The sequence below is a fragment of the Cuculus canorus genome, chromosome 10 (genome assembly GCF_017976375.1).
Source record: "Cuculus canorus isolate bCucCan1 chromosome 10, bCucCan1.pri, whole genome shotgun sequence".
In the NCBI taxonomy this organism is placed as follows: Eukaryota; Metazoa; Chordata; class Aves; order Cuculiformes; family Cuculidae; genus Cuculus; species Cuculus canorus.
In genome coordinates this window covers 203,827-460,136 of record NC_071410.1, presented here as the reverse complement: position 1 = coordinate 460,136, position 256,310 = coordinate 203,827, and the positions used below count along the sequence as shown (strand labels likewise).

General features: G+C 48.0%; 6 protein-coding genes across 24 annotated transcripts; 3 read left to right on the top strand and 3 right to left on the bottom strand.

Moving 5' to 3' along the window:
- The first annotated feature begins 68,354 nt into the window (after window positions 1–68,354).
- Window positions 68,355–85,650, top strand: EDA2R (ectodysplasin A2 receptor). 3 transcript variants are annotated; one of them, XM_054075276.1, is made up of 9 exons: window positions 68,355–68,557; window positions 73,617–73,726; window positions 74,098–74,276; window positions 74,998–75,087; window positions 75,369–75,533; window positions 76,036–76,182; window positions 76,573–77,060; window positions 77,639–77,687; window positions 78,113–85,650. In XM_054075276.1, exons 1-9 carry the CDS (start codon window positions 68,387–68,389, stop codon window positions 78,406–78,408), a joined length of 1,695 nt encoding a protein of 564 aa, XP_053931251.1. In that variant the 5' UTR covers window positions 68,355–68,386; the 3' UTR covers window positions 78,409–85,650. The 3 variants fall into 3 exon arrangements, with proteins under 3 accessions (XP_053931251.1, XP_053931253.1, XP_053931254.1); XM_054075279.1 differs by having other exon boundaries at window positions 68,466–68,557; window positions 74,998–75,083; XM_054075278.1 differs by lacking the exon at window positions 74,998–75,087.
- Window positions 85,651–93,168: 7,518 nt separating this feature from the next.
- Window positions 93,169–127,090, bottom strand: LOC104054339 (G-protein coupled receptor 83). 5 transcript variants are annotated; one of them, XM_054075274.1, is made up of 7 exons: window positions 124,691–127,090; window positions 101,917–101,997; window positions 101,130–101,812; window positions 100,225–100,350; window positions 98,860–99,026; window positions 94,761–95,369; window positions 93,169–93,305 (listed from the first exon to the last, which is right to left on the bottom strand). In XM_054075274.1, exons 3-6 carry the CDS (start codon window positions 101,511–101,513, stop codon window positions 94,775–94,777), a joined length of 1,272 nt encoding a protein of 423 aa, XP_053931249.1. In that variant the 5' UTR covers window positions 101,514–101,812; window positions 101,917–101,997; window positions 124,691–127,090; the 3' UTR covers window positions 93,169–93,305; window positions 94,761–94,774. The 5 variants fall into 5 exon arrangements, with proteins under 5 accessions (XP_053931249.1, XP_053931247.1, XP_053931248.1 ...); XM_054075272.1 differs by lacking the exon at window positions 124,691–127,090 and adding an exon at window positions 104,717–104,890; XM_054075273.1 differs by having other exon boundaries at window positions 101,130–101,997.
- Window positions 127,091–127,528: 438 nt separating this feature from the next.
- On the bottom strand, window positions 127,529–153,063 carry LOC104054302 (G-protein coupled receptor 83). 4 transcript variants are annotated; one of them, XM_054075252.1, is made up of 5 exons: window positions 151,785–153,030; window positions 135,225–135,477; window positions 133,518–133,643; window positions 132,379–132,512; window positions 127,529–131,848 (listed from the first exon to the last, which is right to left on the bottom strand). In XM_054075252.1, exons 1-5 carry the CDS (start codon window positions 151,868–151,870, stop codon window positions 131,224–131,226), a joined length of 1,224 nt encoding a protein of 407 aa, XP_053931227.1. In that variant the 5' UTR covers window positions 151,871–153,030; the 3' UTR covers window positions 127,529–131,223. The 4 variants fall into 4 exon arrangements, with proteins under 4 accessions (XP_053931227.1, XP_053931229.1, XP_053931230.1 ...); XM_054075254.1 differs by lacking the exon at window positions 151,785–153,030 and adding an exon at window positions 139,600–139,812; XM_054075255.1 differs by lacking the exon at window positions 151,785–153,030 and adding an exon at window positions 153,038–153,063 and having other exon boundaries at window positions 127,530–131,848.
- Window positions 153,064–153,335: 272 nt separating this feature from the next.
- HEPH (hephaestin) lies at window positions 153,336–177,969 on the bottom strand. Of its 6 annotated transcripts, none has more exons than XM_054075248.1 (21): window positions 177,834–177,963; window positions 175,174–175,370; window positions 172,757–173,001; window positions 171,857–172,069; window positions 171,122–171,301; window positions 170,454–170,708; window positions 169,749–169,917; window positions 168,436–168,575; window positions 166,829–166,960; window positions 166,020–166,231; window positions 164,559–164,709; window positions 164,061–164,273; window positions 163,044–163,254; window positions 162,650–162,789; window positions 161,617–161,748; window positions 160,551–160,657; window positions 159,578–159,803; window positions 158,067–158,206; window positions 157,528–157,690; window positions 156,366–156,398; window positions 153,336–154,836 (listed from the first exon to the last, which is right to left on the bottom strand). In XM_054075248.1, exons 2-21 carry the CDS (start codon window positions 175,332–175,334, stop codon window positions 154,592–154,594), a joined length of 3,468 nt encoding a protein of 1,155 aa, XP_053931223.1. In that variant the 5' UTR covers window positions 175,335–175,370; window positions 177,834–177,963; the 3' UTR covers window positions 153,336–154,591. The 6 variants fall into 6 exon arrangements, with proteins under 6 accessions (XP_053931223.1, XP_053931221.1, XP_053931224.1 ...); XM_054075246.1 differs by lacking the exon at window positions 177,834–177,963 and adding an exon at window positions 176,701–176,851 and having other exon boundaries at window positions 175,174–175,373; XM_054075249.1 differs by lacking the exon at window positions 177,834–177,963 and adding an exon at window positions 176,701–176,850.
- Window positions 177,970–178,321: 352 nt separating this feature from the next.
- LOC104054304 (heat shock factor protein 3-like) lies at window positions 178,322–192,830 on the top strand. Of its 3 annotated transcripts, XM_054075807.1 has the most exons (13): window positions 178,322–178,468; window positions 179,064–179,172; window positions 180,802–180,929; window positions 183,571–183,695; window positions 184,516–184,591; window positions 185,297–185,358; window positions 185,821–185,902; window positions 186,170–186,303; window positions 187,155–187,400; window positions 188,047–188,152; window positions 188,701–188,766; window positions 189,752–189,818; window positions 190,390–192,830. In XM_054075807.1, the coding sequence occupies exons 1-13, from the start codon at window positions 178,322–178,324 to the stop codon at window positions 190,719–190,721; spliced, it is 1,680 nt and encodes a 559-aa protein (XP_053931782.1). In that variant the 3' UTR covers window positions 190,722–192,830. The 3 variants fall into 3 exon arrangements, with proteins under 3 accessions (XP_053931782.1, XP_053931784.1, XP_053931785.1); XM_054075809.1 differs by lacking the exon at window positions 188,701–188,766; XM_054075810.1 differs by lacking the exon at window positions 180,802–180,929 and having other exon boundaries at window positions 178,368–178,468.
- A 2,089-nt stretch (window positions 192,831–194,919) lies between these two features.
- VSIG4 (V-set and immunoglobulin domain containing 4) lies at window positions 194,920–216,804 on the top strand. Of its 3 annotated transcripts, none has more exons than XM_054075904.1 (9): window positions 194,920–195,735; window positions 196,683–197,039; window positions 197,538–197,813; window positions 198,748–198,816; window positions 199,337–199,405; window positions 199,629–199,742; window positions 200,979–201,000; window positions 201,464–201,829; window positions 201,949–202,072. In XM_054075904.1, the coding sequence occupies exons 1-8, from the start codon at window positions 195,681–195,683 to the stop codon at window positions 201,465–201,467; spliced, it is 966 nt and encodes a 321-aa protein (XP_053931879.1). In that variant the 5' UTR covers window positions 194,920–195,680; the 3' UTR covers window positions 201,468–201,829; window positions 201,949–202,072. The 3 variants fall into 3 exon arrangements, with proteins under 3 accessions (XP_053931879.1, XP_053931876.1, XP_053931877.1); XM_054075901.1 differs by lacking the exon at window positions 201,464–201,829 and adding an exon at window positions 211,190–211,326 and having other exon boundaries at window positions 195,415–195,735; window positions 201,949–208,603; XM_054075902.1 differs by lacking the exons at window positions 194,920–195,735; window positions 196,683–197,039; window positions 197,538–197,813; ... (4 more) ...; window positions 201,464–201,829; window positions 201,949–202,072 and adding exons at window positions 202,145–208,603; window positions 211,190–211,546; window positions 212,137–212,412; ... (1 more) ...; window positions 213,218–213,239; window positions 214,058–216,804.
- The last annotated feature ends 39,506 nt before the right edge of the window (window positions 216,805–256,310 follow it).

Sequence of the window (256,310 nt, the reverse complement as noted above, 5' to 3'; positions counted from 1 at the left end):
CCTCTTAAAAGCATTTTTACAAGCCATAGAAGATAAACAAAAAGCCTGTCACAGGCTAGCAAACTTTGGCAGTGTCCTCCTCGGTGTCCAGCTAGCCCTGCCTCCCCTCGGCAAAGCAGCTGGAGAGGATGAGGAGAGGACGCGTTGCTGCCCGCTCGTGGCCCTCGCTGCCAGCCGGTACCGTCGGGGTGGGCAGGCGGGCCAAGACAGTGCCGGGCTTTTCCCAGACCTTGGCAAGGAAGAGCATTCGTGGGGAAACATTGTAGGCTTTCAGAATGGATGAAACGCTAAGGTGGTTTTTAACAACGTGTAATGTAGCCCCTAAAATAATAAAGAAGCACAACTAAAGCCTGAGGTAAAAGTAGAGAGAGAGACTGTAAAATATGTACAAAGTGCCTATTTAAATGCCCGTAGGTCTCAGCGATCCCACCTGCAGCACTGGAGACAGGCCCAGCTGAGGGTCTAGGACAACTCTACACGGCTGGCTCTCCACAGGGACAACTCTACAGGGGAGCCCCAAGCCCTCACCCTCCCTGGTAGGGTTGTCCCCACAGAGAGCTGGCTTTGTGGAGTTGTCCTGTGGAGATTTGTCTTGTGGAGAGCTGGTGTGGAGAGTTGCCCCTTTCTGCTGGTTGATACTCTCTGCGGGCTCCCTCACTGCGTTTGGTCAGAAGCCCCAGTCCGGGGGCTTGGGCGCAGCCCAGCCCTGTGGCAGCAAAGAATTGCAGCTCCAGGTATGAGGAAAGGGAGAAGGAGGCTCAGAGAGGTGTTTCAGAGAGATGCAAAGGAGGATGCAAAGAGGATGTTTCTGTGGCTGAGTGTTAACCACATTACAAGCTGTTCTTTATGAATCCACGTGGACTCTGGAAAGCATCAAGGGGAGGGTCCTCATTATTAGCGGCAAGAAATGCATTGCTGGAGATTGGAGTTGTAGCACAACTTTGCTCTGAAACAGATGGGATTGTGGTTTAGGCAAAACATGGAGTATTGGCACATGCGATTCTGACAGGCCATTTTCCTTTCCCTTCCTTTCCTTTCCTTTCCTTTCCTTTCCTTTCCTTTCCTTTCCTTTCCTTTCCTTTCCTTTCCTTTCCTTTCCTTTCCTTTCCTTTCCTTTCCTTTCCTTTCCTTTCCTTTCCTTTCCTTTCCTTTCCTTTCCTTTCCTGTCCTGTCCTGTCCTGTCCTGTCCTGTCCTGAAAAGGCATCTTGTAAGCATTTCATTTTGCTGGCAATTGCATGTTTCTTTTTAAAGTTATTAAACATTAATGGCTTTTCTGGGAGCACATCTGTATGTCTGTTTTTTAAACGCTCCACAGATTTTAGTCTTTATATTTGGATGATGAATAAAAACCTGTTCTGCTAATGAACAAAGTATTTTACTTACAGCTACTCTCTTACAAATATTAAACTGTAGTTTTCCTTAGTGTTTTGAAGTTCTTTTGCTAGTTTAATTAAAGCCGAGTTAAATCCTTGCCATAAAATCACTTTCTACAGTTTAGAAGTCAACCTCGATCTCAGTTTACATTTTGAATTCTGAGCACTGTGTTTTAACACAATAAAAGAGGCACTGTTTATGGAAAGACTTGGCAAAACCTCTGCAAACGCAAGTTAAGCTATAGTTTTAATTATCAAATTAGTGAAAACTGAGCAGCTGTATGAGCCTGCATGGGTTTCGGACAGTGCCTGTCTCGTCAGTGGGCTGCAGCTGCTGAAATTGGGAAGGAGACAGGGACCCTGTGCAGCCGATGCAATGCGTCACATGTGGATAGGGCTGTATTTATCTAATAAAATAATATTAATATTTAAATAGTAAAGTTCTTACACACTCAGAATTCAATAGCTTTTTTTTAACTGAAAAAAATGATCTGAAAATTCTGCCTGTATGTTTTGACAGGTTTTATATGTAGCACACAAAAATAATCACTATATTTAAGACAGAGTTCGCTTGCTATTTTTTGATGTAGTAAATGCCAAGAAAAATCTGAAAAAAATAACCCTGAAGAAGGTAGAGCTGAAGGGTTTCGGTTTGTTTCTCCTCTCTAAATAGAGACATCAACACCGGGCATTCATTAACTCTCTACCATCCCAGCCTGCCAGGCGGAGCGCGAGCAGTTCAACTCGTGGATGCAGGACAGGAAACTGAGCCCAAGGCTGGGGTCACGGCAGGCTCAGCTGCAAAGGGGTGAAGGTTCGCCCGTTCGGATGTCTGGGATGGGGAGCGTTAGCGCAGCGCACTGTGTACACTTGCACAAATTGAACACGTTACAGACAGCTACTAAAGGAACCCATTTATAAAAGCTTACAGGTATTTTTCTGTGTTATTTAATTTAAATAATTGGATTGCGTGTATTTATTACTCCAGCTACAACGATCTTAGGAGCAGCTTCTCTGTTAAAAATATTGAAAGGGAACACGTTCTGCTTGCCCTCAAGCCAGGCGCATTGGAAAGACAGCCAAGGAAATGGAAGCACACAGTTACTTGATTTACTTAACGGTAAAGCTGTTTATGGTTATCCTGCAGCTGGTCTGTCAAACTTGCCCCAGAGACAGCCTTGGGATCTCCGTGGCTGCGAGGAGTATACCCCGCACAGCGCTGAAATGGAACAGGATTTCACATCACCCATTTCTTATCACTGATGTCCAAGTCACAGCAAGTTTGCCTAAAGAGAATGCATGGAAATTTGACATAAAAACCACCGGGACTCTGAACCCAGCTCTATGTTTGATATAGATACAGATACACTGTTCCGAAAGCTCCCTCTTTGGTACTTACACAAGCTTGATTATCAATAAATCTGTCTACTGTTTTCTTCTAATGACCCTCACACAACACCTAATTATTTGTGGTTTAGTTTGTGACACAGACTGTTAAAATAGGTATTTATCCCTCAGATATGGCAAACAGCCACCTGAGGAATTTTAATTAATATTGGACCTAATCAGCTCCTGTCCTTCTTGCCTCAGCCCCTGTAGCTTCTCAGCCATTTTTGCCACTTGTCCCTTTGTTTCCCGAGGACGCTGCTCCCCTTGCCAGCCACGGCTCTCTGTCCTGGTGCCTCCTGGATTTCCAGCAGCAGGTGGCTCTTGTTCAGAACCAGTTGGTGAAAGGAATGGTAGCAGATCCTGCAGGAATAAAGTGTAGATCTAGAAAATGTAATTTTTTATGTGTAGCATCGGTTCCCAATGGGTCCTTCCCAGCCAAAGGGAGGAGGCACCGTGGGGATGGGGTGGCTGCCAGCCACGTCATCCCTTCGCTTCACTGAGCCAGGGCAGAATTTGCCTCTGGCACCTTGGTGAGAACCCCACCTGCAGCTTCCTTCTCTGCTGGCGCATCAAGGCACAGAGGGAAGGGATTAAATCCGTATTGAATTCCTCGTTTTAGGCATGCTTTCTCCAAATGCCCCATGCACTTCCGAGTGTCCCAGCTGTTCCCTGTGCTGTGCGTGGTCAGCCTTGGGCACTATGGAGCCCCTGGGTGGAGTCAGGGGAGCAGCTGGAACGTTCTGAAACTCAGATTTGCCATTTTCTCCCCTCCTGCTGAAACTCCTGAGCGCTCCCCATTTCTTCCACCTCCTCTTCATGGAAGGGCCTCCTTCCCTCCTCCTCCTCCCAGAAAAAGAACTTAGCAAACAACTTCTCTCTTTCCATTTCCATGGTTCCGCTCCATGCTGCAGACCTTGAGAGGACCATTGAAATTCACAAAAACCTGATTGTTCTAAAACCAGAAACAGAGTATTTCTTTTAACACCGCATCCCCATCCTTCAGAACCTCAGCCGTATCCACAGCATAGTGACTGACTTCACTAGCCCGTGAAAGGTGCCTTAAGAAGAAGATGCAGGTTGTTAGCCAGAAAAATTTGTTTGTGACCATGAGACCATTTCCCTCTCTGTGCTGGTAACACCGCTGTGGCTGTTACACAAACATTTCCTGCATCCCTCTGTAGCTGTTTCTGTAGTACTGATACCAGGCGGGGCTTTGGACATTGTTTCAATAATAGCTACCGGCTCACAAAGTAAAAGCTTGACTCTTTCAGCCCTTATTAGTATTTGCCACTTTGAATCCTTAAAAAAAAATCAGTTCCTGAAGTCCTGCTTTGTGTTCCAGTGCCTGCAGCGACGGGGCTGGGCTCTAGCCGCAGCGCGCCTCGGCCACACCGCGCGGTCGCTCTTGAGGAGTGGACAGGAGGGAGGTGGGGGGATTGGTGGGGGCAGGCAGGCAGATTCTTGCCCCCAGGAGACAAAACCCCATCAGACCCAATTACATGCTACGCCTGTGCGGTGTGCCCGTGAAAACGTCTCCACAGAGACTTCACTATTTATCTGGAACGCGCACCTTCTCTTGAAAGTCCAAGGAGGAAATTCTTCCAGGATGCTTTCCCTGGCAAGCGGCAGAATTATGTTAGGAGTTTTATAATGGATGGAACTGCTCTCTGGAGACATTATAGACATTATCTGTCAAAAGATCAAAGAGGTATCGCCTTGTCAGAACGGGAGAAAGAGAGGAGCATCAGATTTCTTGCAGGAGCCTGGTTCCTGCTTGCTGGCTGCAACAGCGGCAATAGATCACCAGGAGATAATAGAGACCTGGTGAGGTGCAGTTTGCAACTGAGATACAAGCTTTGTGGGTTTCAAATAGATCCTCCTTCCAAGCTGCTTTAGCTGGCTGAGCAAATTGCCTTAAAGGTGGAATTAAATACTGATGAAGAGCTGCCAGAAACACCAGCCTGGGAACGACAGTGTGTGCCAAGAGAAGGGACTGGCTGCCACTGTCCAAAGGGGCATCCCAGTGCACACCCATGTCATCATATCCATCCACCCTCCAGTTGCTTCAGTGATAAAATCCTTTGTCGTGCCTTTCTAAAGACATTAACCAAGAATATTTATCTTCTTAGTCTTTCCCTGTTTTATGACATCCACCCTTTAGAGTACAGTTGGCAGCAGAGTCTCAGTACCCAGGTGGGTGAGGGTTGTAGTCTGAGCATCCTACACTGAGGATTTCTCTCCCAGGAGCCGACTGCAGGGCCATTCAGCGTGACCCCATGTGATAGACCCTGGCTCAAATTGTTCCATGCTCCGCTGACACAATAGGGCTGCAGCTATAAATACTCCTCAGGCTGTGCTAAGGGACAACAAACAGTAAATCCAGGATGGTTTGTTAGTCTTGCACGCAGCTGGCATGGGAAATCAGAGAGTTTCTTCTGCCACTCTGACCACATACAGAAGATTTTATTGCATGCAATTTTCAGTTTCTTTCTAGTCTGAAGTCACACTTCTCAGTGAGCTGATCGTGCCTGTCCACAGAGCACAGAAATGCTTTCAGAACTTCTGCTTTTAAACTAACTGCCAGAAATTTGTTCAGCCCTCCTCTGTAACATTTCCATTTCAGCCTCAGCAAGGAAAGCATCAGTCTTTTTGAATACCCTAGATTTTATCATGGAGATTTAAGGAACTGAAAATTGCACTGGTCACCTCATTCCAAACCACTTAATCTCTGGTATGGCAAATAGTACTCGTGCTGTTAACTTAGGCAAAAGAATCTTCATGTTCAAGTCTGTGAGGCCTCTGTGCTTAAAACAGCAAGTGTGCTCCATGGTCTGTGGGTTTAGGGCCTTGCAGAGTGAGGGGATACTTCTTACCTTCTCTGAGAGGATTTTTCTGTAGTTTGGTGATTTGCCATAGCAGAAAACAATGCAGAAAAGGTGAGATAGGCATTCGCTGTGCATCCTTCTGTATGGAAGCTCTGTCCTGCTGTTCCTTGTTATTCACTTGCTCTGCTCAGGATTCATCCCCCAAACCAACACGTTCCCACTGGAGCCGATGGTGCTGTTAGAATGTGGAGAGCCCTTTGGCTGAGGAGAATTATTGTACACTGGTTCAGGACTGCAACTGTTTTAAAACATGATTCTGTAGTTCTGCAGGGGAAACCTGGTTTGGGGTGGGGCTGAAGAACTAATCCATACCCATTCCTCCCTGCCCCTATCCTAGCAGTTCAACCCTCTTCAGCCTCTGCTCTGTGTGATTGGCAGCAACTAAGCACAGGCAGTGAGCTGGGTGCCGGTTTGAAGGGAGGGCAGGGGGTTCAGCTGAAGGCAATGGAGAAATTAGAAACAGAGGCATCACAGCCTGGTGCCAGCTCCCCCTGCACCCACCCACGGGCACTCGAGGGCTGAGCAGGTGGCCTTGTTCCCCTGGCCATGGGCAGTGCTTTGCTCTTTCATTAGAGAAGCTAAAACTGCTGGAAAAGTATTATTTTAAAAAGGGGGAAAGGAGCAATTCTAATGAACATGGTCATTTCATTAACATTTACAGCTTATTAATATTCTGAACCACTGAGCTGCCAGGAGGAATTTCAAATAGGCATCAGCCGTCAGTGCTGAACTCTCAGCCCCAGGAGGAACGGGATGGGGATTCCCACATTCTTTCGCAGAACCACCTTTGCTGTCCCCTCCATGCCCCCCAGATGTGCTGGATGTCCCCCTTCTTCTCCCGGGGGGCAGGTGGGGAACTGGGTTGGCTCTGCTGTGGAAGCAGCTTCCTGGGGCAGCCAGTGGGGCTGGAACATGCATTCTGCAACTGGCCCAGCGCAGGGGCCCTGAAGGCAGGAGGGGAGTGGGGAGATCACATTCTGTGTTATTGGTCAGGCACTTTGCCTGCCTTCATCCCCAGCAGAAGGAGAGGGCGGGGGGAGATGCTGGAGAGCCCTGATCCAGCAAAACACTGCAATATCTTCCAGCATGTAAACAGTCCCACTGACATCTAGGAAATACTCATGTACTTAATGTTAAGCATGGACCAAAGTGCTTTGCTGGATCAGTACCAAGACGATTATTTACAAGCTCCTGTGAAGTACATCAGACGTCAAAAAAACACCTTTCCTGATAAAATCAGAATACGGCACGTGAGGGCTCAGAACTGCAGCAAATCACACATTTCAGATAGATGGGGGACATGCATTAAAAACTTTCTCACTAGACACAAAATTAGCAGCTGTTCCTTTGTTTTGATTCCCTGAAAAAAATACAACTCCAGCTGATCTTTAAGAGCACCAACCCACAGCCATTGAGAGCTCAAATGTTATCGCACTCCTGTGGAGCTTGCCAGGAGCAGAATTAATCATTTTTGCCATTAATCTCCAGTACAACAAGGCTGATAGCACACAGTTCAACAGGTTTGCTTCCACTCATTTGAGGCAAGCTGCAAACGTAATCCATTAGCCGTCTGCGTACCATATTATCTTGATTGCACTCCTTCTGTGTGATCCCAGTTATAAGGCTGCTAATTTACCTGTGACAAAGCTGCAGAAGACCTGTCCTATAAAAGTTGAAATAATGAAGTCCTTTCCAACCCCATCAGCCTGCATGGGAAAAATAAGAATTGTTCTTATGATGCATTTAAAATAATGGCCAATATTGAAAAAGAATCTGGAGCACAAGCGGCGTCCCATGCCCTGCCTGCGGCAGAGGCAGCCTCATTGCCTGATGGCACTTCCCACCTTGGAATCATAGAATCATTAAGGTTGGAAAAGCCCTCTAAGCTCATCCAGTCCAACCACCAACCCAGTCCCACCGTGCCTGCTAAACTATGTTCCCAAGTGCCACGGCCACACAGTGTTAGAATCCCTCTAGGGTTGAGGACTCCACCACTGCCCTGGGCAGTCTCTGCCAGGGCTTCACCACTCTGTCAGTGGAGAAATTTTTCCTAATATCCAATCTAAAACTTCCCTGGTGCAATTTGAGGCCATTTCCCCTCATCCTATCACTTATTACCTGGGAGAAGAGACCAGGACCCAAATCACCACAATCTCCTTTCAGAGCAATGAGGTATCCCCTTAGCCTTCTCCTCAGTGGCAATGAAGGTGGTGTAATTTGAGGGAAAGAAACACAAGTGGATGAGAGAGGTCTTCTTTGTCCCTCTTCTGTGTGCTGTCGCTGAGGGAACCGCGGTGAGGGCTGATAGGTGCTCAGAGAGCTGGTAGAGCAGACAGCCCCAGGGACCTCCCACCCATCGGCACCTACAGATGGGAGCGAGGCAGCAGTCTGGAGCAAACCAGGTTTCCTTACTTCTACCGCCCACAGCTTTCCATAAGTATTTGATTGACTCTGTTATTCTTAGACTGCTTGGTGCTACACAGAAGTAGAATATTTTGCCCATTTGTGTCAATCTTGGGCTGCTAAACAAGCCTGGTCTTGTCAGACAGGAGTGTGAGTTCCCATGGAAGGGCTAAGAGGCTTTAAAATTTGTCTTTGGAGATGGGTGCAGAACATGTTTTCACGTTCATGTATTTTCGCTCTGAAAGGTAAGAACACCTTGCATCTCTCATTGCTCAATGTGTTGCATCCTTCTGATTTGGGACCACAGGCTGCTTAGCGCTCCTCTGTAGCTCTCCTTGATGTCCAGCACTCCCGCTTCTTTTACCCAAGAAAGCCCAGACCTCATGTGCTTGCCAGGAGAGGGATTGCCTGGCTCCTTGCCACTGCCTTCAGTGGATTTTGATCAGGCTGATGGCATGGATTAATGAGAGGATCCTGCTCTGGCCATCAGTCACCCTACACACCTTGTCCCAGTGACAGGGGAAATTGATTGAGCATCATTATCTCTCAGAAAGAAAGCACTGAGAAGAAGACAGGTTTGATCAATTCCAGGCATGTGGCAGAATCATCTGGCCGATCCCTGCCCAGGAGCGGCATCAGGCCAGCACCAGGTTGCTCAGCAACCGGCAGCATCCTTGCACAGAAAGCAGCAGGCCTGCACTGTGGCTTTCAAATGCCTTTGTACACGTTTTGAAACAAATCTTGCTTTAAATACAGGTCTAAGCTGGTGTCTTAGGTAATTTTTCTGGAATGGTTGTGATCACCTGAAATGTTATTCTTCTCTTTGCCCACATTCATCCTTGTCACCTCTGAAGAATCACTCACATCTTCTCCTTCTCTTACAAATTAGAGCCAGATTTTCAGAGTGGCCTTATCATGCACCTCAACAAAATGACTGAAGCGCTTGGTCCATTTAATCAACAGCAACCACTGCAGCACTGGGAGCTTTAGGAAGACTCCTTCCTAATCAGACACACATTTGGACCATTCATTATGTCCTACACAACTGCATTTTAGGCAGAGTTTGAAGTTCCTCAGGAGAAGGGGAGGCAACACATGGGGCTGTGACTTCTAAGTTCCTACATAGAATCTGATCCAAGGTGGCAATGCTGACAGATCCATTTTCCCAGTGTACAGCTGGGAGAAGCCTGGGATAAGGCCACTTCCATTGCCGGACAGGGATGACCATCTAAGGGGGGATATCAGAGGCTGATGGAGATTCATTGGCTTCGCTGAAGTCTGTGGAGGCTTTGCTGCTGCCTTCAGCAGGCCAGTGTTTCATCCTGGCTTAAATATGTTGTTGTTGTGGGGTTGTTGCTGCTTGTCTGAACTCTCTGAGAATCTCAAGGAAACACCAGAATGTTTTCCTTTATCTGAAGTTTCTAACGTTCTGGTCTTTGTCTCATCTTAGTAGGCACAGCTCTTCCTCAGCATATCTTGAAGGTCATTTTAAGTTCTTGTTTCCAACACTGCTGTTCAAAGATTCTGTAACAGAGCTAAAGAATATCACAGAGGAAAGATGTGTCATGCATGGCTCAGCTGAGAGTGTGACTGAGGAGATTTGGTTGTGCTGATCATAGTATGACCTGCTGCAGGAAGGAAATTGCCCACTGGAAATCAATAAAACGGCACACCTCTATCACATTTTTCCTGCACGAGGCACTAAAACTGATGCCGTGTCCTAGAGGTGTAAGACTTTGCACAATTTACTGTGTAAGGACATTTTCATCATTGACTGCACACTGAGGAGTCCGTTCTGCCATGAAGTGAATACATTGTGTGACTGAAGAAGTAGTTTATCATGCCCTAGGCTGTGCGGCACACTTACCTTGGCACTTTGCCTTTCCTGAAACTCTGAGTAGCAGCACACACAGACTGGAGCACTGGAAGCAAAAGCCCACTGAGGACCGAGCTGGTCATTGCTCCCAGCCCTGGGCTGTTTCTAAGGAGGTGCGGCGACTGTGGTCTCCGTCACAGAGCTCACTGACAGCATGGCTGGCAGCCAGCAAGGGACTGCGAAACTCCTGAACACTATGATGATGGATTCAAGCTGCATGTGAGGAGAACTGATTTTTCTGCCTTTTTCCCCTCTAGGCCATTTATGCATTCTTCTTTTTGAAAAATCTTTGCCCAGGCAATTTGTGATCCAACCATCAGAAAGCCAGCAACCAAGTGTGCAAATGCAAACCACCCAGCTGTTTAATCTGTGTGTGCACACAGCACGGGGATAACCGGCACTGCTTCCGGTGACTTTTAGCCATTCTTTTTGAATCTTGACTCCCTTCTGTTGTCTCCACTGCTACTGCCTTTTCCGAGCTCCTTGCCTCCCTCAACCTAACACAGAGCTCTTCCTGCAGTGTTGCATGGGCCGGTATGGAAAGTGCCCTTTGGCCCTTACAGAGCAAGGCAAGGCCGAAGCAGACAGTTTCTGTCTCTTGCATTCTTCTCTGTACGTGGCTCCTCTGGTGCCCAACGCACACGCTGCGGCGCGGCTCTGCAGGCAGCTGCAAGGGGGCCGGAGCAGCCAAGCTGCTGCAGCTGTGTTTCACGCTGCAGCCCATGAAAATCCTGGAATAAGAGCCAAGGTGGATCAGATGTGTGCTTGGCCTTGCCCCAGCCAGGTAAATGCAGGTCGGGCTGGTGTGTCCGGCTTGTGTGTGCTTTCCAAGGCACAGCCCTGGCCCTCTGGAATAGGGAGGAACCATGCTTGTGTAATAAATTAAAAAGAAAACCAGAATAGCACATTCCCAGGGGAGAGAGTAGAGGTGGAAAGCATTTGGCAAGGGAAACATCACTTATAAGACCTGGAAAAGAAACCCATAATAGTAAAATGGCTGTAACACACAGGTGTGGAGGGTTTTCTCCCTCCCCCACTTTTGTTTTTTTTGGTGGCTATGGAGCACAATGATGGGAAAACCACCAGCGAGTCTGCCAGGGAGCCATTTACATGCAGGACAGGCGTGCCTGGGCAGCAGCTGTGTCACTGTTTCTCATTCCACCCAATCTGAGGGGACACCCCACTAAGGGTGACATGAGAGCATGCTGCCCCACAGCTGGTCCAGCCCCAGCATCTTTGTGAGGAATGTTACAACAATGGTGGCTGTTGACGGGACAGAGAGTGTTAGGAATGGTTGGACTCGATGATCCAGTGGGTCCTTTCCAACCTGGTGATTCTGTGATTCTGTGATTCTGTGAATATGTGTTTGGGGAGGGGTATCTGTTCGCCAGGAACAGGACAGTCCTCTGTCTCCAGTGGGCAGGACCAGGCCAGCATCCCAGTGGGCACCACAGGTTCTGCCTGCAGACTTGATGTTGAAAAGGGCATTTTTTGCTGATACACAAAAGGGACCTGATGCCAGGCTTCAGCAGTCAAAAGCAAACCTCTCAAATTGAAGGCTCCAGGGTGAGGTTTGCATCTAAGCGGCAGCAGTCTTGTCCTGTGCTGGGAGTGGAGATAGGGAAAGCTGTTCGTGGTTACAGCCCTTCTCCTATCCTTCGGAGGACTGAACAGGGAACAGAAATGCTACAAAGATGAGTTTTGACCTGCACCTTGCTCAACCAAAAACTGACATTTATTGACTTCAGAATTTTACATAATTGTAACTGGAACCATATTGTCCAAAGTCTTAGAGCTGGTTATTTTTCAACAAGTGATGTTCTGAGTGCTTTCCTGATGTGTTGTTGCAAGTTTGTTTGTGGAGTCATTATGTGCTTGTAAACTATTGGCAGATGTCTCATTTTTCTGAAACATTAAGAAACTGCAGCTTTGCTAATATAGAAAAAAAGACAGACCATTGCTGTTACTGTAGCTCCCTATTAAACAAGAAAATCCTCTTGTACTTGCGTATATTTGTATGTTGCTGTTCTTCAGTTTTGCTCCTGAGGAATCCACCCTTTTGGTATGAAGCCCAATTTTGAAAGCATTGACTAGAAATTCCATTTCTGTCCACTCAGGTTTTGAAATCCTGACCTATGCTCACCACAGACCTCACCAGCTGTGTCCACCACCCCCCAGAAAGTGCCATTCACTGTCAGATCCATTCTGTAATTGCCACTCTTGCAACCTGCCAGCTGCTGGTTTGCAGTCCCTCTCCCTGCAAAGACACCGAGCTGCTGCCTTTCCACGGGCCAAAGGGAGGCCTAATTGTTTCTTGTTCCTTTGCATCCAGCAGCCAAGCAGCACCAGATCGCTTTCCCAGTGTCAGGTTTCCTCTCCTTCCCCTGGACCTGGGGGTGTTTGGGTCATACCTGGCTGGAAGAGGGGTGGATAAGCCATGCTTTGGAGCTCTGTGAGCTTCTGCGGAGCCACGCTTCTCTTGTTTTGATGGATTTTGTTCCATGCTTTTTATTCCATCTAGATGCAGTTGTAACCCTTCAAAAATAATGTGTTGCAGTGTTGTGTCCTAACCTGCATAGACACAGCCTGAAATAGGAACTTTCTGCTCCTGTTTGTACCAAAGAGGTGACCATCGCTGAGCCGCAGGGAACACAACACTGTTGTTACACATTTTCCCTGCAGCCTCTCAGCCTTGGCGTACAACAAAGCTGGCCCAGCACATCAACACACACTCGACATTTGTTTCAGACTGGCACCTCTGAGATCCCTTAAGCGCACGCTCCACAATGCCCATCAGTTTTGCTGAAAGTGGAGTCTTTGGGGTGTGTTACAAATGCGAATCCAGCTCTGTGGTTCAGCAGAGCTGTCTTGCTGGAGGCTGAATGGTGTGTTCATAAAACCGCAGCAGCGAGATAGGAAAAGCAGCTATGTTACAAAAAACACAGCTTAAAAGGAACATGGAAATCCCTTGCGTTGGGATCTCTGTTGTTTGTCTGACAACCTTGTTTACACCATTTTCTGGGAAGCCAAGAGTTTCAACCCATTATTTAGTGCTTCCTTCCTCTGTGCTGGGGCCATGCACACCAGCTCCTCAAGGTACCTGCTTTGCCGCTCCCTCAAACAAAATCCTCTTTGGTGTTAACGAAGCAAGGTAGGGAGAAGCACACAGAATGAGCAGCCTGTTTCAAATCAACCACCATTCTTCAGGTCCTGCCTCACAATTGCTCTTCTACCACCTTAAATCCATGCCTTCTGCTGAATGTGACCCGAAATGAGCTGGTCTTCACGTGGTAGGAAAAAAAAACCAAAAACCAAGCCTATCAATCCAGAATGTTTTCAGCCGCAGAGAAAGAAGTTTAGAAGGAATGCAAACAGCGAGCGTCCCAAAGACCCCAGTAAAGCCAAGCAGGTGGTTTCCCCATTTGGTGTCTACAACTTTACTGCTGGAAAAGGGAAAGGCAAACAGATGCATGATTTTTGGCATCTGAGGAACGGAGAGATAAACAAGCAGGCTGCCCTCCCTCTTTTTCTTTTAGAGGGGGTTAGTCCTCCACTTCCCTTTTTTGGTGTTCTTACAGCACTGCAAGGGGGCTGTGATCCCGCAATGGCCTCAATGCCTTTGAGGCATTGCGCTTTTTATAAGACAAGACAGATCTCCGTAGTTCTTGCGGTGCAAGCAGCCGAGCTGTGGTCCTTATACTCTGCCTGTGCTCATGTCTGTTAGACCCTTTCGTCTCACAGGAGCAGATGTGCAATTATCCTGCTGTGTATTCAATGGAGCTCGTAAGATTCTCTAGCCCTAAAACTTAGTTGACATAAAACTGGACTCAAATATAATGAGAAATTTTTTCTGAAAAAAGAAACAATAAGGCTGGTTTATGTACAAATAATCCTGTCAGACCTGGAGACACAGGCACTTCAAGCATGAGATCAATGACCCACACAACAAACAGCAGAGAAACATCAGCTGACTTGTTTTACTCTCCAGTGGGACTGGTGCAGACAGAGTGTACCCTTGGCACATTTGGTGATGACACAAACTGGGAGGAGTGGCAGATCCACCAGAGGCCGTGCTGCCATTTGGCAAGACCTGGGCAGGCTGGAGAGCTTGGCAGAGAGAAACCTCATGGAGTTCAACAAGGGTGAGTGCAGAGCCCTGCACCTTGGGAGGAACACTCCCACACACCAGGACGGGCTAGGGGCTGACTGGCTGGAAAGCTGCTCTGTGGAGAAGGACTTGGGATCCTAGTGGACACTGAGCTGACCATGAGCCAGCACTGGGCCCTCTTGGCCAGCAAGGCTGATGCTGTGCATGGGGTGCACTGGGAGCTGCTGAAGGGGGTTCTCCTCTCCCTCTGCTCTGCCCCCGTGAGGCTCTATCTGGAGTCCTGTGTCCAGCTCTGGGTTTCCCGGCTCCGGAAAGACAAGGGACAACTGGAAAGAGTCCAGTGGAGGGCACAGGGATGAGGAGGTGGCTGGAGCACCCTCTTAGGAGGAGAGGCTGAGTGAGATTGGTCTGTCCAGCCTGGAGAAGAATAGGCTGAGAAGGGATCCCATCAATGCTGCCCCATATCCAAAGGGCAGGGGCGGGGGGGAGGGGGCAGACTCTGCTCGGTGGTGCCCAGCAACAGGACATGGACACAGGACACAAACTGAAGCATGGGAAATTCCACCTGGACATAAAGAAAAACTCTTTCCTGTGTGAGTGACAGAGCCCTGAAACCGGCTGCCAGGGAAGGGTGGAGTGTCCTTCTCTGGAGAATACACCAAGGGAAAACAAAGCCCAGGAAAGAAGTGTGAGAATGAGATTTCTGCCTGTCTTTGAGCCTCCACAATATTTTGGACTCCGAGCTTTGTCTCAAGTCCAAACCACCTGTACATTTTCGTAGAACTGAGTCAGGCCTGAAGAATCAGAGACTGGGTTCAAAGAAGGAGGAATCAGTGAGCAATAGTGCTGCAGATCAGACTGGAGTCTTATCCATGATCTTCTTGGGAAAAAGATTTAAGAGCTCAGGAAAACAAAGGTTTGAAAGGAATCAATTGTATTCCCCAGTGCCAGAGCAAATACTTCAAGTCCCTTTAGAAAATCCCTATGTGTCTCAAAGGTATTGAGGGGGCCAGCGTGGTATTTCCTATCCATCTCTTTCTCTGCAGTCTCTTTTTGTCTGCTGTTGTTCCAGACCTCAGGAATGATATTGCAAATCTACTGGGTAACGTGGGACTCTTTGCCTTCATCCTGCCTAATCCATCTGTCTGTCTGCCTCATGTTTGCTGACTGATTGCTGGCCTTGTTGCGTTGACTAATTTGGCAAAGTGGAATACACCTGTTTATCTGATTTTATCTTCTCAGCCATGCAGCAACCTTTTGGATGCAATCAGTTTCAGGGAATGCTTCCAGGCATTCTTAAGGTTGGAACTTCACAGATTTTGGATGAAATTGTAAATTCTTGAGAGAAAAATAGGGGACCAGCAGCTGCAGAGACTACAATATAATAGTAAATAAACCAAAAAATCATCGGTGAAAGAACCATAAACACCTAACAGAGACCTTCCATGTCAGCTCCGCCCTTCCTTTGAATAGTCAGGGTGTAGCTATCTTGAAAAGATATCTTTTCGTGTAGAAATTTCCTTTTCCTCTGTGTAAGGCTGCTGGCGTAAGAGAAAATTCCCTTTCTAAGTTCCCCAGTCCCTCGAGTGGTCCAGCCCCTCTGACGCTGTCAACAGCTCTTCCTCTAAACACGGCTCTGGCAACAATCAAGCTGGAAGACATGAATGGTTTCTACACAAAACACCATGTCCTGGCCAGCTTCCACTTGTTCTGTAAAACACATGGGTGCAAGGATGTCCATGAATTTTACCTCAAACCTGAGTCACTCTTGCATTTATGCCCATGGTCTCGGGAGTCTAATTGAAGAGCTTTCTGGCGTGAACTCAGGTACTTTGCATGCTGCAGTGACCTACTGACCAGACAACCATTGCCGTGCTGCCATGCTCAGTATTGAGCTCCCTGAACTCCTTCTCCCTTGGCAAAACCAGCTCTTCTACTTTATTTACAGTTGCAAAAGGTCCGGATAATGCCAGGGTAGGTGGAAAAGGATCTTGTAGGTGTAGACAGGTAAACAGATAAACAGACAGACAGATAAACAGACAGATAGATAGACAGAAAGACCAGGGTTTAGCACCTAGGGTCTTCTCACCCTTTTCTGTGAAGCACTCCAGGACATGGATGGAAAGATCCTGGCGTGAAGATGACTTCTCTTTCAGGGGATGGAGCCTGTGGCTGTGGCAGAGGTGTTGCCGTTCGGCCAGACTTCAGGTCAATGAGCTAGTGTAACACATATTTAGGCATCTGACTCCAGGCACTTGAGGTATTGTCTCTCCCTTGTGATTTTCAGAACGCTGTTCTCAAGATGTAGTTTCTCGTGAAACAAGCAAGAGTTCTTTAACTTTTGCAGAATTTAAATGAAATCTATCCTGAAAGTACCAGTTTGCTTTCTGCCTGGTGAAGTTATTGGGGTATAGCCGATGGAAGAATTCGTTGTACTCTGATTTTTGTACTGTTTAGAAGAAATAAAGGCACATTAGAAACAGCCTGTGTAAGGCTGGTGACAACGGGGAATGAGCAGGCAACACAGAGCTGTGATCACATTGGCTTCTGCAAGTTTACCCCAGAACCTGCTCACGTCTCCTTTGCAGCTGGTCATACCCAGCTCTGACTGTGCGACAGAGCTGACCGTGCCCGACGCAGGACCCCATCCTGCCATCTCAGAGCCCTTCATTGGGAAAATGGCACATTAACACCAAACTCGTTATGCCTTAATCTTCAGTTTCATTTAGCCTTATGCCCAGAATTTGCCTCTGTTTAAAGTCTGTTTCATTCACTCCCACTTTATTTACACTGTGTTTACAGATCCAATCACTTTTGCTTCTGCTGCTGCTGTGGCTGTAGAAGGTCAGAGGGCCCTTTGTTCAGTCCATCTCGTGGTCACAACTGTGGGAGCAGTTCAGCAGCCAGTCTACAGCCACGGTGGAGAAATAAGAAGGGAACTTATTTTTGCAGGTTGTGCTTGTTAAAAACTCCTCCCAAACCTGTCCCTTCAGATTCATTGAAGAAACCTCATAAAGCCTTCAGGAGGAAAGCTCTGCTGTTGCCACAGCCCTGTGGGAAAGGCAAAGGTGCTCATTAACTATAATTATGATTAAGGAGCTGAGTGTAAAGCAAAATTGCATCTTATGGTGTGCACATCAGAGAGGACTTCCAAAGGAAACCAAAATGGCCTCTGGCGCTCCATAATGTTTGACATAATGACAATCGGAGAGGTTTGGAGCCTGGTGGGCTCTCCTCTGCCTGATTTCACAATGGGCTTTGGCAGAAAGATGCTTTGGCACCCATGCAGTGTGTCTGCCAGCAAGGGTGCTTGGGCTGGTGCTCTGTGAGCCACTACAATCAGCTTGCACTGCTGGAGAAAAGGGACTTGAGTGCAATGTAGGTGGAGAAGGGAAAAGAAAAGGATTTTTCTACTTCCTTTGCACTCTGATCTCAGTCAGGGATCGAGTCTATGGCTGAGGCTAAACAGGATCCAAGCAACTTCTGGTTCCAGAAACAGTCCAGGAAGGGTTTTCATAAACCAGCTGAGTTCCTTACTCTGCAGAGTGGAACATTTCTGCGCTGAGGACCACTAGATTGACATCAGTCTTATTCTCATCTTTAATTCTTCCCCAAGGCATAATTAAGTTAATTTGTGACTGTTCGGTTCAGTGTCCTTGGGAATCCATTTGGTAATTACCCATCAACCTTAAGAATTATTGCTGTTGGTGGTAGGAGTGAATACTCTAACACCGTTGCTCTTTGGCAGCCTTATGACCTATAGAGGGATGGTATTTATAAACTGGAAATTGAGTCGGTTTGCCACGCTATTCCTATTGCTTTCTTGTATCTGAGCCATTTCTGTGGCTTCCTCTGAATTTGTTGCAAATATTTTCTAGCTTTCTCGGCTGTGGTTTCATCTGCAAATTCTCCTGTCAGGTGTAGGTGTCTCTTAGAACCTTTCACATGCAGAGCACTATGAAAATAAACCCTAGTGAACCTGCAAACTTCCCATGGGGTCAGTAAGCTCTCTGATCCTTCACCTGTCCATGGTGGAGTTCTCCGTTTTCCTCAAGCTCACAAAAAGTCAATGTCAGAATCAAGGTTAGAACTCCTAAATCCTCAGCTGCTGTGCCTGGGATCTCACCTCGCTCTTCTGGCAGAAACTCTCCCCAGGCAGTTTAGAGCTGGTGCTCAGCATGGCCCCTTCCAGCCCACACCAACAGCCACCAGGGAACCTTAACCCCTTCCTGCTCCCATTGTATAGCGGAAGCGGCTGCAGGGACGCAGCAATGCTCGGTACAGACTATTCCTGCCCGATAAGATGGGAGCTTTTCCCATATGTCATAGGGGGGTTTCCGGCTGAGTAAGAAGTGTGCTTGTTTAATTTTTAATGCTCTGGAGTGGGCATCTCTTATTTGCACAAAGAGTCCATTTATTTACCATCCCTGTAAGACAAAGAGTTCACTACTACACTGAGGAGAATTAACTTGGGCCATGGCAGATTTATAGTTTTTAAATGGAATGCTGGAGGTTTCTTGGCACTTGGGGAATCCTGGTTTGTTGTTTCAGAATCACATATTGATAGTTCCCACAGCATATTGTTTTCTACTTACCGTTCATTTATTGCAGGTCTATTAAGCTATTAAGCTGTCATTGCTTAGTTTCGAGGCACTGAGCTATAATTCTGTCCATCGCTGTGATTGTCCTTTCATTCTTCTGGGAACATTTCGGTGGAGATCAATATCAGCACCACAGAGAATATGCAGGGAGCACATTCTACCCTACGAAGCAGGCATAGAAAAAGCAAAGACTGTGAATGAGCTATTGTCTGAGGAACACATTCCTTAAGAGTAGGATTAATTATCCGCAAGCCCAGGTGTTGGCCCTTGAGTGCACTTGCTGATGACCAGGATCCCATGCACCAGGGCCCTCCTGCATAGTTACTGATCCTGTTGGCAGTGTAAGCAGAGAAACCACGGTTAAAGTAGGTCGTTGATATTTTGCTCCTCTAGAAAAATAAATAATATTTGGAAACCCATGTGTATTTCTTGCCTAGGACAGGATTTTGCAGCTTGTTCTAGTCTTTGGATTTTGCTCCTCCTAATGGGTGTTCCTGTTCTCCACTCTGTTTCAGGAAAGCAGCTACCTGGCTGTGCCTGCGAAGGTAAAGGCTGACCTGAGCCCCACGCTGGCTGCTTGCCGCACACACAAATGCCTTCTTGAGAGTGGAGGGAAACGCTAACTAAGGGCATTCTGGAACAACCGAGAGTGCGTTCTGGAAGACTAGGTACCGAGTTTGGCCCTAACAGAGTGGGGGGGTCTCTGGAGGAGGTTAGGAGACACAGCTCATTTTCAGGGGGCTGGATCTCACAAAGCCTTTCTGTAAATGACCCTGTCTGAGCCATTATCTCACATCGCTGCAGAAGCACAGGAAATTCAAGGCAGCCTGAGTGAGTACGAGGATGTTTGAGCACCTATCGTAGCAGAGCTTTAAGTAGAGAGGTATGTTCAGCCACAGCTGCAACAGACCTTCACTCTGCTCTACTCAATCTCTTTGCTGCAGAGGAGCGCCATGTCCTGCAGAACCATGCTGGCTCCTGCCCACGTCTGTGCTTGCAGCCAGTGTAAACCAGGGATCAGCGAACTCTCGGCTGGTCACTGCTGCCAAAGGTGAAGGGGGCTTCTTTGGGCTAAACTGGATACCGTACCTTTTTGAAGAAGGAATAGAGCCCTACCCTGCCACCTAAAACACAGGCAATTAGGTGAAATGAGGTGACCTTGTAAAAAGCTGGTACACGAAGGGGGCTTTAAAGAGGAGGGCATGTCTAAAAGGCAGTTCTGGTTCAGGAAATGTTTGGATTCAGGCTTCTGATGTGCAACTGCTGCTCAATGAGGACAGTGTTCCGGAAGACCTCAGGACCAGCTGCCCTACCTGCAGATGTCCCCATACGAGATCCCTGCACTGTGCTGCTCCTGGGGACAAACAGGGGCTGCGACTGTTTGGGATTGATACTCCAGCACATTTTATCAGCCTTAAATTAATTAAACATACAAACAAAGAATTCATCATTCCAGCAGAGTAGTTTTCTTTACTTCATTTTTCTTTAGTAAGAGATCCGTCTGAGGCACTGAAGAGCCTTGTCTGAATTTCTAATGACTTCAGAAAACTTGTTAGAGTCAAGATCCAGTGCTATGTAAGTGTTGAACTTTTGCAGATGACTCATTCTCACTCAGGGAATAACCTGGAGAGTGCTCCTTTGTTTTTCTCTTTAATACCTCTGTCTGTTCTTTACAAAAAACAGTTTTGAAGTTAATGGATAATCTAGAACTCCACAGATCTTCAGTCAAGTTTAAAAAGCAAACATACCAAAAAACCACCAAAATTTCCACTTTTGGTTTATGCCCAAGATACAAAACAAAAGCAAAGCCCTTCATTGCAGTTTGTACACAGCAGCCAGCTCACGAACACGCACGTTCCCAAGGGCAAACGGACACTTTGCAGAGCCAGTTTGTGATCTGATGTGAGCAACTCAGAGCCCCAGTGCTTAGGGGATCTATGGCAATAACGAGGTCATAACTGTTACGAAGTGAAATAACCAAAGGCATATAATGAAACTTAGCAAGGTGTTTGGACCATTTGAAAATGGAGAGTGGACCAAAACAGCAGAAAATGGAGCAGGAGAAGTCTGGGCTTTGTTCAAGTGTTGCTTAAGAGAATTCCTGAACAGTGATGGAACTGGGGCTGGCACTCAGGGCCTCACATATTCAGCAATGTTCTGGTCCTTGAGGTGAACAACACATTTTGTTTTCTCTGCAAACCTTGCATTCGTTTCTAGGAAAAGAAGAAGAATCAACAGGAATGGTAGAAGCCATTCCTTTCCACACGTAACCATCAAAGTTAGTCGATAAGCACTGGGGATGTGGTCCTCTCTTACAGGATTGGATGCTCTCAGGCCAGGAAATAATTACAAGTGTAATAATAATAATAATAATAAAGTTAACAGTAGAGGAATAAAGTAAGTGTAACAGCTGGTCTGCCTGGAACACCTATTTTCATTAGATGACATGTTGGGTGGCCGGGCCAGCACTGCTAGCGCTTCAAAAATCAACACAGACTCTGTGATTCAGTGCCAGGCTTCTTGGGCTGGGCCAGTTTGTCTTGCCCAGAAACAGGCTTACACATGCCCAAAAGGAACCTTCAGGTCAAGTGAAGCGTTTTCCCAGTTAGAGGGGTGCTGAGGGAGGTGGAACTTCCCTTCCCCTAGACTGCAGTGTCTGCATCAAACACCTAATCCCTGCCCGTATTTTGTCTGGGGCTGAAGCAGGTGACCCGGGTCCACGGTTGGAGACAGAGCTAGGAGAGACCTCATGCGTGCTCAGCCTCCCAAATGCTGCCGCATAACGTACATTTCATAACTGGCTATATGAGGCAAGCTGCTTTGGGTTTTTTAGTTGTCATCCAGCAGACAGCATGAAGATTACATCTTATTATTCCAGCTCCTTTCTGCCTGGCTTTTAGTTTCTTTCTGGTGTGAGTACAGGAACTGCTCTGTGTGTATGTGCATTAAAGATAACGACTCATTCAGGTACTTACAAAAGGTTTAAAACTATTTCTTTGTGCTTAAAAAATTAATAGATGCAATTGAAATTCTGCTCAAGAATCCAACTAAACAGGGAAAAGTGAATATTGTATTTGTATGAAGGGAGTGTAATGAATAACTGAGAGTGTTTAGCCATTACTAATTTGAATTTTCAACACTTTGAGGTTTTATCTGCTCTGGAAATTTCTTTGCAAGACGTGGACTTTCTAGAGACACTTTTCTGTGCCAGGAAATCATCATTACTGGTGCTGCACACTGGCCTTGGCCCTTACCCTACCGAGACCAGGATCTTCTCTGTCTGTCATTGGTGGGTGGGAAGTTTCCCCAGGTATTTCTAGCATCAAGGCAAAGCATTTAGTAAGATATGCTTAAAAAGAAATTTCTTACTAAAGCTTGGGTGTCAGGAAATGTGTGCCTTGTCGATGAAAGTTCTGTTGAGGAGAGCAAACAGAAAATCTCTGAAGAGGGAGATAGCCATGATGTGTGCTTCATATTTAGAGTTTGAGATATTTATCAGCTGCATCTCATTAGCTTCCCCCTTGCCGCCCCCTTGCTGCCCAGCTTCTTGCCTGTTTGCTGTTTAGAGCATTCATTCTGTCAACAGAGAACCGAGGCAAGCAGCCTGTGAACACACAAGGAGAAGGGGCAGACCTTAAGGCTGGCAGTTTGGAAACCTCCACATTTATGCAAGCCTTCTCATCTGAGCTTGGACACAGCTCAGAGCAAGCTGGGTGGGGAACCTGCTCCTCTGGAGAATATTGCTAATCAAACAAGGTTCCGTTTTTTGCCTTTCACTTTTCAGGCTTTTTATTTTAAGTCTATTTGTGTTTCAATCTAAACTCCCATACAGATGTCATTCTGTTTTCATGTTGGACTACAAAACAAATTAATTCCATGTTTGTTTATTTCATAAACTACAGACTCAGGAAGATCAGATGATGTTTCCTCTTTTCAGGCTGTTTTCCTATGGAAACGGAGTCAACACTGTCATGCAGGCTGTGTGTATCCACACACCTGTAGGTGTGGGGATCTTTACCCTGCCTCCTGTTTTTGTGATAGAAAAGGACTTTGGGACGCGTGAAGTTAAAAACCTAACAGTGTTGTGAAAAAAAAGTGTATTTGCAGTGGTAGGAGAACCTAATAATGACCAGTGTGACCTCAGTCCCTTGCAGCAGCTGAAGAAGTCACGTAAGGGCAAGGTGTTACACAGTCCCTACACATGGGAAAGACAAGTTTCAGTGAGAGTTCCCACTTCTGAGAATAGTTTGTTCACTGACAACTGGTAAGGTGCAGATCATATCATTGCCTTGATATGCTTCACTTAAGAGAGGACCAGCTCCTTCAAACTCATCTGGAGTATCAACCACATCCATGCACCAAGAGGAGACCGGACACCAACACTACTGACCCTGGGGGAATCGCTCTGCTGATTTTAGTGGATGATTCCTCAGGGTTATACGAGTCAGGGTACCAAACACAAACTTTATCCTTTCAACAGGTGTTCCAGCAGAGTCTGGATTACAGAATTTTAATCTTAGAGTGTATTAATTGTTTATAAACGCAAATATTTCAGATTTTCAAACAAGTCTACAGGCAGTCACGCTGAGTGGGACTGGTTCTAGAACAGAAGAAGAGTTAGAGTCCCAGCTTTTTGATTTATTGTGACCGCATGACCGTACTATTGTCACTCTGTGATGCCTGCACACTAATGTTTATGGATCGACTGCTATGGATCTGTCTCACTTAAGACACGTGAGCACAGTGGGAAGACGTTTCTGCAAGGGGCAGCTACCAGTTCCACCAACAGGCAAGGTGTGATGCACACCGACAGATTTCTCCAAGGCAGCTGAAGCTGGTAACACAGCATCTGTCCTAGCATCCAAAGTCTGTTGCAGAGCTATGAATTACTTACCTACCACAAAATATCTCTCTGCAGCACATAAAGTTCTTAAAAAGGCAACATTATCAGCAACATGGGCTGGCCACTTTAAATCTTTATCTGACCAGACATCATCTGTTTTGTCTGAGGCCTCCATTTCCCACCTCTGTGAAAGAAAAAGCCCAAGTGAGTAGCAGAGGATGGCTTCACAGCAGAGAAATGAGGAAAGATGCCTAGAGTTACCTAGCTGGAAGCCTAATGAAATCTGCTCTATTCTAAATAGATGCTGACCCCTTTCAAACCAACTGGTACTTTAATTTCAAGACCTTTCTGAACTGATGAAATATTCATCCCAAATCCTCTGCAAGGGGATGTGAATCCAGTACCTGTGCTTTGGTTTCAGCTTAATACCTAAAACAAAAAAATCTCACTAACACATGTGGAATTTCATTGTACAAACCCAGATCAATCTATTATGCACATTCCATATAAATTTAGGAAAGGTTGTTAGTTTAACGGGACCTGAAACTCCATTCCTGTCTTTGCCACTGGCCTGGGAAAATCTGTTTTCTGTTGCTCTCTTCATCTCCAGCTTGTAACCTTTCTTGTCTCTGAATGCAAACACTTCACCATGAACACTGCACACAGGTGCAGCACCTCGAAGAGGCCAGTCTGTGTTAGACTCCAGACTCTCCCGGGACACCAGCATTTACAATGTGTGCTCAACACATACACTGTTTGGATCTCACTCTGCCATGTTCTGGCATAGAGGAAGGGGAGGAAAAATCAAGCCACAGTTCATTTGCCCCTGCATTAAAAAGGAACATCTGGGGGGGTCTGAGCTACAGCCCTCCTTATCTGTCTTGGAAGAAAGGAGGATTGTCCACAACCCAGGCTTATATTCAGAGAAAAATATCCTTATTGTCTGTTACACTGCACAATTATTCAGCAGCTCCTTTTTTTCCATGAAAAAAACTGCGAGGAGAAACTAAACAAGGTAGGAAAGTCAAAGGCCCTTTCTCCTGAGCACCCCATGCAGGTGCCACAGGTACTTCATGATCCCTGTATTCCTGCAAGAGAAGTCAGAAAGCAGAAACCTTGTCTAAATAAAGACAACCTTGGCAAAGCACATCGTTCCAGCCAGCGATTTCTGTCAAGGCAGCCTGCGGTCACAGCAAGGCCATCAGCGGCAACGGGGAGCAAAGAAGCAAGAAAGACACTTTGGTTGAAATAAACAAGGGATAAACTGCACCCAGTGGGGGCAACTGTGCAACTGCCGGGGGATGCCTCGTGACTGGGCTGAAGGAAATGCTCCAAGAATGTTTATGTCTAGACAGGCTCCTCTCCAGAGCAGGGGGTTCAAACCAGTGGCCTTCACACCCTCCAAAACCCCTGGTCTAATTCTAAACAGCTGATACAAACAGAAGGAAAGCAGCACAAGTGCAGAAGCGTAGCAGCAGGTCGAGGGAAGAGATTCTGCCCCTCTATTTCTCTCTTGTGAGACCTCATCTGGAGCACTGTGTCCAGTTCTGGAATCCTCAATGTAAGAAGGATATGGAGCTGTTGGAACGGGTCCAGAGGAGGCTACAAAGATGATCAGAGGGCTGGAGCACCTTCCATATGAGGACAGGCTGAGAGAGTTTGGCTTGTTCAGCCTGGAGAAGAGAAGGCTCAGAGAAGATCTTAAAGCGACCTTCCAGTACCCAAAGGGGCTATTCATAAAGGCTTGCGGGGATAGGACAAGGGGGAACAGGTACAAACTGGAGAGGGGCAGATTTAGACTAGATATTAGGAAGAATTTCTATCACCATAAGAGTGACACTGGAACAGGTTGCCAAGAGAAGTTGTGGCTGCCTCATCCCTGGAGGTGTTCGAGGCCAGGTTGGATGGGGCCTTGGGCAGCCTGCTTTAGTGGGATGTCCCTGCCCATGGCAGGGGGGTTGGAACTAGATGATCTTTAAGGTCCCTTCCAACCCTAACAATTCTACGATTCTACGATTCTATGATTCTATGATTCTATGATACATTACAGAATTATCTTGCTTTTGCACATTTTTAGAACTATCTGCTGCACAACAGTTGTGTTAACCCTGAAGCTGGTGACACACGACTTCTTATAGAGGCCACGCGGCAAACTGACGGTAGGAATAACACATTCAACAATACAGTGTGTCTCGAACAGCCTTTCTTCTCCAGCAGTGCATCGTCAGCTTTTTGTACCACAGAGACTCTCTGAAGATGGAACCCTCAAGGGTTTTTGATCCTTACATGCCTGACCCAACACTGGTATTAAAATACTGACCAAAACCCAAGGTAGCAAGGTCATACAACCCATGCTGTCCTATCAGGGTTGAGAACTCAGGCACCCTGAGGTATACACAATTACAGAGGAAAACAGAAGCATTTTTTTCCTTTGGTCAGAGGGACTATGTGGCTGTTGATCTTACATAGAAATACTGCTGTGGTCAGGGAAATTATGTCAATGGAATCCAGTTTCTAATTTTGTACTGGATTCCCACTTGAACTTCTGAAAGGAGCAGCCTGAGCTCAGGGACGAATACAAATAAATCAAGAGCAAACATTGTGATTTCTCCAAGTTGTAGTCACTGCAAAACAGCTATTAAGTTCAACAGGACAAGTAAAGCTGTCCAGTTTGATAGGTATTTTGGAGCACTGGCAAGAGATATCAGCCTGCAAAGATGAGTGATCCATCTGAGCCCTTAGAGGACAGGAGCCATGTGTAGGCTCTCAGACTGTAGGTTTATTATGGAAGAGTCCAAGTCAGAAAAAAACAGAGGGAAAAAAGAAAATATGTGGTCTAAAAAGTGGATGAAAGTTTGAACTGGGAAAACAAATCCAGTAATTACAGCAGGGTAATACTTGCTTCTGCTTCAGCATGTGCAATAAATTATGCTGAGACAATCACATGTGACATTATTTGCAGATGAACAGTTTGAGAGAGACTCAGGTGGAAAACTTAGTTCTGGATACCTCTGGACATAACAGGATTTGCAAATCTGCATCCACATGAAGCTTTGCTGGACTTGAAGTCTGACAGAGTTTACTTGCAAATTTTGCCACTCTGACACTAATAAAACACAGTCACTGGGCTGCTCTGAAGCTGGCTCCATTGTCTGAGAAAAGCTGGCACAACTCAGTAATCAGACACAGATTTTAAAATGCTGTGAAATTAAGCTTTCTGTTCAAGAGCTTAACTACTGCTGCTGGGTAAAGGAAGTTGTGAAGCTCTGTAATGACACAGGTGATGCTCCTCTGGAGCCATAAGCAAGCGGCATCATGTTAAAAACTTCTGTCCGGTAGGCAGCTGGTTACAGAGACCTTTTTATTTTTTGCATATTACCTGTTGAGCTGTGATTTCTCTGGAGGGGAGTTTGCACCTCAGTGTCACCTATTTTTGGTCTTTGTGACTGCTGACTTCTGTGGTGAATGAGAGTGTTTGTTCAAGTGTAACCGGACATGAGTAGCTCTGCAAGCCCCTGAGCAAGAGATCACTCCAAGTGGCAGAACATACCCAGCACTGACAATTAAGCTTAGGTATCTTTGAGGTCTCATGGCAAAAATATTTCCCCGGGAGCTTGCACAATGGCCACAGACGATGATAGCACAGGGCAAGATGTACACAGTGCCACAATTTTCCCCGAGTACAATGCTGCAGTCATACGAAGATACTCCCCTTGGTGAACACAGTTAGTGGGAAATTAAAGCTGTTAAGGTTGTGGAGTGCTGACAAACACTTGTACTACGCATAGCAAGGACATATCTTGAGCATCATCACACTTCTCATTTGTGTCCCCTGACCTTTCAGGAGAGCAGTGTCTGAGACTCCCTCCACACTGTTCCCCAACCAGGGCAGGCCCCACTCTGAACGCTCATTGCAAGTGGCGCTGCACGGCAGCTACCTGGGCCACTGGAAGCATGGAATGGGCTGTGTTCCTTCAAGAGCTGACCCAGCAGCACTGTGTTCCTCCAGCAGCACAATGAAAACAATGCTGAACAGAAGGAACTGGGCTGGATCTGCTGAGCCCAGACTGGGCTTGTGGCCTGCAAGGAAAATAAGGGTTAAACACATAGCAGGGATTTACAAACTGCACTGAATTTCCAGGCAGGCAGAAGGGGCAGTTGAGGTCATCATTTGGGAGAGCTGATGCTGGCAGAGGATAAGAAGATGTCAGAGCAATTCTCCTGGAGTAAGCTTTGGAGTAAGCTTTTCTTGGGAAGAACTATCAGTGTTTGCAAGCAGCGTGCACATGATTGACTGCAGCTGTGGACAATGGCTCAAGGATCTCAGCCTCCTGCCTTAGCAGCTCAGAGACCTGGCAAGTACTTGTGTCAGCAAGCAAGTGCAGAAAGCTTTCATGGGTGTAGCTGGGTGGCACCATCACAACTAGAAACCAGAACTCATAGCTAATTGTTAGTGTAGCTTTACCCTTTGTCCTTATTAGTTTGCCTTTAAACAGATGTAATGCTGTTCATGACACAGATTTATTCTGAAGGACTCTGCGCTTCCCCAGCTCACTCTTTAATCATCCTCTGGCTTATGTTCTTGTTGTTCCATCCAAAAAGCTGGTAATAAAGCGAACTGTTGAAACAGTCACAGCACTGTGGCCACTCTGCCGACCCAAAGGTCATTTTGGGTTTATTTCAGTTGTTTATTGTTTTCTTAACCATCTGATGTATCTCCCCCGTACTTTGACTTCAGAGACTTGAAAACTACTGTACTTCTCCATTCATGTGTGCCTAGATCTGATGTTGATTTGGGGCACAAACTAAAATACATTTAAACCTAGAGTAAAAACTTTTTACTGTAAGGAAGATCAAGCACTAGAACAAGTTACCCTGTGAGGCTGGGGAGTCTCCATCCTTGGAGATATTCAAAATGCACATGGGCATGGTCCTATGCAATGTGTTCCAGCTGATCCTGCCTTCGGCCAGCAGCGCTGGACTGGATAATCTCTTAGGGTTCACTTCTGATTTCAACTAGTCCATGATTCTTTGATATGTCTTGACTTGTGAAACATCAAAACATAGTGCATGCTGTTGCTTTGTTAGATTATTTCCTAATCTGCAAAATAGCCATTAATTATCCCTTTGCTCTCATAGTGACTGGGAGTCTTTGCTCACAAGGTGTTTTTTGAAATATGTTGTGGGGTTCGGGTGGAAATTAGTAGGAAAACTCAAATGATTGGTGTCTGTCTGTCTGAATCATCAATGAATTTGTCCCTCAGATGATGCCATCTGCACTTACCCAGGCACGTGCAAAACCCACTCAAGACTTTCCATGTCAGTGAAGGTAAGTAAGGGACTGTCAGAAGTCAGAACAATTTTAGGGACACGGGTCCATTAGATGCTGAACACAAAGAGAAGGGACTTGTCTTCACCACTTTGTATATCCAGCTGCTTGGTATTGGCCCCGCAAGCTGGTACTATTGGAGGCATTTTGGAGGATGGCAGCTCAAAGATGCTTCAGGTGAAAAGGCAGTATTTCTAGAAATCTGTGGTTGGGTTCAGAGGGGAGAAACTTATAAAGACAGGTGTTCACTGGCAAAGCTATAGTGAAATGTCACCTGCCTCATTCCTGGACCAGCCTGGTCTGGTCAGCACCCCATGCATGCGCTACAAGAATGCATTCCAAATAAAAAAAATCAAGTAATTGCTTCCTTTTCCTATGACTCTGTGTGCAGATTTTTTATTTGGTTTTGAAGCTGTTTTGATAACTGTGACTTTTTAGAAGTCAGGCATCTCAAAAAGTCAAATGACTGTTTTTAAAAGTCAGGTGAGCGGCACATTGGCCACCCCAGCCTCAAGGGTTTTGTTACGGTGGTCAGAAACCAGACTGAAGGAGAAACAAAACATTTTTTTTCATAAATCTGAAGAAGCCCAACAAGTCTCGCTCTGAGCAAATGTCTCAAAAGATAATGAAAATTAGCTCCACTGAGAACTCTGACTCCTGTTTAGGGAGTTTTACTGGTAAATAATGAACACTCGAACTTTCTTCCAACTTGCAATTTTGTCCTCTGCATTTGCACTGACAACACCCACAAGGCTCATGTAACCAGAGGAATCTGCTCTTGAGTGAGACGCAAGCGTGATGTCACACAGCTTCCATCACCAGACACTTGTGAGTGATTCATGCTGTTAACAGATATTCACTCGTGGACCCAAATGCATGATTTTGAAACAGAGCATCATGACTTTTAAGTAGGTATTGGATGTCCCTGTGTATGCTTGCAAACACGTTACTGCCCCAGCAGTTCTCAGACCTCAGCTGGACATGTCATGATGTTGTCTGCTCACTTCTTCAAGAAAATTTGTTATATTTTTATGCCAGAGCATGCAAAGCAAAGGGGATTGTACAGAATTCCAAAATAGCAACTGAGACATCTCCACCCAAGAAACCATGATCATATTAGACAGCAGCTAGGATGCAAATGAAAGATGGAAAAGGCTGTAACACAAAAAGGAATCATCACTATTGTGAATTCTCTCTGCAAGCAAGAAAACAATGCTGGTATCAAAAAATATCTGAATGTCTGAATGAAAGAGGAGCTAGTGCCTTAGTAGCAACAAGGGATAACAGCACCCATCCATCAACCTGACTCCAAGATTTTTGTCGACTGGAAAGTCTGCCAAAATCACCTGAGATTATTTCAGGCAAAGCAGAGAACAAAGAGACTTAATGAGTAACCTCCCCCTTGAATATCTGGAATGACAGATCCATGAGTAATTCATTGCTGTGGCATGTTCCCCTGGCATGGCTGTGTCAGATGTACTGCTCTCCACAGATGGAGTTCAATCATAGCCATGAGAAAATGCTGGTAGAGAAATTCTATGTTGAAAGCAAATTTGAGCTTTTAAGTTATTTAGATGGTTGGGAAAGAGTTACTCCGTATACCATTGCTTCATCCAGCTTTCGCTTTTAAGTTAATGAACTGTTATGCAATCGTCACCTCCGCGTTTTCTGGTCTGTAAGCATTAATCAATCAAAAAATAACACTGATCTGACTGGAGAAGTACTGATGGCAAACGGCACCCTTGGAGAGGACCTAGACTTTCACTGAAGCCTGCAGAGAACTCCAGCTGCCTAAAGGTACTTCAGACCTTTTGCACTACCAGATCCTCAGATTGAGACTCTTCTAGGATGTCGGTGAAGAATGGGAAGAACAGGATCTGTTTGGCAGCCAGCTGTCAAGCACTGACAAGCAGAGAAATCCTTTGTTTGGATTTTTCTGGCAAAGATCCTTGAGACCACGGAGTGACTTCTTTTGATGCTGCTCACCAAGTATTGAGCAAGTTTCCACATGGACTGCAAACTAAAATGCCAATGAACCGCTGTGCCCCCTCATTACAGAATCACAGAATCACGAGGTTGGAAAAGACCCATTGGATCATCGAGTCCAACCATTCCTAACACTCCCTAAACCATGTCCCTCATTGCGTTCCAAGTGCTCACCATAGTTAGAGCTTTCAATCTGTTCCTCTCCAGCCTGTCTCATTCATGTTGCTTGGTCTGACTGTAAGCTGGATTTACTCAGTGACTCTTAAACACATGGAAAAAAGCATTTTAGTTATTCTAAAGGACTGCAGGTTGTAACTGTAGGTTATCCCACCAGTACTGGCCTTTGAGCTGATTTCCAGTGGTTGATTCCTACCAGAGAGAATTTTTTCATAAGCACTCAAGGCTGCACTCAAAAAATCCTTTCTACACTCCAGCCAGAAAAGATCTCGATCTTTGAAAGAAAGCAACCACCACCAGCACCACCTCAAGGCGCTGCCGAGAGCTCACTGCAGTTCCCTAGAGGGCATAAAGCAGGCCAGACAGCTAATGCCTGCTGATTTCTTCTCAAGACTTGGAAAAGATAACATTAAAAGGAAGAGAATGTTAGTTTGACTGAAAACAAAAGCAAAACTCATTCTACAGCCAGAACTCAGCTGGCTTTTCTTTCCAGGATATGCAAAGTATAACAAAACAAAACACTAGGAAAGTAACACGTCTCACAGTCGTGGTTGTAATTACATCCAACTTTCTAAAGGAAGCTTAATGAATTTGTTCAATAAATACAGAAATTAACACGGGGGGGGGTGGGGGGGGGTGGGGGGGGGGGGAAGCCCGAAGAAGTGAGTTTAGGTAGCACAAGACTGAAAGCAATCAGGGATGGCATCAGCACTTACACAGAGGCTTCCCAACAAGAATAACAAAGTACTTCACAAGCTGGAATGAGCTAAACATCCTCTGAATGGTTTGAGGAAACACATCCCTTTGAATGGGATGTGAATGAGACATGGAAAGCCTAGTGAACTGTCAGCAGAGGTGAAAGAGCGGTTCAGTGGCAGAGGTAGGAAAAGCGTCCCTTCTTCCCCACTGCTGATAAAGTTATGTTGACATAAAACTGAAGCACAGCAGCTGTGGTCATATCCTGAAGTGCTGCAGGCACTCGCAAACACTGACTGTGCTGATAAACCATCTCTATTTTTCCCCTTAGGGAAATGCCTTCTTCAGGACAGCACCACTATTTAGGAAAGGCAGGGAATCACCAATGTGTGAGCCGATATGGAGTGTCAGATGGGTCACTGACATATTTTGGAATGCAGTGAACCCAGAATATTTTTTTTTAAAAACAATGCTGCATTAATGCTGTGTTTGGGGTGTGAATGAATTGTGGGAACTGAGGCAAGAAGGAGGAATGTTTGCTTATTCTGTGGTCAGTGAAGGCCTCCAGGAATTGCCTTCTCTGTCCTAACAATGGAGACTGCAAATATTCATTTGTTCTGAATCAAGGTAAAAAACAGTGCAAAAGAGGCAATCTGAGCAGAGAGTACAGGTGCGTCTGTGGTGGGCAGGAGGAGCAAGACAGGGAAACCCAAAATCTCCGTGTGCGCTCAGGAAATGCTCCAAGAATGACAGGTGGTGACTGGATTCTTGGCAGTGTTATGATGCTTTTTTCCAAGTTATAATGCAATCCATAAATAACTATCACCAGTCTTGTGAAAGGTAACACTTCCTGTTTGATTCAGTCTTTGTCCCTGATCAGTAGAAGGTCAAGGTACTGCCCTGACTTCAGACATTCTAAAACGGTCACAGGCTTGGTGGAAGGGAAGGCAGGACTGTGCCTTCAGTGAGAGTGATTCTGGGTCTTGCCCTGGAAAGAGTGAAGGCTGCAAGCTGAAGTTCCAAAAGGGATGCCCAGGAGCAGTCCCAGTTCAGTGCACTGGACTTCTGCAAAAGAGAACATTTCTCAGTCTCAGGACAAGCCATGGAAATTACATATGTATTTAGAGCTCATATCCAGTTCACTCTGTCTTAACCTGTGTCATGGTCAGGGAAGTGTTTTCTAACCTGTCTGCAAGAACCCTATGTTGTTATCTACTATAGGGCATTGTTTAATTCAGTTTTACTGTGGTAATGACACAAAACAATGACAGAAAGCCTATGACACTCCTCCAGGATTAATTTCTTTCTGTATGATCTGCAGCTCTCCACCTACATCAGTTAAAAATAGCAGAGTGTTGACATGGCCCATTGCTCTTGCCTTTAGGACCGACCCCAGGCTACTCAGCTTCTATTGCTTTTGGCTCTGGCTTCACCACCACGGTGTTCCTTGCAGCTACTATGGGGCATTTTTATTTGCTATGGGATGGTGCAAGTTCCAAGATCAAAAAGCAAATAAACTATTAAAGATGCCTGTATCAAATTTAAATCTCTCTAATCTTTCTACTTGTATCTTTCTTTAATCTCCTTATTTCGTGGTTGGAACAAGTGTAGATATAAACAAAGCTGCCTCCGCTGCCCATCCGTGCAGACTCGACACATGGCTTCAGGGAGATGTGCTGTAGTTGTTAAACTACAGCATGAAAACCCAGCAGTTTTCAACCTTTCCTAAACTAGCACTCATACTGTCAACTGGGATGAAATCAGGAACCTTTAAGCCACTAAACAACGTAGAAAATGGAACACATTGTCACAGCATCGCAATGCTTCTGAGGGCTCCGAGAGGGCTTCTTCCGGGTGCTCTTGGGCTAAGAATGCTGGCAGCTCAGGCTTCTTTTTCTAGCCATTCTCCAGAGAACTTGCACAAATGGGTAGAAGATGCTTTTCTTTTCTTCTAGAGAAGACTACTCAAGCCTGAATATCTGGAAACTCTCCATAGCAATGTGTTTTTAAGACAGTGGAATTAGTTCTTACTGAAAGTGGTTTCAGAAGACAGTGGTTCAGCAGGCTTTCAGAAGTGAACATCATAATGTTACTGGTGAAGAGACAGATGGATGAGTGGATGATTTTGTGGGTTCTTTGTATTTCCAAGTGCTGTAATTTTGCTTCCTCTGCTACCTAGGTGCTACATTAGCCAGCCCACCCTCCAAACATGACAACGTAAGAAATGCATTAAGGCAGGAGTTCTTAGAAGTCACTGAAAGAAGGATTCTCAAAATGGATAAACATGATTGCAGTGATACAGACAGTGAATTACTGGGAAAGACTTTTGGTCTACTTGCATCAAATAGTTTTGAGAATAACTAATAACCTATTATTATAACCACTGGCTCCAAAATATGCAGGTACAAATTAATGCACAAGACAAGGGGAACTTCTGTTCTTCTCAGACTGCAAGATTTGTAATCCCCAATTTTTATCTATGAATTAATGACCTGTGTACATGGTCAACCAGCTATGCCCGGCCACAGAAAGGAGAGTTTTTGTTGTGCAGTTTATTTATTTCTAACACAGCAAGAGAGAAATTTGAGTCACCTGGGTCATTGTGGTCCTCTGAGGCTCCTCAGAGTCACCATAGTCAACCTCCTTCATAGAGTGTAAAACACATGGTAAATCTCATCAAACTGATGGAGCTTTTACAAAAAACGCTGTGGGAAGGAACATTTCAATATGTTCCCATTATAATATTCTATGTATGTGTCACTGTAAGCTGCTTCTATGCTACATAATTAACACAGTCATTAATGCTTTTTTACAGAAACCTAAATCTATTGTGACTGTTTCCTGGGCAAATGCTAGCTGGCTTTGTTTAGCCGCACAGCTATACTGGCTACAGCAAGTTCATTATCATATTCCCTATTAATGTCCTATCGTGGTGGTGAAAATTTGCCTGCTGTAAGAGAATGGTTGTTGCACAGAAAAGCAAACCTCTGCATTCTGCCTCTCCCCTATCCCTCCTGTATTCTTCAAGGCTAGAGAATGCCACTGTGAGAACCTGACTTGATCTCTGAGACACAAGCTGTAGTGGTTTTTAACACCTACAATGAAGGATATTAGGCTATATATGAAGGATATTAGTCTGCCTTGCTGTGCAAATAAACTCTCATCAGGCTCAATAGCTGCTCAGGTAACTAGACAACATCTTTTATAAAAGCTTCCAGTCCTGATTTACTTATCTGAAGTGCTAAAAAATGAACAACTTCTCTCTTAATAGACTGTTCCAAGGCTGTCCACCCCACTATTAAAAATCCATGTAATGTTCCTGAATTGCATTTCCTAACTGGAGTTTTCAGCTCTTGCATTTTGTTGTGCTCTGCTAGGCGTAATTAATGGTACAGGCTGTTCTTTCTAGGATTGTCTCTAGCAATATATCTCTGTGATATCAGTTTTATTTGCTTCAGGCAAAAGCTACGGTGAGAGCTCATTCTTTTCCAGCTCGGATTACTGTCCACTGCACTGCACTCCGTACGAAGATGTGAGCTGCAAATTAGTTCATGAACGCTCACCTGCTGTGGACAGACACAGTGATTACCACAGGTCCAGTGCTGTCGTACCCAAGTGTCCCACTCCTGGCACTGTCACACTCAGAAAGTTTCCTCTAACAGATGTCCTTGTGTCCCAGGGCCATTCCTCTGAACTCCATACTCTTCCGGTTTTGGCTGCCCAGAAACACCAGCATCATCATTGTTCTGTGGAACCGGTAAGGCTCAATTATTTTATGCCTTTTAAAAGTGGACTGGAAGGCCTTCCAGTCTAGAATAAAAGCACAGACCAGTAGAACAAATTCCCAGGAAGAGAGGACACAAGAGATATCACACAACTCATGAGGTATAGTTCTTCATATTTTTCATAACCCCATTCAGAAATTCATCATACACCACCGTAAAGAGTAATTGGGTTGTTTTTCCTCTTCCTTTCTATTCCTAACGGAAGAGGAACAGGCTACATTAATTCACAAGGAGTTTTCTTCTTTCAGGCCAAGAGACACTGAGTTTAAAGATACCTTGAATACCTCTAGCCCATGTGGCTGCCTTCATTTGAGTATAACACCAGTGTCTGTTTCCCATCCTCACATTCTTCTTCCATACCTGCTGCAGTTTGGATTTTAGTTACCAAACCAACTTCTAAGATAAATACACCAGAACAACAGCACTAGACAGAGTTGTGACGCCATTTAATTCTGTTTCTATTCTGGCTTCTAAAGCAGCTATTTATTACTAATACTGACTGAGAAGCTCTCATGAGGGACATACAAAAGTCAAACCTCAGAAAAATAACAAAGAACCCCTGGGGAGGAAAAATGCCCCAAAGCAAAAATCTGATATCCATCTACTTCTTCCTCCACAGCTCTTTGGGCTGCAGAATTATCAGTTCACATCAGACCTCACACAAGCAAATCTCTCTGGTCTGTAGGTCGTAACACTGCTTTCTGCTGAGGACAGGGTGACAAACAATAGCTTTGATCAACTAACCACTGCAAACTGTTATTTATTTATTTATTAGCTTTTCCCATAGCCGGCATGGTTTGGCAACCAAAGGTCATTCAAATAAGGTAATTTGGCCAGTGCCCAATCCAGCAATTGCTACCACAGTACACTCTGTTCAACTATGCTGGTGCTGGAAGGGTCTGTCCTAAGTCTATCAGGGGTTTATATCATTATCTTTTAGGTTTTTGACAGTATTGTTTTTTATTTCAGCCTTTGGAATGGGATGGCATGGCATGAGACAGAATAAATGTCTGCCTGGGAAGTTTGGCAGATGCCTTTTAAATGCTTACTGTCTTGGTGCCCGTTTCACTCACTACACAACTTCAGTGCCAGTTCTGCTGATTTTATTTTTAACTGATAATTTTTTTAATTTCAAATCCATGAGAGAACAAGTGATGTGACAACTGGGGGCACTGGAAGGCAACCAAACAGAGCAGCGTGGCTGTGTGTGGGGACAGGTGTGCCACAAGTGTCCACACAAGGAGTGCAATAGCACCAGAGTTCTTTCTGTAATGTGGGGAGATTTATTTCCTCTTTGCAGTCTCTTTAGTTCTCCTTCCACCTTTAAAGCAGTACTCTGTTACTTATGTCCATTCTGACACTACAGATCTGCTCCTGGTGTGGGCTCAGAGTCCCACTTGCTTCCTTGAAGGGAAATGTAATGTCACTACCTTCTGTCCTGGTCAGCTTCGTGGGCAGCTCGGGTGGAGCCTGTTCCTGCAGGCACATCCTCCCTGGAGCTGTTAGCTCCATGTCAGCAAGGTGTGTATGTGCAAATCCAAGGGGATCAGAGAGTGAGCTGAAGTGTTCACAAGTTTGGAAATCGCTCCATGTTGTAACCAGGTGACAAGGTTGCCACCCCCGCCCTCCCAGACACAGATCCCATCACTGACGGAAAAAATGACATGATTTAGAGTCTAGAAAAAGATGTCACAGGCAGAGAAAAGAAAAAATTTAGATCGCTTGTCTCTCATGACCTGAGTTCCACACTGACCACTGATATGCATTCATCTCAACTGAATCTTCTCCTCCCTCTTGTACAGCTCTTACAGCATTGATATCTGAGCACCAAGCAAATCCTAAAGCGTTAGTCCACAGACCATCCCTAAGGGAATTTGCTGAGTAATTCCTGAATTATTCTTCTTTTGGTTAATTAGTAATTCCTTTTATGTGGAAAAGTGCTCTGCTATGACAAAAGTTATCAGGTTGTTACCTGCCATGAAATTACCACACCGGAACCCAGCTTTTCTTTTGCATAGATATCTTTATCATTCAGGGGAGAGAAACAGGAAATACAGCAAAATGTGGGGGAAAAAAGCCAACCTAGTTGCATGGTGAATGCTTCCTAAAGCTTGCCAAGAAATCAAGAGATGTTCAGGAACTTTCTTAATTTAATACATATAATTTAAAGTGGAAAAAGTTCCATTCTTAATGTTACAAAACAGGGGAGATGCTTTTTCCTGGCTAAACCCAGTAAGACATGCAGAGTTTAAAACAGAGGTGGATTTAGTCCCTTGTCTTTTGCTTAAACCAGCAGCCGCAACTCAGTCATTACTAAAGATTGGTGTATAAGAAGTAAATGACTGTGTCAGTGCTCAGTTAGCTCTATGAGAATGAGAATAAGTTTCATGGAGATATGAAATGATAACCAGCTTCTCTTTAGAGAGCGGATTTCTTTACTGCATAACACCCGCTGCTGGAGAGCAGGGTGGCTGAATTGCCAAGCAGAATATCTGCTAGAAGTTACCCAGCTGGAATCCAGAGCTGAACACAAAACTCTTGGTCTTCAGATTCTCTTGGCTCTGGCAAGTCCTGGGCTGCCTTGTACTTCATCTAATTTTGCACAATTGTTTTCTCCTGGTTACTCAAGAGTCCATGAGCTTTTAAAACAGAGAGCTAAACAGTGTTTGAGGTCATTCCCAAATCGATTCATTAAAGGAAAAATCATCTCATTTCTACTGTAGCAGTTTGACTGCTCCCTTATCAATACGTTTGACATCTTCCTTAACAACTTTATAAATGGGTTACTGAGAGAAGTGCAGGCTGCACAGAGAGAGTGAAGACTCGAGACAGCTAGTTTGTTTTTTTGCAAGGGTTATGAGTCCAGCATTTCAAGACCTGCTGCTACTCATAGAGAAGAAAATTTTGGTTTATCACTAAGCAGTGGAAACATTAACATTCTGCAGAAGAATTCCTAAAGCTAAAGAGAATTTTGTTATCTCATAGTGAAAAAAATTAAACTCACAAAGCGGAGACTTAGAGGTGCTTCTGAAAACTGTGCGTTCTGAGTGCTTCTAAGATTATGATCTTTTGAGCAGAAGTAAAATGTCAAATATAGAAACTTTGAGCCAGAAAGTCCTGTATTTCTCTTAGCAGAAAGAAGTCTCTTGATTTCGTAACTTCAAATTATAGAGGCTGATAAAGTAAACAGGGGCAGAAGATGCAATGATGATTTTGACTTACAACTGTATTTGCAGGACTTAACTGTAGGTTGGGAAAACGGAATAGTAACAGTATCAATGAAATGAAACAATGGGGGAAATTAAGCAGCAGGGAAACCGACATCACTAAAAAAAACTATTTTGCAAGAAGGAAACCAATAAATCTTAGCATTGCCAGAAAATATAAAATGCTAAACCAAAATAAATAATTCAGACAGGACAGGAAGGAGAAGCGGCTCAGCAACTTCCAGTTGAAATGGAATTCAGGAAACAGCAGTTTCCCCAGCACTGCATACTGGGATGGACAGAGGCACTGGTGGAGATAATGGCAGAACTGCCACCAGGAAAATCAGAGCCAATGATGTGATCACTGTAACAGTAGCAGCAGCAACCACAAATTAGCATGTGAATAGGGTTGGGCAGGTGCAAAAGGACACATGAACTTGAAACAAAGCTGTCGTTTGTTTTTTTTTATTCCTAAGGGCATGCAAGCAAGAATCGTCGAGGTACTCATGACATCTTTGGAAATGCACTTCCCAAAGCACTGTCAAATGTAGCACTGGGGATCTGACCTATGTGAGCTAACCTAACATCACCTTTAGTTTCATTGCTGCAAGACAGGGAGAAAATCCAAGCAGTGACTTGGTGGAGGGGAGACCACTTAAAGCAGCACTCTTTTACCGACAGGAACAGTAGTGTGCTGGAACAAGAGAACTAGAAGTGCAAGGATCATCTCTCAGTGCTGGGTGGAAGTCCCAGGGAAGAACTGTTAAACACTGAACAAACACCTGACAGTAAAGCTGTGAACATCCCTCAGGTTCTTCACAGTGCCTGGCCCAAAGCAGAATTACATCTGTTGTCACCACAGGAGTTTGAAAGGAGTCTGACTTTCTGACTGCTTATATTTGGTTCATATGAAATCGATCTCCCTGCCTAGGGGCTTTCTTTCAGTTGACTGTGTGTTCCTTGAAAGACCCCATGGGCCATCGTTCCCCTTCCACATGACTGAGCTTGCAAGTGTTTCCTTCTTTCCTCTGAAACTGATACTTGAACTTCGCTGAAGCCAAGATGTAGGAAATGTGCACTTGCATTTCAAATGGAATTGCAGGTGACTGGGTGATATCTTGTTCACACACTCATGGCAAGACAAATTGCGGGATCATGGCCTATGACTTACTGCTCTGACAGGGATCACAACAAGCTGTTTCGTCCTCATCTGCAGCATGGTTGGTGTTTCAGAATGCTCACAATTTTATTCAACAAATTCACTGCTGTTCAGCTCCTAGATCTTACTGCAGAGACTATTTAGGATGACTTGTCCCCCAAAAAGTGATGTCCCTTTCTCTAAGTCTGCAAAAAACTCCACAACATCAAATAAGAGAAGCTAAATGAACAAACAAAAATCAGTAAACTAAATGAGAAGCGAGCAGAAGATATTTCCACAGCCAAGGAAGATAACATGGAAGTCTTTATTCTGAAAGTTTCCTGACTTGACGATGTGGTTTGTAGCACTTCTGTCTGATTACATGTAATGATAAATCATAGCACTGCTCATACCAGATGAAGCCCTGGATATTTCCAACCATCTAATTAATTTCCCAGAATAAACCCTCATCTGTTGAGAGTGAAAGTTACATCATCATAAAGAAGACTTCTGTAGACAAGAGAGTCCACATAGTCTTTACTGGTCATATCACACTAACACAGAATGGTGTGGGTTCGAAGGGCCCTGTACAGGTCATCCAGACCACCCCTCCTGCAGGAGCAGGGACGTCTTTAACCAGATCAGGTTGCTTAGAGCCCCATCCAACCTAGACTTTAATGTTTCCAAGTATGGGTCCTCCACTACCTCCCTGGACAAGCTGTTCCAGTGTTTCACTGCCCTCACCGTAAAAAAATTTCCCTCAGTTTAAAACCATTACTCCTTGCCCTGTCACAACAGGCCCTGCTGAAAAGTATGTCCCCATCTTTCCTGTAGGCCCCCTTTCCTGTGTCTTTCCTGCAATAAAATTTGACAAAATTAATTAGGACTCCCTTAAGAAGAAATGCATAATAAACATCCCAGACTTTTATGGTCAGCCATAAAGCCATCCCATAAATACCCAGTGAAACACTGGCTCTTCTGTCGATTTGCAATATTTCAGCAAGGCAGAACACAGAGCTTACAGGAAATGCTGTGCCAACACTGCTGCAAGGGGGGGTCAGGTTTAGGATGTAACAGGATTTCAAAGGAGACAAACAATCTGACAAGACCCTAATCTAGAAAATGAATAATGACACAGATCAGCAATTGTGGAGAAAGGAAAAATATACATCAGTTTGAGGTTTCGTAAAAACACCTATGCTATCCTGTTTCCGTTGTGTCTGGAACAGCCTATGCATAAACTCAAGAGATCCTTGATACCCGAGTTGGAAACTCCTTCATCTCTATTCTAGACCACAAAGATTGTAAACAATGGCAACACATACCTGGCATCATTCGCCACACAACGATGGTGAGAAGAATGAGTTCATACTCCTTACTAAGCCTCTTACAGCACAGCAAGACCACAAGAAAGAGTATTCCAACTATATAAGATAAACAATAGCATCACAGAAAATCAAGCGGGGCCTCAGAGACCAGACAATCCATCTTTTTACCACAAGCTGAGTTTAATCAAAGCCAACCACTCTTGATACTGCATGTCCAACCAGTTCTTAAAAACGTCCAGTAACGGAGACTTCACCACCTCCCCAGGCAATCTATTGTAGTGATTTAATTGTCCCTTGTCAATGCTTTTTTTACTTTATGTCTTACTTTAATTACTGCTGCTGCAGTTTAAGCACGTTATTTCTTGTCTTACGCAGCACGAGCCCAAAGAACAGATTATTCCCTTCTGTGCAACAGCATTTTACATATTTGCAGACAGTTATCTGCATTTGTAGGTAATAAACACAGATTAAAGGATCTCGGGTGATTGTTGTTCTTCTGTCTGCAGGCTCTCCAGCCAGTTCCTGTTTTCTTTGGAGAGCAGCCCCAACTAAGTGCTTTACTTGAGAATCTACCAAAATGAAGTTAAGCCACAAGATTACTTCACCTGTTTTGCTGGCTGCATTTCTAATTAAATATCACATTATCAGTCTTTTTTAAAACAGTAAGAATATTTTTGCATTCAGTTTGTGATCCTCTGTAACTTTACATTCTTCTCTGGACAGCCATTCACTCCCCATCTTGGGTCCTCACACCTGGTCACTCCTCCCCACCTGCATTGATCTCTACTTGTCCTCTCAGTCTGCATCCCATCCATTCTTCCTATTTGCCAAGAGAATTAAGAACTCTGATACTGTCTTTTAACATCTGCTGTGTTATCCAGTTTCTGCAATCGCCATTTTAGTAAGTATACTTCTCATTTCTTCATTAAAGGAAATATTAATGGGCCTTCAATTCCCATCTGAAATGTTCTGTTAATAATTGCTGATAAAGCCTTCGTGTGTGTTAGCTCCAAACACTTTTGTGCACAGTAAGTTTCCTAGGGATGATGTTTCCCTAGCTTGCTTATGATAACAACACATAATAAATGCCAACCTCAAATCACCTTTAGTCATCCTCCCTCCCCACAGCATCTGTTTAGCATGTCATGATAGGAAGTCTAACAAGTTTGACATGATTTATTTTTATCACCTTTACATTGGTAGCTATTCCCTTTGGTTATCTTCCAACACTTCCCACTCTTCTGGTATGTAGATATAGCAAAGACTTAAGAAAATCATGTGGGTAATAGGTGGAAATTCTCAAAAGTCAGGGAAAAAAATGAGAATCAAATGGCCAAGAAGGAAAGAGGATGGAAAGACTTTTTTTTTTTTTCATCATTGTTGTTGCTGCACTTGTTTTAAAGAAGAGAAAGAGCAGTTTTTAGGAAGAATGGTGTCAGCTGAGGAGTCAGAACAAACACATGTCCAACAAAACAGCATTGTAGCTGGAACAGCAGAGGTTGCAGAAGGGCTGGTGTATGCTCTGTGTAGTCAGTGCATACACAATGTTTAGAAAACATACTTCGTAAATTGACGCCTCGAGCAAGTCTTGTACCAATGTCAAGAGATTACTCTGAGTGACTGATGATGAATCCCAAAAGCCACAATGTGCAAAGGCACGCTACAAGGCAAATGTTTTAGTCACAGTTACACTTTGGAGTTCTCAGATTATTGCTCTGCAAGCAGTGAAAACAGAGAACCGTTGACTGTCCATGGACTGTGTTCACTTAAACAAAGAAACGCAGGCAACAGAGCCTCCAAAAGCGTTTCAGTTTTTATCCAGATCATATACATGCAGGGTTGTTGTAGTTTGAGGTAAATTAGGTCAGTTTTGTGGCTAACTCACTTGCTGTAAGTAACTTCATTCTCTGAAAACTAACTGCATGTTTTTGAGACAGTGCTTTTCTCTAAAGTGATAACACATGGCACTGTTATGCAAAAAGGCCAATACCTATACTTAACCAAGGCCATCCTCAAGCTGGCGGAAAAGGGGCCACACCTACAAGGAGGGGTGAATAGGGCAGGTGACCCTAAATTGACCAAGAGAAGATTCTATCCCATATATGTCACACTTGGTATAAAATAGAGAAATCACAAGGGTCTCACTGTCTTCTGTGATGGCTGATATCCAGTGAGGGCTTCAGCTCTCTGGTTGCTCCTGATCCCAGATCTGTGTGTTCCTGAATCCAGTCTCCAAGTCCAGCTACCTCCTAGCTGTGGGCTCATTCCATTGTGTCTGCTCTGCAGCATTTATGGTAATGTAGATTTATCAAGAGGTGGGCTGGAGGCAGAATCTCATATATTTGTATATATTTAATTACCTTCTAATAATTTTCATTATCATATCATTAAAGCTGTTGTCGTAGTTTCCAACCCATAAGTCTTTTTCCTCTCATTTCCCCCTCTCTTTTCCCTGGGGACTGCCGAGCCAGGTGACACAGGTCATTGGTGACAGCTGGGATGCCACGCCTGGACTGCTGCTGGCACCCGAGTACTGCTAGGTCAGAGGTCTCTGTGTGACACTGTTGTCACTTCTGAAGCAGCTGGCTGGGCATCACCAAAATGTCCATCAAACACATGATTTTGACTGGGCGACAATTTCCATGTTGTTCGGTCTTATTTTTGCTCAGGGGATGACTCAAGATATATGTAACAAAAAAAGTTATGTTCCTTCATTTGGAATTAAATTCAAAGATGGAATAAACCTGCATCAAAAGTGGCCAGGGAGTATCAGTATCAACAAATCTAATGCTGCTTTGACTGAGTTTTAATTGTGCTTCTCACTGAGGTACACTGACAGGTCACAAGTCCTGTATGTGAGTGGTTGTTCCTAAACAATGTTATTCTTTCTTTAGTCCAATACTACGTATAAAGATAAATCACATTTTGTGCTAGGAATGAGTTTATGGGTATCATGCTGAAGAGATATGAAGCTCATACATTGAGAGAACAGCTCAGATTTGGGAGTGTATTTTAGGATTCAGGATGTTTCTGCTAGATAATCCTGTACATTTCTGGATTACAATGGAATTCAGGTTGCCCAGCATATAAGATGCAGAGACAAACATCTTGCTTTTTAAATTTGCAGATATGGCACAGACCTCTTTAATGGCTGAATATTAATGCTGCATTTTGCGTAGTGTTGCATTTTTCATGTGCCAATAATATCTGTACAGTAAAACACATCAAAATGGCCGTTACTACAGGCAGTTCTGCTGTACCTGCCAGAAATAAACAGCACCAATAAGAACAGCCTGCATCGTCTCCCACATGACAAGCCTATTGGGGGACCTTCTAGACCAACAGCCCTAACCTGACATGGTCTGTGTCACCAAGCACTCTTAACTCTGCTTGAAAGGCTGATTTGTTTCTGCAGTATTTGTGCATGGCTTAGGAATGACCAAAATATTTATTTGTAAGTTAGGACAACAATGATTTACAGCTGCGTTAGCTGAGGCTGCTTCATCACCACCCACGTGAAGGTCTCTGCCTGCCCAACTTCCCCACTGGAGCACCACACCAACCTAACGTGTTGTGACTAGAGAGAGAAACACATGATCCCATCTGCAGAGCTGGTGGGTGGAAACATCCAGCATGTGAGAGGGCTGAACAGCTGGGACGGTGCTGCCCACAGGCACACAGATGTTTCACAAACGCGTGGCTGTCCTGCTGGGACAGGTCACAGGAGAACAGTTATTAAACTAAAATAGCAGAAGAGGCTGGGAGCAGGCATCATTTCAACTTGTTGCTCCCATGAAATATCTACAGAGAGGAGGGATTGCAAAAGCCAATTTCACCGCTGCCAGCTGCACTGACAAATCTGTCACCAACATGAGAAATGAAGCAGACTGGAACGAAGTGCAGGTGCACACACAGCTTGAGGACCATTGCTCAACTAGAGAGGCTAGATCTCACTGCAGCGAGCCCTGCAACTCCTCTGACCAAGGACTGTGTCACTGGGATTTTGCTGGCCCATCAGCAAACCAGAGTGTGGAAGAAAGAAGCTTACTGCCTTCAAGCAATCCCTGAGGCAGTTCTAAGTGCCCCTTCATTTTACGCAAATACTAAAATAAGCAAAGTTCTCCCTCCATCAACAGGTAACTTTGTTTTTGACACGTTAAATAATGAAAGCGTCAGCATCAGAAAACTACTGGTGAACACAGACGTAACAAGAGAGGAAAACTAATTCAGAAAAAAACAATGCCTAAATGAATGCCAGACCTTTCAGAAACCTTAGACTGATTATGCTGTGATAGGACCCTGGTTTTACAGTATTGTGCTTTCATGGAACTCATGTATGAAGTAGTCCAATACAAAGGCAAAGCAATTTGGATCCCTCTTACCTGCATCTGTTGTGTTTACTCCAGTTTGGAGAGCAGACAGACAAAGAGACTGGCATCAGTAGCTCAAAGGTGGTGGTCAGAAAGCAAGATGTAAAAGTCGCTCTCTGAACTGTCCTGAATCAGCAGAAGGCAGCCAACATCCCTGTTAGAGCAGATCAGAGCAGAACCTAGAGACCAGCCCGTGCACGGCAAGGTTGTACTCTGAACTGCGAAGCTGCCTGTGCTTCTGACCTGCAGACACCTCTGGTTAGAAAGAATACCTCTGGGAATGATATAAATGCAGTTGATCCTGCCTGGGGGATGGGGATGTAGAATGTGCTCCTCCTAGCCTCACAGGCCAGTGAGTTTTCTTTCAGCAAAGGTTAAAAGCCAAATAATGGAACGGGAAAAAAAATAGAAGTCACAGAATAAAGCTAGTTCTCCAGTTCCCACTGCAGATCCCTTCTCTTTTACCTGTTAGACTGCAGCAGACACCTTTAAGCATCTTCAGGAGAGGTGAAAGAGATGGTAGCAGCCAGGGAAAACATCTGAAAAAAATCCCAACATTTTCCACAGTTAGGAACACTTCTAGAAATCCTTCAGCAATTCTAATTTTAGACCATTTTTCTATTAAGCTTTGCAAATACTACAGTTTAATGGTAAATTTATTTCACTCAGCTTGACAGTGATTTATTTCTTTGCCACTCCATCCCTCTGAGCGTACGTTAAAGGATCTTTCCGGAAATGCTGTGCTTAGTTTGGCTGTCTGACCGAGGGTGATAAGCACAAACAGTTGCAATCAGAAGAAAATCCAAATACAGGAGAACATCACAAGCAGCGTCTGTGCTCCTAATCGTTAAGACTAAAACTAAGATGGACATTATGGCTACACACTGTCTCATTTTTTTTCCTTTTGGGAACAATGAGGAAAGCATTTAGCTAAAGCAGGTGCATAGGTAATGTTGCCTTCTTACTTTTGTTCTGAATTGATAACAGAATGCATTTTGTGCATAAAATATGGAGCAGAAATACTGCTCCATCGGGGGAAAACATAGTGCTATAGTGGAAAGTTCAAAAAAAAAGAAGTGAGGATTAGAGGGCCATTAAGTCTCTTGCGCTGGTTTTAATAGCACTAACTCACAAATATTGTTGCATGTTGATGAACTGTCTTTCACCACAAATTCTACGTGCTGACTCTAGGACTGCCGAAGAGGAACAGAGCAGTATGCCAATATTTGGAATAACTACAGAAAATGATACAGAAAACAAAAATAAAAGTAATATTTTAGAACTATTTGTTCCACTGTCAGCAAATTGAGAAGCCTCAGAGGAGGACACAGGCATAATTTTGAACCATCATGGTAGATCTGAGAACTAGTGGACATTGGGCATGTGAGAAGTTTAAGGTCACTGTTGTTTGCTGGTTCATCTTACAGGACACTGATCATTTCATCTATGGACATTCCATGCAGATTACACAGGATTAGTAGAAAGATCATCTTAGCTCCATTCAGCTTCAATCCATGTTGCATACCCAGGTCTCTCACATTTAACTCAGCTCTTCATGCCCCTACGCTTGCTTTGCACAGCATGGTAAGTCTTATCTGATTTTCAAAGGAGCAAAAAGACACCTGAATCTTCAGGCTCCTGCTGCTGCCACCCAGAACACAGCAAAGAGGAACACCCTATCGCAAGGACATGGAGAATGGTGTAAACTTCTGGTGTAGGGGACAGTTCAGCAGCAGGGAAGCTGTCTTGGCTGCTCCAGGAGAGCCCCCAAAAGAACTGATATGAGCTAGGTCAGCCACAGTTATGAAGGAAAACACCTGGAATGCATTTTGAAGGACAGCCACAGCTTCCAGACGTGGCAAATACAAACAAACAAAACCAGTTCCTTTACTTCCTACAGAGAAGTCCACTTCTGTTAGCCAGTGGTGCAAATGTGCTTTATTCAATATCAGACGTCAGTTTCAATTGTTTGAACAGAACTGCACTCTGCTGCAAGTGCAAAACAACTCAGCCCTAATGTGAGCGGCTACAAAATTGGTGCTGTAATTGTTCAGGGCCATTACATCCACCCAGAGTCTTCCTGGTGGTCCCTTCTTTCTGCATCCCCTACGCACAGATGCTACCACGGCAAAGCCACCTGTACTTGAGAGCCTTGGCCAGAAGAGTAACACTGCTCTGTGTGCTTTAGACTCGACTCATTTCCCTTGGGCAAGGAGCTCCTGAAGAGCCACTGGGAATGCTTTTCTCACACCTCAAAATCTGCCGGGGGTTTTGTCGCTGTGGTTATAGATGATGAGAGAGCATGAAAGGTAAAGCAACACAGCAATGACACTGCATATTTATGTAAGGATTTGGAACCCATTCCACAAGCAAAGGGCAGGCCAGGGAGTTACACAAAGCAATGGTACCATTTAAGACAGTTAAGATGAGGGCTTTTTTCTAGGAGCTGTCTACTGCTCACCCTATGAACTGCAAGCTTCATCTAGGTCTGGTATAGATAGCTCAGAACACAGCAGCAAGCGCCCACCTGAGGAAAACTGTCTAACAGCGGCATTTCACAGCCAGTTTAACCAAAACACCGATTTTCTTCAGCTCAGCCAGGAAACACAACAATCAGTGTGCTGTTAAATACCAGTGGAGGTGTCCATAGTCTTCGCTGAGTTCGAGCAGCACTGAGCTGTAGATTCAATATGATTTGACCTTCATGAAGGAAAAAAAACACAGAAAGCACTGTTGACTACCATCTCCTACCGAACGTAGCTGAAGAAAATGGGTGTGTGATAACTTACTGAATGAGTCCTGTTTGATTTAAAGCAGCACTGTGTAGTCAAAAAGGAAATATTTGCCTGTGGAACTCGCTTCCAACTTAAAATTAGGCCCTGAAATCCATATATAAGCAGTATCAGTGCCATTTTTTTCTTTCGATCCCACTGCTGCTGCTACATTCCCTGGAACAACAGCAAGGTGGGAGAGCTGCTGAGCAAGTGCATGGCCTGTGCTACCCACAATCACAGATGTGTCAGATCTTTTCTGCCAGCATTTTCATTCCTTCATCACCATCCTCCCCTCTGCCCTGGCTGCTGCCTTACGGCAGGACAGCAGAGGTGCTTGAGCGACAGCCGCTCCAGGGCACGGTGCAGAGGTCTGAGGGTCCGTCCTGCAGCCTTGCTCCTGGCGCTCGCCTCACACCGTGCTGCTGGGTGTGTGGCAGGCGCGGGTCCCAGCTCAGGCTCTGCTTACCCATGCCATGGCCGTGCTGAGGTCTCCTTGCTCTCAGGCTGCTGCGGAAAGCTGGGGAGCGCTGTTGGAGCATCCTGCACCCCTAGACATATCAGTCCTTCAGTTTGAGTCCAGAGTGCAGTATTTGCTATTTAAAGGCCCTCAGGCTGGGCAAATACTGGAGGGAAGGCACATAAAACACATCTTCTGAGAGCACTTGCAAGGCACCAGACCAGTTATTGCAAGAAGCCCTAAAACACATAATTTAACTTCATTCCTTTGAAGTCAATGAGATTTATGTGCAGTAGCTTGCCTGCAGAGTGACTGCGAGCCGACATAGGAGGGGTCTGCAGCGCCGAGGAAGCACAGCAGCCCCTGGCACCTCACAGGCAGCCACGGCAAGGTCTCAGCCCCATCTCTGTCCCAAGGCGGAAGCGAGAGGGCACGGCTGCACGCACAAGGCCCTGGGGGAGCAGGAAGGCGTGCAGTGCCATATTCTGCCACCCTGATCACTCTGAAACATTCCCTCAGACAGGACTGGGTTGTTCCACGGCCACCTGAAACCCCGTTGCAATCAGTGCAACAGCATTGCAGCAACAGTGTCAACGGCTGTCACCGCTGTTGCTGTCGGAAGAAGCTAAAAGAGCAAGACCTGCCATGGGTGTGTGGTGCTCTGATATGCAATAATCCAGAGCAGCTGGTGTGAGATGTGTGGTAGAGCAGGATGCCCATTTTCAGATAAGACGTGCTCCCCTCCTCATCGCTTGGGGCTGGCTTGACCTGCAGTGCTGGGCAGACAGCCCGTAAGGGCACGCAGTGCCCTGGCTCTCGCTTCCCTCTCCCTGAGGTGCCCATTTTGTCTCCCTGTCCTCTTAGCTGTCAGGGAAGGCAAACAGTGCCTCACTGCTCTGGGCGCGCTCACCCACAGGTCAGCCTTTGGGAGCGAGAGCCAGCAGCTGAACGGCAGTGGGTCAGCGTCCCAGGCCGTGAGCAGAGCAACACAGGAGGGAAGCACAGAGTTCCCTCTCATTTCTCCCAGGCTGTGCAGACTCTGGGTTTGCTCTGTGGGGCATCTCTGTGTCATTCCTCCACGCAGCAGCACACAGGGCACCTTCATGCACACTTTGGTGAGGGTAGTGGGCCTGGGGTCCCCTGCCTCGTGATGCGGAACCAACTCACTGCCTGATGAGGATTTGAGAGACTGGAAACCAGGTCCCAAACCCCTCTGACAGTGTTTACATTATCATCCAAAGAGCTAGACCTGCAGACTGCCATTAACAATGCCCATCTGCTGCCCAGAGCAGCAGTGCCAGCATTGTCTGTGCTGGAGTTAAGGCTTCATTACAGACAGAATTTTCACTCTGCAGTGTTAGTTCCTTCACCAACACCATCCATCGTGGAATAGAAAACGTCCTTTGCACTTTCCTTGCGTTTGATCTCAATATACTTGCAAAGGTGCTTAAAACTTCTTCAATTCTCCTCAATTTCAATCTTTGTCTTTTGTTGTTGTTTTCTATCTTTGCCATTTCTGCAGCAAAGTGAGGAGAAGCAGAATCCCTCATATTTCTTTTTCTTCTATTATATTCTTTTAAAACCTTCTCATAAAGCCACATCACTAATCCTATTTCTTGCAATTCCCTCCCCAGCAGAAGTGCTGTGCTTTCATCATCATGACTTTTTATTTGCTTCATTTAAAACCTTTTTAACTCTGAAAGTTTAGGTAACAAAGATAGATGCTACTTGATGAAATTATGGCATTTTTTTCTCCCCGCTTTGGCTAGGTGATATCAGAAAGTACCAGAGACTGTGGCTGCCGTAGGACATCCTTTATCTCCCCATAGCTCCTTTGTCATAGATTTCTTCCTGCCCATTCTGCTGCTGTGCTGGAATAATTCCTTACTCTCTGTTCAATTAGCACACCCTCATCCTGCCAAGCTACTCAGGCAGTCTCACATTCTCGCATCGGCTCCTCCCTGCACAGATGTCTTTCCTCATCCTAGAACAAAAAGTTGCCGTCCAAAGAGGCTAAGATGCCTTCTTCATGATGCAGGCTTCTGGCTGTTGTTCACATACAGTTCCCTGGCTCTGCTGTGCTTCTGAACTTCCCCTCAGCAGGGGGAAGAATTCACACTATCTTCTAGTTTTGCTTTAATCTACTTTCCTTGGTTCTCTTCCCAAAGGTTTAGGATCCCTGCTCAAGCCATAAATCTGTCACATTTACTGGTCAGATAGTAATGCCTTAGCATGGTAAATGTTACAGACACAGCACTCTCTCCCTGGCAAGTCTTATGTCTCCGTCTCCTTCGCCTGGTGTGCCTGCGTGTGCCTTGCACACCTCTGGAGACAGCTCTGGGTTTCAGTTTGACACAGCTAAGCACACCCCTGGTGAGGCTCAGCAGCAACCTTCCAGTTCTCCAAAGCCTCCTCTCTTACTTTCAGCAGGATTTCACCAAAGACTTGTAGAGCTCAGCACAGAATGCATGAATTAAGGAGAAGTAACATCAGGTATCTCATCTTTTCCCTTTCTGAGCTTTCTCTGCCTCCAGCAGACCTGAACCACTTCCAGATGAGTCAGAGGGGTCACTGCAGAACAGCAGGCAGGAATCATCCCCTCTCCACCCAGGCCTGGCAAAGTTCTATGCTTTTCCCAACCCAGCTGCTAGTTCTGAAGGGAAGCAGGCAAGCCCTAGGCACAAATCCGTAGTGTGTTTACATGCAGCAGTGCTGCTGGAAGGCAATGCTGGTTTGGCAGCAAAGGTTATTTGTTTCATCTTTAGAGATTCTGCTATACGACATCAATACAAAGGCTTCAGCTGTAAAAAAAGAAAAGCAATTTTACATTCCATCTCCTTGATTGCCTCATCACCTGTTGGGGTTTGCTTAGAAACTTGAGAAGCACATCAGTCAGCAAGACCCTTTGCTTTCAGCACTTCAGACCTGAAGATCCTCTGTAACTGTAACACAACCTTCTGTTACCTTCTTCTGCTCTGCCACCACTACCATGTGCTTGTACCCTTCTGGTTTAATCTTTACTGGTTTTACATTTCAGCTTCATTTTGTTGTAAACTATGGTCCAAAGTCAGGATATCTGTTATCTATGACTTGTTTGCATACACTTCGGCTGCAGAACATGATGAGGACCTTTTTTTTTTGAAAATAAGTCATTATTTAACTTTACTGTTTCTGCAGTCATATAATGGTGTGGTATTTTCCACTGAACAATAAATCTTCCTTCACACACCTCCTTAAGGGTGGAGATCACAATTGAAGTCTGCTTCCATATGGAAACAGAGCTGTTATATCAAAAGATACTAATAACGGTTAACAAACATGCCTGGGATGTTGGGAACCAAAATTCTTCGCAAAGCTAACGGCAGATGTGGCTACTTCTCGTCCTGATAAATGGAAAACACCACTATGCACTTTTCTGCAACAACATTTTGAACAACAGAAAGCACTGCCCAAGAAGAAATGCTGATTTCCAAGTCCTAAACAAGAAATCATTGTGGTGAAACAAGGTAATAGCCTAGAAAACTGGTTATTAGTGCTTGTGAGGCATTGCAGCTTGCTCTGGCTTCTTTTGTCTGAGGCAAAAGGCAGCTGGAAAGCCTGAGAATTCATTGGAAGTCTGGTGCAGGGAGAGAATTACTTCAGGGCACAGAACTGGCTAAAAAGTGTGCTTGGAAACTGTTAGTATGGAAGCTTCCAGCTCTGTCTGACTTTTGCTGTGTTTACAGAAAAGAACTTTCAACACCTGTAAATAGGAAGGAATGAACTGAAAAAAAGATCTGACTCACATCGTCATTTTCACTTCTTAAGAAAAACAATCCCGTAAGCTTTCAGGTACTGCCATGAGGACCAAAAGGAAACATCCCTTGGAAACAAGTTGTCTTTTGAGCACTGCCACATGATTGTGCATTCCACATCCCTTCTGATCTCTCCTAACAGCATCCTGACATGTTGTGTTGCACAGTCCTCCCACAGTATCTAATCTCTTTCTGCTACTCCATCCCCTTGACTCCCTCCCATTCTCATAACTGCCATGCCTGAGCTCACACTGCACCTTTCCTTTTCATAAGAACATTATTTGGGATCTCTCTCATCTGTCACTGACACCACAGATTGCGCAAAACTTAGAATTGTTTAGGTTGGAAAACACCTTTAAGATCAAGTTCAACCATAAGCCTCACATTGACAGCTCTACCAATAAATTACGTCCCTCGGAACTACATCCACACAGCCTTTAAACACCCCCAGAGACAGTGATTGTATCACTGCCCTGGGCATCCTGTTCCAGTGTTTGACAGCCCTTTTGGTGAAGGAATTTTTCCCAATATCCAATCTAAGCCTCCTCTGACAAAACTGGAGACTATTTCCTCTCATCCTACCACTTGTTACTGAAGAGAACAGATCAGCACTCACCTCGCTAGAACCTCCTCTTGGGTTGCTGTAGGGAGCAATGAGGTCTCCCCTCAGCCTCCTCCAGCCTGAACAGCCCCGAGTCCCTCAGCCATACCCAGAACCCCTGGGCTCCAGCTCCCTCCTCAGCTCCCTTGCCCTGACTTGTGACAGCTGGGTTTCTGTAAGAGTTTTGTTGTGCAGCCACACCTGAGTGAAGCTGGCCATGTTTTCAAAAGGTAACAAGGAGCCTAAACGCAAATAGCTGTGAGGACAGGAAGGCAATATAACCAGATAAGCCTCAGTCCTACAGGAAATCAGGTTGAAAAGCAGCGTTGGTGAGAGCCAGTTGCCTTCAGGGAAAGTAATGCTGTTGTCCAGTCTATTGGAATCACAGGTGAGACTCTAAACTGCCATGAGTCAGAGCTTCAGAATCGTTCATTGTTCATGTTTCTGAAGAGAACACTGTGAAGGAAAAAAAAAAAGCATTATTTTTTAGCTTTTTGATCATTTTCTTGTTATCCTGGGCAACTGGGATGTCTTTGCCTCCAAGTTTGGCTTTCAAAACAATGAGACTGATATTTGACTGTAGTCATCTTGTACCAGGAGCTGAAGCTGGAAAACCTGAACATTGCATAACTAATGATGAAATTCTGGGTGCTGGCAGCATGGGGTGGGTGACAATCTAGTTATAGCCCCTGTTTCACACAGGTATCCCTATGTGCTTCCTCTCTTTCTTGAATAACCTTAGTATCTCCTCTTCCAGCAAAACATTTACCTGACTCTTTCTCTGTACAAGATAACTTATGATACAGAGTGAGAAAAAACATCACTGAAAATAATGTTTTGGGATTTTTATTAACATCTTGTATGGGTTTGGGGTTTTCTCCTCCTCTTTAAAGTTTATTTTATACAGAGCTTATATCTATAAACCCGCAGGGTTTTTTTGTACCTATATTATATCAAGAAAATGGAACTAAAATCTGTGGAATGGTGATAAAGATCTTCTTTTTCCTTAATTAGATTTAGGGCTGTTTACCTACAAGACAGGGATGTGTTAGACATTAATGGCTGCACCAGTGTTAATCCATGCATAACAGGGAAAATATGGGTACAATATTTTTCTTTTCTGTTGTTTTAATGAGCAAGTGGAAATGAGCCCATTATTTTTATTCTCTATACCTGCAAGAGCATTTCCATGATTATTGATTATTACTGGAAATAACCGTTAAATATTGAAATAACTGTTTGAAGTACAGAATGCGCCATTCTCATATCACGAGAACCTTTCATTTCAACGTGTTATTTGTCACGCATAAGTCATAGTTAACCCATTGCCCTTGATAGAATGAGATTTAGTTAAGAGCCTCAGTTATTTCTGTGTTCAAGACCAACTGATTTCTGGAGAAAAAAAGTGATAGAGAGGAGTGACACAGAAGATTGATGCAGAACTAATCTCTGCTATATACACATCCCCGGGTCAAGAAGCCAAGACTTCCCTGTTTATCATTCGAATCAAAGATTAATCTCAACAAACTTAAAGTTTCTTATTTGTTCCCTGGGTATTTAAAAGATATAAACAAACTTCAGTTCATCATCCAGTTCTTCACTGTCCTCACGTAGGGCTTAAAATTTGATCTAATTCAGGTGTCCAGGCTAGGTTCCCAGTTCTCCGAAGTGCCCCAAACAGCCAGTGCAAAGGGGAAGAGGGAGACCTGAGAGTTGTGAGGTGTCAGATACAGAAGAGGAATCTCTCTCAGCTTTACAGTGTGCCTAGACAAGCTCCCTCAACTTAGATGCACACAGGTAGGTGTGTGAAATCTACACACTCACACACGCACTTCTAATGTTTTTTTTTCTTCATTACATGATACTCACATTAACCCTTAAGGCATGTAGCAAATGTCCTTAAGAAAAAGTTTTCTCAACAAGACTTTCTAGACCAGAGGCCTTGTCTAGCTCAGAGGTGTTCTGTGAAACAAGACTGACAGGGTCGTGCTGAAGGTGGAGGAGAGGGCAGCGAGTCTTGCAGAAGTGCTACTGCTGTACACAATGCTGGTTTCCCTTTCTCTGGAGTGTGACCTCTCTTGCTCCAAGTCTGCTCAGCACTGACTTTGAGACCAAGTTGTTTTCTTTCTTTATGACTGCTGGAAGCTTTGAGTACTCTGTGCCTCAGAAAGTAGAGGGCTGAAACCTTCACTCCGCAGGAACCACTGGGTCAGACAACTCCAGCCTTTTTGATCAGTGAAACAGTCTGGCTGGCGCACGCCCTGGCACAGAGTATGAAACAGCATGCAGTGTTCAGGCTATTGTTAGCTTTGAATGCAACATTCCCTGAACATCTAGGAGTTACCCTTTGATCATCTCTGTTGATTGAAAAGCATGATTATCTGGTATGGCTCTGCTCAACTGCTTGGAACCACTAATATCTAGCCCTTCAGTGAAGGATCAGCAATGGTAATGGGTAATGTTCAGCTAACAGAAAGTATCATCTGTAGGCTCATCTCCCAACAGTCTTAATTCAGTGCGCATTTGGAAAAGTACCAGGAGCACCTTCTCTCATACCACTCCTTGGACCTCTTCTGGTCCAGACTATATTCACCACTGCATGCCACAGAAAGCGGCAAAGCTGACCTGCGATACCACCTTCCAAGGACATTCTACAAGGACAGCCACGAATGCTGAAAAATACAGCAATGATTTTGTAACAGAGACCTAATCCACTGCATGTGTATATGACTGGGTCAGCTGCCAGGATGCATGTCTAATGCAATGGACTGTGACAGCACTTGATTATGAGTAATGGTAGTCACATGCCCAGCCGCATCCAGAAATGCCCCCCCAGTGATTTTGGAAGGATGCTCGCGATAATTAACTGGTGCTATCTGCAAAGGTCTTCATGCTGTGTGGAGCTTTTGTTCACAGCAGACAGCTCTGTCGCGGTCCCAGCCTCTTCAATGAATCATTCCTTTGCTGAGACAGTTATTGGGGTGTTATCTAACCCTTTGCACAGGAAGAAAAGTGAAGTCTTCTTGCTGCACTGTACAGCACTGTCCTAAATATTTTTCCTGTCCCCCTTGCAGCAATATCGTATGCAGCAATAGCATATGCATCACAGCATGTTGCCTAGGACATCTGTGTGATCTGTCCTGTGCATGTGCAGGAACGAATGGTTTGAGAGAGTCAGTTCTGGGTTAATGGCAGCAAATATCTACCCTTGTTACAGTTTTTGATTTGCAGTTTTGTACTGTCACCCTGTTAATGCCTTTATCAATGACTGCCATAAGAACAATTAGCGTACGTGTTGATTTATCCTACGATGGGATGAGTGAAAACCTCTGCTTCTTGTACCTTTGTTGGGGATTATTCATTCCATGCAGTTCTGCTAGGATGATTATCATGTATGTCCCTCTGATAAGGGGATTCCAGGAATCCCTTTTATCAGAGGAGGTGAGGAGGCCACTCGCTGCCGGTAGCTCAGCATCGCCTTGGTTTCAGTTGCACAGCTGGCTGGCTGACTGCCAGATGTTTCTCTGGTTCAGAGGGAAACGCATCTCTAGATGCCTCTTCTTTGGCTTGCCCAGCTCATGACCACTTGGAGAGACACGATTTGTTATCTTCCAGAGTGTGGAGGGCCATATCCAGACTTCTCTTTCATCAGAGAATTCGCAAGACCTTTCTGCCACTACCATACTGGTCTCAATCACCTGCACCTGTCTGCTTCCTGCGCTCTTAGGGGATGTCACATAATGTTCAGCTGAAATAGTAGAACAGGTCCTTAATGCCAAACATGGCACGAGGTCCCAGATTGGGGTGTGGAAAATCAGGCAGACGTCAAGGGTGAAGTCAAGCCTGAGATCAGGATGAGGCAGTGTCAGAAACTGGGGAAATCCATGGATGCACCTGGCCAGCAGGCAAGGCACGGCCAGCGACCAAGAGAGCAGGGCTACAGCAGGAACTGGTGCTTGGAGCGCTAATAAAATTAAGAGAGGCACAGCAGACAAAGAGCTGCTCAGGACGTTTTCCTGTGCGACAGATGGGTGGGGAGACTCATCAATGTGAATCAGAACCTCTTTTCAGTCAGTCAGCCTTCCCAGTCTCTGTGTGGTTGTGGAGCCTGAGTGGAAGCAACAGAAGGTCAGTAATTGTCAGCTCCAGAGCAGGTGAGGACATGGCTCTTAAACATGTTCACTGCTCTCCTGGAATGGATGGAATATATTCCATTAGCTCCTACGCACCGCACAGTGGTCCTTGCTTGCTGACTGTGCTGAAACGAGGTGGTCCCAACACTTTTTCTCTTCAGAAAGAGCAAAATTGCAAAGGCTGCGTTCTTGAGTTGGCTGTAAGCTCAAGTTTCTATGTATATGTGCAAAATCATTAATTCACTGGGGACAAAAGGGTGTGATGAAAGCTATTGATGGGTAACCTTCCCTAAGGTTGTTTTTTTAAGACGGTCATAGGCATCCCCAGGTACTTCTGGTGTCACACAATGTATGTGGGAAGTTGTGTGAAAATAATTTCTTGCTGTGTTTTAGCACTTCGTGCTTCCAGCTGGGTCACAGATACATGGAGACAGGATTCCTTGCAATGTTTTGGCACTTGTATTTCTCCTTTGGGCCAGACATGCTGGGGAAAAACAGCATTTAACTGTTATGATTTGGCCAGTCTCCAGTTCAGCTTGACTTGAGGTGAAAAGTAAAAGAGAAAGCGAGGGAATACATTTTTTTTTTTCTTGGTGACTCAAGTTAAAAGATTCAGCAAGTGGCACCATCTGAAGTGCCAAACTGATGGTGCTTCTGCGAATACGTGCCTCTGTTCTTAGAAGATCTAATATCACAGGAAACATAGTTTATGAGAAGCAGTTCTTCAAATATTAATTTTTCAAAGAAGAGATTATTTGATGTATGCAAAATGTAAAACAATATTAACCCCCACTGAAAGCAGCTGAACATATTGTGCGTTACTTGGCAGACATTAGAGATGTCTTTTCAAGTGTCATAATTTTCTTCTGCCTCTTCTTAATTTTTTATTATTAAGAGGGAAAGGTGTGCAATATCCCATCAGTCTTTCGTCTGTGCGAGGCTGCAACTTGCACATTCCTCAGCATGTTACCAATGCACACATCTCCCATGATTTGGCAGGAATATGCACGGTTCTTGAACTTCAGGACACATCAGAATTCTGCTGCTCTCATCATCCACTCCACACCTGAATTAATGTGGACATCAGTTTTCTGTGCATAGGTCACCGGAGCCTGAACAGTGGATTCACACTGGTGGCCCCCTGAGCGGCAAGTGAACAGCTATTTCATTTCACACTACAGCATTCTTCTACACCTATGTGCCTCCCAAGTCTGTCAGCTTCCTCTCAGGCTAGGCTGGCATCTGCACTGGGAGGAACGGTAGCTGGCAAATGAGTGTTGCTGTGAAGAAGCTGATGGTATTTTCTGGAAGGTTTAGGGCTGCTCTATGCAGAGACAGGTCTACACAGGAACAGCTCCAACCCTAACCTTATCCCTATCTCTGACTCTATGCCTCTTCCTATCCCTAACCTTAAGCCTAACCATAACTCTGATGGCTCCCCATGGGCAGTTGTCCCTGCAGAGAGCTGCCCCCATGGAAAGCTGTCCCACAGAGTTGACTGCAGATATTTGTCCCTTCCTGTTTCCTGGAAGCTAAATGATCTATCCGTTGCTTCAGTTACCAAGTAAGATACATGTTAACCCAGCCTAGTTAGAATTCAAGTTCCACCTGGTTTCTTAATGGCTTTTCAACAGAAGTGCAGAAGCATGCTTCAGTGCCTTGGCCAAGAGGCTTTACCCTGGGTAACAAGCACCTTTGTTGTACGTGGAGATGGCACATGGCTGAAACATGTGACATTCATCAAATTAGGAGACTTGCAGAGGTTAAAACTCAAAGTTTGTGATGCTGTGTCTGTGCCTGTGAAGTGATTGTGCACTCCTGGGATACACTGTTACACTTGATTGGGCTGCTTTCTAGTTTTGTTGTCTTAAAGTTACCTCTGGTGTTATCAGACCGTCTTCATGCTTTGCCACTTTCCCTTTGTTGTCATCCAGGCTGTATGCTGATCCTTCAGCCACGGTCTCTGCAGACGAGCTCCCCTGAAGCCCGTATTTGTTTGCTTCCCTGAGATTTTGCAGGCGCAGCCAAGTCATGGCATTCAGCACGGTTTCCTCCCCTGAACTGATAAAAGGAATATTTCTGATTAACTTAGGGAGCTGTTGCCTTGAAATGTTTTTGATTTTGAAGAACTAAGAACCAAAATCAGCCACCTCAAACTGCAGCACCGCTGATTGTCCATGAAATGCAAAAAGAAGAAACCCAGTAATTTTCATGATAACTCATTTTTGCAGCCACTTTCTCTTGTTTCATGATCTTGTCCTGCAGTGACATCGGACTGATATTTGGATCTTCAGCAGCTCCATGAAGTGTGTGTCCTCTATACTGTTGTGCAACACGGCCATTCATGCCTCTGTTGACTCTTTGGGCTTGCAATAAGAAAATGCGGTCATCACGAACCACATGCATATTTGCTGCACCAGGTAGGTAGCAGCTGATATGCTACCAAATGTGGTTTTGTGGCTTCCAGATGTCGCTTTGGTGGCTGTTCTGGAAGAGTTACGTGGAAAGTTTAGCACATTAAAATATACAGTAGACCATGCACAGACCATGTGTTGCCGTTTACCAGATCAGTGGAAGGACTGGGATCCCATACCAAATGCAGAGGAAGAGAAAGGGAAAGGAAGGTTGGAGATGGAGGCAGTGGTGATGTGAGGCGCAGAGCAGCAGGACCCCGTCACCCCTCAGCTGACACAGAACCTGCCCTGGGAGGACAGGGACAGCCCTACCTCATCCAGCTGCTGATTCTGCTGGATGCTTTAACTACCCTTACCACACCCATGATTATATTGGCACGGCAGGATACAACCATGAGAGAGGCTGCATGGGAAGCAGGTGTGAAATATTCCAGTAATACATTGAAAATAAGTTTAAAAACTTGAACTCTTTTTTATGGTGTCTGATGCTGTAGACAACAACAGTGTCTGCTGTTCTTTGTCTTTGAACTCAGTTTTGTATTTGACTGGTTCATCCTTCAGTGAATCCTCCCTTTGCTTCTGTGTGACTGGGATTGAAGCACAGAACAGAAGCGAAGGAGAGCTGCTCCCACTTGAAGTTTGTCTGAATGCTGTGTGCTGGCTTGGCTTATTTGAGATTTTGGTCTGTGATCATCCAGACTGTGGTGCCAAAACTGATGTGATTTTAGAGGCTTAGGTGATGAAGTTGTAGAAATGTGGTATTTTGAGTAATATGGATCCGATTAAGCACTAACTCTGTTAGAGATTAGTTCCTACTTGTGCACATGCAGTGGCTTGTTTCCTTTTCCCCCCTCCATAGAACACACTTTCCTCTCCACACATACTCCATGGTAAGACAGACAGAACAGAGTGAAAAGAATGAAGGACACAGGTGCTTAAGGGCTTCTAGGAAACAATTCTTTTGTTGGTTTTCCTAATCTGCAGAAGAATCTTCTGTTTTAATCCAGCCTTCATTGCTGTAAACAGAAGCCAGCTGAAATGGTAAATGAACTACCAGATATCCTAGGATAAGGTCCTGTGCATGATGGAAACCCTGGCTGGCCAGGAGAATAACTGGGACAGATCTGGAAGGACCCTCTGCTACTCTCTGCTCTCAGCTGCTCTGTGTTGCCATTAATAAGCCTGCAGCCATCAGCCTGATCTCGCACATCAGCACAATGGCTTTATGCTGAGCAGTCTGCTCGTGTTTTGGTGGTGTTGTCTGCTCTGCTTTCCCTGGGCAACACAAATTCAACGTAGTCAGTGTTTAATGCATGATGTACGTGGTGCCCTTGCAGAGAGCAGAACGGTCGAGGCCTTGGAGACAGCATAGCATGCCCCACTCTGGTCCCTGTGCTGCATGGAGCTCCAGGACCAGGATAACGCAATGGCACTGCTGGAGCCTGGCATGCGGGCAGAAGCATTTCTGTTGTGCGGCAGGGGTGACGGTGCTGTGAAGAAACGCGGGCCTGAGCCAGGAGTGTAAGCAGATACTGGAGTGACAATGGTGGAAAATCTTCACCAGTTGAAATGAGTCTCAGATGTATCCTTGCAGCAGGGAGAGAGGATGGCTGCGAGAAATGCCACCCACTTCTGCTCTCCCTGCAGGTTTTCAGCTGTTGCTTCCTGACACAAAGAGCCAGCGGCACCTTGGGGAGGGAACAGTTGCTGCTTTTCCACACTTTTTTTCAGTGAAAAATCTTATTTTAAATACAAATGGATTTTATAGTGTTTAACTTAGAACAGTCTGCAGTGTTATGCTGGAATAGTTTTGCAGTATATTTTGCCAAATTTTCGTTGAAAATATTTCCTTTTTGGGATTCATATTTGCATTTATTATTCTACTAATTTTCAATGAGAAAATGTATTACTTTCAACACGGGATTCATTATTTGGGGCTTATAAAACCAAAATACTTCATTAAAACTTGTGTTCAAGAACATTTCTGGAAAAAATGGGTAATCAGTTTTGTGAATGGTCAGTTTGTGGTGACAGGGTATGCTTAGAAGTGAAATGAACTCCAGCACACATTATCCTCCAAAAATAATTGCCTTATTTCTCATCTGGCCAGCCAGCTCCTCCAGGGCTGTTTTCTTGCATAGAAAATAGCTGCAGCTCCCAGGAATGCTGACAGGGTCCCACTGGGAGGGGAACTGTGCCCAGAATCACAAAATGGAGGAGATATGTCCACAAAAACATCCGTGCCATAAATCCCACTCCAAGGCACAATTAAATTGGAGGTCCCCTGCACAAATATACCTCATAAAATCATTTCCTTGCAATCCCTCACTTTCTTATCCACTCCTTAGGGGCATTTATTCTGAGCCTGCTTTAGATATTGTTCAATAATTGGCAAGAAGGTGCTCGTGCTTCTGCCTTTCCCCGCTGCATGCGCTGCTGTCGGCCGCTCCCTGGAAGCAGCCTGGCCCTGGGCTTCCTCTGTTTTCCTGCTTGGAATGCACGTAGAAAATGTGCAAAGCTGAAGCCAGGAATTAATGCAGTGTAATAGCTGCTCTACACGTGCCCTCAAAGCTACCTCATAATTGTGCTTTGCCTTGAGTTGGAAGGCAGACTGTTGAGACCCAGCAGTGCTTCTCGTTAGACAAGGATGCCAACCAACGCTGTCTTTTCTGGCCAGGGATTTGTACGTGGAGGGCAGCTGCTGGGCAGAGAGGTACAGCCATCGCCTGAGCAGGTGTCACAGAGCGACTCCCTGCTGTGAGTCACTTCTTGCCAAAGGTTGAACCAGGCTGGAAAACCTTGCGCTGGAGCTGAGTCAGAACCGAAGGATGGTCACCAGCTGCCTGAGATGAGAGACCCTGCGGCTTTTTGCTGGGGGTGTGGGTGGCCCAGCCTCCTTCCTCTGCCTGCTTCCAGCAGTGAAACAGTGAGTGATGTCTCCTCAGGCCAGAAGGAAGGGTTACCCATGAGGAGAACAAAGCTCTGTTTATTGCCTTCTTCTAGGCTCACCGTGGAGCCAGGAGTGCCACATGTGAGCAAGCAGCTACAAAAGGCAAATTTAATTAAGTACTGAAGTAATAAATATCCGGCAGTTTGTTTTCACCATGGCTTTATTTGATACTTGCTTCAAAAAGATCAACAGAGTCAAGGGCAAAGCCAACTGTAATGAGCAAAGTGATAGATTCATCTCATTTCCTCTGTGTCAGCAGGGCCCCAGGTTGCACAAGCAGCTCTGACAGGATGTCCCCCTCCCCACTGCCAGATACAAGATGGGCACAAGGGTCTCTGGTCTCCCCTGTGCACCTAACAGGAACTGCCTAACACCTCATGCTGCCTGCTAGGCTCTGCTGGGCTGGGTTTGAGCAAGTCCTCCTGCTTTGGGGAGTCTTTGAGGTTGCACTTGTCCGTGGACAAGTTTTGTCCTCTAAAGAAAATGAATTTGGAAAAGCTGAATCTGCAGTTAGGTGGGCAAAACAAGAGCTGTGTCAGAAGTGCTCAAACTGAAGTGAGACAAAGAAGAGGCTGGAGGCAGGAGGAAAAGAAAACCATCTCCTTTGCTTCTATCTTCCAAAAGAAAATAAGCCTAGGAAGAAACAAAGTAAAGAGTGGTGTTTCCCGGATTCCTAAGCAACTTCCCTTAGAGCTCCAACAGCCTGGGCCAAGAAATAGTTGAAGCTCTGTGTGGTCTATCTCCTGGTGCAAATGCCTCTACCCAGCCTGCAGAGAAGATCCACACTCCTGAAGTATGTAGAGAGAAATTATGGCCCCGGCTCATCTTTAAGCAGCTTTCTGTTTTTCCAGCCCCACACACCAACTGGAGCTGCCTGCCCCACAGCAGGCCAACAGAGATGTCCTGGCAGGCGGCCTGACCAGTGTTTCTGACCACTGTACTGTGAAAATGACCTGGAATACGCTCACAGACACGTCTTCTCATTCATATTACAGCAGAAAAGTCACTGTCACTGCCAAAAAAGGACAAAAGGCCACCAAACAATAACACAGCCATAAATGAAGGCTATAAATATGGAGATGATAGTAGATAACTACAGGCTTTCTCTCTCACACATGGCATCCAGCATAGAAAGTGCCCAGCAGGTCAAGCTGTTGCTTGTTCTTTGGGATGTAGGAGTTTGGCCCAGCAGACAAGAGGCAGTCCTTGCTCACAGCCCTCGGGTGACTGCAGGTGCTTTTAAGTTCTTTGTCTCTTTTCTGTAAACCTTGCTCGGGTCCTGCTCAAAGTCCTGTGAGCTAAGTCTATTGCTGCTGTCCAGCAGGAGCAGATTGGACCTATCAGAGGGCATTACAGGACCCTGCAATATGTGTGGGTTACAATCAGAGACCCTTCCCTAAGCAACCAAGGCTGCCAACCTCCTTAGGTGGCTGTTGTCTTCAGAGCCTTCACACTTTACGTGCATTCTCCCTTTCTTTGGGAAATGTGGGCTTTTTTTTTCTTTTTCCCCTAGTAAAGAGTATCCTGGTGATGCCCACCCGACACGCTCAGGAGACACAGCAGCAGATGTGGTTCCTCTGCATAATTTCTTTGCAGTGAGAGCTGGAATCAGCCCTTATCTGGCATGGTCCCAAAGTAAATGTCAGCTTCTAATAGGGGACGCAGAGCTCTTCATCCTCCCACTTGGGAACGTGAAAAAGCTAAAATCATTCCTTGTCCTTTTACTCTCAGTTTAGTTTCTTTTTGTTCTCTTCCCTGCTGCCAAAGCCCTCCAGGTCCCTCTGCAGCTCTGCCAGGGGTCTGCAGAACAGCGTTGCCACAGACGAAGGCTGGGGAAGCCTGCGAGGAGCTCTTCAGCAGCAGAAGACAAGAAACCTGGTGGACGAGTGCCTCCTTGCTTTTGCAGCTCGGCTACTGCAGGGGAGCAGAGAGCAGGAATGCAGCTGGCTGCCGCCGGGAGATGAGAGCTCTGAGACTCTGAGTTGCTCCAGTAACTCCAACAAAACCAGCTCTGTGTTACTGCCCAGATATGTGTGATTGCTTCCCTTACAGAAATACAGTTTTACTAATGGTTTTAGTTGTGTGAAACAAAGTGGAATACCTCTCTGGAGAGGCCTATCCTCTTTCCTTTAAGGAAGACCACTTGAAGAGAACTGGAAAGAACAAAAAACAAGTACACTAAGTCCAGTGGGACTTAGTAGGCAAAAGAGTTGGGGACACCACTCTTAGGCAAGCAGTGGGCTCCCTACACATTGCTCTGGGGCAAGTATACTCTGTCCACTACGGCAATCTAGTCTCTCCCATCATTCCTGAGAGGTTTGACCCTGCCTTCCCTGATGTGGCAAGGAATGGGGCCAGTTTGGGGCATTTGCCCTAGCTAAGAGACAGAAAGGTTTGGGGCTTTGAGCCACCTGATCCAGTGGGAGGTGTCCCTGCCCATGGCAGGGGTGTTGGACCTGCATGGGATTTGAGTTCTCTTCCAGCCCCAACCATTCCACGATTCTGTGACTCTACGAGTCCCCCTTCTTGGCTCATCTGCTGATTTTAAGTAAGGATATTTAGGCTGGCTTTAGCTATGCGAAGGGTGCAAGTCCTGGTGGGACAAAAGGGGGCTCTTAGCAGTGGTATGGAGAGGGGTAAACAATGGAGTGAGGCAAAGCACAACTCATCTGGCCACTTGGTGGTGAGAAGAACAGCATGAGCAAGGACCATGTATCCGTGCAATGCTGGGTTTAAACACCACTGTGTGGAGCAGAGAGGTCCAGAGGGTCCTGCTGGGCACAAGCAAGCTGTGCAGGCTGGTAGGGGTGAAGAGCGTGGTCACGAGATGGTGAGGAAGAGGCTTTGGTTGCTCAGAGACTTTTGTCCAGGAAGGAAAAGAGCAGAGGAGCAGAGAGGAGAACGGGAGAAAAAGAGTGCAGCTGAGGTGGAGCAGGAGGAAAGAGAAGGAAAATGTAAGGCATAGGAAAATGCAATCCATGCTGGCGGTGGCATGTGCCCCATAAACCAGGCCAGTTGCAGCGCAAGGCGGTGTAAGATGGTGTAAAACAGTGTAAGGCAGTGCAACACGGTGTAAGGCGATGTAAGGTGGTGTAACGTGGTATAAGGCAGTGTGAGGCAGTGGAATGCAATGAGGTGATGTGAGCTGGGGTAAGGTGGTGTAACATGGTGTAAGGCACTGTAATGTGGTGTAACACAGACTGAGGCTCTTATCCCACTGACGTTTATAAACCCCTGCCTGGTTAAGGCACAGCTTTGTGAAGCCTTAGGCTGGGATGGGCAGAGCTCTGGTCTGAACCGAAGGGGCAGGCAGAGGGGGTCCTGGTGACAGTAGGAGTGTGACAGCTTCGTGTGGAGCAGGTGATCCCCAGTATCAGTGGAGGGAGTGTGTGCCTGTGAGTCTGTCTGCCTGCGTGTCTGTGTGCAGGCGCGGGCATTACAGCCTGCCTGTCCCCCACCGTAGATTCCTGCCTGGACTTGGTGCCCTCTGGTGTTGTGAATACTCCAGTACATCAGAAAAAAAATGTACTACAGGTTTCCTAATCAGATATCATTTTGCTAGCTCATAACACAGTAATTCTGTTAATTATGCCATGTAGTTACAACTTAATGGAGATCAAGTGATCCCAAGCATATTGGGTAATTACAGTCACAACACCAAACACTTCAGGACAAGTTTCTGTAGGCTGAATCAAACAGCTCAAAGGCCGCAGCCTGCAAAACACACCCAAATCTGTTGGGTGTACTGTGCTGTACCTGACCCAACGATCCCTGCACCTGGAATATCAGACACCTGGCAAACACCACACAATGAGTTGCTACTCAGTGAGTTGGGCAAGGTGCTAACGCCAGTCCAAGCCTGTGCTGCTACAGGAAGGGCAGACTTGCCTCCTCCTAAGTCACTGTCAGCTTTCCTGGACAACCCCAGGACAGCGCGGTGCTCACATGCGAGGTGCTGGTCTGACTGGGAAAAAGTCCCACCACAAAAACAGCATTTCCAACTCTGCTGGCACTTTCCTGTGGCTCCCAAAGGCCACAGAGGGAGGGGAGCAGACCCCCACAGCAAGGAACTGGGGCAAGAGGGGGATTGCCCTCTCCAGCCATCACCACACTGCTGCTAGCGCCGCAGCAGCCACCAGTCCAGGCTCTGGGCAGCTCTGCAAACAACCACTGGTGTGCTGTGACAGATGCTCTGCTGCAAATCCTTCACCTTGATTCAGTCAGGGGTTTAGCAGAAAATAACCCTGCAGGTGGCCTCCGCTGACACTGTTTCACTGAGCTGAAGCACTATTGTCTCAGCCTTCTGCAGCACAGGAGGTGGTGGTCCTGTCCTTGGCCGCCCTGACGCCAGGCACTGCCTGCTCACACACTGCCGTCATCATGGTGCTGAGGGGCAGCGGCGCTGCAGCACAGGCCGGTTGCATCAGAGACGACCCCGCGCGAGGCAAACCGCACCATGTGAAAGATGAAGTCATCCTTATCCCCCCACAGAGCTTTTTTTCCTGTGGAGATTGCATCACTAACCTGGCTGAAGCACCGAGCTAAGAAAAAAACAGTATTAGTGAGAAAACAGTGAGAAAGGTGACTGCTTAATGCAATTTCCTCTAAAGCCCTTCAGTTACTGCAGGATGACGGTCTCCAGAGCAGTTACACAGTGACAGAGGGGAACTTCTGGGACTTCTCAAAGGCACTTGCTGGAGAGAGATCGCTTGAATTTTGAAAAAAAAAAAGAGAAATGAGAGTGATGTCCCAAAATAACAGGTTTTAAAGCAAACATAGTTTCAGGATACATCCTTGTGTGATAGCTGTTGGTGAGAGCTCCTGCCCAAGCTGCTGATATTAAGCAGCACTCACTCCGCCCGCCATCCATCGCCCAAAGCCTGGGAAGACAGGAGGGCTCTGCCACGGGCCTGGCAGGTCAGCACTGCAGAGCAGGCTGGTTGGGGGCACAACAGGCTGAGCAGAGAGTGCCAGGATTAGCACTATGGGGCAAAGAAACTCCCTCCTGCACGAGGCAGATGGGTTCCACACAGCGATTTGGTAAACATCGCCATGGAGTCAGGCTTTAGCACAATGACCCAGGAACACTTCCAGGATAACAGACCTGAACGACCCCAAAGACTGGGGCGAGGAGTCACGACAAATGGGCTGCTGGGCGTTCAGTTCCGATATGGAGAGGATCCCGGCCACGGGGAGCCTGTGCTGCCTGCGTTCCCTGCCCACAAATACCATCCGTGTGCCACGGAGCCAAGGGGTAAATGGGAAATGCACCCATTTACCACACGTATTCGCTCCCGCTGGTGGAGGGATGGCAGGGGAGCAGCACTTATCATAGAATCACTCGGCTGGAGAAGATCTTTGAGATCGAGTCCAACCACCCCTGCCCAGTACTAAACCAGATCCCTGAGCACCTCATCTGCCCGGCTTCTAAGCCCCTGCAGGGACAGGGACTGCACCGCCTGCCTGGGCAGCCTCCGCCAGGGCTGAGAACACTTTCGGTGAAGAACTTTCTCCTGATGTCCAGTCCGAGCCCGCCCTGGCTCTCCCAGAGTCCCCGGGTCTATAGAACAGACGCCAGAGCCGTCCGGCTCTCCGGGAAACGCAGGGCTCCCACTCCGCTGGACGCACACGGCGGGCCGGGAGCCACTGACCCCGCTCCGGTGCCGGTGCAGCCCCCGCCCATCCCGCGCGCGCGCCCCGCCCTGGCGGCGGCGGCCAATGGGGGCGGGGGGCGGGGCGGGCGCTGCCGGGGCGCGCGGATCGCGCTGCATGCGGGGTCCGCACTCGGCCGGTCCCGCCGCTCCGCACCGACAGCTCCGCTCCGCGCCGGCAGCACCGCACCGCACCGCCTCGCCTCGCCTCGCCTCGCCTCGCCTGCTCGCGGCTCCTGCCCGTGCTGCACCGCCAGCACCGCACCGCCCTGCCAGCACCGGGACAGCGGTGAGCAGCGGGGTCCGCGCCCGTCCGCAGTGCCGGTGCCGGTGTCACCGCCGGGCGGGGGCTGTGTCGAGGGCCCGGCGGGTCCCGCACCGGGAGGGCAACGGCAGCGATGCACGTGGACGGCAGCCGGGGGTGCGGGGCGGAGGATGCGGGGTGCGGGTTAGGGGATGCGGGTCCCGGGCGTGCGGGGACCGGGAGTGCTGGGTGCGGAGCAGCGGTGTGGGTGCGCGTCCCGGGGTGCCGGGCTGGGTGCGGGCGGCCGCGCGGCGGAGCGGGAGCCCCTGGCCGGGGCGTGCCCGGGCACATCCCGGAGCTGCCCTCCCGCGGGCGGGCGGCGGGGGGCGCCGGTGGGGCCGGGCCGGGCCGGGGGCGGCGGGCGAGACGGGGCTTGCCGGGCGGCGGGGACCCCGCACCGCACCCGCGAGCGGCCGTCAGCCCCCGAGGGGCTTGCCCTGCGGAGCCCTAGTGCGGGGTTTGCGGGACCCGGGATGGGCTCTGCGGGACCCCAGTGCGGGTTTGCGGGCGTCGGGCGCCGTGGCAGTGGCGCCGCTGGGCGCGCCGCGCTCTCGCCTCTCGGGAGGTGTCACGCACTTGTAAGAACAGGTTTTAAGTGGTTCAGGATAAACACTCATTGCAAATCCTTTCATTAATAACAGTCATTATTCAAATTGTGCTATGGTTTTCTCTTCTCAGCATGATCTGTGTGACTTTATTTATGATGGTGTTGGGAACCAAGGGAGAAGCTAGGCATGGAAAGAGAATGAATTACTGCTGCAAGCGAGACAGTGACAGTTACCTAGAAGCGGGTGTGGGGCAAAATCCAGATAGAAATCTGAGCGTTTATGAAAGTTGATAGGAGTTTTGGAAGTTTGGCTTGAGATACCTAATAGGGCAGTGTGGATGCCCGAGACAGACAGGCAGAACCTGACAAAAACCAGTGGTTAATATCACAATCTATAGTTACTTCTCAAACCTCTATAGTGGACGTAGCACCGGGGCCCTAGGGCTGGAGTCACCCACGTACCAGAGGGATGTCACTGTCCTGCAGGACCCTGGGTCCTCCTTCCTTCAGCCTTGGTTGTCCACCAGCAGTTGTAGCCTGGCTCCTGCACCCTGGGGGGAGCGATGTTCTCCGCAGGGCCCGGGGGCAGCCGTTTGGTCAGGTATAAACCTGGGGCTGCGTAGGTGACTTGTAGGTGTCTGCAAAGCTGAATGGGAACAGTAACAGTGGAGCGATGCGCTCTATGCCCTTCTGGGGGTTTGGTCATGCTTCAGGGACTCCCTCCACAGCGGGAGCGGGCGGGTGACCAGGGCTATCGCAGTAAGGGGACACGAGGTCAGCCCAGAGAGCTTCCCGACGGAGCCTGGGGTGCTCTCACCTACAGCAAACGTAGGTTCCCATCCACTCCAAATTAAACAATTGGAGGACAATCTTGTGAGTAGAATTTCCAAATTTACTGGAAAACCTGCTGATTTCCAGGCCCCGTGGAAAGACTCAGGTTCAGCCTTTTTTTTCCCATTTTCACTTGTCGGAGCAGTCCTTCATCTACAGGGTGTCCTGCAGGCGTGGCAGAGCCGCTCCCCGCTGGTCTGTCCCGCAGGGAGGTGCGGGGATGCTCTCCAGACAGAATGAGAGCAGCCTGGTAGGCAGGAGCCGAGGCAAGGCTGAGCGAGAGACTGGGAATGGACCCTGCCAGACGCGAGGCATGCAGTCATACTTTCCAGATAACATTTCTTTTTTTCCCCCCTCCTTTTCGCCGCAGTTCTTATTTGGGATTTCGCCTCTGTAGTTTTATGTTCCAATATATACAAGTATCTCGTCTGAGATGTAGTTCCTGCCTGGCTGGGCTGCTCTGCCCAACAGTGGAACGGAAGCCTCCTGGGTCCCGCTGGCGTGGGGCTGTGGGAGAGCTGCTGCTGCTGTCACAGCCCCTGAAGGTGGGTCCCAGACACCCGTTCTGGGTGGCTGGAGGGGCTGGGGTTGGCACCTGGGGCAGGGACCAGCCCTGCTCCCACCCTGCCCTGCCTGGGTGGAGACAGGGAGAGCCAGCAGCACTCACGCTTCCACTGCTGGTTGTTTTGAACCCTTTTGCTTATTGATTTCCTCACTTCTTTTCCCTACCGGAATCCATTAGCTGGACACAAAATAAATAGTTTAGGTTCCCACGTAGCTGAATCTCTTTTAAAATTACATTTTCACAGCAATGAAAATGCAGAGCTTTGGGACTGTCTCGCAGGTGAAGGAACTGCAGCTCGCCCTGGGGCTTTGCTGATGCACTTTTGTCTCGTGCAGTGAAACTCATTCATCAGCTCATGGTTCTGCTGTTCTGAGCAGCAGCGCAGGGAGTGCCATCCCCTGCCTTGTGCAGACCAGTCATCCCATTCAGGAAATAAAAGCCCATTAACAAATGATGATGTTTTCAGGTTAGGAGATTTCATGCATCTCGAGAAAGGCTGGCAGTGTATCTCGCTCCCCTCCGATTCACAAGTGCGTTGCTCTTCTGTCTTGTGGATGATCCTCTTTGGCAAATGCAGCTTGTCACTGTGTCAGCCACTTGAGATCCAGTGGGGCTTCCACAAGGATGGGAGCAGTTGTTGTTTGGTTTTATTTGTTATTTTGGGATAATTAGGACCAGTTGTTTTAGCAGCTTACAAGGCTGTCAGAAATCGCTGCTTTACCAGGGCAGCGCTTCACTTGCAGGTTAAACATCTTGTTTCTGGTATTGTTAACATAAGAAGCACTACAACCCTGCAACTTTTAATTTCATGCCAGATATTCAACAAAGCGTTTATTCCATTTATCGTTATATTGTGGCTTGAGAAACAACAGGCTCACTCTGCACTTCAGAGTTTGCTGGCGTGCTTGTGGTGCTGCTTCCTCCCATCCCGCAGTGATACCATCTCACAGGCAGGGCTCCTCGCTGTGGGCTCGTGCTGGCACGGGGCTCCTTTTGCCTGTGTAATTTCATGTTTGGGAAAGTGGTGTGAGCCATGCCTTGTCTGGGGCGATGGGCTGTGAGGGATGCAGAGCCTGCTGAGCAAAGGGGAGTCCACAGACAGCTGGGAGAAAGAGGTCGTGTTATGTCTGTGGCGCGGTTTCACCAAACAGACTGTGGGGCTGGGGCCTTTTTTGTTTTTATTTTCACTAGTACTTGTTTCTTGTGTTACAGCGACACTTTGGAGAGCAGTTGCAAATTGGTCCCCTTGTTTTCCAAACAAGGTGTCCAGGCTTGTTTTCCAGTGGTGTCCTGGCTCCAAGGTGTCCAGGCTTGTTTTCCAGTGGTGTCCTGGCTCCTTTTCTGCTGCCTGCATCTCTCTTTCATATGTCTCATGCTCTTGTGTTGAGTGAAAGCCTAAATGAAGCTCCAGACCAGAGCATTGGCAGCACTGACCCCACTGTGCTGGGCAGAGGTGCCGCTGGCGGGGCTGAGGGGCTGTGGGCTCGGAGCTCGCCAGGAGCTAGATGCGGGCTCTCGGTGTGCCAGCCTTCCAGAGCATCGGTGTCACCTGCTTCCCCTGTTTGGTTTTCTTACTGCATTCAGCCTGTAGCTGGACCCTGTGCTTTTTACAGGACACTGGCACTGGGGTCCCTCTTTGCCACCTTCTGAGATGGTGACAAATCTCCTTTACTTATTCAATAGTGTTGGTAACTTTTACACTATTTATAGGCTGTGACCATGCCCCTCCCGAGATGCTTGCAAGATAAATTTAGCCCCCTTAGCTCCTCATTGCCAGTCCTCACTGGCTTGCGCTGCCTTTCCTTGTAACAGCTAAAGGGAGCTGCGCGAGGGGTGACTCACGTTCTATGCTCGTCCGGGGCAGACTTCATCTCCAATGAATCTCGGCTGTTCAGAGCCTGGGGAGCCATCCAAGTGTCTGCTTCCAAAAGGCAGCCAGCAAGGGAGTTGTGGGGGATTAGGCAGAGGAGCGCAGAAAGTGCCTGTGGAGGAATGCTGCCATGGGACACAGTGTGCAGTGTCCGGGAATGGGGAAGGGGCTCCTGCACTCCATTCCCCCTCTGCTGCCAGAGCCTTGCAGGGGTGAGCATCCCACCAAGCCCTTCCTCCTCCTGAGGCTGTGGAGCAGGACGGCTCTGGTTGAGATGTCAGGTTTTCCCAGGTGGTTCAGGCTGTTCCATGTGGTGGTTTTCAAAAGAGCATTTTCAGGTGTTCCCTAGAGTGTGAGTGTGAGCTGTGCTCCCAAGGCTGGCTGAATGCTGCTGCTCTCCTGGTGTGCTGCACAAGGTTATGGGGAAAGCAAGGTGAAGATTGGAATCATGGGAGTGGGTTTTATTCAGTCGTGATTGCTTGTTCTTGGTGACACTGGGGTCCCCTGTTCCCCTGTGAGCTGCCCTCACCAAAGGTGCAAACTGTGGCTCCGCAGAAGCCAAATGGTTCTGCTGTTAATTCACCTCCGCCATTAATTCACTCAAGGAAAGCTCAAATTCTGGTGTTTTCTGGGGAGATGGGGGCTTGTGCTGCCGCTTCTCTGAGGCGACTGTGGGTGAGCCTACACTGAGTTGGAACGTGTGCAGAGCGAGAGCCTGGACAGCCTGTGCGTCTCTAAGCCGCTGCAGTGGGGCTGCTGGTGCATGTCCTGTTCTGCCGGGTACACAATGGCCACAGACGTTGGTCGTGTCAGACCAACATAGCCACACTGGCTGGAGCTGGGCTGCCGGATCCCAGAGCTGGGACTTTGCTGGGACCGAGTTCTCCACTGATAGGCTGGGGTACCCAGGCGTACAGCCAGGGTGGCTCTGACCTTCCATGAATCTGTAACCTGAGCAACTGGGGGGTCTCAGTAACGCTGGAAATGAAATTTCCATTGCTCCATTGTGAAGATTGTGTTGTGGCAGCAAACCCAGGCCTTTTGTCCCCAGCCTGGCTCAGAAACCCTTCCTGAGCTGGGAGCTGGCAGCCTCCTCCTGCCTCAGGGGCAGTCCTGATGCAGACTCCGTCCTGTCCAAAGCAGAAACTTCTGCCCCAGAAAGGACGCGCCGCTTATCTTAAAAGTGTCGGGGCTGGCTGTGACCTCTGCTTTTTCTTCCTCTCCTTCTCAGGCTCCCGGCCCTTCTTGGCCCCAATGGTCTGCCAAGAGAGCGAGTACCTGGATGAGCGTGGGAAATGCACCCCCTGCAGAAAGTGCTTGCCTGGGCAAGAGCTTTCCAAGGTAAATGGGCTGCTCTAGAACAGCCAGGAATCATCTGGCGCTGAGTGCTAGGTGAATCCTCTGCCAGCCTTTCTTCAGAAGGATAATCTTAGCTCCTGGCGTGCTGGTAAGGGGCAGTGAACAGTTTCACTCACCCTGGATAGGCGGGCCAGATGATGGAAGTAGGAGGTGGGAAGGGATTTCAGGTTGCTGCTCAAGGTGCACTGTTTTGGTTTTCCTGATGGAAATCTAAATTTCCTCCCAGTCTGTAGCCCTGGGTTGGGTTCTGAGGACTTCACATGAGCGGTGGCTCCACCGTGCTTTACTCCAAAGAAGGGGTGTGATTCCCCTTGGTACTACTGCAGCCGTGCACCCAACCTCGTGTCTTGCAGGACTGCGGTGATGGCAATGGAGGGGATGCGCAGTGTGTCCCCTGCCCTCCCAGGAAGTTCAAGGACAGCTTGGGACATCATGGCTGCAAGCCCTGCCTTTCCTGCACCCTCATCAACCGCATTCAGAAGTCCAACTGCACAGCGACAAACAATGCAGTCTGTGGAGAGTGCCTGCCAGGGTGAGTGGGGCCGGATCCTGGCTCAAGCAGAGCTGCTGTGGTCGCACCTGGTGACTCAGGGCTGCCTCTTTGAGGACACTTGTGACATGGAAATCAGACCCATTTGATGGCCCGTTGTAGCTCCAAAGAAGGATCCTGAAGGCTCCCGTGAATGAGCAGTGGAAGAAAACTTTCCAGACCTGAGTTGTTCCTCTGGTCACCAGGGTGGCCAAGCACTGTTAGATGATTGGCCATAGACCACTCCATCTGGTCATCCCGAAAGAGGAGAGACTGTGCCTTGGGCTATGGTTTAAATAGTGGCTGAATGATGCTGCATGCAGCCAGCCTGGGAGATGCCCACGGGCTGGTGAGCAGCGTGGCTCACGAGAGAGGAACGAATCTGGGCTTTGGTTTATGGGCCTCTTCCCAGCCACAGTTGCCAGATGGGGTGTTTCTGTGTCCTCATGGAGCTACCAGTTGCTATCTCCCACTTGAGGGGATATGGTTTGAGTGAGGCTGTTGGAATGATGTCACTCCTTGGCCAAAGTGGTGACAGACGGGACAGTTATCTGCGAGTACAGCTTCAGCCAGCAAGGGAGAGGCCAGCTGCCTTGAGGTGTCCCTCTGCATGAGGGGGCAGCTCTCCCTGCTCTGCCATGGGGCAGACAAAGTGTGTGTCTCTCCAGAGCTGGCTGGAGGCTTGCTGTGCAGCATGCACTGCTGAGACCCTCTCTGTTGGCAGGTTCTACCGCAAGGCACGGATCAGCGGCCAGCTGGACTGGGAGTGCATCCCCTGCACCAAGCAGACACCCTCCTCCGAGCCTCAGTGTAGGTTCTGTCCCTCGCCAGCTCTGGGGTGGAGGGGTGGTGAGGGCATGGCAGGGTAGGTTCCTGGTGCGTGCCAAGTCATCGTGTCTGTGTGGAAGGCACCCTCTCTCGTGTGTGCCGTCCTTTCACCCATCCTGCTCCACTAGCCATCCTGCACCACTCGCTACGGCACAAGCTGCTGTCCCACAGACACTGGAGGAGACACGGTCACTACACACAAAGGTGATGGGCAGAGAAGGCCTGTACCAGACCTCAGGGCTACGCTCCAACATCTTCTATTCACAGGTCGGTCCAGAATAAACCTGGTGAAGGTGGCTGTCCCCACTGTGCCACCACAGGACACAGCCCTACTTGCGCTCACCAGCAGTGCCCTGGTCATCATTGTACTGGTGCTCCTGGCACTCTCCATCATCTACTGCAAGAGGTTTTGGAAGAGCCAGTGCCAACGAGGTGAGTCAATGCCTGCAGGGCTTCCCTTCCTTTCCTCTTTCTCTTCACACATGCACGTGGCCCCCTCCTCACTGGGTATTGCCTTGCCCAGAGCTTTGCTATCCTTGCAGCATGCAGTGACACAAGTGTTCCTCTGCTCGTTACATCTGCAGGACCTGTCTTCTTGTGCTTTGCCTGATCAGAGACATGAGGAGCCTCCCTCCTCCTTAGGGCTGTAGTTGGCCAGGAGGAGAATGACATTTCACAGTCGGAACTGGCAATCCTCTCTTCCTGGGGTTTCCTGGGGGCAGGCTGAAGCCAAGGGGCCCATTCCAGGGCAGAACCATAGGGCTAGTGAGGGCAGAGGGTAGTGGGTTTGGTGGCTAGGGTGGGGTCACACTGGCATCCAGCAGCCTGCCAGGGAGCTGCTGGCTCCTGGCCGGCAGACATACCGCACAGCTGAGGACATGCTGGGGAAGCAAGCCAAGCCTCTGCTCAGACCGGTTCTCCTCTATCCTCCAAGTCTTCCTGAGGACTCAGAACTTCTCGGGCCAGCGAGCAATGTTCCCGACCACAGCGGCACCCAGCAGGTTCCTGTGTGAGGAGCAGATGTCTGGTCCCTGCTGCCTGGGTGTGAAGAACCTGAGCCCCTGCTACAGGCAGGCAGAAGGTACCTGCTGCCACCACCTTCCTTCCTCTCAGGGCAGGGGGGTGGTGCTGGGCTCCAGCTTGCACGGTCCTAGGGCCTGCTGAGATGTCCTTGGGCAGGAAGGACAGAGATGGAAAGTGGCTTCTGTGAGAAGATGCCAGAAGCTTCAACTGCGACAGGATCCCCAGCCCCACAGCCTGCTCCTGCTCTCCCTGTGATTGGAGCAGGTATCAGCCCATCTCAGAACTTGGTGGAAAAGCAGGAGAGCGGCTTTGCTCAGCCGTGGGACAGGGACAGGGGTCTGGCCTCTGGTGGGGTGCTCTCAGCTCTGCCCCTGGGCTGGTGGCTTCAAGGGCAGGGCTGGCAGACCTGGGAAGGGCTTCACTGACCTGTGCTGGTTTCTGGTTCCAGGCCCCGTGGAAGTGGTGCAGTTCATCTCGGATGGAGAAGCCGTGGGGCTGCAGCTCCCCTCTCTCCAGCTGGAGCCAGACTTGCCGCCGGCTGTCGCGGCCAGTGCTGCATCCAAAGCCCAGCTGAGCAGGAGCCTCCTGGAAAGCCAGCCCCTCATCCGGGCTTCAGGGCGCGACTGCCTGGCCGGGGTCCTGCCGCCTGCTGACCCCAGGCAGGGCCAGCCGAGTACAGCAGATGCCCTGGTCCCCCTCTCCTCCTGCGCCTCCGAGATGCAGCACAAGTGGCCACACGCTCCAGTCGAGTGCACTGAGCTGGACCTTCAGAAGTTCTCTACCCAGACAGAGTTCGTGGGCAGCGAGCGGCCAGAGGAGGCGGCAAGCCGTGTGGCACAGAGGATCCCAGCAGAGAGTGGTGACGTTGGATGGGAGGGGGCCCGACACCCACCTTCCACCTTCCCGAATCCCACTGCTGAAAGCGGGGAGCAGCCAGTAAGTTCCTCTGGCCTCATTGCTCCTCTGAACTGTTGCCAGACGCCTGAGGCTCAGACATAGGGCGCTGGGCTCACCGGTGGGTCAGGGATATAGAATAAGGTCTGTTAATATCTGGGACGAACTGGTGCTTACAGAAACCAGTCTGCCGTGTTTAGTGATGCATCTCCCAACAGCCATGGCAGAGTGACTTGCTGGGAACAGCTGAAAGACTGGAATCAGTTTATTGTATGAATGAACATACCTGTAACAGCTGTGCTTGTGAGCAGTTCTCCTGTCACTCTCCAGAAGCAGACCTGGTGGCAGGGGACTGGTTGCCTGTCCCTCTCTACCGTGCTCATAATGAACGTGGTGACTGACACCACTGGGGCTCTGAAAATCCCTTTAATAGCCCAGCTCCAGGTGACATTTATGGAAGATGGGAGGCCCTGGAGCATCCCAAAGAGGTCATTGGCTCCATGGGATGATAGAGCTGGGAGGAAAAACATGGTTCCTTTGAGCCTCTGATGGCCTTGGAGCAGTGGCAGGTGGCAATGTTCCCGTCACACCGCTGCTAACCTTGGAACCTGTCTTGACAGGTGGATGATGCCCAGAGCTTCGTGACTCAGATCAGCAGCATGGCAAAGGGTAAGTGTCTTTCCAGCTTTGTCTTTGTTCCCTAAGTATTGGGGTAGCAGAGAGAGGCAGATCCTTGGAAGGGAGCTCCTCTAGAAGCCCACTATGGCTGCGTGAGGTGCGGGTTCTCACAGGGATTTACATGACTTCTGTGGCCTTTGGTGCGAGTTCACAAGGCAGGTTTTCTGCAATGCTGCCCTTGAGTGGTCTGCAGTGGGAGGTGGGTAGATGTCCAGTTGTCACCAGTTACCAGCCTTCCCAGGACTGAGCCAGCTCCATGTTGCTGAGCTCTGAAAGCAATGTTGGAGGAGATAGCTGCAGTGGTGACATTTCACCTGCTCGGCGGGGGACGGGACTGGAGTTCAGCTGCTCTGGTTATCTTTATCCCAGCTGGATGGGTTGGGTTCTAACCCCGCTTTGTTGTGTTGCTGCATCAGGTCTGCCGATAGCAGAGCTGCCCCATTCCTTGGTGCAGTCACTCGCCTTCTTGTTGGACCCTTCCTTGAATGGAGTGAAGAACTTCAGCCATTTGGGGCTGGAGCTGGGGGTCGCCCCTCAGTTGCTGGGACGGATTTCTGGATTTGAGCAGCTCGTGGCTCACTTCACCTACTCGGGAGATGTGGTCACTGTCCCATTGCTGGCCCAAGCTCTGCAGCAGCTCCAGCGGTTCGATGCCCTGCTCCTGCTTTGCGACCACTTCACGCTCAGCCCGGCTCAGGGCCGCCAGTGCTAAGAGAGGACAGGGAAGGGACAGAGGAAGCTCCAAGCACTGTGTGCTGGTATGGGAGAGGATTCAGCAGCCCTGCCGTCACATAATCTCTCTGCTGTGCACATGGGGAGTATGTGGAGATGTTTTTTGCATCGTGGGATCGAAGGACATGAGGGGCAGCATCCCTTCTCAGGGAATGCCAGAGGCTATAGCTGAGCCTTCTCGCAGCTTCCATATGGGAGGGTTTCCTCGGGCCCCGCTGGAGGCTGTTTTTCTCTGGCTGTGTTGACGCCCTTGTCTGGCAGCAGGATGCTGTCAGTTGCTGTGCTGCCTGTGCCACGATGCTCTGGGGTGCAGTGAGCCCCATGCTGTTGGTGTGGGGTCCGTTGGCCACAGGGGTCGGTCTCCTCAGGCAGCTGCCCTCCTACCCTGTGGGTCCAGCCATCGCCTCCCTCCCATTCCAGCTTTCCCGTCCTTTATCTGGCCTGTGCTCCGCTTTCCCAGGTGCCAGTTGCCACTTCCCAGTTTACTTCTTCCTTGCTCCTTTCTCTCTGTGCCAGAGCTGGTCCTTGGCGGAGGATTTGGGTATGGCTGCTGCCCCAGTCTCTGCCCTGCCAACTCCCTGTGCCACCCCAGTGCCTGGCACCTTCCCCGTCATCTCCTCTGTGTGAAGCAGTGCAGTTTTCCTGCAGGAATCTTGGACTGGTCCAGACTGGGATGGGTTGATGTCTGTCCTTGTTACGGCACTGTGGCTGCCAGCCCAGGGTTGGTGCTGGCTCACACCCCAGGCTCTGGCCCTGCTGCCCCGTGAGCATCCACTGCCCGCCGGCTGCCTCCAAGCACCCAGGCTTTGCCAATGCCCCGCGGTGCCATGGGGCGGCAGTGGCAGGGCTGCTTCACCACCGTACCCTGGGGAGCAGCCGGAGGCTGGAGCTGGTGACCGTGGCTGCGCAGCGGTTCCGTCCCTGTGCCGGTCACAGCAGAACAGGCTTGTTTTAAAATTATCTTTTTCTTTTTTTCTGCCTAAGAATGGTTTGGTTTTTTCATTTCTGAGAGCAGCTGCAGGGGAGTGGGGCTCCCTTCTGCTTTGATTTCTTCCGGGAGGATTAGTCAGAGCTTGCAAGCATCCCTGTGTGAGTCCCCTTGATTAGCGTGTCGTGACTGGGGCTGGCGGCTGCCAGTGTCTGGGCTGCCCCTCGGAATCTCACAGGGTTTGCTTGGCAGCCCGACAGACAGGGCTGGGGGATGCAGTGGGATCTGCAGCCCAGCGTGGGTGTGGGGGCGAGTGCCTGCACACAGGGCGAGGCGCGCGGGGGCTGCCAGGCATGCGGGAACTGCAGGGCGCCCGGCCGTGAATGCCATTCCTGCTGAGGTCATGGGCAGAGCAGACAGCAGTGGGGCTGCACTAGTTTCCCGCTGCTCCAGCGCCAGGCGCCCTTGGGGGCCAACCAGCGTCACCCCAGCTTGTCCCAGGATCCCAGGCAGTAGCGTCAGGGCTGAGCCAGCGACACTTGCTCTGACACTTTGTTCCTTTGATCCCAATGTCACAGCTGGGTCCAGTGCGCACTTTCTGCTCTGTCCCCCATGCCGGGGTCCCCAGACATGCTGGCCGCCAGCAAGCGGCACTGTTACCCTGCCTCCCACCCTGGCACCCCACATGCACTCATTCTGCCTTTTATCTGACCACAGTGCTGGGAACAGCGGGCGCCCTTCTGGGAAGGCAGCCCTTTGCTCAGATCTGCCGAACACGGGTATTAATAGCTGCTGTTCTTTTTCCCTTTCCCCATTAAACGCTGTTAAGACTTGACCGCACTCAGGATGTGGTGAGATAAGGGAGGCACGGGCAGTTTCAGCTGGATGTGACACTTTCTCTCCCCTGCTGTTTGTTTCTTCTGAAGTCAAGGTCGTTCTATTGCTCTTTGCTCTGCAGGGACCGGCGCTATTGGACCATGTGCCCGTTTTTAGGCTCTTAGTCAGGCTCTCGTTGCATGCTTGGGCTGTTACGGAGCAGGCAAGGAAAGCATTGCTAAAGCAAACGCAGCGTGGGGCCGGGGTTCTTCATTTGAGGTTTGTCTGTGGGAGGGAGGGAGCGTTTGAATTAATCGCCTAACAAAATTGAATAAATATTTAATCTCTCCGTGGACACACTTAGTCACTTCCAGCAGAAATTGAGATAAATTCACCTGCAGCTGAGTAAGAAGACTCGTGCGGCTCAGCTCACGGCTCCGGCTTTGGACTGGAACTGGTCTGGGTGGCTGATCTTGCGTGTCCCTGTGGGATGCCAGTGTCCCAGTGAGTGGTCCCTCAGCATATTTAGAGCTGTGGCCACCAGGCAGGATGTCAGAGCTGGCCGCCTCCTGTCCCACCACAGCATCAGCAGCAGGGAAGAGGCGGGAACAGCTGCAAAGACAAGACCAGTGAATATGACATTGTCACCCATGGGTGGGCTCCACACCCTCTGCCTGGGGTACATTTTAATGTTTTTCTTTCTCCCTTTAAAGAAATCAACCCCATTCTCTTCCTAGTTTTTAAGGTAAACTCTTCTTTTTGAGCTTTTTGAGCAATATTATTCACAGCCCAACCTTAACCTCTGCCCCACGGCTGAGGGAGAGGCACATAGGGTGGGATTGTGCAGTACCATGCCCGATGTGTGGGATGGGTTTGTGCAGCTCCTCCATCCAGGTGCTGTCCCTCACCCAGCGGCACGGCAGGGGCTTGTGCTCTGAGGAGTTGGGCTGGCAGGAGCGAGTAGCACCATGCAGGCAGGGGTGAGTTCAGCCATATTTTAGGTGTTCTAACTGTCGTGGGCGACGTGTCTGCGTGGGCGCAGAGCCTCTCAGACTCTCTGTGTGAGTCACAGTGGTTGGGGCTCCAGGGAGGCTTGGCTCCACACAAGAGCGTTGCAGGACAGGGCTTTTCGGCAGTGGAGCCCCCCAGCTCCCACCTGAGGGCTGCTCCTCACCCTTGTGGGTGCCGCACCAGGCAGCTTCCTTCCAGCTTTGATGACAAAGTCAGGTGTGTTTACATGGGCCAGAATTTTTGCAAATGGCCTTTAATCCCTCCCTGGGATCCCTTTGGCCGGGTTTCCATGAGCCCAGCTGAAGCCCTCAGGAGTCAGGGAACCACAAGAGCCTGAAAAATGGGACACAACGCTGCAGTTTGGACAACGGTAGCGGTCTCTGCGTGGGGAATTTCTTTAGCTGGGAACCAATGGATTTGATACTTGACTTTTGCTTTTTCATAGTATTTTCAGCACTCTACATGGAATGTAAGGGAAGGGAGTTCCCACAGCTCTGGATCTCTTGTTGCAGCATCAGTAAGTTCATGCCAAGCTGGCACAGCTCAGAAAGAGTAGAAAGAAATCAAATAATTCAACATCTGTGCAAACTTTAGCTGGGGCTGAACAATAGGAATAGTCTAATGCAGCGGAGTTTTTGTTTTACAAGCAGTTGTTTCTGACACCACTATTGTCTGCAAGTCTGATTTGCAGAGGAATTTATACAATAAGTTTAAGTTCAGCCCTGTTCTGGAAAGCTCTTAAGCATAGGCTTAAAAATAGGCACGCACTTGGATCCTGTTGGAGTGTTCATTCATTAAAATCAACAATTAAGATATCTTGGGTGCTTTTCTTGAACAAGGTGCTTATGCAAATTGTGCCTTCGCTGTGCTCTTATGGGCAGAACTGAAGGGAACTTGGTTTAAATGATCTGGGCGCACTTCTCAGAACGTCTGCAAGCGTTTGAGAGAAAAGCCCCTGCATCTGGGGTTACTAAACAGTGAAGACTGGTGCTTTTTTAAAAAACATAAGAAATGCATTTCTGTAGCTGTGGTTTCCCTGGGGGAGTACATGGTATTTTTTATGATGGATGTTATTTTTCTCTAAGGTTACGAATAGGTTATTTATATTTTTGTAAATTCTGTGTCCTTGCCGTTGTAGCTCTGAATTAGAGTTCTGTTGTTTTCTGGGTGACGTCTGTGTTGAACCCAAGCAGCAGCAGAAGCTCCTGCCTTCTTTGTTAACCAAGGGGAGTGTGAGTGTCCCACATTCCTCCAGACCTGGTGCTCCCGAATGCTGTGTATTTGTAGATAAATAAATTTTGGAGCTGGAGGTGTTGAGGCTTGGTGTGTTTTGATTCCTCTCCCCTCCTGCCTGCAGGTCTGCCTTGGGAGAAGAGCCCACTGGGGCGCACGATCCCCACCTGCCCGCTGTGCGGACCCCGGGCTGTGGGCTCCAGAGGAGGGAGGGTGCGCCTGGCAGGGGCACAGCGCTTCTTGGAGAGAGATGCTGTTGCAGCTGAGTCTTGACAGCCTCATGATGCTGGTGTGGGAAGGCGGCAGGAGTGGCTCACAACAGGCGCTGCTGGAGAGGAGCGGCCCCGTTCCCCAGCAGCATCGGCTTCTGTGTGTTGCGTGTGTTTAATCTTCCTCAGAAGGGTCACAGCTCAGGCGGGGCTCATCGCGTGGTCTGGGGATAGGGAAGAGGCAGAGACCCTGTAAACGATGCCCAAGCAGCTCCCGTTCCTGAAGCTTCGATGAGAAACAGTTGTTCTTTAAGCTTGGTAATTATAGCACTCGTTAAGTCTGTTCATGCCCTTACACTTGGTCTGTTCTTCAACAGCTATCAGAATGAAGGATGTGATGATTTTCTTTTCCAATTAAAGCTATTATACTTGTCCAAACCCTGGCGGTCTTTACAGGCGCTGGTGCTGTCATGGCTCATTCCCAGTGACGAACACTGACATGTGACGCTGTTGCATGCAGTCCCTCATCACTGGCTGTGCCTCTGCTGTTAACACAGTAGGTATGGATAGAGGAGCCTCTGCCTTCAGAGCCCAGAAGAATCAGTCACTTGTTGCTGGGCGCAAAACACTGGCAAAGGTAGTCAGCATGTGTGGTTTCCAAAGCAGCCTTTTCTGTGCAACTCCTTGGGTGCCTGGAGCCTGTATTTTCACAGCTACTTGAAATAATACACCCCAAGTTAACAGTGCAAGGAAATTGCTGCTGTACTGTGTGGAACCGGCCTTACAGAGGGTTCACAATGGGTAAGTGATCCCAATGTTTCTGCCTGCACTGAGCCCTATGTAAAGCTGGATGTGAAGGGCACCTGCAGGCTCGGAAGGAGCCCAGCCCTCGCACAGGTGAGACGGTAAGGCCCAGCCTGTGCCAAGCAGCTTGCCTGAGGCCACCAGCGTACTCCAGGAAGGCTGTGTTTGGAGGAGAGCACTAGGGGTGTATTTATTGGGAGAACAACCTCTTGCATGCTCTTGGGATGGGAATTCAAAGGATGCCCTGCCCTACCTTCCAGTGACTGCTGTTTGTGGGGCTGTAACCACCCAGGACTTGGTATCCTCAGGGATCTGAGGACCGGGCACGCTGCAGTCACTATGGTGTGGGTGGGTTTGGCCCTACCTCAAGGGCCTGCTCTTCTGGAGAAGTCCTTGGGGTGGCCACTCCCATGCAAAGCAGATACTCACACCAAACCAGGAACTCTCAGTGAAGAAGAGGTTTACAGCCTGCTCTACCTCTTGCCTCAGAGCACTTGTGTTGTCTGGTCTCGTCCCAGTTTTTGGCTGATGCACAAGGAGCGACGATAAGCCACGTTCCCCTCCGAGTACCTGGGTTTCTTGTTCTTAGTACTGTGATCAGAGGTAGGCATTCGTGGACCAGAGCTGGCAGGAGGAACACACGTACTCCATGCAAGTGGAGAAGTGTGGTTTGAAAGCCAGCTCCCAGGTGGTCAGAACAAGGTTGAAGCCGACCTCTCTGGTTCCCAGTGCCTCATCGGCCTCATCACAGAAAGGCTGGCAGTAGATCAAGATGCTGGGGTACAGACGGTCTTCACCTCAACTTCCCCTGGGAGGAACATCTCCAGCTGGGATGCAAAGCTGTGACAAAGGCATTCAAAGCACACGGGCTGACTGCTTGACAAGCCTCCAGTTCCAGGGGAGGATGCCAGTGAATGCCACGAGACATGTGCAGTGGGTGTTCTCCTGAGCTGGTCTCTGGAGCAGGAATGCAGGCTTGTGTCCTGCCTTTCAAAGCAACCACAGCTCATAGTCAGTGAGCTGCCAAGCCAAATATTCCTGACCAATGGGTCTTTCCTTTAAAGAACTTGGCAGAAACATGTGGGGTGTTGAGATCCCTCACTTGCATCCACTGATGAAGTAACAACAGAGGAAGAGACCATGATTCTGCATCCTTGTGCAGATCCATGGACCCTGAGCAGGCTTTGTCTGAGACCTGAGGTGCTGGTGCAAATCAGGTGTGGTGTCTTTGCATCCTTCTAGCAGGGCACTCCCATCCTTCTGCCCAGGAAGCATCGAGTTGACAAGGGGAGCTGGGGGGGAGATCCGGCCAGGCTGATGGAGAAGTTCCCACTAATGAAATGCTCCAGAGACAGGCTAATTAATGAGCCCTGTGTTAACAGTGACTGCGTGATCAGTGACCAGTGAAGTTAGATGAGCTTTCCAGGGTTTTCCTTCTGTGCGGATGCGAGAGGCACAGAGCAAGCGCTTTTACAGCAAGACTGCAAGGCCTTTCCTGAAATCCTGTGCTTGTCCATCTTTGGTCTGAGGTGATATGGATTTAAAACATGGAGCTGTGAAATGACAGCCCAAAAAGCTGTACTTGAGTGAGGAGTGGGTGGGAAAAGGGACTGCATGACTGGAGAAAGGCTACTCGTTTCTGTAGGAAAGGGTCTGGGGAAAGAAGCGCCTGCTTCTACAGGGAGCTGGGCTGAGCCACAGCATTGGGGTGGAGCGACCAAAGGGCAGAAATGATGGGGAGTCTCAACAGCAACTTGGCAAATGCAGTTTTCCTGCTTTTCCACTTCATTTTCTCACATACACCATAGGAAGCTATTGGTATTTAAACATAGAGCAACAGGGGCTGAAGTGAAGCGGCCACCAAAAATGAGAAGCAGAAGATCCACCATCAGTGAGTGGAGGCAAGCCCTGGGCAGCTCGAGTCAGGGAGTTCAGCCTGGCAGGGCCGCTTTGTTGGCACACACTGATGCCTGGTTGCATCCAGTTCAGTGAAGAATCTGTCACAAATGCTCAGAGCACATTTCAGGTGGGTTGAACACCATCACATTTTTGTGTCAGCAGATGGTACCTTAAGCCAAGTCATTAACATCCACTTACACGGCATGAATACTTTGACAGGATCTAGACAGGCAGCTGGGCACCAAACTTTAAGACTCCCAGTAAGGAAACTGCCTTCCTCCAAGGTTTTCCTACAGTAAAACAGGCTGTCCTGGGGCCAAGGATGGGACAGCAGTGGAGAAGAGGAGGGAGGGGAGGACTGTGCTGCTGGCTCTCCCCATGCTGGTGCTCTGCTGGTCCCTGCCTTCAGCCCCTGCCCCAGCCTGCAAGGTTGTCTCTGGCCACACCGAGCCCTGGGCGGGGGAAGCAGAGCCAGGGCTGTGCTCTGAGCATCCCCATCCCCACACCCAGGAGTGGTGGCAAATGGCTGTGATGGCTTTGAGGAGAGGGGTGGAAGTGGCAATGCAGCAACTGCCCACAATGGATGGTCCAGCCCTGCTCTCCAGCCTCCCTGCACATGTCCATAACGAGGAGGAAAGGGCAGAAACCCCAGGGGAGAGATGGCAGGGAGAGAAGGGGATTCACAGGGGTCAACTCAAGGAGAGGGCTGGTAATTAAGTTTCAGCTCGTTTTCATGTCAGGAGGGACAGGCCCGGGTGATGCTCAGCTCCCTTGCGCTCTGGTGCTGCTCCTCGCCTGGAATTAGTCATCCTGTAGGCATCGGTTGCACTTAGCACCGTAATAAATCACTTCTCCTGCTGGGCTCGTCTTGCTCAGCCTGACACCTCCATGCTCTCCTTGACAGAGTAATTGTGGCACTGAACCTTTTCAACCCACTCTGCGGCATTCTCCGCCTGCTCCCATCCTCTCTGCACAGGGCTAGTGGACAGGGAGTTGGGAGTTCAGCTGCTGACAACGAAGACTTAAAGTCCTTATCGAAAACTGCTTTTCCAGCCCTGATTTCTTTCCTTCTCCACTTCCCTCTCCTTCTACACATGCAATTTTTTATTGTTTGTTCTCTGATTTTCCTACTTCTTAAGGTCCATGAGTTCTCCCCTGTGTGCACAGCTTTTGCATTTCAGCTTCTCTGCAGGGCAGGGGGGCGATTACAGGTGAATGAAAACACACATTTTACAGCGCGGGATTGAATTATGGAACATGGTCTGCCAGGAGACCTGCAGAGAGACCTCTTCTACCTTCCAGCCTCCCCTCCCAGATCTGAGGCTTGTGCAGGGGCGCTCCAGCTGCAGGTAAACTTGTCGGTCCGTGTGTTTGGGGTGCCGGCGTCACCCACGTGGTGGGGGCAGATTCAGATCCACACCCAGGCCCGGGAATCTCTGCCATGAGGTTCCCCTCACACCTGGCAGTCCTCCTCGGACCACTGCCCCGGGCTGGGGCACCAGACACAGTTTGAGGAATAAGGGGGTGTTGAGGAAAGCAAAGCTTTTTGACTGGAACCAAAGTGGGAACAACAGCAATTACCACGAAAAAAAATTTATAAGGGGAGCCTGATTCCTTTTGTTGGCAGAAGTTCATTCTTAAGGAAAAACATTGCAGCTCCAGTCATAAAGCCTTGCTGAGGAAAAACAAACACGCTTTGTCTTCAGGGGCAGCCTGATGCCAGTAATTATTGCTATCCATCAAAAATATGTTATTATCCCAGTGAAATCCATGTGTTCCTCCTTCAGTCCTGGTGGTAAATGAGGCTTTTTTGAGACTGTCCAGCCTATTTCTGTGTGGCAATTGTTGTGTTAACGGGAGCCAACAGACTGGACAATGGGCTGATTTTGGATTCCCATGCAGCTGCTTTGGGGAATAGAGTTCTAGCAAAGGAATGATGCGTGTTTGCAACCCTTTCAATACCTTTTCAACCTCCCCCTCACATCCTCCGCTGAGGTGGTTTTAACAAATTATTGGATTACAAAGAAATACTCCAATGGAATACAATAATAATTGGGCCAAATTTCTTTCTAACTTCTTACCTCCCACAGTCAATTTAAAGCAGATAGGAGCAATGAGCACACAATGCCTCTGGAGGGGCGAGGACAACTCTACACAGGGACAACACTATGTGGGACAGCTCTAGCCTTAACCCTAACTCTAATGGCTGCTGCAGAGCCATCTCCGCAGAGAGTTGTCCCCAGGGAGAGTTGTCCTGCAGGGAGGTGGCTGCAGAGTTGTCCCTTCCCATGCCTCGGAGTGTTCACCCCAGCCACCTCCAAAAGCCAGATCAGTCAGACACAACCGCAAGCTGAGGGCTCTGTCCTGCACCAGCCCCGCTGCCACGTGGTGGGTGCCACAGGACCCAGGGCACACAGCAAGGACTGCTCTGTCAGCAGAGCTCTGCTGGGATCAGGGCAGGCTGTGAGCTGCTCTCATGTCCTTGCTGAGGTTTCCCCCAGTCGTGTCCAAGAGGATCAAACAAGCTTAAGGTTCACTTTCAACTCATTCTGATTTAAAACCAAGATGTGTGAGTATATTGCTAAATATTTACAGTCTTTATTATCTTTGTTAACCATTTCAGCTCACCTGGAGGATGAATGTACGCATTATGCCCTGCAAATTGTGAAGGACAACTGAATATATTTATTCCACTAAATGGAAGGCAAGGTAATGCTGTTTAATACAATTCTTTTAAATACAACACAAGGCAATGCTATGTTCAAGTCAGCTTTAGCTTCAGGTTTCTTAAAATTAGCCTTCACATTGAATAAAGAGAAAGAAGTCTGCAATAGAGATGTGAATATAAAGGGCAATACTGCGTTTTACAGGTATTTCTTTGGAGCCGTCACTATCGCCATCTCCAAGCAAGGAGCTATCGGCATCATTCAGTGTTTGTGAGCAAGAGCCACAGGTGCATTTAATTCAATCATCTGTTAAATAACGAACCTGTAAAGAGTGATTCAGGAAAGACAATGTACTATGAAGGATGTTCTAGGAATACCACAATGGTGAAAACTCACACTTGATTCCTTTCCAGGCTTTAGGAGGGACTTGGTTTATTAACCCCCATGTGAAAAGTATGAGCAATGCATCACTTTCAGAAGGAAACTGAACCTTCCAAACCAACCCAAATCATCCAGTCCATCACAGCTCCTCAGCAACTGGAGTTTGTTGGAGAATCCAACATGGAAGTTTTGAGTGATCCAGGACTCCTTACAATTCTGAATCCTGCCTTCTTTGACATGTGACACTGGCAAAAGATGAGAATGAGACGTGAAATGAGAAAGAAACTGCAAAACGTTTTGGCCATTGATTAATTAAGCTCTTAATTCCTGTTGGAAATCACCTGACATGAGATGCGCCAGCAGGCAAACATCATCTCCACCTCAAAACCAGGAACAAGGTCAGTTCCTCCACGGCTTGCCTGCCACTATTTTTGTTTCATATCGTAAACTATCTCCTAACAACACTCAAAGTCTGGGCACCTCGGAATCACACTGAATACAGTGCTCAGTGTGGTTGCAATTGTGGACTGGAAATAGCAATGACTCTGCACGTCTGGCTGAGGAACGTGCCGCAGAATGGCATGGAATGGTCAAAACAGATATGTTGAAAATGACTGTGCCTGCTTTCAGGTACAAACACAGACTGAGGATCCTTGCAGAGGGGAACTCCTTGGGGCAAGAAACCAGTGGGGTTCACCACCTTCCAGGACACCGTGTAGAACAGAGCCTCCATATACAATGGAAGCACATGGGTGTGATAGGCAGAGGTGGCACTTGAGGAGAGTATAAACCTCTATGCTCTGAAGCAGCGTTCATCACAAGCAATAAGCAGAAATTCCATTAACAGGAACACTCTCTCCAATTGTTCTCCAATCGTCCCTTACGGTGCCCCATAAAGCTATTGGGTTTGTCTGCAGCAGACAGGTTAGATGGTCCATCAGTCTGATAATATAAAGCGATTCGGCTGTTCCTGTCTGCCAAGGGGATTTTTATGAGGCCTGTCATGGAAAGTCTCTTCCAGTGACAGACTGTTGTGCTCTGACATCAGGCACAAGGCTTCAGCAGGACTCAGATGGTTGATTTTGGGGGGTTTTATAACTGTTCTTTTCATCTAAATTCTGGTGACAGCAGCTCCTCACTGGCAGCTCCTTACAAAGAGCAGCATTGTCACACAATTTAGTGTTGCTGAACAAGGCAGTATCAGACAGTGTCATCTCATGGGAGATAAAACTTCTTCACAAGGGCCAAATGCATTAATTTAACCCTTATTTCTGGAGCAAAGGAAAACGTACTGGGGAGTGGGTGGGGTTGGGAGAGGTGTCAGGACAAGAAATGCTTTTGCTGTGATATCTGTGGAGGCTTCCAGTAACATCTTAGGGAAGGGTTTGCTTCCATACAGCGCACCAGCTACAGATGCTAGGAGATCTCCCTCCTCCAGCCGTGTCAGCTCACTCCCCTCCTCACCGCTGTTACCAGCTCTCTCAGGCCCGACTCAGAGCATCCCTCAGCACTCACCTGAGCTGCCGCGGCACTTGGTAACCTGTTCCTGAGACCCCAAATCACTTCAGTCCAACACGGGCACCAGAATGTGGCATTGCCATCGTGTCTCGGCATGCGATTGCCCCTGCCTTACCCACTCAGCACAGAGAGCTTGTCGAGATGAGCTGGGTGGTGTGGTCACCATTGGAAATGTGTGTGCACTGGGAGTGCTTGGACATCAAGCTCAGGGAGCAGTTTCAGAATAAATGCTGGAATTTGGGTAGGGAATACTGGTGGGACAGGGCAGCTTTGTGAAAGCCTTGGGCCTTCAGATGGAGAGCTGACTGCAGCACTGGGCTTGGCCTGATAAACCTGCTCTTACCCTGATGGTATTCCTGCTTGGGCTGCATCCAAAGTCTGTGGAGATCAGAAGCATTTTTCTCCCTACCGCAGTGCAGGAGGCGATGGCTTGAGGGAAGCAGGCGCGTTCGCTCCTCAGTCGGTGAGAGGGTAGAGCCATCTGCCCTGACTTGAGGACTCTCCTTTGCTGCCTATGGCAGAGGGTGTCTCCTCATCATCTCCCAAGTCTTAATTCTGGGTGTGCCCCTCACATCCAAGCCTCCTGGGCAAGGTTTGGGCTCTTTCCACTCTCTTCCCCCATTCTGGGAATGACCCAGTCTGCTGAGTTACATCTCAGTGCAGGAGGACGGTCTCTGACACCGGCCCAGCTGCTTCCTCGCTGCCCGGGGATTGATCTGGACTTTTCTAAGGAAAGTTCTGTGTATCCCCTCAGCATGCTGTGGACAGCACCTCAGTGCTCTTTTCCACTCGAAGAGCTAACTGATGATAATTGTGTTCTGTTTCTCCTTCCTGAGCTCATTTTCTGACTCATTGAGGGTTTTTTTTTCTGCTTGCTTTTTGCTAATCTAGTTGGCATTTTGTGGTTTCTTTGTTCATTATGTGATGGAACTATATAAGGGGATTTGTCTCTGGAATTCAGGTATCCCATGTGCTGTGTTGTCGGTTATCATCTCCATCAGTAACTATGCTGAAGGCAGTCAGATGCATTTGGCATGAGCTCACGTTAATAAATGTGGGTTGTTAATCACTCAGACATGTCTCTGTTGGATCCTTGCATACTGATTTGTGTGTCTGCAAATAGTTTCTCTGCAGTAGACTTCTGGTGACTTGGAGTTTTAATGATCCGTCCTCCAAATTCACCCTCGGGTCCTGCCTCCTGGGGCTTTGCCTGCCCGGCACAGACTCCAGTCACCTGCCTGCCGAGGAGAGCAGTGCCGCAGCCACCACAGGCCCAGGCTCAGTCCACGGCGTGTCAGCAGCACCAGGGCTGTCTGGCGGCACACGCTTCCTAAGGACTCTTCTCCCACCCCATGCTCCCGTCCAGCCCCACGGCCTCAGAGCTGCCAGGAGCCAGCTGTGCCATGTGTGCTGCCCACACCTCACCGCAGGCCCTGCACGGGGAGCTCTCTGTTCTCGGAGCCCATGGCAGCCCGCCAGGGAGCAGGGAGAACACCCAGCAGGAAGTAGTGCTCCCATTGCTGGAAGCTCTCCCCTGGTGCTCTTGATCTCAGACACCAGGCTGCCTCCAGTGCCACACAGAAAGCCACTCCCAGAGGTAAGCAGGGTGTCTGAAGACAAATTAATGAGTCTTCAAGCATCTATTTACCTGCAGAGTTGGCTCAGATATGACCCCTCTCAGCACATCAGTTTCTTTGACCCTCTTTCCCAGACCCTGGCTAGGAAGCCCCCCAGCTGCTGTAGCAAGGTCGGCAGGGATGCAGTCTCTTGCCCCTCAGTCATTGTGTCCTGCCCAAATCAAAAAACACAACCCAGTTTATCTTGGTTTTTTATGTTGGGCATCCTATTGCTTGCCTGAATGTTGCTGGGAGAGCGCTGTGTTAGCTGGGGCATCCTTAAGTGGCATGAGAGCCTCGAAGCACTGGGCAAAGCGTGCGAGTCTTTGAATCTCATTCAGGCATTGATAATTAGCAGTCTAGATAGCTCAGCCATTACAAAGTTGCAATACAGTCAGCCCTTTCATCATGCCCATTTAGGGGAGAAAAACTCAGCAATCAAGAGATGCTACAATTGACAGATCCAAGGAAAACCAGCTAGGTTCTTTTTCCCAGCAAGAGATAACTTACTACATGGATTAGCAGATCAAGGGAGTATGGAGGGAGGCGCATCTCTTTGGAAAGAGGTCTTTGATTCCTCCAGAAAAAGATGATGCAGCCACTTAAAGAAAGAAAGGAAGCGAGGGAGGCATGAGGGGGGTGAACAGCACCTAAGAAATACTAAAGATGGACTCTAAACAAAGTTAAGAGACTTCTGCTCCACCCATAGCCACCAGATGTGACAGGGGCTCCTGGAACAGCTCTCTTAGAGAAGGGGTGATGGACAGGTATAGCTCCAGAATTTGCTTGCTTCCCAGAAATCTGTCTGCTTCTGCAGAGACCAGTGGCTGGTCTGTACCAGCATTCTTGGGCAAACAGCTCAAGAAACTGAAAATTTCTTTTTATTAATCTTGTACCAAAAAACAGCTCTGGGAGTGGGATTTAATCCCCAACTTGGCTCATACCCCAGAATTTGCCAACAGAGCAGGAACTTTCATTTCAGAACCACAGTGAGAGCCGTAGGTTAGTATTTCTCATGGAAGATATCAGTATTAGTGGTGTTGCTATGGTTATTTCATAGAATCCCAAGATATAATACATACATTGAAAGGAAACATAGAAGTCTCACGGGCCATCTCCCAGGTTGCCCTGAGGCTGCTATCACTCATGTTTCCACACCCAAAGGAAACTTCCCTGTCTCTGGGAGAAGCCCGCCCACTGTACCTTACAATGGTGTTGCATTTAGACCCTCAGCTCACACTAAAAATTTGTGCTATGGCAATCAAAGGACGGAGGATGCTGGGTTTGCAATCTTTGGGAAAAAGCCTCTCAAACTTCTAGAGGTATCTGAGTGAAAACGGGCTGCTACATTTCTGTAGAGGAAATTGAAAATGCCATGCTGACATCTGCCCTTTCTGCAGGGAAGAAATAATACTTTAACGAAGTGGAATACATGGTAGTTTGAGGACTATTCACTGAAAGCTGATGAGGAGTGAGGAACGCTAAAAAGGCAAATGACAGCTTCTCTTAGCAATTAAATGAGGTGATGCTCATTACTTAGAGATGCTTTTAACATTTTTAAAAACTCGCAATGACTCTCTCAACTCAAACAGCCTCTCCACAGAGGGAGGGCAGTGCTGGCACCCAGCAGCAGGCCACCCTCAGTTCCCAAACCCAAACAACTGTTAGTTCCAAGAGAAGTGCCTTAGGAATCGTGCATTCATTCATTTCTGCTGTCACTCATGATGCTTCTCCTCGTGCAGATGTTGCAACGTTCATCTGAGGTGCAGGGACACGGCCGAATGGGGTCAGGTGGCCTGGAATCATAGAATCGTAGAATCACTAGATTGGAAGGGACCCACTGGGTCATCGAGTCCAACCATTCCTAACACTCCCTGAACCATGCCCCTCAGCAACTCATCCACCCGTCCCTTAAACATCTCCAGGGCAGGTGACTCAATCACCTCCCTGGGCAGCCTGTTCCAGTTTGAAGCAGGATGGAGAAAGGGACATCACTGGCCAGGGGAGTTCTAGCTCCTGCTCCCCAGTGCCAGCCACTGCTCCACACTGCCTGCAAAATGACCCAGCAACTCTGCTTTCTTTCTGCTTTTGATGTCTCTTGACCCTGCCTTTTGCTTTTTCCTCTCTTCCCTGTACTAACACCTCTTTTTGTCCCGTATCCTTTTCTTCACCTGCCTCCTGAGCAGAGCTAAATTAAACTGCATTTTTTTTTCCCAGGACTGCAAACAAAAACCTTCCCTCTTAGTCTGAGTCGATTCCATTGTTTAAATGAAACTCTTTTACAGCAATTAGCAGTTACAGAGAAAGGTTTAATTCCTCACTTGGTGAATGGTGCAGCCCTGATGAAATATTTTGTGACCTCCTGTTTCATGCCAGTGTAGATTTATTTCCTGAATCAATATATTCATAATAAAAGCACAGACAAATTCTCAATGGACTAAACTGGTTCACCTAAGCACTATCAGAGGCCGTGGCCACTGATGCTGGGCATGCATTCCTGCCTGCTCTGCTGGGGCTGCTTTTCAGCTGCTGGACCTGGGAGAGGAGGGACAGGGCTGGGTCAGAGGGAGCCAGGGGAGGAGGAGCAGCACCATCAAAAGTGGAGATTGTTATAGACTGACCCTTATCTCTGCTGAGAGGCTTTGGAATAAATTATCTGATGAAACTCCACATGGATGGAGTCAACCTGGGTGATCAGGTCCTTCCTCCAAACACATCAGAACGGGTCATCATCATCATCATAGAATGGTTTGGAGTGGAAGGGACCTTAAAGCCCATCCAGTTTCACCCCCCGCCACGGACAGAGACACCTCCCACTAGATCAGGGTGCTCAAAGCCCCATCTAACCCGGCCTTGAACACCTCCAGGGACAGTCCGTCTCTGTTGTTCTGCAAAGCCCTCGAGTGTGGCACACATGATGAGCACTGAGACAGACCAGTGACTCAGGACACCATGCACAGTGATGGAAACAGGTCCCACTCCCTCCTCCATTCAGATGGGAAACCCCAAAAGCAAATCTCCCTGTCCGTGGACTCCATGTCTGCAGGACATATACCTGTTCCTTGGACCAGCTGCAGCTGTGGGCTCATAGGGAGGGTGCTGGAGAGGCTCTGCTCCCACTGCACTGAGTAAAGAGGCTCCTACTGTCATAGGAGTCAAAAGTCAGTACTGAAATAGCAGAGCAGCAATGTAGATTCCTGAGGAGGAATGGGGAGATGCCATTTGATGCCCACTAAGTCCAGGTAACTCACCTCAGCCCGTCGGTTCACAGGTCTGCGTTGGCTGTCTGGACATTTACAGTGGAGTAAATGGTCTGTGAGGCAGGTCCCTTCCTGCACCTGGCCCGCTCCATCCACGCCTCACGGCAGGACATGACCACAGGTGGTTGCGCGTTGTCCTGAACCTGAGGCACCTTCTGGCACATGCAGAGCAGGGACTTGAGCTCCGAGCGGAAGCTCTCGTTCAGCCAACAGTAGATGAAAGGGTTGTAGCAGGTGCTGCTCATGGCGAACCAGTGCAGAGCGAAATAGAGGGAGTTCTTTGTCTTGATACCCAGACTGGAGATGAGCACCACGTAGCAGTTGAGAGGGAACCAGCAGACAGCAAAGACCACCACCACAAGCATCAGCATCTTGATGCTCTTCTTCTTGTTCTTGTGGTGGGTGATGTACTGCTGTGTGGTGATGTCCCCAATGGCATTGCGGAGCCACAGCTTCTTAGCCAAGCGTGTGTAGGTGATGGTGATGATTAGCAGAGGTAGGAGGTAAAGAAGGAGGAAGGTAGACAGGTCCAGATATTTCCAGACCAGTTCTGCAGGCTCAGGAAAATCAGGGATACACAAACTCCGGACAGTGGCTTCCCTTGAAAAGAAAGAAACACAAATAGCATCTGGCCATCACTGTGCTAACAGATGCTGCTGATTCAGCAGCCACCGTGGGGCTTCCACACCACTCACAGCTTCCTCCTCAGATTTGTAGTATGGACACAGAGGGCCAGATATTGCTCAGCTCAACAAAACGCAGCTCAGTCAAACCTCTGCCTCCCAGAAAGTGCTGTCATGATGTTCTCTGTCTATCTCACTAAGGATAAGATAGGCCACTGTGTATTGTTCTCTCCCTTCCCCTCAAACAGTTGAGTTGTCCAATAAAGGTAATTCTTAGAAAGACCAGCTGGAGTTCCCTCTTAGAAGCTGCAGTTGATTTTAATTGAATGAGTCCCCCGTGCCCACTTAGCATGGCACAACTCACCCCTGGTGGCCCGTTCTTACGGAAGGGGCTACTCTGAAAGAAGCAGTGGCCCAGCTACACCTGCCTCTTCCCTGTATGCACGGGCACAGGGACCCGGCCATGCCCACCTCCTCTTCCCCAGAAACCCAGTGCAGGAGGAAACAGGGCAGGGGCTGAGACCCACCTCACTCTTGCCTTTCTCTGATCCTATAGGCGATTCCTACACATCTGGAAAAAGGATGCCAGGTTTCCCTGAATGTGCCCACTCAGAAATACAGCCTGGGATGTGCTCCTCCCCCCAACACGGGCTGCACGCAGTCATCTGGCCATGCACAACAGACCTGGTCCTCCTGGGACATGGCGGAGTCACTGCACATGCTCAGATCCTGGCTGTGGCATGATTGTGAGACTTCTGGCTTGTCCCAGACGCATCAGCTCTGCAGTTCATGCCCTCCATATCCCACAGCAGATGACTGGAAGCGATGAAACATTAGGAGAAAAGAGCACTCACATGTTTATTTCCAGTGGATGTTTTCTCCTTTTCTTTCCTTTTCCCCCCTCTTTCCTTCTTTCTTTCTTTTATTCCATTTTGCTCTTCTCTCTTCAGTCCGGGTCCTCAGCTCGCTTGTATCCAGCACAGCCTTTAGCTCCCATCAAGCTGCACTGTTTGTCGCAGTACTGATTGAGATCTTTAATATCCTGTTTCTCACCTCTGGAGCTGGCTGTGGTGCCACAAAAGAAGACTGCTCAAATGCGGAGCGCTGAGTGCAGGACCCAGGGTGCTGGAGGGGTGACAAATGGTGCGGGAGCAGAGCTCCACTGAGCGCAGCTGTGGGAGACCCTGGAGACACTGGTTGAGAGGGTAACCGATGTAGAGGGGAACAGTGTCCTTTCTAAACCATGCTCCTGACATTTTTCTCTCTGGGATCCTGGTGAGGGTGATGCTTCAGTGCCGGGGGGAGCCTAAAAACACCTTTGTATGGTGCAGGGAGCAGAGTGAGAACACAGGTAATCAAAAGCCTGCTGCTGCCCTCACTGCCCCTTCCCTCTGCCCCCAAAGGAGGAGTGCAGAGCTCTACAAGAGGCTAGCAATTAGCTCAGGGAAGAGGCTGTTCAAGAGCAAAACCCATCAGGACACTGCATTTTGGTAAATTCAGGAATGACCGTGGATGAGGCCACATGCTGGGAGCCCACGTCCTTCTGTCCCCAGAGCTCCAGTAGCTCCTGATGGGACTCCTCAGGAGCCCAGCCTGGGCAGGAGCTATTACAAGCAAGATTACAACTGCGCTTTTTAATCAATGGAAAGTAGGGACGAGAATAGCACGTCCTGGAAGTCCTTATAGCCCTGAGCTGCCTCATACCATTGCTAGGCTCGGTTTCCTCCAGTCGTGCCAAGGGATGGGGGGAGACAGGTGCTATGAAACAGATATAGCGTTCGTTCATTCATAAGCAATTTGTTCAGCAATGACTCGCACACAGCTGTGAAGCAATGAGAGCACAGGAGAAACCTAGCACTCTGTTTACATCAGAGCAGCCGAGGATCTCATGTCCCCCAGGGAGGTCTCTCTCCGTCACATCCACCACAAGCACAAGCCGGGAGAGCCATGGAGCCCTGGATTACACTCCTCCTTTGTGTGATCTCTCGTGTACAAACAGCAATAAAAGGCCTGTGCAGGCAGTCCAGCTCTCTCCCTGCCACAATGACCGGAGGGAAGCGGTTGTACTGTGGGAAGATACTTGTCCTTTATACAGGGGGTCAGTGTGAATCCTTCTCCTGCTGCCACCTCCTTACCCCTTCTCCCTGGGACGCTGCTCTCAGGTTGAAAATGCTGCTTGCTGTAAGATCATCTCCTTGGCCCCGAGTCCATCATTCCTGGGGTGCAGGCACCGGCACTGAGACACACCCCACAGCACACACCAGTTTGAGCAACACCATGGAATCCAGGCCAGGAGGAGCTGCTGAGAGCATCATGGCAGATGGGGCAGCATGGAGGAACAGAAGACTGCAAGGGCAAAACAACCCAAAACTTCATTATTTCTACCTGGTAGAGAGGCAACTTCCCAGCAATGAAAGCCATCACCAGACCAGCTGGAAGGGGGACAAGATAAGATTTTTATTTATTTATCCATTTCCTTCCTTTTTCCCCTCCTCTAGATCAGAAACTTCACTTTCTTCTAATGCTTCAGAAGTCCTCATATGAACGTGAACTTCCACTTCATCTCCTTTTAATAGCTTCCATTCCGTTCACCCAAGTAAAGAGCTCCCCTCCCTGCTGGGCACGGCAGAGCAGCTCACAGAGAAGAGCTGGTGTCCCTGTCAAAGCACTGTATCTCTCTCCAGCCATTCACTGCAGAGGAAGGGGGGACTTCTCTTTTTCTCTTCTTGTTTATATAATGTCGGTTAGAGGAGTCTCAAGCTTTAAGGAAGGACAGTGCTGTTTCATAAATCCAGATGGATGAAATGCAAGGAAGTCAAAATGTGTGAACCAGCACAAGAGGTATTGGAGACCTGGGGATCACAGCCCTGGTGACTCACAAAAGCGGTCCTCTCCCCCCTGTTCTCTCTGTCCAGTCTTGCTAATCTCAGCACCAGATGTTTACACCATGGGTTCTGTTTTCTTTCTGTTTCAGACTGCAGCTTTGTCTACCTCCTTCCTCCTTCCCTAAGCAAGCGGCCAGACGCAGTCTTCTTAGGTCTGAGGAGCTGAGCAACCACGAGGAGGGAAGAGGAAAGGCCCTCAGGAGAAAATTTCCTCCTGGGGCCAAAGCCCCTCCTGACATCATGACACCAGAGCAGGTTTGGCTCATTGACCTGCCATTCCCTGGCTATGCCCAGAGTTGCCACCAGGATCAGGCAGGGCGATTGGACTCAACCCCTTGCCCAGGCATCTGGGAGACTGTGAAAGTAAACCCAGGTCCTGAGGATGTGCATGTCCACAGTGAGCCAGGCAAGTGCAGACAATGCCATGGAAGTGAGGTTTCATCCACACACAAAAGAAAACCCACCGATTCCACTGTGTCCTTCCCCAAGCCTGGGAGCCCCCAGCAGCTCTCACCACTGACAGGCACTGCCACAGGGGCTACTGGACCTCTCCCCGCTCACTTGGAAGGGGAAATAACTCACCTGTAGTTGTACTGGAAAAGCTTTTGATAGATGGCATGGGGCAGGGAGAAGCAGGTTGCCATCAGCCAGATAAGAGAGATGCTGAGTGCTCCCTTGGTTAGTGACATCCTCTGCTTCAGTGGGTGCAGGATGACCTGCAACACAGACTGCACCGTGACTTTCAGCTCCTGGGAAAGGAAAGTTCCTTCACCAGTGCACAGAGCAAAGGCATTTCTGACATGATCCAATGCTGTTAAGAAAATGTCAGCCATGATTAGGAAAATGTCCTGCTTATTAAAGTGACCTGGAAAATGGGAAACATTGAACTTTTCAGTCTGCCCAGAAGTGCTTTCAATTAAAAGTTTTCCTCTATTTTGTTCTGTGAAGACCATTTTTCTTACATTATGGATTACATTAGGTAGGAAACAAAAGATATCTACCCAAGTCTGTTCACTTGTGGGTATGTTTGTTTATTCTATGTAAACTGCATAAAGAACGGTCTCCTGTTCCAGCTGAATCCATGCAGCTGAGCCCTCCTCCCCTCTTCAGAGGCATTAATTCACCTTTTATGAGATTTTCTTTGTTAGATGAAAAGGTGAAGAGCTTATAAAATCTGGGAGTCTGGAAGATACTATGTGGCTGACAGGAAAGGAGAATGATCTCTAGAGATAAGCATGTGGGCTGCCCTCTCTCTCCCGCCCTGGTGACGCAGCCAGCACCTGGCACAGCCCAGCTGCAGGCAGAGTGGACACAGCCTTCTCACAGCTCCAAAGGGTCCTCCTAGTATTTCCAGCAGAGATTCCTCCTCTTTATACCAGTCCAGTATCAGTCCTACAGTTATAACACGGAACTACAGTCTCAGAATGCCTCTTTACTCCCCAAGCCAGTAAGCTGAGAGCTGCTGCCAGCTCCAGCCGCCCTGCAGGGTGACCATGGAGCAAATGCCTCTGTTTTGGGGGGGTTTTGGAAACTCAAAACGCTTGGGAAGATTCCCTGTACAGCTCAAGGAACACTCCGCACTCTCTGTAAAACACAGCTTCTTGAATCCACTGTACTCGCCCTGCTGTACCTGGGGGCTGGGTTAGATCTGGCTTTTTCAAATTACCTGAAAAATGTGTTCTCACCCTTTTCTACTGAAAGCCTGGAAGTGTTCTTTAAACCTCTGATTTGTTGTTTCTCCCCTCTCTGGTACCTGGGACCCCACAGAAGACCATCAAGCCTTCCTACTCCAGTACAAACGGGTCATCTTTGAATTTAGCTCTAGACCCCCTCACTGGATATGGGCTCAGTCCCCAGGATTCATCCACCTTGATCCCATGGCTCAATCGAGACTGACAGGGGTTTGGGAAGAGCCCTGCAAGGAAGCGTGGAGAAGTGGTGTTTTACCTGGTGCCTGTCCAGGGCGATGGCCGTCAGGGTCAGCGTGGAGACATGGAGGGAGCAGTACTGGACGAAGCGGCTGATGTGGCACATGGCCTTCCCAAAGATCCACGTGCTGTTCACGAAGCGAACCTGAGGGTACAACAATGGGCTGTCAGCCAGCAAATGTACTTGGGAGAAATCCACAGGGAAGCCCTTTGGGGTGCACCTGAGCTAGCACACGTTTTGGCTGCCTGGCTGGGCAACTCCGTCTGAAACCCGAAGAAAGTTCAGTGGAGTTTGCAACACCTTTACGTAAGACTTTATAATGTCAAACCAACTCAGATTAAATGAGTGGTGCTATTGCACCCCTCCTGGCCTGTTCGCATAAACACCATTCGTGAACTGCATTAATAACTTTCTGATTACCCTAACAACTGTATTTGGGAACAGTGGACCATACTTTGGTCACACAAACCCCTCCTCAGTTCTGGAGAGTTTTCAGTGAAGACTTTACTCAACTGGCACATCTGAAAAGCTTGACTACTTTCTTCCAGTCACATGAGCATGACTGGCATTGGAGCTGTTCTAATCCACTAAGTTCTACATTTGAGTCTCTAGTGTGATCCTGCCTGTACATTAAAAGGGCAAGTTCATCCAGGCACTTATTCTGCATGCCCCAAGATGCTCTTGCTGTGGTTTGGTGGCATACTTGGAGAGACCTTTAGGAGACACAGAGTCTAATGGAGCAAAGGGAGCCCACATGTTGCTCAACAGTACTTTATTTGCCTGGCAGAGCTGTCTATTATACTTGTGTTGGGTTCACACCTCAGTCTTAGAAGAGCATGCATAGAGAGGGTGCAACCACCAGGCAGAGTGTTCTTGTGAGAGACTCCCCTCCTGGTGAAGGAACAGCACAGCAGGCCACTTACCAGGGTAAAAGGTGTGTTGAGCAGCGTGATCATAATGTCAGACACTGCCAGGTTGACGATGAAAAGACTGGTGGCTGAGTGCATCCTCTTGTTCTTCAGCACCACGTGGCACACCAGCATGTTCCCAAAGAGGGACATGATGATAATCACCGAGTACGCCACGATTAGGAGAGCTTTCACTGTTGGTTTCTGGGATTCTGGCTCATATTTAGCCAGCTCAGCAAATTTCTCCCACTCGACAATGCGGCTGTCTGTCCAGTTGAAGGTGGTCCTGTTGGTTACTTGGTAGATTGACATGAGTTTGGCCAAGGAAGAGTAATGGTCAAACTCCTCAAGAAACCCCACCATTGGTGACCTATATGACTGAAGCAGCATCCCGGGCATGGTGGCTTAACTTGAGCCTTCACTCAGCTCGAGGCTACTGGGATCACAGCTCCAGCTGGCACAGCAAATGATCCATCAGCTTCAGCTGCCTGGCACTATGAAGCTGATGAAGACACAGTTGCCATTACAAACAACTTAAAATGCAAAGCTGGAGGGAGCCTCTAAGGTGCAACGGGTTCTCCAGCAGCAGAGGTGGCACTGGGGAGCAGTTCCAGCTGGCAAGTTGGAAAGGAGCTGGTTTGGGAGCACATGCTCTCAACCCCTCATACATCAAGAACAGCAACAGCTCTGCAGGCAGGCTGGAAAAAAGAGGTAGTTATTACATGTAACAAAAGCAGAAAACCCTCAGGTGGAGTTTGAAGTTGGTTTACTCCCACATCAGCTTTTTCTTCTTTGTTCTCACCTGAGCCCATTTTTCCTCCAAGTTTCAGAAGGCCACACTGCCGGTGCTTTCATCCTCCACTTCAAAATGCCCAGTTCTTTTCTGTTGAAATAGAAAAGCAGAGCCATTTAGGGGATCAATTTTAAGAGCGCAGGTAGCTTTTGTCTGCATAGAACCCTGGCAATTATCCTAAAATGATTCAGAACCCAGAAATGACATCAGAAGCTGACTTTGGTCTATCACATATTTTCTCCTCCAAACAACAACCAAAGTCTTGCTTCCAGTGTCTCAGTGTCAGCAAGACAAAGGTCTTTCCTGCAAAAAGTGAGACTTGGCAGTAGCGGCACACAACTTGCAGAGGAGCCACTCACACCGTATGAAAACAAATGGACACACAGCACTAGACACACAAGAACCGTTCCCTGGGGATAAAAGCTCTGCTTCCTCACTTTTACCGATCCCTATTTTCAGACATTTCTAAGTAGGTTTTTTAAATTGCATTGATCTATTGATGTCAGGCAGAACCTGTTAACCAAGGACTCTAGTATTTACAGATATACTATGTGCAGGAGGAGAAAGTTGTTTAGAAGCTCTGCTGGGTCGGCGGCTGTTTCGGTTGGTACATGCCATTCCCATCAAGCCCCACGGCTGTGCACACAAATCAATGGATCTCACACGGTGCAAGGGATTAACAAGCAGAGCTTTCAGAGCACTAAAAGGCTCCACAACACCACCCTGCACAGCAGAGCGCAGGCTACCCAGGGCAAACAGCCTGTGGCAGGGCAGACATCCCGCAGACTCCAGACCAACAGTGACGGCCCAGAGGCAGACACCAGGCAGGAGGCAGAGACAGGCTGTTTTATGACAGAATTAAGGTGCAGGGAGCTGAGGGTGTTTGCATCCATGCATTCCTTAATACAATCCACCTTGGCTTGTCTGCTTACTTTGGGGAGCATTAGGAGTTCTGCAGGACCTATGAGAGGATACAGTCATTAAAGCAGCTTGGAGGGATGGAAGGAGAAAGGAATCATTCAGGAGACTGAAAAGAGGCTACAGCTCTTTCTCAGTCAGATTTCTGAGTGAGAGAAGCCTGGGTAGGACAGGGAGTGTGACAAACGGCCATGGATTCTGCTGGAACAAAGCGGCTATAACACAGAGGGCAGTTCAGCTCCTTGTTGTACTGATGGTACTGGGAGCATCAGGACTAGCCCTGGTCCAGGTCTCACCAGACAAGCCTGGGGAGCTGCCATGAAACCAGCAGCAAAGCAGAAATCAGCTAAATGGATCGTTCGACTCATTTGAAAGAGATGATTGGCACACAGGAACATCCCTGAGACCAGGAGCTTGGCACGAGTCAGAAAGGACTTAATACTCACACAGGTACAAAATAATCCAGAACTGCATCCCTCTGGGCTTCTGGGGCAGGAAAGCAGACAGACACTGAGGGCCTGAAGAGCCCTGCGAGACTTATCCCAACCTGGGCAGAGCCCACAGGACTCCACACCTCTTTGCTGCCCGCTGTGGTACACACCGAGGGTACCATCACCACAGTGCAGGGCAGTGCTCAGTGGGCAGTGCGAGGGAGCTGCTCAGAGCTGTGAGGGTAAAGCAGCACCTGCCTAACCAAGAAATGTGATTTTAATCAGCTCCAGCTGGGCCACTTTAATCTTTGAATGAGCACAGCTGGGATATTCATGCTACACTGAAATGCCATCACTGAGCTGTGATATAACAGACGAAACCACCTACTGCCTCCCCTGCATCAACTCACACCGGGCTCTCACGTGGAAACTTGTCTTTGCTGCCATGAGACAAGGCCAAGTTTCAAGAAACTGCTGCAATGCATAGGCCACATCAGAATTGCAGTCTGTGTGCTTCAGACTGGTGGAACCCAAGAGGAAACCTTGGTCAGATTATTGCATTTAAAAAAGCCAAACAGGTGTTCTCAAGTACCCACGTGTTTGAGAGCCCACTCCTTGAGGACTGCCTGTAGGACACATGCTCTCAAGTACTCACAGTGGTTGGCAAACCATGGCCTTAAAGGTGGATGGTGCACAGGGATGCCTCTCCTTCCTTATTACATACAGGCTTTTCCCTTGTGTCTCCGTCCAGGCCCTCGGACAGTCTAGTTAAAAAGCTGGTCCATGTGAAAAGTAAATAAAACAGTGTTTGCAGCTGGATCGGTTTCCTGACCCGACCCACAGCGTGACTGAACCTCACCCCTTTCAGGGGAGGCTCTAGGAACGAATCATTGAATATCCCAAGTTGGAAGGTGGCCGTAAGAACATCGAGTCCAGCTCCCTGCTCCTCGCAGCACCACCCAACGCTAGGACTAAGAGCATCGTCGAGGCGCTCCTTGAACTTGACAGGCTTGGAGCCACGACCACCTCACTGGGGAGCCCGAGAAGAACGGAAGAGCTCAAGGGGATGGAGCTGTAACCTGATCTCCTAACAGAGAACGTCTCCTCAGTTCTTCCCATATCCAGTAAAACACACTTTTCTGCAGCCGCTGAAGCGCTCGGCGCCGGCTGCAGAGAGAACCTTCCTGCTTCCCCGAGGAAGGGGGTGTTTAGAACCAGGTTCCCCGGGGCAGCGGCGGCACCGCGGTCCCTCGCGGCCGGCCGGTTCGGCTCTCGGATTTACAGACCCGCTCCGCAGCGCGGGGGAGGCTGCGCCGCCCCGGGGCAACTTCTGCGAGCTGAGCGCCCCGAGCTGCTTCGGCACCGAACCCGCCGCGCAGCAACCGAAGGCAGCGCAGCCCATCCCCGCACGGGACAGCCCGCCCCGCCCCAGCAGCCGTCCGAACGCGTCCCGCACTCACCGAGCCGCGCACTCGCCGCGCCCCGCGCCGCCCCCCGCACGTGCAGCGCGGACGCGGCCAATCCGCGCTGGCGGGGGCGCCGCTCCGTTCATAAACGCGGCTCGTGGAGCTGCCCCCGGGCCGCGCAGCCGCTCGGCTCCTGGCAGCCCCGGTGGCGAGCGCGGTTCTGCCCGAGCGCGGTTCTGCCCGAGCACGAAGCCCGCCCGCTGGGAGGCGCCGCCGCCAGCGCTCCGCTCCGCTCCGGTCCGCTCCGCTCAGCTCCGGTCCGGGGGACCCGTCACTGGCTCGATGGAGAGATCCGGGCAGACAGAGGTTTCCAGGCTAGAGAGCTCTGTAGGAAATGCTTGTTCTTCTACAGCATTTCAGCAGAATATAGACCTTCGAGTTCCATGTCATTCTTTCGTTCTAAAAGTATAAGAAAGAGCAGATAGGATGCTTGATATGTGCAGTGGAAATTGTTACTGTTTCTTTGGAAGATGAGCTCTTATGAAAAAGGAACAGGCTCTTTTCTTCTGAGAGATTTTCTTGGTCTCCAAAGTCATTAACAGGAGCTAGAATAATACCTCATTTTCTTCCGCATGGGCTGCCAGAATAGGCCTGCTGATGCCTAGGGTGAAAGTCTGATCTCCCCACACGAATTCCCAGAGCAGTCAGCGCCTGTGCCACCATCCTGGAAGGGCATCATTGAAAAGCCTGATCTGGAGCCCAGAAGGCGCAATGGAGATCTTTGTGTTGGCTTCGCTGGGCTCTGGATCGAGGCCTTGGACAGGGACGGGCAGAGCTGTGGTGCCGGCAGCTGCTGTGCTGCAGCACGAGTCTGGGCTGGGAACACGACTCCACCACCGCCTTCTCCAGTGTGGAGCACCTGTGTGTGCAGAGACACTGGCACGGGGATTAATGGACAAAGGGAAAAACACTTGCAAAACTCCCCGAGCCTGAATTGCTGAAATGAGGATCCAAGCAACAGCACTGACAGACTGTTCTTAGATAAGTGTTTTTTCCCCACATCTGAATTCCTCTTGACAGATGCTGAGAGAAACGTGAAAAGAAAAGACAGTTTAGGTTTCAGACAAAGATTGTAAAAGACATATTTTTAAACCGGAGATTACCATCTTTCCCATTTTGTATGCAGTGTGTACCACTCACACCTTGTTGAAAAGAGATAGTAAGTTTTGCTTTCTGCCCGTTTCCTCGGTAATCCCCTGGTCCTGCCCGTGGCTCTGTTCCTTGCCTGGCCATGCCATGGCCATGCTGTGAAGGAGAAAGCTGGCTGTGGGCCGTGTGCCATTGGCAGGGGACCAGCTGCGGGATGGGAGCACACAGAGGGACGTGGGACACAGGGACCGTGCCTCCTGCTAGAGTGAGAGTTTTGTGAATGTGTAAAAAGGTCACATGCTGATGTGTGGAGCCAATAATTCAATTTCATTGTAAGTCTAAGACTGTAACAATCCAGCCCAATTCAGCAAGGAGCTGTTGGTATCCTGTTTGTTACAATGACAACAAGATTTGTATTTCCCAAATGAGATAATTATTGCCAATTCCAATTAATAATGCATTTAAAATGGCTATACAACATCTTCCTAACATCCATCCTGTTCTCTGTCGCTATGTTCACCCTTTCTGTGTGCCATTAGAGCGAGTGGTTTATGTCTCTAGTTATTCTCTGGGGAGATGGACCAGTGTCCAGTAGCTGCTGCTACCAAGAATTAATTAAAAAGCAATAACCGAGAGGGACCCTCGGGCTCAGTTTCCCAATCCTGAGGTGCTGAGGTGGTGCTGGGAAGAGGTGACTCAGTGTGTGCCCTCTCTCCTGTGGTGCCCACAGCTGGAGTTGCTGGAGCCACATGCAGGGCTGGAGAGGGATCCTGGCAAGACTCAGGAACTGGTTGGGAGCACAAGGATCCCTTGTCCCAGTTCTAGCATGCACCCTGCTCTCCAGCCACATTTGTGGCCTCTGTCAAGGCAAATAAGCAGTGATGGGAATGTAAATGTTTCTTTCTTTCCAGTTGGGGTGTCTGTTTGCCATGAAGCCAACTGGGCATCCCAGCTTGCACCGCATCCACCAGAGGCTTTCTGAGAATCTGGTAAAATCTTCCTAGTAAACAGGAGGAAAAGAGAGCCACAGCAGAGACAGGGATTCCTTCTGGGGGCAGAGATATGTACCTTTGATGCATGTGTTGCCAGAGAACCAGTTCTTCGCTCAAAATTTCGCATTTGTTTCTCCCTAGGGTCTCAAAGCTGCTCCAGTTCAAGGCTGTGGTGCAACTCCAGTTGCTTTCAACGGAAGCAGAATGAAGTCTTGCATTTACCATATGATATTCTTGCCTGAGGGCTGTAGAAAGGACATGCTGTGCATTTGTTACAATTACAACAAGATGCCTCTGCTTTTTTTTCCCCCATACGTCGTTCTCATCATGACTGTGAGACTCCTATGCATCTCAAGAGCCGTTTCATTATCCTCTCCTATTTTCTTGCCTGGCACATATTATCACCAGCTTTATAACTGGAAGTGTTTGAAGGGGAAAAGGTATGACTTTAGTCTAATCTAATTTCCAGCAAAATCCATGGGATGTTATTTTTCTCCAGATGCAAATTATTTAATTACAGGTATGAGCTAGAACTTCTTGAAACACTCTGGTGCTCAGGTGCTGAAGAGTTAAAACTTGATACATTACGGTTACTGTATGTAGCCTGTCTTGTTGCAGCAATGATCCTTACCGACCCTCCAGACCAGGAACAGAGACTCTTCACTAGACTGTTCACTTTGCAGATGGCCCCATAGCTGCCCCTTCACACCTTACCACTTGCTTACTTTTCAAATTAAGGATGCCTGCTTTTCTTCCCAGCTCTTCCTCTTGCCCCTCTGCTCAGTGAAAGGGGAGTAGGAAGGGATTGACCAGGAGCCGCTCACCTTCCGCACCCCACTCTCTATGCTTCGTCAGGGCTAGCGCTGACCACCCATGTTCTGCTGGCCGGCGCCGGCTGGTCCTGCTGGCGGTCACTAGTTGAGGTGGTTCAGCAGAGCCTCATCCTCGGGGCCCAGTGCTGTGGTGGGTCTGATGTTCTGCTGCAGTCAATGTTCACGTGCCTGCCCCAACGTCTTGGTGAACACCTCAGTTTGCAAGAAATGCAAGCAGAGGCCAAATTCATTGTCAGCCATGTTCCCAGCATCACAGTTCAAAGCATGGGATTGAAATCAAGCTGTTAAACAGAATTCAGAGCCATGACACAGACATTCCTTTGCTTTGAGGTTCCCATAGCGTTAATGCTCCAGCGTTGACACTGTGCACTCTTGCCTTTGCTCCACATCAGCCACCTCCTGTCCTACATATGCTCAGTGGGCCTGCCAGTCCTTTGTTTTCTATGTCATTAGACAAGTGTCTAATTGATGCTTTTCTGCTTTTTTACCTGTCAGAAAACATTTTAGGAGCAGAAATGGCTGTGGTGTAGAATAAGATGGCCTAGAGCTTTCTGCCTATTTTTCTCAAGTGAAATTCAAGCTACCTGCTGGTCTCTGCAGAGGCTTTGCAGGCTGGAGATATTAAAGACGTTCAGCATCTTTTCTTTTTGTGCCTCTTTTTAAATGTCAGAAGGCCTTTTTGTTTCCTGGAGGGCTGGATGCCCTCTAGACAGATGAATTAATAATACCACAGATACAGAGGTGCCAAAGGCATCTTGATGTATGAGCTGCAAGGACTCCTCCATTTGCTCTCAGATATCAGTGCTTGCTCTGTTGTCATCATGAGATTTTAAGGCACAAAATGTCAAGACCCTGAAATACTCATTACCAAACCTTATACCTGCATGCGCTCTTCAATGTGCACAGAAGGGCCCTTGTAAGTTACTCACCCTTCTCACAGAGACACATGTTTAAAAACCCAGCTCGGGTTTTCTTCCTGTGGCAGCGGCATAGCTGGGGTTGGATTGATGACTCAGGTGCTGCAGGGCAGGATCTCTGCACCAGGCCACTTCCCATCCTACTTCTGTTCCACCTGATCTTGGCTCAGCCAGTCCGGACCACGAGCCTCTCTCCCCATAGCGTCACTCTGCAGCTGCTGCGTGGAGGCTATCCTGCTCTGGGATAAAACAGGCCAGAGTTCTGAACAACTGATGTTTCACGTTTATAACAGAAACTACAGCCATATTCTAAATGCATTTGTTGTCTAAAGCCAAATTAAAATTCAGGTGGCAGGAACTGGGGAGTGCAAACTTCTCTCCCAGTGATATTCAGGGACAATCTCCCCAGGTCAGAGTATGATCTAGCATCAGAAATGGGAACACAGCTTTCAAATGCATTATTTCACATTAAAGTCTACCATTAGCATATATTTTAAATAGCACTTACATTCATCAGAAGCGAGTGGATGGAGGAGTAAGTTTTACAAAATGGGCTTCAATAACAGAAATAAGAGAAGAGCAACAATGCAATAGCAATTGCATCCAATTTTCTGTGGACAGTTACAATTTAGACTTTATTATTCAAAATACAAATGGCAAGTATGTAATAGCTACTAATAATGGAATTTCAGAGGAGTTTTAAAAGAAAAGCTTGAAAATGTGTTTGATAGTCCTTGAATTTTCAGCTGAAAGGCTTGGGTGACAGAACAAAGAAAACCAATATGACACTGTTAATCTGCCCTCTCCTTGCACTGATGGGAATGGTCTGCCTTTCCTCACTGATCTAGGTCTTCAGCCTTGATTTTCAATTTTCTTTTCTTTTTTCCTTTCTTTCTCCTTGAAATGATGCGGAGTGCCACTGCTAGCATGCTCAGCTCCTGCCTGGCAGCTGGTCACATGGTTGCCATTGTGGTATAAAACCCAGCAGATAAAACTGGCAGAGAGCTGGTTCCTACCTGTGTCTCCGAGTGCTCCAGCCCAGCTCATGGCACCGGTTGGAATCTTCAGTCCTTCAGATCAGAACAGCCCATACGTGTGGGAAGAGCAGCCCTTCCAGTGTTCTTTGCTGTGGCAGACTTGGCTCCAGAAGCCTTTAACAAGCCTTCGTACAGGTTTTCTTCTTAGGAGCTGCTGTTCTTTTTCACCCTCTGTACAGGAGTACAGGACAGCAAAACCAGCCAACAACGAGTGGTAGCAGGCGCAAAAACAATCAGGAAAGGGTTGACAGTCACTACTTCTGAATATTTCATATTTAGTTTCCAGCTAATTCAGTCAAGAGAGGTTATGAAATTATAATAATGGAATTGGAAGCACATACTTTAAGTGGCACTTCCCCAGGAGGTTTGAAGAGCTCAAATACAAAATTACCGATTATCATCCTTTTCAATTTCTGAGTGAAACCTGGCATTGCACCGAGGGAATGGAAAATGGCAGTGTGGCATCTCTTCTAAAATGGGCTCCAGGGGCAATCCTGGTTATTGTACATCCAACTTCCCTTCCAAGCAGCCTGAAAAACAGGCTCAGGGCACTCGCGAAGAAATGTCATTGACTGGGGGAACTTAATTTTAGAGAAAAGATCTCCTTGCTTGGAGGAGGCAGTGCGGGTGAGGACGACCCCTCCGTACAGCTAGCCTGGGGCCCAAGGAAGATTTCAGCCGGGTTTCTCCTCAAAGGCTTTTGAAGGTACAGAGCTGCTGTGGGACCACGGGCATGGACAAAAAGGGCAGAGACGGACTGGCCACCTGCTTTCCCATCCCAGGACAGGGTCCATCTGCTGCACAGGACACATGGACACCACCCCGTGGGCTCAGAGAAACACTTCAGGGGAAATGCTGCAGCAAGACGGGGATGACTTCACTGATATGAAATCACTAGAGATTGATTTCAGGTGTGGTGAGCAGGCTTGGGTTTGCTGAGCAGGGCTGGGACTTTCCTGAAGGGCTGCTCTTCCTGGGCTGGAAAAGTACCACAGCTCCAGGCAAATGGTTTTGCAAGCAACACCTTCACACCTCAAGGCCTTTAAGCAAACAAACAGTTCAGGGGCTACAAAGTCTTATCAAAATGCAGTGCTTGAGAAAATCAGAGCCACAAAACCTCAGCTCTAAGGAACTAAAGGAGAGCAGTGGGGAGTGACCTCCAGTCCAAACCTGGCACCAAAAAATACAGAAAGATTTCCAGACCTGCTCGGAGACCTAGATTTCTGTAGCAGTTGTAAACAACGTAGTAATTTTCCATTTCTTTCCTTACTGGTACAGAATCCTAAGCAATCCAGGCAGGAAATAAACACACAAACCACCCAGCTTAGCCTACGGCTGTAGAACACAGCCAGCCAGCATCCTCTGGGCAGGCTGCCCCATCATCAATTATTGGGCAAAACACATTATATGTGCAAGCCTTGGCTCTTTTACCTGCATTGTTTTGTACAGCTCAAACAGAAATAGTCACCCAGGGCAAAGTTAAGACCCATCAATACCCATTTCATTGCAGGGCCAAGTTGGGGACTCTTGTTGTTCTTCACTAAGATATTGGCATGCTGTTTCCTATTAAAAAAAAAAAAAAGCATAAAACCAAATTTCAAAAAGGCAGTTTTTCCTGTTGTAAGTTGTTTCTTAAAAGATCAGGTATCCAAAAGAAACCAGAGACCTTATACTTGACATTAAGTCAGACGCTGGCCAGTCTCTTCCTCTTCTCCTCCACAAGAAGCAGCCAGAGCTGCTCGGATCAGGGCAGACAAAAGGCCAGCAGCAGCCATTGGCAGATTTTGCACCCATGCTGCTCTGGATTTTGAACAAATTTCCTGGGACTGGGAAACAAGTGCAAGCAAAAGCAGAGAGGAAGTACAAGAAGGTGGCCCACCTCTTGCCGAGTCATGCCTCTCTGGTCTCCAACCACCAGCCTCACCCTCCCAGAGCCACTGGAGCCTCCTCCTTCTGCAGGGAGCTCTGGACATGCTGTGATGGGTGCACATCCACAGGAAGCAAAGCCACCTCTGTGTGCTGCCGCCCACCTGGAGACCCTGGACATCTACCCATATACACTCTCTCTGCATTTGTTGCCTCCAGGGAAACAGCAAGTATTTGCCAGCTTCTCCTAAATCCCTGCCAAATCCCTGCTTAAACCCACTTAAGGGAAAACCACACAACTTTATTACACTCGGTGATTAGGTTCTCACAAAAGTGAGACAAAATACCTGTTATTATCAAGGACAGTGGGTAATGCTCCCCAGGCTGTACCCTTGGCAGTGGGGTCACCTTGCAGCCAGTGCGGCTGCTTGTGGCCAGAGCAGTACGCTGCCTCTATTATCCTTCCAGTGTGAGATTTCTGCAGGTGCTGGGCCCCATTCCCGGCCAAGGTGGAGAAAGTTCTTCTGGCCTGAAGCTTCAAAATATTTGTGAACCTCCCTGGTCCACTTACGATTTAGGGGCACTCTGCTCAGCGGTTCTGAACGTGTCGGGATGAATGTGAGGCAGTTTGCCCTGTCTGAAGCAGAGGTACCTTTGGTACATGGAGAGGTTTCAGGAATGTTGATTTCCTGCTTCTGTTCAACTTTCTTGCTCAAGGGACTGATCTGAATCACGGTCCTGTGGGGTTCCTCCCTTTCCAGATGCAAGAGTAAAAAATTATGTAACCCCGTCTTGTTTTTGTAACGTTTTGCTAAGGAGAGGCAACACCAACCTCCAACACTTCTCCTGCTGCCTACAGCATGGTTTCTTCAAGGGACAGAGGCAGAGTTTGGGGAGAGGAGGCTGCAGGGACTCCTTGCCTGCAGTCCCATATGCACCCTGCGCTGCACATTCCTGCACCCCTGACAAGCAACAGGAGGCTGCAAAGCCTCCAACACCAGGTCAGAGGAGACCTGCACACTGCCAGAGTCTACTCGGTGGGTAAAGATAGAGACACAGAGCCAAGCACCACTGCTGGGGACTTTTCCCAGGTGGAAATGCTGAGCAAGGATTCCAAAACCTTTGGTTGACTTGACGCCATCCTCCTCGGCGCCGAGGCCTGTGGCAGCACCTCTGGAAAGCCTGCCTGAATTGTTTGTTCATCAGCTACCCTAGCAACCCACTGCTCATGTCAGTGATGCTTAATTACACAGGGTGATGGATTAATTTGTGCATTTGGGGCTTATCCAAGCTGGAACTCAGGTCCTACCCATTTTTCTTCCAGTTTTTTCTTGTCCTAGCTGGTGTAATCCCTCAGTCAGGAAATTTCCATCTGAGACAGTCCCACTATTCTCCATCCCTAGACCAAGGCACTCACACTCAAGTGGCCCTGGGGATCAGGTGGACGTATTTTTCAAACATGGTTTCTTTTCTCTGTGCCTCTACAGCATCTGGGATTTAAATGTACATTAACGTTCTGCATTTTCTGTTCCACTGATGAGCTTGGCAAGCACAGAAGCCAGGCCTTTCCCAGAGGCAAATGAGTGGCTGCAGAGGAGGAATACCGGGAACCACTTTGTTAGCTTAAGAACGTGAACACTTAAAACTGAAGAGACAGGCATTTCCTTTTCATATAGAAAAATTATTGCCAAGTGCTGAGCCTGGGGAGCAATTTTCCTCTTTCTATTCAGTTTATCTGTGCAAATGACCAGGGTATAATCTAAGCGAAAAGAGAGCGTACAGGTCACTGACACCGGTCACAGCTGTGCCTTTCTGAGGTGGAGGGAGAGCTGGCACAGACCAGCCTAACTTGACATGGGGACCTGAACTCCAAAACCCTTCTGTGGTGAAAACAGTCATCTGTGGTCAGCTGGGAATGCCTGCAGACAGCCTGAGGACTTGTTTTGTTTAGATGCCATAGATCCACCACCCTTATGGTGATTTCTCTTCTGCCTCAAGCTCAGAGAAGTGGGCTTGTGCCTCACCAACAATGGAGGAGGGGTGTCATGGAAATATTCACAGGGTGAGAAACTACTTCATGACTATGGAAAGCAGACAAGAACAGACAATTACACTTCTCTGGGTAGCAAATAAGGTTTTTGACTGCAAAGTGAAGTCTAAACTCCTACTGAAATTTTTCAGTGCTTCAAGATGCAAGAGATGAAAATCTGGCTGCACCTCTGTGAAGACCAGAGCCACTCACAAGGTGCGGATGCTGAACCAGAGGGACCCAGAAACACAAGTCCAGCCGTCACTCTTCCTCCCGCAGCCCCAGCTCCCTGCAGCCAAGAGGGCTTCCTCCACAGAGCCCGGACACAGCCCTGGCCCTTTCTCACCTCCAGGGCTCAAGTGCCAGAACAGCTGCTCAGCAGTGCGATGCCCTGGGAAAGCTGCCCCATTTGCCCACAGCCATCGGAGTCAGTGGCAGGAATCCTGCCTGCAGGGAAGGTTTATTAAATACCTATCAGCTCCTGCACAAATTGCAGCATAGCTGACGGTGCAGGGAGCGACACAGGGATTTGCTTCTCTGCAGGTACCATTTTCCAGTAATGTAAATTAGACTCTGCTGAGCTCCATGCTGGTTTATTTAAGCTCTTCCTGGTACTGAAGCTTACTAAAGACAAGGATGAAGCGCCTTATTCCACACCATATTTTGTAGCATAAACCTACTCATGTTTTAAGGCTGTGAAGGAATAATCAGGAAATGCTGCATAATCTGCACCGATTCTCATTTTCTGTGCCCCTCTGGCAAGTCACCCTGCAGCCTTCTGCTGGTCTGATGTTAAAATAGAAGGGAAATTGCTTCCTTATGAATCAGCACAACCAATATCTTGTGCTTGTTTTGTCTGGCTGAGTAATTTGTTCTTGGTAGGGAGAAAGTTTTGCCCATGGTCATCCATGGTCAAACACCCCCAAAGCCAAGGGAAGGTGAACGACTCGGGACTTGCGAGCCAGATACTGAGGCAAATTCCTAATCATTCTTTCCATCTAGCAGTTTTTAATTAGAGCCCACAGGCTCTGCTGAGGTGCACACGCAACATCTCAGGGGGAGCAGAGCACGAAGGATCGCCCAGATACCACCATGTCCTTTTGTTACACACTGCCGCTCTGCACGTACGGTCCCTGGCTGGGAGCCTGCTGGGGGCTGCCCTTGCAAAGCTGGGATGGAAAGCAGAGTTAATTTATTTCAGAGTTCATTGCTGCTCTGCTCTGTATATTTGGAGCTAGGAGCTGCTGTGGAGGCACAGAGAGCAGGATGTGACATGACAGCTTCTCTGCCCAGGACCTTAAAAAAGACATTTTCATTAACAGAAAACGAACACAGACAAGTGTTTCTTTCCTGCTGGCAGCCGTCCGCATGGCTGTGCTGGCATGGGGTGCACAGCCCAGCAAGATCTCTTCCAGCTCCCTGGGAAGCAGGAAGGCAAGGTGACGGACAGACAAGTTCTGCAGGGTTCCCAGCTCCAGGCCCTCGGTGCAAGACGCAACAGCTTTCACTGCTTCGTGAGCCAGGGCTGCCCAGAGGCCAGCAGAGCCTCCATGGGGCTGGGAGCCCTGAGGGATACGTCTCCTCCATGGGGCCCGGGTGCCCTCCTGGGTGCCGGAGCTTCGTGCTGTCCCGTGTTCCTCAGAGAGTTCACAGCAGCAGCTGGGTTTAAGGCATGGCAAAGCATCCCTGAAAGAGGCCTTGGGAGAGTGCACGGATCTCTGCTCAGGGCATAGGGGGGCTGTTCTTCTGCCTGTACAGGACCTCACAGGGACCAGATGAGGGACACTGTGTATATTATATTTATGTTGGAGGGAAAATAAGAGTTTCTCTGTAGCAGAAGAGATAAAGTCAGCAGCTCAGGTGATTAACAAGCCTGGGATCTCATTCACAGACCCAGGACAAGATCTCACCACATCACTCCAAGCTGCAGGACCTGCTTCCACATGGTGCTGGCAGGGAAGGTACAGCACAGCCCCACATACATGCCATCCTGTCCCCTGCAGTGCACTTGGGTAGCGATACAGGCACATATCATTTCACAAAGAATAGTGTGTGTCATAAGAAACGAGCTTATAATAGTCCTCTGTCCTGAGAGAATGTGACCTGACATAAGCTTAAAGGGCCTTTAAAACGCTAACCAAGAGGAAGTTACAGTTTACAACCATCTTAAGGAGGGGATGGACATTCTTTACAGGAAAACTGTGAAGCTCAACAACGTGAGGCAATCCTTTCCCTTGGGAAGATCGCAGGAGACATTGGTCTGAAGGGCAGCACTACTGTCCCCAGCTCCTCATGCCCTTAAGATGCCCCTTCGGGACATTCTCAGTTCCCCCCCCATCTATTAAAAAGCCAGCCTCGATGAGCTGTCCTGTTAACTCTCACCTGGATCACTGGGATCTGATCCACATAAGCTCAGGCCCCATGGTGCTTATTTGAAAGGTCAGGATCTGACTCACGACTGTAGTATGATGATATTTTCGGCTCTGTTTTAATCATTTTCTCCTCCATGTCTCATGTACTGCCTGCCAGAACTTCTCGTCCTCCCAATTATGGTGAAAACAGATTAGTAACAGGCTAATTCAGGAACTACCTTGGCATTATTGACCAACACAGAATCTAGTCCAAAAATATTAATTCCTCATTTATCTTCCTCACCACAGGTCTAGCACAGGGAAAAATGTTGGACTAGAGCACAAAGTGAGGGAGATCGCTTTCATCTGCTGCTATGAATGTTTATCTCAAAATCCTGATGTTTAATGTTAACTCACCAATGCAAAAAGGAATACAAAAATCCCATCAGTAGGCTCCTTGCTGCTACCTTGGGGTCTCTTTTCCATTTCAAGAGACAGGATTAGCACTTTCCTGCACTATGCAGAAAACCAGTGCCCTGTTCCTTAAACCTTCCAGGCTGTGTCAGCCATAGGCATTCCAGTTCAGATCGCATGAACTCTCAAACCTTTTGGTTAGGTCATATTCCTCACTCTAGATCCATCATGCCTAGCTGTTTCACTCCCGGGACACCAACAGTTTTAAAACTGCATGTCCCCTGCAGCAATTTTATTCCACATTTAATATGATGTCTTTTACGTCTCATATTATTTGGCAAATGTTAATTCATAGCCAGCCCTCCTGTAAGCAGAGAAATTGCTATCATTAACCTCATTTTATGGAAAGGAGAGAGCAGAGAAATTAAGTTATTCGCTGAGGGCAAAGTGGCAGAACCAGTATTAATACATGAGTAAGAGCTCACTGATCTTGTCTCCCAACTGTCCCTCTCCTCAGCATCCTTGCAGTGCCAGGCATCCCTTTTTGGGAAGCCAGAGCCCTACATCGCACTTTGTGACATCTTCTCTTCTGATTTATTCCACACCACCTTTTTAATAAACACCACAGTTGCTCAGCCATTAGAACAATAAGGGAAGTCTGCCTTCCCTTCCTCTTCTCTCTAGCAGACTGGCAGCAACTCGTCTTCAAAGTTTCTACAGCCAGTGTTCCTTTCCTTCATGGTCCTTTGCGGTGAGCGCATGCTCTGTCTGTTGCCCAGCCGCTGGTGTACGTGGTGGGACCGGCTGGTGCTGCGATAGCATCACTCCCTGTCACATCAGGGCTCTGACACACACAGACACTATCTTCGCTTTCCCAGAAGGCAACACTTTGTCAGCTGCCTGTGTGTTTGTCGAGTGGCCCATCTGACACTTGGCACCGTGAGCTGGTTCCCAGCTATTACAGGGCCGTGCCACAGCCAGTACTGGACACTGGAACAAGACCAGTGCTCTGCTCTCCTCAGCAGTCACTGGGCATTCTTTTTTAAACTACATGTACTGGAAACTCTTATCTTGGCTGGCAGAGCCTGGACTCCCACAACCTGCATCACAGCTTGAGCGGGTGTCAGGGAAGATATTTTTGAAGTGCTGGACAAGCTCAGTCGGTGAATTGCAATTACTATGAAAACCACTTTGTGCAGAAGATGGATTTTGTTGCACACCCAGAGGGTGCTGCACTCCTCAGATATAGGCAAAACACATAGCAGAGCATGCACGGCATTTTAGGGGACGCTTTCCCATTCCTGATGCCTCAGGTATTTGTGCAGACTTGAGAGAGAGGGAAATTACCTCCCTGTACAATCAAGATACAAATTTCCTATTCACTTCTACATCTTGGAAGGGATTTTATATCTTTACTTCATTCACCGTGATCTTTTGGGCATGTCTTTAGCTTTCCAAGAAATGCATCCACTAAAAGAGTTCTCTTGAAGTCCAGGATGTGACTTTACAACCAAAAGAATCCTCTACCATAAAAATCATGTTTGTTAATTGATTGGTGGTGGCCAAGCACAATTAATGAGACTTCTCCCCTGCACAGGACTTCTGCATGTCTAGGGCCACAACCAGGGCAAGGGGAAGTACTTCAGACATGAAATGCTTTTTCCACATGAAAAGGTGAAATTTAAGACAGCATTAATAACAGTAGAACTAGGTTGCAGCAGGCTTCCAATCCCAGGCTATCAAGAAACCCAAACACATAATTCATAGTAGATTGGAAGTCATTTTCAAGTGCTTTAAATTTTTGTTGAACAATTTGCAGAAAACTGAGTAAGATTTGAAGAAAAAAGGCTTTTCTGGTCATTCTTCTGGTGTTGTAAGGAATAACTGGAGAGGCACCCTCGCTGGCTAGAGCGTTTGGAGACTGTTCCAGCTGCTGCAGTATTCCCTCAAGACAGATGGGTACACATGCATGAGGGCATCAGCCAGTTACGCTCCTGCCCCTTTAAGCCTTGATCCGAAATGTAATACTTCAGGAATATGATGGTTTAAACAATTTTAGTCAGTGAGTCAGTTCCAGATTATCAGCCCACAGCGGGAGGGTGGTGACTCTCCCTCATAAATTAGCAACGAACAAGCTCTTGCCTTTGATGAATGTTATTTTAAAGACTCATCTCATTTATGAGCTCCAAGTATGCTGCCCATTAATCACTGCAAAGGAACACTGTACTCTCCTCCCCCGACAGTTTTATTCCTGGGATAACTCTTTCAGCATCAAAAGAAGAGAGAAGAAGAAAGAGGGAGAAGGAAACAGAAAAGATGTTGGGCCACCAGACCTATGGGGAAGTTGGTGCCATTACAGGAAAGTCACCTCAGGTGTTAGGAAGGACAGGAAGTTGCTTGCAAGGCTTCTAGACCTAAATATTAGAAAATAATTAAACCTATGCCTGTTTTGAAAGAGGAAAAAGGTATGGGAAAGATCCTGCACCAAAGCACGAGCCATTCAGAGCCTGGGTAGTGTGGGCTCTGGTTGCCTCATTGACAGCACTTTACCAGTTGCCACACAATCTCTATGTCAGATAAGCCATGCTTATTCCACTGCCTGTGCCTGTCTGAACCTCTTGTTCTCCTCAAGCAGCAATTCAATGAGGAGGAATATCAGTTCGACAGATCATGGCAGGAGATGAAGCTGCTGAGAAACAAGTTCCTTGCATGTGTCTTGGGCTTCATAAGAAACTGAGAGAATCTGTGATTATCCCTAAAGTAAACTTAGGGATACCAGTGAGGAGCCTATTGGGTAAGACTGAGCGGAGAAAAAGTCTCAGAAGTATCAGTTCACTGAATATTTATGCTAACTCGCAAGGCATCATGGAAGGGTGGTGACTGCAACCACTGCCAAGAGGTGATCCAATCTCCTAGGATCTCAGGCCAAATTCATTTGCAGTCCAATCCCTATAGTTTCTGTGAAGATAGAAGAGTTCTGCCCTTCACAGTCAGTATCTGTGAAGAGGATTGCACTTTGAGTGAGGTTTGTATATTTATGTACACATACCTGCACATTTTCAAGAGGGGTAACCATACTCTGACACCATGGAACTAGATAATGATGTTGCTTCATATTTGATTCTGAGTACAGGGGGGGATTCGACTCAGGTTTAAAAGGTCTCATGAAGCAATGGGATTTGGGTTTTGTCTGGTCTCTCAGATGCTGGGCCCTTTCAAGAGCAACTCTACCCAGATGGTCTGCTCCCATTATGATGCAGTAGCAGAGGAATGCCGATGGGTTGTAGCTGATTGCATCCTCACAGCATCATTTCTATTTATTCCTTGCAGGCTTCATGCCACCCTAGTGTTGGCTCAGCTCAGACAAGCTAAAACATATGCTTATTTGGAGCAGTATTTTAAACTTTTAAGTCTCCCAAGTGAAATCTGTCCTTCCAGAATCCCTTTTTTCTGCCTTCCTGGAAGTCTCACCAAACTTCTTGAACCCATTCTCCTCCAAGACCCTTGTTTGCAGATTGGTCGTTTGAGGAGCTAGGCAATAATGAAGAGTCACAGTCAGGGCTGATCCTGTAGACTTTCCCATTTGCTCAGAAGTTTGAGGACTCCAAGGACAACACTGCTCCCAGCATGGCTTATTGCAGCCTGAAACTACTAACTTCATACTAGAGTTTAATGACTGGCAAATCAATAAAATACATTGACAAGAGACAGTAAATCTTCGCTTGGCTTATGTTCCACCCCTGAGAAAGGATTCTGGCTATAAACCTTTTGTGATGGTGAGACACTGCTGCAGCACCTCTCCCGAAAAGGGCCCAAAGCATCCTAACCAAGGGAATCGCTCCAGCATGCCTTGGTCAAAAGGAACCCTCTGATGCCTGATGACACGGGGGAAGATGAATCCTCTTCCCTGATCCTATAGCCCCAGGAAAAGTTTTGTAAGGATTTTTAAGGCCCTGAACAGACCTCATTGAAATTTGTTTCCATATGCTTTGAAATCAAGTAATAAAAGGCCACGGGAATTCTCCCATCAGCTTCACCGGGCCTAGAAAAACACCAGCACCACTCCTATAATTCTTCCTTCCCATTGCTTCTACATTTCAACTTCCAGATATTTCTTTTTTTGCGGCCTCCATTCTATTACCAAATGCTCCCTGAAAAACAAAAGCAGATCACACTGCTCTTAGGCTGGCCTGATCATTAGCAAAGGCATCAAAATGAAGTTTGAATGCTTTAATATTAATGAAGTCAAATTGTAGTGTGTCCAACACCTTTAAAATTGTATGGGCTACAGAGGAAGATTGGGCAAGCGCCTGCCTGACTGCAGAGGTGTCCCTGGAGGAAGTGCTTTTCCAGGGAAAGAACTGCTGAGCAGGAATAAAGCCCATCTGAAGTGGAGGGAAGAGTTTCTTTCATCATGGACTTGCTAAATTAATGAGGAAACCTTTCACCTATGATTGATGGGGCCAGCAACGTGAGCCTACAGGTGGATCGAAGCCACAGAGAGCTGGAAGGCAGCCTGTGCACGGGCAGTTGGAGCAAGGGCAGGAAGGAAAACAATGGCTTGGGTTCATTCACCTGCTTTGATGTCTGTGTCTCAGGGAAAGAAATGCACAATAAGCTCTTTGTCAAGAACAGCAGAAGGTCCCTATAAAAAAAAAATTCAAGCAGACAGCAAGTTGTCTGCAACAGCAAAATATTGTAAAATCAGAATCTCTCTTCAAAGTTGCTGCTGGAAAATATTTTTCACCCAAGAATTTTTTTACTTTAAGATTGATAGCCATAATTCGTATTTTAACCTAAGAAAAAAGGGTTTTCTATGGCAATTAGCAGCTCCTTTTGCCAGCTATGTCTCCTGGGAAACCAATCTTTTTTGTAGAACACTCTGAAAGCTTAGTGTGACTGACGGCTGTCATGCTTGCCTCACATACTCGGTTTTTATTCCTTTCATCTCCTTTCTTAACTTACTGCATCTCTGAATTATCCCAGGGATTTGGGGGAACTGGCAAAAAGCCTCCAGCAGAAGCCCCATGCAGTGGTTAGGGATCGTGATCTGCACCTCTAATGAATGATGGTGGTATCCCCAGGTCCACAGGCAGCAAGGATGCATCCTGCATCACTGTGCGGAGGCATTTGCAGAGGCACCGGCTAGCGGCAGGGTGCAGTGCCACATCCAGCACGTCAGTGAGGCCAGTTCCATACCAAGCACCCAAGGTCTGCACTGCATGGAAAGCGCTGGTGGAGCTTTGCAAGCCCAGCAGGACACGGCCAAGGATCCCCAAGTGCCCCTTACATTGACAGCTCTCTGCCATCCCTTCCCACTTGAGCCCTGGGAAGTTCTTACACTCCACTGACAGAGTCCACCAACAGGGACACAAGTGTCTCCCTTCAAAAACAGCACCTTTGCAAGCTTGTTTCTGTTGTTGTTGTTGTAGGTTTGGCAGGTAAATAATTCACAAAAAATGCTACAGTTAGAATTTTTCTTTACCCAGAGGCAGAAGGTTACATTTCTCACTCAATATTTGTAGAAACAGCAGAAGCCGCTGCTTGAGGAAACCATGCATGTCTTCAGAAGAAAAGACAAAAGCTTTCCTGGATGGGATTTGAAGCGATTTCTGCTTTCTCTAAACACACATGCCGAAGTTTTAAATTAAAAAAAAAAAAAAAAAAAAAAAAGTTGAAAAGAAAAGTTAAACTTTTCATATAGGGAACAAAAATAGAGCTTTTTGCATCTTAAATGCCAGATTTTAAAGCATCCAGCATTGGCGGGTAAGCTGTGCCAGAACCTTAGAGGAGAGGCCAAAGGGACACCAGAGGCATTTGTCTTCAGGCAGACACAAAGATACCATGGCAATGAGGACAAAAATTGTTTTAATAGACAGAGATTTGTTATCATAGGGAAGAGCAAGATGATTTAGCTAATTTAAGAATCTTGGATCACAAAGCAAACTGGATTGACATTTATGCACACACGCACCAACTACCAGGGATAACAGCACATCGCAGGGGTTCCCTAGGCTGAAGATGCCACAGAGCCCACATTGCTAGGTACCTTGCCTCAGGAGTGGTGCCACAAAGCCCAGCCAGCTCCAGCAACATACAGAAAGGCAAAACCACATTTAACCATAAAGGTGACAGAGTTCACAGTAAGGATCCAAAACAGCAAAGGCTATGATAGAGACTGAAAAAAGTCTTACAGGAGAACACAGATATTCTGGGGCAAGACTGAAGTGCCCCAGAGGAACAATTGAAGCAAAATCATCACCACAGCTTTCAGAACCAGCATTTGGCCCCAGGGAGGAAGCGAGCTCTTCTCAGCAGAGACGGCAAGAAGCCAAAGGCCCCCCCTCAACACCAAGAAGAGGTCCGCAGAACACATCTGAAATCTGTTCGCTGAGACACGGGGGAAAGCAAACAGCCCTTGACTTTCTGTTACCCAGTTGTGTCTGGACTTATACATCAAAGTGCCTGGCTATCTCTGTATTAGGGATGCTTCCCCAAAACACCCTTTGATAAACATCATGACAACTAGGGACAAAGGAATATGGATTAATCTAAGTTTTCCAATTACCTGTCCTCTTGCAGGGCAGGAGACCAGCTCAGGAAATTGGGAAAGAGATACAAAGAAAACCAAACTAAGCCTCTTGGTCTCAATGAGCTCACCTTTCTCCAGGTGCTGGCTGCGATGGATCCAAACATCTGCTGGGATGCTGAGGAGCTGGAGCCAGAGGAGCTGCAGGCAGTGGGCTCTTAGAACTGAGCCCTGGGTGATGAGGTGATGAGCTGCAGCTTACTTGAGGACACACAGAGCCAACACCTGGAGGGATGGCCCACCAGCACACTAACACACAAGCACACATGGCAGCATCCTGGTCTTGAATGACTCCCAATTCCTTTTATCATGTTATTCAACAGCATCTCAAATCTCCTGTGGCAGCTCCCTCATCTAGCAGCATTTTGTAACCTAAACACACGTATATACTTTAAAAACAGTCCTGATTCTTTAAAGTGGTGAGCCCTAATTTGCCATCTGAACCCTTGTCCCTCACCTTGACAGTAAGGATGCTGTGTGTTACCCAGCTGTGTGCACAGCTCAGCCTGCTGAGCCCCAGGAAGGGTTTTTGTGTGTTTAGGGAACATACAGGTGGCTCTCAGCAGCTTTATCTCAGACAGCATGAAAACCTCTGGGGTTGCTCCCTCACCAGAAGCCCATTTTAGCTCCAGGGTGGGTTGAAGAGAGGAGGAGAGGAACAATTCTGGGATTTGGACAAAGTTGTTCCTTCCTGCAAAGTGCTGGCATTAGCTTCGGAGCCCCAAAGCATCTCTCCAAACACAAGAACAGCATGGGTAAGTGGCTGCAAGCAAGCTTGTTTGGCTGATATTTGTCTGAATTTATCAACTTTTAACTTTGCGATGACCTTCCTGAGTAAGTACAAACATTGTAAATCACACAACTCTGGAAAGTAGGAGCTGGAGATGGGAGATAAAGCAACCATCAGGAGTGCCATTCTAACTCGGGATGAGGGCAGGATCTAAGTGTTTTTAATGATGCTTCTGGTTGTTATTTCTATTTAAGAGAAAAAAAGGAGAATAAAAGAAGAAATGCATAAGGAGAATTGTGGTGTTTGCCTTTACAACACCATTTAATTGAAAGCATTGTAGCTTTTCATACAAAGTTAAATGGATGATAAAGCTTTTTCCTACTTGTGTTCATGCAGTGAGAAGGACACACTCTCACAAAAGATTAACAGGAGACCTGATCCCACATGTGGAAACTCAAAACTAGTCTGGAGGCATACAAACCAGGGTAATGTGCTGGTATCAGCACACCCAGGACCACTGGTATTCAGTGCATGACGTTCTGTGCGACTGGGCTGAAAGATCCTGCTCTGCAGTTCTCTCCTCCTCCATATCTCAGCATCATTCACTCACTCACTCCTGTGACAGAATGACATTATTCTACTTCTGTATTCCTCCACAGGTTTTTAAAATTGGCACTTGTTAAGTTGTGATGTAACGTAGAGGACTGGGGAGAAGAGCGGACGAAAGACAGGACGCCCAGTCATGAGAACACATGATCCAGTGAGAGGTGTCCCTGCCCTTCACAAGGGAGTTGGAACTACATGATCTTTAAGGTCCATTCCAACCCAAACCATTCTATGATTCTAATAAGAAAAAAAGATGGCCCTTTGTTCCAAAGAGCCTTCAGAAGGTGATCAGGCTCTGAAAGAGATGTTAATGACAGAGAAAAGTATCTGTGGGATTCATCTCTTTGTTTTAACCTCCCCAGGGTGAGTGTTTTCTAGCCCCTGGCTTTTGTGTTTGTTTAGGTGCAATATTATTACTGACAAATCACAGGCTGGAAAGGAGAGACATTATGTCAGAGGATGAAAACCGATGCTGTCAACATTTGGTTCAACTTCACTGCAAACTTCTCACCTACCTTGTCCTTTCGGAACAGTCCAAAGCTTCATGACCAGTGTACCGCTGGTACATGGCTACTCTGTGCTTTGGCTGGCCATTGCAATTCAGCCGTCAAGACCTATTTTTAGTCATATGAATAACGAAGAACTTTTGGAGCGGATCCTGAAACGTCCTGAGACTCAACAGGAATGTGACAGTGGCGCTCAGCGGAGCTCACTAGCAAGTGCTTTGTTTGTTCGATTGCACAGTGCCTTTTTATCCCGTGTTTGCAGTGAGTCACATTTCCTCTGCCCACAGCTTCCTTGTAAAAAGTAGAATAATAATGAGGTACTCTTGTACTAACTTGGTATTCAGCACAGGTCCAGGAAGTTAAGCTTTCCATTGATTGTTTGCTATGGTTGTGAGCACAAAACGCGCTGCCAGACCCCTCTGCCAGGCTGGCTGGTGAAGATCTGTCAGTGAAGTGTTTTGAACAGAATTGCTCCACTTCCTTTGCCGATCTGTGCTATCACTTCTGGGAACTCGGGACTCGCTGTAGTTATCCAGCTGGGCTGCATTAGGAACTCGAGGTCAGGCTACCTTATCTTATTTATTTTAATGTGTTCTTTTAACTGAGATACTGAACTTCTCAGATGCTATTGTCTGAGGCCCTGGCCAAGGCAGCCAGCAAAGCTTCAGAATTAGAGCCCTGGCATCAGTAACAAGTGATTTCAGCTGAGGCTGAATCCTGGAAAAGCTGGAAAAGAGTGGTTGTCTGGTTTGTTGGGACCTTGGGCTCCTTGAATTGCAGATGAACTTCCAGGGACAGGCACGCACTCGCACAAATCATCTCTTTAAAGACTTCTTTTCCATTGTTCATATCGTAGATGACTAAAATGCTCCAAGTAGGTTCCAAGTTCATTTCTCAAGCCTTGAATCGTATTTTGATATGATTTTTGAAGTTCTCTGAGAAATCCCTCTTCACTCACACGCTATTGAAACCCAGCAGGATAAGACAACTGTATGGCAGCCTTCATTATATTTTGCGTTCCCAAAGCAGCCTAAAAATTAAGTAAGTTGTCCATTTCGGGTCACAATTTGGAGGACAGGCTTGTTTCCAGGGTATGGTCTCCCTTGCTGGCTATTCCTGCTCTCGTAGCAGACACCTTGGAGGATGGCAGCAAGGGGACCATATCTTCTAGTCGTGGTAGCACCGGGTCAACTACTTGAATATCTTGTAACAAAGCCCTACAGTCCACTGCCAGGTGGAAGATGTAATGCTTAATATTTACTTCGACTTCTTCTGATTGCATAGCATCGCTTCATTCCTACCCTTGTCTAACCCCAGCAAGCAATGCCTCATCATTTGGTGTCTGGAAAACCAGTCTATGGGGAGCGGCTGAGGGACTGCTCAGTGCAGAGAAGAGGAGGCTGAGGGAAGACCTCATTGCTCTCTGCAACTGCCTGAAAGGACGTAGGAGCGAGGTAGGTGCCAGTCTCTTCTCCCAGGAAAAAAGTAGTAGGATATGAGAAGCTCGACATGAGCCAGCAATGTGATCTCACAGCCCAGAAGGCCAACCATATCCTGGGCTGCATCCAAAGAAGCGTGGCCAGCAGGGCGAGGAAGGGGATTCTGCCCCTCTGTTCCTCTCTTGTGAGACCTCATCTGGAGTACTGCGCCCAGTTCTGGAATCCGCAACATAAGAAGGAGATGGAGCTGTTGGAATGGGTCCAGAGGAGGCTACAAAGATGATCCGAGGGCTGGAGCACCTTCCCTACAAGGACAGGCTGAGAGTTTGGGTTGTTCAGCCTGGAGAAGAGAAGGCTCCAAGGAGACCTTATAGCGACCTTCCAGTACCTGAAGGGGCTACAAGAAAGCTGGGGAGGGACTGTTCACAAAGGCCTGTGGGGACAGGACAAGGGGGAATGGGTATAAACTGTAGAAGGGCAGATTTAGACTAGACATAGGGAAGAATTTCTTCACAATGAGGGTGGTGAGGCGCTGGCCCATGTTGCCCAGAGAAGTTGCAGCTGCCCCATCCCTAGAAGTGTTCAAGGCCACCACACTGGATGGGGTTTGAGCCCTCTGATCCAGTGGGATGTCCCTGCCCATGGCAGAAGGGGTGGAACAAGACAATCTCTAAGGTCCCTTCCAACCTAATGATTCCATGATAAAAGGAAATGGCCTCAAGTAGTGCCAGGGGAGGTTTAGATGGGATATTAGGAAATACTCCTTCACGGAAAAGGCACATGGAAAGACAAAGGCCTGGCAGAGGCTGCCCAGCAAAGCGGCGGCGCCTCCATCCCTGGAGGGAATTAAGAATGTGGATGTGGCAATGAGGAACGCCGTGGAGCTAGCGGGTCTGCGTTGAGGGCTGGACTCGATGGTCTTGAAGGTCTTTCCCAGCACAGAGGATTGCGTGACCTCATGATTCTACCCAGTGCCACGTCAGGCAGCGTCATGGGATGGAGGAACCCGGTCCCCGCCCCCCTTTCCCGCCCCCCCGGTCCCGCAGAGGCGGGCAGGCGCCCCCCAGCGGGCCCGCAGCGCCCCCTGGCGACCGCGCGGGGCACCGCGGCCGAGGATTTTCCACTCGGTAGAGCCGAGAATTTGGGGGAAAGAGAATGAATTCTCGTTCTGTCATGTAAAATATCAGACCCGCTCTTCCCTCCTCGCCCGATCTCTGCGCAAATCCCGGCACCGTGAGAGTTAACGCCTGTCTTGTACGGAAAAAAAACCAGCGAGGAGCAATTCCCGGCTGAGTCGGTGACCAAAACCCCAGAAAACGGGTAAAAGTCAGCAGGAAAGCTGCTATTAGTTTTACCAGCTTTATAATTACATTATTACTAATAATTAGCTAATAATTACTCCGCTGGCAAGCTTCTCTCCCTCACAGCAAGTACCAGATTATTTAACAATAGCAATAATCCCAAAATGAGCCTAACTGCGTTCCCCGGCTGGCGTGCCTGCGGACACCTGCTTGGGAGGCAGAGCGCCTCACAGGTGAACTTCACGTTCCTTCTCAGCTCAGGTAAAGCCCCATGAGGATCCTCTCTGTGGGGGGAAGGATCGCCCCGTTTCTCTCTCGCTACGTGACCCAAGTTTTCTAAATAAAGGCATTTGGTCTGGGTGAGGTCGGAGCCAGGATGCTTTGCCCTACCGTGTGCCAAGGAGTGAACCGCTGGGGTAGTGCAGTCCCCATAGCTTAGGACGCAACCAATTCCCCCCCAGCCTGTGGCACCGCATCCTGCGCCAGGACGAGGACACCTGCCTTTCTCCTGATGCTGCCTGAAGCCACGCAGCCAGCGCTGCCTTCCATGCCAGCTGCTTCAGGCAGACCTGCCTGACACCAGCAAGGGCTTTCCCACTGGATTGAAGGACCTTTGAGTCAGGTTATGGAGGAAGGAAAAGAAACAGCTTTTTTTGCTTTTAGCTTTGGGGGAGGAGGAAAAAACATCCCTGTGAAGCACTGTCAGTTTAAATCCCTGATTTTTTTTTTTCCAAGTATTATATAGCAAAGAAATAGGTTGTTTCTGCAGCATCATGTGGTACGGCACAGACTATTTGCAGCTAAAGAAGATAGTGCCATACTAAAAGAATTTGTTTAGTACCAAACCTGCTTCACCTGTCTTACTCTGAACAACGGGTGTTTCTGCTGTGCAGCATGAGACTGCCATTCTTCACTGAGCGTTCCTACGAGCGTCTATTCCCAAGTGAGAGAAAAAAACAAACCATTTTCATGGAACCTCTTTTACAGAGGCCCTGCTCTGGTTTCACAGCACTTTTCACACCATCCTGTGCTATTAAACCTCCACAGAATCATCAAAACCCCATAGGACAGAGAAGATCCTAAACCAGATATTTTATTTGTCTGCTATCAGCCACCCAAAAATGTTGGTGAATCAAACCTTGTTCTGCCACAGCCATAGGGAAGTTTAACGGAGCTCATGGTAAAGCAGGAGCATCTAGCAGGATGTTGCAAAGTTTGCCAGATTTATACAAAAACATCAGCTTTTCACAGTCACCTCAAGAAAATCATTTTTTGGAGGCAGCTCGACAGTCCCAGACTTCAGAGTCTTACCAAGGACAGCACTGCTTGAGTAAGGATGAGCATAGGATGTGCAGTTGGGAAACCAACGTCAGTGTCCAACTGGGAGCAAACTGTCGCCTGTGGGACCTTACCAGGGATGGGTCCCTCTGCCCATGAATGCTGGACCTCACACAGCTGACAATATGCCCTTATTGTACACCCACCTTGCAATGGCTGAAGGAGCCCGATGCAGCTTGCTGTCCTGCTGAAAGGATGAATAGCAAGGACAGACTCTGTTCTGTTTCATCCACAGTAATGAGTTCTGGCAGTTCTCTGGGAGTGCATCAAGACAGACCTGCACACTGCATTACTCAATTACATTGACTTTGTCCAATGTAAAAAGAACATTTGAATGAGAGGATGTTTCGTTAAGTTTCTCACCTTAATGTTGTATTTGGTTTAGTGGTTTGTTTCTTTTCTTAACAAGAGCTGTTTTGTTTATACAAACCCTCTCGACAGCTACATTATGGAAATGCCATTTGCAGTGGTACCAATTCCAAGTTTTCCAGACAGTAAAAACCCAACCTAGTAGTAACACCAGGTTTATACTATAATTTACTTGTAAGATAAAATGAGAGATTTGGATGTCTGCCTCCGCTGCACCAGCTCTGGTCAGAGCTGTGCTTACACTGCTTTATGAGAGCAAACAAAACAGAGGCTCACAGAGTAAAGCCCACAGGACAAAGGCTGCTAAACCTATTTCTTGCAGGGGAATCAGAGAAGACATCTGAGACTTGGCTGCTTGTTCTCTGAAAAGATTTTTCTAACTTGGTTTCTTCCCCCTACGTGCATCCTTCTGCAGGGCAACCCCTGCAGGCACACAATAGGGATGAGCAACCACCATTGCCAGGAGGGGAGCCTTCACTTGAAGTGCTGGCACTGGGAATGCCGGGGTGGTTTACAGTATTCCAAGCCATGAAGGTCTGTTTCTTGTCTGGTGTGTTTATGTCCTCTCCCCTTCCCACAGTTACCTAAGGAAGAAGCAAGGTTGTGTTCTGCTTACTCTTTCCTCAGCTTCATAGTTTCTTATTTAGATGCAAATGCACACTCAGGTCAGATGATAACATTTTTGTACCTATCAAAGCATTCTGATTTCCAATTTAAATAGTCTTCTACTCAGATTTGCAGCTGTAGCGAACTGCCAGTCTTCAGTGGCCAGATGGTAAAGGGGTAATTAGTATTATTCTGCACAGGAAGGATGAAACTCATTTTCCTTTCACTGTATTTTGAGGCCAAATCCTTCACAATCATGAAGGCCAAGCCATCTCTGAATGGACACAAATGAGTAAACCAGTTATTCTTTCCAAGGAAGAGAAAAACACATGCTTTGTGAGTTTTAACAGCTGTTAGTTTGAAGCTGGCCGTGGGCCCTCACTTGCTGTTCCTCACTGCTGATCCAAATCTAGCTCTGAAACGTCAGGACTGGCTGCCACAGTGACCCATCAGGCCAGCAGCTGCCAACACCGCCTACCCACGTGCCGAAGAATCTGAGCTATTCCCTCACATCTGGGAGCCATGGTTCCAAGCAGGGTAAAAGGTTGCTGAGAGCACTCCATCCCCTTTGAGAGCAGTGAGAGTACTGGTATTGGAGACAATTGCTGTGGCACTACCGGATGCTCCATTTCATTCAACAGGGAATGCATGGAGGTTTACAAATGAACTCTTTTCACCTACTGCCACCATTACCTGGGGCCTGCTTTTCATTTTAAAAAGTGCAGAGCTGTTCCCAGCACTTTAAGTTCCAAAGCAAGGTGCCCTCTTCAGCAGCAGCCAAGCAGTTATTGCTGCTGCCTGGCAAGGTAACTCCGAGACGGACACAGGCTGACTCCAGGGAAGGGCTGCCAGTCCAACAACGAAGCCACAAAGCACACGAGTTTTGCTCACATTGTGATTTTTGAGACATTTTCCCCTTGACCGGCAGGCACAGCCATCTGCTGTGCTGCAAAGAACATGTCTGGGTATCAGCAAGGTGGACAGGCAGAGCTGCGGTGCCTCTAGAGCACCAGAATAAGCAGCTGAGATGTGCTGGGTCTGAGAATGGCTGTAAACATGATTCATCCTGAACAGATCACAAGTAAATAAAAAGAAGGACTTGGTACAGAGTTTCTATATGTATAAACAGCCTTCTACTTTGAAACATTGTGCATCAGCTGACCTGGGTATGATCAGTGTATGTTCCCTTATTTGCTCAGGCTATGAAATTTTCCTGTGCTTAAAGAATTCTTTTAATTTTTGTTGATTGTTTTAAAAAAAAAATCACTCAATATCCCTTGTTGTGGAACCAACATGTGGGCAGTCCATATCCCAGGAGGCTTTTGAACAGCTGACAGGACAAGGTCCTGAACAACCCAATCACAGGCTGAACCCAGCTTGCTCTGGGCAGAAGGCTGGCCTAGATGTTCTCCAGCAGTCCTGTCCAACTCAGAGTTTCCCATGGTTATGCAGTTACAACACAATGCTTCCTTGCCACCAGATAAAGGGTTCAGCTTTCTGCCACAATAGGCTGAACGCTGGATATGTCTGTCTTTGCAGAGTTCCTCTGGGAAGATGCCCTTGTCTTCTGGCAGGTGCTGCCTCTTTTATAGTGGCAGTTCTCAACCCAGGCATGCCTGAAAGGAAGTGAGATGGACTGCAGGGCATGACTCTGGGCTGCACTTCTTCGCCGGCACACATACAGCAAGGATTTCAACTCGGATCTGAAGTTCTCATTCAGCCAACAGTAAATGAAGGGGTTGTAGCAAGTGCTGCTCATGGCAAACCAGTGAAAAGCGAAGTACAGAGCATTGCTGCTGTGGATGGCCCTGCAGGAGATCAACACCACGTAGCAGTTCAGGGGGAACCAACATACTGCAAATACTAACACCACCACCATCAGCATCTTCAATGTCATCTTCTTTTTCCGTTGATGGGCATAGTATTGCTCCATGGTGAGGTCCCCGATGGCATTCCTCAGCCAGAGCTTCTTGGCCACTATGGTGTATGTGATGGAGATCACAAGCAAGGGCAAGACATACAACAGAACAAAAGTAGTCAAGTCCAAATACTTCCAGAATAGGTCAGCAGGAGGAGGGAAGCTGGGGAGGCAGACCATTCGTATTGTTCTGTTCCTGAACATGAAAGAGAAAGAGAACTGTCAATTCCACCACCAGATGTATGCAGCGTCTGGAGGACACACATCTCAGACGTTCTTAGAAGTTTCAGTGAAGGTTCAGACAGCAGAACTCATTCTGCAACTTGGACAAGGGCCACTTTCAATGGAAAATTTTGCTCTAAGTTTGACCTTCAGCTTCAATGGAGATACTTTAAACACATCCCCAGGACAAGAAAAGAAATAATGCATATTGACATCTGTGCCCTTTAATGATGAAGATCCCCTCTCTTCCGTGCCCAGCTCTAATTACAGGGCTGGATCTATGAGCCAAAATCAACTAACAAACCAGCCCAAAAGCAATTCCAGCGATTTTTGTTGTCCTTTCATGAAAAACACAGTGCCCAGTCAAAGAGAAGGAAGACTTCTCTGTTTCACTGTACTTTCTTTTTTAATAACACGGATGGAGAGATGTGTGCTTTGGAATCTGGGGGATTTTGATTAAGCTGCATGTGGCATATAAAAAAAAGCACAGTGTAAATGTCTTACCCAATATAAAATCTCGTCAAAGTCTGGTAGATGGCATGAGGCAGTGAGAAGCAGCTGGCCATCACCCAGATGATAATGATGCAGATCCCTCCTTTCACCATGGACATGCGTGGCTTGAGGGGGTGCATGATAACCTGTAGAGAACAACCTACCCTGAGGATTAAAATGAATCATCAAGATGCTTTGCTTTCAGGAGCTGCAATGTCGCACACAGAATGGACAGACTACGAAACACTTAGTGGTAAAAAAGGCAGAAACAGATGATCTGTACTCTGGCAGTCATTGTGATTTTCTGACACCAGATGGAGCACATCCCAGATGACTGGAGTGGAATTTGCTGGTTTGAACTTCATCGAGCCACATCATTTATCATTTGAAATTGCTCTGCAGTAACAACCACTCCTGCACCGCAATAAAAATACACAGTCTGCCTGAGAACACACCTTGCATTGTCTGCTCTCCCACCGCACTGCGCTTATCACCTCAGCAAAAATTACCAGCTGTGTCATAGTTCAAGGAAACCCTTTGCTTTACACTCATTGCTTGACCTGTGAGGTTTTCTTGGTTGGTTCACGCCAAAAGGTATCAGGGTCAGGGTAAGGAGAGGAGAATTTCTCACCTTGAACTGAACAGGCTAATGTTGTTCCCACTGCTTCCAGTCTCAGGCGTCCCTAAACAATGCGGAAAGCCTAAAATCTGTGAGGCTCTTCATAAATACCTGCTGAGATAAGGCACTGCCTTGCTGGCATTCAAACTTGAGAACATATTCCCACCATGCCCGCAGAGCTGCACGTCACAGCATGGCTGAGGAGGCAGGGACCCTGGAGGTCCAGCTCCCTGTGCAAAGTGGGGTTGGCTGGAGTAGGCTGCCCAGGACTACTTCCAGCTGGGCTCTGAGTATCTCCAAGGACAGAGACCCTATAGCCCCTTGGGGCAGCCTGTTCTGGTGTGTAATCACCCTTCACTGGAAAAAAGCACCGGGTTCTTGTCCACTGCCGTGAAAGCTAACCTTCTTCCCTCCTTTCCTTGATTGCCGAGACAATGCAGGTTTCCAGGTACAGGGATTTGAGGGCAGGGGGAAGCCTATGTATCTAGCACCTTATTCTCTAGCAAGCATAGGGGTGATGTGTGTCACAGACCTGATGCCGATCCAGAGCGATGGCAGCAAGGGTCAGCACGGAGACGTGGACAGAACAGTACTGCACAAACCGGCTTATGTGGCACATCAGCTTCCCAAAAACCCACGTACTGCTTACAAATCGCACCTGCAGAACAGACAAAACTGAATTAAAGCAGCATGCATCACCTGAAGGGGAGCAAACAGAGCATGCTAAGGAAGAAATGCTGAAATGTAGTTTCCTATATTCTTTGCATTGTAGTTGCATTATACCCATTTTTTTTCTGGGAAAACACTGACTATGCAAGAGGTTTGAAAGAGAGGCGAGATTTATTATAATGCACAAACAAATCCACTGAAGTACTGCTCTGTGTGTGTGTGTGTGTGTGTTTGCACATCCATGCGTACACAGAACATGGCCCTTCTGGAAAACAGGAAGAGATGTTAGCTCAGCTCCTTAATGAGGCCCTGCAGGGGAAGCAGCAGCTTGCCTCCTTAAAACACTTGCACCTGTGAATTTGTTGAAGCTGAAAGTTGCATGGATCCAAACTTCAGAGAGGTAAATACATGGGAGAAAAAAATACTGAGTGCATTGGAGTAGGGAAGTGACGCCTCAGAGCCAGGGACTGCCTGGTACGGAGCATCACTGCCCCCTGCCCCGAGTCCGTGCTCTTCCTGGGGTCTGCAGCTCCCAGCCATGCTCAGACACAGGACATGGAGTGAGACGGCAGGGTCTTGCTCCCAAGCTGATCTCCAAGCCTGACTCTCCTCTCACTGCGCTGTGTGAGGTGCAGCAACAGCAGTTTCCAAGATGCCAATTAAGTTACAGAGAGGAAAATGTTACCCTCCTAGATGAAAAAGCAACTCGCACTTCACAAGCTGGGTTGCCTCCCTCATCGATCTGACCTCTGCTGGTACAGGAGCCATCTTGCCAGGGCATGAAACCAGCTGCTGCTGGGAGGGGAGTGAGACCGGGGGAGTTCAGAGCCTCCCTGAGACTGCAGGACAGAGGCATGGCATTCCTTATCAGCTCCCAGAGAGGGTGCCTGTGGCGCTTTTCTGCAGAGGAGATCGTTCCAAATAACAGCTGTCCTCTCACTCTCCCGCTGTTCCTGACTGTCCAATATTAATTTCAAATTAATGTAACTCATTCAGGAAGCAGATTAAGCTAATATGAAATAAAACACATTTCCTACAAAACATCTGCCCACACAGAGAATCAGTCAAGCCTAGCTAATCTGTTTTCAATTCATCTAATTAATTTCCCCATCGAGACAACTCCAGTAGTAATGACTGACAAGTTACCTGTAGCAATGTGCTGCTTCTTTCAAGTGGATGTAAAGCTCTTTGCTAAGAGGGATTACAGTTATTTAAGTACACATGCCTAAAGGATGACAGTTGTGCAGACACACAAGGGCACTATCCTTTCCCTGGACAGATTAAGGGCTGCAAATCCCGTCAGAGCAAGGCAGAGAAATCCCACCAAAGAAACAGGATCAATTTAAGAAAATGTGAATTCAAACTGATAATTTAAGAACTGCTTTTGAAAGGCTGAAGAATGCTACAAACAGTGCACGGCTGCAGCTGGTCCAAGAGGCAAAAGGAGACAGGGGAAGAGCCAAAAAGTAAGGCTACATGTAAGCCTGTTCCTGGCCCATTCGACACACGTGCACAAAGCTCTGACAGACACACACAGGCACCAGCAAATGCAGCTACAGCGGTTGCTCACCAGCGTGAAGGGGGTGTTCAGAACGGTGATCATCACGTCAGCAATGGCCAGGTTGACGATGAAGAGGCTGGTGGCTGAGTGCATCCTTTTGTTCTTGATCACCACATGGCACACCAGGATGTTGCCGAATAGTGAGATGCAGATGATCACAGAGTAGGCTACAATCAGCAGCGCCTTCACCGTCTGGCTCTGGGACTCGCCCTCATATTTGGTCCCACTGCCGAAGTCCCCCAGGTCCTCCAGGTCCAAATCACTGTGGAAGAAGGACTGGTTAGGGAAGCCATACAGTGCAGAGAAGAAGTTGGTCGTGCTGTGATTCTCTGCTCTCCAGAAGGGCTTAGAGATGTACTGCAAAGGGAACCACACGTGCCTCCTCATGGCTCAGAGAGCAAAGCTCCAGCACTGCCCGTGTCTCCAGGCAGGCTGCTCATCCCTCTCTGCCCCCCTTGCCAACAGCTCAGGTGCTGCAGGAGGGAACACACATGCTTGCGTTTTAAAAATCTGCCATGTGGTTGCAGACTACATGAAAGAGTTGATAAATGTGTCCTTCCAGTGCCGATTCCCCTCTCCAGCTGCAGTTCTGTTTCAGTCCCGTGAGTCCTATCCGCAGTAGCTCATCCAGATACTGGAATATCAGAAATCTCCAAACACTTTCCCTCTGCACTTGGGAAGAAATCCTAATGAATATTTCCTTTTGGGCACTGCTCTGCTTTTCTCCCACAACTTCTTCTTAGGAATCTGCTTTACTTGCTTTCCACACAGTCCATCCTGCTGGTCTCCCTTTCCTCAGAATTTTCAGAGCTTGGCAGAATCAAAAAAAAAACAAAGGCAGCCTTTCAATTTTCTTTCCACCTTCAAAGTGCTACTGAGCTGCACTGAAGCAGCTCTGCTCAGAGGCTGAGTGGTCTCTGCTTTCTCTGCGATATATAGAGCCTGCTGGATGACATACTGCATAGGAAATAGCCAATAGTGTATCTCTGCTGAGTTTATCCCGAGGCGAGGTGTGTTGCAACCCCACTTGTAGAAAGTGGGAGAGCCTGACATGTGCAGATCTGGCAGAGCAGCAAATTGCCAAGAGTGGCTGTGACCTGATCTTCCCCATCTCCTCCCTCCTACTCCTCCTTTTTGGGTACCCAGCACAACAGCTGCATGAGGGAAAGCATCTTTTCTAATCTGTAGCATGTTTCCCTTCCAGAGTTTGTGCAGACAGAGAACACCTGAGGATCTCTCTCTCTGGTCCCAGCTTTGTGTCAGGTACTGTTCCCTTCTCACACTCCTGAGGCACAGAGAACACTGTAAAAAGTGAAATGCGACCAGAAAACGGGAGCAGAAGTTTCAGGGTGCTGCTGGTTGTCCAGGGAGGTTCCTGCCACATCTCATCCCTCTGAGCCAGCAGGTGGAGGAGAGTGGGAGCAAACAGCAGACATGGGTGGAAATCCATTCTCTTCTCCTTCCCAAACAGGCATTTGTAAAGCAGCCACTGGCTCCAAGCCCAGAACCAAGATGCACAGAGCCTTTCTGTGCCACCTAGTTGCAGTGAGCCCCTGCATTGGGACACCAGGCTGGGGGGTGGGGGCCGAGCAGAGAGCAGGTCAGGGCTCTCAGATGGGACTGGGGACAAAACCCAACAGCTTCTCATTTGTGACAGACTCTGCATCCCAGCATTCATCTGGTGGCACAGAATATCTTTTGCTGCAAGTGGTCTTCTCAGACGTCTCTTCAGATACGCCACCAGGCCTCTGCTCCCTTCTCAGCATCCCCAGATTCCGTGTTTCTGCTGGCCCACAGCCACCCATTCCTACACCCTGCCTGGGGCTGAGCCAGGCATGCAGCTGGGCCAAGGCACCAGCCAACAACTGGGCAGCTCCACCTTTTTCTTTCACAGTTTCCATAGCATAAGGATACCGATTAACTCAGTCAGGACTTTATTTGGAGGATGGTGTATCACAAATGCATCACATACAGCCATAAAGGCAGAGGGCTGTGGAATTAGAAGCAGGGCTCTTGCTGCCAAAGGAGAAATGGCAGCTACCTCCCTGCGCACATCTTCTGGGGTTGTGGGGTGTTAGATATTGCTGCTGATGGCTTGATGGCGAATGTCAGTGGGGGTACAGCTCTGCATTACATACACACAGCAGGCATGTGCCTGTGCTGACCACTCTCGCTGCTGCCCTAGCATGGCTGGCAGCCCATGCTGACTAGCTCCAGGTGGGCCAGCACCCACCAGCATCCCCACAGCACAGAGGCTGCAGAAGCATGCAAGGCTTCATCCTGGCATTTCTCACTGTGCGGTTACCTCCTCATTTGCCAGTACTCCCTTTCATTCCTTCGTCCTGCATCAGGAGGACCTGACAGACGGGCGTTCAGATGCACATGCACAAACCTGCTCACTGTGAAATGCCCGTGTGCCAGAGGCGTGCTGTTCGCATCCTACTGTATTCTTTGCAGAGTTGATTTATTTTGTTAAAGATTCAAACACTTAAGCAATCACATACCCTTTTCCTGCAGTTGTTATCCACTTAGAAACATTCTGAGCTGCTTCAGTGGACTTTAGTGTCCACAGTGCATGACAACTTAGTGTTTGTGCTGGATCTTCTCAATCAGACAAAGCAAACGAGAAATATCCTTCATCAAACACCTCCATTTGAATTGCACAGAGTCATCCTTTGTTCCTATAGAAGACATTTGACTTTCTCACTTTGACGCTGCTTGAGTCAAAAAAAGCTTGGGAACTTTTCATTTTCATGAGATTGATCATTTTCATTTTTGGTTCTTTTTTGTGTCAAAAAATGTCAAATCACTGAAATTTCAATTGCAGTGAAGATGCATTTTATGGATAGGTCTAACATAGATTAAGTGTTTATGAGGGCCAAATAAATCAGGGCTGTATTATAAAAACTCGCATCCTTCTTTGGTCAGTCCTCTAGCAAATCTAAATACCAAAGAATCAAAGTGTACAAGGTCAAGGCTATTCACTTTTGTACATTAATTTAAGCTAATTTTAAAGAAATGTCTTCTAAAGATGCGATTCATCTTCATTGCTGGACAATACTTAACAGTGAGCCACTGAGGGAATGGAGCCTTCTTCCCTAGGCTGTGCTGCCACGTTCCCAGTATACCAATATGTGTAGTTACTAAAACACTGGTCCTTGTCTGCTCCCACGAAGTTGTACAGAAAAAGCTTTCTAATTATCCTATAAATAGGCTGAAATAAAAGGCTACAGTGTTGTCCTCCCAAGTATCTTTTCATGCTGGTACATTCAGGGTCACTCTGCTACCTTCAGCAGGACCCAGGCATGACACTGTTTGTGTGCAGGGACCATCCTTCAGTATTGGCCCGCAACTCAAAGTTTGGAAGTCTGTGAAATAGAGAAAAATATTTAAGACAGTTGAGCCAATCAGTCCTCCACATCAAAGGGTTCTTGTAGAAGGTAAAGCCCTGCATCTCTCCCAGTAACCTACTCTTCCTACATGTATTCTTGAACAGGAGAAGCCAAATCCTAGCTCAGCTTGTGAAGACAAAAACTCCTTTCCTAAAACCCTTACACCCATTCACTTCCTTCAGGAGACCCAGCAGACCTCTCAGGGAAAAAGAGCCTCCAAGGTGGATTTACTGCAGAACACCCTTATCCAGCAGCTTGTGCGGATCTGCTGCAAAACTTTCTTCCCAGCTAATAGGGCTGACAGGGAGACAGACTAGTTTCTTAGCATTACCTTTAAATGGAAATCATTCCCTCCTTCTATTGGTCTTAGATGGGAAAGAATCCATTATTAAGAGAACACATTATACGGAATAAGCTCTGAAGGAAATGCAAACCCTATTCCAGCCAATTATCTTAAATCAAAATGGGATTCTGCTTCTGAGAACAACGAGGCGAGTGGAGCAGGTGTTACATCCTCACTCGCACCCGACTGAACATGCTCAAGCTGAGCTCCCAGACACAATGAGGTGCCCTTTCTGTATTCCTTTGCATCTGCTCTCACCAGGTTTTGCCTCCATGTTTCCAAAAATTATGATGTGCAATGCTCCAAATGCTCGTAATTGTGCCTCAAGGCCAATTTCAGCCTACAAATCCTGCATGTCACTTGCAGACAAGGTTTTCTCCTTGGTCCCAACTGCAGATGTGATGCAGGCTGCCAGGTGCCCTCAGTCCGGGCAGTTTCCTCGGCCGCTGGGGTGGGCTGAGGGCAGGAGAGCAATCCACACAGCCCCTCTGCCAGCACAGAGCTGGAGGAACATCAGCTTCCTTCTGGGTAGAAGCAGCATCAGTGAACAAAGGGACAAATAAATCGTGTAATGAGATGATGCTCAGTCAAAAAGGGAGTGGGTGGAGCACAGCATATTTAGTCATTCAAAGTAAACCTCACTAATTACTTTTGATCCTCCTTGGAGTGCTTTGGTTCCTTTTCAGTCAGATGCATAGCCCTGAGGCAGAGATATTTTACAGCTTCGGTGCCATCCTCTTCATCGAGAAAATAATTCTTCTTTGTGCAGAAAAATGCGAAAGAAAGGTGCTGGGCACAGTCTATCTGCCAAGGTACTTAATTAAGTCTCCCTGAAATAGTACTTCAGCTTTTATTCTCAATGCTTTCTGGGAGACAGTTAAATATAATTCCTATTTTGCAGATGTTGGAAAGGGACTGATGATCACACAACCTGTATGGGACTGCCAAGGACACTGGTGCTTGAGTCAGGGGCTGAAAATGACTTCTTCAGATACACTGGACCAGCCTTCCCGTAGTGAGGACTGACACATAAGCTTCCTGTAAAAATAACCGTAGTGAGTGGTGAGGAACTACAGCACCTCAGGATCCCAATGCTGTATTATCCTGGACCTGATTTTTCAAACAAAACCAAGAGGAACTACGCACAGCACCTCAAATATATCCTGAAACACTGAAAACTCCCAGTTACGCAGCCTGGAACCAGTGCAAAGCTTTCCAATGTTTTGTGCCAAGAGATATTTAAATGTGTTTACTACTTTCTTTTTGGAACAGTGATTTAATTCAGCACAGTTCTCTGCCATTTTAGAGGAGCATGATGTTTTGCCACCCTGGGATCAGATTCCCTGTGGGCTGCTGTCTAAGCTGGACCATGGCTGCTCTCCATCCTCAGAGTGACTGGCAGAGGCCAAATCTATCTGTCACCGGTCAGCTCAGTCACTGGCAGCCTTCCTCATCTCCACAGGAGTAGATGTGAAAGCAAAAGTGTCTCCACTGAATTTCTCTTCAGAGTTTACATTTGTTCACGCCAGCTTGCTTATTCCAGGGTCTTTGGAGAAGGGGATATGCATAAGTAATCACATTTCATTGCCAAATAAGCCCTTCTGCGCTAGATATGTGGCGTTATCTCCAAGAGGGAGCTCAGCTGCCAGAAACCCCCTTTGCTCCTTTCGTAGGGAGCAGTCTTGCTTCAATGTGTGCCCCTTTGGGAGAACTTCCCAAATCAAGACTGGGAGTCAGCCCTGGCCAATTGCCTTCCTGAACCCTGGTACAAATGTACCTGGCAGGTCTTCCATGACTTCTCTAATGTACCTGCAATTATTTCTAATTCAGTGTGCTGGACATGCAGCAGCAATCAGCTGTGGCACAGAGGTCATCTGCAGCAAAGCAGTTGAGTTGATTATAGGCACATCATGATAAGCAGTGAGAGAGTACTAAATTATATTCCAAAATTTCATGTTATTTCCTATTTCCTGTCACTACCTAATGGCTGTGAAGTCAAAACAAGGCAAAGTAATGAATGGAGACATCATCAATTCAGGATATGGAATCTGACCTAAGCCGACCCTGAAGATCTGCTCTTGGCAAGGATGGTGATTGACACAGTGGTGACAAGACAGGCAGCAGTGGTCAGCAATGCAGCCACTGCTGGCCACGACCCATCTGGAGGTGGAAACAAGCACTTTCAGGTTGTGCTATGTTTTTTCTCCCCTTCGCAGAGGATTCAATACTGGGAGAAGGAGCCAGACAGGAGCCAAGTCCTGTTGGCAAAGGTAGAGGAGTTGCTGTGACAGATTCAGCTGTCCCTTTTTTCTCTTTTGTTTGAGAAAAACTCCTCTGGAGGAAGGGAAGATGCTCTGAGGTTTCTGAGAAACAACCAGAAAAAAAGCCTGGCCCAATTTTACTATCAGCTACAGATGTCCCAAAAGAAACAGAGCCCTTCTCCTTTAATAAGTGGTGCAGATCTATTGTCTGAAAGGAAAAGAAGCCTGGAAAGAGCTTCCTGGAATCTGAGCCTTGAAACACACCATTGCAAAACCCATCCCTGAAAAACAGCTTGCTTTTCAGACAGTGACCAGAGCACAGGCTGTGTTCTGCTGGCTATATTACTGTTCTGAAAATGCCAGCTTTTCACTGAAAATCAGAACAAAAGCCAGGATATAAATGCAATCGACGCCAATCTGAAACTTTAGCTGTGGGCAATTATTTTCACAAAATCACTAGGTTAGAAAAGACTTCTTGGATCATCGAGTCCAACCATTCCTATCAACCACTAAACCATGTTCCTGAACACCTCATCTACCTGTCTTTTAAATCCCTCCAGGGGTCATGACATGCTTACCTCCCTGGGCAGCCTCTGCCAGGGCCCAATGACTCTTTCTGTGAAAAATTTTTTTCCTGATGTCCAACTCGACCCTCCCCTGGCACAGCTTGAGGCCATTCCCCCTTGTCCTGTCCCTTGTCACTTGGGAGAAGAGGCCAGCTCCCTCCTTTCTACAACCTCCTTTCAGGTAGTCGTAGAGAGCTATAAGGTGTTCCCTCAGCCTCCTCTTCTCTAGGCTAAAAAACCTGTTCCCTCAAGCCACTCCTCATAAGACTTGTTCTCCAGCCCCTTCCCCAGCTTCATTGCTCTTCTCTGGACACACTCCAGAGCCTTAAAATCCTTCTTATAGCAAGGGGCCAGAACTGAATACAGGATTCAAGGCGCGGTCTCACCAGTGCTGAGTACAGGGGCAGAATAACCTCCCTGGACTTGCTGACCACGTTGTTTCCGATACTAGCCAAGATGCCATTGGCCTTCTTGGCCACCTGGGCACACTGCTGGCTCTTGTTCAGATGGCTGTCAATCAACATCCCCAGGTCCTTCTCTAGGCAGCTTTCTGGCCACTCTTCCCCTAGGCTGCAGCTGCACAGGGTTGTTGTGCTCCAAGTGCAGGACCCGGCAATTTGGCCTTGTTAAACTTCATGCAAATTGGTCTCAGTCCAGTGGTCCAGCCTGTTCGGATCCCCTTGAAGGGCCTCCCTACCCTCCACCAGATCAACACTTCCAGCCAGCTTAGTGTCATCCACAAACTTACTTATGGTGCATCCGATCCCCTCATCCAGGTCACTGATAAAGACATTGAACAGGACAGGACCCAGCACTGAGCCCTGGGGGACACCACTTGTGACCGGCCTCCAGCTGGAGTTAACTCCATTTACCACCACTCTTTGGGCCCAGTCATCCAACCAGTTTTCCACTCAGGAGAGTGGTTTAATCCATTCTGCTAAAACCAGATTTTTTTAAAAAAGACCTTTTTCTTTAGCAAGCTGATATCACTGTACAAAAACAACATTTTCAGCTTCAGTCTCCCAGACAAGACTGCAGTGGCAGGGTTTGGCTGCTACCAGCTCACGAGGGATCTTGCTATGGAGCTGGATGAGACAAATGACTTGGGAGGACACAGTGCTGTGTAGGGAGCACTTCTCTCTGGGAGGAAAAATCACAGTAGAATAACAGCAAGAAGTGGAAAGCAGCCTCATCTCTGGTCTGCAGAAGCTGGCTCTGTGAAAAGCTGACCCAGAGACAGCATTCCCCGCCTTCACCTGGCCAGTGCTCCTCTACTCTGCTGTGACCTCTCACGTATCTCCAAGACCGGGGTCTCCCACTGGATCCTTTGTCCTTATAACAGTCAGACTCTTTCAATGGCTCTTACTCATTTCTTGCTTTCAATCCCTTCTCCCTTTTCAACCACACTCCATCCAGCTATGCTCCAAGGAAAGCAGAATGAGCCAATGTTTCATTTTCTCTCCTTAACATTATTGCCACATCCCCAGCTGCACTCACTACAACTTCTGGCTTTCAAAAAAGAAATAATCTCCATCTACTCTTTCCTTTAAAGACCAGATGTTGCGTTTACATTCCTGATCTATGAACCCTACATCTCTTTTCAACATCCACAAATCCAGGGACAGAGACGCCCCATGCTCCAGAAGCAAATTTCACTCTTCTGCAATGGGCACAGAGAGGTGAGGGAAGGGTTCTCCCTTCCCATCTTCAACTTTTCAGTGCCATCTTCAACTTTTCACGCTCCAACAGCTCACTGGGAAGCTGTGAGATTTACGTCAGCGGCTTCTACTTTGATGCTCAAAAACTGAGCACCAAAAAAAAAGGCCTGTTAGCTGGAGAAACACCAGGCAGAACATTTCGAGGCCTCGTGCCTACTCTGCGCAGGAAGCTGGCATCGACCACCACCCAGTAAAATTCCTGCCACCTTGTGACCTTTACATCTCTTTACAGAGATGTAAACCAATTGCAAGAATCAAACCAAAACCCATGGCTTCACTTCTGCACCTGAGCAAAGTTTTATGGATTTAACAGTCCACTTCTCAGGCCGACCCATTCCAAAGCACAACCCAACTGCAGCTGCAGCAGCCACACAAAGAAGATGTTACTGTGATACAAGAATGAGATGAAACCTCCCAAAACTGCTCCATTATGAAAAGTGACACAGCCACTACCAGCTCTCTACAGCAGTCTAGCTTTGCTCAGTTTTGCCTCCAGGAGCCTGCCGACTCTGTTTCCTCATTAGGGGGAAGCCAGGCAGATGCCATCAGCAGTTAGCCCAGAGAGAGATTGGAAAAGCTAAAATGCAGAGCTTAAAAAACATTCACTTGGTCTGAGCTTTTGATAGTACAGCAGGACAGGTTTTTGAAGCAGTTCTCCCTTGTAAGAGAGCTCATCATCATAACTATTTTCCTACAGAGACTACAGTTGTGTCTAGGAGGTTAGGAGGTTCTGAGCTTGGAAGGAAAGCCTGGCAAGAGCGAACTGCCCAAGAGAAAGAAACATAGTTTGAGATTGTATCAGGTCTTTCCCAACAGTCAGAATTTGAGAAGAAATACAAGAATCTGTAGTAGAGTTCCTGTGTGGGACGTTCCCACCACAGACTACAACCACCTACATGGTTTCTTTCCTGCTGCTGGTTGCTTAACTTGAGGAACTTCTCAGGTGGAGCAGGCTCAGGCATTAACCAAAAGCAGCCAGTTTCTTGGACTCTTTCCAGTTCCTTTGCTCATCACTAGATTTGACAGCAATTGCAGCTGCCCCATAATCAGCAAACGTGGAGGATTTACAGAAGTCAAATAACTAACGCTGGAGATGTTTCTCTTCATTCACTTGGGGGTTATTTGGTTTGACTCATTACAACTCTACAGATTTGGCATGACTCTAGAGTCAGCACTCAAGGGAGGAACAAGAGCAGAGCTGGCCAAAGTCATGGGCTACTCACCTTCCAGAGAAACTCCCATGCTCCAAATCTGTCCAAGACGACAGAAAAGAGAAGGACTTGCTTCCAAACAAACAGGAACCACGTGATGTGTTTGCCCTGAAAAAGCTCTCCTGCAGCTGGAGCACTTGAGGAACTGCCTGCCCTAGAGCAAGACTTCCTTTATAAAATTGCCAGCTAATTATTCATTCAACTGAGCACCTGGTACCTTCTTTAAAGTCTTAGACGAAGAGCAGCTGTGGCTGCTTTAAGGGCTGCACATGTGGCAGTCTTGATAACAAAAGGTGGGGTTTGAAAAGCCCAGTGCTCTGTTCTCAGCCTTTGAGCTGCTCAGCTTCGTCTTTGGGCATGGTCGGGATGCTACAACAGCACAGGGCATCGTGGTGTTGGGGTGTGCTGCTTGAGTGCTCCACCATGCTGGCCCCGGGAAGATGGTGAATAGGGGAGGAGGGTCATCTGGAGAAAGGTTGTTTATGTACTTGCCATCCTTTTTTGCTGTCCTTATCTCCACTGAGCTGAGAGCTGTTTGGAAGCATGGGTCTACTTGGGTCTGCTTTACATGGTGTGCCAGCAGATCCACAGGTGCTGCTCAGACTGAGCCAAAACACAGAGAAGAACCTGATTTCACAGAAGTAGCTTAGAGGTGAAAGCTGTTCTTCTTGTCTTTAGCTCTAATCCTAATTCCTTCAAAAGGAATGGTGTACTTATCGTATGTGTTTTCCTAATATTTCCCAGCATTTAGGCCCATGAAATATCAAAAAAAATAAACTGTTTGGGAACAGGATGTCTTGTTTCATGCACTCAAAATGACAACACCTCTAACGCTGGCCAAAAACCTTTTATGTGCCTGGCCACAGGGCTGTCTCTGATCTGCACAGAAACCTTGCCTCCAGAAGGAATTATTAATTTTTAATTACAACCTGAAGCAAAGCAGCCCTGGGTTACATCCAGAATTCTTCAAGCTGAACAGAGGTTTCTGAGCCTGGCAGATTCTTAACCCCTTTCAGCCAACTTAACAGGATAACGCTCCAACAACCTTGGGAGCCTTGAATGGAAGTGACTGTGGTGCAAAGTTATTATTATCAGCAACAGCATCTTAAGCTGCTGAAGCTCAGATGCTAGAACAGAATGTCTCCTTAATTAAACATCAGCTCTTTCTGAGTCATATTGGAACATTTGCTGTGAGTCAACCTGAAGCAGAACAACAAGCCCTGCAAACAACAGCAGCCTTTTTATCTCATGATCCATGGCTGTGCCTTGACATGTGTTGGGCAGTTTGCTTCTGGAGCAGCCGCTGAGCGGCTATGACTGCTGGGAGGTGAAGCAGTGACGATCAGCAGCTGCTGGTGAGAACATTGAACAAACCACTGTGTGTGTGGAAAAAAACCCAAATAAAGTACTTGTGTGTAAACATTCGGTTTAGGATTGTTATTTGGTTTAGTGTCCTTTTGCTGTAGAAAAAACAGCCCAAGTGAAGACAAAGCCAGCCCTGAATTTCACTCTCCATTTTGGTCTGTTACTAATCAGCATCTCAGACAGTAATGATTTTCTGTCTCTGTTTTCTAAGCAGCCAGCTCCTCAGAGTTGAAATACAGGACCCAGTTTGCCACAGACAGCTGACCATTGCTGTCATCCAGAACCAGGGAACGTCAGGGAGGAGCTTACTCAGCAGTTACAAAACAAATTATTAGTGTTTTGGCACCAAAATGTCAAATGCAACAAGAAGATGACCTACTGAAAAGATTAATTTTTATCACATACAGCAAACAAGAACAAACAGCTGGGCTCACAGAAGCCCAGCCAAGCAGGATCATGCCCTCCAGTTGGTCGGAAGCACCCACATGTGCTGGGCAGCCCGATGCAATGCACCCCGTTAACGTTTGCTGCCTCTCCATTCCACAGAATAAAATTTACTTTACATTCCCTTAAGACAAAGCACATGGGAACCTGTGACTCCCTTCCATTCAGTGTAGTGATTTATGTACCTTCAGCCTACGGAAAGCTGGGTGATCACCTTCACCTTGCAGTCAGAAGCTCAACCTGAAAAAGGTGTGGGTGAACGCAAGTAAACTCCCATGTGGGATTCACCAGGATTTAAAAATGCTAGATTTCAACCTCTCCTGAACTGTCCACCCAGCCATATCTTAGTGCCTAACACCCCCACCCCACAGGAGGTGAGCTTTCCGCTGTCATTTCAGGTAGAGCGCTCAGGCCCAGAGTTGTTTTCCAGGCTGGTTTGTGAGATGCGTCCAGGTAGGTTTAAGCATCAGGATCGTTTTTCATGTAATGGAATGGAAAATTCAACTCCATGGTTACCTTTTTGGTAATAATTATTTTGTACACTTACAGCCTTACTGTCATGCAGCATGAAACTTCCACCACTGCCTGGCACTGGAAGCCAGAGCAGCGCCTATTAGGAGATGCTTTGCCATCACAGCCCAATTACACAGCAACATCGCAGCAGTGCTAGGCAATGGCAGGGGCTGAGCAGGCAGGAGAGAGACTCAGAAGCTGTTGCTTCTTGAACTTTTAAAAGGCTTCTTAATAGCCAAGAAAGCTTGTGGCATAGCTCTTAGCAAAAGGATCTGTTTGTGATGTGCTTGTTTGCAGAGGTATTCATGGGCTGAAACAGCTAAGAACAAACTGCAGGCTCCCAGGCTCCTCTGAATGCAGATAAATGACACTGGTTCCTGCATGAAGGGGAAGTAATCTAAAAGAAAAGCCAGAATAAATATGCATGGCTTACAGGTGAGCTGAGGAACTCTCACTGTGTTTGTAAAGCAGTGAGGAACACATGAGAAAAATGCCTTATTATCCACACTGCAGAGATAACAAATGGGTGAGTGAATAAACTAGGGCTTCATCAGCCCAATCTAGGCACAAAACTTTCAGTTTAAATGACAAGAACTGGTTCAACCCTAGCATGTGGAGCATCAGGAGAGCCTATCAATAAGACAGATCCTGGTGGGGACCCAGGGATGGACCCCACAGAGCAGTTGTTGTCACAAGGCAGTGCTGGGGCAATAATGTTATAGAGAGACAGCTAAACAAAGCCAGAGGAAGCAGCCTTGCTTGCATAACTGAAGAGCTGACAGACCACACCTGGCTGTAGTGCATGCACAGCTCAGGATGTGGGTACTTGATGATTAATGAATTATTGTCTGCAAGACTGAATCTAGGAAAAATCTGAGAAGGTGTTTGGTTTGACAAGGTTTTATTTAGGCAAAACAGAATGAAAGGAGCTTTAAATCTTGGTTCCCTTCCACCTGACTATTCAAAATCCACCCAGCTATGGTATAGGTTTTGTATCAGAAAGGTGTTCCCCTGGTAAGAATTAAATTTCCATCTGCAATACAGCATGAAATCATCACCTATTTCTATTTAAACTCTTAGAAAATAAAGAAGCCAGTAGCAATTTATTCCTGAAACCTTGTGTAAGCTCTCAATATACCAGCTGCTCCCTTACAGTCCCTTAAGCTACAATACGTAGGCATGAGCCATTATTTTAACTAAACCGCTGCCCCTGGGCATTTCCAGCCATTGTGTTACCATGGCTGAGCTGAATCATTCAAGTCTCCTTTCCCCACATCCCCTCCACTCCTGTTGTGAGCTTTGTGACCAGTCTTCAGGCTTCTAACATGACTGAACGCAATGACTTGCCTTGATGGTGATTTATCTGAGTTTCTAAAAGACGTAAAAGGCGTGGCCTTGTCTCCATCGCGAATGGCTGCTGACAGTGATTGGATGCTGTGATGGATGATCAGCCTCTCAGGAGTTTGCTGGCTAATTCAACACCGCAATCAGTTTTATCAAACCACTGGACAGCTTCACCCAAGGGAAATCACATAACTCAGCCCTGACACCAGCAGCAGATTTCCCAGAAGATTCCTTATAAAGCAACAGTAAAAACCAGTACTTATGACATCCACAGGTTGCAGTTTCCTAGTGCACCCTCCAGCCTGCGGGTCCCATTTGTTCCAGAAAGAGAACAGGGCCCACGGTTAAGCCATTTCCCATCTCCACAACCAGGACATTAAGAAAGACACAGGAGTCATGACTGCAATACCCAGAGCTGGCTTGTCACACTGCGGGCTGCTCAGGCTGGCAATTAGCAACACCAAGGGATCCTGGTTGCTTCTTCCAGCCTAATTCATAAAAAAACCCCAAGCTGAGCCTCTCAAAACACTGCAGAGAGCAAACCAGGAGCTACCCAGACACCAGCCCTGCAGCCAAGCTTTCAGACAGTGCAGAGGGGCAGGGAGGCGGTGGCAGGAGCGGGTGCTGAGGAGGATGGGAGCCACGGTGCTCAGGTGAGGACTTTACTTCAGGATCTCTTCCCACAGGGTGCCCTGAGTTTGCACCAATGGCTGGAAAAGGTATAAACTCTGAATCAAGTCGCTGTAGGCTCTAGTCTCAGCCCAACCAGTTACAGCCTTGAGCAGTCGGGGACTTGTTCCTTAAGAAATTTTCACTAACGGAAACAGACAACTGCATTTCTCCTGCCTTACATCTCACTGAGATGGCCAGCATTTCTAATAAAAGATATGCTACTCCCTATAACAGATGACAGGAGGAATTGGGCAAATGTCCTGCAATGCTAAAAGGTAAGAGTCAGTGGGGAGAATTGTGTCAAGCCTTTATTGATATCTACTGTTCTGAATAGTTTAAGTTTCAGTCATACCTTGTTAAAATCAAATGAAACATCCAAGTCGCATCAAAACATCTTTATAAACTGAAGGGATAATTTCCATTTTCCATGTGAACACCTTTTGAAAGGCAGTTCATAGTTTTGACATAAATCTCCCACGGGTTTTAGAAATCAGCGGTGGAGTGCTTGCTTCAGTTTTATTGAAACAAAACCTTTCAGTCAGGAAATGTGTGTTGGCTTTTTTTATGAAAACAAGAAGAGATCACAACTGAGAAGCATGAGATGCCATGAGAAATAGAAAGTGGTCACACCTGCTCAGGTCTATTTGGAACGACATGCGTAAGAGTGTGGCAAGACCTCCACGCAGGACAGGAGTTTCCCAGCCACCCAGGGGCTGCCAAAGGACAATGCAGACCTTCCTGTGTGGCTACACAATCCTTCCAATAACAGGTCATGCATCCTTCCTGACACACAGTAACTGCCTTTCAGGGCACGGTTGAATGGATCCAACAGCAGGCAGGGACGCACCATGCGCTCTCGACATCCTGAGCTTTGTTCCCTTGTTGCTTCTTCCTCCCAGCGCAGGTCAGCTTGACTAACAGCAGACAGCTGCTCGCCTCTGCAGTGAAAGCCTTCAGTTGAAGAAAATAACCCCTAGCTATGAAAAACAAGGATCCAATAGGAAAGCCCTACAGGCAGGGATTTCTGTAAGCTTCGCACAGCGACAAACTCCAAAACTTCCCACTGTATCAACATCCTTATCTACACGAAGAGAAAGCATAATTTCTTTGTTATCCTTGATGATACTGAAGAACAGAGAGAACTTTCAACCTTGCACCCATCAGACACGCTGCCAGCAGCATTGCCACTATTTAAATGTCCCTTTGCAGCAGGATTTTTGCCCACACCATCTCCCAACAGACTGAATTCCTCCCTTACTCCTCCTCTAAGACTCATTGGGCATAGGCAACTATTTCATCTCTCCCGCCCTTCCCATGGTTTAAGAACGCAGAATAGAACCTGTCTCTCAAGAACACCAAAGGATACAAGGTTCATAACACCCACTGAGTAATAGATTTACTGTCCCCAAAATAGGAGCAAATTAACAAACAAATCGATTTCCAAGATGGCTGCCTTTGAATTTTAACACCATAAATGCTAATTTCCAGTAATAGCCATTTCATCAATCACATGCCCGGTCCTGCTGTTCCCACATTGCTGGAACAGTCTGTGATTGAATTCATCAGTTGTTTCTGAGGCTGATGCCTTGGCAAGTTCAGTACCTGGTGTAAGCTTACTGCCTTGCTCCTATGTTCCCTACAGGAATAAGCTGGAGGCCAGCTTTTACTTCTGCTTGGATCCATCCTCTGACTGCAACCTTGCACCTCACCTTGTTTTGGCAGTGGTTGCGCTTGGATTCCTTTCCCCAGGCACATATATGCACATAGCTCCAGACTTAGGATCACTCCTATCACTTGCTGTGCCAACTAAATTATAACCACTGTAAATCATCCACGGGGTGATTGCAGAGTACAAAGTGAGCTGCCTGTTAAGCCATGCATTTAAAACAGAACCAAAGTCTGCATTACACCTGAAAGGCATCCAAATCGTTTCCCTGACAGTCACCAGTGTCAGGCTTTTTACAGCGTGCTTGAGGTTAATTCAACATCAACTTCTGCCTTTTGAGAACAAAGCAAGACAGCATTTTCTACTTCACATGTGCATCCGAAGGCAGCTGCTTTTGCTTCCTCCATAGCAGAAGTGGGTGTATAAAGAATGCCAGCTGAACACTCACAGAGTAAGGACACAGCTCTCTGCATGCTACAGAAGCAGAGGTGACTGTGCCCATTGCTGAGCAGGATGACTGCACTAACAAAGGGATTTTCATCCCAGACCCGCTGCAAACAGCCAGCTGCTGCCCCATAAATGGGAAACCCAGCTCCGCAGGCGCCTCCAGCAGCCCGGAAGAGCATGGGGAACGATAATCTGTGAGTGATCACCCAGGTGAACTGCTGAAACATATATCACATCTCATGGTGGCCCAGGAAGGGCAATATGAGAACTGCAGACAACAAAAACTACCTAAAGTGAATACAGTATGAAATATTAGCTGCTGCTTATGTTTATCCCATATAAAGCCTGAGAGACCAGTTCTTCCATGAAGAAACTTTTTGTGGACTCCACTGACAGCAGGGATTAAAGCGAGGTTGGGTTTCTTGGTGGGTTTTTTGTTTGTTTGTTTGTTTGTTTGAAAGTTTCCTACAGCATTTAGTGCTCTAAAAGCACATATACACGTATTTCTACCCTTCTGTGCTTATGAGTTGAGCAACGCTAACAGATCACGCAAACACTTCTAACCCTTTGCAGAGCGTATTCTTGCAACCCGATTTATCTTGAACACAAATACATAAGAGTTAGTACCTTAGTGCATCTGTTATTTCTGCACCAGCAAAAGACACGGGAGCACTTGCATGATCTACTGCCTCTCTGCACAGGAACCATTCCATCCCAGTGCCTCCTTGTGGAGCTGCACCGCCGCCATCTGGAGAACAGGGCTCCCTGGTAGCCACATGTGCATCAGGGATAAGCACAAACAAGGCACTGGGGGATTTCCAGACAGAAGGCTTGCTCCAAAGCAAACTTGTTCACAGGCTCCAGCTCAGCCACCAGCACCATGAACATCTCTCCTCTGCAAACGCCTGCGTCTGGGAGTCAGCCTCCAATCAGAGGCAGCTGCAAAGTTGCTGATAAGCTGTCCTCCATCTGTTTGTTGCAACAGAAAGTCTTAGCAAAATCATCTGGTTTGTCCAAAGCTTTGCCTTGAGTTTTCCCGCTCTGGGGTGGAATTGCTCATCAGAGGACAGAGTCCTCTCCCAAACCGCCACTCAGCCGAGGCCAGGCCTCAAGTGTCCTCCCTAACAATGCTGGAGAAGAGGCCTCCACCAAGGATGCTTCACCTGACCTGAAAAGTATCACACTGGAGCAAGTTGGTTGGCCTGCCATTGAAAGAATCCGTGTAAACCTAGAGACCTCGCTCCAGACCCTGCGCTGCCCTGCTGCTCTGCCAGCCACGAAGCCCAGGTCTGGCTGAAAAACTGAAGACAGGGTGACTTCCCTCTTCCTGCTTCCTTGAAGAAAATACTTCTACAATACTCCCTTAGCTCAGTATGGGCTGAGAACGTTTTTGATCTATTTTTTGACAAGCCAAGGGAAAAAAAAATAAAAGATTTCCTGGCCAGTTCTCAGCTCTGATGACACAACCTCTAAAATTCATACAGGACCAGGGGCTTCTAAACCTCTGGTTTGCAACAGCAGCTGAACCAGGATTGACAATGAGCAAAGAACCCATGTTCAGAGCATTCAACAGTGCTCCAGCTCCTCATCAGGCTTAATGAAGTGCAACGAAAGGAAATTAATGAGCTTTGTCCCCATTGCCAAAGGAAAGGGCAGCTGGAAATATGCAGAGACCCAATATGAATTGAGCATGAATAAGTATGTTATAACTGCTGTTCTGAATAAAATGGTGCTGTTATACCCAAATAGCCTACAGCAGCCCCTTGCCACTACAGCCATTTAGCTGGCTCAGCTTTAATTGCCTCTGAAAGCCACCCAGAAAGGATTTGTTTTACACCCATTCCAATATAAAACCAGCAACAGAAATATCTAAGTCCTACCCTGCTTCCATTTAGATAATGGGGATCCGGTGGGTGAGCCAGAAGGGTATTTCATAGGGAACTGCCTGATACTTGACATGCAGGGCAATGCGATTGTGATGCGTGTGGGCATGGCTGCTGCTGGATGAGGGCTGCCACAGCCGGTGAGGTGGGCTGCACAGCTCCGGGATTAGCCTCCAGCCACACCCCCACCCCAGTCTGGCTCCTGGCTGGCATCAGGAGCTGCCAGACCCCAGCCCAAAGGCACCCCTGGAACTAAAGGGGAGGCACCATATCCCCTCCCCTCATGTCTCCAAGTAGGCTCTCTGGCACCCAGCTCCTCTCCTCACAGGGACTATGACTGGCAGCAGAGGGTTCAACAGACAGCAACACGCCATAAACATTTATTTATCAGGATAGGCCTCTCCAACGCCTGCTACTCTGTGCTGTCAGAAGCACCACCCCTTGTTCTGGCACGCAGTTCCTTATCTCGGGCTGCACGACCTCCCACTCCACAGACAGAGGCTGATTTGCTTCACGCTGCTCAGCTCCACTGGCACCTCCTCAGCTTTCTCCTCCTTCACTGTTGCCACATTTGTGTGGCCAAAACCACCACTGTGCTATGACACGGGAGGCACTCCCCGAGTTATCCTGCCCCAGCCATGAACTCCAGCTCACACAGGAGCGATCCTTTGGCACGGCTCAGTAGCAGCGTGGCAACAGCTCAACTCTGGAGACAACATCAAGGAAATGTATTTGCGAGAAAGAGCAAACCACATCAGAGAATGTCACAGTGTCCCTGGCCCTGATGCTGCACAGGCACAGAGCAACAGGGCTACGATGCAAGGAGGTCACCAGGATGCTATGCAGTGCTTGGAAAAGCTGCTTCTCGTCCCAGCACAAGACACAGGATGCTCCGTATCAGAGCACACAACACAGGGTGCCAAGAGTAGAATGTGTCATAGCAAGGCACAGCGGTGGTCATGGTCCTTGGTGGAGCTTGGGACACTGCGAAATGTGCTGCCTTGTATTTGCATCTGTCCCGCTACTCATCAAGAAACAGCAATCCAAATCTAAATTAACATCTTCTCTTATGTATTATTAATTGATTCACAAAAATGAAAATATTATCTTCCTCCTTCAGATTAATTACTTTAAAGGCTCACAGTTTCTTGGGAGACAATTCCCAACGCAGTTCTGGCAGCGGCGCAAGATAGGAATCTGGCCTGAGCTCATCTGCTGAGACAGACCAAGAGGAGCTGTTCTGAAGGGGAAAAAAACAGGGAAAAGGTCTCTCTTTCTTGGGGAAGAGGAGTGTTTTAGAAGAACCTTTTTACTCTTGTTACTCGTCTTCAGCCAGTCAGTTAAAAGGGCCCTCAGATCTCTCCCGGATGGACGTTTTCTTTACAGAGTGCTGAGGAGGATACATGAGGAGGTCATGGCTCCAGTTTTGCCTCCTTGGCTTCTCGATATCTAGTGTACGATTGAAATGATATCCCAAAATCTTTGCTGTGGACAACGATCCAGCATCTGCTCCAATCACACAGCCAGAAGTTCCTACTTATTTTATAGCTTTTATAGTCCCGAATTCTTTTTAGACATGAGTTTGAATCCATCATCCAGGATGGACCTCCGATTGCGTCTTAACCTCTTTTGTCTCTCAAGATAGATGACCATTCCCAAGAGGAAGCAGGCGACCAGGAAGAGCACTATTCCTACAACAGATAGAGCGATGACTGTGGCCTCTATCTGCCCTTGCGGCAACTTAGCTCCAAAAAGCATGATCTTTTCCGACTCATCATTATCCTCAGATGGCAACTCTGAGAAACAAACAAAAAGACAGTTCGAGTGAGAGCCAGAAATGCCACAACTGAACTGAAAGGTTCTGAGAAATATAGAAAAGGAGGAAAAGACAGACCCAACACAATCAAAGCAAGTCAAAGGAGACCCAGTTACCATCCATCCAACAGTCCCTCATCCCTGAGGTCACACACAAATTTAAGAATGAACAGTTCTTTCCTCAACCCGCTCCACCCCAGGACCTCACAGTGCCTCACAGCTATTCAGCCCCATCAGCTAATCAGTGCTGTCCCCACTCATGAGGGAGGTGATCCGAGGCTCGTGGGGAGCCAGTGGCTAGGCTAGGAACAGAAGAATGGAGATGAGAACAGACTGGGGCTGTTGTGAGTTCTCCAACCTGCTCCCAGCTCTGCCTGCCCATGGCTGCTGTCCTGAGCACCACTTCTCAGAGCGCACTGGCTCAGTCATGCCCATGGTGAGTCACTTCAGGTCCAGAGCTCCCTTATGCTTCCATGCCAAGGTATCAGAAGCCTCTTAAGCAGAGCGGCTGTTCACACAGGTAACAACCATCAATGGAGGTTTCTGCCTAGTAAGCCCACACAGGCTGAGGCCTGAGTATGGTACAAAACTGAATGATTTCATGCTGTCACTACTGCTCTGATGCATTTCCTGCTCCTCTTTACACCCATCCTGAGTGAGGATCACAGTGTCAGTAAGGCAATGATTTTAAGTTTGGTAGAGAAAGACTGAAGAGCTGCAGGTAGATGGGTGTATTTTCACCCATCTGAGTTTACTCATAACAGCTGAAAAATGGAGTTGGGGAGAAAAATGAAGAATCAGAGGAAGAAGTTACCACCACAAACTATTCAGACTTCTACCCCAGAAAATTTTAAAGGAAACTTATCTCCTTCCCTTCTCCCTGGTGCTGCTCAACCAAATGTCTTCTCATATCTGTTCTTTAAAATACCCAGGAGACCCAGGGCAGCACTCAGGGCTCTGTTCTCGGGCAAAGAGCAGACCAGGAAGCAGATGTGCTTGTTGGCATCTTGACTCAGTCCCTTCAGCTGGGAATGGTGAATGTGAAAAGTCCACAGTCACTGACAGTCCAGGAAGGGAAGACAACTCACCTTAGGGGCCTCTTGGTCTTTCATTGACAGGGATAAGGAAAATCACCTCCTTTGCAACACTAGCCTTGAAAACCCTTTGAATCTCTGCCAGTTCCTAAGCTTGCCCTCTCCTCTGAAGGTCAATCCATACATAGCAAGTGCAGGAGGATGTGAGGCCATGGAATTTTTTTGACCTAGCATGATCAAAACAAGCCTAACAAGCCCAACTGCCCTACTTTTATCACCAGAGCACAGACATTTGAAGGACAGATAAACAGACTACCCATCAGCAGCCAGGCCTCAGCCTGACAGAGGTGAGGCTGTCAGGGGTGTTTGTGCTCCTCCCTTCCCTTCCACAGATCTACCTCTCCCCGCAGCACAGAGACCTCACTCATCTGACTCCCCCACACAGTCAGTACTCAGCAGCGTGACACACACTGTACCTGCACTGTAGTTTACGACTTCAAGCACTGGCTCTGAAAGGAAACAAAGAGAAGGTGAGAGAGTGCTGGGTTGAATAAGCAGAGAGCCCAGAGTACAGCATGTTTGGGAAGGATCGTATTCAGAGGCAGCATGGTTTTCAACAGCTTGCAGAATTTCTTTTCTCCCCTCAATGTTTCCTCTGTCACACTAACAGCTTTTTGCGTTACCTGCTGGAGAGAAGACCCACCCCTGCCATACAACCTGCTTCGGCCTTTGGGAGAAAAGCACAGTCACGGTCTCTGAGCACATGGCAAGCAGGGCCACTCACTCACCCCTAAGCAGGATAGGGGAGGGAATCGGAAGGGTGAAAGCAGGGAAATAACAACTGTGGCTCAAGATAAAGACAATTGCATAAGTGAAGTGGGGGGAAACCACCAAAAACAAGTGATGCAAAAGCAATTACTTGCCATCAGAAGCTGGAGGCACAGCCAGGCCCTGAACAACAGATATTTTGGAAACACTTCCCTCATTTTTTTCGCTGAGCATGATGTTATATAGCATGGAACACCTCTTGGGCAAGCCGGGTCAGCTGTCCATGCTTAATCTCTCCGTGCTCCTAGCGTGCCCCAGCCCACTGAGTGAGAAACAGAGGAGACCTTGATGCTGTGCTCAGCAATAGCTCCAGCATTGGTGTTACCAACTCTGTGCAGCTAACACATCTAAAACATGGCACCGTATGGGCTGCTGCAAAGAAAATTAATTCCGTGGCAGCCAGGCCCAGCAGAGAGTGTCTCTCGCCTTTGAGAACCTTCCAGGGTTTCCTGGTGAAATGAGAAGCCTTAGGGAGTACATTTGGATTAGAGGTGATATTCTCAGGAAGAACAATTACTCACTCACGGCTGGGTACGGCTGCTCAGACACAAGCTAAAATAAAACTTATAATAATAACACAGGCAATGTAAACCCCAGAAATCAATGTGTTATTAATTCCAGCTGCAAGTATTACCATATTCAAAGGGAACATTTTAAATGCATATTACTTAAGTAATTTTCTTCCCAATTAACTGGCTGTTTATGGTACATAAAAGAGTTGCAAGTGTAATGCAAACACTCAGAATTCAGCAGCGATTGTAGAAAGTGCTGTCAGATGTTTTGTGGTACCAGTCAATGATAACTGCCTACCTGGTCTGGGCAAGACTGTGAAGACTATCTCCATGCCAGCATGGATATGATCAGACACGTGGCAGTGAAGCAGCCATGTCCCAGGGTTTCCAACCAACATCTCTACCGTTTCAAAGGTCCCAGGGAACAGATCCACAACATCTGCTCTGTAGCTTTTGCCATTCTGTCAAAGGAAAGGGAGGCTGTCAGCATGTAGTGCTCTGCATGTCTTTTCAGAAAGAAAAACCCACTGGTGTCACTGGAGAACACTTCAGTGCTACCACAGCTTTTAGAAGCTCAAAAAACGATTTCTAAGAGCAGCTCCAGGGCTGCAGCTGGGAAAGTAAAAACCATCTGGCAATGCCCCATCCTAAGAAGGGTTAGCTAGACCCACTAGCACAACACAGAGGATCAGTGAGTCAGATTGAGACATGGAAAATGACGTCCCCTTCCTAGCTGGGTGAAGTCACTGTGGAGTCATTGTGGAGTTCAACTCCAGAGCCAAGCAAAAGTGATGTTGGTGGTCAGTGGCTGCTTTACCAGCAGCAGGATGTTCTTACCCTGTATATGAAGGTCTCAGCGTGGAAATGGACTGTGTGGATATCAATCTCCTGCCCCATTCCCAGCAGGTACCAGTTCACCCACTCTCCCTGGAACATGGTCAGCCCAGGCAAGGTTGCATAGAGCCTCCCATTGATTGCTGTGCAGTAAACAACATCAAGACAGAGCAGAAAAGGCTGTTATTGAAATGGTAACAATGCTGAACCATCTCAGAGGAAGAACATGCAGGGCAAGTTAGATGCTAGAGAGCTCATACAGCAACCGGTGCACCAGCAGTTAGTGTCTTCCAGATTACAGTCCCCCCAAAAAGTCTGGCAGTCTCCCTCCAGCTGAACTATTCATCCCCTCCATTAACAGACAGGAAAAGTCAATTGGCTTGCACCCAAGGCCATGCTGTAGCTCAGCTCAAATAAATCTCAAAAAATACCTCTTGCTGAAAACCTGCAGCCAGCCAGTAGAGATGGTCATTTCTAAAAGCCAAGATGTATAAAAATGGCCTTCTTAGCCCAGTGACAGGGAAATACCTATATATCTATATCCACATATATCTCTGAAAAATTTACTTGCTAAACAGTGAAAACAGGTAAATCCTGCCAACAGGCAACCCTGTCATTCTACAAGTCTCATGCTGGCTGTACACATTGCACCCTGATCGCTTTAAAACTGCTCCATGGCAGGGCTCTATTTCCTAATTGGTGCAGCAAGAAAGAAAGCTGCTTTGACCGCAAATGCGGGTAGCAACACCAGTGTTTTGGTCCCAAATCCAATACAGGCACTTTCTGTAGACCAAAAAAAGCATCCACTCTCAGCGTGTTGGTTTTGCTAGCTGTAATATTCGGTTAACAATTATACCAATGGACAGGGGTGTTTGGAGATTCCTTGTTCCACCTGCATGGAACCAGCAGGACTGACAGTACACATAACACAACTCTTCACTATTCTTATCTCTACAACTGCCAGGGGACTCGTTTTGTAGAGAATACTTTAGACAGATCCAGATTTAATAGGGAGGGAAAACTAACACAAATAACATTAATTTTGAAAAACATGATCACTTTACAATGGCAGAAATAGCTGTTCGGAAACCATCTAAAACAACAGAGCCACGCACTGCAGTCACATAGCTCAGTTGATTAATTTTAAATCTAACATAGTCTAAAGGTCCCATGAGGAACAGATTAAGATCAGTCTGACAGGGTAATTTCCCATTCAATTTTATTTCCTGTCTCGAGTCACTCAGATATTAACCTCTCTGGCCTGTCTCTTGCTATTCCTCCTGACAGGGGCACCCACAACAATCAGCCTTGACTATGGATAAAAGATTTGTGTCCTGTATGTGCTGCAATATGGAGAACAGCAGACAGTTTCGTTCCATTTGTGCCACTGACAATGGGAAAGGATGAGGGCAATCACTAGGAGCCAGGCTCTTGGGTATGGGTGGCTGCCTAATTCTAGAGGTCACAGAATCAACATCAACACTGCATAGACAATAATGGATAACAGGCATTACCGTGCATTTTGTTGCTTTCCACAAATCTGTCATCCAGCAGGCTGATCTCACCATGATTTCCCTTACTGTAATGTTCCACATTCTCTTCCAAGTACCAGGACCGATTTTCATCAAAAACGAGGAACAGCAGAGCAAACTCCCTCTTCATATCCTTCCTGATCCCATCAGCCTGCAGTGCCCCTCTCCGGCAGATCTTCAGGGGCCCGATCAGACCACTGTACATATCCTAACCAGAAGGAAGGAGAACAACCTCTGAGGCAATATTCTTCTCACCATCTGGTGCACCCCACTCTTTGCCTCTCAGCAACCATCATTTCTGTTCCCTGCATCGCCCCACTTAAAACTAAGGGTACTGCAGTGTCAGTCCTCCCCATTGGTGAGAATCACCATCCAAAGCCTGAGAACACAGACTATACATGCTCTTATGAATGCAAATCCAAGTCATAAATACGAATGGTATCAAAATATTCTCTGCTCTGTGGCTGCAAAATCATCTGCAACTACAAATAAAAAGGCAATGATCTCTGGGTTGAATGGGAGGGTTCATCGCTGGTTGATTCCCTGCGAAATCAGTGCTATGACAATTGATCCTAGCAACGCTCAAATCCCCCTGCTTTATCCAGGGGCCTAATTTTGGACAATTCTGTCTTTCTTGATTAGCCTTATGGCTCCTACTAATAGAAACCATGGCTTACAGAGACACGTTCTCATATCCTGCAAATAATTGAAGGAAGGCTGGTGTCAAGGAGACAGTAGAATTGTTTTATGAAGGTTTGTGTTAGTAAAAAATAAGGGCAAACATCAGGACAATCTGGAGCATTTCCTCTCCCAGGAGGACACTGGAGGCGTCACCAGGTGATTCTTCCATCTCTCGGCTGGTCCAGTCTCTAAATCGTACCCAGCTCACATTGTTTTCTAGAGAGGGTGAAGAATTGCTCTTACCAGGCTTTTCTGGTTCTCACTTCTATATTACCTTTACTGGGTCCACTGCAGAGTAGTAGATCCAAGGAACACAGGCGGAATCGTTTGGCCCTGGCCCAGCCCTCTCAGGCACTTCCCATTGGTACGTCACAATGTCACCTGTGCAGCAGAGAAGCACCTTTACACCAGGGAGACACACAGCAGACACAGCAAAAAAAACCAAGAAGATCCCATCTCCAAAACATTAATTCTGTCCTGCTTTTTGCTGGACATTGCATCCTCTTTCCCCAAACACTGAAAAGCAGGATGGCAGCTCCCCTCACACAAGCAAAGGTGCATTCGCTGTCTGGCACAGCACAACCCTGTCCTATCTGCTGTCTCAGAGACTGGACCTCACCAAGGCAAGTCCACCTCTCTCCAGTACAGATGGAGTGTGAGATGCTCTCTCGTCCCTTTGAAGTATATTTATGTTGTTCATTCAAATTAGTTTTTAAAATTACTGTTTTGCATAATGACATTTCAGAAAGATGTCATCTGACTGCAAACTCGTTTATAGCTTTGACAGCCTGCAGAAGCTTTGGGGGGACCAGGAATTATACAAACTGGCACCTGGGCTGTGGAACAAATGTGACTGCAGTCAGTGCTTGGCAAGAAATGGTGTGTTTCTCCTACTTCATTCAGTTTCCATACCATTGTGCACGTTACTAGGGTGTGGGGCCCAGAGAAAAGGGGCAGGCTGCCCCACTGCGGGCTGTCAGCGCAGGGCTTCCAGGGCCGAGCGAGCTGTGAACTGCCATCATCTTTCTCTTTCCCCCAGGAAGACCCCGGTCCTTAGGTCGCACGGAGGAGGCCACATATGGAAAAGTTTGTGCTGCGCGTCACCCGGAAGCCAGGGCAGAGCATGAACTCCCCAGGCTGCCACTCCCACACAAATGATATCACTAAACCACAGTGAACCTGTGAACCACAATAACCTGTAGTTATTGTTCACTTCTAGTTCCCCACCACATGAAAACAAGTACTTCTAAGCCTAATGAAGGAAACCAGTCGGCTTCAGCAGGCTAAGACTGTCTTCATACGCCCATACGGGTGAACAGCCAGACATGTCAGTGCCTTACCAGGGTTTGCCACTTGCGGCTGTCCTGTCTCCCTTTCCAGCACCCCATGGGCATGAATGGAGTAGGGTCGTGTGGCATTGTTCTTAAACACGATGTTGAGAATATCTCCCACTTCCGCCCACAGGAATGGACCTTGAGACAGGAATAATTACTCCAAGACCAGCACAAATTGTCAACGGATCTCCTGAGGATACCCCACCTCTCTCTCATCTTCTTCCCAGAGATTCCCTTATAAGATTTATGATGATCCCTTCTCTCTTCTCTACCTTATCCCTGCCTCCCAAAAAGATAATTGGAGTTCAGTCCCAATTCAAGTCTTAGAAATCCAGATTGTGAGTATCACCATGAGGGAAATGAAGGCAGTTACGTATTTTACCTGTGCCTAGTATAACCGAGGCTTGATATCTGAATCTCACAGCATCTCAATCGTGCCTTGCTGCTGGTTTCAAAAAATGTAGAAATATTCAATTTGGACTGACAGCATCACAAACCAGAGCCTGCAGCCTATTTTGAACAGCACAGAGTGCCTCAGCCTGGCTGCTCTGGCACCACTCACAGTTCTGGGTTCATACCAGAGCTGTGTCTGCCCAAACACCCATTGGTTGCTGTAATGTGCTTCTCCACTTCCTAGGCCTGCCTTCTTTCACCCCAGAAGCATTTCTCTCACAGCTACAGATTTTCACCAACATCTCTTGGACTGCTCTCTATAAACTAGCAGTTATTTCTGTTCTACAGTGACAGAAATGCAGGTGTGGAAAATGCTTTGCCTGAGAGATGCAAGAGTGCTGGCACAAAGGCAGGCAAGAGAACCTGGTCTTCTCTGCCACGAGCTGTGCTTGGAACCCTCTTTAGTGCTGTCTCCAAAGCTGGCAGAGCTGCACAGAAGGGTGGCTGAACTTCTCCTCACTTGTACACACAGAGGATGCCTGAGTACTAGGAAGCCTTCAGACTACATTCCTCAGCCACTGAGGCTCTACAGGCCAAGTCCCCGCACTGTGTGAGTGGAAGATGCACCCTCTGCACACATACTTACCCAGTATTCCCAGGTGTTCGTCACCATTTCCCCTGGTCTTGGGAGTCTGGAAAGTCCCATCGGTGTACTCTCTGTACACTGCTTTCTTGTACCTGGAGCCAAGTAGTCCATTCTCATTGCTCAAAAACACATCGGCATAGCTGAGAAAAGCAAAATGAATGCTGAGATACCTGAAAACCCACAGGGAATGACCAACTAACCCGTGGCAGGGGGGGTTCCCAGCCCTGCTCTGGCTGCAGAGGTGGATGCAGCAGCACAGGGGACTGCAACTCCCAGCCACAGCCCAACCAGCCACAGCACATGCACTGTGCCACAAGATGGCCAAGATGCTTGAACAGGTTTCCCCAAGGTCTACTGAGAAACCTTGCCACAGGCTTCCCCAGGAGGACTCTACCTCTCTGCAGAATGGTTGTGCCGTTCCCTCTCCCAGTTCCGGTCAGGTGCGTAGTCCCACACCACCTCCTCTGCCACGATGTAGTATGTCCGCACCCCTTTGTACTGAAGGGCAGGGGCAGGATCCCTTTCTCCACACTTGGAAACGGAGTAGCGTTCCCTCATCCCAGCCTGGTAATGATTGGCCGTCTGGCAGTAGATCTCAAAAGTCCCTGAGGGAGGCAGCACAAACAAGAAATCAGCTGCTCTTAAAGATCCCAGGAAGCAGCTGGTTCCCATGCTGAGCTTGAAACGTGGCCAACATCGGTTGCGTTGTGTCTTGGTGCTTGTTTAAGGGGCTTGGTTGCCACAGGCCAAGATTAAAAGGAGTTGTTAGAGAAACCAAGCAGGAATGGCACAACAAAGTACTACACAAAAATCCTCTAAGTTTTCCAACATAATAACCAGCTTAGTAGATCTAAGTGAAGAAACCAGTACAGTGACACAACCATACTACTGCTGTTGAGATGCTGGTTAAGTACAAGATCCAGCCTGTGAACACCAAAGGGGAGAAGACAACAAGCAGCTGACGCCATCACATTGTGTGAATGAGACATGGTATTCTGTGGCCATTCTGCAAACTGGGAAGACTGCGGTCCATCATAAATGTAAATCTGCACAAGCCCTGGATGGGGGAGCTAAGCTCTGGCAACTCTCTGCTACTGTATTCTGAAAGACATGTTTGCACTTTTCTACAGGTCACCGGCAGCCGCGTCCATGAGGGCTGTTACTACAAATGTTTAATGGGAAGTGGTTGCCTAGAGAATCAGCCTGCGACATGTGACGCGATCCTGTATCTCCTGTTGTTCTCCAGAATCAGATGCAAAGACAGGAGCTGTGGCTTCATAAGTGGAACCAAACAGGATCCAAAGCACAGCCCACCCTGTACGAGTTTACACTGTCCTAAAGAAATAGCCACAGAGCACATACTACAACAGGAGACTCTTCCTGCTGCCACATTAGACATACAGGCACTCACCCTTGTTATCAGGTTGCATGAAGGCAGTAGCAAACGTGTGGGCAAACAGACTGGCTGAATCTCTCCGCATCCCATTCATCTGCAGGGTGTTTCCCTGAAATACAGCTCCATGGACATCTGCTTCGCTGCCCAAGCCCAGAAGGTGCCAGGACACATTGTCTCCTTCACATACATTCAGCCCAAGCAAGTTACCAAACATTAGTCCATTGATGGCTGGAAAGGAGAAAACAATTAACTCTGCAGGTAGATCTCAGCCAAGAGATGAACTTTGTGCATGCACTTTGACAGGGTACGCCTGCCAGTGGAAACGGAGCTTGTTTGTTATTCACCCATGACACGCTTCCTGAGGCGGCTGTGCCCCACTCACTGCCTCCAGCCTCGCTTGATTTCAGGCCCACACAGCACAACCACCCCAGCTCCCCAGCTCTGCCTTCGGATGAACACCACCCCACGTCTGCAGTTCATTCCCACTGCACAAAGTGCAGTACCCGGTCCTACCATGCATCCTGTTTGATTCCTCGAAGCCATCATCCTTTTTCACAGCACTCTCCTCCATTCTCAAATAGTACTTTATGTTTGCATTTAAATACCAGCTGAGGTTCTCATCAAACACACTGAAGAGAAGGTAAAATTCTTTGTCGATCCCTTTCTAAGATATAATCAAAATGATGGCTGTTAATTTTTAAACACACTAATTAACTCTCCCTATAGCCAGAGCCGTTTTGCCTGGCTCCTATGCTCCCCTTTATCTTAGCCCCTGACTCACTTGAAGGCCAGGGCTCCACCCTTTCACTCATGTTGAACGTTCCTCTTTCGTTCATTATTAGAGGCCCCACTTGTGGATTTTCCATAATACTTTGCACGTGTAAAACAATCAAAATTTAGTAAAGGATATGGAGCCATTGCCTCCTTCCCCCACCATCGCTGTGTCCAGGTGTGGGTTTCACCGCCTGCTCCAGCCAGTCCTCAGGTCAGAGCCTAGCCCAAGCGGTACGCAGATGGCCACACTCCATCCCTCCTTTCTCTTACCACAGCCCTGGACTGGGGAGGTTTTATTACCCTAAATCTTTGAAAATTGTAATTCTCCTAAGAAATGCAGTCCAAAGCATGGCATGTTCTCCCTCTAGAACAACAACCCCGTGTTGTGCAGATACTCATTCCAATACCAGCTTCGGGTTCCTCAGCTGTACCCAGGAAGACACCCTGCAGAGAAGGCTACGCAATTCCCAGTCTGCAGCACATGGGTGCAGGAGGAGCAGCCATACACCATTCCCAATTAAGCATTCATTAAAGGGTTGCCTAAGATTGTGGAGCCAGGATTGCTGCCCCAGGTGATTTTTTCCATCCTACCTTTACAAACAAGTCTGTCTCTGTTCTGTTTACACCCTTTCAACACCTGCAGATGTTTTATCACCATCCTAGCTCCTTCACAGAGTGGGCTGTGCATATCCATCATCCTCTCTGCTCAGAAGATTCACATTTCCACCCTGTGTATCATGCTGAGCCTTCCTGCACCCCTACTTTAGCCTCTACTGAAAGCAAACGCCTCTGGAAGCTCTCCTGGTGGCTGCTTTCAGGCTTCTCAGCCCCTCTCCGATCCCACCGCAAGAATGGCGCTGGGGTGGTTTTCTGGCATCAGCTGCTTTTCACAAGGCACCACTAACCTGCCTTGCACTTCCCAGTGTTTCAAGCTACTGCCTTCCCTAGACTCACTGCCATGAGCAGAACTATTCCCAAGTGACACTCCAGGAGGAAGTTCTGTCACCCCTCAGTGATCCCTACAGGAAATCTGGGAACGAGGTGCCCAACGCTAACCTGCCTCGTGGCTTTGATTTGGCTCTTCTGCACTCACACTATTCCACATTTACTTTATCTATGTTCCTTAATGAACGTGAAGCTGATGCTTTGTTTCTCTAAAGAACACAACCTGCTAAGAGCATGATGGGAAAGCCGTTTTACCTGTTTGTTGTTGTCATCCAATGTGCCCGGCTTGCAGATGACCAGGGGCCCAACCAAGCCTGAGCTGGCGTCTTTGACAGGGTTCACAGCTGAGCTGTACATCCAGGTCAGGCAGGGAGGGTCGCTGGATGTGGGCCCAACATGCTGCGGCACAGTCCAGCGGTACGTATAGTTGTGCAGCGGCGCAACAGAAACCCCATTCTGGGACTGACCTTCAACACAGAGATCAGCACAGTTATCCTCCAGGTCTCTGAACAAACATGGTTACATCTTCTCACCAGCTACACCCACACTGGGCTTTCCTTCCTTCGTGCCACTAGAACACCTGGCACCTCTGAAGCATGATGCACACGTGTTTATAAGGCATATGGGGAGCTACTCCCAGTACCACATGAATTCCCCCAGTGCCATGGCAGATGGGCATGGCGATGGGAAATCACAGAACCAGCTGTGTCTGGGGAGATAAATGTTGGAAGCATGCGGTGATCTAAGCTGGAGTGTACTTGGCACTCTCCTTTGCCCATGGGGACTCAAACAGCTAGAAATGCTGCGAGCGTTGGTTTACAATTTTCATCTCAAAAACAGCCCCTCTGGACCTTTACCTCCCTAGTACCCTCCCTGCACACCAGCTCGGTGGGAAGGCTCATTCAGCGAGGCCTCAGGCAGGCTGAGGGGACCAGGCTGACTTTCCCCCCATAAGACATCCAGTTGCTCCTGGCCACAGAACCCTCCCGGCTCAGAGAAGGTACAGGCTGTGGAGGCACCAGCAGCATTAGCACTGAACTGCTCCAGGAAAAGGAGCCACAAACCATCATGATATCGCATCCCTTCCCACGCCTTCTCATAGGACACTCCGTGAGGCTGGATGCTGAAAGGCCACGAGGCTTTGTTAACAAATGTCACCAGTATGGTGTCTCCAACTTCGGCTTTGATCACTGGACCTACACAAACAGCAGAAAATGCATGTCAGCACCGCAGTGATGTCCCGGGCAACCAGGCAAACCCAGGGTCACCATCAATCCAGGCCAAGGGGAGCAGAAGGCACAGAAGAAAGGTGGATGCCCCCACAGGCTGCCACTGTCTAAGGCCATCCAGCCCTGACTGCTGGAGCACGGGACTAAGAAGAATCATCTGAAGGCATTTTGGATCCACAGAACTCAGAGAGCCTTCAGGCCTTCACAGAAGGAGTAACAAAATGGCCAAATGGGCTGAAATGCCAGCATCTTTCGCCCACCTACACCAGGTCCCCTCAGCCTTCCAAGACATGTGCAGGTGTGTGACAGTCCCACAAAGAAAACCCAAGGTGCTAATAACCGACACCCAGCCCTCCCCACAGCCCAGCTGTTTGTGTTTCAGAGCAACAACAGAGAGCATGAGCCACCGGTGCGGGCTGTGCAGCACAGGCTCTTTGCACTGCACATCATGAGCAGCAGCTCCCTGCTCCGCAGCTTGGTCCCTCATGACCTCGTATCTCTTCTACACATCCCAGCTGCTTTATCAAATCTGCTTTAATCAGCCAGTTCAAATGAGTTCACATAACTCCCCCTCCACAGACGTCACTTGTTTATCTGGCCAGGGATTTTCACCAATTAAGTCTTCAGTGGGTTTAGCTTACCAGTGAAAAATACTCGTCATTTCCTTCTACAAAGTCATATCCAAGTTTTCCCTCAGTCACTTATCTTCCTGTAGGAATGTGGCTGCTGCTGGTAACGCTAGCCCTTTTCTGCCCCTGGTTCCCAAGGTCCAGCAAGACACTGGCAGCTCCTGACAGTTACCCTGCATCTCTCCCGTGCATAACTCCACCATTTAACTAATATTCAGCTGCTTATACTCCTTTTTTGCCTTTCTCTACTATTCTCTCCCAGTCTGTGTTTTACCCCATGTGCTCTCTGATGGAATCACCGTTGCTAATTTCTGGTCTCATTAGACAATACATCACTGCTGACGTGGGGAATTGGACCACACCTATATGCTTCTACTGGGTACATCACAGCCTTCATGGGCAATTCACTTGCCTGCACTAGTGTGCAGGCTCCCTGTTTTCCTCCCTCATCTTTCTTCACCAACCTCCTTGTTACGTGGCCGTAACAGAGAGAGCACCCACTGGAAGAGGAAGCTTTCTGTGAGCAAGTGGGGTCTGTGGCACACCCTGAAGATGTTCAGTCAGAAATATCTAAGTAGGGCCATTATCGTGCCTACTTACACAGTACTTACTCTTACTTATCACTGAATGCTGCCTGGCAGAAAAGTGATTCTGCCTATCCTACTATCTCAGGTCTGCCCCCCTCACTCTTAGACGGAATTGCTGAGAACCTCCTCCGAGCCCCATGAACAGGAGCACAGTTACAGGTGACTAAGACATCAGCATAGCTCTCATGGCATCAAAAGAGAATCTGCTTTCCTGGATGATTCCTACCGAGTATCCCCAGGTGTTCCTCTTCTTCTGATCGCTGCTTTTCCTCACGGAAGCTCTCATCAGTATATTCTACGTACTTCGCCTTCCAATAGACTCCCCCAATTTGGTAGGGGCCGCGCTTGAAAAACTGCTCTGCAGGGCTAAATGCAAAAAGAAAATGCCAGGTCATTTCTAAGAAAATCAGTCCTGCTCTTCTCCTGCTCCCTCCCACATCCCTCTGGCAATGCCACCAGCATCTCCAAATCAACCAGCTTTTCTGATAAGGGTAGTGTCTCTGGTTTGGAATGAGCACAACATGGCTCTGCGAAGCTGTTTCATCCTACAGTCTCATTCCCCCATTACATTAAGGGAGCCCCTCCGGCATGCAGCCCTCCCCCAGCTGAAAGAGCCAGGTTTGATGGCATCAGTCTGAACAGCATCTCTGTGCAAGATGTGCAAAAGAGGGCAGTGAAGAAACTGCAGAGCTGTAAACAGAAAGGCAGCGCTAAAACACTGTGCTTTTCAGAGGCCAGGGCACAACTGCAGTCATAACCGAAAAAAAACCCAGCAACAACTGTCAACAGATTTACTTCCACTGCCACCACCCTCTCCAAACACACAGAGGTAACATGCCTCGCAGGAGAGGCAGCTTACCTACAAGTCCAGCTCATAGGTCTAAGGAGCTTTCAGTTCTAAGGTCTGCAAGAGAGTTGCTGCGTGGCTTGGGGTAAATCATTAACTGCTCCATATTTCTACCTGTCCATCAGAAGGAGCTACATTCTCTACAACAGCTTCCCTAGGAAGGGAATGGAGGGCTGGGATTATCTGTGTTTCAGTTAACCAAGGTCTGAACAGGAAACCACTTGCCAACTGCTATCACAGCCATCTGAGGTCGAATGGATGGCTGTCATCGAAGCCACAGCTTCGGATTTCCTAGAAACTACCTTCTGCAGCAGGGCTCACCGAAGCACATCTGCAGGGACGCTCTGCCACCCTGTGTCTGCTGCAACATACGCCTTCTCAATAGTTCATTGAATATACGGATCTCTCCCTAGGTCAGGCACAGCACACAAAAGTGAAGACCAGAGACAGACATGGCAGCTCATGCTCTACATAAGCTGGGATTCCTGGAGCCCGCGGGCAAGGCTGTGATCCTAGAACTGCTCCCAGTACAGCTGAGCTACAGCAGCCCACAATTCCACACGAGGTGACCTGCCTTCCCAGAAAACGTACTCCAGGCATGTATTTTGTTAAGAAAGAAATTGCCCATTTTCCTCCTTAACACAGATGAGAGTCCCCCAAACACCGTCCCAGTCTATCAGCCTCTCGCTTACCTGCCTGCCTCACTCAGCTGCTTCCCAGTCCTTTGGTCAAGCCCTGATGGTCCGTAGTCCCACTGCACTTCCTTTGCAGCTATGTAGTACTTCCGAACTCTCCCTTCCAGGGTGGACGGCGGAGCTTGCCGAGAACAGGGCCGGACTTCATAGAGTGCCCCCATTCCAGCTGTCCAAGACACGGCGGAGGAGATGCATGCTTAGGCCATCTCAGGTAGGGTGACCAGGCAATGAACACAGACCCACTACCCATGTTTCCTCCTTTGCCCAAAAATGCACATGGCAGGGAAAAGGTGGCCCGGCAGCTCCCACAGCAAGGAGGTTTTTGTGTTGGTGAGCAGACCTTCTCACTGTAGATATTGGTTGCTATGGACAGAGAGCGAACAGAGCTGCCTGCTGTCCTCAGATGTACCAGGCAAGTGCCTCTTAGAGGGCCTGGAGCTCGCATGGCACTGCTTCAGCTTAGCTGTACCAACTTTATTGTCCTCCCTGCTGATCAGTGTGGAACAGTGGTATAAGCCATCCCCAATGAGCCTGGCCTGCACACTAGTAATCAATCCACCCCAATTTATACAAGACAAGGAATCTCTCCATTCAGCTAGAAACATTTTTTGTGCAAATGCTGCCCAAGGAAGGCACTGACCCCACATTGGGAGAAAAAAGAGTGGCCACGGAGCACAGGACATACTCCAACCTCTGTCTTACCTTGTATGTGATCGTTGATCTGGCAGCTCAGTAGCCACCTCCCAGGGTTATGGGGGATCATGTCTGCTGTCACAAACGTGGCTGGGAAGAGGCTGGCCACATCTGTTCTGTGGCCTCGAACACTGAGCATTTCTCCATGGAAGTAGGCTGTATGGACATCAACTTCATTGCCCATCCCAAAGAGGTGCCAGGAAACGTAATCCCCAGCACACATCGTCACCTCAGGGAGGTTCCCAAACACGTAACCGTTAATAGCTGCAAGACCAACCAAGCCAAAAGCAGAAATCAGAACAGGGATCTCCCAAGCTCCTGCCAGCAGGTCACAGCACAGACACATTTGGAGGGTGGACCTAACCAGAACTCATCCTCCTCTGAGGATGACTGAGCTCCACTAGTCATTCCTAACATGAAGCATATTCAAAGCCTCCAAACAGCTAACAAAGCCTCACTCAAGCCAAACATTAAATCAAAATCACACTTCTTGTTTCTGGAGTAGTTGCACTGTCCCTGTGCTATCACTTGCTTAGCACACGTTCCCAGAGCTTGTTGTCTCCCTGTTCCCCTCCATCCACACTCTGGCACACAACAGCAGAAAGCGTATCTCCTGATATTGGAGCGCTGACACCCCTGGAGCACCTGGGCAGAGGCTTCACAAAGAGGACACTGACCGTGCATTTTGTTGCTCTCTTGGAATTCCTCATCTTCCTTGTCTACGGAGCTTGGGTCTGTGCAGAACGATGCAATGTTCTCATCCAGATACCAGCTCAGGTTCTCATCCACCACACTGAACATCAAAAAGAAATCAATGTCCACATCCTGGCGCCTTTGAGAACTGCCAGTCAGTATTCCTAGGGTGGAAAAAAGATGGATGAATGCCCATCCATTCATAAAAGTAGGCATCAGTCAGGGGAGGAAACCACCACCACTAATCACACAGATGCTTTCCCAGCATCCTAGCGCAGCTCACTGCAGAGTCATAGCAACTTCACTCTTTCCCAACATAACGCTGCTAATGTGTTTCTCGCTCCCAAGCAGCTGTGCCAATGAATGGCTGAACTCCAACACTTTCAGTGTCCTTACTCCTGCTGGAATCACAGTGCCTGTTTCTTTACTACAAGAACTAGGTCTTGGACAAGATTCCTGCATTTAACATGGATTCAAACAATTCTCTCAGATCAAGAGGCCTACAAGCTCCCCTGCCCAGTCACTAAGGGACACAGACAGCATAATGACCAGAACTCAGCTAGAACACCGGTACTGTCTTCTCCAGTCATGCAACATTTTCCCATGAAGCTAGAAGCTCCCCACTGGAGTATCTTCTCACCCCGTCCTCATTTAAGTCACCACAAAACCTTCACAGTATGAAATTGCAGCTGTCAGCTGCATTCTCTTGGAGTTTTTACCCTTTTTGCATGTGAGCAATGGCCCAATTAATCCAGACGCAATGTCCTTTGGAGCATCAATATGAGAGTGGTAGATCCAGGTCAAGCAGTTTGGGTCATCAGCAGTTGGGCTGTGATCCTCAGGGACAGTCCAAGTATAGGTGTAATTCCCTCCTGGGAAAACAGCATCATCCTTCTTCTGATCCTGGGGGGACATATCGGGGTACAGGGATCCTAGAACAATTGAGCAACCACAACATCCATTCAAGAAGGGCAGAGATGTCCACACATGTAACCTTACACTGAGCCAGTCTCACTCAGCAGAGCACTGCACTTGGGCAGGAGACTTCAAATCGAGACTCACAACCCTGAGGCTGAAATTGTGTTTGATTATCAGTCTCTCAAAGAGAAACTGAGGCACATAGTCACTATAAGGCAACTTGACCCGTAAACAGGTCATCACAGAGTCAGAATGATTCCCATTCTGCCTGTTGCTACTTTGCCCTCAGCTCTGCAACGTGCCACAGGCAGCCACTCAACGATCTCCACGGTGGCTTCAAAGAGCAGTCCTTTGGCCTCATACCTCACCGTCCTCATGAACTCCCTGAAACTCATCACACATGACTCTTACGCTACAGCACTTCAAATAATGAATATAACTATCTTCTTTCTGCACTAGCAAGCTTTGGGTCTTCTTCTAAAACCAAGAAATCTGGGCCCAGGTCAGTAAACCCCTCCCAGACCCATGACCCTGCCAACCCAACATCCACTAACTCCACTAAGCACCAAGGTGCCCTTGCTTTCCAGCAACGCAGTTTTGGGCTAACTCAGTCTGTGGCTTCACAGACATCTCTCCCCAGTGCACACTCCTACACGCCCAGGGAGAAAGGCCCGTCTCCTTCATGGCAAGGGCTCATTTACCTTCAGAGTCCTTTTCGTAGAAAACACCATGAGGATGGATCGTGTACGGTCGACTAGCAAAATTTTTTAAGTGTACTTTAATGGTATCCCCCACTTCTGCACGGATGAGAGGCCCCAGGAACCCCAGCCAGCCGGGTTTGGGAATCTCAGTGGTGTACGTGGAGTCCGTGTACTGCTTATAGATGGATTTCTTGTACGTGCTTCCCACCCTGTCTTTGCCAGGCTGGAGGAAGGTCGAGGCCTTGCTGGTAATTCAGAAAGGGGAAAGGCACCGTGAGTCATGCATTATATAAACCAGCTGGCTGATAACAGTGAGTGACGCTGACACACGGCTTCCACGGGTAAGCCCAAAAGCTTTGGCATTACAGCAATCCACCTGTGCCCCAAGCCATCCATGAACTTCCTCTCCCCCAGCTCTAACTGCCGCAACACGGGTAGCACAGACTCGCTGAGAAATGGGCAGTGCCCACTTCAGGGGCACGGGAAACCCAACAAGGCCATGGGATGCCCAGCGGGGCCAGCTCAGAACCACTGCCACAAGCCCCCCGCCACAGCCTGGTCCCAGTTCTTCACCCATGGACACAAAGAGCAAATGAGGAACGTGAAGGGCAATGCTTCCCTCCAGTCACATGTGAGTGACACAAAGCCCTTCTGATGCCTGCTTCTGCCTTTGCTTGCTTTTAGAAACCCACTTCAATGCTTCCATGGTATTCACAGCTACATCACAAAGCAGAGGCAGGGGCAATCTCCTGAGATGTCTGGCCAAAATTCACAGCCTAAAAGGTGATTTTTTACTAAACAGGTCCTGAATTTCTTGTAGAACGGCAGACAAGCTGGGTAGGTCAGGACCCAGCAGGCAACCAGCTTCCCGAGTTAAAACCTCATACAGGTACTAAAGTTCAACCCATGAGTGTATTTGCTCTTTTTAGTCAATTCTGAGTAGATAAGAGGTGAATCACAGTGCAGGTGCTGGCGGGACTGGACGCAACAAATGCAGAGGTCACCCCTCCTTCCCTCTCTAGGATCAGCCACCCTACAAGCAGGAAATGAGGGGAACACAATTCCCATCTCCAGTCGAGACCACAATGTTACACATTGCCCTTGTCATGCAAAACTGTGAAGGGCTGGGCTGCAGCTACACAATCCAGAGTTCAGCCCTTTGCGAAGGCATCCCCACAGCCACTGTTAGCAATGGATAATTCATCTTGCATTTTGTAGATCTGCCTCTTTCCTCCCCAAGTCCACTTCTGCCCAACAAAAAGAACTGTTCAAGCATTTTGATCTTGCCATTCATATCAATATGAACACCTTTTCTTACTGCTAGCAATATGGTTTCCACAACCACTGTACAAAGAAGTCCCATTAGATAATTGTTTGCAGTGACAGCACAGTTTTTAAATTGCTTTCAAGTTTAATGGTCTTGAATTTCATTTCCTTCTCTTTGTGTATTATAGGAGAAAGTAAGCATTGGTTACCACTGCAGGAGTCAGTGATAACATCTTCATTAACCCTCAGTTTTGGAGAGGTTCTTTTTCTGTCAACTAGCCTAAGTCCATTCAGCCCCAGAGAACAGACTTTTCCTGACCAACTCTGATGTTTTCCTGGGAGGCCCTCCTATTCCTGCTGTGCTGTTTGTGAAAGACATCTATAAACCCAAGTGTTATTTATTATGGAGGGGTAAATGGCTGAGAACAGGTTAGGATATACAGGTTATTTGCCATAGAAAATGGGATGGGGGGGCGAGGGCAGGGGGGAAGAAGCACAAGTGCCTTTAGAAAGCTGTGGAAAGTTATGCAAAAAAAAAAAAAAAAAAAAGAAAAAAGAAAAAAATAAACTACCGAAAAAAACCAAAGAAAAAAGTCTGGTGTTTTGAAAGCTAAAACCAAAACTTGTTTTTGCAGTGACTCAAAGTAATTATTGCAGTTTCCAGATTTAGTTTTGTAACAAAACCAGAAATATTTCTCAACCAGCTCCTAAAATTTCACACAGGAAGTTCCATCCAGTCTAAGGCCTGAAATTCCATTTAGACAAAAACAAGCTGTCTCTGTGAAGTCATTAACAACAAGATGAGAAGTCATCCCGCCTCAGGATGCACAAGGTGATCACCAGCTGGAACTAAGGAAAATAAAGCCCTGGGACAGAGCATTACACAATCTGCTCCATAAGAGAGGGCTCATACCTCCCTCCAGCATACAGCACCCATCCTGGCTTCTCCCTTAAACTGACTATTCGCCTTTGCACCTGGACAGATTTTATGTTCCTACAACACAAGTTAACCATTAAGCTCATAAAGATCAGACACCTACCTGATCGTATCTCTTGCTTGCTCAGATGCCCCAGAACACGCGCGTGAAATTACTCACAAAATATCTCTTTTAAGCCAGTACCAGATTAAATTCTTACAGAACTGAACGTACAGATTCTGTGTGATGCTCTCGTTAGTGAGCACGTTCTTTCCCATCGGAGCGTAGTCCCAGTCCACCTCACAGATCCCCAGGTAATAGACTCGGTAGGCACCTCCAGCAAGTGTGGGTGACAGTGTGTGGATGCAAAGCAGCAACCACCCAAATGATCCCATCGTCGTCTGAGGTGGAGGCTCTCTCAGAGCTTACATCTACTGGGGAGAAAAGAAACAACAGAGGTAATGAAACAGAAGTTGGAAGGGACCACTTGCTTTGAAGAACCTGGACATTTTGAGAGAGTATGAAGAAATCAGGGAGAAGTCCTCTTTGGGATCACTATTGAAATATCCATGGGTTCTGAGACAAGATGGAAATCACTCCTGTAACAAAATTAGCGGGCAAGGTGGACAGAGATTATACCTTGCTACTAAGTCCCCAATACCAAACGAGCTTCTCTTGGAACAGTTCAATCAGATGGATTTTTGTGGCTGTAGTGCTCTTCCAAATGCTTTGTGCCACAGCGCTGAGGAAAAACTGCCAATCTGGCAAGGTTCCACACAGCAGGAGATGGCACAAATGCGGAGCCAGTGCTAGGTCAGTGGCCAAGGCACCTGCAACTCCCCACACTGCCTGACAGCCTCCTCTGGGCATTGGGAGCCTGTGAAGGACCTACCTACCGCATGGGCTGGAATCCCAAAGGACCAGCCCTTCTCCACCTCCGAGTCCCAAATCACCTCACGGGACCATATAGAAAGCTCAGAGAAATAATCCTGAGCAATCATATTAATATTTCAAACTGCTGCCAACATATCTATTCTACTGAGCCACCCAAGAAGTACGACTGAATCACTGTGAAACGATTTTAAGTGGTAACATCTTTAAAGACTGCTGGTAAAGAGCAGCTCTCCATACGCCAGGGAGCGCATCTCAAACAGGGTGCACAAGGCTTCTTGCTTAGTCTCATTTTCCCCCTGATTTGGATCACGTAGTAAGGAGCTCGCTCACCATCTTCCAAGCTGGGCGCGAATAGGTACCAGAAACACTCTCAGGAGAGACTCGGGGCAAGCTGTAGAAATTGTCTGAAATCATTGCAACCTGATTTTGTTAACACAGGCTTGAGGGACTATCAGCGTGAGGGAGGAACTGATGCAATACGGGACTGGAGAATTGCACCAAAAGGCAAGAAGGCAGCTTAGGGTTAAAATGGATGACAAACTAAATAAAAAACACATGGAAATGCTTAAGAAAACCTCATTCACTGATAAAGATAACAAGCCGGATGTAACCAATAATCAAAGTGTCATGTAAAATAGATGTCCAGCTCCTGAGACACAAACAGCAACTGAGAAACCATTCAGCAGGGAAACAGAAAGCAAGAGAATGAGAAAAATGTGATCCAGCAGGAAAGCTTAAAGGAATCCTTTGTCTTTAACTTTAGAAAGGGGATGACAGCACACCACCACTTCAAACAGAAAGGTTCTGGGTAAAGAGGTTCCCATTACTTATTTTCCCCAGTCTTCAGCAACAGCGACACAAATATACCTGTTTATTTGCAGCAGGGCTGGCCACTCCATCAGCTTGCTGCGAGCACAGCATTACGCTGGAACAGCTTTCCCAGAGAAGCTGGGAATTCTCTTACAACATCTGACACCAAATATACGGGATTCAACTCCAGCACACAGCAACGGACTAGATACCTTCCAAACTGGTATTCCCAAATTCCATACAGGCTGTACTGGCCTCAGAAACTGATGATAACCAAGTACTACCAACTCCAAACAGACATCAAATTGAGAAGCCAAGAGAAAGTAACTCTCGATTTGCAAAAAATTTTTCCTCCTCTCTCAAAAAGAAGGATCTCTCTAAAGCCGAGATGGTTTTGGTCCATCAACACGGCATCGCTCTGCCCTTCACAAGGTCCCGCCCCCACGCCCGAAGACGCTTCGGTACGAGAAGCCCCTGGCACGGCCCCGGCGGAGCGGGAATGAAGGCAGAGCATCCCCCCAGCCCCGCGCTGCCCGCGACCCTCACCGACCCGCTCGTTCGGTGCCGACACGCAGGCTTCGAAGCAAGGAGCGCGGAAAGCGGCGCCCGCGTTGTCCCGCACGCCGCGACAGCGCACGGCAGCGGTGACAGCCACGAGTGAGCATAAAGCCGCCGGCGCACACACCCTGCCGGGAAGGCGAGGGGATGCTCCCACCGCTCCTTCACCGGCGCGGGGCAAAGCGCGGAGCGGCCGGGCGAGCGACACGGGGAGCGACCCCCGGGGCCCGGCAGCGCTCGCCTCGCCCCGCCGGGAGCCGACCCGGTGCCCCGGCGCCGGGAGAACCCAGGACGACGTCCCGGGCAGCCCGACCGGGGCTCCCGGCGGCCCCATGGGGTCTGGGCTGGATCCCTGGGGCACCCGGAGCTGCCGCTCCGCGCGGACACCCCCAGCCCTCGATGCTCCCAAAACGTCGCTTTTTCTTTCGAAAATACGCCTTGATCGCGACACAAAACCCACCACGGCTTAGCGTTGCGCTCCCTCGAGCGCCTGTGTGGCTGCGCCCCCTCCCCGGACCCCCCGCGCCGCTCGGGAACGCGAACAAAGGCACAGCCGGGTCGGACCCGGCAACCGCCCCCCGCGACGTGGGGACGGCCAGCACCGCGCCCGACGGGGGCAGCGCGGTCCTTACGTGCGGCGGGAGCCTCGTCGCGGAGCTGCGGAGCGGGACCGGGGCGCCGCCGGGGACAAAGTCTGGGCTGCCCCGGCCGCGCACGCCGAGCTCCACCGCACCTGCCCGCCCCACTCCAGCCAGCCCAGCCCCGCCCCGCCCCGCCCCGCCCCTCCCTGCTCTGCCCCGCCCCGATATCCCCTTCCAGGCTCTATGCCCCCGCCCCAGCTCGGTATCTCCCGCTCGGCTCCTCCCCGTCCCGGTGCACCCGCCCCGTCCCACTGCCTCCGCGCAACTGCTCCTGCCGGGAGGGGCGAGGCGTTTCGCGGCGCCCGGTGACGTCACGGGACGCGCGCCGCCGGGAGCACAACACGAGTCACGCTCGCGGGGCGGGGCGGGGCCGGAGCCACGCGCACCAATCAGAGTGCTTCTCGCTCCACCGGCCCCGCCCCGGCTTGCGTCACGTGCTGTGCCCCGCGCGCCGCCGCCGCGCGCGCCCGGCTGCAGCGATGCGCGAGGGCACGGCGCTGCCCGGCGGCCCCGCCGCGCCCGCGCCCGTGCCCGTGCCCGCGCCCGCGCCCGTGCCCGGGTTCCTCGCCAAGCTCTGGGCGCTCGTGGAGGACCCGCACAGCGACCACGTCATCTGCTGGAGCGCGGTGAGGGCGCGGGGCCGCGTGGCGGGCGGGGACTGAGCGCCTGCCTCGGCTTCTTGTGGTGACGGGGAACCTGACCCGGCCTGGTGGAGCTGAGGCCTGGCGAACCGGCCCAGCACAGCAGGACCCGGCCCGGCCCGGCGTGTCCCGCGGGCCCGGCGCGGTGGCAGCGGCGCCCGGGGCAGTAATTGGCGGCTGAGTGTCCCCAGGCCGGTCTCCCCGCCACGGGCCTGCCCGCTCCCTTGTCGGAGTAGGTGCGGCACGGAGGGATCCGGCCCGGAGCCGCACGGGAGGTGGAGGAAGAGGGCAGGACCGCGCTGCACGCGAGCGAGGAGCGTGCGCGTTTAGAACTGTTTTTATTGGATCAAGATCAAAACTTCGGGGCTTTAAACAATCCCCCGTCCATTGGGAGCGTTGCCTGTAGCTGTTGGGATTCCGGCTTCCTAGTGCAGGCCCAAGCGCTCCACACACAGCTCGTCACGGGGTGCTTTGCCCTCCGCGGCTGCGGGACCCCTCTCTGGTCTATGGTCTTGACCTACTGCAACACCTTGGGAAGCCTGTGCTTGTTCTCTGACTGTGGCCTCTGCTTGTTTCCTAGAATGGCGAGAACTTTTGCATCCTAGATGAGCAGAAGTTTGCTAAGGAGCTGCTCCCCAAGTACTTCAAACACAACAACATCTCCAGCTTCATACGACAGCTTAACATGTGTAAGCATCTGTTCTTCCTGCCTGTTCCCTCTGCCACATTCATTGCTACTCAGCATCTATTTGGATTTCTTTAAACAAACCAGTTGCCTTTGTGGGTCTTTTGTCTCTGAAAACCTGAGTTCTGGTCCCAAGTTTGATTTGTAAAAGAGAAAAGTAACACTAGAGCTTACCTTAGTCTCTGCTGCCTGTGTTTCAGCTCTGAGTCCTTTTGAGCAGTGACCATAAAAGCATTGTGTCATGTGCTGTTTCCTGAAGCCTGGAGAGGGTTTGCTGGGCTCCCATGGCATTTTTAGCAATATCAGCAACAGGAAACCTGTGCACACCTGGAGGAGCACAGGCCATATCTACACTCCTGCATCTAGTGTACAAATAAACCTGCCTAGGTCATGCTGTTGCCTGCATTGTTGTGTTGAGACAAAAGTATTCACGCTGATGGATTGATTGAGCTGGTCTGAGTTTCCCATTATGTTTTCCATGCTCAACCCGTAAGCATCATGTAGCACCCTAACGCACATACGACTCGTGGGAAGAGCGGCTGCGGTGAGGATGGTGGTTCAAAGGCATAGCACAGTGTGTGGGTCTGCAATGTGGCAGGCATGGGCGCTCTGCGGTGCGTAGCTCATAGCCTGAGTGAAGGTGCAAGATGCACAGAAGAGGATCGCCTTATTTAGAACTCCTATTCGGAGTATGGGGAGGAACTGTGTCCTTGCCCGGTGGGTTTCCCTGGTCTCTATAGATGATGCCTGGTTAGATTTTGTCAAGACATGAGGAAGCATATATCCAGCCTCTTGATGTCAGGTGGACGCTGCTGTTCATGTCAAGCGTTGAGATGCCATCACTTGAGTGTCAAAGGATAATGCAAACAAGCAATAGTCACTTGCTACAATGCTAAAATGCAAATATTCCTGTGAGGACCTGCAGTGCGCCAGCAGCCTCCTTTTCCTGCTGGGCCTATCCTAGCTTCAAGGCGAGTTTTCTGGTAATAGCAGTGAAACTGGAATGCATTGATGATGTTAAAAATCTGAATGGAGAGAGATGTGGGTCATTCTGTCAGCTTGGGTTTGCATCTGCCCTGTGGCGCTTGGAGCGGTGATGGAAACGGAGCTGGCTGTGTCTTGTTTCGTGCTGCCAGTCTGGCACAGAGGAAGTCCTCTGTGTGTGTGTGTGCTTGAACTAATTTCCCTGCCTTATTCCGTAGAGCCTGATGGTACCCAACAGCATTTGTTTCCATATATAGTTGTCTGGGATTGCAACCATGAGAGGGAGGGTGTGCCATCCTGCTGCTTCCCCTGGGACAAGAGTTGTCCTCGTGAATCTCATTTCTCTCTCTCTGCGGTTATTTGGACCTCGCTGCCTTGCCTGCGGGTGCTGGCTGGCCTCTGTGTGCATGCTGCAAATACAGCCTGCAGGGTTGTCTGATGGTACAGGGGACCTCTTCTCCAGCTGTGGAGATCAGAGCAGTCAGATCACTGAGCACCAGAGGAAAGCTGCTTTGGCTGCTTTGCATTGTTTCTGCTCCCAGTAACTGCAGTGCTGTCAGCATTTCAGTAGCTGTGGTTTTCTTTAGCTATGTGTTGTACCAGTCAGCTTTGCACAGAAAGAAACGGCTTTGTTCGTCCCTCTCCACAGATGGCTTCAGGAAGGTAGTTGCTCTGGAGAATGGTATGATCACAGCAGAGAAGAGTTCTGTCATTGAGTTTCAGCATCCTTTCTTCAAGCAAGGCAAGGCACATTTACTGGAAAACATCAAGCGCAAGGTACAACCTCAGCATGTATTGACTTCCCCTTTTTAAGTATGAAAAGCAGTTTATCAAGGCCAAGTCTGGCGGTCTCAAACGCTTCACGGCAAACAAATACCTTGTGAACCAGGGTTGTGCATCAGCAAGCCATTGTAACTCCGTACTGGGTGCCAGGCTGATGCTAGGCTCGGCCTCCTCATGCCAGCTTAGTCAAAACGCACTCGGCTGCTGTTTAGCCATGCACCGTAGAGGGACCACAGTCTCCATAGCGGTCAAACTGGACCTGCTTTTCCACAGAGAGTTCATGTATGTGATTACAGCTTACCATGGCTGTGGCAGAGTTGGAGAGAATTGCAAAGTCAAGGAAGTAAAAGAAAATGCCTTCCCATTTGGTGCAAAAGGGGCATCAGTAATCAGTTCATTTGGGCCAGTTTGCATAAATTACATTGTTTCTCCAAAACTGTTTCCCCTAAGCTACATTTTTATTGGTGCTTTCCAGTTCCTTTTTGTACATTCAGGCCTTGCCTGACACATTTCTGCACAGATATTTATCCTCTGTTGGCACATTACAGCCTATAATATCTTGGCTGCCAGAGAAAGAAAGTGCTGTGATACATCAGTTTGGCATTTGAACTGTGGAATCTTTTCTTTGGAATGTCGTAATGTGGCAACTAGATCGCCTGGGTCAATAAAAGCAGAGGGCAGGCTCGCAAGTCACAATTGCGTTTGGATTGATTCTCTACTGCACTGCCTCTGCTCACAGTCACAGTCGATTAAACGAGGCTGTTCTGACTCTGGGCCCTTCCCAGGCGGTGTAGTCGCTCACTGGGCTTGGCTGGCAGCCCTGTCTGGTGCACTGGGCCACCAGCCTGCAGCACTGCGTAGGGCACCATGTATCCCAGGAGCATGGTACTGGGTGGAGTGAGTGCTCAGACAGAAAGACAAAAGCTGTCGTTAGTGCCAGGAACACACGTGTGAGACTGGGATGGGCTGGTGACACATAGTCTTTCTCACAGAGGAAATGGCCGTGATTTTTTTGTGGCATGCCTGTCAGTTTTTCTTGCTATTTTGCTGCCTGGAATAGAGTCGTCTTTCCATACTTGCTGTAAACTGGTTTTCAAGCCTCTGGCAGGAAGGCAGGTTGGAATGCTGGACTTTCTTTATGTACTGCCTTTCATTGTTGACTTTGCTGGTGCGGTTCATTCTCGACACCTGTGTTATCTGGTTAGCGACTCCGAGGAGAGCAATGCCAGGTACTTGGGCAGGATGTTTGAGTTTGAGCTGTTGTTTAGAGGCAGGCTGACTGCATTTGAGATTTCCGTCATCTCTGGGACCTTTTCAGATGGAAAGGTGGGATGCCAAAGAGAAATCAGACAGCTGTGAATTCCATCTGGGATCCAGCCCATGTAGGTTAGCATAAGGTGTTATCTGTAATGGGTAATGAGGCGTCTGAAAGTGCAGGAGAGGAGAACTGTTAGGCCATCCAGTCCATCCCCTGCGACCTGGGATTACGTTCAGAAGGTCACTAGTTATTTCTGTGGTGTGATTACGGAAGAGCTGTGTTCTGTTTCATCACACAGTGATAGGATGTTATTTTACAGCACTGCAGGCCGATTTCTGCCTATCCCATTCTCCTTTGAATAAAAGGGATCTGTGAGCGAGCCTGCGTGGAGGTTCTCTAGCACTTCAGCAGGTCTATTCCTGATGCTTTCACCTCCCTCTTGGCATTGTGTAGTGTATTGGGAGAGCTCACAGGGTGCCACAGGCTGGCAGGGACATCTGGTAGTTATCTGCGCGACTCCATTTGGGTCAGCTTTGGTCTGCATTTATCTAAATGCCCAGAAAACCTGCCACATCATTGACACATGAAGTACCAGACCCATCTGAATTGCATGTTAGCCATGAGTGCCACCGGCACAACGAAGGTTGCTGAAGCAATTGGAAAACACTCTATATGGAAGTGTGGGGAAGAGAGAGTGACCTTTCTGCTTCTTGATGACGCTTCCACCACTGTTTGTAGAAGTGGCATTTATGGACTCTGCCGTGGGTAGAAGAGCACTTTGGACTCTGACTTTCTCAAGACAAGTTTCCATAATTTTGTAACGTTACTGAGCAGGGAAGTGACAGAGGAGACACCAATATAGGAATCGCAGCTTGGGTGGTCTGGGGCAAGTTTTCAAATTGAGTAGGAAGGATGCATCTAATCCCCCCCATCCCCTGTGTAACTCAGTGGGAATTTGTTCCTCCCATGCTGGCAGATGTATCCACACCTAAAAGGAATATTATCTTATTGTTCTTACTGTGCCATCAGTTCTGGTTTGGTGTCAGACAGTGCCTTCCTTGTAAACACTAGAGGGCAAGCTGTCACCGGGCCTACTGGAGAAGCCCCTAGGGAAGGCCAGTTTTTATCATGAATCACAATGGCATATCTGCTGTCTACAAGCACAAAGTGTTTTCTCATGTTTTCATTGACGTCTCGGTTTTCCACATGTCGAGACTGCCCTAGGGACTGGTTTGTGATACATATGAATTCTAGTGGTGTTACCTGATCACTTAGTGGCGTTTGTACCTGCTCTGCAGCCAAACTGCACTGTTGCTGTTGAAAGGAGTGCACAGGCACTGTTTACAGTAAAGCATGTGTAACCTGGTCCTGTTTCAGGTCTCTGCAGTAAGAACTGAGGATCTCAAGGTCTGCACAGAGGACTTGCACAAAGTTCTCACAGAAGTTCAGGAAATGAGAGAGCAGCAGAACAACATGGATGTCAGGCTGGCTAACATGAAGAGGTAGGCTCCATCTGTTCAAGGCACTTGTGTTGAATGTTGCTTATAGCTAACGGAGCTAGGCTCTGAATGTGGGTTTTATTTGAACTGGGAGCAGGTGAAGCTGTGTCTTTCTAATAATCTCCATTCCACCCCACACAACATTCTAAATCTGCCTTGGTTTCATAACCCAGTAACAAAACAGGGATTAAGGCTGTGAGTTTCTTGACTATCTTGACATTTCATGTTGGTTGCCACAACATGCAGTATTTTAGAAGCATTTATTTCTCTAAACACAAACAGAGTTAGGTCTTGTGAGGGAGAAATAGTGTTTGGTTTTCTTTTTAATTGAAAGTGGAGTTTGCACATCCTCGCCTCTTGTTCCCTTGGATCCTTTTTGTGTAGATGCTGGTAGTTCGTTCAGGATATTGGCCAGAAGGTATGAACCAAGGCTCAGGAGATCCCCTCACTACGCTCCCTCTATTCCTTTAAAATAAACAACCAAACACAAACAGCCTCAGACAGAATTTTGAAACTGTGTTACAACTCAGCCTGTTTCCAAGCAGTCTTTATTCTAAGGCTTTGAAGGAATGCCTCAGATGAGGATCATTGGTGGAGCAGCAGAGGATAGTAGTGTCCTTGTTAGTGAGTGTTTACTCCATTAAGTTTATTTAACCTGGAGTTGATACTGGTGGATCAGATTAACCAATTGCTAGTTATCCATGGTAGGGATGTTGCCATTGGTCCTGCAAGGTACTGCGAGAGTTCAAAAGCTCTAAAACTAAAGCGTATAAAGTAAACTCTGTTCATCCTCTGTCTTCTGCTTTTTTTTTGTGCATTGCAGAGAAAATAAAGCCCTGTGGAAAGAAGTGGCAGTTCTGAGGCAGAAGCACAGCCAACAACAGAAGCTGCTGTCTAAGGTACCACTGCAGCATCCGGTGCTACCACCCTCACTCCCCCTCTGTGACACCCAATAGCACTCTTCGCTCAAGTGGAATGACCAGTGACACAGAACTGAACAGGCTGCATTAACACAGCATAAAGAAAGTGCTCACAGTTCCTGAGAGTCCCAGCAACAGAGCAGCAAAGAACCATGTGTGAAATGCTAGGGAACGGTTGTAATAAGAAGGATTTCAGTGGGTTTGAAATCTCACTAAATCTTATTTGGAAAGAAATCGAGCTGACCTGGGGTCAGTGTGGGTCTGGAGGCAGTGTGTGGTAACAGGAGCCTAATGCGAGGGATTGCAGGTGCACGGAATGGAGGCTGGGAAAGATCTTGGACCAAGGCAGACTTAGACCACTCAAGAAGTCAACTTGGAGCCCAGAAACTATAGGAGCTTCTGCACTGGAGCAAACTTTTCTGGTTTATCCTTCAGCTGTTTCTGGTCTGGAATCCTCCAGTGACACGCAGTGGTCTATTTTGTGTTATAAAATTCCAAACCTGTCCAAGGGAGTTGATTTTTCTGTGCCATTTGTAACTATCGTTTTGTTTATAAGACACGAACACAAATAGATTTTTAATTTACCTGTTAATTTTAGTCACATAATTTTGTAGTAAAATCTGAATTAATGATTTAATGTTAGGATTGCTGTGCTGACCACTTGTTTTTTCTTTTCCTGTTTAGATTCTTCAATTTATACTAAGCTTGATGCAAGGAAATTATATTGTTGGGGTCAAAAGAAAAAGGTAATTACTGGTTAGGTCACAAATTGGCGTCAGATGTGAACTGTAGGGATAAATCAGCTCCCGGATGCAAGATACTTTTCATTAAGTATATGAAGGATATCTTTATCCTTTATCTCATGTATATTCAAACTTGAGGAAGCTGTCGGGAGTTGAATAAAGCACGAAATAAAAATTTCTTCTTGTTTCTCACTAAAAAAATGTGTGAGAAGAAGGTATATGTTTTAAATGTCAAAGGGCATGGTAATCGGAAACGGTAACTTCCAAATGTACAAATGTGACTTATTCAAAACACAAGGCCTGTTCAGAATGTAGTCTGGCTGTAGTGTGCTTACTGAATAATAATTCCAAAAGCCAGTTTCTTCAGAAGTCGGGGAATGATTGTTCTTGCCATTACTGCACATATTTGGTGTTGGTACAGCTCTTTACTGCAGAACTAGGTGCTAAAGCCATGTTCTGTCTCAGGTCTCTGACGGACGCTGCGGGTGCTTCAACCTCCAAATACAGTCGTCAGTACGTCCGCATTCCTGTGGAGAGCAGCCAGGCGGTAAGGCTCCTTAGGGAAAGAGATGGGGTGGGATACAGTGATCTCACAGTCTTGTAGTTGTTAATGCCCTAATCTTATACTGGGACGCTCCCTGTGTTGAAATGGCCAGCTCTAAAGCCCTGCTCTGTCTGTAAAATCATGCAGATCGGTACAACCAGTCAAAGATGAAATCTGAATGGGAGGGAGAAGCTGCAAGAAGGATGGAGCTTCAACAGTAAAGGAAATTGGAATTTTTGGGTTACTCATTCTGTTTGCTGTATCCTGCAGATGACTTTCTCTGAACATAATGGAGGTGATGAGGATGGAAATGGTACTGGTCTCATCATTCGAGATATCACTGATACCCTGGAAAATCCCACAGATGGTCTCCTTGCTGTCGCACACACGAGCAGCAGAGCCGGGTACGTTTGAAGCATGTGAAAGTATTTATACTTAAGGAGTTAGCTGGGTGGTTGTTAGCATAGGTGGGCCATATGGGTTCTGGGAAACAGCCTCTCTGAACTCTCACTCTGTTTTGTGCATGACAGGCCTGTTTGTAGACTTGTCTTTTTGACAGCACGTAGCATTGGTCAGGGTCAGCACAGCTTTTTAAGAGCTCATGTCCCCCCAGGATTGCCTGAAGGCCAACCGAGCCAATTGGCACTTGAAGCTTAATTTGCTGAGGCTTTTCTGTCTCTTCAACAAATAAGCACCTACTCAACTTTTCAGCTGAATAGGGACCTGAATGCATACACAGGTTATTAATGAACGATCCAAAATGTATACAGGTTACTAATGAACAATCCAAATTGTGTAGTTCTGTCTCCAGATTCAGTACTACTCTCATTAGTGTTATGCTTAGCATAACTGAAGGGAAGGCATTCTTTTGTGTGGCATCAGATTCTGGTGAAAACCTGTTTAGTGGTTAATATCCAGAGTGAAATGTGGACCAATTTGGAATCTTTTCTTTACAGAGGCACAATGTTAGGACTTCCCCTCCTTCCTAGTTTCCATATGCTATTTTGCCAGTCTTGGCCTGGCAGAAAGTGGTGTTTTGCTGCCATACATGCTCTGTGTGTCAGCTGTAATAAGAGAATCTTCATCTGCCTTTAGAAAGATGCTTTTCTTCTTTTCGTAAAGACAGTTCATTGTTCAAACCCCTGACTGGCTTGACCTTATTAAGTGTTAAGATTTGAGGTACTTAACCTGAAATGAGCAGCCATACAGTTGATGAATGCTCCTGTGTGTTGTTTCCCTTTGGGTTGTATTTTAGAGAGACGCAGGCAGCTCTGGATCCTGGCTTACCTGTTTGCCAAGTATCGCAGCCAAACCAGCTGGATTGTGCAGAACCTCGCCCACCGTTTCATGTCAGTGATGTCCCCAAACGCAGTGAAATGGGGAATGCTGCAGTGGAACTTCATACTTCACAGCCCAGTGCTCCAGAAGACCCTGTGTCAGTGATTGACTCCATCTTGAATGAGAACAACTCTGGAGGCCAAAATGATCCTTTGCTGGACAGGTATAACTTGTTTCTGGAAACTGTTATACTGTTGTCATCTTGTGGGATCTTGTCAAAGTTCTAGAGGATGTGTTTAGCAGAACAGAGTGAATTCAGTTTTGAAGTATCGTTGATGAACTCCATTTCCTGGCCTCTCAGTAGTGGGTTTTGAAAGAGATGAGTGTTAGTGTCCTACGCTAACAGCAGAGCAATCTGTCAGTCACCTCTCTGATGTGTGCCTGACACCTGACGTGTCAGTGAGGACCAGAGAGGTCTGTCTGTCACATTGGCGCTTCTGTTGCCAGCTGCTGGCATTGCCGTGTGCTGCCAGGCAGTTCAGGGGTGGGCAGATCAGGGCACCACACACTGCTCTGTGACCATGAGCTGGGTAGGGGTTTGTGTCAACGCCATGCTGATGTTGTTTTGCCATTGCTTCCGTTCTTTGCCCCTCATTTCTGCAAGATCTGTTTCCCTTGTGCACTGTCGGATCAGAATCACGATGCCAGGGTTTCCTTCAAAGAGCTGAACCATGAAGAGTAATACGGGTGTGTGGTTCCAGTCTTCCAGCACTAAGCTTCTCTGGACTGAGAGCAGCCTGCCTTGTGCTGAGAACAAGGCCCTTGCGGCTGGCTGCTTCTTACAGGACTGTACAATTTTGTCTTTCTAGAGAGGAAATTCAGGATTTTCTCAATTGTATTGATGCCAGCCTTGAAGAACTTCAAGCAATGTTATCTGGGAAGCAGTATAACTTCGGCTCAGAAGCATTCAGCGATGTGAGTGTCTTTTCACTATTTCTGAAGAATACTGCCAAGGTTGTTTATGAAATTTTACTGGTTTATCCCACATTGTAATGGGTAAGAAGAGGGAAACCCTGGAAAGCAAATAGTTATGGATAGAATGATGCATTGTCATTTTAGGAGTCTAGCAATGCACAAGGTAACATTGGGTTCCTTTTCACTTTGTGTGGCATTTTTGTTACTTAGAGCTTAAGGCAGAAAAATAAAGGAAAAAAATGGATGCTCTTCTCACACCTTTGTCACGTTGTCATGTCCTGAGGATGTGTTTGATGATGCATTATGATAAGGAATGAAATGTTGCCATATGTGTGGAGTCACTGTGAATATGGTGTCCCTTTCTTCTTCTGTGGGCTCTGGTTCCAGCTGCAGGTTGGAAGCACGTTGCTCTTGGCCTGCAGAGGAGCTGCCTTCCCTGCATGTCCATGGGGAGAGCGTGGTGCTGGACCCACTGTCTTTTTAGCTGCCCTAAGAAGATGGGTTTTCAGAACCCCGTTATATGACACGTGGTCTGTTTTTATTTTCAGACGCTTAATCCTGAGCTACCAGCCCTAGATATGGGCTTGATGGAAGCTTCCCCTGGTATGGAAAATGTAAGAGTAAGAGTTGCTTCTATGATGGAGGAGGGTTAATGTCATGTTGAAAGCCCCAAATAGTTATTTTGGCTGATGCAGTGCGAGGGCAGGGACTGGATTGAGAATGCAGGACAAAACTGCCATTTTACCTTGTCCTGCTGACTCAGTGTTCCCAGTTGTCACTGCTGGCGTACAGGGATTCAAGAGATTTCTCAAGATAATGCCAAGCCTTGCATTCCTAGCTGCAGTGATGCACACAGTGGGCTGATATAGACTGCTGTTTTGCTTTGAATAACATGTTATTCGCTTTCTGAATATACCTGAGAGGATAAGGAAGAGGGAAACAAACTGGTGTCTGTTGAATCAGCTGTCTGATTGAGGACATGTTTTATTCCTCTCTGTCACTTCTGTACATTCTGTTTAGAAAAAGGAGGCCAGAATATCCTCTCTTGTGGACCATGTGTGTGAGAACAGGTTCTTGGTGTTTCTCCTGGCCTCAGAGCTTCCTATGATGTCCTTTAGTCAGGTAACAACTAGGTCTGTGGTTACAGGTCAGATGAGATTCCATCTTCAGGCTCTCTGAAGACAGAAGAAAAAGGGCTAAATAAAAACTTGACCGCGATATACTGCATTCTGAACAATACTGCATGGAATTTCCTCAGAGGAGTGCAAATTTACTTCTCTTCGTCCAGTTGCTCTTGTTTAAAAAACCCCTTGCAAGTGTCATTTTGTAGTTCTAAAATAATAAACTAGTCTTCTCAGTCATAAGAGTTTAGACCACAATTGAGGTAAAATACAGGCATGTTCAAGCAGTGCTTGCAAAACTTCATTGATGAAACCACTTTTAACAGTATTCCTCCAACAAGACAGAATATGTAATAGAGCTTCTGGTTCTGATGATATCCCTCCTTTAACCTCTAATTTTGTTGACCGATCAGTGAAGACTTGGGCTTTGTGATTGCTGTTAAGCATTCTGCCTTCTCCTCTGTCTCTTCTGCTTCAGATCGCAAGCTTGGCAGAGAGCGCTGAAGATCTGGGAGTGAGTGAGCGAGAAACCACAGGAAGCAAAGGTGGGAAGGAAGAACACTGAGAGCTGTGGCAGTTCCAGGCTCTTGCAAAACTGTGTGTCGAAATGGAATTTTCGTAGCGTGTCACACGGTTTGTCACCTCCTTTGGTCTGAGTTTAGCATTTTTGTGGAGACTGGGGTGTGTCGCTGATGTTGAAGCCATGCCTCAGTCCCAGGAGGCCCCATCCTGTGCCCTGTGTTGGTGTTAACTGTTCCCTTTGTCTTACACGTGGCAGAGTTGCAGCAGGGAGCAGGACTGCAGGTGTCCTGGTAGAAGTGTTTCCTACCCAAGTTGTGACCCCCACAGATGCAGCACTGCTCATTTTCCTGCTGCAGTGCTGCCGTTGCATCCCGTGAGTTTTAGGGGCTGGAAGTGTGCCGAGATCCTGATCTGAGCCACCGTGGGAGCCACGGCTCCCCTTGCAGCAGCGGCTGTACTCTGTCAGAGCCCCACTGCCTGGTTTGCTGTAGCAAACCAAGCTTTGAAGCAGCCTCTCCAATTTTCCTCGTGTTGAGTAAGAGCCTTGACTTGGGACACAAGAGACAAGCATTCAAACTGTCTGTTTCCCCCCAGATATGCAGCTGATACAGTACCGGGCCAACCCTCTGCTCTCCTTATTCGAAGAGCTTCCTTCCAGTGACACTGCAGGGAAAATGGAGGATCCGAAAGACCTTCTGTTGCCCGCCTTGGAGGAGAAACCTGCTCCTCATCCGCTGTCAGATAGTGAAACTGTCTTGCCGCTAGCAGCTCCAGCAAGCCAGGCTGAGCCTCTGGATGCTCTGGGAATGGGTGATCCCCCTCTCCTCTCAGAAGATGCAAATGGAGAGTATAAACTGTTTCCACTCTTGCTCCTCAGTCCTGTTGCTAACTTCATAGAAGAGGCCTCCGAGATAGAAACTTCTTGAACTCACATCACATCCATCACTGGCTTAGTGATATGAAATAGACAACAAAGAAATGGATCGGGAAGGAGTTCGACCTCTCTCCTCGCCTGTGTCCTGGGAAGAAAGGGCTCTTCCTGCAAGCCAAGAGCACGTCTGGAAAAATTGAAAACAAGAGATGGGCGGAGTGAAGGCACTGGGCGGAGGGGAAGACCAGCCTGCCTGTAAACATGCCGCAGCATATTCCCTAACTTTTATATCCAATATCCTTATTGCAAAAGGAAATCTGTTTGTATTCTGTTTGTAAAGTTTGGCTGGATTTTTCTGTTGTTTTTTTAGCTAGATAGTGACGTGCTGTGTGATATTTTAAAGGTGGGTTTTCCTCTTCCCGAGAGCCTGTTTCAATCTCTGTTGTTTGGAACTAAGGTTTCTTTAAATGTTGCTTTATATTGAGATTTTAAGGTTTTTTTTTTTTTTTGTGATAGTTTGTGGCTACAACTCTTTGCATCTGCTTAGGTCACTTTTGTACTCCTAGATTTGCTCCTAGGTACAGGGAACATTTTTTCCTATGGAAAATTACATTTTAACTGTGGAATATTACTTTTTAACATGCTATCATGCCTCCATTGCCACAGATTGTAGGTGTTGTGGTAGGAAGCGCTTGCCGCCCTGCATAATGCTGGTTTCTCATGCACATTGCATGGCACTTCTCCTTGGGCCACTCGCAACTCGCTCGCAGGCTACGTGTCCCTAGGAATTGTGGTTCACATCTAGCAAAGTCCGGCACCTTCCCTTAACATGAGGTAGTAGGGAAAGGAGTCGTGGGGTAACTGACATTGACACAGGGTGTTTTATTAAGGTTTCTCCCCTGCTTGCAGCAGTTAATTGTTTCCCTGACACTACGTGAACACAGGACTTCCACCTGCACTTTCTGCCTGTGGAATCTTAAAGCTAAATTAACTGGATCCGTTTGAGTCCTTTGACAGCAAATTACAAAAAACAGTGTCTGCTTAATCAAAAACCTCTTCTCCTGGATTCCTTTCTGCAATGTTTTAGTGACTCCTGTGAGCAGCTGCAATGTGGACACTAGCCCTGGTGTCAGCAGAATATCAAGTTCTCCTCCACTGAGACTGGGTTTGTGACAGTCTGCTCTATCCCTCAAACCCAAGACCTGTGGTGGGGATCCCAGGCCGTTGAGGCTGAAGAGGCCTGGAGGCAGGCAGAAACCCCACTGTGAAACACCAGGGGGTATTTCCCACCAGTGCCATTACTTGGAAACTTGTCAAGTTTCAGGAATTCAGGCTGCCTGCAGGCATTGTTCTCACCTGAACCAGTAAGATTTGACATCCGGCATTCTCAAGAATGTTAGTCTGGCGTTCTGAAGCCTGCTGCATCACATGCGTTGCCTGTGCTGGCCCTGCCCAATTGGATTTGTGCTACCTTGTCAGATCTCTTGAGCTCAGAGGAGAATCTTACTGCTGAGGGAGGGTACATGTGTCCTCTTACTCCCAAGCTTCTGAAACTGTTCTTTACCTTGTAGCGTGTCCTGTTCGTGTCTGTTGAATTGCCTTTTGCCAAGTGTGTCATATCCTAGCTATTCCTAGGTTTTCCTTGGCTTAACTTCTTGGGACAAAGGGCTGAACAGTCTCAAGTTTTTGTTGAGCTACAGGGAGAGGGAGGAAATGAGTGCATTGTGTGTCTGCATTTCTTCCCAAAGGCCTCAGTTTTGCAGTGAAGCAATGAAAACCAGACTTTTCTACTGTGCTGCTCTGAGAGCACAGTGGAGACTGCTGTGTTCCCTGGGAGGCTCAGCATCCCTGACAGGTTTGACTGCAGTGTAGTTCCCGGGGTGGGGCACTGTGATGCTCTTCCCTCGCAGTGTGTCTCCCTGGCAGACAGCTGCTCTGATTGCAGAGGAGTTTTTGATGCACTTTTTCTCTTCAAGAGTTAAGGAAGAAAGGCTTAAGAGAGCTGCAAATAAACACTTGTGAATCTCTCTGGTTTGTGCACTGGTCTAGGAAAAGTGCGTGCTTATGCAAGTTTCCTAAGACTGATCGCAATGGGAAGGGGAAGGTGGAAGAGCAAGAGGAAACAACAAGCTGAAGTAATTAAACTCAAGAGTTGCAAAAGCATTGCTGTGTCTCTTGTACATTCTTTCTGCATCTGTTCCTGTGTGCCAACACTTTCTGACCCTGTTTACTGACTTCTCTAGAGGAGAGCTGTAGGACATCCCTCCAGGGATCTTATCTGGCAGCCATGGCTGGGTCCAAAATAACCAAATCACTAATGTAATGGAGAACTCTGGATGCCCTCAGCTGTTCCGCCAAGGCTTAGGAATTTCCCCTATAATGATCTGGAGCAGGCATGGGACTCAGTGCCAAAGTCCTGGAGGCGGAAATGGCATTGAGCTGGTTAGAGTCCAGCTGGGGATACTCTGTTCTTCTGTTACCTGTTGAAAATAAGATTAATAAGGGCTTTTCACTCGTAGTTGTCTTTGTTCCCAGAGCTGGAGTATTTTCCTTCACAGAGACACTCAATGTACTCACCTGCCTTTCCCTCCCCTTCCATTCCTCTTTCATTCTTCAATCTCCCTCTATTTTCTCTATAATAAACAGGTAACAGCAGTGTAGCCAAAACCATTACTGAAACCAACAATCCAGTTCTGGAGCTGTTGCCCTCGTTTCTCCCCTGCTGTTTGCCAGCGAGTTTCAGCCATGCTCCACAGTTCTCCCTGGCTGTGACCTCACCCAGACGCAGGGGGAAAAGCTCGGGGTCCCTGGTGTTTGCCCGCAACTTGTGAGCCCCATGCCCCTATGGCAAAGTCCAGGCACAGTCTCATACTTGTGGCTTTGCCAACGGCTGCCCGATGCTGGCATGGCAGCTCCTGTTCCATCACCAGTTCTTGTGAACAGCACAACCCACACAAGCTTTTCCAGCTTTTCTCTATCCCAGTGGCTGCAGACAGGAGTTGCATCTCATGGGAAAATTCTGATGAGGAATATAGGGCTACAAGGGAGGAGGACATGAAATCAGGTCCCCAGGTCTCTGTTGAGCCTTTCTCTCAGCTTTATCAAGCGGGATGTTTTCAGCAGCCTTTAGACCTCAAGCTGGTTAGATGTCCTCTTCAGTTACAGGTACCACTGCACACAGAGTAGATGGTAAGAAATCAATGGAACGTGATTCTCTTGGCCAAGCCTGATAAACAATCATGAAGATATAGGGATTTTCTAACCAAATAAAGGCATGAAAATTGTGTGTATTAAAATCACCAGCTTTGGGGAAGTAGAGATCAGAATGTCATAACCTGAAAAGAACCAAATTCAGACTCATGCCAAGAATGTTGTCAGAGCAAGATTAATAACAAGTACTGAAAACATTTTTCTTTTATATGGACATATGCTTTTAAACATCGTTCTTTGGCAGAACGAACTACCAGTTGCTCTAAGGTAGGAACAGATGTAGAAGCAAACAATCACAATGAAAGCAAAGACCTCAAAACAAAAGGAACAAGCTAATATCAGAGCTCGAAGGGTTGCATACACAAATCTGGTTTTAATGTTAAATTACATGGTGACCTACGAACAGCAACAGAGGTGGAGCTGCCTTTCAGCCACATATAAGCCTGTAAGAGACATTTCCCCCAACCCTTTGCTGCTGCTGCAGGCTCCAGTGTCCTGTACTGCGCATTCAGAGAGGCGAAGGCGGCCCTGATATTGTGGGAGGACGGCTGCACTTCAGAGCGTGGGCCAGGAGTTTGTTGGCTGTGTTTAATTATTTTGGTTACTTGCATTTTGAGGACTGGATGCTGAATTTGGATGTAACTATAGCAAAGAGCTCATATTGCTTTAGCTGAATCCAGTAAACATGCAGGAGAGATCATTGTCGTCAGAGTGTAAGAAAAATCAAAAGCTGCTGAAAACAGAAAAAGGCACGTAAAGGAAGTGTTTCAGTAGAGAACAGATGCTTCTCCTAGACAGGTCTAGTGTTCAATTGCTTAATAATATAGATTAGCTATAATTACTATTGCTTTCAATTACCAATAACATGTCTCATTACAATTAAGAAGTTACAATTTTGTAGTCTCAAAGATTTTATACTTTGATAAGTTCCTTTCTTTCTCTCTGGGCATATAATTGCTTTCCTGTTTCTGAGATAGCTTACAGGGAAAGGAAGGTGCATGTGAGCCTAATCCACAGTTTTAATTGAATGCAATTAATCAATTCAATCAAACAGCTAAATTGCTACACGGGAAAGAAGGCTCAGTCTATGAGATAGAGTGGGGTGGGCAGGTGGGCAAATAAGGTGCCTGCAGCTCTCGGAAAGTACTTGTTTCAGGTTTGTATGCCTAAACTCTCTGTCTCTTAAGTGGGATATAATAGTATGAAATATAATGGAATATTTCACTGGGTGGGGATGTACAGTGCTCATCTGTTGCATGCTGGTAATATAAAGATTTAGAGTGTTTTTATGAATCTGAATTTGCACCAGAGTGGTGAGTTCCATCGAAAAGCTGGTAAGAAAATGAATGGCAAGGACCTTGGCAGTTCAGCTCCTTAAGGGTGCTCTCTCCGACTGTCTTGTGTGTAACACGCCTGGTATAATTTACTGTTCAGAAAGCAAGGCAAGGAGGAAGAGAAGAAATAATAGGTGTTCAGGAATAAAAATTAAAAAGAAAACTTTTTTTTTAAGTTAAATTAAGAAATAGAAGGGGGACAAAGCCTATTGAGCGGGAAACATGAAGTAGTAGAAGTAACTCTTAAACTTTCATCTCTTCATCTCCCTTAGGACAGTACTCTGTCCACACCTCTGAATCATCACTGAGATGATTTTTTTTCTGAAAAAGAGGAAGGAAAAACTATCAGCCACTGCCCTGGGTTCTCAATGACAAAATGTGCAAATGAAGATTAATGTTCCTGATTTCTCCTTGGACTTGGAGAGTGCAGGTCTGCTGTGCTCGAGGGAGAAGCTGCAGCTCTAGGAAGGATGAGAATGCTGGTGAGAGCAGCCATGCTTATGAGTCCTCTTCTCTTCTGCCATGGTGAGTACAGGCACAGGTCTCCTGCGTGGGGCAATGTCTTCCCTGGCACCGGTGCCTCTGTGCATGCTCGGACAAGGGCAATTCTGTTCTGGGAACAGCAACATAGTAAAGAGGCCCGCGGCTTTGCATGCATGGCTTGGCATGCGGCTGTTGCAAATCCAGTGGTTGCAGGGTGCAACGGTTCGTGAAGGCTAGGGAAGTGCTGCCCACACATGTAGAGGACAAAGATCCCATGGACACCAGCTCAGCACAAATGGTCTGGGTAGTTCTTGTGTTCCCAGTAAAGGAGGGGTTGGAAACCAGGAGAAAATGGTAAGGAGGCATCTGTGGAAGCATAGGTTCAGCCCCAGAGTGACAGAAATGTACTGGGACCAAGGCAACAGACCTCACTTTTACAGGAAAACTTAAAGAGTTTTAGAATTCTTGGATCTGTTATTGAAGTTGCTTAAATTCAGGTTAGTCTCAAAAAGCAGTGCCTTTCAGAAGCGCAAACATGGAGTGAAGCATGAGAACTGTGGTTTGCTGCTAAGGCACCATGCTTTCCAGGAAAGCGCCTGGAGCAATGTCAGGTGGCAGGGGCAGATGCCAGCTGTGACTGGGGTGCTGTGCAGCCTGGCCTTCTACAAAATCCTTCCCTTGGGTTCAACACCTGCCAATTCTGATCCTGTGCTTAGCCTGGTGTTCGCTTGCTTTCAGCCCAAGAGCCCAGCCGCTCGCGTGGCACAGGCGTTGGCCCCAGCAATCCGCCATCTCCCACCTGTCTCTTCATGCCATTCTGGTTTTTGTCCATCCCTGGACAGACCATCCCTCATTATCCATACCGACTGCCTGTGCTTTTGGTTTGGTGGGTTACACTTGCTGATGCTTCCAGGCATCATCACCCAGGTGCTGCCTTCACTGAGGTTATATGGTTTGTTACCAGATTTTCTTCTCTGTTCCTCCTGCAGCTTTTCTGGATCTGAACGGCCTCACTGACATTGAAGGCATATGGAAGGGATCCACCACTCTGCCATGTGCCTATGTGCCTGAGCAGGACTTTGAGCAGCAAATGCTCATGTGGGCAGTGGAACATGACAAGAGCTCTGCCACCGTCTTCCGGAGGGATGACTCTGGAGACCATATTCTCCTGTCCAAGTACAGGGACAGGGTCAGTGTTCTGAAGGACACCCCAGGGAATGTGTCTCTCCAGATCCTGAACCTGGAGATGTCTGATAGGGGAACCTACACTTGCCAGGTCACCTGGAGAATGAGCAACAACAGCCTGATAGCAAGAGAGATCACCACTAAGCTGGAGGTTGTTAAAGGTAAACCCTAGAGGGAAACTCTGCCTGAGTGGAGGGGTGGGCTTGGGAAGGCTTTTAGGAATCAAATGCACCAGGCAGGCAGTGACCACGTGTTTCCAATGCAGGAGTGTTTTGCTGAGCAGAGCCAGGCTCTGCAAGAAGCAGTAAATAGGTCATGGAGAGGAATTCTGCAACATCTCACCCTGTGGTTCAGGGGCCGGGAAGGGCTTGTGACCTCTCTCTTGTCCCTAGTTCTACCTGTGTCTGAGAGCCCAGTGTTCCTGAGGGACACCAGAGGGGAAGTTCCTAGGATGTTGCATTGTTTTGCTTTGCTTGGACCAAACTTAGTTGTTCATTGGCCTGATCTCCGTTTGCTGGGCAGTGATTTTTACAGGAACAGAGATGGCAGCAACCCAGCAGAGCTGGTACAGATACTGCTGAGCCAGGCTGGACCTGCGCAGGGAGGCGAGCAGCGTCAGAGGCTCCCGCCTGACCCAGCCCGTCTGCTTTGCTTTCCAGTGCCAGCGACAAAGCCCATCGTGCGGGCGGGCGAGCCGGGGCTGTCGGTGCCGGCGGGATCCAGCGCCAGCCTGACCTGCGAGGCCAGCGGGTCGCCCCCGCTCCGCTACCGCTGGTTCCGCGGCACCCCGGGCACGGCGCCCCGGCTCCTGCGCAGTGAGTCCGAGCTGGCGTGGGGCAGCCTGCGGCCCTCCGACGCCGGGACGTACTTCTGCGAGGCCGAGGGCAGGGTCGGGGCTGCGCAGCGCAGCGACGCTGTCGAGCTGGTGGTGACGGGTGAGTCTGGGGCAGCAGATAGATGGAAATATCTGGAGTCCTTCTGTACTGGGAGGGAACAACGCTCCCTGAAAGAACAAAACACAAGAAGCACTCTGAAGCACTTCTCCTCACTGGCCCTGTCCTGCCATCTTTTTCCGTTTCCTGCATTCAGCTCCCCTCCTCTGCCTCAGAAGAACTGCTCTTCTCTGATGCAAAACAGTTTGGTGTTTAACACGTGCAGTTATTCCTCTTTAGCTTCTTCTGAACTCCTTGTTGGCTGCCTAGTGCTGCCCATTCCTTTTATCAAGTTCAGTCAAGGCATTGGGACCTTGTCTGGCATATGAGGAGCACAAGTCGTTCCTCAGTAGGACTGGCCTTTGCTCCTTGTGATTGTCCGCATGTTTCTGGAAATGCCACGCTTCACACACTTACTGAGCTCTGATGTACCCGGGCTCTGCAGAGTGGTAGGTGACATATGCCCTGGAGAATTGCTGCTTTCCTTGGCTGGTAACTTGGTATGCAGAGCCAGGAAGGCTGTGGTCGTGGAGCCAAGAACAGACACCACATGGTGGCCTTTGAAAGAGGCAAAGCCTGCTGAGGTCCTGGTGGAACAAAGGTTATGGCAGAAAAGGCGTGGTGTTTTTTACAGCAGTTGTTCTAAAAGCATACAGCAAAGGAAGAGGAATTACTGATGACCACAGCTTCGGGACATGGTTTAGTGGGCATGTTGGTGTTGTATTGATAGTTGGACTTGATATTTTTTTTTCCCAACCTTAATGATTCTACGATTCTATTCTATGGCTGTTAATGCTGCTAACACGCTGACCCCCATGGGCTCCTAGGATGGTGACTGCTTCCCTGTGGTCTCATCCCACCAATGAAGCAGTTCTGTACTGCAGCAGCATCACAAACATGGTCAAGGTCCTACGTGATTCTCTCGTTCACCTTGCAGATCCATTCATGACAACAGCAGCCTTGCCAAGGGATGTGGGAATCATGTGGAGAGAGCACCCAACCACAGGTGAGGGTACCGGCAGCTACAGCCAACAGCGAGGACAAGGAGGGGAGACTCTTTGACATCAGCACTGGATTTTGTGGCTGGGTAGCAGAGTCTTGATAATAGCGTATTTTAGTCCCTACACCTAAGCTCTTATTCCAGGAGGTAAAATGTCCTCCTTCCCTCAATCTCCAGCATGCTGAGGGCTTTTAGCTTGCTCTCAGGGGAGTTGAGTCTCTCTGTGAGAAACTCCGTCTGTGTCTTGGGGGTGCTAGAAATACCATTTCCTAACCTGCAGACTACATAGGATGTTCTGTGCTCTGTAGAGTATGTATACTCTACATAATATCTACTGTTTGTGTATATATACTCTATTGTGTGTACATATATATAGACCACTCATTTCTAGAGTTTGCCTATTATCACTGCCTTGAGGGTGATGGGGACACCCTGTTTTGATTCTACAGCCGTAATCCTGGACTTCCTGGTGTTACAATGAGGAAATGCCCTGCGAGCCTTTCAGAAAGCCTTGTTTGTTTTGTAGATCTGCCCACTACAGCAGTGACTCCTGAGACTCATGTGGGATATCCAGAAAGGAATTATACAACCCATGGTAAGTGGAGAGCGAAACTGAGCCAAGAACGAGATTAGAGACCCAAACTGGCTGCTCGTCAGTCAGTACATTCAGCCTCAAAATTAGTGTGGTGCCTTTTGGCTGCAAGTTGTGTTCATTGTTGTTTCCAAAGGACCTGCATGACTCATGGTGACTCTTTAAAAGAGTCTGGCTGAACCTTTCCATGACTCTGTGACCCAGGAGGGCTTCTGTCTTTTTCTAGATTTCCAGAGGACTCACCTGTCCCTGTACCTGGTCATTGTGATTGCTGTGGTTTGCAGTGCTGTGGTTTTCCTTGTCATCTTTCTTATCATTTGCATTAGAAAGCCCAAAGAAGGTGAGTAGAATATCCTGAGAAACTTGAATGTGTCGTGTCCACCCAGCTTGGTTTTACCCTTGACGGCTTTTCATCTGGGGCTGGTATGGTGCTCGCAGCCACCAGTAGCAGCTTGGACACCTGCGTTATACTGGCAGTCAATTGAAACGTGCATGGACCAAAGTAGGTGGAAGACAAAAGGAGGCTGAGAAGCAGCCACAGCAGCTGGGGACGGCTACCAGGCACTGGCCAGGGGGGAGGCCAGTGTGCAGCCATCTCCCCGCTGCTCGCCCAGCCCAGCCCTGCTCCTCCACCACGGGAAGGGCTGGCACGCAGGTGAATGGCCCCTACAGGTACCCATCCCGGTGCTGGTCCTGGTTGTCTCTGTCTCTGGCCACCCTGCAGTGCTCAGCTTTTCTGCCATGCTGGCCTCTGATCCACCACGGTTACTCGCTTTCAAGCTTACCTGCTCAACCAAGTGTGTTGATCAGAGCTTTTAAGGCATCTGGTAGCAAGTTAATCTTGTCCTGCTGCTTTAAAATACCTGTTAGCACCAGCTGCAGTTTAACATCTCCCTTAGCCCATGCAGGAAAAGAGGCCTCCAGTGGTTCTCCCTAATTTAGGAGGGATTCATTTCCTTTCCTGTCTTCAGATGTGGGATTTATTTACTGAATGCTTCTACCCTTTCTGCACCAACAGTGGGAAACTCCTGACCAAAAGCTTTTTCAGAGTCGCCTTTCTCCCTAACAGCGCTTAGCTGTACAGAGAACTCGCTGGGACTTTGGTTTGGGGTTTTTAATAGTTTTCTCTCTGTCCCTTTGTTTCTTTAATCACCTTTCTACAACTCTGTGCTACTAATTAATAACAATCATTATCAAATACTACTTTTGCTTTTTTTTTAAAAAAAAAAAAAATAAAGGATTCCAGAATAACCTCTTTCTAAGTTGCCCTTGATTGACCTTCTAACAAAAAGGAAAACTGTGGGAACTGGGAACTTCTAGTTTCCAAACTCAACCCTACCTTTGACCTTGGGCCAGTTAGTCTGACCCAGCCATAGCACAGCTGGGATATAGGTTACTTTCGTTTTTATTGGACTGAATCCTGGGAATGGGAGTCATCACCGACCTAACCAGGTCTTTAAGGTTCCCCGTTCTATTCTGTCATTTTCACATACCGAGAAGAGACATAGTAGAAATTTATTTTTTTGAGAATATAAATGCTGATTTTTGACATGCATTTCTGATTATTCTTTTCCAGCTCAAGTCTATGAAGTAAAATTGTGAGTACACCCTTTTATAGAACTTACTGATGAGTCTTCGGGGACTGTGTCAGAGCAGAGAAAATAATGCTACTTAGCTTCAGCAGTGATCTATTGAAGATCATTGCCAAGGATAAATTGCCAGTGTTCTTTCAAATGCAAAGAACAAGAATTCCCCTTCTGGAGATCTGAGGCTCCTGATGCACAGTTTACACTCTGATTTATACTTGACAAATCCTTGGCTGAACTGGCCCCTTTTAGTCATACCTGTAGCAGGAAGTTTTAGCTGTTTCTAAATTCAGATTTCAGCATCCTGATCTACTGGTTAACTAGGCGAGCCATGCTTAAAAGGTTATTAATCCAGTCAAAACATCCAAGGAGAACCACTTCTCTAGATATAAAATGTGCGTGGCTGAGTAACATGGTAGAACGTGCCAGTGGTATTTGCCCAGGTGTGGTTTATAATGCTACATGTTCATCGCAGCTGAACCCTGAGAAACTGAACAGTGTGGTGGCATTTCTCCTCCAAGGATTTACCCTCATTTTAAAGATACTGGCTATCACAGGCCACATGGTAGATATGGGCTGCATTCAATTCACCATTTACCACTCCTCCACTAGTTTTTTTTAATGCGTATATATGTGTGTCTATATATATTTAGACTGCCAAGAGCAGTTGTCTGGTTGTGCCATTTCAGGAAATGGTGGTAATCCTTGTGTTGCTTGCCTGCCTTTTGCTGCCTCCAAAACTCTCCTGGACTGGAGGCAGTGCTGCTGTAATGTCCAAGGTTTTCCTGCCACCTGGAAGCAAAGGATAAGATTCTCTCCTTCAGAGAACAGTCTTAATCCGGTGGGCCAGCTTTATATGGGTTTGAATCGAATCATAACCTTGCTCAACATTGTGGTGATTGGGAGGTGCTCTGTCTACTCTGGTTGTAACTCCTCTTTTGTATTGTATTTTGATTTCAGCCACAACTCGAGAACAGCAGAGACTTCAAGATGTGAAAGTATGGGTCATTATGAGGAACCCATCTCCTTTACTGAAAACAACTATGTGACAGAGCCCATGAAAAATGAAAGGTCTGACAAAACAAATATGAAGAAGAATGAATATGACTGTGTTGGAAACACCCAGGAATCTGAATACGAAGTAGGAGACACTGTATGAGAATCAGCAGCGCTCTACAGCCCTGAAGAATACCTTCATCCAGGCAAAATTTATCTTCAATTCATCTTTGCCTCTGAAAAAATAGGTTAGATAAGCAGGTTTTGCTCCTTCACAATTTGTGGAGGCTTAATCTCTGCAGTGAAAACACAAACCTCTTTAGGAACCTCAGTTACAAACTCTGTGTAGATTTGATTTCTCCCTGCTTGGTTCCCTTTCACCACCTCTTGAGACAAAAGCCCTTCAAAAGCCTGGGGTCTGTGGATCCCAGGCCACTGAACTAAGCTTACTGCTTTATATGAGCAGAAGGATCTGTGTTCTTTCTTAATCAATCTTTGTGTAGTGGGGGTAGAACCAGCACCAAGGGCTGCTCAACATCCCCATCACCCTTGGGTAAGAGTGGAAGGAGCCTGCCCTGGGAATCAGCATTTCTGCCTGAAATGCTGCAGAGGTGGTAGAATGACCTTTCAATGCAAGACAGCCCTTCAAGAAATGCTGAAAGATGGACTGAAGCCAGGATAAACCCTAGAACCTCACCCTGCCAGAAGCAGCAGTATGAAAGGAAGATAGCACAATGGGCACATGTGACTGTACTCAGCGTGCCTTCTGGCAGCACTCCAAAAAAAAAAAAAAAAAAAAAAAAGGCAGGCAGACCTTCTGCAGGTCTGGAGCTGGATAGCTTGGGCAACTCTGATGCTGTCACATGGCACGTTCTTTGAGAGTTCACCTTCTCTAGTCTCTCTTGATTGTTTAATCTTTGAAAGAAATTAGATACATTGCTGTGTTTGTGGAGAGGATTGCTTGCAAATTCCTGTGTTTTGATATGAATATTTTTGCACAACCAACTAATCTTTTAAAATGCTAGCGAGCACTCACAATGACAGCTCCTCAGCCTGTTCTCATTGAGTGCTTTCCTCCTAGCTTCAGAAGGTCTGAGGGGCAAGAAGGGAGCTGAAAAGTTTTATTCCTAATTTCCACTATCACGAGCAAACCTATAACGTGGACAATGCAGAGTTACAGAAGAACCTTTCCATAATCAATGATAGAGCAGTACCATGTCTGATTAAAGACAATGTGATCAGAACAAAAGAAATTATCTGAGAGGCAAGGGGGTATCGGTGGCACAGATGCAGGATTTGCTATTTTCACTTAGGGATCTGTGTCTGCAGTTCTGGACAAGCATCAACTCGAAATTCACCAGCACTCAAAAAGAGTATTAGCAGCTGTTAGGAAAGGCATTACAATGGAACAGGAAACACGATTGTGACACTGTTAAAACCCATGGAACGCTTCCACCTTGTGTAACTGTGCAGGTATCTCATCTTGAAAGAGTTCAACAGAGTTAGAAAAGTTACTGAGAGCAATAATAGAGGATGATCAGTGGTGTAAAACCACTTCTGTGAAAATGCATTATATATTCTCAGCTTGGAAAAAAAGAGAAGGAGGCAAAAGGAGCAAAGTGTACTCATCAGGACTGGCGTGGAGAAGGCTAACAGAGTATGTCTGTTTACAGTGTCTTCAAAGATAAAAGGAAGCAGACATTAGCTAAAATTATCTGGTAGCACTTTTAAAGGGAGAGGGAAAGTACTTCTACGCAATATAGAAATGAGGGTGGAATGCCATGCTGCCCAGATAGCGCCATGAAAACCTGAAGGGGTACAATGAGAAACTAGAGGAATGAGTGATATCAAAGTTCATCAAAACTCACAACGTGCCAGGCAGGCTTTACAGGTTCCTATCAGTTCCAATCAGACCTTATGCTTTCTCCTTGGGTTTTCTGTACCATAAGCTTATTTCTCTTTGTTAAGAATTCTCTTAAAAATCAAGGGCTGGGAAACCTTGATTTCAAAATGGAAAGGGAACAGAGAGTATCTTTTGGTGGTGGTGGTACCTTGGAAAAAAATGTCAACATGTACACACAGCTTATTGCAAACATGGGGCAGCAAATGCAAATCATTAAACTTCAGCACTGTAACGTTAGCACATTTTGTTACACTTCTCTTTGCTTTGCCTATAAAGGGATGTGCACATGAGGGTCTGTGTGTGCCAGGGATTACATTCCTAGGAGCATATTGGGTGTCTCTACTGGAAAGCAACAGCGTTGTGAATCTGTGGAGTTAGGAATAGGTTTGGGATGCGGTGTCAGGGGATGTGTAGGCTGTAGTCAGACACAGCTTAGGGAACAGGAGATGCAAGGGTTGCGGCTGGCCCAGTTTGAGATCCAGACCTAATGAAATGAGAGGTTTAGGATGTGAAAGAAAACGAGCTCTATTATGAAGAGTGCAAAAAGCCAGTGCATTCTGATAGCCTTTCTTCCTAAGTGGAAAGTGAGTAGAGTTGTCACTGAAAGGATTTTCTGGAGAACAACAGAAACATCATGACTGGGCAGCACGTTAATGCGATGACAAATCGATGGTGTTGAAATTTTCTGGGAAACTGTCGTGTTTTCTTAATCTCTCAAGCCTAAATGAGATTGCATATTCTGGAGCCCTGCGTTAATGTTCTCATTATTTGAAAAGAGGGGTTGAAAAAAAAAGTCAGTGTGTGCACATGCGTGTGTTTTGTAGGGAGGGTGTGGGAAAGGAACGTCACTGTTACTGGAAAACAGCCCACCCATCCAAGCTCCATCCCAGACACAAAGTGATTGCAGTGGGAATACGAGGCCTTAGCACCACATGGAGTGACTGGAAAGCTGAGGTACTCCAAAGTCAAGAGGCTGAGTAGATGTCTGAGCAAAGAGGGGCACACGACATGTGCTGCTCAGAGAATGAGGAGAAAGGTGCTTGTCCTTTCCATAAGTCGGATGATGGGTATGGCTGTCTATGGAGGTAGCTTGCTTTCCCATCTCCGTTTGCCCTTGTTTCTAAAGAGAAGCTGTGGATTGTGCACTAGGTGGTGAAAGGTCCCTTATGGTTCTGGGGAAGTTGAGGTGTCACCAGGCGGGCAGAGACAGCCCTGTGTCAGGAAGCGTGCTGGACTGGCGAGGTGCGGTAACACTCGATATGGTCAGAGCACCTCAAATGTGACTCCAGCCACCCTGACAGGGACCTGGCTCTGGTTCTCCCTAAAGACTTGCACTGCTGTTCATCTGAGGCAGCAGGATGTGGTGGGATCGGCAACCGGCCCAAGAAGAGAGCAGTAAGGTAAGGTAAAGATGTGGAGACAAAGGGCTATCCAAGGAAGGGCAGGCAGGTCACAATGCAGCCTGAGCACACCAGGCACTCTCGCTGTCTACACTCGATGGATTACAGCCATCAAGTACCCCCCAGCTGTGCCGCAAAATCGGAAAACAATTGAATTCTGTTTGCACTGCAAAGCATAGGCAAGGTAGCCATACAAAGATGGATTAATAGCAGTTCTATACTAGCTGGACAGCCATCACCAGGAGCTGATGATGTGGAATAAAACCTTTTAAGGCAAGCAGGAAAAGGCAAGCTCAGGAAACTGAAAAGAAACCATGGGAAGTTCATTTTCAGAAGATCACTTGTGCATCACCTTTCTGTTATACCTGCCTTGAAGGACAATGCTCATTTACACTAAGTGTCTGTTTCTTTAGATTGGAACAAAGGTTATGTTTTCATACCTGTTTGTACAATTGTCTGGTGTATACGGGAGAACTGTGGTGCACGTGACCGTAGAGGCTCATAGAATTTGCTTCTCTGGGGGATCTCAAAAGTGCTTAGTCAGATCTGTGAGCCAGTTATGGCTGGAATAAATAACAATATCTCAAGTCTTGCAGTAAAAATTGCCTTTCTCTGAGTGCAGATCAAAAAAAAAAAACCACATTGCAAAATAACATTCTTCTTTTATCTACTTTTTGGTTGTTTGTTCAGAGCTTGTTACTGAATTTTACCCCTTGCAGGCTAAAAATCTTCACCATCAGGAAAACCATAGCAAATTTCTGTAGCCTCTGGCAGACTATGTCAAAGCATGAGGTCCAGGATCTGCAGAGTAGGGTCTGAGGGCCCATCTGCAATCATTTTCAGGGAAACGAGGACTTTAGTGTGCCACCTCTAGTTAGCCTGAGATGTAGTAGCAGAAATCGCATCACAAAGAGTCATATGGGTCATTTTACCTGAGCTGTAACACTTGAAGAAATGACACTTAAAGCATGTCATGTTCAGGAAGGTGGGTGCCTGTGGGGAACAGGTGCAGGATGCCTTACCCAGGCACTGCAAGAGAGAAAGCAACAGATTTAATCCAAAGCAGAGACACTGAAATAAATGCAATTCTTTAGCAAAAGTGTCTGAGATATTAAAGTCTTTTTCTTCATGTGTTCAGAGGCAAAATTACAAAAAGACTCTCTTATAAGAAAGAAATGGGCTGGCTGTGTGCTCAGGGAGGAGAAAACCAGCACCTACATCTCTGTCCCAGGGAGAGAAAGATGTCATTTACATCACATTTGAGGAACTACAATTATTCATGTCTGTTTTAGCTAAATAGTCATTTTTTTTTATCCTGTATAATTACAGCTTCAGGAAGTCTTGCATGTCCGGCTCAGAAACTGGTTAAATCAGCAGTTTTAGCTTGGGTTTTCAGCTTGCCCCAGGGCACGTTCCCTAAAATCTAGTCTCTTTAAAGTCTTTTACATAGGTGATAGTCTGCTGGGACAAGCTTCTAGTCATGGGTCAGGATGTGCAAAAGGTTGGGATAAATCATCTCTCTGAAAATGGACTCACATTCATTCTCTGTGACATTGCTTGAATTTCAACAAGCGCTCATGTGTTTGCTTGCTTTTAGGCGGGACTCAAACATAGCTAACGGCTTCTTGGTGCCCATGTGGTCAGGTGGGGTACAGGCAGCATGATCCAGTACCACACCAATAACTTCAGCAACGAAGTCAAGAAGAAAAGGCAGCAAAAATCAAGTTTCTGCCACACAAGCAAGGATGCGCTCTGCAGGAACTGGTAGTGCTGCTGCCTCCATTGGCTTCCTTGCCAGGATGACAGCTGGTGGTAGCTCTTAGCTTGGAACCTCGTATGAACTTGTTGCACCAATGTCAAAAGTTGCTTTAGTGAATGTTTAAAAGTTTCTAACAGAATTTCTTAGGTCAGTAGATCTGCTCTTATTCGTGTTTCTTTTCTTCTGTAATTCTTTCTGATTTTGGTAATAATTAGCATATGCACATTAATTCTGTGTATGATAATTTTGGACGCCCTTTTAAGCGTGCCCCTACAAAGCATACCCAGAATGTCTCCTGGGTTCAAATCCCTCTGCTTCAGTCACAAGTCACCTTAGAAAGCACCACGTATGTTTGCAGAGCATGGAATGTGATGACTTTTGCCTGTTGCAGCAGCAACGTGTACCCAGGTTGTCCGTGATGCTGTGAAAATGAGAGCACTAGGTGGGGACTACCTGATCACCAGTAGTTGGTAAAAGCTTCTATAACTTCAAATGCAGCTGACTGCAGCTCGTTAACCTTTCCTCTCCCCATATGCCTTCTCCACAGCCCTGGGAGGTGTCACTGCAGCTGCACTGCAAGAGGGCAGGTGGTAGAGATTGGAGCTTTTGCAGGGAAATTCCTGTCAGCAGAATGTTGGTTTTTCAATATCTCTTCTCTGTGCATTTTCTGCTAAAACAGGAATTTACCCAAAATGGTAAAAGTGGCATCCTAGGTTTTCTGGTGTGAAAGGCTCAGACTGGCACAGAAGCGACGGCTGGTTGTCTCCCTGACTCACATCACAGACTGATCGACTGATCAGGTGGTGAATGGGGCTCCCCTCAGAGTCCGTTGCTGCAGAAGCTCGTGCATGTGTCTGGCAGAAGAGCTGAGAACCCGCAGCAGGAGAAGACACCAAGGCAACAGAACTGTGCATAAACATGTTGGTCTCTGCCTTGCTCTCCTGCATGGCGTTAGGTGAGTGCACTCAGACCTGCACTTTTCCATTTCTGGATGTCCAGTTTTGAGCTCTCATGGTACGATGGCAAGAGACACCGAGCAATACCGTCACACACAAGTCAGAGGCAACAGAATTCATGCTTCACAAGTTTGCTTTCCCTTGCTATCAAGTGCTTGACTGTGTAGTCATCATAAAGCTCTTTCACTGTGAAGAGAACGCAAATGCGGAAGAAAAGAAAGGGAAGATGAAAGCAAAAAGAAGGACATAAATATGAAAAATTATAAAGAAGAGTACTAGTCTGAAAAGTCAAGAGAATGGTAAGAGAATTGTGTGGGGACAGTGGAATATGAAATGGAACTGGAAAGATTCTTCTAGTCTTTGTCCATCCTTTACCCTTCACCTATGTCAGCAATGAAATGGACGCGTGATATTTCAGAAAGAGGATCCTAGATGACAAAGGACAGAAGAAAGGGAAGTGTTCTTCACTTGCATTCTGGTCCCAGGAGTGTGGGGTGTCTCTCACAAAGTACAGGAAAAGGAGGTCAGACCTGCATTTCTCCAGGAATGGGAGAAATTGTGTGGATCGTGCTGTTTGTGATGGTTTTCGTCAGCTGCAGTGGTGAGTAAATGCTTCCAAGTATAAGAGCAAGTATCATAGTACTAAGAGGGTAGGGAAAATATTTGGAATTACAATATCTTAATTTTTTTTTAAATTGTGTAGAAAGTTTTTATTTGCCTACACAACGAACAGATCCTGAACATTCCCAGGAGTCTCATTTAGTATCAGATAAAAAAAAGTGCCTTTAAGGGTGGGCAGTGTTGGGCAAAAGTCCAGCTTCCATGGCCCAAAGCAAGAATAAAACAAATTGTTCAGGACCCTTGGAGAGGGCCTGCTCTGGTGTTAGCTTCCAAAACAGCCACTGTGAAGCTGGACTGTGCATTCTTCTAGAATTGAAGAGAGCAGAACCATGTTCTGCCAGCACAGTCATGGGCAGAAGAGGAGCTGTAATTGTGAGACCAGGAGCTTGCACACACACGCTTCCCCTTGGTCTCTCCTGTCTGCAGACTCTAGGTGCAGTAGGAGAGGTGATACTAGAATCTTTGCTTTGAGTCCTGTGTCTATGAAGCATGTGTACCACTCCCGGGGCACACAGACACTGACACCAGCAGAGGAAAGGTTTGGGAAACAGAAGAAAGGTGCTTTAACAAGTTGTATACAGAGTATGGGATTGCTCCTGACAGTTAGGAAAATAGGTTGAAACATGTTCCCTGTTTCATCACTAGAAAAACAGCTTTGCAGATTTCTGGAATCTGCCTCTCGAGCGATGTAATGTGAGTTACTGCAGCTGAACGTTACCAGTGCCTTTCTGGGGAGGAAAGGAAAGAGGAGTGGTACAAGGGGGCATGGGCAGATGTGAGACAAGTCCAGCTAAATTCAGGTCATTTGCCATGTACAACTGGCACTTCCCAGAGGAGCTGTGCTCTGGTGGGCAAACAGCTGGAGAGACTGAGAGAATGAGCCAGATACCACAAAATCCTCTCCCTCTTCTCCTGTGCCCACCTGAGCACTTGGCAGGGCGCTTATCTGATTGAAGCAGGTATGATCCAAGAAAGCTGAGTCAGATCTGAAATTCTCTAAGTCTAAAGGAAAAAGGTTGGGTTTGGTTCCAGGCCCAGTACTTCACAGCAGATCTCTAAAGGCTCCTGCCTGCATGGCACTTCCATGCCATCAGGACGGCTAGTGCTATCAGGATAGGAAGGAAGACGCTTATTATAAAATGGGACAGAATAGAAGAGTTCATTTTTTTCCCCCCATTATCATAGAATCATAGAATGGTTTGGGTTGGAAGAGACTTTAAAGATCATGCATTGTAGAAAATGCAAATCCGTCTGATCAGTCTTCTAATCTCTAACACAGCCTTTCAGATTTTTTTGGCCGGTCCAGCTCAACTTCCCTCCAGTGGGAGAATTCCCGTTGTTTGTCTGAAAGACTTCATCCCAGCTTCAGCGTCACTGGGAGGAAATCCTTCTTTTAAAATGCTCTCTGAAGGATTTCTATTTTGCTGAATTTCTCCCATTCCTTCCAGTCAGCTCTCCTCTGGAGTCATCCCTGCTTCTGTTGAAACTAGTCATATACAGAGTGCTGCTGCTTCACAGGGAACTGGGGGATGCTGGCAGCTATTTCGTGGCACACAGCAATGCAAAACAATGCAGCGGTAGAGATATTTAAACAAAATCATGCCCAGATATGCACTGGATAGCAAACGTACTTGAACTTGAGGACACCAAATGCTTTGAGGGTATTTCTGAGCAGTTTTATAAATAGCTTCCACTCTTCTTAGTTTTTCGCAGTGAAAAGGTGAAGAGAAAACCTTTAAAAACTGATACATCAAGGCATTCGATTTGACCAGGATGTGGGATTTGAAGAATGGAGCTGTGCCTGCCCCTCATGGAACCAAAGCTCCATGTCAGAAAACAGCTTTGGCTCTGCTCAGCCCTAGCTGTCCCTTCAGCTGTCCCCGTGGACACAAATCCATGCCTCTCCCCAGCCGGCACCTCCTGTCAGCTCTGGGACAGGCTGCCACACAGAGCAGTGCTTCTCATGGCGCAGCCATACTGTGGGGTCCTGGGAGCACCAGGGAAGATGCATAAAAAATAGAGACATGAATGAATGCAAACAAGCATCTTTAATCACAGTGAAGCGGTAAAAAACTCACTTTGCTCATCCTTCCTCCTGTATAGAGGGTAGAAGCCAGCTCTGCAAGTGGTGTTGTCCAAGCATCCCATGTCAGCGGGGGAAAGCCATTGCTGCCTGATTCATCATGTGCAAGTGGAAGCAGAAAGACAGGCAGCAGAAGTAGGGTGTAAAGTCTGGGGCTAGAGAGCAGAATAAGAGATGCTCCTGAAGGTCTTGAGATGTGATGCTGCCAGCAGGAGCAAGACTTGTGCCTCTCTGTGCCGAGAAGGAATTGAGAACTGGCAAGTGTCCAGACAGAAACAATAAAAATAGCCATGAGGTCACAGCAACTTCCCTGTGCTCAGATAGCTGGGGACAGGCTCTGGTTTGGCTGGCTTGCGGTCTACAGCAAGCCTAAGATGTGGCCACATGCTGGCTTCCACTGCTTGGTGATTCCCATCTATCCTAAAGACGTTCTACTCTTTTGCTGCATTCTTATTTCTTCCCTTTAACTGTCGTTCCCTGCAGCCCTCCTGGACCTGTCTGGTGTTCACTGGGTCAATGCCACGTGGATGGGATCCACCACTATACCGTGCACCTACACACTCTCAGAAGGCTTTACCCTGCAAACGCTCAGCTGGAGCATAGAGCGAGACTATAGCATCTCTACCATATTTCGGAGGGATGATTCTGGTGACCACATCTTGTTGTCTCGGTTCCGAGGCCGGGTCAGCATCCCAAAGCACAGCCCAGGGAATGCCTCACTCCTCATTGAGAACCTTGAAATCCCTGACAGCGGACACTACACCTGCCAAGTCATCTGGAGGTCTGAAAACAAAAGCTTGATAACAAAGGAGGTGACCACTACAGTTAAAGTTGTCAAAGGTGAATCTAGCAATAAAGCCCCGCTCTGGTACAGCCAGTCTAATCCACAGGGCACACAGATGAGGCAGCACCTGGTGGGAACAGCCTTCCACACCATGGTGTCTATCTACACTCAGGCTGAGTGTTGGGGTATCTTGATGGGAAGAGTCTCTCCTCCTTCCATGCTAGGCTACCCCTCCTTCTTCACTCCTGGAGATATGGAGACAGACTGGGAAAAGGGGATGGGTTAGCATTCACCCCAGTTTGGATCTACCAGCGTCTGCTTGGCCCCACGCTGCTTCAGCCAACATCCAGACCTGGCCGGGGTTCTGTGTGGGCATCCCTGTGCTTCCTGGAGCGAGGGGGGAGCAACGGGTGTTGGGCCAGCCTCACCTACCCTCTCCCCTTCCTGAGCATCCTCGGCGTGTGGGAAGGAGCTGCCCGTCTGCCGCGGGCCTCGGCAGAGCAGGGCTTGTGTCACACGCGCTGGCAGAGCCGGAGCAGCCCCGGCCTCGGGCACGGCTGAGCCAGGCCGGACCCGCGCGGGGAGGCGAGCGGCGAGCAGCGTCAGAGGCTCCCGCCTGACCCAGCCCGTCCGCTTTGCTTTCCAGTGCCAGCGACAAAGCCCATCGTGCGGGCGGGCGAGCCGGGGCTGTCGGTGCCGGCGGGATCCAGCGCCAGCCTGACCTGCGAGGCCAGCGGGTCGCCCCCGCTCCGCTACCGCTGGTTCCGCGGCACCCCGGGCACGGCGCCCCGGCTCCTGCGCAGCGAGTCCGAGCTGGCGTGGGGCAGCCTGCGGCCCTCCGACGCCGGGACGTACTTCTGCGAGGCCGAGGGCAGGGTCGGGGCTGCGCAGCGCAGCGACGCCGTCGAGCTGGTGGTGACGGGTGAGTGTGGGGCCGAGGGAGCCCGCCCCGCGCCCCGGAGGGAGCGGAGCCCGGCCCGCGGGGATGCGCTCCGGCGGCGGGGAACGCGCGGCAGGGAGCGGCCTCGCGAGGCGCCGGGGCGTGTTCGGATTGGGACACCGGGAGAGGCTTCGCCGAGGGCTCCGTTCTCCGGCGGCGGCTGCACGGGGCGGCCCCGGCCCGGGCGCTGCTCGGGGTGGTTCTGCGGCGGCGGGCGCGGAGGTCTTTCCCGACCCAGTGGGTTGTGGCTCTGTGAGCGGTGCCGGACACCGCCTCGGGGGGGTCGGGGCGGTGGGGGCCCCCTCGCCGCTATTCACGCCTGGCCCCGCAGGTGCCGCCCCCGCCGTGCCGACCCCCGTGCCCTACGCGCTGAGCGCCGCGCTGGGCGCCGCCGCCCTCGGAGCGATCCTGGCCGCGCGGCTGCGGCGGCGCCGCTCGGGTGAGTGGGGCACCAGGGCTGCTCACACCGTCCCCGTTGTCCCCACCATCCCTATCATCCCTGCCATCCCAGTCATCCCCACAATCCCTATCATCCCCGCCATCGCCATCATCCCCACAATCTCTGTCATCCCCTTCGTCCCCACCATGCCGGTCGTCTCCACCATTACCATCATCACGACCATCCCCACCATCCTCCAGCCCCTGCCCCAAGCCCAGCTGCAGCTGGACCCTCGAGACAGGGTGGCAGGGTTATTCCAGAGGGTGGGAATGCCTGGGAGTAGCTCTTTTTTTTCCTTAGGCACACAAACCATACTGATGCCTGTCTTCGATTCCTCTTTTTCCCCAGAGCCTCTCTATGAAGTCGCTTTGTGAGTACCACTTCCCAGCGTGGCGGATCAGGAGGCCACTCAGGAGGCCGCAGGCATTGCCCATGTCTGTCCCCAGGATGGCCCCCTGCTCAGCGAAACCCACAGCTTATTTGGCTGGCAGAGATCTGCCTCCTGGGCAGCCCGTCCTGTGGCACTGTCAGGACATTGGCATTTCACTGTGGGAGCAGCCAGTCTGTTCTGTTACATGGAGAGTGAGGAAAAGGCAGGCTGGGTCCTTGCAGATGGCAGGGGGTAACTATTCCCTGCAATAAATTCTCAGCATCATTTCACAAAGCAAAAGATGTGAATCCTTAGCTTTTCCCTTGAGATCAGTTCCTTCTATACATGCCTTTCTCTCTAAGAAACATGTCCCAGTGCTTATCCCAGTACTCCTTTATGCATTTCTTATTTGCTTACAATTATACTAACCTACCTGGTGCCCTGTCCTAGTCCCAGCCTCTCCTCCCTTCATGCTGCAGTTGTGTGCAGACCCACCTGCAGCCTCGTACCCTGCCGTTCTCATTACTGCTGGAATGCGCTTTCTAAGGGCAGGCAGTCAGCTGGTGCCTCTCCTGAGGATAACAGGGTAACACCATGGCAATTTACGGTACAAGTGTGAGTTGTTCTTTGCCTCTTTTTGTGTGTGTCATCCTCCTAACCTGACTTTCTTGTGTCCCTCAGAGCCCCCCAGCCTGCGCTAGGTTAATATAAATTCTGCTGTTGTATAGATTATGTGGTGGATCTTGTCTTCCACAAAGATGTAAATCTACTGGCTTCTGATGTAGTCATCCTTCTCAGTGATGTCTCTGTCATTTCAGCCGCAGCAGCGCAGATGTCACAGGATTGGGAACCGATGAGGAAGCCCCCGTGAAGTGCCTACACAAGGAGACAAATGTGAAGTCTGAAACATCCAATGACACATTCACCATGAAAGACAGCAGCCATGGCAGCATAAGTGTTGGGAAAAAACATGAGTATGAGAACCTGATGAGTGCAATGGAGTTAGAGTATGAAATGGAAAAGCCTGAGTAGCATACCAGCTTTTCCACAAGTGGCCATGCAGGGCTGTGGATATGGAGTGGTGAACTTTACCAAAGGAAACTCTTCTTCCTGTCTGCCTTCTACTCTGATACCTACGCCAGTCTCATTGCTTTCCTTGACCCAGGGGAATGCATGGCCTTCGTGGGCTTTGGCAATGGGGCCCTGCCTGCGGGTTCATGAAACCTCAGCCCAGCGGTTGTCTGTGTGCTTCTATAGAGCTGGTAATTCGTGAGCAGCCTGAAGTGCCCAAGTGAGGGAGAGAGGATCTGGAGGAGTGGCAACACAAATGCTTTTCACCTGCAACCCAGAGTGTAGCAGGGCACAATGCTGCTGGCCAATGACACCGGCAAGGGGCACTTAAGATGCACATTCCCGTGGTAGGACGTTCCAGATGGCGAGGAGCAAGTGCTTGTACTGGAAATGGCTGATACAGCTCAACCAAAACTGTCTGTACATCCTGCTTGTCCTTGAGTCTTTTTTGGTAAATGGTTAAGGGGGCTGATGCCCCAGAAAGTAATTTTTGCTGTCAGACTGGAGCTCATTTATAGAGGAAGAGGGAATGTACCTGCAGGTGATGAGCCTCCTTACTGCCACCTTCTGTTTTTCTCCCGGAAAAGCAGAATTGGTGTTGGAAATGCTTGCTTTTCACTTTTGCAAGGGCCTGGGGCCAGAGGTGTAATGAGACAGAGAAATTTGTGGCATTTGGAATAATGATTAAGGGACCTCCCTGGGCGCCACAGACCAACACTGATTTTTTTCTGTGAGACACGAGTCATTCTGTCTGATTGCAACAGGGATGTTAATGCTGACCCACATTAGGGGGATGCTGAGAGTGCTCATGTTGGTAAAATGCCTTTAAAAGTGCTTGATTAGCAAAACATATTTTCTCTCCCAGGGCAAATACAAAAGGCTCCAAAGGATTTTGTTGCATATCAATTCCAACTTCCTTGGTAGTTCACTATCTAGTGTTGTCATTTTTCTGTTACTTGCAAATTATGCTTGACCTGAAGTCTTCCATCTTAACTCCACAGAACTGGCAGGAGCACAGTTGTGGCCATGGTTTGGCTTGGAAGTTTTGCTTAGGTTTCCCTTTTAAAGAGGAGAGGACAGGAGGGTGCATCAGTTCAGCCCCCTCACCAGACTCCTTGCGTGACTGCACCTCACCACAGCCCCCAAAGCTTGTTGTCAGCTGGGCTGTGCGCTTAGCATCTTTGACTGCAGTGCATTTCCTGCACCCCTGCTCTGTTACCCAACAGTCTGCTTGACTTCCTCCTTGTTAATTTTTTCCATTTCACGTGGTAGGGCGTTGAGTGCTCTGCCCTCCGTGTCTGTCGGAGAGCTCAAGGCAGCGTCAGTCTGTCCTACAGACTTGGTGAGGAGGGGAGATGCCATCTGGCTTTGTCAAGGCAAAGGTGCAGGGAGAGTTATCAGCTTTTATTAAATCAGTCAGCGCAGTTAGGGAAGCATGGGGCCACACAAACCCACCCTGGCAGCACTGCCTTGGACGCACATGGCTTTCATCTTTTGACCATAGAGCTTCCTTTCCCAGATCAGCAGCCCATAGCAGGTTCACGCAACTTTTCATGGCCTGAGCACTAGGAAGAGCAGCCGCACTGTTTCCTTTAGTGCTCTGAATTACAAGTGACACCTCTTCTTCAGGGCATGGGATGATTATCAGGCAGCATCAGAGAGAAAAATCTCCTGCCTGGATGATGAAGGTCTTGGGAACACAGCAATGAACACGCAGGAGCAGCTGTGCTGCAGCACCAGGCAGCCCTGCCTGCCCTTGCAGGGGCTATGGCAGCACCAGGCAGAGCCCAGGCTCTCAGAGCCAGCCTAGACGGAGAGGAGGGGAGCTGTGCCTGTCCAAGGGCAAGAGCACAGGGACTGCTAGAAATGTGTGTGAGGCCTCTCAGATGAGGGAATCCACCCCACAGAGTCACGTTTCTGCTGTTGCTGGTGCACACAGTCCCATCTTGGGGACACTAGGCTGTACAGCAGGTACTGCTGTTGGCAGGCTCAGGATGTACCCAAAAGAGAAACACACAGCAGAGAGCTGTGGCCATGCTCACACAGCACAGAAGCGTGTGATGTGGGGCCAATGCTACTTGGGAAGGGAACTGAAAAATTCTCAGCTTCCCTATCCTGAAAGGGTTTGGCTTGTTCAGCCCGAAGAAGGCTCCAGGTGGACCTTACAGCAGCCTTCCAGTACTGAGAGGGGCACCAGGAATCCAGGGAGGGGCTCTTGATGGGAAAATGCAGGGATAGGACAAGGGGGAACATTTTTAAGCTGAAAGAGGGGAGATTTAGATGAGATCTTAGGGAGAAACATTTTCCTATGAGGGTGGGGGGGGTACCAGTGAAGGTTGCCCAGAAAAGTCAAGGCTGCCCCATCCCTGGAGGTGTTCAAGGCCAGGTTGGATGGGGCTTTGAGCAACCTGATCCTCTGCAAGTGCTTGGAACTGGATGGCCTTTAAAGTCCCTTCCAATCCAAACTATTTCATGATTACATGAACCTCATCTCAGCAGATTCGCTATGCACTCTTCCCCCCACCCCCCCACCCCCACCCCCCGACCACGTGCCGTTCTTATTCATTTTCAAGTAGCCTCATGTTTTATGCAAGACTTCCTGCTATTATAAGCTCCCAGCTCCAAGTTCCCTTACTGATTATGTGAAACCATGATTTCTCCAACTTTTGATCCCTCCCAGCAGTGCTCTGCTGCAACGAGGTCCAGGCAGCTTCTGCAGAAAACCTGAAGCTGGGGAGAAGCTGCAGAGGAAGAAGGCACTGGAAGTTAAGCCGGGAGTAGCAAATGCCCCAGCTGGAGCAGAGCTGTGTACCTGATGCTGTCACTGCCTGGGTCATGAGCAACAGAAAAGTGCAAACACAAAACACCTCCTCAGTGCCCTTGCAGCAAGTGTGTGATTATTTTTTATTTATGTTTTTGGCATGTTTGGAAGGAAAACCTGTTGGAAACAGAACAGTTTTGTTATAAAAGCCACAGAGGACTTTACTATATTCTATCACCATCAAACAAGGGAACTTCTTTCTTGTTGCTGGTCACTCACCCAGGGACATGACTCATCTGCTCAGCCCAGAAGGGAAACTACAGCTTCCGCTCCAAAGCTACTCTGCCCTCCAAAACCCGCACTATTTCTAGTGGCCAGCATGATGTCATGAGACTTGCAGCTCCCCTTGCTTCAGAGCAATTGCACTTCATGTACAACAGAGGGGACCTGTTGGGGTTTACACTTGTCAGATTTGCTCTGGCCTTCAGAACCCTCTGACCCTGCTGTTCCCAACAGGGAGAAGGGAAAGGCAGTCTCAGAAATTCATCCCACCATAATTTAGTATTTGTTCTTGTAAGGGAGGAAGAGGTTTACATTACTCCCCTTCCCCCCAGCCCTCTGTGAAGGAACTGGGGGCTGGGACAGGGCCTGTTTAAAAAGCTGAGGGGCAAACTACTGTAAGTAAAACAGAAATGCATGAGAAACCACTGATAAGGAACACAGAAGAACACTTGGCCAGCTGTGGTGCAGCAGAGTTTAGGTCTGTTGAAACCTACCTCGAGGTCTGTGGTGGCAGAAAGGGTAGAGGTTGACACAGCTGCCTGCTGCATTGAAGATCCACTGGGGAAAAAAACAACCCCTGCAATAACAGACTTTGTTCTCTTTTGAAACTGGCCTCAGTGATAAAGATCAGGGTGATGTCTGTGAGTCATGAGGAGGTGCCTGAGAGACCACGAGAGCCTGAGTCATAAGGAGCAGGACTCAGTTTGTCCAGGAGTGCACAATGAGCCCTACTGGCAGGACCAATTCAAAAAGCAGAACATAATTTTCTTCGTCAGTGACATGTTCATGAGTCCCAGCTCTGGGCAAACTCAAACTTCTTCAAAAGATCTAGCAAGAAATAGTTGCAATGAAAAACACAAAAGCTTAGAATTAAAGTTGATCATTGCAAAATGTGCAGCTGGTGCTGTCCTAAAACAGCTCAATAGGTTCCTGGGATCTTTTCTTGATTTCCAGGTTTTCAGTGTTAAATGCTTTCAGAGGTCGGGTTGTCAAACTAGCTTGGGCACTCCCTGCTGTCACCTCCTACCCAGAGAGCAGTCAAGCTGCAGATCTGATACCCCACAAGTGCCTTATTAAAATGCTTACCAATCACTAGATGTTCGTGCAGGGCGACTTAGAGGGAATTACTTTAACTACATAGCAGAAAGGCAATAGGCAACCTTGCTGCAAGTGCTGACTAGAAATAACCATCCAAGACCAAGGAGTCCTTCTCAAATAACAGGGCTTCAAGAAGCGATGGATTGCATGGCCTGGTTTAAGAACAGGTTGAGCAAACATGCATTTTCTACTGGATAATGGGATAGAAGGAAGTTAATCAGCAGCCTCATTAGTTTGTACTATAAACTTCAAATAAAAAAAAAGATTCCTGCATGTCCAAAGAAAAGATTATGGATAATGCTGACCTTACCCATGATGTTGGGATTATAGTCACCAGAATCCTAGTTAATAAACCTGCTCAGTTAATGAACAGCTTGCTAGTTAATGCTGTGGAAGGGAACAGCATTGTTTTTAGCTGCAAAGAATAAAGAGCCAGGGCCCAGCTCTCTGTCTTCAAAGTGCAGAGGCACTGCACCAGCACCGCTTCCATACAGCTTCTATACAGCGAGTACCACCCCAACAGGCGCTTCCAAAACTGGTGTGGAAGGAAACCAAACAATACAGGATCAGAGCCAAGCATTCAGTAATAATGGGATAGGGTGTCCAGTACCTGGCTGGGTGTCTGGAGGTGAGCAGAACCCAGATGGAAAGGCTCCCACATGAGAGGGAGGAAGGAGCCAGTGCTCTCGGAGTGCTGTCACGCTGCTTGGCAAGTGCCTCACTTGGGGTATTTGACAAACTGACACTCTGCACACTGAGTGTCGGACTCAGCTTGTCAAATACACGCAGTGCTGCACTGCGGCTCTCAGTGGCCATCGCAGAGATTGTTGCTGGAGTCCCATCCTGGGAAAATGAAGAAGGAAAGGAAGGCTTAAGCTGCTTTTCCCAATTAGCAAAAAACCATCGTTTCCCTCCCATATTTCCCCGCCAGTGCTTTTATTTGGGTGAGAGAAACACGCAAGCAGACACTGCGTTCTGCTGAGGAAAATATAATCCAGCCTTTAAGGGTGAACACAACACACACACATGCTATTCCTTTGCACAAGGAATAGGGAAACAGTTGGTTTTCAGCATGCACATTAAATGCATTTAAAAGAAAATGAAATAACAAAGCATACACAAAAGAAGATATTGCCAAGTATTACTGTATGCTGTGTCCTTCTTGGATATTGACCATTCACAATTGGAGTCTAAAACCAGATTTGAACTTCTGATAGTGTGCAACAGTCCTGGAAAATTCATCATAGCCCCTAACTGCACCGTTCTGCATGACACTATGGTAATGTCATTTCTATTCTGTGCAGGCCAAGCCCAGGCACAACCCAGGTTTAAGCGCAATGCTTTTAGCTTCCTTCCCATTCTCCTGATTGTAACTACACATGACCAGCAGCAGCAGATTCTGAGAAAGCAGCTGCACTGTTTTTAGTGTCAAAATGAAAACCTAAAATGGATACTTTAATCATATTTTGGAAGGCAGACCAATTAAAGGAAAAGTAGAGTTTAGCTGAGGTGTATTAACAGCATCCTCCAGCAGGCGATTTATTAACTCTTCTCTATCTCTAACTTCTGGGACTCATTTTGTACAGTTGATTGTAGAATCCTATTTATTATTACACACATAGAAATGTACCTGGAAAGGGCAAGCTTTTTTCCTGTGAAAGCACAAAATAAAAAAAAATGGTAATGCCAAATACATAGTCTCTACACGTGCTCCAAAACCAGCAGGGAGTGAAATAAGATGTAATGGCAAGGGAACAGATACAGCTTCGAAGATAAAATCAGTTTTTAGAGGGGTTACTACAAATGCTTCACAATTCTTGCATTCCGCCTGCCCTTGGCCTTTGACAAGATGCAGATAGCAAACACCTCCTTTGTTCTGGCTCCTAATTCAGAATGGATTTCAACCATGTAGATAAAAGCATTATGTTGAAACAGATAAAAGAAGCACGTGTATTTCATGAGCATTAGAATAATGTTAATAAAGTGATCTAAGATAGGCCTAGCAAAAGACATGCTGGTTTAAGCACAATTAAAACTGATTTCTATTATCTCCCTCAAGATCCTGCACCACCACAGTGATGCTCCCTGCAGCACAAAGCAGCTGGCTCTGGCCACAGGAGATGGGTGCCAAGCTGCCTTCAGAAACCTAGGTCTTCCCTGCATTTTGCCACCTCTGTGCACATGTTTTAATGTAGCCAAGGCTCTGGGTTAACATTTCTCAATCCAAATTACTCTGATCTGTGTGGTTTAGCAACAGATTTATCATCAAGACACCTGGGTCCTTGTCTTAGGTCTGTCAGTGCAGCTGGTCAAATTACTGTTCTTTCACAGCAAACTCTGCTATACCATGAAAAGGTAAAGGTTTTTTTTAACAAGCTTTGCACAGTTGCATAGTTGTTGCTGATGTTAATAAAGCAGGGATGTGCCCTCTCCACCTGGAAACAATTTTCAGCAAGATAAACACCACACACTAATGAGAACACAGGGGCAAAAGAAAAATGAACCTGTCATCCCCAGAAGGACTCTCAGCCATATCAAAGGGCAATGGGGAGGCTGCACAAAGACGAGCAGGCTCCTCAGCAGGTACCAGTGGCCAGCCTCCCCTCAGCTTCAGTGCTGATGTCTAACAGTGGAAGATCTAGCCTAGAAAGGGAGAGAATAAAACCAGAACACAAGCACTGCTTCTGCAGTTGCAGTTTAAAATAATCCCCCATTGTGGCTTTCTGAGGGGAAGAACAGCCACTTGCAATGCTGCTGACAGTGACAGATAAGAGCGGGAGTACACCGAGGAGATAATTCTATCAGCAGATGGGAATGCAGCTCACTACCCCACCCTGTAATGATAGTATCTGATCTGAACGGCTGGGTCATTGTCAGAGCTTCTGGTTTCAGCAAAAGTTGGTATTTCCAAGTCAAAATTCAGTGTTATAAAACAGACTGAGTAATCAACTGCCTACTCTGAGTTACTGCCTACTTTCTGAGCAGAACTCAGAAAGAGCTCTTTCTGCATTCTTCAGTCAGTCCCTTATCAAAGTCACTAAAGGTTTCTTCAGCTTTCCCCCTCCAAGCTGCAGGCCACCTCTCAGGTATTTTCACAAAGCTGTCAGGCTGTTCCACAACTCAGGATGAGAATAAATGAAAACTAAGATTATTGGATAGACTTGATATTAAACCTAATAGCAACCTGCAGAAAAGTGTGGCTGTGTGGTTTTCGCATGCTGAGTAGCAGTGCCCTGAGGTGCAGGCTGCAACCATTTCAAGACATGCACTTATTATGCAGGTTCTGAACTGGAATCAAGGCCATCTCTGTTTTCAACTTCCTGGAACCCAAAACACAGCCTGAATTTAAACAAGAATTCCTGCTGACCTATAGGCCACAGGGTCTGCTGAGCCCCTGCCCATCAGTAACTTTGGGGCATGATCCTCCAAGGAGCTGGCAGCCTTTGTTCTGAAAGTCAAATTCTGAAGAGATTCCGCTCCTAGCAGACTTCCACTGTTCCCATTAGGATCCTCCCGTGCTCCCAGCCCTGCAGCTGATGCTGTTGGGAGCATTGCCCGGCAAATGTGGGGATATTTGGCCCAGTAAGGTCGGTCAGTCTGTCTGTCTGTCCCTCTCTCTATCTATCTATCTATCTATCTATCTGGCAGGCTCCAGGAAAGCCTGGAGCCACAGTCCAGTGGTTTTCTTCCGTGCAGGCAAGCTGGGCTTTGCACCCCAGCGCAGTTCTCCAGCACATTCTCTGGCTCAGACAAGACAGTTAACAATACAACAACAGAGCAAGAGCCAAATGATGCAGCCAGTTAATTAATAACTCCTGCTCCTTGACTGGCAGGTGCCAAGGCAGCTCTGTGGCTGCCTGCTGCTCCTGGCTCAGGATGCTATTGCTGCTGGTGAGGCCATGCTCCACTTTCCAAGTGGGCTCACATGGGCAAAGCAGGAGCCTTCTCAGCGGCATACAAACTACTTGTTCCCCAGCACAAGCAGGGCAACAGCAGTGCAGGGAAGCAGCTTTTGTGACACCCTTGTCCCTGCCCTCCCTAAAACCAGGAGGGGTCAGGCAGGAGGTGATGCCCTCTCCCTCCTGTTCCAGAGTGACTGGAATATCCTTGATATCTCACCTGGGCTTCCAGCCATCTGGAGGCTGCAGATTACAGGATGATGTGGTAAGCAGCTGCCCTCTCCTGAGGAAAGCTCCTGGAAACTGTGATCCAGCAAGCACAGCATTTGTCTCAGCTTTGGAGAGGACCTAGGTGAGAGAGAGAGACTCAAGTATTCCAGTGAGGACTGTCCTTAGGCACAAAATCACGCACAGGTTCCCACTGCACCATCCATGCTACCTGTCACCAACAACCCTGCAGCCTTTCCTATGCCGATCATTTTTCCTTGCTTTTGTCATAAGACTAAAATCAGCCTCTCCCTCTTCAGCCCCTTGAACTTCCCTCAGCCTAGCCCTCCTCTAAAAATTCTCCTCCATCTCCTGCAAATCCCAACTTCCTCTTCAAATTTGCTCCAAAAAAAAAGAGAACTACAACTCAGCATTCTCCCTCACAGAGAAATATGCCCTGCTTCTATCAAGAAGGCATGCAGTTTCACACCTCGTACATGGGCATCCCCTCCCGCTGCCGGCAGGCTCCGTGGCACCACAGACCTCTCGCCCTCGACACCACGCTATAAGGAAACACAGATGCCATGCAGGTGCTCTCATTCCATGTGGTCTCCAGAGATGTTCGTGGCAAAACCGTGCCCCAACAGAGAGCCCGGAGGATGGGCCAGACCCAGGAGTGAACCACCAGGAGACTCGCAGAGGCTGGGCACATTCCAAACCCAGCTCCAGACTCTGGGGCTGGGCAGGCTGTATGGGATGGAAGGGCCAGGTGCTGGCCACCATCCCGGCTGCCCCACAGCATGGAGCCCCCCACATGCACAAAGCGCTGTTCCAGCAGCCAGCAAACACCTCAGCTAGGAGGCCATGGGTTTCAGTGACAGCAGCAGGAAGAGCTGTTGAGGTCGAGAGCCAAAAACCCTGCAACTAGCACCTCACAGCTCAGCCAAAAGCACCTGGAAAGGGCCCAATAATCCCTCCTACCCCCCATTACCTGGAGGCCATTGACCACACACCATCCTGCAGCCCCACACTCACTGGAGTCTCTGGTGCCCACCCTAGACTCTGCCCCCACAGCCGCTCACACCTCAGCGCCGGAGGGGAGAGAAGAGGGGTGCATGCTAAGCCTTCATTGGCTGTCCTGCAGTCATCAGGATAGCAAGAAAAAAAAAAAAAGAGGTATGAGCACAATTGCATCCAGCTGGGACACTGTCTCTCTCTGCTAAAAACCCTCCTCTGTCCCACAGCTTCCCCCGCTTTCTGTGTGCTGGCTCATCTATGACTAATTTAGATCAGAATCTCCCTCCTGCAGCAGCTCACGGGCAGCGTGTGTGTGCCTACAAGCCTAGGGGAGCACATGCCAGGGATATCAACCAGGGATAGGTACACATCACTACAGCTATTAATTGTAAATCATCCTCATCAATGAATCACAATCCTTGGGGCAGCGCTCCTGGGCTGGGATTGGAAGAGTTCGCATCCTCTAAGCTCGCCTTACCAACGCACACCCACCTCAATGCCACCACTTTTCCTCTGATGGAAATACCAGAAGCTCTCTGGCTCAGGCAGACGCAGTCCCAGCGCCGAGGGGAGGCAGTCCAGACTCCGAAGCTTGAGGTGTAACATGGAGTGGGAGGACAGCTTTCTGCATGGCCAGGAAGGCAGACACCCCCCTGGCTTTGGTGTCTTGACCCCTGCAGTTCTCCAGGACCTCCTGGAGGAGAAGTGGGAGATCACTCCCAAGGGACTGATCCTCCTCCATCCCCAGCCATCTCACCTGCCAGGCAGGACCAGGAGCTGGCACCCTCCATGGGGCACCACTGCAGCCCAGGGCCAGCATGGCGCAGTGGGGGCACAGCCCCGGCACACAGCTCGGTTTTGAAGGGGCCGCTCCTCCTTTGAGAGGAAGCTGCAAATGGGGAAGATAAGGCTGAGGTTAGATAACAGGAAATGTCTGCATGTGAATGACAACATGTCCAGGTTGTGAAAGCAGCTCTCCCCATCCTGCTGCCAGGGCACAAAGCTGATGAGCGGAGCAAGAGGTGTCTAGCAGAGGGCAAGTACCTTGCCCCGTGCAGCCATGTCACCACAGGCTCAGGCTGCAGGCAACCACCCTCCTCCCGCCCAGGCTGAATGCAGGCAGGGCAGGTCACCGGGGAAGCGGTGTGAGTGGCCACCTCACAGCCATCCACCCCATAACAGTGGGCTCCACACTCAGAGCACCAGAGCATCCGCAGAGAGGTAGACACCAAAGACTTTGGCTCAGATCTTGGGCTCACTCCCGTGCTTTGCCCAGAGAGATATCTCTTACCCCTTCGGCTGCATACAGAGCCAGAAGCAGGGTTCTGCTCACAGCGGAGAGCTCACCCTCCACCCTGTGCAGGCAGCTCTGTACCACAAAGCTTCCCCACAGAGCACATCTCCCTTTGGACCACACGGATGTCGGCAGCAATGGCTCTCTTTCTCTGCTCCCCTGTCACTTGTGCGGGCAGACAGGCTTCACTTTCCCAGCTGCAGAGCCTGACGGAAGGGCCAGCACTGGTCCTGCACTCCTGCCACTGCCAGTCCCTCTGCACAGCCTCCAGCACCAGCTGAGGTCCCCGTCTCTGGCGTAGCCCAAGATTCACAGTGACCACACAGAGAAGCAGACACCAGTGCTCTTTTTAGAGTTAGAACTGAAGCCATCTCTGCCCTCACCTGGCCTGTCGGGAACACAGGGTGCACAAGGCACACACCCCATCACCTCTTTGTGCTGTTTCCATCTGACTGGACAACAGCACCGGAGACAGAGGTCAGCGAGCTGTGGGTGCTCAAGGCAGCAGCACAATCAGCAGTGCAGAGGCCAGGCTGGTTCAATCAGAAGCAGGATGGCACTCGGGCTCTCTAGGCCAGCATGATAGATAGAACTTTTTGTGAGGGCAGGACTCATTAAAAACATGTCACTCTGTACCTGCATTGTGCCAAGCCATTTATCATCAGCTAACCACACCAGTGTGATGGAGACTTTGGGATTTTTCTCATAGAATCAGTTTTCTCACTCCTAGTATTCCGTTGCTGCCCTTTGGTTCCAGTCATTGCTTCTCAGGTTTTTCTTTCCTGGCTTCCCCACGACTGTCCAGCTCTGCAGCCAAACCACATGTTGACCCTCTAGTGCTCGCTGCCAGGGCCTGCATCAATCCAGCAGCTTTCATTATCAGCATGCCCAGGCTGCAGATACATATTTTATTATGTTCCTGCAGCTCTATCCAAATGTCTGATCTGGAAAACACCTATGGCTCCAAGTAACCATGCACACCGAGCTCCCTGGATGTGCTCACAAGCTGCTCCGGAGCCTGCCTGCAAACACGAGTGAGGCCAACATTCCTGCTGAAGGTAAACTCAGCCCTTGTGCCCGAGGGATAGTTAGATAATGAGGAATACAGTTACTGTCCAGTTCCTCTTTCATCTGCCTGTGTTTTAAAATACATAATAAAAGAGGAATGGAAAGGCCTGGGTGGTTTTGTTTTGTTTTTACTTTGGTTTTAATTTGGAAAAAGTAGGTTTGTTCACATAGTTCGTGTAGGTTTTTTCTAGGCATTTTTCCACACTTTCTCCTACTTGTACCCAAAAGGGTCTGAAATGGATGAGCGTCCAGGTTCATGGAAGCCTATGGAAAGCCAAAAGAGCAGATGGTTTATTTCCCATTGCTCTATCCAAACCAGCTAGCTTGCAGCTTAGTTATGTATGCCAGCTTCAACCATCTAAGACTTCTGCTGCCACCAGAAACTGAGCCTCATTAACTGAGACAGCAGGAGATGAAGTGGCTCCCTCCAGCCAGGATGCCCTGCTTTGCACTGCACCAAATCCCTGCACAGTCCTGCAGGCCAGTATTGATGCCCAAGGTGGATATTTCACAGCAAAGCAAATTTCCTCTGTAGTCTGCAAATGTCACCACACCAGTCTGTGCAATAGCCTTGAAATTGCACTCAGCATTTCCTAATCAAGCTAGTTTTTCAGTTTGTTTGCAGCCTGCAGCTCTCTGGCTTGCTTTGAGAGGAGGAAGAAAGGAGACAGATAAATTGGGGGATTACAGACTGGCAACAAATACTGTCTCAGAGATTCCTATACACCGTTCCCCAAACCACCTTTTCTTGGAAAACAACTTGTAAAAAAGTAGCTGAAATTAGTCTCAGTTCATTTAATCAGCATGCAGCAAGTTCCCTCATATTGTGGTTTCAAGTTGTACTTTCTACCTGCTGAGGAGTAAGGCACAAAGGATTAGCAGGTTTGTACTGGACACAGACAAGTCAGGGCTTATTCTGCACGTGCTCTGTGCTCGTTAGCCCATACCAGCTTGGCCAAGGCCAGGCGAATGCAGAGCCTGCTCCACCGGTCAGCGTACCTTCACAGGATGCCAGGACAGTTACAGGTCACTGCACAAGTAGCTGTAGAGCCAATACACCGCTCTCAATGAAAGGGTTACAGCTATACATTACCAAGTTAGGCCTGATTCCAGTCATCACTGACTGTCTTTCATTGCAGTTTGCTCAGTCTACCCAGTTCTGCAATCCAGCGACATCCAGAATTGAGGCCATCGAGTTTAGAGCCACCGTATGAAGTGATGCAAATACATATTACTCATACATCACACAAAAATACCAAACCACTCTCCCTCATGTTCTCCTCCCAGGTGAAGAATACTATTTACTCCTGCATTGGCTAATTGGTTTAAGTATCATTTTCAAATTATTTTCCTCCATCCTTGGGTCTTGGACAGCTTTCAGATTAAACCCCAAAGAGCCAGTTGCTACTGGACCTTCTCCTGGACCATTTCTGTGAACAGCAGTAGCTGACTTGCTCAGCAGCACAGTGTCAACACCCCAGGCTCTCAGGAAGTGAGCAGCGAATCCTTTGGTTGTCAGCTCTTAACACCACCTTTGGGAATTTGTCCAAACGCTGCTGAAGTCTGACACTTATCAGCATTCCAGGTACTGTTGGGGCAAAGCTGGGAGGTCCAGCATGAGCCTAGCACAGATGCATGCAGGGGAAAAACAGTACAAATTGTCTTTCACAAATGACCATAGCAGAGGGAGGGGAGGAGGAAATGGGAGATCAGGAGCAATCCTGAGCCTTCTATCCAGAAGCACTCCCAGTTCTAGAGTAAAATGAGGAGTTATCACAACTCCTTCCCTCCAGAAGATCGTTGATGAAGTCACAGCTTAGCTCTAGGCACTTAAAAACCTAAAATGATGCAGGGTAAAATAAGAGAACTATTCCTTGAAGGCTGAGCTGTGTACGTTGGAGGAACTCATTGGGGACATCCTCCCACAATCCTGGCCTGAGCCCCTGCAGCTGGGCACTGGGGAGGGATCTCTTCAACTATCAAGCCAGGTCAAAGACTTTGCATCCTCACCATTAGTCTGCCTAAGGACGCAAGATTTCACCACCAGTCTGCCTGCTTGCTTGTTCCTTCAGTGACATGCACACTCAGCTGAGCCCTGCTCACTAGCCAACCTGAGCTTTGAGTCACATCCATACCTTGCTTTCCCATTCTTTATCTCATTCATTAAACAAACACCAAACCAACACACCACATGGACTTTCCAGCTTCACTCTAACTGATATCGCTCTACCTTCCTGCCTCCATTTCAGGCAGGCACACAGTGAGGAGAGCCAGAGGCTGGACTCCAGCAAACAGAGGATGTTTCTGTTTGTGGTTGATTATGCATTTGTCATCTTTATTTTAGACCTCTGGTTAAGGGAAAAAAAAAAAAAAAAAAAAGAGCAAGAGAAAAAGACAAAACAGGAGGTTCAAAGCTCTTTTTCAGATGGACAGTGACAGATAAGAAAATGCCACTAACTGTCACAGCCACCAAATGACCCAAAAGACATCCTGCACAGCACACAGGATCAATAACAACAGTATGCAGTGAACAACAGTAGTGCTAATACTGTAATTCTAAAGAAGCAGAAAAATAGCACCAGCCAGAAGTCAAGTGGGTTCTGGTAACTTCAGTTCATCCTTACTCCATCTTAGTTAGCATATGTAGATTTTTATGACAGTGAAGGAAAGCCAGATTTCACCTTGTTTTCCTCATGCCTGCCATCCTTGTTCAATCAAAACCAGTTCTCTGTTCACAGGTGCTGAGCAAGAATCACAACCTCACCTAGAGGGTTTAAGGGCTGCAATACGAACTTATTTTGAGGCAATCTCCTTAATCCCAGCACGTCCTTGGAAAATAAAGACAAATTTTCCCATATTTAGTCCCTCAAAGCACTATCTTTCCTCTTGCAGTAATGTTGATGTGTGGCTAAGCAAAAAGTAAAGTCTTGCTCTGGTTGAGAAAGATGGATAGACTTTATCTCTTAAAGAAATTAGGAGCTATGGAAACAATTTATTGGCTGCTGAAGTCAATACAGTTACTCCACGCACATTATCCCTGAGAACAGAATCCAGTCCTGGAATACTAGAAAGGCAATCACAGGTTTGTATCTTTTTTTAAATTATTATTTTAACACTAGCAATGTTCAACAAGCATTTAAGAAGTCAGAGATGGGATTGTGCTGGTTCTTTTTCACAGACAAGGAAGGCAGAGACTGTGTTTCTGATGCTCATTGTTGTCTTTTACTGAACAAGCTAAATTATTTTTCTCCACATATTACTTTCAGAAGTGTCATATTAGCCAGGTTTCTCTGCTGCCAGTTTCTGGAGATGTTATCAAGTTAACATCCTGGGTACAAAGCGCTGCCAATGGCTGCCTGGCACAGTATGCCAAGGCCTACATTAAGCTCACGCTCCTGTTCTGTGACTACAGTCTCCAAACCATGCTGGGCTCTCTCCTGCATCAGAAAAAGTAGCTCAGCAGAGTGGTTTGCCAAGGTCATTTTGGACTGCTGCCCTCCTGCTGCTGAAGGGGCCCGTGCTGGCAAAAGCAATAGAGAAACTCAGGGAAGAAAAACCCACCAGGCTTTTTACATTCAGAGATACCAGTTCTGAAAGGCTTCCAAGTCACAGATAACTGGGGACTGGGACTGCGCTGGAGAGATACCAGTTGCCCTCTTCTTCCATTCTTCCCTTGGCATCCGCTTCTGGTGAACCCCAAGCGATAGGGTGCCAGGCTGGTCGGCCCCTTGTCTAACCCTGGGCAGATGTTCTGCTCTTCGGTTAAGCCTCAGAAACAAATGCAGAAACAAGAGGAGAACAACAACACAAGGAATGCCTACAGTACCAAAACAGCATGTTTATCAGTCCTGCGCTCCCACAGGCAGCTACCACAGTGTTGCCAAGATATTAACATTGCCCACTCTCAGACCCTTCACTTTGGGCTTCTGAGAGGAGGCAGATGTGCAGCTTGTCACTTACCCCCTCTTTTAGCACACAGAGGGCATTTCAACACTGCTGCCCTTGGTTGCACTGTCATTGTCGTAGGGAAGTACATGACCACCAGGCTCCAGCTCACAGCTACCATGCTGCGTTGCTCAACAGTGACAGTTGGGCTTGCATCAGCCATCCTCCTCTGTGGCAATGGAGTGCTTCCCCCAGACCAAAGCAGCTCTTCAGCAGCAGAAGCCATTGGAACACAAAAAGGGGGTGTGTGTGTGGGGGGGGGGGTGTTGCTGTACAGCTCACCTGTCTCAGCCCAGAAGATATCACACCACTGGGCCTCTCCATGCCCATTGCCTCAGACCTCTCCTCTTTGTACAAAGTTTTGCAGCTTTTGTCCCAATAACACCTCTCATAGCAGTATCACCAGCTTTGTCAGACTTCTCCACAGTGGGACAAGAGCCCAAACAAAACTGTGTGGGTTGGTACGACTGCCAACGAGTTGCATAAAAGTGGGAGCTCTGTTTTTTGTAAAGATTGCCCTGACCACTTGCAGGGCTTCTCACCCTTCCCAAGAGGAAGGCTAGGCTTTGGAAGAAGATCACAGTCCTGACACCCCAGCTGGCCCTTTCTCTTCTCCTGAGGCTCTCGAGAGTATGTCTCCACACTACAGCTGAACTGGGACGGACCCACCAAATAGACCAGAATATCCCTAACACCCAGTACCTATTTCCACCACACCTCCCTTTGTGACAGAGCTCCTGAGACATCTGCCCCAGGTCATTTTCCGCTCCAGTGAAATTCCATCAGCACACCTCTTCCCGCTGCAATGCTCCATGTGATGCTGCCTAGAGCAGGGATGCAGGCTTTGTGGATGTGGTGTTCTCAAGCAAGGACAAAGCTGCTCCAGCAGAGCAGTACAGGACAGGACAGACCTCAGCGCAGGACCCAGAAACAGGCATGAGCATTCTAAACACTGTTCTGATGTGGATCACTTCCATAGATTCTGTTGAGGTTTTATCTAAGGACTTACAACTTTTTAGTAGATAGCCAAATTTAGGGTTACAGATGCAAGGAAGGGGAAAGAAGCGTGGCAGGAACACGCTTTGCACCAACGCCTGTGCTCTACGCTCACGTTTCTCCAGCCTCCTCTCGGATTGTGCCTGCCTGCGTTCTCCTCCCCTCTCCGCACGCAAACTGATGCGCTCTCTGCACGCCCAGGTAGCGCGGCCGAAATGCACAGATACTCCTCGGCTGCGACCTCGCTCGCGGAGGCGCCAGCGGGAGCCCCAGGGTGAAGCACGCTTTGGCCCGGACTAGAGAACGGAGAAGTGTCCGGATAGCCACGGGAGCGGAGCCCCAGGCGTTCCCGGGGGAAGAGTCCGAGAGGAGGGGATGCTCCCGGGCTGAGTTCCCAGTCCCTGCAGCGCCCGCCGCCGCCGCCGGGTGTCGCTGCCGCCCGGTTCCCACGCCGGGAGCGTCCCGGGGAGGAGCCGCCGCCCGGTGCGGAGTGTGAAGTCCACGTACCAATAATGCCAATGAAGACTTGCGCCTGATTGGAGGCGGGCAGTTTTAATTGATTGTAATGCTGTTATTGGATAGACGGAGCGGATTCAATATCGTATCAGGCTTTGTACCTTGAAAGCGACCCCTTCCACTCACTCTTAGCGGCTCAAACTATCTTGTCTTCCAAACTCTTCAAGGCAGGGATAGCAACTTATCCTCAAGTTCAACTCCCCAGGCCTCCGTGGTAAAGTGCATCTTAAATATAGCAACAATTGTAAATTGCTCAGCTCCTAATTAACACACCTAAGACTCATCACTCCTACAGTTGCCAGAGTCCGATGCCAGCCACCTAATTTAGCTTCCCAAACCAAGACCTCTCTTGCTAGGGAAGTCATTGATGGAGACATGTAGATCCCATTTTGCCTAGACATTCCTCCAGAAGACGCAGCATAACTGCTACCTGTCCTGAGCTGACCCCTGGAAAGACCTTCCCTCTTGCATGGACCACAGAGTCCAGGCTTCCACCTTTGGCTCCACCAGAGATGCCTGCAACACGTAGTGTAACTGCTGGCCTTCTGATTCCTCTTTAGAAGATTCCAAACCACCCATACCTTGTCTGGTGCCTCCTTCTTGGGCCCCTTTAGAGCTCATGCCAAACTCTGGAGTTGTACTACCTGTGCACCTGAGGGTGGTCTGTGCCCCCTATCATTGCCCTAATAGAAGATGGGCAGCAATCCCTCTATGTTTTTTGTATGCCAAAACCTGGAAACACACAGCTTCCCCAACTGACCTGAGGGGACAGAAGCAAGTCAGAGTAAACAGAATCTTCCCAAGAACAGGTACAAGATCTGCTCTGCAGCGCCAAAGCAGACTTCCGCACATAGACGCGGGGCAGCTTTGAATGTCAAGGCTCAGCAATCAGCCCTGCCACCAGCATAGCCTTGCATCCTTCAGCCTGACCCTCACAAAGGTCCTTCTCACTCTCTGGCAGCTACAGTCCCACAAGTTTTGCAGGTGTTTCCAGTTGGGATGAACGCTGTAATAAGTTTTATGCCATTCATGCCTTAAGACAGGGGAAAACTTGAAGAACAAAAGGGATAGTGAGCAAAAGAGCACACCACACAGTGTCAGTGAGTACTTGCCACTGGAATGTCCCGCAGGAAAGGGGCTGGTGGCAACACCAAGAGGATGTGAAACAAGGTGACCCATAAGCTGCTCACAACCAGAGAAGGAAGCCAGTTTGGCTCTATAAATAAGTGCATACAGGTGGGTTTGGTGGGGTGCAGAGAGTGATGGCAGCTGCAAATCACAGGGGAGGAGGGACAAGAGAGGAGATGGAGTTACTCTGCAGGAACACCTGGGCTGAATCGTCAGGAGCATCCGCACTTCACAGCAGGGATCAGAGTACCCAAGGGCACATGGTGGGGAAGGGAAAGGACGATGAGGATGAAATGTATTGCTGATTCCATAAGCTGCATGGCCGCACCAATGCACCTTGCTCCTGCAGCAGACCTGGGGCTCCCCTGCCGATCTGTGCGGGGTTCTGGTTCCTGGGGTCCCTCGAGCATTCCTACTCACGGCTACCCAGAGGTCATCCATCCCCTCCAAGCACCTCCCACGTCACACTGCCAGTGCTGCAATTTCTCAATGAAAATGTGTTTTGCAATGTAATTTTCTCAGGGAATGAAACATTTTTTTTCTCTATTCAGGGCCAGATTTTTTTCACTTTAATCAACCTTTTGGACATAATAAAAATACATATGCATACTGAGTGGGGCACAGTACTACTGAAATTTCCTCTAATTTATTTGATAAATGGAAAGAGTTCTCCAATTTAATTCCATGTGTAACTTTTTTCACTTGCAAAAACATGTGAGGAATAAAATAAGCACATATTTCAGATAGGGGTTTTTTTCAGCTGTTAGTTCTTAGCCTTTTGCATCATATTCTCATGAGAAAAATAAAAGCATTTCTTCACATGATCTGAGAGTTAATTTTTTTTTTGTCTCTTCAACCTTTTCTGAATGTATACAGATACAAGCTTCCACACACACAGTGTGACCATAGCTTGAAACCAAGTTTGTCTTCCCCTGTTCTTTTAGTTCACATAAAAAACACTGGAAGTATTTAGCTTCTGAAAAAAATCCTGGCTTTAGCACCTTTCTTGAGCTTTCCACACACTGAAAATGTAACGGGTTAGATTGCACCTGCCTTACACATGCCGCTTCAGTACCCGCTCAGCAGAGCCAGCCATCGGCCTCACAGCAGCACCCTGCTCTCCTCTTCCTCCCGTGGTGCAGTGTGGCAGGGAGGGATGGAGGGGCTGAGGCAGGCGTCGTGTCTGGAAGGGGCTGGAGTCCCTTGCCACTGCCAGCAAGCTTCCCTCGTCCAGCCAGTTAGGAAAGACATCCTGGGGACCACTGCGGTGAAAACACTTTCTGGCAGGGAGGACTTCAAGGACAAACACCTGTGTTCACATTTGCTCAGCTATTTCTACCAGTCAGTTCTTCCAGGACCATTTGTGGAAAGAGAGGGCAGAAGACAAACAGACTCCTTTTTGTTTTCAAAAAGGGAGACACAAAGAAATCTCTTCCCTCTGTGGCTTCTGTTTCAAGCCTCCTGTTTAGGGTGGGAAGACTCATACAAGTGCAAAGGCACTTTGGCCCAGCATAAGCTGGTTCCCTGCAGCACATTCCCAAGCTGCTTACTGTGCCCAGATTAACATGATTTGTGGCAGCGCTTCCATCCCCTCACCTTGGGAAACACTGCCAAGGTTCTGCAGACCTTGCTGCTCGGACGTTTTTCTAACTCTGTTCCAATATTAAATGTCCTTTTGTGCAGTTTCATCCTGTTGGTTTCAAATACAGGCTAAAATTAAAAAGAACAATATGAAATGGAGCCAAGGGAAATGCATTAAGTCATGTTTGCAGAGCACAGTGAGGGAACAGGACAAAATGTCCTTGGGAGGGCAAAGAAACTGGTTGTTAATATTAATACTGCATCTCATGGTGTGGATACCAAAGAAATTTAACAGCCATTGTGCAGTCAGTGTGCATTAACCTAGTGATGCAGACCTGCAACGGGAACAAGGCATCCTAAGGTGTGAGATTACCAGGGTGTGTGCAGAGATCTTGTGAGGCCTCAAGCAGCCCCGCGTCCAGCCACCAAGCAGCGAGATGGTCTTCTTCAGTGCTGGGCATCGCACAGGAACCCTCTAAACCTGCTGCATGCAGTAAAACAAAGTCTGAACATGTTCGGACATTGGATCAGTGCCAAATCCCAGACCATCCGAATCGCTGCCAGTGGTTTTCCTTTGACAGCTGCCAAGGGGGAAGGCGTGGGCAGCAACTGCGGATAAGGAGATACAGGCAGCCTCACAGCAGGTACAGCACAGATGGCCAACAGCTCAAGTGTCTTTTAGGTAACACATTGGACTCCTAATGGCAGCAACACGTATAACAAATGAGGTCACCAGGACTAATATTGTTACAACAAATTCCGCAGGAATTAATCACATTTGACCCATAATGATAACAGAGTGTTGGTTAGGAAATTATCTCACAAGCCCCCCATCTCTCAGACATTCACTCGTAGCCAGTTTCTTGGGATGGGACAGGGACTGTTGTCTTTCAAAAGAAAGAAAGCTATCCTTTCAGAAGAAACAGGCTTATTTAGTTCGACTGAAGTTTATTCCCGGGTAGGTCAGTTCTTTGTAGTGTGAGCCATGCCAAAACTGCTGTATGATATATTTTCATAAGGTTTTATGTTGAGATTTTTCCTCCTTTCTAAGTAAAATACTGTCAGGACCCTGGGAAATTTCCCTGCCAGCCTTCTGGCTTTGAGATAAATGTAATCTCTTTATATAAACAGATGCTTACGTCGCTTACAGCAGTCTGGTGCTGGATGTAGTGTTCACCCTAAATCACACCACCTCACTGCTGTGCCAAGTCTAAAACACGATGGAAGTAACATCTTGGTGAATGCCCATCTTAATTTTTGTTCTTCAACAGCAGAAAACTCAAGTGAAAGGTTTTTCTTAGTCCTCACACCAGAAAAAGCTTGTGAGATCTCCAGATAAAGGGTTTCCTGAAATAACAGACAACATGGATCAACATATATCAATAAATGGAAAGTCTTATGAACATGAGAGGGAAAACTCATGCAGGTGGGGCAGCTAGAGTGCACGTGTGAGATAGGCAGGTGACTTCCAGTGCCCGTCTTTTCTGATACTGGATGGCTGACAGGCTTTTACCAAAGGAATGAGAGAAATAAAAAGGAAGAGAATGAGAACTGTGACCAGACTCCTGGAGATGAGAGCAGTTGTTAGCTGAATCAAACATCACAGCGATGATAGAAGTCATGTTAGTGGCATAGTCATGTTAGTTGGGCTATTTTTCCCAATCTGGTCATCCCAGAATAGCTGCTGTGCTTCTGTTTCCAATACAAAAGCTTTCTCTTGTTGCTTACATGTAGTAAGCAGGAAACCAGCAGGAAAGAGTGAAGATTCCACAAAAATTCCGCCTTTTCCTGTATTACTGGCTGCGCTGATTCTTTCTCTGCTCAGCTCTTGTTTGGCTCCTGGGCACCCATCCAGATTCACCCTCTGGCAGGAGACAAAAAGTACTGTTCATAGACTGAAAATGGGAGCTTCAATCTTGAGAGGCCATTTGGCTGACAGATGTTTCTGCTGTCTCTCGTTACTTTTTTATCCTACTGATCTCTATCCCAGGAATTGTTTGGCAAAGAAAGGATGGGGGAAACCCACAAAAAACATAAACATTTAAAAAGCCTTGGGACACGAGTTCTTCATCTAACACTGCAGGTCCAGGTGTGCCTGGACGGGTGCTCCTGTACCTCTAGGTCTGGATGGGAGGCTGCCTACAATGAATATTTCATGCAAATCAAAAGGCAACAGGCTTCCTGTAGTGACGTTTTTAATCTTAAAAATATTTTCTCAGAAACAGTATTTTTGCATTTTATTTACATATGTGCAAATAGTATTTGATTTTGCAAATTAAATAGCACTTTCCATCTGCGGATCACAACACTTGACAAAGAACAGAGCACACCTCAGTTTGTATTGTACAAGGGAGAGGCAAGACCTGAGTCCTGTCTTGAGAAAAAAGGTGAAGGAGGGTGTCTTTGAGGTTGCAAAGAGTCTTCCATGAAAGGTAAAAATTCCCAGTGCTCTCCACCAGAGCCTTCCTTGACTCATCCCTGCTCTGTTTGCAGTTCTGACTGCTCACGTGGCCAAGTTTAGCCGGTGCCATTTGATCTCAGCTGTGAGCCCCACCAGAGCTCCTACAGCATGGTCATTCTAACGAAGGCAAACTGCTGAATAGTGTGTGTGGTGTCCTCTGCTTGTGGGACTTCCATCCACAGACATCATCATTTTGCTGGAAAGCAGTGATCTAACCAGTGAGGATCTGGAAAATTTTTAAAAAAATTAAAAATGGCTGAGTGGGTATTTTAAGGGAAAAGGTTATGTGAAAGAATAAAAAGGGATTGAACTGGTACATCACGACACGTATAATCCTGTACTCTGTGTGGTCCATGCAGCACACCAGAAAAATTTGACAGTGCAGGCACTGAGGTGGAAAGAAAATTATTTACAACAGCCTAGTGGGACACAGCCAGGAGCTGTATGTCACAAAAAAAAAAAAAAAAAAAAAAAAAGGAGGAAGAATCTCAGAAAAAATTCCTGCTACTGGGATGAGTTTGGCTGTTGATCGTTTCCTGAAAATAATTGGTGGAAGCCTCACCACCTAGGAAATCATAAACTTTTCTCAAGCAAACAATGCAAACTGTCCCAGGAGCCAATTCTGTGCCATCCAAGCAAAATGGTTAGACCTATCCGCAGGTCTTTTCTATACATAATTCCTGCGGCACATCTATGGAATGCTGACCATGTGCCAAACCACAGGAAAGTCTTTACACATTCCTAATTTAAAGAGTCCTTGCTGCAAAGTCCTAAAGCCTCAAGCTGTCCAATTGAGACTCCAGCAGCAACACAGGCTTCGCCCAGTGCTGAATACTGTTGTCTCCAGGATGGTTTTACATTCAGCTGCATCATTACTTGAGTAAAAAAATCCCTTGTAGAGCTCTAGTTTGGAGAGAAAACAGCTGTTGCCCTCATTGGATTGACTTGCACAGGGACAGATGAAACATGGCTAAAGGCTGAGAGAAGAAAATTGACCAGTACCTCACCACATACAGAAAAGAAGGAGCTCAGTTTCCCCTGTGGGTCTTCCTTAATTTCTCAAGCCCACAGTTATGGATGAAAATGCCTGTGAATAAGCCAGGGCCTGAATATTACAAAGGGCTAAGTCATTCCAAGAAAAGCAGTTTCCTCACGGGCAATTAATGCATCATTAAAGTAGGCTGAATGTAGTAGGGCAATGAAGATTAGAACTCTGATTTTATCAGATTTGCATTTACCTCAAGAGAAGGTGGAGAGGGATCCTGGGCCAGCTGAAACCTTTCACACTATTTTTGTCTTTTCATGTGTCTCTTGCTGGGCCCCTGTGTGTGCCCAAGCCCTACGTGTATCACTTCTCTAAGGCCACTGTTTCCAATCCAAAAAAAACGTTACACTGCACAAGGATCTTCAGACTCTCGCTTGTGGTGTTTTACACAGTTTTATTACAAACCCAGTAACCTCTAAGGACATGCTCCAGGGATTTATCTAGGGTAGGGCTCAAAAGCCTGAGAGATGGATTTGAACTTGATTAGGGGTTGCAATGCTGTAAAAACTGCACAGTGAAAATGTGAAGGCTTTTGCTGTTTCTCTTGGGAGCTTATATCTCACTGTAAGGATGTTTTACTTTATTTGTTCTCCTTTGTGCTTCCTAGAAATGCAGCAGCAATTCCTAATCTGGCCAGACTGCTTTAGGCTCTGGAAAAAAGGTTTCTCTTTCACAGAGGTATTAAAACTTGATCAACCCTAAGCTGGAAACTGCTATTGCATCCTTTCGTTTCTGAGTTTTTATTTTTCTTATCCTTTTCTGTTTATTTATGGTTTTGATGAATGGAATCATAGTGGAAAATGATTGATTCAATTGAAGACGAACTGCAGCCTCTACAGACTGCATCTTTTCCTGTCACTCCTAGAGATGCTGCCACCATGCTCCAACCTCAGGAACCTTGCTGGTGCTTTCACAGAAAAGATCAGTACTGGGTGCTTCCCAGTAGCAAAGTCTGCAGGGTAAAAGGTAGAGTACAGATGTGCTGCCTTCCCGCACACCTGTGGCCACAGCTCCTTCATCCAGATGAAGCAGAGAATTGCCTCCTATCTCATTCTTGAGACTGATCATGATGTGACTTGACCTTTGAGTGGGCCAGCAAGTGCCACTTCCTCCAGGTGGTGAGTGAGGACACAGGAAAAAAAGCACATTCCACGAGGTTAGGTGCAAATCACAGGCAGGAACTGGAGAAGAACCCAGAACACCTGTCAGGCCACCAGCAAAGACAGGCAGTGTGCTGTGCACTCCTGCCTTCACTGCCTGAAGTCTTGCCCTCTCAGTTTGTGAGACACCATTAAATAGACTCATTGCCAGCAGACCCATCTCCAGGAGGGCTGTGCAGAACTGGCTCCTGGGAAACACATTTTTCACCCTTATTTTGGAGCACATGAGAAACTGCTCTCTGTCACAGAGTGGATGCTTTGTCTTTGGAGGTATAGCAATGCTGACACCATCCCTGCAGGATGGTTCACCTGGGTTGGGACCTCACTGATCTGCTTGTGGATAAGCCCCTCTGGCAGCTCTCTGCTGGGAGAGGGCCTGGATGGGGCCCTCATAATCTTCCCAGAGGTTGTTGAGAGAGCAAAAGGCAGAAGCAGAAAGCTGGGTCCAGCACTGGTGTACAGTTTCTCACATCAGCTCCCCCCGACACCATCCTACTCACATCCTCTCATCACAATCCCCCCGCCCGTGTCATTCTCCAAGTCTGTATTTCCTTCCATTGTTCCCCAGCGACTCCTTCGGCATTACTGTCTCCCTTCCCAGCCTCGTAGGCAACCTTGGCCGTCCAGTGTGAACTGATGGATGGGCTTTAAACAAGAGAATGGAGTAAACATTTGTTTCTCCTCAGTGGTTCCCCCTCCCCAGTGCTCCTACTCATGCACATGCAGCAGTCAGATGTCTGGCTTCTCACTCCCATCAGCTCAGAGACAGAGGGTGGGAAGGTTTCGGAAAGATTCTGTTGTTGTCCTGTCCCTGGAACTCATTGCATCCCTGTTAGAGCCACAGCACAGCCTGGCTCAGCCTAAGCTCCTGGGCCCTAACTTCCCTCTCACCACCATTTCTTTCCAAGCAGTTGATGTAATCTACATTTGCCAAGGTGCTGACCACCTCCAGCCGAAGTCCTAAAGCTCAAATGGAAGTCAAAGTCCTTGGAGTTTATTTCTCCGTCCTCCTCTCTTCCACCTTTATCAGCAAACACTGGTTTGCCAGTGAAGACAAGCAGAAGGAATCAGCAATCCTCAGCAAACTAGAAATGTTTGTTCAAATCAAATGTTCCCCATATTTGCAGCAACCAAAGCCATCTGTATCCAAACCTTCTAGCCTGAAAAATTATGAGAAGTCAAAAGATGGTCAGTTTCTAGTTTTTAGTGGTTTATTTGCAACATACCTAGGGTTAATTTGGAAAAAAATAGAAACATACAATAGGGGGTTTTGTTTGTTTTTAACTGTAAACAAGCCAGAAGAAAAAACAAATTTGATTTGGTTTGATTTAATTTAATTTTGCTTTATTTCTGAAATTATTTGGTCTCGGTGCAAAAAAGTAAAAAACCCAGAAATAAATACGCTATTGGTTTTGTAACTTTGTCATGTGAGCCACAAAAATCCATTGCTGAAATTGTTTTATTCCTAAATAATGTCTAATAACTCTACAGTGAACCACGATGATCCCATAAAAATCATTGGGAACATGGACAGCAGAAGAGCTGTTCATTCTATGCACACACCGATGTGATGAGGAAAGGTGTCAACACAACCATCTTGCAACACATTTGGTTACATTGCTCCTTAGCCCTGATGAACCTGCCTGCCTGATAAGCACACTCTGCCCCAAGGCGCGCACAAGGATGGAATTTATTTCCTAGGAGTGCAATGGGCCTCAACACTCAAGATGACAGCAATCATTTATATGTCGGCATTTCTGCATCTTTGCAGAAATCTTCTGGGGATTCCTGGCCTCCTGGAGAGCTCTCAGAGCCATTCCACCTTTGAAGAGTGCAGGCCACTGGTGTTACAGGGCAAGATTAAAATCTTGGAACTCTTCCCTGCTCTTTTACAGAGTGAGTGAGGTCACAGGCAAATTAGCAGGTTGCCGTAAGATCAGGACTGCTGCTAAACATCTATCATTTTCCTATCATTTTCCTATAGATGCTTCTAAACATTTTGTATAGTTGTTTCTGTAGATGTTTTCCTATAGGCATTTCTGATAGATGCTTCTAAACATTTCCTATAGTTGTTTCTAAATATCTATGATTTTCTTGTTATTTTCATTGGGTCTTTACTACCCCAATAAGCAACTATCTGGGGCAAGAGCTGTTTGAGGGAAACACTTTGATCACACTTTGGCCAATCCAGTCCCCAGTGATGGTTTTAAGGGTGAGAGAGCGTGGCAAACCTTCTCCACCCAATTCAGAGCAATGTGACTAACTCTCCCACACACAGCCCATTTCGTCAAAACAGCAACCACAAGCTGCAGGCAGCAGACAAAACCTTCTGTAAGGAGACCGGTCATGCCTGAGCAATGTCCTCCACACAACCAGTTCATGGCAGCACCGTGGATGGAGCGTTAACATGGGTGTGATACCCTGCCGAGGAATTCCAGTGTCACTAAATAATGATTTGTAATAACTCAGAGTAACAATTTCCATATGCAGGACCCAAAACCAAGAACTACAAGTAAGGAGATGCCTTCTCCAGCTCGTTAGCCTACAGCAGGATTTCCACGTCCTCTAAAATAAGATCTATCCTGTTTTCTATTCTGATCTATATCGCCCCACCAAATAAAAATCAGCTGAAGACAGATATTTCAGTGAGCAGAGCTGGAATTTTTGCTGAAGGTTTGGGGTGGGGCGTGGTTGGCATTGACTGTGTTCTCAAAACCATGATTGCACTTTACTCATTAAGGAGCCTGAACAGACGACCCTTTTACTTCTAATTCAGATGAAAACTTTGACTGCCTCCTCCAGGATGGCGAGTGCCACTTGGTGAGACTGGGAAGCCCCTGAGATGAGCCTCCCGTATGGTGTTCGGGCTTTTTCAGGATTCTCCAGAGTGTGGACACTCAGAAACAGGGTGTCTGGGGAGGCAGACACAAACTAAGAAAGTGGGTTTACTGACAACTTCCATCCAAAGAGGTCCGTGTGCTTCCCTGCACAGAAGAATGGGATTTTCCTTTATCCATCCCTCAGAGATCTCCTGGGCAGAAAAAGCCAGGAGGGTAAGAGTTAATCCCAATGGGGTTATTTAGCTGAATGCTGTCCTTTCTATCTCCTCTGCCCTCCATTCCGCACCCCCTCCGCGAGTCTCACACACGCAGGCATCCTAAAGCCGGAGGAAAGGATTGCCTGTGCAGCCGGACGGCGGGGCAGGAGCCCGACCCGCGGTGACACCACAAGCTGGTGTGTCCTTCTCCCGCCATACCCCCGCGGCAGCACCGCCTTCGCCCTCCCCAGCCGCAGCGAGCGCCAGGTCACTGGCCCCAGAGGACACAGACAAGGGTTGTTCTGTTCCTTAGCCCGCAGCGTCACCTCGGCTGCAGCCGGCACAACCCCTCTGGCTCCCAGCCAGGCTACAGGGGCTTTTTCTCCCGGTCTCTGCCAAAGCAAATTGACTTCTGACACCTTCCCTTATGTTTTGATCCTTTAAAGGGTGGAAAGCTGAAAGCCTGTCTCTGCTGCGTTCCCTTCCACGCCTTCTCTGTGTTCTGCCGCCTGACGCTGAAGGAGTTCTTTCAGGGAGGACGGGACACCTGGGCGACGTTGGGCAGCCGATCGCTGGCGCAGCAGCTGCGGCACGCCCCTGCCCACCTGTGTCTGTGGATGTAGCTCAGCGCATGTCAGGGTGCCTTCCCCACAGCCCCGGGGAAGCAGCGCTGCCCTGGATCCTGTCCCTGCCTTTCTTCAGAGCCACCTCCCGCTCTTCAGCTCCCCGGGCCTCAGCCACGTTGCTCTGTAAAGCGTGTGGAATGATGCCTGCCTCCTGCTTGGATGGGTAGTGAAAGGCACTGTTTGGGGCCTGGGGATTATGAGTAGCGCCTAAAACAAACAATAAGCAATATTTTGATAATTTCTTAGCACTTATTCCTACAAGAATCCATTCCCACCACTTCTGTACCAAAACAGACCTTGGAAAGCCTTTCTAGGATAACCCATTAATCATATGGAACTGGCACAGGACCAAAGTATTCTCCCACTCTGCCTTTAACCTTCCTGAAGTTTTTTTTCATGTTGCTTCCCTGCCACTTCAAAAATACTTGGAAATTCTTAGAAATATAAATCTATCTCAAGATTTAAACTGTCAAAAAATGCACAGTGGAGGAATGCTCAGGCCCCCTGGGTTGATCCTGGCAAGCATCTGCAGTGCCAATTCAGCAAGTCCCCCAGCAGCTGGGAAAAACCCTGTTCAGGACCCCTTTTACTCACCAGTAAAAGGCATTCAGCTGGGAGGAACAGACTGGTCAAGTGTGCAGTACTGCACACCCCTGCTCAGGTCTGGAAGAGCCTTTCTGTACTGGGGTGAATTCACAGGCAGAAGCTGTGGGGCCAGCTGCTGTACCAACAAGCTGTCATGGATGGCACTGATGTTGCTGCCTAGGAGTTGCAAAGGTATTGTGTGATCAGGATGAACTAAGGACCTGTGTCACTAATATCATTCAAATCATTGACTTCCCTCTGACTTGCTGTGCTTATGCTTTTTGCTTCAGCAATGTAATTTCCCACTAGAATATCGTCGCATTCCAGCCATTTGACATGCCCAGAAAAACATCATTTTAGCCTTCTCAACTCATTAACCCCCTAGAATGTAAGCTGGCTGAATTCACAGGGTTAAGAGATCTAAAGGAAGATTTTTATCCCAGCTGTCACCTACCTCTCCTCCTGGAAGAGGCTGCTGGACAGCTGTGAAATTACTTTTTTAATGGGCTGCCATGCCAGCAGGTTTCCAGCTGGAACCAATGACAAGGCTTGGAAATAAATTGCTGACTGCTTGGAGCAAGAGGATCAGGAAACCCAGCCCACGACCAGCCACCATGGTCTCCTTGGTCACTAAATGACTTGCAGAACACCATGAACAGTCAGGGAGGCTGCAGGAAGTGCACAGATGTGAGAGGTATGCAGGTGCAGAACAGAAATTGCCCATCTCAGTGCCACCTCAGAAGTTATCCAAAAGAGAATGAGATTGTTGGCTGTTGAGTAAGTAATGACTAGGGTGTTTAGCATGTGGAAGGCTTGGGAGGTAAAGGAGAGTCCTGGCAGTAAGGAATCACCCAAGTGATTTAGTGACCCAGAAGGACACGTATGTCTCTCTCTGTCTTACAGGCTACACTTGATCAGAAAATTTGTTGTAGGCTTGTGTACAGCTCGGAAACCAGCAGCCCTGTTATCAGATGCCCTGTCAGCAGGGCCACCTGATGAATCTGCACATACAGGGATAGAATACAGATGACCAGTTGACACTGGAAAGCATTTAGTGGTGGATTGGGCTTCAGAGACCATCCTTAGGTGATCTTAACTATGAGGTGTGATGGGCATTGCAGCACGTGTTGCGAGTCATTAAGCACAAGCTCTTCATATGCTTCCTGGAAAACTCCTGCAGTACTCCAATAATTGCTAGCAGCAGTCAGACGTAACAAAGCATCTGGACCACAAGAAAGGCAGAGAGCATCAATGGTGTTACTTCAAGAGTTCACCGGACCATTGCAGCCATATTCTGAGAACTATTCACCAGCAGTGTGATTTTTTCCATTTGGAAAAAAAAACCCCACTGGCTGTTGGGAGATACAAAGGATGCCTGTTAAGCAGTTATTGCTGCTAATACTGAACACGGTCATTTCCAGGACAACTTTTTCAACAGCTTGAATGGCAAATGAGCAGTAAGAAAGGCTTTTGCCACAACATTTAGACTTCAGACATTTCTAACGACTGATTTTTGGCAGCACTGTCTTCTTTTAATTTTGTTTCTTCAGCTTCTAAAGCAATAGTACTGAATCTCACTCTGCCCTTTCATGGGGGACAGAAGAACTCAAAAGGAAAAATATCCCAAGATCTTAGCCCTGTGGCAGATATGGGCATGATCATTAATCTCAGTGAGATTTGTCCTATAGCCCACATTTGTGTCTTCAACACATGAGAAGACACGTCCTGATGTATCCTTCCACTGCAATTGCTCCATGAGTGCCAGAAAGAGCCTTAGAATTCTCAGAGCTTATATAGTAACACACGACAAGTAATAAATTCCCTCTGTAAAATTGAGGTGATGATCCAGATAATTTCAAATAAATCTTGCACTACCTGTATCATGGGTACAGGCCAAGTAGGACTTCCTAGAAAGTGCTGCCTTTATATCTCTGTGGTGAACAGAGCTTCATGATCTTTATCTGTCTCTGAATTTGGATATGTAAAAGTGTCATCTGCTGTGTAAACAAGATCACGAGCTGCCTGCCATTTCAAAACAGTTTGCTTATCTGTGGTGGCCACAGGAGAGAGGCTCTGCAAAGGGATCTTAACAGGCTGGACCACTGGGCTGAGGCCAATGGCATGAGCTTCAACAACGCCAAATGCCAGGTCCTGCACTTGAGGCACAACAACCCTATGCAATGCTAGAGTGGGGAAAGAGTGGCTGGAGAGCTGTACAGAGGAGAAGGACCTGGGGGTAATGGTTGACAGGTGACTGAACATGAGCCAGCAGTGTGCCCACGTGGCCAAGAAGGCCAATGGCATCTTGGCTTGTATCAGAAACGGTGTGACCAGCAGGTCCAGGGAGGTTATTCTCCCTCTGTACTCAGCACTGGTGAGAACGCACCTTGAGTACTGTGTTCAGTTCTGGGCCCCTCACCACAAGAAGGATGTTGAGGCTCTGGAGCGCGTCCAGAGAAGAGAAACGAAGCTGGTGAGGGGCTGGAGAACAAGTCTTACGAGGAGCGGCTGAGAGAGCTGGGGTTGTTTAGCCTGGAGAAGAGGAGGCTGAGGGGTGACCTTATTACTCTCTACAACTACCTGAAAGGAGGTTGTGGAGAGGAGGGAGCTGGCCTCTTCTCCCAAGTGACTGAGGACAGGACAAGGGGGAATGGCCTGAAGTTCCACCAGGGGAGGTTCAGGCTGGATATCAGAAAAAAATTCTTCATGGAAGGACTCATCGGGCACTGGAACAGGCTGCCCAGGGAGGTGGTCGAGTCACCTTCCCTGGAGGTGCTTAAGGAATGGGTTGATGAAGTGCTTAGGGACATGGTTTAAGGGAGTATTAGGAATGGTTGGACTCGATGATCCAGTGGGTCCTTTCCAACCTGGTGATTCTATGATTCTATGAGTCTCACCTGATCTTGCTTTGAGGACCATATAGATTTTTCTTAGGTTACTGATCACCAGTGTCAGCACTGCCCCTCACACCCAACCCCTGTACCACATCAGGTTATGCAGACCCATGTCCCACAGCAGCAGCAAGAACTAGATGCTAGGAGGAAAGTGACTCAAATCTGTGTATGCAGTCTTTCAACCAGGATTTGAGTGGCTTCCAGTTTGTATGCTTGGGCTTTTTGTGGCAACCCAGTTGTGATGGGCGTCAATAAAAACCCTGACTGGCAAAGCCATGGGAGCAATAAATGTGGAACCAGTTGCACTTGCAAAGATTCATCAGTGTCACCATGCAAGAAATATGCTGTACCAGAGCCTATGCAGTACCTACTCCTGGAGCACATGGGCAGTAAAGAACAGGCTTGCAGAGATTAAATTGTAGCACACCAGAAAACATAGCCAAAACCCTATAAATTTAATATTCTTTTTCCATGGGTCTTACTCCTTGGGAAACTTCAATAAAACCCAGATACAGGAAACCAGTGGAGAATCGTTTCATGCAGAGACACCTAACAGCCATCCCACAGAGCCTGTCTTTTTTGAGAGGCAAAGGGAGCCAATTCCATTGTTCCTTAGAGACCTCTAAATCATTCTTAGCTTTCTTTTGTAGTAAACACCGATTTGCTAATTTGTTCTTAAGCTTTGGAAAAGCTTCAGCTAACCTTTTCTGGAGTTTTGTCATTTTAAGATAATGAAGTTTCTACAGGTTTAATAAACATGAGGACAGGGTTGAACAGGGAGATCTTAATGATGTTTTTATTTCAGAAAAGGACATAATCTAATTCATCCCTTATTTGACATAAGAGATAACTAAACAGATTGTGACTGAAAGGGAAACAAGAGTTCTCTTCTCCTGTGGATCATGGATCTTACCATTTTCTAAAAAAAAATTTATTTATAACAACACTTTACAATTTCAGACGAGACCCCACACTGCCAAGTGGATACCTTCTCCTACTTCCTTGACATTAGCAGAAACCTAATTCACTTTAGGTAATCCAGTAAAACTCAAGTTCTTTATCACATACGGGTTGCAACAATTTTTCCAAAAGAATAAGAAAAGAAAAGGAATGTCCCTGAACTGAATGAACTCTGCTACTTCTACTCCTCGTTTTTGTCTTGCATGAGATTAAGAGCAACCATCTCTTGCCTGGTGCTTATGTAGAATTTAACAATGTGGTATTGTAACAATCCAATTAGTAATAAACTGGTTAATATAATAAAGGTGATGTCAAGACCAGATGGGATCTTCTGACAATTTCTTTATCTAACAAGGGCACAAAGGAGCAAGTCCCATGTCCAGTGGAAGGCAGTTGAATATGCAGTCCAATGAACTTGACCTTAACCAACAAATCTATTAGCCATAGCTGTAACCAAGTTGCATATTGCCAGATCTAATGCACAGATGACTAGAAATGCACTCCATAACAGACTGGTGCAAGAAAAGTGCCTTGCCAGAATCTATTCCTCCTTTGTTTCTGGTGCAACTTGTTGTATTATCAAAGCAATGACTAACGAGCCATTCCTTAGCTGCACACTGCTTTGGCATGGACATCTCATCCCAGTTTGTAACAAGTTCAGGGCCCAGAGGTTAAAGTGCTACAAAACATCAGAATGTGCCATCTGGCCTTGGAAACTGGGAAATGAATAGCTTATAAATATGTAGGAGGCCTCCATTTGTTCCTGGGACCACATAGCAAAAAGACAGAGAAACTCCAACATATATGGAGAGAACATCTCCCCCCCTCCTTTGCATGTGCTCCAGTCAGGATGTTTGTACACGAAGAAAGTTGATTGGACAATAAAACCCATATGTCAGATGTTAAAGGGAAGTCTGGAGCCAAACACGCCAAAAGAAAAGATTGAGACCAGGTCATCCTTATGATAAGATTAACCACTCACATATGCACATCACAACATCCTTGTTAGGAGACCAAACTGATAATAGTAGCAGTGTGGTACTTGGTACTTTGAACTTTTCACCCCAAAACTGCAAGGCATTTTACAATAAAGCCTAAATATATCTTTATGTGAGATGGGAGGGACTGTAAAGAGATATCTTCGCGTATTTTAAGCATAAAACCCACACAATTCCATTACAACACAAACCAGAAAGCTCCAATTAACTTGGAATGGTATTTCTAATTAATTTTAAAGGAATTATACCCAGTCAGACTCCAAGGCCAGTGGACTTGCATTTCTTCACACTTAAAAAGAGAGTTCCTGTGAACCTTTGTAGTTACATTTTTTAATAGTAGAGATGATGTTTACAAATGGACGCAGGATTCTCCACTTAATTAAGCATCTCATTATTTATTCAAGGTGGAACAGCTTTCAGCAAAATTGAGAGCTCATCCAAGGTGAGGGGCAAACCAACAGCCCAGATTAGGGAGGGACTGTTTGCAAAGGCTTATAGTGATAGGCCAAGGGGCAACTGATATAAACTGACGAGGGGCAAATTTAGACTAGACATAAAGAATTTCTTCACTATGAGAGTGGTGAGGCACTGGAACAGGTTGCCCAGGGAAGCTGTGGCTGCCCCATCCCTGGAGGTGTTCAAGGCCAGGTTGGATAGGGCATTGGGCAGCCTGATCCAGTGGGATGTCCCTGCCCATCACACTGGGGCTGGAACTAGATGATCTTTAAAGTTCCTTCCAACACAAAATATTCTATGATTCTATTATTCTATTATTTGCTCCAGCCCTTTTGCCATCACCCTCAACATGGAGGGTGAGTGATTTACCACCCATGAAGACACTCCCATGTCACTCTGTTCCCCTCCACCATCAAGCATTGTCGCAGACAAGGTATATGTCACAGGGAAGCGTTGAAACAGCCTATGCCAGATTTGTCCTGGCAAAGAAGAGGTGCTTTGCAAACATTCTGGCAATCCTTGAGCAGCACAGGACATCTCACCACCACATCTCCCAAGCCTAAGCATGCTTCTTCCTCTGTGTGCACAGACAGGAAGCAGTAGTCTACAAGCAGGAGCAATTGAGGGCGAATTCTTGGCTCTCTGGTGTTGCCTGCATGGCTGCTCTCAGCAGGACTACTTCCACTCCAAATGTGTTATTGCAATGAATAAATGGGAGATGGGTGGAGTTGCAGAGGCTGTATGGACAATAAAAGGAAATGGCTCTGCTCTGTATATGCTCTGGAGAGGGAGGGTGTTTGTGTGTCAGGCAAGAGGGGATGTTGTGCGAGACAGGGTATGAAAGGGAGGCGTCTGCATGAAAACAAGAGGAGAAGAAAGTATTTCACAGAAATACTTTTGGGTAACATCATCTGTGTTTGACTTACCCTCGCAGTGAAGAAAGTATTCTTTATATCTAATCAGAGTTTCAATTTTGGCAGCTCATATCTGTGCCTGGCATCCTACTGCTCTGCATCTCTGAGAACATCCTGACTGCCTTCTCTATAACCCCTCCTTAGATATCATAATAATGAGGCAGTTCTGACCTACAAGTGACAAAATATGGAACTGAAATTGCAGCAGTGTGAAAACAGCAAAGAAAGGAGTTGGAAGGAAGGTAATCAGAGCCTCAGAAGAAAAAGTTTCCAGAAGCTGACAGAATGGAAGGAAAAGAATGGAAATTCTATTTATTTTCTGAACATTGTGCTCCTCATAGTCAGGAATACTTGATGGTGGCTGCTCAGAACTGCTCCCAGCAATGACTGCAAGGAAAGCACAGGTTGATCCCACAGGCAACCCTCAGTGCTGTGCCTGACTGACATTCTTGGTGCTCAACACATGTAATAAATAAATTTCACAAGCTGCTGTGCATTCCTCTCCAAACACACACACACGATGCACCGATCGCCTCTTCTTCTACAAAGGCTAAATCATGTACGCAGGGCCAAGGCTGGAAGCTGGCAAGAACAGCCCTGTCTGTGTGGGCAGAGTGCTACCATGACAAAGGCACTCACTCTCAAAAGTACATCTTTTCCCATAAATGGCCAGTCACTAAGAATCAGTCACCATGAATTGATATAGGCATAGGGAGGAGCTCTGATGTCCAGTAATGATGAGGGAGCAGCTCTGTGACATGTTTGGGCCGCAGGACAAAACTGTAGGTGGCTTCCCAGGCACTGAAGACCACCCCAGTGGTGCTTCGGACATGGTAGCCAGCAAGCAGGGTTTGAGATTTCCACCTGCCCCGTGTCCCTTGAGGGACAGGAAGCCACCATGCCACAGCTGCCAATGCCACCAGCACTGCCCTCTGGGCACCAGTCCTGCTCACTGAGCCAGTGCACTGTGGCAGGCAAATGAGTGTGGGTCTTAGCAGATCACACAGGAGCACCTCCACACTGCTCCACATGGATGGAAAGCACAGAGGGGCCAGGGCAGCTTGCCCCGGAGGCTTTGGGACTCTCAGGTTTCAAGAGTGCCAGGTGCTGAGTTGGGAGCTGAGCAACATCATCCCAGCTGGGCAGGGCCAGCCATGCCTGTCCTGCTGCCAGGAGAGCAGCCGTGCCTGTCCAGTAGCCCTAGCTGCCTGGAAAGCAGTGCACGACCAGTCAGTTTAGAGACCTTGTGTGGCACATGTGGGGCTGCAGCAGCTGTCTGGATCATTGACAGCGTGTGACCATATCCCTGAATTAAAAGAACACCTTTACATAGACAGTGCCAGCAGACTCTAACAACCATACCAATTACATTCTAAACCATTTAGAAAATACGTAGCTTTAATAACCTGTTTAAACTGTTTTTCAGAAGCTCTGGCATAGAGAGTGTTGAAAAGGTTCCCTTGGCCTTCTAATATCCAGAGTGTTTTCTCCCAAATTTACACAGCTTTCAGAGTGCTATTAGGGCATGTATAGCACCACCAAGGCAAGGCTGTGCAACAGCATCCACTGTCATAGAATCATAGAATCATAGAATCATAGAATCATAGAATCATAGAATAGTTTGGGTTGGAAGGGACCTTAAAGAACACCTAGTTCCAACCCCCCTGCCATGGCAGGGACATCCCACTAAATGAGGCTGCCCAAGGCCCATCCAACTGGCCTTGAACACCTCCAGGGATGGGACATCCACAACTTCCCTTGGCAACCTGTTCCAGTGTCTCACCACTCTCATGGTAAAGAAATTCTTCCTAATGTCTAGTCTAAATCTGCCCCTCTTCAGTTTATACCCATTCCCCCTCATCCTATCCCTATAAGACTTTACGAACAGTCCCTCTCCAGCATTCCTCTAGGTCCCCTTCAGGTACTGGAAGATCGCTGTAAGATCTCCTCGGAGCCTTCTCTTCTCCAGGCTGAACAACCCCAACTCTCTCAGCCTGTCCTCGTATGGGAGGTGCTCCAGCCCTCAGATCATCTTTGTAACCCTCCTCTGGATCCATTCCAACAGCTTCATATCCTTTTTACATTAAGTTTGCTTAGGATGCGTCCACTGAGTATCTGATCTCACATTTCCCATGCCTGGTCTCTCTTAAGAGAGGTTGTTTTGTTTCAAAACTGGCAACAAAATCCCAGTAGGTATTTTCAAGTACAAGGAAAGTAAAAAGAAACAAACCCAACCCCCCAGTGTGCAATCTTCCCCTCTGTAAAAATGTTGAGGGTGCACTTTTTTCAACACCATGTTAGCCAAACAGCACAAGTGAGGTGTTTTATAATCCTGCTTGCTTGATCAATAGTGTGGCAAAACACACTGCATGTTTATATTGCATATAGGAGCTCAACTCCAAGTTAGAGGTGGTTTGAGAATACCTTTATATTGTCTGAATGTTTTGATGCTAGGAAGGAGTAGGGTGGGATACCTGTGGGAGAACATCGCATGTGTTGTAGACACATTCTTCTCCTGACTTATCAGCAATAGTATGTGACACCCCACTCTAATGAGCACTGCCAAGCAGTGAAGGAACCTGTTGGTGATCGGACAAAATGCCTTTCACAAAGCACCAAGTCAGTCATGAGAGGTAAGGCTCAGTGGGACGAGGATAAGAAAGGGCAATGACTGGAGACTTCATGGGAAATGCATACCTGAAGTGGTGATTAAGAGGACTATGGCAAAAAAGGCTGTTATAAAACTTTTTGGCCTGAGGCAGGAAAGAAAAAGGAGTATCTATCTGACATTTGGAAATATATTCCTTTTAGTAGCCTTCATGCACACCACATTATTGTACAGATATCCTTATAGTATTTTCAGCCCAGAATGAAGCTACAGCAGACAAGGGAACCAGGCAAACAAGATGCCAGTGAGCCCTGCTGAAGGACACACGATGTAAATCAGGGAGAGGAGTACACAGTGCCTATAGCACGTATTCTTTCTATAGCAGGGGCCAGCTCAACCTTTGTCTTGAGAACAAGATCCAGCCTAGGCAACCATGTTAAATGACATTGTGTAGGGAGGATGTGATGAGCTAGCCTTCACGCATCAGAGACTATCATCGAAATTCATGGCACAGGAATGCAGATCTTTGTACAAATCTGATTCATGCCCCGGCTAACTCGAATTCCTGCTCTCAGCCACAGCCTTGACTTACTGCTCGAAGGGAAGGAGGAACTTCCATAGGTTTCAGCTCACTGACTGTGCAGTGCTAGACATGGAAAAGTTTCTTAGCTGATCCCCACATTTGTTCAGCAAACATCTAATTAGGACCGCTGGACATCAATGCATTACAAATGTAAGTAGCAATGTCAGCAGCATGGTAAACGCACTTGTGAGTCACCTTGCATTTCTGCAGCGCTGTAGCATGGAAAGCAAACACAGGAGCACAGTGAACTTATTTGTCGATCCTGTGTGCTGGCAGACTCTTTCAAATAGTTTCTCTACTCTACCAAATAACAACTCAAAAAAATTAAACCAAAATATTCTTATCTGTTGAGGAATTCACTTTAGCAACAGCCTGCCTTTGTTTGAGTCACTCTTGTCAGACCGAGATCTCCACACTGCTGCTCATGCAAGAGGGTCAAGGAGATCTGTCAGCAGCAGAATAAATTTTTCAGTCATGTCCCATAAACAAGGGAAGTATTCCAAGCCCATCCCTGCCTGCACAGGAGAATGAGGACTGCACTGCACTATGTTTTGAAACAGATCCATAATCAGCAAAGGAAACAACGGCACTGGAGTGGAATCCCTTGTCTGACTCTCTGTTTTCTAATGTATATGGGGCCAGAGGTGTGGAACCAGGTCAGTCTGAGCTGCCACCCATGTGATAAGGCACAGTTTGCATCTTTCCAAAGCACAATGATTTGGAATGACAGTTGTCAAGGAATTTATCTTGAATGTCCTTTTGAAAACAAATTCCCATCTGTAGGGGTTTTTTTGTTGGTTTTCTTTTTTTGAGTGGGGTGAGGTATCTTTTTCTTTGAGGGACTCTTTAAACTTACTCTTAGGGCTACAGTTGGAACAAGTTGGTTTTGACCTGTTTGCAAGTAGGCTTCCTTGCCAGAAAAGGCTGTTTCAGTGAAGCACTGACATTGAGTGCCCCTTTGAAAGATACCAGGGACCTAAAGACCATTGATGTTGTCAGATTTCCAAGACTGAATTCCTCCCTATAATATCCAGGCTTGCAGCCAACTTGGTTGGCTTGAAGCAGCTGTATCTTAAAAAAATGCTTGATGCGTATTCATATTTCAGAAACGGAAAAAAAATACAACATTGCAGGGTGATTCAGAAAGACAGGCAGATGACGGGATGGAGCAACAGGGTCACAAGCAAAGACAACTCGAGTAGGGGTGACCTTCCTAAATTCCATATCACTCATTCTGCTCCTCAGAGAGCACTTCAGCATTTTTAGTCTAGATGATCCAACTACTTCCTTGCTCATACCTGACCCCCTGCCTGGCTGCTGTGGTGCCAGGAAACAAACTGCTCTGAGAAAAAAGCAGGCATTTCCAAGCCCTTTCTTGTGACAATTAACTGTGCTTCAGAAAATGATCGCCCATGGGTGTTTCTTGGGCAGGAGGGAAAAGGGAGGGAAGAAAACCCTCCGTCTAAGTTTGCTCAAAGACATAGGAGAGCTCTTGTCTTGGGTTATTGATGCATTTTGCTGATCTACAAAGCAAATATCCTGAAACCCTGCGCCCATGCAACAGAGATAAAGAAACGCAGCTGACCTCCATCATGCTCCCAGTGGGAGCGCAATGAGCCTAAAAGCTCTAGAGCACTTCTAATAGATATCATTAGCGTTGTTAAACTCAGAATTCACACAAACTCGCAACTATAAGGGAAACTACTCGCTGTCTTAGGCCGCCCCGCCCCGCACCCAGCCAATGACCGAAGGATGCCCTGCCCCGCCCCACGACGTGCCCAGCCAATGGCCGAGGGGGACGCCCTGCTTAGACCCCCCCCCTCTTTCTCACCCCTCCCCTCCCCGCGTCCAGCCAATGGCCGGGGACGCCCTGCTTAGCCCCGCCCCTTCACACCCCTCCCCGCGCCCAGCCAATGGCCGGGGGACGCCCTGCTTAGCCCCGCCCCTTCACACCCCTCCCCGCGCCCAGCCAATGGCCGGGGGGACGCCCTGCTTAGCCCCGCCCCTTCACACCCCTCCCCGCGCCCAGCCAATGGCCGGGGGGACGCCCTGCTTAGCCCCGCCCCTTCACACCCCTCCCCGCGCCCAGCCAATGGCCGGGGACGCCCCGCCCCCTCACACGCCGCCCGGAGCCGAGCTCACTGGCCGGGCGTTGCCGCTGCGGCGGGACCGATCTCGTCGCCGCCAGTCATGAGAGCGTGAGACCGGCGCCGCGCGGGACGAGGCAAGTGCCGCGGGCAGGGGGCGGCGCAGCGGCGGGGAGGGGGTGGCGCGGCCGAACCGCAGTGCCGTCGCTTCCCGGCGCCTCCGGAGTTCCCGGAGCCGGCGGCGGGTGCTGCCCCGATTGGCGGCTGTCGCCGGTGGTCCCGGTAAATGCGCCGGAGCCGAGGACGGAGCGCGGCGTTAGCGTGAGGGCGGCCTGGGGTGGTGGAAACCGAGAGGGGAACGGGAAACTTTACCCAAAGCGCCAGTTTGACTTTCTCAAACGAATCGTCCAAAACAAACATAGCTGAGTGGAGCTGTTTTCCTTGCAGGGAGTTTCCACTGGAATAAATAGCGAGCGCTGTTAAAATAGAAAACCCGCGGGCAGCTGCGCCCCTCGTCGCACCCGCCGGGGGCTGCGGTGCCGCGGTGGCCCTGGGCCTCAGGGGTGGGCAGTCACGGCTCCTGCTGCCAGTCCTTTAGACACTTGCAGGCTTTACCTGCCGCCCCTACCTCGGGACAGATGGCTGTTTCCCCCTTGCCTCCCCATCTTCTTTACATGTTGAACGTCCCTTAACATTCCTGTTCCTAATTCGACCTCCATCTGCTGATGCCTTTGAGTGACCCAGGCAGGGTTGCTGTGATGTGCCAGCTCCACGTTACCTGCAGAGGTGGAAAATGGGGGGCTTTTCACAGTATGTGCTTCCCTCAGCAGCACAGCCGGCTGCTGGCTCGCGTGGCCAGAGCAGCAGTGCCATGAGCACCTGCTTCCATGCGGGAGCTTTGTGCTCCTGCAGATTGTATTCCTTGGGTGCACAGAGGACCAGCAGGGGCTGCACCTTAGCCTTCCCAGGGATTTCCTCAAGGACCCGGTTGTCGGTTTGTCTAGCATGACTGTCAGCTAATTAAGTGATATGTATACAAAGCAAAGTTTGCGGTCATGGGACCGCTGCCCAGCGACTTGCTGAGACCTGGCACAGCTCACTCAGAGCTGCAAGGAAGCTGCTGGGTGCATTCCCTGGGCTGGTGCACTCCAGGGCACTCCTAAAGAGAAGTAAAGTATTTAGCTGGTGAGCCAGAGAGGAAGAGATTGAGAGGCTGTTATGCTATGCGCAGACCTTTTAAACCTCCCCTCCTCCCCGCCCCCCCTTCCCCCCCGAGGTTTACCACTACACAGTTTTCTGGAAGAGCTCACTGCCTCGACAGGCAGAAGCTGGTATGTTTGACGCCCTCTAGTGATGTCTTAAAAATTCATGGAGATTCCTTTCAAGAGGGAAACAAATATTAAAGTGTATTGGTTTAAAGATATTTACATTTTCTGGGAGTGAGCCGCTTCAGGGCATCCCTGTCAAACACAACACCTTGCTTTGGATGGGCTCATGACCTCATTTTGGATGGGCTTCTCTGGCTACGGAGACACAATGATGGTCTTTGCCTTCCCTGCAGACTTTCAGTGGTGCTCAGTGAAGCTCTTACGGTCAACAGCACCGGACATGGTTCATTCCTCCTGACCTGTCTTGAAGTGCTGCTGCACTTCAGGTTTTGACTGGACCCTCAAAATTGCTTAATGTGGCTCTAGTCTGGGTGAGCATGGCACTCACAGAAGGAACCATTTATGCTTCCTGGCACTTCACCTTTTTTTGTTACAGCTCAGCTAGGCTTACCCCAGAACAGGGAAG

What these genes read in the sequence shown, in the direction of transcription:
- VSIG4 (XM_054075901.1), top strand. Translation starts at nt 195,681, where the DNA reads ATGAGAATGCTGGTGAGAGCAGCCATGCTTATGAGTCCTCTTCTCTTC. An exon ending in TGTCGAGCTGGTGGTGACGG is followed by an intron (nt 197,814 to 198,747) that starts GTGAGTCTGGGG and finishes TTCACCTTGCAG; the next exon opens with ATCCATTCATGACAACAGCA. An exon ending in AAGGAATTATACAACCCATG is followed by an intron (nt 199,406 to 199,628) that starts GTAAGTGGAGAG and finishes GTCTTTTTCTAG; the next exon opens with ATTTCCAGAGGACTCACCTG.
- LOC104054339 (XM_054075273.1), bottom strand. Translation starts at nt 101,513, where the DNA reads ATGCCCGGGATGCTGCTTCAGTCATATAGGTCACCAATGGTGGGGTTT. An exon ending in TCGCCCTGGACAGGCACCAG is followed by an intron (nt 99,027 to 100,224) that starts GTAAAACACCAC and finishes TTCCTTTCCCAG; the next exon opens with GAGCTGAAAGTCACGGTGCA. An exon ending in CTTTTCCAGTACAACTACAG is followed by an intron (nt 95,370 to 98,859) that starts GTGAGTTATTTC and finishes TTTCTTTTCAAG; the next exon opens with GGAAGCCACTGTCCGGAGTT.
- HEPH (XM_054075247.1), bottom strand. Translation starts at nt 175,334, where the DNA reads ATGGGATCATTTGGGTGGTTGCTGCTTTGCATCCACACACTGTCACCC. An exon ending in GATCAACGATCACATACAAG is followed by an intron (nt 169,918 to 170,453) that starts GTAAGACAGAGG and finishes TGTCTTGGACAG; the next exon opens with CTGGAATGGGGGCACTCTAT. An exon ending in GGAAAGCAACAAAATGCACG is followed by an intron (nt 158,207 to 159,577) that starts GTAATGCCTGTT and finishes TTTACTGCACAG; the next exon opens with CAATCAATGGGAGGCTCTAT.
- LOC104054304 (XM_054075807.1), top strand. Translation starts at nt 178,322, where the DNA reads ATGCGCGAGGGCACGGCGCTGCCCGGCGGCCCCGCCGCGCCCGCGCCC. An exon ending in AATGATCCTTTGCTGGACAG is followed by an intron (nt 187,401 to 188,046) that starts GTATAACTTGTT and finishes TTGTCTTTCTAG; the next exon opens with AGAGGAAATTCAGGATTTTC. An exon ending in GCTCAGAAGCATTCAGCGAT is followed by an intron (nt 188,153 to 188,700) that starts GTGAGTGTCTTT and finishes TTTTATTTTCAG; the next exon opens with ACGCTTAATCCTGAGCTACC.
- EDA2R (XM_054075276.1), top strand. Translation starts at nt 68,387, where the DNA reads ATGCGGGGTCCGCACTCGGCCGGTCCCGCCGCTCCGCACCGACAGCTC. An exon ending in GAAGAGCCAGTGCCAACGAG is followed by an intron (nt 75,534 to 76,035) that starts GTGAGTCAATGC and finishes CTATCCTCCAAG; the next exon opens with TCTTCCTGAGGACTCAGAAC. An exon ending in CTGCTACAGGCAGGCAGAAG is followed by an intron (nt 76,183 to 76,572) that starts GTACCTGCTGCC and finishes TTCTGGTTCCAG; the next exon opens with GCCCCGTGGAAGTGGTGCAG.
- LOC104054302 (XM_009555280.2), bottom strand. Translation starts at nt 135,602, where the DNA reads ATGAGGAGGCACGTGTGGTTCCCTTTGCAGTACATCTCTAAGCCCTTC. An exon ending in TCGCTCTGGATCGGCATCAG is followed by an intron (nt 132,513 to 133,517) that starts GTCTGTGACACA and finishes TGTTCTCTACAG; the next exon opens with GTTATCATGCACCCCCTCAA. An exon ending in TTGACGAGATTTTATATTGG is followed by an intron (nt 131,849 to 132,378) that starts GTAAGACATTTA and finishes TTTCATGTTCAG; the next exon opens with GAACAGAACAATACGAATGG.